Below are 247,062 nucleotides of genomic sequence, written 5' to 3' on the forward strand. Positions count from 1 at the left end.
TCAAGAAGAGGATTCTCTGGGTTCATGGTCTATGTTCCTCAAGATTACTGTGCATAGCCCTGGCCTCTAGGGCTACACACAGGTCTGCCAATTACACCTTAAACCAACTGCAAAGTTCAGTAAAACACGATGTTTTTAAAATAATGTCATCTTCTATTTTATCTTTAGGAAGCACGTAAGTTTAAACCTCTTTCCTTTATCTTTTATTAACATACTGTTCTACTGGAGCTGAAACATCTACCTGTTTTATTTACTGACCCATGTGCAGTTTCATCCAGTTATACAATGAACTCCCTTGCTGGGGAGTAACTATTTGAGGTGGGGGTTTTTTTGTGTGTCAGCTCTCATCTGGAATATTTTAGAAGAGGATTAATCACTTCCCAGTTTTGTTGAACCTGAAACAAGGCTTTCTGAATAAAATGCACATAACTTAATTTTCCTGTGGCTGGCTATAAAAACCACCAAGAAATCATGCCATCCAGTGAGGATACTTTAATTTCGTCTTAGGGAGAAAGAGACTCAGTTTGGCACAGAGTCATGGGGTAGTGGAAATACTCATACAAAAATAATAGACAGCCATTTGTTTTTTCTATACACTATACCCCTTATGCAGTAAGCTTATTTTCACTTGCAGAAGCATGGGCTGTCTTGCAGGCATCTCCTTGTTCTAGACAAGGTAGAATCAGTTGGCAACAATCAGAATCTTGCTTTTTCAGTTTCATTTTGCTCTCAAGGGGAGCAAAGGCAACAACACAGATTCACTGCAGTGAAGTAAGTTATTTGATTATGAAAATTGGGTATAGAAAAGAGAAAATAATTGTCTGCATTTGGGAGCAGAGAGTGCATAACATGTCAAAATGCTCTGGGGAAAAGGACGTTTTTCCACAGATTAGTTGCTGGAGACTGTCCTATTGCATCTTTACAGCAGGCATTGTCAGTAGATGAGGAAAATTAGAGCTGGCCTGAATATGCCATTAGTTGCTGTAGTCCATCTCCAGTGCAACTGATTTACCATGCATCTCTTCCATGGAGGTGCATTAGCACGTGTCAAGTCACACACATCAAGAGGCAGATTAACAAGTTGACTCCCGCGTCATATTTTCATGTAGTTAGGATGTGGGTTTTTTCTTGAAAGGGATGCAGTGCAGAGCCACAGCCTTTTCTAAGGTGCATACCCATGGGCAAAGCACAGTTGGTTGGCAAATCACTGAAACCCACCACCCCGTGTATGTAGCCCATAGTGTCAAGGAGCAGGAGGGTGGCTGCAAAGCGGTTTAATGTCTAAGGCTGGAGCCAAAGATCAGACTCTGTACTCAGAGTGTGTTTGCTAGTACCGTCTAATACAACAACATCTTCTCTGTTACGTAAACTAATGTGTCAGATGCAGTAATGAGCTCAACAGGACATGGCACCGTGTAGAAAAGAATTCTTGTGTTAGAAGAGAATTCACCTTCTTTCCAAAGAGGAATTAGAAATCTGCTCTTGTTAAGAGCCATCTTCAATTCTGCAGGTAAATAGTCTTATCTGTTTGTTCTAGAGCTCCTCTTGTCCCACTGCTGTTGGGATGCAATGAAGAAAAACACATCAGAAGCATTGAAACAGTCTCTCACTGCTGAAGTGCTCAGCTTGAGGCCGAAATCACTGCTGAAACGTGCTGAGATACTCTTTATGCCATAAAACACACAACAAACCACTGACAGCTCTCAGACAGCCAATTCTTCACCAATAAAAGGCCAAGAAGCTCTTAAGAGTAGAGCTGGCCAAGTTTCCTGTCAAAAGATTTTTAAACCTAGCATGGACTATTTTTTCTCAACAAGAATTTTCGATTTCTGTTAAGTGTCTCTATTTTTCACCAAAGAGATGTGGTTTTAAGGAAAAAAAGAATCCAGGTTTTTCTAAAAGAACAAATAAGTGTGTAATATCAAAACCTTTTCACAGGAAAAAGGGAAATAAACTGGGGGCTTTGGTGAAAATCATGACAAAATCAGTGAAAATCATGAGAAAACCGTTTCTTCAAGTAACATGAAAGATATTTTCCATATTAGAGTTTTTCCTGTTACTCTGTGCTGAGACCAAGTCTCTATTTCATAGTTAATATCATCAACAGCCGCTTGTATGATAATCAAAGTGCCTTACAAGCAAATAATGAACAGTTTGTATATCTGGACGATATCTCATTCACAAAACAGCATTTTAAAAATGAAACTATAATTGAACACTTTTCCATAATGCAGCTGCTTCCATAAAACCCCAATAACACATCGGTAACTCGGTTTCCATTTCTTAAACTGCCGGGACATCTGTTTTTTAACATCAATATCTTTATGGACATAGAATTCTGACTCAAGCAAAGTATCGTGTTAAAAGACCTATGCATTTAGTGTAGCGTCAAGTGCAAATATGGGCATTTAAACGTAGCATTTTCCAGACTGCCAGCCAAATGTGTGTTTAGGATGTCTGGCTGTAGTCACATAATGGCTGGGATTTTCCTGCTCTTCTGTGGTCACAGGTTGCCTTCTATGACTGACTATTCAGTTTGTTATGTCAGTGTGAACCTTGTTATTTAAAATGTGAATATTTGAAATCATGTCCTTGTTTTATCCAAGTTGGAATTTAGATATCTGAAATAGATGGGCTCACGGTATGATGTATGCTGTGGTTCTGCATGTCACAAAATTTATGCCTAATTTGAAGTGCTTGAAGAAACTTAAACCAATTCAAAATGTTTCAGATAGGCCACCACTAAATCACAACACTAAAATCACTTCATACACTTTCCATGTAAAACTTTGCCTTGATCTACTACGACTTACCTTTGAGAAGTCCAACTGGAACAAAAAGATAAAAGCTGAACTCATTACACAATGCAGTCAGTAGTGTGACAGCCAAAGTGCACTTTCCAAACATAAATGAACTCCGATTGCTCAGGATAATCATGGTTGAAACAGGGACAGTCAAAGAGAGCGCATCATGAGAAGTAAACCCAAAACACACAGACATGTTAAGAACTATATGTTTATATGTATGTATGTAAATGTTATTCCTCGCATGTGTTCCATCAGTGATGAGAACTTTGCTAGCTTTCACAGTGGTGATCCCTTTCCAGAGGTCCTGAATGTGGAGAGGAGGGGCACCATGTGAATGTGTGTATGCTGATCACTGCATCAGCATCAACTTAAATTCCTGCTTTTCATGTATTTGGTATTCAGGGATGATAGCACCTTCAAATAATCCAAGCAGAAAATGATCCTAAAATACGATGCATTTCTAGATCTCCTCTCTTTCCTGGAACAATGCAGTGTGTTCTCAGTGGTCATGTGGCCTCCATACTTATGCAAGTCCCATTAGAGTCCCATCTACCCTCTGACTTTGCATAGATTTTTTGAGGTGCAGATGTACGTATGAAAGTATGGTAAATATTATTTTTAATTACATGAAAAATTGTACTCCTACATAGAAATAAGAATGTAAATTTCTGTGGGACATACCTCATGCTTGCTATGTTTCTGCCAAAGTCTCTGGACAAGGTTGACTGTATTTCAAGATTGCAATAGATGATATTTGGAAAAAAGTAGTTATAGCATTTTCAATACCCAAGGATCTCAGCACGATATGTGAATGCAAATACACAGCACTTTGCTTGTTCACTGCACTTTTTCCAAAGTGCTATAAGAGCTGTTCTTTTGATAAGTATAACATCAGTGTTATTGTAGATAGAAACCAACATTTCAGAAGAGGATTATTTATCTTATTATATGATATGTGATGAACATAATTCTCAAATGCCTTGATGTAGAGCCTTTGTGTGTGGCTTACTGTGTTAAGACAAAATCCAAAATTGTTGCATTTCTGATCACATTGCAAAGATGGGCAGGAGAGAGTTCTGTGGGGCTGCCTAGTCACCTAAAGGGTGATGAGTACTGTAAAGATGTGAGGAAGCATCTCTGCCATGTTCTCTGTTGCAGTAGCAGAAGCACAAGTTTGCTCATCAAATTCCTTCTGCAGTTGGTGGCTTAGGGAGTTAAGTGTGGTCACCTCCTAGGTTTGCTAGTTCTGACACATCTGCTTTGAGAGTGGCAAATTAAAACATCTGCATGGAGTGGAGACCACTGCCGCCAGGGCACATGGACTGCATGTGAAGCTGTGGTCTTCTCGGGATCTCAGAGCATTCTTCACAGGGCACTAGTATGGGCCAGCTCTCTTCAGGACTGATGCAAGCAGGAGTTTCCAATCCCTGCCAGACCGTTAAAAGGCTACAGAAAAATAAAAACTTCTGTGGGTTCCTGGAAAGTTTTCTGCATTGCCCCTAGCTGGTCTGACAGACCTCCAGTCACTCCCTGGGAGGAATGACAATGTTCTCCTAGCATCCAGCCTGCTTCTGGGTTTGTAAACTTGTGCTAGAGCCATTAGATGAATATGAGGCCTCTAGAAAGTGCCAAAAACTATGATAAAAAAAAATCCGTTTGTTGCAGATGCTGAAGATTCCTTCTGGAAGACACAGGACACTGATATCAATTCAGTGATACAAAAGTACTTTAACACTTAGAAAACATCTCTGTCTATTCTTCACTGTAAATGTGTTTAGCATCAAATTAAATGTTCATGACAGTTCACCACAAGTTATTACATGTTATTTGCCTGCCACTGCCACATTGCAAAAGCCTCACTGGTAGCAGAGTAACATGAATTCATAGCATTTGATACAAAGAGTCTTTCAGAAGAAAGACGTGCAAAGACCTTTAGCTTTAAATTATTTCATTCCTGTCATTCCCTTAAAAGTGAGACATTCTCTAAATGTGAGATGAATTAATCCGTCGTCCCTCATCAAATCATTTCTTGCTGCTCAGCTGTGCAATTCTAGGATTTTAAGAAGCTTGTGAGACAGGGGTGTTGATTGCCAAGTCAGCGGAAACTTTAGAAGTCTGTGTCAAAACTAAGCTTGTTTGACATGCGGGACCAAAATATTTGCAGTTGTATAATGATGAGGAGGCTTTGGCTTTTGTTTTTGGTTTGCTTTTTAAGTAGTTCTGGGATAGCAGTTGATGCCCGGTTTTGCAAGGCACTAATGTTAGAGGACTCCTTGATGTGGAGGGGAAAATGCACTATTTCTTGGGCTGAAGCACTAGAGGTTGTTGCTTCATGATGATGAACAAAAGGTAATGAAAACTGTAGCAATCAGGCTGCTGGGATGGAGGTCTCAGACATATATACATGGTTCACAGATGAGCATGTACTCCTTTGAACTGTAGATACCACGTTGCTTGTTGTCGGATGTGCACTGCATGGCTACGACTCACACATTCCCGTGTCTGCCTGGCTGTCCTCTGGTAGGTGGAAGCTGGGGCTAACTGAAGTACATGCCAGTTGCTTGATTAGATAGTCTAGCCTGTAGACTTTTAATAAGCAGCATGCAGATCTTTTTCAGTATGCTAAGCCTTGAGTATTCTTTGTGACCGACATGTCAATTTGTTCAATTTTAAAATGAGTGCTTCTTATTCATTGTAAAATAATGAGAAATTATCTATTGTAGTAACTACTAGTGTATGTATTCCAGCACTACCTGTAACAGCAATGCAGACCTGACACTTATTCCACGTGACTCAGGTATTGCCAGGGAGAGGGAAATAAGTAGTGGTGGTTGTTATCCTGTCTGTTTTCATTGTTTCAAACAATGCTATCTTTAGATACGTGATTAGTGCTGCTCTTTTTATCTTCTCCAACAACCTCCCCCTCCCTCCTACCTCCTAACGAGCCTTCTCTTGGTGAGAGGCTTGCATGAGGAAATAGGCACATCTATACACAGCATTTCTTCCTCTTGGCAGCAGTCAGCTGTCAATCCAGGGAAGCCACAGTCTCCTGCAGGGGTCTTGTTGAAGGCACTAGGAAGAACAGTCTTTCAAACATCAGTCACAGATCCATGGATTCTTGGGACTGAGCCCTGTGCTGTTCTGGAGAGGGGTAAATCACAGTGCTGCTGGCATCAAACTGATTAAAACTCTACAAAATAACATGGCAAAGAGATCCCCAGAAATGGTATTTCAGCCACCAGAAAATACATGGTCTTAAATAAGCACTTTGGTTAGTTTGAATAAAGGTAACAAGTACTGCTGCCTTAACTGCTTCCTGTCACTTAAATGGAAGAAAAGCTGTGTAGTTCAGTTGCTGAGCTAAGACTCAGAAGATCTGTGTTCATTTTGCTCCCCTGCAGAATTCCTAGTTGACCTGGACAATTTCTTTAATCTCTGTTCACATCTAAAAAATCACAGCAATAAGACTCTTTATTTATCTTAAGTTTTTAAATTGTGAGGTTTGAACAGCAGGAATTGCCTCTTCCTACGGGGATACAGGTATTCAGTAGGAGGGAGCCTCATTTCAGCTGAGATTTACAGTCTTTGTTGTTACATGGCTAATAATGGTACCTGTGAAATACAACTGTCCTATTATTTAAGCTTAAGATTAAAGGAAAAAGTTACATACTGACTCCAGGGCTTTTCACGTTGCCAGGGGATTTCTTATACCTCCTAGAAACCTGTATTGTTACAGAACTGGCTGGAGGCAGAGACTGAAGATCTGAAACTGCCCAAGGAGGAAAGGGGGAGAATGGACTCTTGTATTGAAACAAATCCCACCAGTGCTCATCTGGTCTGTGGGAGAAGCAGGGAACTGCTATGCACACCAGAGCAAGTGGGTTATTGAATTTGGTGCACAAAGAGCAAAATTACTGCTGGGACACAAGCTGGCTTCCTTTCATTTTTTGGGTGGCAAAGGCAGCCATGATTTGAGAGTCGCTGTGTGGCTTTTGAATGAATACAAAGGGGCAGACGGTTCCACTTAGTTCTGAAATTAGACGCAATCATATCTGTGAATCACACAGTGACAAATCACAGTAATCTGCTTTACAACGCATCGTGCTGCCACACTACCCAACTGCAACGTAGTGCTGCAGCAGAAAACCCACCTCACTGACCTGGGCTGTGTCTACCCAGTGTGCATAGTGCCACACTGAAGCAGTAAAATACAAAAAGACATGCTTTCTGCCACAGCAAAGAGTAATCTTAACAGGAGTTAAGTCTCACTAATCCAGGACTAGCATCATTTTATTCAGTTCACATGATTGCATGTTGTGAATAGTTGTCATTGTTGTTCTAAAAATAACCTGGCATTTCCTAAGTTGGCTGTTTGAACATTAGTGAGGTACGTAGAGTAGTGTGAAGAGACATGCTATCTTAAAGCTAACACTTTCAGAATAAATTGAAATTCTCCTGTATTAGCTGCCACTTCTATTTCTGCTGTCTGTAGACACTATGAGAACAACAGGTTAATGAATCTTGCCTGATCAGTAGTAGAAATAGGATCAGAAAACGCCCCTACCAGCATCTTTCCAGCTCCTTCCTCTTCTCAGAGCATTTACTCTTATTTACATCATTAAAATTGAGGTCCTGTAAGCAGAATGTAACTAATGCGAAAGCTGAGTGAACAGATGATGAAGATCACAACCCAGGTATGCATAAACACCTGCCCTTATCACCCCTTTCTCTCATTCTCTTTTATAACAGTAAAATAGTATGTAAGTATTAGAGCACTGAAAGGAAGGAAACCTCATGAAGTTCAACCAGGCCAAGTGCAAGGTCCTGCACCTCGGTCATGGCAATCCCAAGCACAAATACAGGTTGGGCGGAGAATGGCTTGAGAGCAGCCCTGAGGAGAAGGACTTGGGGGTGCTGGTGGACGAGAAGCTCAACATGGGCCAGCAATGTGCACTTGCAGCTCAGAAATCCAACCACATCCTGTGCTGCATCAAAAGAAGCGTGGCCAGCAGGTCGAGGGAGGAGATTCTGCCCCTCTATTCTGCACTGGTGAGACCCCACCTGGAGTACTGCATCCAGCTCTGGAGTCCTCAGCACAAGAAGGACATGGACCTGTTGGAATGGGTCCAGTGGAGGGCTACGAAGACGATCAGAGGGCTGGAGCACCTCTGCTATGAAGACAGGCTGAGAGAGTTGGGGCTGTTCAGCCTGGAGAAGAGAAGGCTCTGGGGAGACCTTACAGCAGCCTTCTGGTACCTGAAGGGGGCCTCCAGTACCTAAAGGGGGCCTCCCTTTATCAGGGAGTGTAATGATAGGACGAGGGGTAACGTTTTCAAACTGGAAGAGGGTAGATTTAGATTAGATATTAGGAAGAAATTCCTTACTGTGAGGGTGGTGAGGCACTGGAACAGGTTTCCCAGGGAAGTTGTGGATGCCCCATCCCTGGAGGTGTTCAAGGCCAGGCTCGATGAGGCTTTGAGCAACGTGGTCTAGTGGGAGGTGTCCCTGCCCATGGCAGGGGGCTTGGAACTGGATGATCTTTATTTCCTTCCAACCTGAACCATTGTATGATTCTATGATTCTATGAAACAAAGTAGCCACCTGATCTGAAAACCTTGATCTCTATAAATGAGGAAATTTGGTAGCTGGCAGGTAGAGAATCAGTCATAGAAATCTAGAAGAGATCTGTTCTTTGTGATTCTTTTTAACTCCAATATTTAAGTTTATAGATCCTTAAAAGAAAGATATTGATAGAAATTCGTATTTTCTCCAGACTGAAGATTGGTTAGAGAATTTTTTAGAATTATAATAGAATTTAAAATTATTCTGCTTGAATGAGTTTGTTGGAACATCAGAATTTTTTATTCTCTGGATTTTTGACCAAGTGTAGCATAGAAAAGTAGTTTCTGTGCAGAAGGATTCTCATTTCAAAAGTAGTATGCATAAGAATAATATGTCTGCAAACCCAAATTTTCTAAATAAAATAGTATATGTAATTTTTTTAGAATTTTTGAACAAAACACTTTGTTTGGAAGTAGCTATAGAAATTCTTGCATTTGACTTGATAGTGACTAGTTAAAGCAAAGAGCCACATGGATTAATGAAGTAGAAAAAGTTCCTGTGGCAAAGAATACAGAAGATTTATTTGCCTATGAGTAGAAGCCCTTCGGGGTTTGCGTGCCTAAATAAATGACTAACATTTTTAGAAATACACATGTACTCACTGATAATGGTAGTAACACTTGATCTCCTGCCTTCAAAAACTCATGTCTACTATTTAAGCCAAAGCAGACATTGCTGTCAAATCCAGAGGTTTTATATTTTTAGTCTTTGGTCCTAATGCAACAGATGAATGCAGGTTCACATCACTGTGTTAGAGGGGAGCATACTTGGCACAACAAGGAACCAAGGTCTCCACTGTATGTGCCCTTTTATGTTCTAAACACAAGCCAAATGATTTGAATCTAGAGATTAGAAGGGTGTAAATTTTAGTAATTAATTTAGTTTGTTTATATTAACAAGACACAAGTTAGCTAGCAATGAAATGTTTTAGAAGCTTTAAGAAGTGGATACCTAGTTAAGATAAAATAGGAAGCAATCTAATAGGAAGCAGATGCAAATATAGGTAAGAGGAGGTGTGACAGATCAAAGATCACATTCATCTGTAGCTCTACATCCTCAGCAAGTGCCTCAGCCTTAAAGTGTTTGGTTTCACAGTGGAGAAAAGTGTTGAAGACCCCATTGCAGCCTAGCCTGGAAGGCTGTTTGCTGTTAGCAGTCCTGTGGTGATGGAGAAGAGGTAAAAAAGGAGGTGACCAGGGGAGGAAGACTGGCTTTGGTACATCATCATCTCCTGCCTGAGGCAGGAGAGAGAAAGAAAGTTGGAGGGGAGAGAACACATGACTATGGGTTTGAAAAGGTGTCTGCAGGAGTGACTCCTTATCCTGGGTCTGAAAAAAAGGTGTAAGATACTGAATCTAAGGTTGTAGAGCTTGGGGATTAGTTTGTGTACCTGCCATGTCTGAATGAAACCAGTCTGTTGCTGCCAAACTGACTTGTCTGTGCTGCAGTGGTGGGAATGACCTCCCTGGGAGCCACATTTCATGAAGGTCACAGACTATGTTAGGGCTCAGGCTTGCCTACTTCACGGTGTTCACCATCAAAGAAGTAAAAGCAATTCCTGCTTATTAAGGAAGCCATAAGGAATAAGAAATGAATGATACAGACTTATTCCTGACTGGAATCAAGGATGTTAAATGAAGGTCTTTCGGAAAGGAAGGTTTGTGTCACAGAAATACTCTTTTCCTAGAAGGGATTCCGAAGGCTTTGTCAGACGGTAAGAGAGCCTTTGGCCCTGGGATGCTCACTGAGGATCAGACAACCACACTGCAATTCTCTGGTCAACTGTTTTCTTATTGTTTCTAAATGACTGACTGGGATGACTAACAGGCAGCAGCTTCACTATTGTGACTTTATTTTTTTCCTTTCTTCCTTTTCTTGAATGTTGACCTGCATTTTTAGTGTGTGCTTGTGGTCCTGCTTTAAGCTGTTGTGACGATGTGGTGCTCTGACGTTGAAAGTAAAAGCAAGGAGCACCAGGCTTGCTGTGTTGGATGAGCCTTTGACATAAGCTCTTCACTCAGCTCAGAGGAAGGGTCTGTGGCAAAATCCTGTGTAACTCTGAAGACACAGTGTTGGCTGCTGGTAGGAAAGCCGAGGAAGAGTAGATGGCGTTTTCTACAGGTGACAGCATGCAGCTTTACGGCTCTTGGGGTCCACTAGTGCAGCAGTGCAAACTTGTACACAATTGTGTCAGGCCACTGCAAGTCCTGTTCCATACTGGTGTGGAGCATTCGGTGCTGTAGATGCTTGAGTAGCACCCTGGTGTAGAGAAGCTGTCAGCTGGGAGGGGTGCACACTTCTACCACTGAGTATTTTTCTGTAAGAAGGCAAGCAACTATTTTAACTGTTTATGTACACAATGCAAATGCCTCTTGCCAAGAGCCTGTCTTTTCAGTTTAAAGATGTGTTAATTGAGTAGTAGACAATATTTGTCATGAGGGAACTATATGTCTCAGGGATGTCTGCCACTGGATCACAACAAGTTCTGCAGAGCAATATTGTTTTAAGAAACACATCCCTGCTGCACTGTGTGGGTTCTGCTGCGGCTATCGTTCCAGACAGGACTGGCCGTAACCCCTGGAATAGATCAGCAATGTGAGCTTTGTTTTGTTATTGCGGTAACCCTTGTAACCTGAGAAGTCAATAGCTGACTTCTTTAGTTTAATTTATCTTATAACACAGAAATGGCAATGTGCTTCTGGTAAGGAAACCCAATTCTGCTTATTTTTTCCAATCCATAAAGAAACATTGTGTTCAACAGATCTTGCTGCTTCAGTCATTTTGAGACTACAGTCCTGAGATTATGCCCCTCAAGAAGCCTATGAAGGATTGCTCTGTCTAAATATTCTCGGGAACTGATGATCTCAAGGTAATTATTATATGGTTTTAGTGCCTGTCTCCATCTAGAATATCATGTCACTAATCTTTGAGAACTTTTGGAAATCAGATTGCAAAAGACAGTCTTGAGATGTCTTAAGTAAGCTTGCCTCTCCGATGATGGATACTAGAACTTACTAAAATCAGTCTCCTTTCAGATAGATCAGATACTCAAAATCACTCGTCAGTTTTGAAAGCTAGAGACCCCCACTGAGTGCTTTTCCATGATGTATCATGTTGAAATATTACTTGTTTTCTAAAGCTTATAATAATTCAAGACATCTAGAATTATATGAGCTATAGTTCATAAAAAATGTATTTTTAATAGTTGGATTTAAATTAAAATCAGACTACTCCTGCTTATAGGATACATTTTTAAAGTATTGTACCAAGTTTGTATCAGCAAATGACTTGGTTGATTTTGGTATTAACTTCGTATCTGCTGTCTGGAAACACTGAGGTGTGTTTACTGCTCACATTAAAAGTCACCTTGATTTGCCCCGGTAGCAAACTTCTCATGAGTTAGTAGACTACTAAAACCATTTGGACACACAGGCACAGTTCTGAGGACCTGTAAGGAGACAGAAAGCAAAATGCCAGAGTAGTGCAGGCTTTGCCTACAGCAGGAGGGTCTTGCTCAAATTTCACAACTGTTGTCACTGTTTCATTCATGAGAAAGCTTGTGGGGCAAAGTTCCTATTACTGACTGCCTTAATAATTTTTGCAGGGATGTGTCACTTCACCTTGAGTAAAGTTTGATGAGTTTGATGAGTTTGATGTTGAGTAAAGTTTGATGATAGAAAAATTAAAATGGAATCAATGGAATTGCTGGAGACAATGAATGTAAATTCCTTCAGTTAAAATCCAGACTTACTTGCACACGGCTGATTCTAAAACTGGTTTGTTCTTACGTGCTTTTGGGTTTACTTTTTAAGACACATGTATCGGGAAAAAATGGAAAATGGTCTATTAAGAACAGTGAAGTAGATAATGGAAGAAGGAGAGCATCATGAGATAGTAACAGTGTGGAGATAAAGGGGCAGAGAAGAGCCAGAACAGGAAAAATGGTGTGGGAAAAGGAGCAAGCATGAAGGGTAGTCCCTAATGGATATTGTCCTAGAGGATATAAGGTACTCTCCTTTCTGCTTTCATGGTGTCTCTCACAGAGGGAAGTTTTGATGTAGGTATTCAAGTATGCTTTTTAAGGAGGAAAAAAGGCCCATAGTGCATAGCTTTTAAAACACAGGAAAAGAAAATCACACTCCTATTTAGTTGGGTCAGCCCTGCAAAAGAAGTCTTAAGACAAAATCACAAACTTAGAGAGGTTCACCCATCTTTAATGTTAAACCTCTGGTTTGTCCAAGGCTGAATATTGTTTCTAGTTGCTTGGGTGATAAGATAGGTTTTGTTCTGTCTGACAAATTGAGCAAGGGCTTCACAGTGAAAGAGCTTTGTTAGATGACAATATAAAATCCATTCTAACATTGTGTGTTCTATATCATCTCTTTTTGAGACATACTGTTTTTCTTAAGAAGGAATTACCTAAAGATATTAACTTAAATATTCACTTAAAGATTCACTTGAATATTCACTTAAAATAATTAACTTAAAATATGTCTAGAATGTGCTGATTATTTCTATTCTTCATAGCTGGCCCACTCAGTTAGACAAATGTAAATGTGAAAGTGCGGAACCTCTCCCATTTGGTGTATGTGAAAAGTGTACATATTAGCCCTAGTAGCAACAACTACAGCCTGTTTATTTGCCTTTGCCTGCCATGTGCCTCTGACCAAATGCCTCTTATAAAACAACAGAGATTATGAAATAGCATCAGAACTGCATTAAGAAACATTTCAAGGATGTCCTCTCATTTTTGAGACTCATCCTGTGGGGTCCATGGTAGGTATACGTGTTCTATCTAAAGTACTTTTGCCTTAATTGAACCAATTCCTTAACTCTTGAAGGAAAAAAGCAGGCATTTTTCAAGCTATGCTGTAGCAGTTTATGCAGAGAGAAGAACTGTACTAACTTAGAAAAAAATTACTGTTACTGTTTATTGTTTTCTTTAATCCTAATTCAGCTCTTCAGATGAAAATAACTGATATTTTTAATCAGTCCTGTCATTAAGGCCACACAAAGGTTTCTATTACCCGAGAAAATTTTTAGCGGAGCCATCTACATATTAAGATCTGGTGTAACAGCATAAGCTGCTTCTCTTTCAAGGGGAATTTCCCTGAAAAGCGTATTTCTTCTTTTTGTTTTAAGTCATAACCTCTAATGAATGACTAAGAAAATGAATGGGAGTGGGAGGGTTTCCCTCACGCACTGGAGTGGCCTAGCTGATGATACCATGAAATCTGACTTCAGAAAAAAGATTCTGATTTGGTATTTTAGTCTGATACATGCTCGTCATGTATATTTTGGATCCAGACTGCTACTTGAATTGCTCAGGTGTATCAAAGATTGAGGAGGAGTTGCCTCCTGAATAGTCAGAGGAACCTAAACTGAGAGGGACCCTTAGGAATAATTGACATCAAGTTCTAGAGGTTCAGTTATATTTGGACTTGCAGAAAAGCATCAAAAGTTCAGAGACGGGCAGAGATATTGCAGGAGTTACCCCAGAGCCCGCATCATTCCTTCCCCTTCCAGTTGTGCATCTCCACAAAGCTGGCTGCTGGTGGAAGCGGAAAAGTGGGGAGCAGCAGGGCATGGAAGCTGAAATCCATGAACCTTTGTGTTGTGTACATACAAAGAAAGGGAAAGAACAGCGTGAAGTAGCTCATAACATTGCCATGTGATTAATGCAAGTGTAATGTATTTGGAAAAGAAATTAAATTGATTCTAATGCTAAAATTAAGGAAAGCAGACTAGTTTGATGCTGGCAGTATGGAAAAAGTGGCTACACCATTCTGGAAATTATGTCTAGGACCAAGGCAGGGGGCAAAGTGTAAATGTCAAAAGATTAACTCTTTCCTTCCCCTATCCTGCCTCAAGTTTTTGTTTAGATCTGGGCAGTTAGACAACAGTAATGGGAGTTTGGCTTTTGAGTGTGTTTTTTACATTTTAATACAAACAGGCATTTATGAAACCTAGTGCTATCCTGGGCATGTTCACATTTTTTGGACGCAAACTGATCCATTTCCAAATGGCCTGTGATAAATTTAAGAATGCCAGTTTGAAAGTAAACTCAAAGCCAGGCAGGGTGTTTCTGAAAGATGTGATACGTTTTGCACACTGTGGGGAGAATTTCCACTTAGAGAAGAAAAAAACTGAACCAAGAAAGAACTGGCTGAGTCCCCTGACGCTCTGCTGGGCAGAGTTATAAGTGATTTTGATTCCTCTGTGGTTTATTTGTGTGCTGGACAGTATTGCTGAATCTGCTCTCTAAATTGCACTGGAACCATTTCAGAGGTCAGCAGAGCAGGACTTGAAACACAGCTTCCAGAGTAGCTCAAAGGTATTCACCAACTGTTCAACTTCTTGGAGACTCCAAGGCATTAGATCTCATGGCAATGAACATACTGTCTTAAGTGAAGGGTTGGATTGTGTGACAGAGTAATTGGGAATGCATTTTGTGAAGGAAAAAAAAAAAGGCAAATAGTTTTCTGCGAAGTCAGCAAGTTGAATGAACTCACGAAGGAGTCCACCAAAGGGTCCTTGGCCCAGAAGAAGAGAAGGCTTTGTGGTCAAGAGCAGTGGCAGAGAGGAGTCGGGTGGGTGTAGGAGGAGCAGCATCTTTCCTTTTCAGCAGCGGAGAGCAGCTAGATTGGCTCAGATTTAATGTCGACTTTTACCCTAGTAAAACATAAGGAAAAAAACAGGTGATGGGAATGAATCCTAATGGAAAAATAGTGGCTGGGAGGGTTAAGATGCTCAGAAAGTGGTGTTTCCTACCTGGCCATGGAGGATGCTTGCTGGTTCAGAATGTGTAAGGTCCCTGAAACTAGAAACCAGGGGATGGAAGATGGAACCACAGTTAGTTCTCCCTTGATGGTCTTTGTCTGTTACTGCCATCTTGATTACAGATGTGAAAAAAAGATGTGGTTAGAGATACAAATCTGGCATATGGAGGAAGCAGTTTTAATTCCCTGTTTCATCACATGTTTCCAGTGCTGCCTTGAGGAATTCTCAGTCTTTTTGTTCTTTACTTCTTCTTTTGACAAGTGATCATTAGAAACCGTAGAAATTCCCCATTTTGTGGAGTGTTCTGAAAATAAATGCATAAAAAATGGAAGGTACTCAGACTCTGTGCTAACAGGGACCATACCGAGACATTAGGTAGATGGCATTATGCATTAATTTCTGCTCAGCAACGAGGAAGAGGATTCGTTTTCCCAACCCTTTTAGCTTTTTACTAAAGTATTGTATTGTCTCAAAAATATGCATTTCTTTCCATCAAGACTTTCTAAGCTAAATGATTCATGGAGGAGGGGAACAAAACCCCGTATTTTAATATGATTAAAGATAATTCAAGTTCCATGCTGGTGATCAGCAATTAATTAGTAGCTGAAAACATTAATCCAGTCTGTGAACCACAAAGCTACAGTCTATTCCAATGACTTCAAGACAGACCAAACCTTTGGAGCCAGTTTAGTAATATAAGTAGAGCACGAATCTGACCAAAGTGATCTAATGAAAAAGTTCAAGCACGACCCAATGGTCTCTAGAAAGTTAGAATTCCAGAATAATTGAATTCAGAGTAATTTCATCCATTTGTGTGGGCTTCTGTGAAGTGGGAGATGGACAAGAGTTTTATTTCATTCTGGCTCATCTTAAGAAATCTTAGACTTTTCCTTACTGATCAGATTACCTTTAGTTTTCAGTATGACATTTTGTAGGAGTTTTTGGGACTGTCTGCTATTGTTCCTCACGTAATCTTATGGAAATTCTGGGTAGAAGTAAGCACAATGGTTTTACCACCACGATTGGTACACATTTTCCACATATGATAAATGTGAGTGATTTGCTAAATGCCTGACAATTACATACTGTAACTTTCCCTTTTATGCAATTATTCATATAAGCTAGAGACTCCAATCAGCGCTAGTTTGTGAATCTGCCTTTATAACAATTAAACCAGTTGTGGTATTGAAATGAGTTCTTCTATCTTCTATTGGCAGCTACAATTTTTGTTAAAAGGATGGTGAATATAATCTACGACAGTTCCAAAAGGGGGAAGTACTGCGAGCAAATTCCAGCGCAGTTTTTTGTCTGGCTATTTGCAAAGTTCCCAGCAACTTCCATCTGTCTACCCCAGCTTCCATGTAATAAGTTAATAGTGCAATAATAGCTGATGAACTGGGAGGGAGCAGAGGAAGCAGCAGAGCTGTGCTAAGAATGGAACGATGTGCCCTTACGATGATAAACTGATCCCATTCCATTAAATCACAAAGCTGTCTCCACTCTTCTCTTCATCCCACATGAGCGGCTGAAGAAAAAATCATGGAATTGCTATCGCTCACTGCAGCTGTCAGGAAATGATACTAATTAGTTTAATTTGCAATAACACAAGCACTTAACTCTCCAAATAATCTAAGTTAGTAAGTCAGTTTTTATATTATGACAATGACATGTTTAAGAGCCTCTGGAGCAGTGATTTCTTTAACCTCTGACTCAAATGTCTTACAAAGCAACACAGCAAAACTCTTTGTCCCGTGTTATTGTGGTACCTGCTTGTGAGGGCAATTACTTGATAGGAAATTGTGGCAGCATTACTTAAAGGGGAGAAAACCTGACAGCTGTCATACGCTGGTATTTTGCAAGGCAATGTCAAGTAAAGAAATCTTATTCAAAACAAAAATGCCTGTCCTATGGTATTAATTACTATGAGATAATACCAACAAAAGATGGTCAAACTGACTTGTTTTCCTCATTTCATGTCTTTGTGCTGTTTCTGAATTTGGCCATAGTTTCTTATTTGTTTCGTTTTCTGGCATTCACACACTTGTCTTCTGGTATTGTGTGTGAGTTTCTAATGCTTCTGGCCAAGGCAGAAAATGTTGATGAAACATTTGGGAATACTAGCCAAACTCAAAAAGAAAAAAAAATCACTAGATTGGCTTGAAAATAATTAAATTTAAAAAAAAAAAAAAACAACACCTATAAATACAGTTGGGTTTGGTTGCTCTCTCTCTTTAGACCTCTCATATTTCAGCCTGGACAGTCATAAGAGGTTGTTCAATGTTGTGAAATTCTCCGATATCAGCAGAAGCAATTTAATGCAACATCAACATGCTAGCTTTACATTTGTAGAGTAATCAAACCTTGGAAATGAATGGGGCACTTTATACCCCTCCAAACTTGTATTTCAGGCTCTATGCAAACTCAGATACTACATTAATTAATGCATTGCTTGTGTTTTCAGTGATTACTTTGTGTTTGCTTAATATGGTGATGTTAACGATGGTGTGGAGAAAGAGGAGGAATGGGAATACACTGTCATGGCTGATCTTCATTTTTGAATAAAGACTTAAAAGTTGGAGAAGAATTTTGTACAAAGAGGAAAATTCAATGGCAAGTTCCCCAATGATGGACTTGTGGAAACTGGTGGCTCCTGAAAAGAGGCACAGTAAGCTGATTTAGAAGGCTTGACTGTGTTTTCTTTTAAAGGCTTCAGTCAGACTTTTCAATTTTGTATTTTAAGAGCTTTGTGTAATCAGTACATTTTCACTGTACAGAATCAATCACACTCCTCTCAGAATCTCCTCTGCTTCCTGGATTTTATTTCAAGACATCACTTAGAGACATACTCTTCCCAGCCTTTACAGTCTAGTGAGGGTCTGAAAAACCTGAATGCCAAGAACAGTGGTTAACAGTTTTGAAAGTATATCTGTATGATAAATAGGGGAAAAAAAAGTCTCTGTAATCAGGAAGAAAAAAAGTAAGAAAACAAAAGCTTATTTACTTAAAGAAAAAAATCCTAGAACTCCTTTGTCCTAGTTTCTTCAAACCTCATAATTCAGTTTATCAACTGTCAATAACCAAATGCATGTTTCTCTTTTCCCAGGAGCTGATTAAAGCTGTGGTCTCCTCCTGTAATTCATGGCATTCCATTGTGTTTGTTTCTCCTGGAATTTTCAGGCTGAATTACTGTAACTAATATACCACTAAGTCTGTACTGCAAAAGCCCTGACCTTTTGAATCTCTCTTTCTTAGCAGAAAATTGGCATAGAAAATTTCAACACAATAAATGCTTTTAATGTTTTACTTTATCTTGATCCAGAAATACTTATACACCATCTTATTAAGCTAGTTTGCCACCATTATCAGGTTGGGCTAGAGAGTTCTGAAGATGAGGAGATAGGAAAAGACAAACTATTCTATTTGCAGTGGAATAGCAATAAGCAGGAAAAGACTGAAAACATAGTCCTTTTGGGCCTCACTCTGAAATGGGACCATACAGTTAACTCGTGTACAAGTATCCCTACACACACTGATCACAAGTCTTCCCAGAAGTCCCTTCCCTGTTGGAAATATTCAGTTTTTCATGTCTGCTTCAGAAACAGTTGGAGAAAGGTTTTGTGGCTGAAAAAATGATTATCTGAAACATGGTTCTGATTATTCCTTGAATTCAAATTATGGCATTAGCCCATTAGACCCTGCACAAATTGAGAGAGTATTCCAAATGACAGGTGCTAAATATCTTTGGCAGGCAAACAGATACCGTCTTCTTGTGGTCATTGGTACCACATAAAACTGCTGCTTGTGGCGGAGCCTTAGCAGCACAGTGCTGCGTGATATCGAATGGAGGTGGTGGAGGTTTGCAGAGAAGAGAATGTCTGTGGTAATTGGGGGGTTATAAAATGACAGTCATCTGGGGGTGCTTATGTGCTGGTTGAATCAGATTAGGAAGTCTACGTTGCTGTTGCATCTGCTTTCTTTTTTCCCAATGTTGTGAGGCAAAGGTCGGTATTTTTCAGGCTGTAGTTCTATAGTATGTTGCTTTTGCAGACACATCCTATGCTGAGGCAAAAGCAGTAAGCTTTCAATCAGGGTAGCAAAAAACATGAAGTGAAATTGCCCTTGGCTGGGGACTTCTGTGCTTTCTGGGTAGCTTTTTCAGGCAGAATGCCATATATATTCCCATGAGTTTTGGCTAGGCTGCAGGCATGGTGTGAGGAGGAATAGGCAAATGACTTGAATTTCTGTATGGAAAAGCAATAGCCAGATGATGCTACCTCTCTGTGGTGGTACGGAACTGCAGGATTCCTTTGAAGAGTAAAACATTGCACAGCTTGTGAAACCAAAACTTCGAACTGAAGGTGAGTTGCCACTGGAGGAGCTCACTACACAGGACCAGGAGTAACAATATGCTACATTTTTCTTAAAGGATTAGTTTCTGACACCTTCCTCTTTAAGCTGGTGCTAGCAATTTCAGGTGGTAACATGGATAGGACAGCTTGCTAGACTTCCCCCACACCTTTTCTCATCCGTTGTTGCTGATGCTCATCCTTTCCAGTTTTCCAGTGCTGACTTCAGTGTTATAAAATATTTAGCTTTTTGATGCTAGATCAAATAAAACACCCAGAGCCACTTTACAGCTAGACTAGACAAATTCCTGTACAGATGGATGTTATGAAAGTAAACAGATAAATCACTCAACAAAATTAAAAATCTTAAGATTGTTGATCAACAACACAAATTCACTATTTAAATACAGGATTTTCAAAAATCTACATTAAGCAGAGTTAAATATTTAAGGGGAAAACTTTTTGTAGCTTTTGCAATGTTTGTATGTTTAGTTAGAATCAAAGTGAAAAGTAGATTTTTTAATGATCTGTTCTCTGAGGACAGCAACATAGCTGAATTGAAATACCCACGTTCTTTCTGATGTTTTTTTTTTTGATAGGTTGTTATGTTCCAAACCCATGATGAAAAATACCTTCTCCTAAAGTGTGTAATTACCCTCTGTCACTCTCAAATCTCCTCTGGTTTCTGAGCTCATTTAATAATAGTGAACAGATGAGCAAAAGTTACAAATGAAGGTACTATCAATTTGATACTCAGCACATAAATACCTATAATGATAGTGTGCTTGTCAGCATCTATTGTTTCCAGTTCTGCCCATTTTCTGTTTCTACGGGGAGTACCGTCCTCTTATGCAGAAAGTAAGAGACAAACGGGGATTTCAGACCAGGCAAAAAGGGCCCCAGGAATTAGAGGATGTGTATAATGGTCTCTGCATTCTCCAAGGTTTTAGAAATTGCTGAATTGAAAAGTTTTAACTTGGAGATTCACATCTGCACAGACCCAAGTCAAATCTGGACTGATTTACCTACTAACAAGAAGCATGTTGAAAGAGTGAATCAGAGCAAAAGGTACAGGCTTATCTCTAGTTTGACAAAAGCACAAGCTCATTTCGTGTGTCACATTCCATTTAACCTATTTTGTATCTAAATGGACACAACAACGAGGAAATGTTTAGAGAAGTACAGTAGAAATCTCTGAAAGGATGACTATGGGGAGATTCATGGACAGCATTATTTTGCATGGAAAGGAGGGAGTGAAAGGATATAAATCTAAGGGTATAAAACAAAGAATCCCTCATTATCTCCCTTACAGGTATTTTGACCTATGACTGTTGCCATGTTCTTGCCACCTCTCAAAGCTTCCTGGCAGCCACTATGCAGTCATAACAAGCGCTTAATTGCAAATATTGGAATAGTGGTTGTGCTCTAGTGGACCATTCCTCTGATAGCTGTGGGCATGTTTGGCTTGTTGTGTTGGTGCCATTCCCAGTTAGAAAGTTGCATGTCCCGTGGTGTTTTTCAGTATGCCCAGTACGCATGCAGAGCTGGTGAAACACTGTGGTGGAAGGAACCATGCTGCCTTGCAGGTTATATGGAGGTGGAACACTTTAGCCAATAGATTGACTTGGAAGGTTCTGTCAGGGCAAGAGCTCCCATATCGCATTTCAAGAGTCTTGGTCTATAGAGGAAGGCTTGGGGAGGATTTTGGCCTCTCATGTCACACCGAGAATGCTGTACAGCTTTGGGGGTTTTCTCATTTCCAGACATACTAAATTTGCATCCATATCTTACAGTCTGTTCTAGGAGGAAGCCTTAACTTCCTGGAATTGAAGAGGCTTCACAGACCCAAACTTGTTTCGCACATACACTTTATATAACCAGTGGGTTTTGTGACAGAGGGACCACGGGGCACACATACGGGTGAATTAAAATGTGCCTGGAGCCAGGTCCCTCGTGCTAGAAGTACTTCTTGTGCCAGACCTCAGATCTCCCAACATCCGGTAAGGATATGAGGTGGGCCAGGCAGGGCAGAGCTATTGGCTGCAATTCTAGTAGAAACTGCATGGGCCATGTGGGTATATGCAAGCACACGCATAATTTCTCCTCTTGATTCTCTGTTTTCTTCAACCTTTCACTTCAAATGAAGACAGGATCTGAATCTGCTGTTTCACAGATCTGGCCGTGCTACTCTTTTGCAGGTGAAACACCACTTTGTGCTCTGCTTTTAATATATTCATTTCTTAACATTTTAAATGGAAAATAAATCGCCACTGTTGCGTGTAATGTTTGAAACATCACTATTTACAGCATAGGCTTCTCCAAATGGGTTGCACTGGTGTTGCCCTGAGAAAGCACAGTACAGATGGGACAAGGCTAGGCTGTGACATTTTTTATGAGCAGTGGGAAAATCCCTTCAGGGCAATCATTTGCTTTGCTACACACAGACATTCCAGGGCAGAGTCAACAGAAATCTCTAAAATACCTTCCTCCAGAATATTTCCTTTTCATTGCGATGTAAAAAGTAGGGCTTCATCAATGCCATATAGGCAGTGCTCCCATAAAAAATATTTATGCAGTGCTTCATTTTTCGTTTGTTTTTGTAGGGAGATACCCCATGTATCTTAACGCTGAAAGGAAACCCAGATCATCAAATATTCTGCAGGCAAAGTGGAATTAACCTCTGAAATACACCGCTGCATAATATTATTTGGACTCTTTTTTTTTTAATAGATAGTTTTAGTTATCAAAGTCGGGCTGGGGAAACAGTTTTTAAAGTGATGAAAATTTTGAGAACAAATTTTTTGTTGATAATCTAGATAGGTACTGCCTGGCAGGTGTCATACTAATGTGTCTGAAGATGTAATTTACTTTTTACTTTTCACTTGCTTTTAGTAATAGCTCCTTAAAATGTTTGCTAAACTGCCAAAACTCCTGGTGGTTAGAAAAGGACATGCCTGCCTTTTGATTGAACCTTACCCTTCTGTTGAAACCTGCCCCTGTTCCATCTCCATCATTTCTTGGGGTACCAGAACTTCAAGCTTGTGATTTCTATTGTAGGATTAAAAAGGGGTGTCTCAAAGAATCAGGTTGTGAATAAAACCTGGAATTCTGGTAAGAGGACAAAGACGAGCCCTGCCCAGCAGCAGTTCTACTCCCAGCTCTTGCTTCTGCGCCTTTGCTATGAGGGTTCCTCTGTGTGTGAGTGCACACATGTAGGTGTACATGCGTGAACCTCTACAGGAAAGTGAAGCTATTATGTTCTTCATTCACTGTATTATACCAATTTTCATTTAATTTCATGAGGTGCACAAGACCCTGACATGCGGATAATAAACTATAGGCTACACTCACAAAAGATAAAGGGAATAGCAGCCTTTATTCTATTTCTCTTTGTCTTTTGTATCTTCATTCCTTTTGTACCTTCTTTCCTTTTGTTCAGATCAGGTATTTTTTTGTAAAAACACTCTGCTTTTTTTCTGTTAGTTTTATAAGAGAACAAGCTCTCTGGCCACTTCTGTGAGTTAGAGTGAAGGTTAAAAGCAAATACTCCATTATGAATACTTTAAAACAAAAGCTCTAATTCGATACGAATTACTCTAATTCGATAAAGCATTGTTTCCATATCTGTTGGGATTATCATCCATGTCTGATGGTCTGTTGGGACTGAGTCCAAACTCAGGCCCTTGTCATCCAATCCAAACGCAGCCCAGGTGGTCCCAAGGCCCAAAAGCCACAGACTGTGAGTCCTTGCTGCTATGCAGCTATTCCTCATTGATCCCCTGTTTCCCTTCACCTCCTTTCATTGCAAGTTTTGACCAGGAGAAAAATGCTGTCATGAGCTCTATCAGAAGGGTTTCTCATTCAGCATCTGTCCCTGCCGGTTGGTGCAGCAGCACCAGTGGGCTGAGCTCGGGGTGTGAAAAAGGCGGTAGAGCTACATGACCCTTTGTGCATGGAGCCATTCCTGCACGAACAGGGTAAACCGCGGTGCTTAACTTCAATTCAGATGGAATGTATGGGACGACAGACTCTGAGACTAGATGAAATAAAGGAATGGGTTGTGGTTTTTTATTGATTGAATGGATGTTCAATCAATATAAACCTGAGGCCAGATTTGTGTTTTAACTCAGCCCAGTGATTAGTATCACAGCTGTGAATACCACAATCAAATTCTCACTGATTTTATACAGTACTTAAAAATAACTTGCAAAACCACAAGGTGATATTACTTTCCTATAGATCTTTCTTCTTATTAGTTTTCAGGTTTAATTATATTCCTACTTGTTCTGTACCTCTCCCAGGCCTGCCTCCCGCATCTCACAAACACATGTGTACAAATGATGTACACAATATATTGAAAGGACCCAGAGGTGCTTTGTAAACTGTGGGCTTGATTCTCTCTTTTAAGCTGTTACCTTTTCACCTGTGAAGGAGTGTGATGAGTGAGCTAAGCCAGCTGTTAGGCTGTGTCACATAACTGCAGCAGTTCAAGGCATTTGAAAGCAAGAGAAGATTTGGTGCTTTAGGTTTCAATGTCCTTTTCTCTGAAGAAAGGGTCTTCTCCATCCCCATCATAGAAATGTGCCTAGAGAGACTGTTAGAGTTAGAGGCCTTTATATGTACGTACACATGGGAGAACAGATGCCAAGTTAAAAAAAAACTGTGAAAAAGGATTGGAAAAGTCATCTGTTTCAATGACCTTCTAATTCTGCTGTACTGGTACTCCAGAGGGCATTGCTGTCAATGGCATTTACACCTATCAACTGAAGAGGGTGTATGGCCATGAGATAAGGACATTCATCTGCTCCTTAAAAATGTTAGTTGACTCAGTTCCCTCAGTTCCTGTTTGCAACAGAGGAATATTGTTTTCTCAGAGCATTTGTAAGACCTATCTTTTGTTTTCCTCAAAACATAAGTGCACAAGAGCCAACTGTCAGGGTTCATCATGGTCTTTCAAGGGCAGCAAGAGGCAGCATTACAATTAACAATTGACCAGCTGTTCTAGGATGAAAACAAATCAGTCCAAATGCGGGCAGGAGGAGCAGGACAAGACTGTCCTGACCGCAGTGGATGACACAGAGACATGTCCCAGGCTGGCCGGTGCTCAGCGAGGACAAACGCCTCATCTTCCCCTTGGTAAAACTATTGTCAGGTGCTAGCCAACAAAATGTGCAAATTGATTTTCCATCTTTCAGAAAGGAAGAATGAAAGGTAGAATTATGTTTTACAGGCAGTTTCAGCAGTGAATTAAATCTGTTTCTACTGATATATTTGATTTTTCTTTTAACTATCCCATGGTCCTTATGCTATGTAACCCTGTCTCCTGTGACAGAACAGCTTCTTAATACACTCTTTTAGATAATTTTTCAGAAATACTCGTTTTTCCATTTAAAGCAAGCAACAAACACATCTTTGAGTGTGAAAAACCCAAACTCATTGTACAAGTTCAGGTAAAGTTTGCTTTGTAACAGTGACCGGATTTTGCCAACTGAAGCCTGTGTGTGTCCAGTATATCTGAAGAGAACAGTTCTCGCTGTTCACAGTTCATACTTTGACAACACATTTTACTCAGGAAAAAAATTTAGTTAGAACCTTCTTTGAAAAAGCTCCTCAAATATGGTTTATCAACTAGGAAAGCACTCAGCTATCATTTTGAGATTATAAGGTTTGTGCAAGTTTGCATATCAATAAATAATTATACATCTGCTATTCAGGTCTTGTTCCTGGGAGCTGCAGTGGAAGGGCATATATTGTAACTTCTGCAGTTTTGCTTTTGCCTGAGGCAAGATCCTAGCTCCATGGAAGGCAGTGGCGAATCTTGCATGAGTTTAGTGACACAGTATTTCTTCTCAGATTTTCACTATTACAGTGGGCGTCACGCACCACTGACCAAAGTCTGGCTCAGTCTCCATAGCATTTACAACTGTTATCTATTAGGATGAAGTTCCAGTGCTTACATTACCAAAGAAAATCCTTCTGATTAGAATTGTTAATATCGGGGCTGAAGATAGATCATATGATGCCTTTCCACCCTAGCAAAATATGCATATGCACGAGTACTCCACCTCTCACATGGTCTGAGGCACTGGATGAGTGGGAAAGGACACATTGCTTCCAGAACACCAAAGCCTCATTTTTAAGTTTACTCTTTATTTCCACAGTTTAGAGCTAGATGAATAATTATCAGGGCCCTGAGCGTACTAAGAGACCTTAATGACCCTGATGAGCCTCACCTGGGGCTTCTCCTTACAATCCCTGCCCATGAGACCAAGGACTCTACTTAAGCTCAGCCCTGGCTAACCCATGCTGCTTCTTCAAAATAATAAATGTTGTGAGTTAGGAAACAAGCAAACCATCCAGGAAAAGAAGCACTTCAGGTCAGACTAAAAGATTTTTGTGGTTGTTAAAGAAATAGAATAAAATTTTGGAGAAGGTTAACCTAATGTATTCCAAATATATGTATTGAAATCAAAGGGTAAATATTTTTGGGTTGTTGGTTTTTTTGTTTTTTTTTTTTTTTTTAGTATTATTTGGTTTGGTGTATTGATTTAGATTATTTTGTTTTGTTTTGTTTTTTTTTTACTTGGAGCTATTTGCCGTATTTTCAAACCATTTGGTTTTTAATTTGTTCACATTTTAACTGGAAAAAAATGATATCAGAATGAAGAGTGTTGCCTGGAAAATGTTGTGAAGAAACAGTTATTTCTAGAATGGTGTTTATCCCCCAACACCTCATCTGCTGGGGGCAAAGGGGAAAAAAGCAGATAGCACAAAAATCTCTTTACTTTCCCCATTGCTTCCATCTACAGTAAGAGCTGTATGGAAACTTGATGACTCCTGGTGCTCACGCTGCAGCTCACTCTCTCTTCTTTTCAAGAAATTCTTTGACTGAATGTTAGACACAGCCTACTTCTTTACAAGTTCAAGAATACAGTATATTGTACGTGCTGAATAACAGGTTCTGTATGTGAATTTTAGCTCCTAGTACTCTTCCAGCTTCTTCGTACTGTTGCTTGCCAGAATAGTACTTTTATAGCATCCTCATCTGCTGTCTGTCCCTAATTTTTTTTTAATAATCTTCTTTGCTGACTATTCTGAACTTTTCCCACTAGCAACCAAGTATTTGCTAAAGACCAACTGAGGATGAAAGGGAATTGATATTAGAGATGCAGTTCATGTGAAATTAGAAATTAAATATGCTTATGGATTCACTTTCTTGAGATAAGTAGATTGCCATTTTTCACATGAAATCACTTTAGCGGATGTTGTTCTTAAAATATACAATTAACATAAACCCAAAGCAGTTACAAGAAACAAATTTCTCACAAAGAATGCCAGCCTACAGAAGCATTACAATGAGCTAGAGCATGTTTTTTTAATCATAAATACCCCAAACAGCATGCAATTGCCTTATTTTTGTACAATGCTTATTACTAATGCAGTCAGTAGAAAAAAATCCAAATTCCTAAAAATCACTTTGAATAATTAATTATAGCCACCTGTTTAAACTGAATGTCTCTAAACCCTAAGGCAGCAGGATCTGCAAGAGACTAGCTCACCAAAAACAACAGCATCCATCTAAAGTCAAGGTGAACATCAGCTGGAAACTAGCACATGCTGAGTTTATCCAAGACTTGTAGCTTGGCCAGTGGCACAAAAATGAAAACCGATGATGTCTTCAAGGCAGGTACCTCAGTGAGGCAGCTCTGTCTGAACAGTAGCTGAGTGGCTTGGTTTATTACCCTTCTGTATATTGCAGGGGAATAAAACTCTGCGTGTCTATTGAAGAGTTACTCTTGGAAGTCTTGGCTCCCAGGCATGGTTCCTATGTTCTTCCAGGCTTTCTGAGTTTATTCATGGCTGAACATTATTCATCTTGCTGTAGATACTAGTAAATAAGTTGGAGTTTCTTCATGGTACGTAAGGCCCCTTATTTTTTTTGTTGGCAGCTTCCTTTTATCTAGTTAGGATTATCTGATTTTTCATTTTTGTTGCATTGATAATCTTTGGTGGTTTTGGAGTTTGTGACCTGAAGAAAGGAAGATGGGAATACAGCAGTAAATGTGCCTGCCTGGCAAAGTTTGCTTAAAACCTTTCCTTTTTTATATTATCTACTGATTTTGCCTGTGCAGAAGGGGCTGCATTGTTTTATTGGTAGGGCGATACTGACAGCTCACTAACTCCTTTGATTTAGTAACAGCAAAAGTAGTTTTCTAAGAGACAGAAATGACTTAGTATGAGTTAAGGAGGCCTGATGGAGTCACCCAAAGAACAAAAAAAGACAGAAAGGTTAGGCAAAACTTTTTTTAGTGTTACTTATTCCGAATTCTATCAAGAAGATTGTTTTAATTTGTATCAGGCTGCCCAAATCCCAGACTTCACAAACAGAATAGATGAGAAGGGAATCATCTGAAGGCTTATTCAATGTTTGAATATTCTCTACAGCAACAATTGTCATCATAGAAAAGAAAATACTTATGACTATTTATTTTGGATAAACCTTCAGTAAATTGGTCCTTAAAATAATTGAATGGCAAAGGGTTCGCACATTTTAGCTTAGTTACTTGTGTAACAGCACAGAAACTTACTCCTGATGCAACTGTAGAAATGGGACTTTTGCCATTGATATGTGTAAGATTCAGCCCTGTGTCTGAAGCTTCATTCCCACATTGAGATGATTATTGATTCAGACCAGGTGATGAGCCAAATGAAGTTTTTAAATATTTTAAATGTGTGAAAAAAGAGATAATAAGCACATACTATTTTTCCTAGGGAATTTCTAGATGTTACTATTAAAAGAGACCGACAAAATGTGTAATCCAAATATCTGTGTCCCAACAGACAGTTCAAAATGATTCTAAATATGGAAAGTTTGCAAATCATCCAAAATCAAATGAAAATCTGAGAGTCTGGATTCTGCCTTGCATTTTGGAAATGTTTTCCCAGATTGGGAAGCAGCCTGGAAGAATGCACAGCATGGGGAATCAGGAATGACTGGGGAACCTGCCAGTGACCGGCTGCGTAGCCTTGGGCAGTCATTCAGCTCCTTGCCTCGCTTCCCCCTTGCACAAAACAAGGCTCGGTGCATGAGGAGGGTGAGAAGCTGCAGAGCAGCAGGGCAGGATCCGTGTTCTCAAGCCTGCCTTCATGCGGAACAGAAATGTGACTGTTCTGCAGGCATTTGGCTCCTCCTTACTCGGGGAAAGGGCAAGAGCTGCCTTGGCAAGTTCAGTGTTAAGACTTTACAATTGTCAGCAAAACAGATCCTTACAGATCTCTCTAGGATAGCTAAGTGGGTCGTGTTTGTTTGCTTTTACAGATGTAGAAAGTAAGAGGTGACTTGAGAGGTTCTCAGTTGTGCTTTTGTGACATAGGAGGATATGTCTGGCAGAAGATCAGTCAGACTTGTTCTCCTATGCCAATAATGTGCTTCTGAAAACCCTGCCCAAAAGATCTCTCTGTAGACAGAGAACTGGAGCAAAGCTAACTCTGCAGTCCAAGCCTCTGAGTAGCCAGGCTGTGCACTAACTATTAGACCATCTCTTTAAAACAGGAGCTGATAAGACTTGAACTCCACCAGACATTAATAAGAATAAGTAAGTGCTCATGTGGAAGCTGTCAAATAGCAATACTACATCCCAGAGGATAAATTCTGTTATTTCTTATGTAGTTTCAGCCCTACTAAGCCTTAACCCACATCCGGCAAAACTGTTCCCAGACGACTCTGGCTCTTCTTGTGTGGGGTGGATATAACCCTTCATGTCACTGCAAAGGCTGGGTCATTCTTCATATCTTAACGCCAGAATTTAGCTGATATGGGCTTTTTATCTTTGGTGGCTTGTGCTGGAGAGTAGAATTGGTCCAGACTTGCATATGCAGAACGCATTTCGTCTGCTTTTATAACATTAGCATGGCCAGCAGGTCAAGGGAGGTGATTCTATCCCTCTACTCCGCTCTCCTGAGACCCCACCTGGAGTACTGTGTCCAGCTCTGGAGCCCCCAACAATAAGGAGGACATGGACCTGTTGGAACAGGTCCAGCAGAGGGCCACAAAGATGATCAGAGGGCTGGAGCACCTCTGCTATGAGGACAGGCTGAGAGAGTTGGGGTTGTTCAGCCTGGAGAAGAGAAGGCTCTGGGGAGACCTTACAGCAGCCTTCCAGTACCTGAAGGGGGCCTACAGGAAAAATGGGGAGGGACTCTATGAGGGAGTTTAATGATAGGATGAGGGGTAATGGTTTTAAACTGAAAGAGGGGAAATTTAGATTGGATGTTAGGAAGAAATTCTTCACTGTGAGGGTGGTGAGGCACTGGAACAGGTTGCCCAGGGAAGCTGTGGATGCCCCATCCCTGGAAGTGTTCAAGGCCAGGCTGGATGGGGCTTTGAGCAATGTGGTCTAGTGGGAGGTGTCCCTGCCCATGGCAGGGGGGGTGGAACTAGATGGTCTTTAAGGTCCCTTCCAGCCCAAACCATTCTATGATTTTATGAATGTCTTATGTATTGTTCCTAGTTCTTAGCAAATCCTCTTTCTTTACTGAGAATCTCTGTGCTTCGAAGTATCTGAGAGTTATCTATTAGCACCTCCTATTTCCAATCCCCTCTTCTTCCAGCAAATTCTGGAAACTTTCCAATCGACCATAAAACAGAATGGGGAGTGAGTTAGACTGCCAGTTACTAATGTAGGGTCATTGAATGTGATGAGGACCCTTAAAAAAGTTCCTCCAGCATTTTCAGTCAGGCCCCAAGAAAGCACATTAATCTCTCCTGTTATGTCAGCCTTTGCTTTTGGCCACTGGAATTACAATCAGGAAACTGCTTGCTTTGCTGCTCAGATGTTGTAGGTTATGTGTAACTTTCTGTCTCCGATCTGCTGTGCTCTGATGTGTTGTCAGGGAGTTTACTCTTAAAATAATGAGACTTTTATAATGGTATACAGGAGAAATAATAAATCAAAACTATGAGCTAATTTTAGAATGGATCGGTTTATGAAAAAGATCAGATTATGTGGTTGCCAGCAGTTATTTGAATGGTGAGAGCATTAACTAAGGGTTGAAGACCAATGAGGCCTTTTTCTTGTCTATGTTTGATGGAAAAGAGAAGGTTTAGGGTTTTACCTGCGTTCATAAAACTACTAGAAGTAGGTATGTTGGTAGATACATTTTCACTAAAATGTTACACCATAGATTGCCACTCTGCTATACCTGAGAAAGGACAGATGTTGTAATGACATGGAGAATTAAATATTGATAGCACAACACAGAAAAAAATCTGATTTCATCTGCTCTGGTATGGAAGCACATCACAGGAACGCTGGGTGGCCATTTTTGTTCATCTTCAGCTGGTTTATCTGTTGCACTGTACTGTGCATTTATTTTTACAGCACTGTGCAGGAGCCTGGAGTTAAAAAGTTTGACTCCTACTACTCCATCTTTCTTACGCAGGACTGACAGAAGCAATGTCTGTACTGGTGTATCAGAAGGGTTCTGTCACTGAGGATAGCTTGCCCACAGTATCCATTGATACTGTTCTACTGTCTTGCCCACCAAAACAAGGTGGTCTCATGTGAATTGCCTTTTGGTGTTGACTCTGGCCTGGGCTAACTCTTGAGATAAGCTCAAGAGCTGTTTCAGATAGTGCTAGTTGCCTTAGACCAAAACTGTGTCAAGAATCGGTCTCAATCTCTGGTGGCACAGGCCATTGTATTCTGGGGCCCAGAAATGTTCCTAAAACTGTGAGGTATTTGCTAGTATTGATGCATCCCAAGCTGGTACAGAATTCACCTTGATAATGTATATTAAAAATATTTAAAGAGTGTTTAAAAAGTTCAAAAGGTGTCCACAAATGTAGTTTTGATTGCTGTGGAGATGCATAAGTGTAGCAGGAATGTCAAAATATGGCGGTGTTGAGACTACGCAGAAAGCAAAAACAGTGAGAGCTTTCCTGGCGGTCCAGAACTCGAATGGGTATTGAAGCTTTCACCATCTGAGCTGATGATAGGAATAATTAAATGTGCCACTTTGTCTCGGCTGTGCAGTGCCTTCACGGGAGGAGCTTTGTGTTCTTTTCCTAAATGACAGGAAAAATAGAATGGAGAAGGAAGGATGTGTAATTTGGAAAGGACTTGCAGTGCAAATTTGGCTTTTTTCCCCTCAAAAACATGGAACATTAAAAACATCAACTCTGTTGTGATTTGAAATGGGGATTAGTTTTTGTTACCCTGAAAAATTTGTTAAACCAGGAAAACATTTTTTCCCCAGCTCTAAGCAAAGTATTGCAACAAACCTCTGAACACAACGTCACCAACAGGCCAAAAGGGATTCTGCAGCCCACCAGAAGTCCTAGAAAAGACTTGGTGGTGCAGAAAAGGTGGACTTCAATTTGCAGGAAAAGAAAGTTTGCATGACTTTAGAAGTGATGAAAGACAGCTGAATAAAAGGCTCAAGGAGCTGTGACTGTAGTGAGGGAAGTGGGTGGACAGGTCCTTGTATACAATAGTGCTATGAGATGCGAAATTGCTAAAATAGCCCCTGCCTAATGTAATCACCTTTCAAAGAATATTTGAGAGGCATTTTGTCAGTCAAATATAAACAAAGGCTATGTTTGAAATTCAAAACTTGTCCAACGTCATTTTTCTTTCAAAGGCTGTTTCCCCTGCTTGTATTCATTCTAGTGCTTTGAAAAGACATCTTTTTAGAGGGCAAGCTATTTTTAATTGTTTATTAAAAAAAACCCAACAAACTCTTACAAAGCAGTAAGGAAAACCAAATGCATCTTCCGACAATTCCACTCTTCTAGGAGCAATAGCGAGCACAATAGAAACTACATAGAAACAGTAATTACCCAAGAACTTTTAGGAAATGCTGGCACTATTTCTAGAGCAGAGATCTCATGAGAATATAGAGAGAACAGTATGCCATGGTACCAGTATTTTTTTTTTTTACCATTACAAAAAGGCTGTATCAGGACAATAACTTCAGATCTTGTAATGATTTCTCATTCTAAAACATTCCAGACTGCATTACAAACTAGTGGCGTGATCCCGTAGCTGTCCCTGTGCAAGACTCCTGTTGGCAGTGCTGTGTTCATGCTGACATGGGATCATGACCTTGACCCAAAGACAAATTATTCACTGTGGTCACTTCAACTTGTGCTGAACAGGAACTACTGATAGGAAAGGGAGCAAACTGCCTAATACTGTCTTTATTAGCTGTTGCTTAAGGCAGGAGAGGGGGGAAAAAATACTTTTTGCAATTAAAATTGTGTTAGGAATTTAATTATGGAGGACATAAGTCAATAGCATTGAGATAGGGCCCTGAATACAGTTACATCTAGGGTATCTCGGGTATCCCCTGGTATCTCTTATAGTGACAAACAACCATCTCCTCCGTTTTGCATCTTGAAAACTGAAGTTTGTGAACACCAGGAACACTGACATGTGGTTTCTCGTGGCTTTTTGTCTGGTGGCTGACTGTGAGCTATGGTGAGGAGTTTCTTTGCTGCAGGTGGAGTGTTTATATAGGCTTTTCTCCTCAGTCGATTCTCTCTTACCTAATAAGATGGTTTGTCTTGCAGCTTTTCTTAAGGCAGGTCACACCAGGGGAGTACTGACAGGACTGCCCACCTCTACCCATCTCCTGATCGCTCCTTACTTACAGGAACTTACTGATCTCTCTCACCTCTGTCACAGTTCTTCAGGTCTCCCTATTAACGTTTAAACCATGGCTTGTTTTAACCATCAGCTACAAGTTTTTAGAGAGAGTTGTGAATGTATCATGACTGTGTATGATTTGATTTAAGGGAAACGGCAAAAAAAAAATCAGTCACTGGCACTATTTGCAGGCATTGGTGGAAATAATCTCAAAAGGAAAAGTGTTAATGTGTGTGCACTAGCATGGACTTTCTTGGTTGCAATGTGTATCACCAAAAGGTTTCAAAACAAATATATGCCACTGTATATTCTATCCTTTTTATGCTTGGAGATTCAAAAAATGTAGGAGCCCTGTTCCAAGAATCTGGCCTCTGGGAGGGCACACAGCCCAGATCTACTCAGACCCTCCCCTGTCTTGCTGGGAAATCCTTGATTGTACAGAATTGGAGGGGTGGGGGGCTGACTTGTGAGCTACCAGTGGCCCTCACTGCCATCTCCAAGAGAAAAGTCACTCCGCTGCCAGTTGAGGGTCTTATTCTGCTGTACATGTCCACTCAGATGGCTGGCTTCAGCCTAGGCCTGTTCTTCAAGAACTGGGGGAAATGAGTTGTACATCATCCATCAGTTATGAATATAGGAAAGAGAAATCCAGCCTGGCAGTTGCACAGTTACTTTCCATGCCTGGTTTGCCATGAAGCCTACCTCCTATTTTGCTTCTTTATTAGCTGTTGTTTCTAATTTTTGTGAAGGGATCAGGAAGCTTGTTTTAGCCGCAGTGAGTAAACTGTCTTCTGGCAGAAACAAGGAAACTGTTAAGAGGGAGGGGCTGCTACATTGTGCGGGTTACTTAATTGTCTTAATCGAAAATATATGAATATAAATAGACCTCAGACTTCCTCTCCCCTCTCTTTCTTTTTCCAAGCTGAAAGGCATCCAAGGCTGTAATAAAGACGAGGGCTGTTGGGTGGCGGCGGGAGGTGCGGGGCCCGGGGCGCAGCACAGCACGGCCCCCGCGCTCCCCTGTTTGCTTTGTGGGAGCGGGCGGCCGCCCGGAGTTCGTTGGGATTTTACTGTTGAAGCTGTCGAAGGCGGCGTAAATCTGCGTGGACGGGCTGCCGGGCAGGCCCGTAAAAGCAGGACTATATAATCAAGGTGGAAATGGAGAAAGTGATTTCTCTTCCTCGTCAGCACCCACCCCGACCACCCGGCTCTCGGCTTCTCCCTGCGGTGAGGGGGCGGCGGGCGGCATCCTCTGTGCCGCCCCGGGGCCGGCAGCGGTACCCCGAGCCCTGCGGGGCCGGAAAGGAGCAGGCAACAAGCCGGGCTTCTGCCGCCCCGGCTGCACACGCCGGGGAGCCGGGCCGCCGGCGTGAGGGGGCAGCTGGAGGGCTGGTTTTGTTCGTAGGCTTGCGACGAGTCTGCAAATATTTGTTTGTCTGTGGTCGCCCCAGAGGCAGATGTGCCGGGAGGGGCTCCCAGGGCGCTCGGTTCCCAGCCTCGGCGGGTCTTGGGAAGCCTCCGAGCGGGAGGGCTCCCGCCTCCGCGCAGCCGGCGCGGAGCCCCGCTGGGCGCCCGGGGCCGGTTCCCCCCCGCCCGCTCGGGCACTGGGACGGAGCTGGGCGCCCGGCAGTGGGGCCGGCGGCTGTGCGCTCGGGTGGCCACTGACCCCTCGGGGCTCCTAGTTGCCCGGCAAGGGGCAGTGAGGATGGAGGGCAAGCCCGCCCTGGTGCCAGCTCTTGGGCAGACGCTTACAGGCTCCCTGTCACAGGCACAGCCAGGACCCGGCGTGGGGAGGGAGAGCACAAACGGCAGCAGAGGCAAGAAACCGTGGGCCCGGGTGGGGTGTGTAATGGAAATATCAGTGCCTCCATCTTTCTTGAAACTATAGTGGCCGTGTGTTCCCCCTGCACCCCCACCCCCTTCTGCAGCTGGTACAGCTGCACATCCCTGCAGATCGGAGAAAGCACCCGCACGTGGAAATCTGGGGCAACTGCCCCCGTTTGTAGGCATGCGGATGCCACTATAAAGCCTGCCAGAGGGACCCTGAGCGGAGTGAGGAGGCTAAGGGCAAATGTAAGGATGGGGTTTGCAATGCTGCTTTCACCCTCCCATCCAGTTGCCAGGACCAGTCTTTGCAAGGAGTGTCGACTTGTGATAGTGGTGGCAGCGTTTTGCTAACACAAAGCGGCGAGGCCGGGAAGCATCCACCTCAGAGAGGGCATGCTGGGAGAGTGGGAAGGGCCTGGGCACTTGGCAGGGTCAGGCCACCATCCTGATGGTGCTTTGGCTTGGTCGTCCTGATGTGAGGGTGCTGGGGAGAGGCTGCCTCGGTCCACAGGCTCAGCCGTCCAGCCCGGCGGCCTCTGCCAGGCACATCCGGCTCCGGGGGTTGCCCATCTGCAGGGTCTGCCCGCTCTCCCACGGCTCCTTCGGTGGGGCCGGGGCCGGACCCTCTCCCGCGGCCCTGCGCTGCGGCAGAATGCCAGGGCAAGGATGCGGGAGGGCCGGCTGGCCGTCCTGACGTCTAGGGGAAGCTGTGGAGGGGACTGGCGGCGCTCAGCGGGACGGGAAGGGATCTTCTGCCGCCCGCGCCCGACCCTCTCGGCTTGCCCGAGATGTGCCTCGAAGGGTGAGCGGGGGGGCGGAGGGTCGCCGCCGGCACCGAGGGGACGGGGATCCCCTCCAGCCGCGTCTCCCGCCGCGCTGGCCTCGGGACACCCCTCATTCCGCAGCACCTGCCGCACGGCCCTCGCCCGGCGTCCCCTGCGCCGGTGGCGCGGGAGAGTCGCCGAGGCTGAAAGCCTCAAAGCCCAGATGCTGCAGACACGTCCCTGCCGGGGTGGCAGGGGCAGGTCCGTCCTCTCCCCATCCCATAGGAGCCAGAGCCCGACTCCCACTGTGTGGGGGCTTCCCCGTCAGTAGTCCGATGCCAGACGGAGCTCCGTGTCCCCTTCCCACTCAGTGCAGCATGCCGGCGGGGCTGTGGGCTCCCACCTGTACGAGCAACAGTGTCCGCCCGGGGAGGTACCGCTGCCCGTCTCGCCGCCAGGCTGGCGAGGAGCCGGCTCGGCTTCGGACCGGCCCGAGAGGGCGCCGGGGCTCCCTGGCGCCCCGGGAGCCGAGCAAGGGGGGTGGAGGCGGCTGGGCGCGGGGTGCCGTGAGCTCGTCCCTCCGCGGCGTGCGCTCCTCTCCCGGCTGGTCGCCCACTCGCTGCCCCTCAATCGGATCAAGGCAGTTCTGTGAAAAGCCTCCGGAGCTGGCCGGCAGGGTGGCCGGGCTCTCGAGCAGCCCCTCTCTTGCAAGCGATTTAGAAAAAGCCCAGGGCTGCGAAACTTTGCGAAAGTTGGGCAAATTCCTCCCTGTTGTGCAGGGGGAGACTGAAGCCGCATGCCACGACCCTGTGCGAGCACCCGCGGGAGCCGCAGCACCTCCGCACCTCCGCCTTGTCCTTGCTGCAGTCCGAGAAATCCCGTCGGATCTGGTTCAAAATAGGTTGATATACAGTCAAGATGCTGACAAACCGCCTTTCCCCCCAGTAAAAGCGTGCAGAGACGCCCCAGAAACCGAGGAACTGCTGCTGTTTATGTCCGTCTTAGCGAGGCGGGATGTAGAGCTGTTCCCAGGGACAGAACAAATACCTGCTAAGAACCGAAGGCGCCACAAGTTGTTGCACAGATGAATTGATCCAGTAATCGCTAGGGCTATAACACCCTTATTTATGCTAAAGCATGTGACACAATCTGCAAAATGTGGTAGCTCCGAGTTACCACCTCTTTATTACTTATACAAGCTAATAGGTGAAGTGACTTTTACCTTCTTTACTTGAAGGAGGCACAAAGAAGCAGACAGGTAATTCCACGCTGCTAATTTTTATGGTGTGATGGGTAGGGAAGGGAGAGGTTGAAGTAAAAACTGGGAAGACCGATTATGAAATCTCGGAGTTTAGTCAGTAGTGACCAGCCCAGATCTCATGATTATCTTTTCTTAAACTGCGGTTTCAAATATGTTAGAAAATCTGGCACCTTATCTGCCTGCGTCTGAACCGATTTGTTCTGTCCGAAAGGATGATTTGATAATAGGCACCTCTTTTTTCTGTCACGAGTTTGGATTCTCGCCTTAAAGCTAGCATTTTTAATTAAGTACTTAGCTGTCGCTTTTCAGCGTGCGGAGAGAGGGAAGTGGTAGCTGTCTCTCCGGCTCCTGGGCTCTGCGGTGCCGGGGAGGATTGCCACGCAGTTCCGAGTGCGGAGCGCTGGCGTTTGCCGCCTGCCGCGGTAAAGTTGCGGTAGTGTTACAGTTTCTCTCGGGTGAGACTTGCCAGGCTTAAGGCTAAAGAGAAGGGGCGGGGGGGGGAAAGTGTCTCGTATACAAAACGGTCAGAATATTTACAGGTAATTGTGACTGTCAAATACTCCGGCGCGCTGACAAAGCGCAGAGATCTTGGAGCGTTTCGTCTTTCGGATGGTGGGAGGCGGCGGCGGCGGCGCCGGGACCCCTGCGAGGGGCGGCGGCGCGGGCTGAGGCCGTTCGGACGGGGGACAGGGGGTCCCTCCGGCTCCCAGCGAAACGCTGGCCAGGACGAAATAATCGCCTTACCCCGCAGGGGCGGTGTGGCCGAAAGGCACTTCCCGGGGCAGAAGTGCAGCGGTTCACGGAGCAGAGTAAGCGAGAGCTGCCGTCCCCGCTGGGGACAAACTCGCTTGTTAGATGCTGATTTAGTTGGAGTGATTCCGTCTCGGGGAGCAGACGAGCACTGCGTCTGGTCTGGTTTTGTAACGGGATTTCAAACGGCGAGTGCCGCTAACCCGTCCCTTTACAAAGCGGAAATTTGTCACGGGAGCGCGCTGGCCGCGCTGGGGTCGGCGGCCCCTGGCAGAGGGGAGCGGGGTCAGCCGGGGGAAGACGCTTGGGCTGGGAGAAAACGAAGCTTTAGGCGGAATCGCGCCCGCTGCGTGACAGCGGTGCGTGGCGCCGTTGGCACCCCTGCGCCTGGGCACGGCGGCCGCGCAGCCAGCGGGGCCGTGGGGCTGGGAGGTGGCAGCCCCCGCAGGCGACCGGGGACATGCTGCCGGCCCGCTCTGTGCCCTGCCTGGGGACGGAGGGGTCACAGGGACGGCGCCGACTGGGGCTGTGGAAGCGGAGGAGGGCCAGCTCCGCGGAGGCCAGCGGGCAGAAGGCAGGCGGGCAGTCTCTGGGCGGTATCCCCCAGGCCCCCGCTGCCCCAGCATCTCCCCGCGAGTCATCCGCCTCGTTCTGCCGCGCCGGGAAGCCACGTCCAGGTTGGAAGGCGCTGCCTCTGCAGGGCCACCGGGGCTGCCCTGGGCGGCGGGCCACCTTTCGGCCACCCTTAGACCAGCTGGAAGCGGGCGGGCAGCCCGAGACCCGGGAGTGTCATTTCACGGGCCAATTACTAACCCTGGCCCCGAAAGCTCTTTGTAAGTGTTTGCGCATATAGGCAGGCAAAGTTTTGAGGCCACGTGAAAAGACGATAGGATTGTTTGCGGGAGGAAAACCTTTTTCTCTGTCCCGGTGCTTTTATCTGTGTCCCCTCTGCAGAGAGCGCCCTGCTGAGCCTCGTTGGTAACAGTACGGGGCTTGCCAAAGCCTAAAAGGGCTGAGGGTTACCCGGTCAGCCGCCCGCAGCTTTCCAGCTGCGGTGACTTCTCCAGGGACAGGGACAAGCCCGATTCGTGGCGCGGCCGGGGAGGCTCTGAGCTGCCTGCCGGTAGCTGGAGCCAGGCTGTGGGACGTTCGCCGCTCGTATGTATTAGGGGTGCGTTTCCTCGATCTGTTCAACGGGCGTTTTCAGCCTTTACAGTTCAATAAAACCTCTGTTGTTTATCTTAACTCGAAGTCCCATGCACTGTCTGCCCCTTTTCTATGGGGCAAATCTGCAGCCTTCGGTTGTTTGCACAGAAAACTATAAATCCGCAGGCGGGTCCTGGCAGCCCGGCTGCCGGCTGGGCTCAGCTCTGGCACAGGCTGACCTGCCCTTGGCTTCGGGGGAGCGGTGGGGGGCGGCAGAGGGGGTGGCCATGCGGTCCCGGCACGGCTCTGCTCCCCGAGCACCATTTCGCGTGGAAGGAGCCGGCGGGAGCGGCTGCTTTGTGCCGCAGAGCCGTACGCATCTGCTTGTGGTTTAATTTACACGGGCAGCAAAGATCGGTCTGTCTGTTAAGAGGCAAAGTTTGGATTTAGGAGGAAAATGGCACCCTGCTCTGCACAGAAATCAGTCGCTAACGAGCCGCGCCGTCCTGGGGAGTGAGGGCGGGGGTGACGGCGGGGCTGGGGCTGAGCGCTGCTCCCCGGGAAGCTCCCGGGAACGGCGCTCGGAAGCGGCTCTGTCCTCCCGGCTCTGCCGGGGTCTCTACTCTTAGCTGGTCTCCGCCGGCCGCAGGAACTTGAAGAGAGAATTTGGGAGGCGGTGGTGTCCGACGTGGGCGGGTGATGCTGTGCTTCCAGGTCGGAGCCGGGCGGGGGAGAAGGGCTGATGTCTTGTTAATTTACGTAAATCGTTGCAATTAAAACGATTCGTGCCTCGGGGTACGAGTCCTCAGCCCTGCACGCTCGGCATGTCCTGCCGAGTTCCGCCGCCTCTCGCCCCCACCCCGAGCGAGATCGCGGTGGAGGGAGGGAAGAGCGGAATCCCCCGGCGCCCCGCAAACACCTTTGAGGTGAAAAGGCAGGCGCCGGGCCGGCTCCCGGGCTGCGGCGGACGGCTCGCCTCTGCAGCCCTCTCCCGCATTCGTTCGTGCCGCAACTCGGGCAGTGCGCGACAGGCGGGAAGCTCGGCGCGGCCACTCTGGGGGGGAGCGGAGGTCGCCGCCCGGCCCGGGCAAACGGCACGAGAGTGGCCTTGGGCTGGTGCGAAGGAGCAGCCGCAGCTGGTGCTCGGGTGGTGGGGCTCATCTCAGTACTTGTTAGTCACTTCTTTCTCGGATCTAGGGAATTTTCCTTGATCGCAACGAAGGTGGCGAAGCTCTTCCTTCATTTCCAGCTCTAAACTGCTAATTTGAAGAAGAAGAGCCGCAGGGCACAGGCGGTTCGGTCTGTGCTCTCTGCTCCTGACAGTTTACAAATCTAAACAGATTTATTTTAGAGAAGCCGTACAAAACCGAAGAGTCTCGCCAGTCTGTTAAGGTGACGCGTGTCGATGAGCGTGAAATCTCAGGGAGAAAATCTCTTGCGGCTCGTACGGCAGCGTGTGATTGCGGGAAAACGCAGACCCGCGGCCAGGGGGACAGCCAAGAGCTGTAGACGAGTGTGAGGAATACGGGGAAGCTGCAGATCTCAGTGGGGAGCCGGAAGGCGGGAGGGAGCCTGGCAGGACCCCGGCACCGGCCGGCTCAGCCCCGCACCAGGCGTCCCGCTGGCCCGGCCCGGAGGCGAGCCACGATCCCTGCGGACGCCTCGGCCGGGGCTGCGCTGCTTTCCGGGCACCGAAATACAGTGTAATAACAGCTCCGGCCGGGTCCTTTACTTCCCTGTGTATGGCTGGCTGTAGAGATTTCCTCTCTATAGTCCACAGCTCCTTTTTCGTATAAATAAGGCGAAAGGCAAAAGATTTATAAATAAAATCAGTGAGGGGAAGGCTGAAGGCGAGGACAGGGTCTGCAGAGATACTGCTGTCCCGAAACCGTTTAATCGGAGCTCGAACGCCGTAAAGAAGCTTTTGGTTTTGTGTTTTTCTTTCTTAATTGGTACAGTACGAAAGAGCCGCGTGGATCCCGACGGGGGCCGGAGGCGGCGAGCGGTGCGCAGGGCCGGCAGAGACGCCGCCGCCGGCTCCGCGGGGCCGAGGCGCTCTGCGGCGGAGCCGGGGGACTCGTCAGGCGCCCCGGCGGCCGCCGCGCTCCCCGTCCGACCAGCCGCCCGCTTAGGCTTGGGCTGGGAAACGGTGATGGCTCGACCCGTACTCCCGCCGGCACTGTCGTCTGGAGCCAGAGCTCTCTCCTCGGAGTCCTGCGGGCAGGGCTGGGCTCCTCTCGCCGTTGGGATCAGGGCCATTTTCGTTTCGTTTTGGCTTCACCTCCTAAACCTGGCGTCATCGCGAGGGATCGCGGTGGCGCGGAGCGGCTCCTACAGTGGCCGGTTTAGACGGCTTTCCCCGACGGCGAGAGCTTGATGGCGGGGCCGCTCCGCAGAGCCGCTGGCGGGGGAACGGCTCCCCGGCTGCGCAGCGCCTTTCCCGGACCCTGGGGGCGGGGGGAAGCGAGAAAAAAGGTGCAGCCGGGCAGAAGATCCGTCCCCACGCAGTGCCTGCCGCGGGATTTCCCGTGCCGGGCCGAGGGCGAGGAGCGCGGCGCCGCGAGCGCCTCGACGGCATGCGGCGCGGCGGGCGAGGCGGCAGGGCAGGGCGGAGCGGCGGTGGCGGGACGAGGGCGCAGCGGAGGGCGGCGGGGCCGGCGCAGCCCGCAAGGCGCAGGAGCGTCCCGACAGGCCCCCGCGGCAGGTGCTGCTGGCCCTGCCCGGCCGCACCGGACCGACGGGAGCAGCGGCCGCCTCGGGCTGCGCCGGCGCCGGTGCCCGCGCGATGGCGCTGTGCGAAGGGGAAGATGCTGGGACGGGTCCGGGAGGGTGGTCCGGTCCCGGCCCCGAGGAGTGGCCGCGGGCTCCGGTCCCGCCGCGATGGCAGCCGCTGGGAAGGGGGCCCGGGTCGAGCGGGAGGGGGGAGACGGCAGCGCTCGCCCGCGGGAGCCGCCCTGGTCTTCCATACCCCGGCGCCCTGGCGGTGCCCGCTGCGGCCGCCGCCCGTGCGGGGACTCGGCGCTGCCCCTCCGGGGCCGCAGGGCCACCCCGCTCCCATCCCGCCGTGCCGTCGCGGCAGCCCCGGGCCTCCGCGCTTCTAGGCGATGCCCGCAGGCGGCGGGCCGGCGCCCCCCGGGACCCAGGTGTGCCGCGGCCCGGGCCGCAGCGCTCTGCTGGGTCGCGGGGGTCCACCCCGGCCGAGCGCCGCGGTGAGGCGGGTCGTCCCGCGGAGGCCGTGGTCTCTGGGAGGCATTGGGCGGAAGGGGAGAAAGGAGGAGGCGAGGAGAGCGCACAGGAGCCCGTCGGATCCTGCCGGGCACGGCGGCCGGCTTTCGGGCGCAGTTGCGGGGCGCGAGGGCGGCCCCGGCCCGGGGGGCGGCATCGCGGGCGGCGGAGCCGCAGCAGCTCACGGGCAGCCCCAGCTGCAGCCGTCCGCTTCTGAAGCCTGCGCAGGCACGGAGCAGCGATCGCTTCCATGCGTTTTGGCTTTAAAAGCGGTAGTTAATGAAAACCAAACCTTTCGAAGGAGGTGTTTTTGTTCGGTTGTTTTGTTCAAAAAATTTTTGGCAATCAACCACTTGAGGCGTCCATAAACTTCAGTAACGGGGAGCGCTGAGGACTCGGAGCGCGCCCACTCCTGCTCTCACCGGAGTGCGAGAACAGAAAATTCTCGTACTGGAGTTCGTATTAGAAAAAGAAAAAGAGGTTATTATTATTAATAATAATAATACAAAAAAACCCACCCCAAAACAGTTCTTTTTATAGCGAGATTGAGGACGGATGGGGGAAAGCAATGGGAAATAATCCCCCTTTTTTCCAGTGGAAATAAGGACAACATGTGAAAATCATGCACTGGGGGGAAAAAAAAAGGCATTTGTAATTTGAAACAGAAAGAAAAGGCTTTTATTGGGAAAAATATGTCGAAGAAAAATAAGCATCGTGTATCATAAAATGTGCCTAAATTAAATGGTGTTTACAAAACAGAAGTTACCAACCAGCAAAATTTATTTGCACTCGGTTTGGTTTCCCTTCAGTTTTACTAACAAGCCCCTTTGCTTCCGCGTCGAAATTTTCAAATGATTACCGCTCGAGATTTAAAAGTTAAAAGAGTATTTTCTGTAAACGTTCCGTTTTTAAATACAGGAATAAACACGTATTTGGCGATCCTGATATTCCAGTGAACGCGCAAATGAGAAACCAGCTGCCGGTGGGGAAAAAAACAAACGCGAGAGAAAGGTGCAGGGGATTCATTGCAAATAAAGGAATCGCTACATATATATTTAAATGTATTTAATTGTATGCATTATTCAAATGCCCTTCTGACTAGTTTAATAATTTAGAATCGATAGTTTTCCTAAAAACTTTATAAAATATTTACACTTAATAAAATATTAATCGATTAACAAGCCAGTCGTACTCTTATAGGAGCTTTACTAAAGTCCTGTAATCGCGCTGTCGCCACACGTCTCCACTGTTAAGGAAAGGATCACTGACAAAATGTAAATGAAGATCTTCAGACGGTGGTGTTTATAAAATAGCTCATTAATGGGCTTGGATTGAATCTCTCCATCCATCCACATCATCAGATATAATAATAGTAACGAATCAGACAGGGAAGATCCTGGCTAAACCATTGGCATTTTTTTTTTCCAGAAGTACTGAAGTCCTAAATCACCAATTCTTCTAACTTTCTGGCCATTGATCCGCGGGAATTCGTAGTTCGACATCAAAGGTAAGAATAAAACGTTATTCAATTATTTCGATAGCTGGTGGAAAATGTTAACTTCCGTGTAAGAGCTGCTGCTGAACTTTACCAGATTTTGGGGGGGGGTGGGGGGAAGGGGGGGAGAAAAGTTAGATCGGGTTATTTAAAAAGAAAAACGAGAGTTCTCCAAACTTTGAGACTCCTTTCTGGAAGGGACGGCGGGAGACCTGGCTGGCGGCGGCCGCTGCGCTCTCTCCTCCTCCGCAGCCTGCGCGTTCCCGGCACCGGCGCTCGCTCCTCCGACAGCTCCCGGAGCCCCGGCTCTGCGGCGGCCCCAGCTCCCCCGGCCTTCCGCTGCCCCCCGCATCTTTTCTGACACCCCTAAACTTCAGCCGGCCGTGGGACCCGGCTCCCACACCCGTTCACGGCGCGCTGTCCCGGCGCAAGGCTGGCACCCCTTCCAGATTTCGGCAGCGGGTCCCCCTGCTCCTTCCGAGGAGGGGAGAGACACGAGTCCTTCGGCAGAGGCGGGGGAAGCCGCACTCGGCGCTGCTTTTCGGGGCCGGCCCGGGGGTCGGATGTGGAGCGAAGCGATTATTTCTCTTACCCTGCCCGGGGATCCGCTGCTTCTCCCGGCGCCGCTTCCAAGGGCGGCCCTGAGCCCACCGGGAGACCCGAGCGCTCGGCGGGCTGTCACTGCCGCTCGGAGGGAAGGACGGGGGCAGCGGCGGCCGAGCTTCCGCGGGGTGGAGCGGGGGGAGACACGACCTGCCGTTCCCCTTCTCCAAATCCCGGGGCAGCACCGGCGGGGCTCACCGCACCCGGACGGCTGCGTGCGGGCTTGGGGCTGCAGCCGCTGCCCACCCTACCTTCCTCGGGCGTTTACGGGGCGGACGGAAACCTACCGCCGGGGCTGCCCGGCGGTGGCGATGCTCCCGCCGTGCCCGGGGCGGGGGGGAGCCCCCTCCCCCCCGTAGCCCCCTTTTTTTTTTGACCCTCCGGCGCCACCGTAAAAGGCAGAGCTCTTAAGGGGGCACGGCGGGGAGGGCGGAACCCTGCAGGGAGCCAGCGGCGGACGGGCGGCGGGGGAGGAGAAGGAGGGCGGCGGGCACCTTGTGCCCGCCGCCCCCCTTCTCCTCCCCCGCCGCCCGTCCGCCGCCCTCCCCCCCCGCCGCACCGGAGCGGATTTCCTCGGTCCACCTTAACGCGAAGCTCGTTCCGCCGCCGGGGCGGGCGGGGAGGGCTCGGCGACGCGGGGCCGCCGGTTCATTCCCCGGCGCCCCCCAGGCCGGGCAGGGGGCGCTGCGAGCCCTAGGGGCGCGCCGCCGGGCACGACCCCGCCGAGGGCGGGGGGGAACACACGGGGGGACGCGCCCGCTCCGCCGCCGGCGGCCCCGGGGAGCGGCGCGGGTGCACCTTGCACCCCGGAGGAGAGGCGACTGATTGCCGGGCGACCGCTGGCCTCGGCGGGACCGGCGAGGGGGCCCGATCCCGCCCCGCTGCGACTTCCCCGCCGGAGCTTTCTCCCCTCGCTGGCTGCACTTAGCCAGCGCTGTCATGCCCTACCCGGAGCTCTGCTATTAAATAATTTAGCGGCGGCAGCAGCAGCGCTTCCCTGCCCGCTTCTCACCTCCTCCCGGCCCCCGCCATCAATTATTCAGGGCCAGCCCAGTAACTGCCTGGAGCCGGGCGCGGAGAGGAGGGCGGTGGCGGCGGGGCTCTACCTGGGGCCGGGCCGCTCGCCCGCTCTCGGAGCCCCGGAGGAAGCGCGACAGGTCCTCGGGACGGCAGCCCCCGCCGCACCGCGAAAAGTTACTGCCGCCTCGCCCCGGCGAGCAGAGGCCGCGGGAGGGTCCCTGCCGCCGCTCGGCTCTCCGGGGTGGGGGAGAGTCCGGGTGGCAGGAGGCGGCGAGGCCGCACCGGCTGCATCGGATCGACCCGGGCGCCTGGACTGGATGCCGGTGGCTGCTTTGCTCCTCCCCGGTCGGTCCGGTCTCCCTAACTCCGGCTTCTCCTCTATCCCCCACCCTCCCCTTCTTCTCCCGGCTCCTCCTCTTCTCCTTCCCCCTCGACCCTCCCCCAGCCCGACTGCCCCTGTCCTTGCGCCCTTCTGCCCTGGGTCCCTCCTGTCACCACCGCGTCGTCCTACCGCGCTTCCCCTTCCCCACCTAGCCCGCCCTTCTCCCATTCTCTCTTCCTCCCTCTCTCTCACAGTGCGGCACCGCGCTCGCTTCTCGTGTGCGAGATGTATTATTTATTTATTGGTGTTTAATTTCCTGCCAGGTGGGGCTCTGCCTCCCACCTCTGCGCGCAGCGGGGCCGGCCGGGCCGGGAGGAGGTGGGCTGCTGCGCGCCCGTCTGCGCCCGATCCCGAGATAGCACCGAGACTTGATTTTTGCGGGGGGGCGGGCAGGGGGAGGGGTGTCGGGAGGCGAGGAGGGGTGGCGATGTTTGGGATGCACAGCCCTGGGACGGGAACGCCGCGCAGACAGACAGGCAGACACACACACACACACACGGGCGCGCACACACACACCAAACCCGAAACCAAGGACAACCCCAAAAAGGACTCACTCTGCCTCGATGACTCAACGCAACTAATAACCGTTTCTCCGCTCTCTGTGGCGAGTCCCTCCTGCCGCTGCTGTCGCTGGCAGAGGAGGGAGCGATTGAAAGTGACACACCGGGGGCCGCCGCCGCCGCTTCCCCGCGCCGCCAGGCACCCGCCGCCGCCGCGGAGCCCGGGAGAGCGGCGCTCCCTCCTCTTCTTCTCCCTACCCTCCCGTCTCCCCCCCGGTTTTGATTTTCTCCGCTGAAGGTGGGAGAAGTCGGCTCCCTCTCCCCTCTCCTCCGCGCCGCAGCCGGCGGCCCCGCGGCTCCCCGCCCCCTCGCCCCGACCTCCCCGCTCCGCTCGCCACCCGGGACCCTCCGGGACGGGGCTCTTGGCCCCTGCCGCCGCGGGCAGCCGGCCCGGCCCCGCCGCCTCGGCACCCCCGGAGGAGGGCAAGGAGGGGGCCTGGGGGTGGGGGGAAGGAGTAAAAGGGAAGAAAGCGGCGTGAGAGGAGGAAACAAGAAAACTTTCCACCCTGGATTCTCTACTTCTGATCCATGGACAGAGCCCAACTCAGCCAACTTACAGACAGGCTATAAGCAGTAAGTACGGCGGCAGCTCCCGGGAGCCGCTCGCTAGAGGCTTCCTCGCCAGCCGTCGGCTACTCGGCAGCTGCACAGCTGGCCGGCGCGGGGGGGCCGTGCCAGCGGGGCCGCCCGGGCTGGCAGCTTCTTTCCCGCGGCCCCCGGGGGCGGGCCGGGGCTGAGGCCGGACCCGGGGCGCAGCACCTGGCTGCGGCGGGTGGGTGGGCTGGCTGCCTGCCGGCTGGCCGGCCAACCTCCCCGGCGGGATGGGGACCGGGGCGCAGCGCCGCCCGCCCCCGTCCGCGGCAGGTTGGGACCCGCGGGCCGTGCGGGTAAGACTGCCGGGACGCCTCGGGTCCGTCGGGGCCGAACCGCTCTACTTTTATCGGGGCCGGCTCCGGCGGCGGGAGCGGGGCGGCATCGCGGGCGGCCGGCGTTCGCCCGGCTGAGCCGCCCGGGGGACGCGCTGCGGGGTCTCCGGTGCCGGTCGGCGGCGCGGGCCGGCGGCCGCTGAAGCGCCCGTTGTTTCTCTCGCCCCTAGGTCCGTGCTCCTTCTACTGCGACCTGCCAGCGGGAGCCGCGTCTCCGAGCATGGAGCGGAGGAGTGAGAGCCCCTGCCTGCGGGACAGCCCCGACAGAGGCAGCGGCAGCCCCGATGTCAAAGGGCCCCCACCGGGGAAGGTGGCCAGGCTGGAGCAGAACGGCAGCCCCATGGGCACCCGCGGGAGGCCCAACGGCGCCGTCACCAAGCCCGTGGGAGGTAACCATGCGGCCGCGATCACGGCGGGACCGCCGGCTCGGCTCGGCCTGGCCCTGCCGGGCGGCCCCTCTGGCCGGGGCGGGCGGAGCGGCGTGCCCGGGGGGTGGCATGTGGCGGGCGGGTCGGCACACGGTGCGCCGAGGCGCCGGCAGGTCCTTGTGGCTGCTGCCCCACCGCTGCGGTGCGCGGGGTCGGTGGAAGGGCTGCGGGGCGCAGAACTCGCCGGTTAAAGGCCTCCTTCCCAAGGCGGCCACCCCTAGGCCCGGGCTCCAGCGAGGCGGCTCGCTAAAGGCCAGGCCTAACCCTGCTGGAGGGCGGCCGGGGGAGAGCCGGGCCTCGGCGCTTTCTGCATGAGAACCGGCGGATCGCCGCCGCCGGCGGGGCATCACCCCCGCCGCCGCCCCGCATGGCCGGCGGCTGCCGGAGGGCACGGCCGGGGCAGCGCCAACAAAGGAGGGCATCGCCTGCAGGCTGGTGTCCCGGGTGGGGGTGACACGAGTTTAGGGGTGTTACACCCGCCGTCCCAGCTCCGAGAACGGGGTCTGCGGGGTGGGAAAAATGGTAGCGTGGATGTTGGAGTTCAGGGATGTATTTTATTTATTTTTTTTAACTTACCGTAAATATTATTTTGTAGCAGTTGTAAAAGAGGACAGGGCAAAACGCGTGCAAGGTTCATCTCTTCCTGCACGATTATCGAGTGTTAGTTTTTGCAGCATTCCTGCAATTCTCTAGAATACTTTAACTCTTATACGTACTTTGCTGCCTAGTTGCTGGTCAATTTTGTGTTTGGAGTATGTTTAAGCGACACGCGTCGTTGCTTACTCCCCCCCCCCTTTTCTTCCAAGGAGTTAAACTTTCCAGTCACTTCTCCTAAATACCTCTTCTTTTCATCTTAACTCTGATGCTGTCACGTTGAACACCGTGCAGCCTGGTGTTAGGAAAAATATATTTCAAAGTCTTGGGATTAGCCAGATGTTGTAAGCAAAATAATGCAGGACAGGCCACAAGTAAGGTTACCTTTTTTAAAAAAACACCTCTCTGTATTTGTGTTTTAAAATGTGCAGAGTGGTAACACACAAATGTAGTTGTTTATAGACAAAGAGTTTGTGTAAATGACAGTTCAAGAGATACTTTGATACGATTGTCACATGACTCTCTATTACGTGGGGTTTATTTAGCAATTTTACCATTAGATGCTTGTTTTAGAACTCTTTGGCTCAATAGGCTTCCTAATTGAAGTTTGCTAAGGGGCTGCAGATTTTATTTTATTTTAAAAACGTAGGATTCATTTATATACCTAATGAAGGGTAAGAGATCTCAACATTTTTTAATGTTTCTTGGATGACTGTATGCCTGGTTTTTAAACCTCTTCTCCGTGTTCTTCTAATGTATGGAAAAAGAAGAAACAGCTTTGCAGTGAGAGACTTGTAGTGCTATTCCACTGACAAATTGGTTGAGAAATAATTTGTTGAATAATTTAAAAAATGAACTAGTTAATCATATAAAAAATAATATATGTAGTTTTGGATGCCTTTCTCGAGACTGAGGCATTATAGTTGCTTGATTTGAAAAAGAATGTTAGAACTGGAGCTAAAATGTTTTTCCTTGGGGCAGTTATAGAAATATACTTTAAAGGAATGTTTTAAAATGTTTTGGAATATATACATTGCTTTCTAATTCCAGCCGTGTTAGCCAAGGGAAATTCACCGGCTTTTATAGTAATATCGGTTGTTCAGCTTGATTCTGGCCTGTCAAGTTATGGAAGGTTTCTTCCACTTAAGACAAGGACTCTCATTTCTGAAAGCAAACTTTTAAGAGCTTACATTTTCATTCATTACTCTTCAGCTCATTTATAAAGTTGGTGTAGACCGCAGTGTAAAAGTGTGGGGGAATAGGAAATGCACGAGTAATTTTTTTTTTTCCCTTAGCTGGCGTTCTTTAAACAGTCTCAATCTCTTTTGGTTTTAGGCTATTCATATTAAAGTTTATTCATTACTCCTTATTGATACTGAAAGCAAGAAGAAAATTATTCTTGTCTGAATACTTACCTAGGTTCTATAATACTCAATACTAAATCAGTTAAGGCAGATTTTTTTAATAAGATAATGGTGCTGTTTAAAATTGATTTCATTTTTTTTTCCTCCTGGAAATGCTCTCAAGATAAATCAACATAGCTAATTTCCAGATATTTTTTTCCTCTGCTCTTTTTCAAGTTTGATCTTTAAGCACCTGTGTGACCAAGTGATCTTTTTCTGAATTCAGATCGCAGCGTTTTGGGTATTTCTGGAAGTGTGTGTATTTGCAGTGATCGCTGCGGTCTTAGTAATTTTTTCACTCGAGTTGTGAAATGCAGCTGTAGACATTTGCGGAAAGGCTTACTTTTAATATACCACCAAATTAGTATAAAACTTTTCTTCAAATAAATATTAATAAAGGCTCTTTTAGTATTGTTTCTAGTGTTTGATAAAAAGGAAACTATTGAAAATTGTAGTGAAATGACATCTAAAGCTTTGGTTGTCAGTCTTTCAGTTTATTCTTATTTTTCAAGCTTTAAGAAGTGCTAATGTCTATTGAATGTGAACTTCAATTGGGAAAAAAATTGAAATGCTTTACTGGAAAGTAGAGACCATTTTAGTTTTGATTTTATGGTTTTATTCTATAAAGTGTATCTAAATGTTTTGAAAGCAAAGAAAAATGCTAGCAATCCTTATTTTTGTCTCATTTTGGGCCTTAGATATGTAAAAGCTGAAATTCCTTCCTACTTGTCGAGTGGCTTTTTGGTGTAATAATATCTGTTTCTGAACTTAATCCCTGTGAACAGAGCGATAAGCCCTCAACTATGGTGCTGTGATGAGACTGATGACCTTTGGTAACAAGTTTTATAATCGCGGTGTTTGCTACAATTATTTTTCCAGTGACTTCCCTGAGAAGTAGAGAAATATTATAGTGCTGTAGGTGTTTTTAGCTTTCTCTCTAGATTTATGAGTGAAACAGCGTTTTAAAATAAGCTTTTGTAGTGCAGACAGAAAATCAATTGTTCTCATGAGAAATTTTGCGTTATGACTCTCCTTTTTTTTTTATTCCTAACCTGAATGTACTTAATTCAAAGGGCCATTATAGCAGCTGTAATAAACTAGTGAAGGTCACTAAAAAGATAAACGGGGTCTTAAAGGTTGTGTTTAATAGGGAATTTAAAAGTTTCTGTACTGTTTACGATGTTGTTAGCGTCAGTCCAATGTGTTGGAGTCCAATTTTGGTGGACAACCCAGTGCTTTCTAAAATGTTTCAGCAGTTATCTAACCGGTCTGTTTTAAAACCTGTATGTAACAAAGCGCAAGTGCTCAGATGTTCAGGAGAGGCAGGTTTTATAAAGGTCCCTGGGAAAAAAAAAGGCTAATACCGCTTTAAAAAACATATGAAGCCTGGGAGAGAGTTTAGAGCAAGCAAGAGCACTATGGTGTTGACAGCTTTATATCCCTGTTGGGTAACATTCACTTACTAGAATTGGCGTCTCCTCTCAGTTAGTAATTCACTCCATAAGGATTAAAAAAAAAAAAAGGATGATTAATGGCTAGAAAACTTATATTTACAAAATTGTTGATTGCAATTCATGAACCTGTTTGTGTATGAGTGGATGTGCACATATATATGTATGCATTGATTTTGAAGAGCATAGAAAATAAGCATTCAAAGCCTCTGAATGCAACTTAAAATGCCAGTATGCAGAATGAGCTGTTTTGAAGTTTGGTTTTGCTGAAATAAAAACGTAGAACCAAAATATAGCCAAGACACACATTCAAATTTTGGGCAGGAAATGATTGCAAAAGTTTTACTGGTTAGATTAGTTTGATGCAGTCTGATAGTGATATGTTCTTATTCTTTTAACTGTTAAAATGTGTGATTTAATTTACAGAATATTAATGGAGGAGAAAACTTTCAGACAATTCAAACTAAATTGTATGATCGGAATGTTAATCAGTAGCTGTGGTTACCGTGCTCGTACAAAGTCGGATGTACCAGAAATGTGGATGCAGTGACTCTTCGAAGCGCTGCTGCTAATTGCTGTAAGCCCCGTAAAGTTCTGATATCTCATGGTCTTGTCTGCTTAGGTGTGTAGTTAGAAATCTGTTTTAACGTACGTCTGGGGCAACAGAAATGCCGGCCGAGGATGGGTAAAGAGCTGTTTGTCAAAACCCATTCTAAATATTTCTGCAAAAATGTCACAGAGTTTGTGCTACCTCTTACATCTTTTACAAGGATTTAAAGTACTTTAGTGGACAGAAAATCCACTCCTATGCAGACAGAGGAGTACAGCTTGATCAAATTTGCTCCTCTGCTCTAAACAGTTAGTTAATATTAAGCTCTAAATGGCATCCTGAGTGGAGTAAGGAAGCATGTTTCCTTTGTCCTTACGAATTGAATAAAGTGAAAGGTTAGGTTTTAGATAGTCTTCCTGCCTAGATCCTAGATGAAGAATATCTTCCTGCTGCCTGGAAGAAGTACGTAGCTATTTGAAAGAATTAAACGCATCGAGATACAGAAGCATGGAAGTCGCAAATCCCTGTTAGTTCAGGAACCGTCAGTACGTGAATACATTTTATGTTTTTTTTCTGTTGCAGAATAGTTGGAAAATGTTGCCTTGAACTTCAATATAATTCAGTGGGGATTGTGAGGAAATGTAAATGCTTGGATTTAACACGTTTCTGATACATGATGAGGAGGAGACCTCTAATTTAACAGGAACAGTAAGAAAAGCAAGACAGTGATTTCTTTTTCATGACCGATGGTTAAAAATGAGTTTCTGGTCTTTTTGCTGATTTCCACCCCCACCCCCCTTTTCCAATCAGATTATGTCATGTAAATAGAATAAACAGAGCCGTCACTCCTGGAGGGTCAAGTAGTGTATCAGCTGCATTTTTGCTGAGGTAGAAAAATAGTCTTTCTTTATGTGTTTTCACTACTTGGTCTGTTATTAAAATAAAGACACAGTTGGTTAAAATATACGTGCAATTGAACATACACATTAAACAGAATACAGGGTATCCACCCATTCGGTGACCTAGGCATAATTTGATGTTTAGAGTAATTTTGGGACTCTAAGTTGCATCTGCGGAAAGCCACCGATAATTTTGAATTCAAGATTTGAGATGAGCTGTAGTAAGATTTTATTTTTTCCCCCACAACAGTTCCTAAGTGTTTCGAGTCATCTCCCCGCTTCCTCCCCACCCCATACCACGGCCACGTTAGTTAACTAGATGCTGTTATTCTTATCGTGAATCAAAGGGGAGGAAAAGAAAGCAACATCTTTGAAAAAGTCTGTGTTAATTCTCCCCCTCCCCTTCTTAAATTGGGTCCTGCCTTTTCTTAGTTTGACTAGGATAGAACAGAGTAGATTTACTGTCAATTATTTATAGGGCGATTGCTTGAAAACTCCTGTTAAGGTGATTCTGTCAGTGACTCCCCAGAATTGTTTTTCTGCCTGAAGAACATGGCAAAATTATATTAAAAACTATAAAGATGCCAGTGAGGAAACGTATTTTCAAGAAATTAAATAATGACATATTTCTCAGCATTTAGATGAAGGATTCCAACATCGAAGGAAGAAAAAGAAGTATTAAGCTTTTATTGTTATGAATAAGCAATTATTTCCTTTCCTAAATACTTGATTTTTGTGAGTCTGTATATTCTACTTAAATTATTTTACTGTACCAAATATTTTATCTAGATTTAGAAGTAGAAAAAAACCGGCATAACGTAATTGTAATCAAGTCGTCATTTCAACAGACAACTATGTCATATTTAAAATTTCTGGTTTGTAGCACAGACTTTCAGATGGTATCAGTTACTTTGAAATACCTTTAGAAGTATTTGAGTTTAATACTCTTCATGGAGATGCTAGTCTGAATATTTATTTTTGCAGTTACTTCCCATTATTGCTGTTTTCCTTAAAGCTGTCTGTGCGGAACGGGGAGGAGAAGGGCCACAATGGTGACTTGGAGCTTAAGTAAAGTACTTGGACCAGTAAGATTTTTTGTCACTCGCGTTAACACAGAAGATGGTAATACAATATGGCATCTATGATGTTGTAAAATGAAGACAGTTTTACTGCAGTCATGTATTTATATTCGCCAAACAGCTGTGTGACCTGTTTAGGAAAATTCTTATTTTTGTGATTGAGCAGTCCCCAACCTGCTTTTAAATCTTATTTTTAAACTTTTCAAAATAACCAAAAATCTGTAAAACTTAGGAAGATTTTATTTCGTATCCCAAATTGCAAGGCATAGATAAGTTAGGCCTTTAATTACAATCCCTCATCATAATTTAGTTAAATTACTAACTACTGCTGTGTTTTAGGATTAAAGGCCCAGTTTTTCAAGGTATAAAGTATTACCGAGTCCCTTTGAATTGATACGATGGGGGTTTGTTCAAGATAACCTGTGCCTGATTCGGATTCTGTAACTACCGAACAAGCCTGCTCCCCTTCTGAAGCTCAGAGTGGTTTTGAAGCCAGCCCAGTGTGTTGAACGAGGAACCGATGCCCTTTCTGGCTTTGCAAAAATTGTCTTGTGGTAATTGGTTCGTACTGCATGAAATGTCCTGGGCCAGACGCGTTGGTCCCCACGATGCTGGTCCCCACATCTGTGTCGCTGACGCAGATGTAAGAAATAGTCACAACAGACAAAAGGCAGCTGAGTATTTGATGGCTTCTGAGAAATGTCTTTTAGCCTCTAGCCATACTAAAAAAAAAAATAAAATTGCCCTCCAACAAGCTTTGTACTTGTTGCAGAATGCTCATCAGCGACGTCTCTGGCGTGGGGTTACATACAAATGAGTTTACGTTGATTAGTGGTACGAAAGAGAGAAAATACGCTTTGCCGTTGAATTCGGGGGGAATTGTTAGCCCGTCTAGATGAGGCTCTTGTGGCCATTCACAAGTGTTGAACTGCTTTAATGTGTGTTATGTTCTCAGACAGCAAGTCATGTTGTCTATATAGTCACAGTTCTATAGTTAGGAATTATTTTTTCCCAGAGTTCCTACACTTTGTACAAAAACAGGTATTGCAGCTGCTGTGTGTACTTTGTCCCCTGTCTTCATTTGCATCCATCCAAGTATTAATAAGGGAAAATGATTTCATATTTCCAATTTTATTCCCTTTATTTTAGAGAACTTTAGAAAAAACATAAACTAGTATTTTAAGTTGTTTTTTCTTTTTAAATACCTGCACTAGCTCTGCTGGTATCTCCTGAAGATGTATAAATATACCAAGATGTCAGCATTTGTCTATTAGCAATTTAAGGCTGCTGACATTGTGAAACCCTTATAAACAATGTTTAGGAGGTTATTCTTTTTTTCTTTTTAAAGTGTGATTTTACTCTGATTTTTAAAGATGTGAACATTGATGTTGCTAATATCTGAGGACTTACATAAAACCTCTTTCCAGGAGACTTTGCTACTTGGAATAAAGCTACAGAAAACATTTACAGGATTGCTTAAAAGATGGAGTGTGAGCCCTGCATTGCTCGTTCCGTAAGCCTCATGTTAGGGTAGAGATCTTGTATCTGAACTCAAGAGATATTTTAAATTTCCTGGCAAATGCTGAATGATTATTGATGTTACATGCAGCAATGTTAGGAAAAAGATAGATTGTCATCATTTGTAGAAGCTGTGTGAAGGGAACAGAAAGAACTTGACAAAAAGAGACAGATAGCTCTAGATAAGACTTTAGGCATATGACTTGTTTTCTAAATAGAGAATTACCTGGCTAATAGTAAAAATTGTCAGTCATTTTGCTCTAGCTGATGTCCTTGTATCAGACGGACATGCAATATTAAACAGTCTGAGCACAACTGTGCCTTGTTAGTAGCAATGTCAGCAAGGTAAAAAAGCTTAGAAAAAGATTAATAAAAATAACCTGTCAGACTATATTTTATATGAAGCTGCGGCATCTCTTGAGATAACCATACGCCCACTGCATTTTCAGAGTGCAGTAGAAATGTCTCCCACTTAAATATGCTCCTTCCTTATTTGTTCCTCAAAGACACATGCTGAGATGAAAAGACGCTCTATTGACAGCAGATCTTTTCAAAAGTACTAAATCTGGCAAGAAATGTCGCGAGGGGAGTTTCTTGTATCAAACCCCGTGATTTGTATAGCTGCATACAGCCATAAGGTTACTTTCTCTCTCTCGCTCTCAGATGTTCTATTCTATTTGTATAATGTTGGGAAGCGGCTGGATTAGTCTGTCTTTACTTGTGTATAGCCAACACTTCACTCTCTAAAAGTTGCTGACTTTGTCTGCATTTGGACAGAAACTTCACATAAGTGAGGAAACTCACATAGAAGTATTTACCATCCTGGTAATCTAAACTCACAGAGAGTGTTTTGTCATAAATTCAGCTGACAGGCATATATTGGAAATGAAGCATATAATTTTCAAAACTATAACCAGACTATTTTTCGAGAGCAATATAAATTCATATTTTGAGCATATTTTGGTTTATATGCATTTCCATTATTTATATATTAAAATTAGATGTGCGCAATTTCCAGCCTTATTATTTTGAGTGGTTATTAAGAAATGTAGTTATAAATTATGAGTTATACAATACTTTGGAGTAAAAGGTGATTTTCATAATGTCTTTTCCCAACTTACAAATAACTTTTTTGCCATAATACAAACGTGCTAGCAGAGCAACATGATAGATGTCTCTTTAAGTGTCGTAGTAAAAGAAAATGACTTGTATTCTGAGGCTGTGGATAGTTTATGTTGTTTTGGACCCATTTCCCAAGCAGTGATCGAAAACAGATTACAATAACAATTATACAGTCAGAAGATGCAATATCCATTTCTGTTTTAATTGAGTGAAAGAATAATAAAAACATCATTAAGAAAAATGGGGTGGACCTGTCATACACTCTACCAATTTTTAGACTTAGAGAAAATGCAAAGTAACAGAAGTGTGAGCTTTTTTTTTTTTAATTTTTCTTTTTTTTTTTTTATAGAGTATTGTTGCTTGAGCAAGGAGTCTGGATGGTAGACTTCATATGGGCTCCTATGAGCAAGTATGCAGTAAGCAGGCGTACTGCTTGACAGTAAAGCTCAAGTTAGGCATTATCTGAGCGTCTGGGTTTGGCGTAATAGTGAATGTCATTGGTTTGGGCCTTCCTGATTATATTATTATGGTTGTGGTGTCATACTGACCTGCCAAATAGATGAGCTCAGAGAATGTCATGGGCAGGTAGAAAGTAGCAAGAGAGACTTATTTTTCTTTCAAAATAAAAAGATGTGCTACTTTATGCTTTTTCCCATTTGTTTTGGCTCTCCAAATCTGTGGACACGTATGCCAATAAGAGTACTTGGTCTCTTAAACCATCACTACCTTGGACTGACTCTTCCGTGACCCTTTAGCTACCTTGCCATCTCGGTCTTCTCATTAAAACCCTACAGACAGAAAGTCCCTGTGCTGGGCAGCCCTGCAGTTGTGTTCCTCTTGGAAAGGGACCTAGCTGAAGTTGAAGGCCTGAGGCAGAGGGAACCTGTCTCTCCATTTTCTCCGGAGCCGAGTCCTAGAGCTGTTAGCAGAAACATCCTTTCTGCTGTACCATACGCGGAAAGAGAGATCCTCTCTACGGTAGCCTTGGCTCTAGTTGTGTACCATACAGCTTTATAAATCAACATTTGGAATGGCATCCGAAAGTGAACCGGGAGCCAGTTCAGCCTTTGGAGAGCAGATGTAATCTGCTTTCTTTGGCTAACACCTCTCAGCGAGCACATGCATTTGCACTAGCAGAAGTATCTGATTCTCCAGTGTAGCTCTGTGTACGTAACGTTGTAGGAATTCAGCCTGTTGAACCCCAAAAGCATGGATTGCTGACTCTTTAACAAGTGAAACCACATGCAGTAGGTCAGCCTGTCGGTAGGTCCTTTCCACTTTCTCCCCAAAATATCGCTAACTGCCTGACAAAAGTAAATGTGGTGTGCATACCTGAGAAGGAGGATGTACCTGTTAACTCTTGTTCCTCTACCTCATGACTTGTTTGATAAAGTTGTGGTAGTTATTAAAAACTGTTAGATCAAGGTGACTTGCTGGCTGATAAAAGTAAATATTCCTAAAAGAATAAAACTCAAACGGATAGTTGTCAAATGCGTTTCATCTTTGTGAAAATGTGGAGTGCTTCCCCCACAGCTCTTGATCCTTGGAAAAGAAGGAATACAAGAGAATGCCACTCAGAAGTTGCTTTCTCTCTGCGGGGGCGTGGGGTGTGGAAGATTGGAGTTGTAAGTAGAGGCCAAGCCCCAGAAGCCAGTTCCTGACCCATAATGGGCTGTGGATGCAGGCTGGCTGAAGGCTCACTGCATATTGACTGGTGAAAAGGGAGACAGAGGGGGAAGTTGGCTGCTTTCTAGAGGACGGAATGATGGAGCGGCTCCCGCTCTTTCTTGGTTGTGGTTCTCTCCTCCATTCATTTTCCCGCTGAAGATCTGATGAAGATTTCTGTGGTCTCCTTATACCAAAAAAATACCATCTAGTAATGAGGTTGCCATAGCAGGAGCTGAACCCTTGCTGAAAGCGTAGCAGGATGGAGGGCTCCACCAGTAACCATTGAGTTTGATGACATTTATTCTGAGACAGTGTTTAATGTGGCTTGTCCTATTGCGTGCGTACTTGTAACTTTTGCCCATAACCAATTCTGCCACATCTGTTGACATTGTCACTTAGAAATGAGGTTTCCCAATGCTGTCAGTATCTAAAAGACATGAGGGAAAGAGACAATGATTACAGATCCATTCAGCTTGTCTTACAGCTGGAGCCTGCAATTGGGCTTGCAGACAGCGTGTTGATCTGCTTGAGGGTAGGTTGGCTCTGCAGAGGGATCTGGACAGGCTGGATCGATGGTCTGAGACCAATGGTATGAGGTTCAACAAGGCCAAGTGCCGGGTCCTGCACTTGGGTCACAACAACCCCATGCAGCGCTACAGGATTGGGGCAGAGTGGCTCGAAAGCAGCCCAGCAGAAAAGGACCTGGGGGTGTTGGTTGACAGCCGGCTGAATATGAGCCAGCAGTGTGCCCAGGTGGCCAAGAAGGCCAACAGCATCCTAGCCTGTATCAGGAATAGTGTGGTGAGCCGGACTAGGGAAGTGATCATCCCCCTGTACTCGGCACTGGTGAGGCCCCACCTCGAGTACTGTGTTCAGTTTTGGGCCCCTCGCTACAAGAGGGACATTGAGGTGTTGGAGCGTGTCCAGAGAAGGGCTACAAAGCTGGTGAGGGGTCTGGAGGACAAACCTTATGAGGAACGACTGAGGGAGCTGGGGTTGTTTAGCCTGGAGAAGAGGAGGCTGAGGGGAGACCTTATCACCCTCTACAACTACCTGAAAGGAGGTTGTAGAGAGATGGGGGCTGACCTCTTCTCCCTGGTGACAAGTGATAGGACGAGGGGAAACGGGTTGAAGTTACGTCAGGGGAGGTTTAGATTAGATATTAGGAGACATTTTTTCACTGAAAGGGTTATTAAACATTGGAATAGGCTGCCCAGGGAGGTGGTGGATTCACCATCTCTGGAGGTGTTTAAAAAAAGGGTAGATGGGGCACTGAGGGACATGGTTTAGAAGTGGCTCTTGTCAGGGTAGGCTAAAGGTTGGACTCGATGATCTTAAAGGTCCCTTCCAACCTCAACAATTCTATGATTCTATGATTCTATGATTAGGCTCTTTGTCAGCTATTTATCTGGTAACTTGAAGGAAGGGTGATACGATTTCTTCTTTTTCTTGCCAGGGGGTGGTTCATAGAGGAATGGACACAAAGGAGAAAAGAGCTTGCTGGTGGGTCCCAGTAGAGATCCCAAAACAGAACCCGAGTGTGGTACACAGCTCTTCTCCAGAAATAAACCTCAAACCAGCTACGAAAGCTTTTCTGTTGCATTCCAGGGGACTTATCCCAGTACCAGGAGACTAGTTAATAGAACGTTCATTAAAATGCTTTTGCTAAAAGATGTTTTTTTGCTTTAAAAATTACATAATATGGTGGCATCTGCTAGCACCACCAGAGTTAAGGGCTTATTAGTGGTTCCAGTTTTCAGGGTTTAAAAATGTTGGTCATTAAAATTAATTCTGGGTGGAACTTGGTGTAGAGAGTCTTAATCCCTTAGGCGAGTTTTGTTACGTATTTCATAGAAAAACAACAGAAAGCAGTCCCCCAAACCAAAAACCCTTCCTGAACCCTAAACTTATTTTTAAGTTACAGAAACCAAAACCTAAAACTTATAGGAAATTAATGGCTTAACATGATTTTTTTAAAAAACGCCCATTTAATTTAAAAATGTTTCCTTCACTGGTTTTCAATGAAATGAGTATATTTTCCATTAGTTCATATTATGTAGTAATGCTGTGGGTATTTTTTCTTCTTTTTTAACCGGGAAACAAGGTGAAACAACTGAGCTGTTGCATTTAGGAAAAATGTAGGGATAGTGTCTCTACCTTTACCTTTCGATGTGAATTGGTCTTTTCCAACCTAAATGATTCTATGACTCTGTTGTATGAATTGGAAAGCCTGCGTGTGGTTCTGTCGGAATGCATGGTGCTGGTACCACCACAGACGTTCCTGCACATCTGTGAGGGCTGGCTGGCAGGGGCTAGAACAGCAGGGACAGCTGTTTGTGATGCCTTCTGACTCAGGCTCCCTTAAAGCTGTATTTTGAGGTCTGGGTTATCATCGCCCTCGCTTTTCACTCATGTAGGTGGGGAGCTGGAGGTGCTTTATTCTCCTGTTCAATTGTGTCTGCCTCCTGGCTGCCCAGCGTGTGATCGTGCCTGGGCTAACCGGGTGGCACAAAGCCTGAGTGGCTGCTCCCTTTCTTGCCCTTTGAACCCAACCAGTGTGATGGATTCCAAGTTGGGGTTGAGTTAGTGCAACTAGTCTAGCAAAGGGGGTTAGTTCCCAGAAGCAGCTGATCCACATTGACTGACAAAAGGCCTCATCTCCCGTGAGTGACGCTTCTGTCCCAGGCACGCAGCAGGAGAGGCTGCGCTAGAGGTAAATACTTCGTATCCCTCTCTATTTTTCATTTCTTGTTCGTCTCAGCACATGCTCTGAATACGGCTTTTCTTTTATACCATTTTTTTTAGAAACTCAAGTATTATAAAATCAAGTTATGAGTTTCAGAATATGTTTCTGTGGTGGGATAGTGGCCTGGAATATTTAATGTTAAACAGTGAAGCTGTTATTTCAGCTAGGAGAACGATTCTTTGGCTAGTTAAGCTGTTAGAGGCAGGGGACGTCTGCAGAGACGTTAGTGACTTCTTTATAAGATTTCCTGAGATCTGGGATAGTTGTGATGGTTGGGAGACTGAAGCCACAGAAAGGACTGGAAGCTGAAGAAGGATGTAAATAATATCTTGTGGTTTGCATTCACCATTGGCTAAAATATAATATGTAGAAATGCATTTCCTGCCTACAGATTTATTGACTATGGAAAGCCAGAAAAAATAACTGAGGAGGAGGAGAAAGATACTGTCCTTAGTTTTACTTCCTCTGGCCCTCCTAAGAAAAGAAATTCTACAATGTAATGTTATTTAACAGGATTTTGTTTCTTTGGCAAATGTTGTATTAAAATCATCTGTGGACTGAGCTCTTCTTTACCAAATTGCATCCTGGAACAAATTATTTGCAATGGGCTTATAAACCCATAAAGAGTAGGAGTTTAACAGCATCGCATTACTGGTTCTGTGCAAAATCAGATCTCTCGCATTTTATCTAGAACACATTGGAGAGCAGAAGATTAGCAGATAGTAAGGTCCTTGTTTTTAAACAAAACCTTGTGCTGTAATGGAGGTGCTTCACGCTTTTGTTTTGCATAGGATTGTACAGTTGCAAAGATCCTGATACGGTCTCCTGTATTTGACATAGAGATTTCCCGCTGGCCGCCTGTCAGTGTGCACACACTGCTTTCTTCACGTTGTTCCGACTGGTTAGTGACAAACAACTGCAAAGTCATTCCTCCAGCCCCCATTAAAAAAGATTTACAGTAGAAGAATTCTCAGCCTCATAATGAGAGTGTTGTAAGCTGGTGCTTGATACGTAAAAGGCTGAAACACAGTCCATTTACCCAAACCAAGCATTTATTGCAAATAAGTTAAGTGCCAACAGCTTATATTCTGTCTGATTTAAGTATATTTATAATTTATGGGGTAGCTTGAAAGTGAGCCTTAACGGACATGACTAACCCTTGCTGAAATGTGTGAGCTCTGTCTCTTCCACCTTGTCACTGAATTGCAGAGGCATGAGCTGAACCTGGGACCTGCTTCAGGCCTCCGCCTTCTTGAGTGTGAATGGTCAGGTATGTGCGGCAGGGTGGGAATGGCAGGGTAGTGCCTGGGCAGTCTCTCATCACGTATGCTCTGTTGGCAGCCCTCGGCTGGACTCCGCAGGATTTCCTAGGGAAGAGCTCACATCACCACCAGCTACAGCTACACCGTGATTTAAATAAAAGTCGCATTGAGATCAGCACAAAAAACTGTTTTTTCAAATACTACTTGGTGTCTTTCCTCTCAGAAAAAAAAAAAACAAACACATTTTGGAATGCAGTTGACTTTTTTCTCTCCTTATGAAATTATCTTCTCTCGTTATATGTCATCTTAAAGGTCTTGTCCAACTGAAAATGATTCTGTGATTCTGTGCTTGTTCAGCTAGTCGAGTCTTGAATAGAAACCTCCTGATTATTAGCATATGCACTAGGTTTTCATTTCCGATCGCTTCAGGATTTGCAGTTTACATTGTTTTGAAGAAGTGGCACACCGAAGCTTTGAAGCTTTTCTTTTCTTTTTCTTTCTCTTTTTTTTTTTTTTTTTGCCTTGGCGGTGTTATTTTCAGAATAGAAATTATGGATTTATGCTGCATTAGGATGTAGGATGACCATCTTTGGTGCAGAAATTCAGGTATTTCTGAATAACTGAAAGCTGTCAAACTTAATTGTTTTTTGTCTTTTCAATTAGAGCTGCAGGATGTGAGGAGGTGAACTGGCAAACTTTTCCTGTGCTGCAAGGATGCTGATTTCTGCCTTTTCAAACAGTTTTCTCAATTTAGGTTAATTTTTCAAATTTGTTTAAAAGAAAGGCAAAGAGAGTTTTAACATATGCTTATAAAGTATACGTAAGGTCAGCGCTATTGCAGTGCAAAGAGAAATAAATAAATGGACTGCTTTCCCTTTGCTGCCTTTGCTGGATAAAGGGCTCTCGCCTAACGAAAAAACAGAAGCCGATTAGGTTTAGGAAATGTTTGTAGTTTGATTGCTTCCCGTGGTTAGTGCCAGCTGTGGAAGCATGCTGTATTGCTAAATATACGGAATCTTTATCTAGATGATTTCCTGAAGACGACCCACGCTTTGCTAATTGAGCTTCGTAGTCTGTGTCGCAGGGTAAGGGTCTCATCTTAGAAGCCCAACTGAAGTTGCTCACAATTCAGTGTTTTGAGGTGTGCGTGGGAATAAACATTTGTGGATTCTACTCTTGCTGTTACCTAGATTTCTTTTTTTTTTTTTCCTTTTTTTTTTTCCTCTAAGCTAGTCTTTCCAATACAGAGAAAAGAATGACCCACATGACAGTCTTCCGCTAGGGAAAATATTTTCTGCCTACAGTAATGAAGAGTTTTCAGTAGTTTATGAATTTTCAAATAAATGGCCTGGTTTCTGAACTCCCAACCATAGAAATTTGCTTTGTCTTTGACGGAGATTACTCTGTGTGTGTGTGTCTGTGTTGTGTTTAAAAAAACCCAACAACCAACAAACAAAACATAAAAACCCAAAGCACAACAGCAACAACAAAAACTTTATTTTCCACTTTCTTCATTTGATAAAAATCTCTCCACTGTAGAATGATTTCCTTTGGGTTTGACACCACCATTTGATCTCAGTTTTTAATAATTTTGGTGGGTTTCACTCCCAGAAGAAAACATGCTTGTGCTGTGAAGTATTCCCACTAGAAATCTGGGAAGTCTTAAAACCTCATGTTACTCAGGGCTAAGAACTGGCTTCTTTATTAATTCCCTGCTAGACAACCCCTGTACAGTAAATCTTTCCATAACACCATGCTGTTGAAATTAATCAAGCTGATGTTTGGAAATTGTTCAAATTAGATTAAATTAAATAACACCTAGACGGGGTTCGAAACTTGTGCTGATGGAAACAGATTTTAATCTAAAAAGACACGAATTTTATTGGTGCCTCTTCTTATTGGTTGATCTTCATGTTATACTTATTAGGACATGCAAGTGCTGCTCCCTATTTAATGGCTGGAGAGATGGGTGGCTGAAATAGTTTAACCTGCTCCTCACCTTTCTGTATCCTTTTCTTTTTTTTGCTGTTAGTGCCAAACCTGTGATGGTTATGTGGAAGTGGGCACAGCGTACAAGTTCACTGCTGATAATATCACATTTATTGCTTGCTCTGAAGCATGCAGTGGCCAAAGTATCATTTGCAAATGAACAAAAGAAACAGTGCAGGGCTTCTTAATATCTGCTCTATCTTGTCCTTCTAGTTGGTCATTAGAAATTTTCAGCTTTTATTTGCAAATCTTACAACTGAAAATGTTTTCCAAGGAGCTGTGTTACTGGAGACTGATAATACTTTTAACTGGCTTTGAGTGTTTTGTAAAAACCCGTGTTTTATGCAGCGTGGTGTCCAGAGTTTTCACTTTTTGAATGAAATACCTGTTTCTCTCTCCTTAATTTTTAAGAACAGATTGCTTCCTAGTAAAATAAAACTATAGGCTGAAATGGGCAAGGAGGAGAAAATGTGTATTTTATCACAGGGCTCTTTGATACATATTTAAATTCTTAATTACTCTGCCCCTTAGAAGACTCTTGGCAAAAAATGCAACTACGTTTACAAAGTCTCTGTACATTGCAGCTTTTCTGTGAAAGCAACAGCGGGGCTTAAATCCCATTTCTGTTTGCTTTTAAAAATACATGTTATACAAAGGTACCGGTCACTGCTAACCATTCTGTTCTTCTGGGTAATAGTGGGAACAGTTTTTCCTTGTTCTCTTCCATAGATTAGAAGTAATTCTTGCTGTGTATGGATGTCCTTATAAAAGCCTTTATGTAGATCTTGTTTTGTGCTCCCCTAGCCTTTTATGCAGATACTATCTATATGGGGTCAAAGCTCTGTGAGAAGCACGAAAGAGCTGCTTGTAAGTAGTTACGTAAATTAACATCAAGGAGAAAAAGTTTTTTTGTATAACTTGTGATCGCTATTAATGTTTTGTATGCGTTCCAGCGTTGTGTTCATCCTTTAAGGAAACAAACTGTTTCCTTTTTAGCCCTCAGATTACCCCTTGTTTTCTCCGTGTATGACAATCAGTGCCGTATGTCATCTACCACGAGCTGTACAGCATCATTCACTGCAGCATCTCTCTGAAGCTGGGAGAGTAAATGCACGGAAGTTCAGTGTGGAAGGGACCTAAGCCTTTTTTGTGTGTACGCATGGGAGAGGGAGGATGACAGTAGGTTCTGTCTGATCCGGCATTAGGGAAATTGCTGAGGAGTTTCAGGGTTTATGAATAAGGCTGGCTTGCATTGCTGTGGTACTGCATGTGAGGCTTCATTATAGACGCTTGATCTCCTGCTCTCTGAGTATTGCTGTAGGTTCTTCACTTGGAATGACAGTGAGCCATGACTAACTTGCGTTGCTCTTTTGTGAGGGCCCTGTGGTGAGCTGGAGGTGTAATATATGCATCTAGGAGCAAGACATTGTGTACATCAGTGTGTAAAGAGCATGTTGACTTTTGGCTGCAGATGTTTTTTCGTCTGATTCCAATGCACTGAAAGTATGTTAATTTATTTGCAGATAACATCAGGAAACAGAGAAGTTTGAGGCAATAAATCCATTGGAGACATTATAGCTTAACTCTCCGATGTGAAATAGAGGGCAAAGCAGATAGAACTTCCTTGGAGTGAGATTTACTTGGAAATAAGCTGGAGAACTGTTGGTTTTTAGTAAAACAGGATTGGTGTTAAGATTCCAGACACTATAGTGAGAGGCAGGAGAATGGGTTAGCAATGGCAGATGTGGTAACCTGCCCTTTGCTCTCTGTTTTTAAGGTACTAATAGCAGCTTATCATCAGTTGCGCTGGGTCACTGAGTTCAGAGATGATTTTGCAAAAGCCGTTTCTGTAGCGTAGTTCCTGCAAGCATGGGCAGCAGGAAGGGGCAGGAAGGTAATCATGGGCAAGAGTGCCGTGGGTCTTTTGTGCCATCCGTAAAGTGATGTCACGTACAGCATCAGTTCTAACATCTGAGATCCTGTTTGTACTGAGACAGTAAACTACGTGTGTGGAGAATAGGTGCAACTTCAGTGCTGAAAAGGTGGAAAGACTGTTGTGTGACAAGCGAAGCATCCAGCAGGAGGATAAAAGACGCTGTGGCATCCCTCTCATCGGTTTGCATTCACCTACTTTTTCTGTCTTACCAAAATATAATTTACACAACCGATATCACAGCCTCAGCATTTGGCCAAGTAGCTTAATGTTTTGTTAAGACATTAATAGCCCCATTAAAGGTGCTATGACGGACAGTATGTTCGACAGGAGGGGAAATTTGTCACTTACAGAGGTTAAATTTCATTTTAACTGGTTAAATGATTTATGGTCAAATAGAACTCAGTTTTTAACCTTTGATAGGAACAGAAATTTTGTCATTGATTTCAGAGGAACAGGGTCAGCCTTGCACTATCTTTTCAGGAAAGTACCTAGAGATTTTTTTTCACTGACATTTTTTTCTTTTAACACTGTGTGTTAGAATTTAGCTGCTTGAACTTGCAAAATGCATCAGTTTAACCCAGAATCAAGCAGTGAAGAGGGAGCAGCATCAATGTGATGCCGTAACCTACTTACACATTACTTCAGGATGTGTTTTAAAACAAAGAACTAAACCAGATCAACTGGATATTGCGGCTCGGAGCTGCTGCTGCTGCTGCTGGCCTGCAGTTAGAACGTGACACTGGGAGACACTCCATGCTAGATAGGTCACTTAGTGAGAATTGTGTATCTAAAATATATTTTAAAGTAAATCTAATCTCTCCAAATTCAAGACAAGGAGCATTTAAGTCCCTTAGGAGTTGTTACTGGTGTGGCTGTATCTATTTCAGGGATGGGTAACTCCTCTGAAGGGGTATATAACTGTTGTTTTGCAGATACTGAAGACACTGATAGTAGAAGTTCTTGAAGATATTTAACTGACTTTGTACAGAAGAACTGACTTTTTCCCTTAAAGAAGTGCCTGGTCCAGGAATACAGTGATTTCTTTCTGCCCCTTAATAAATATACTCAGTTGGTTTTCATAGTTGTTATCTACTGGAAAGGTTGTATTTAATTCTGAAGAACAGGAGTGAGAGATGAACTTTCTGGTAGTATTATGAGCCTTAGATAGCACTTTTGGAGAATTGCTTTAGGCTGAGATTTGTCTCTGCCTCAGTATTTCCTAGTCTATTTAGGGGCTTGCGAGTTGTACGTAACCAATTAATGAACTTCTGTGACCAGAGGTAATGTTTTTTTCTTTGCCACCCCCTGACTAGAGCCTGGCCTGTAGCAGGCAGTGAAAATGGCTGTGCCGTTCTGTAGGTTTTCCATCTGTTCCATCGTCCCTTTGTGCACGCGCTTGGAGCACTGTAGGACTGTCTCCTGAAAATTGGCTTGTTTCTTACTGTCTGTAGTATTGAATCCCTTTAAGTTCATGCCCCACAATTTATTGCCATAGATGACTTGATCCTGTAACCACAAAAGTAAATTTACAATAAAACAGAACAAAATTGAATCCAGACCACCCCCTGAGCTTTCCACTTCTGTGGTTCCTCCTCATCCTTTATCCTCTTTCAAAGAGAGCTGTTCTCACTCTTCATACATGCAGCGGGAGACCAGCCACTGGCCTCTCTGGATCTGCGCGACCATCAGCTGCCAACACAAGATTATCGTTTTCAGCAAAATCGATGCAAGGGTATTTTCCTTGCACAGTGAGAAGACTGGCCACGGTCTGAAAATGTGCAAATAAGCCTATCCCAGCCAAGAACTGTGTGTGGAACTACCCTCTGCCCATTCCTCCATACGTTCACCTTGTGGAGAGAAGCAGAAACGACATTTGTGTGTCAGGTTTTTGTGTGGCTGAATGTGGAGAAGTCCTGACCTGAAAGAATAGGGACATTCATGGAACTGTAGAAAACTTCTGCTATGTTGAAAAGGTCTTATTAGGAAATCTTGTTCGTCCTCATGCTGACTGTGATTCTGTTCCTGAATTGTATTCTCTGGAGCTTTTAGTGTGGTTTTTAAATGAGTCAAGTGATGAGACTTCAGTATTTCCCTTGGAAAGAAAACAAAAGCTATCCCACAGGGAAGAAAGGCAGATTTCCACTTAAGATGAGCCTTCTAGGAGGTGTTTTAATTTACAGCTTTAATCAGAGATGTGTGACACACTTCTTGTTCCTCTCTTACTGATACTTTGTTGTTTTGTTTTGTTTTTTTTTCATCTAGGTTTGATGATTCCAGTCTTTTGTGTGGTGGAGCAGTCAGATGCCTCTCTTGAATATGATAATCGAGAAGAGCATGCCGAGTTCGTTCTGGTTCGCAAAGATGTGCTCTTTAGCCAGCTGGTGGAGACAGCGCTCCTGGCTCTGGGGTATTCCCACAGTTCTGCAGCTCAGGCACAAGGTATTCAATAAAGTTCTTTTCCCCCTTCTCTGCCCTGGCAGAGAGCAGCACCTGAGGTTGTTTGATGTAAGGAGAAAGCAAGACAATCGGTGGCAAATCTTTGAAGTGGTTATATCAGTTGTGTTGATTGCTTAATCTTAAACTAGGTGTACAACAAGCCCTACTTTGTTAGCCTGCCTAGAAAGCATTAGCTGGATCTTGCTGAAGTGTGAAATATGGTGATAATGATCAGTCAGCATATTCATGACATATTTGTTCTGTACCACGAGGCAGGTTGCTGCTTCGAGGAAGTCGGCACAGAAGAGCTGGATAGAGCTTCTAGGTGTACAGCTAGATGGTATCTGGTATTCCTCTTTGTATCAGGGCTGTTTCGAACAGCATATTATGGTCTTTGATTTTTAAAATTACACATTGTATATAATGGTTATACATATATAAATATATACTCTCTTTATGGCCGATAGTTGTAGTGCTAAACGTGCAGACTGATTTCTCTGCATTCGCTTACCTTCTATATTGCTGCAAAGCCCTTTGTAAAGCTCTATAGTCCCTTCCACTTAGGGATGCTTCTCCCGTAGCAGTGAAATCTTAAAATAAACAAAGCTTCCCTCTCTCTACCCAAAATACCAGTTTGAAAAAAAACAAACCTAAAATCCTTATCTTGAGGGAGATGGGCAGGAGGTGGTGGATTGGGAAAAATCTTTCCAGAACAACCTTTGCATTTCAAGAGGCTTTTTTATACTAAAGAGGTTATTTCAATGCTTATTCTTTTGGATGAGAAGCCTGTAAGTTTCAGTTTCATCTCCATGTCATCAATAAAACCTGTGCACATTTAGAGTAGTTTAATAGAAACTTTGCCCAGGGATTTTGATATTACCTGTTGGTTTTAGTCATTTTGTATAGGTAGGTATTTGCACGTGCAAACAGAGGGAGCAGGGGTGGTGTTGAATCCAGGAGTTCCAGGCAGTGGTTAATAGTGCAGCGCTCCTTGTACAAGCTTCTTTCCAAGCAGGGTGATAATGATTCATTTCCTCCGTCAGCCTCTGCTCTGTGAGAGAGGCTCAGGTTCTGCATACAGGCAGAGCTCATCTCATGCACATGTGTTTGTTTACACAGTGCGGTAATAAAACCTCTTTGAGAAGGTAGCTGTTTTGTTTTTTAATATGAAACATTTAATGTCATCTTAGGGGCGCTTTTTTTCTGAATGTAATAGGTCAGCGTATCCCACTGTTTCCATCCTGGTGAGCCAGCTTCCTGTTTGACAGCACTATCCATCTCAGTTAACGCTGTTGCTCAACGTGTTGCGAGCTAACATGTGGAACACGCTGCATTAGGTGGCCAAGATTTGATTCTTGGCACTTACGAAGGGGAATGGGCTTTGCAAGAAGCCTGCTTCAAGCAGGCATGCCATTCAGTGCAGTGATCCACACTGGCTGAGCATCTCACTTGGGGGAGCCTTGCTTTTGCAGCATCTCTCTGTTGTGAGAATAGCGAGGGGGAGAGACAGATTGACTCACGAAGGAAATTAGTCACTGTGCAGGGAGGAAACGGCCACTGCGTTTTTGAGCCACAGGCTTTGACAATGAGCAGGTTCAGATACGATTCTGTCGCTTGATGTGTTGCTCGAATAACTTGTCTAGAAAATAAAAGTTAAATCTCTAATTGTTGTAATTTGTCTGAAAAAAAAGACTTCGGCATTTTTGTCTTTAAGTCAGCAATTATCTTCCACTAGAAAACATCAGTTAGTATGATATTTAGGAACAACCAAAAATACCTTAAAGATCCGTGAGCTAACAGATCTCTTACTTGGTCAGTTTATTTACCTTCACACTGAAGGACCAGTTCTCTAAAGGCTTTTATACCTCCTGGGCAAATACTGCAGGTCATGCTGATTTTACGATATGCAGCTGATGTACGCAGCATGTTCTGTAGTATCTTGCTTCTGTGCTAGCGGTCTGCAAGCTGAGAGATGAGGTGCAGGCAGGGACAGAGTGCTAGTAGATCTCTGAGATTGTTTAGTCTAATGAGAAAATTTATGGAATATTGGGCTATAATCTGTCAACTAGGGTTGACAGAAGCATGCTGCTAAATTGTTGATATAAGGATTTATTTTGGAACACAATTTTCTGATACTAAAAAGAAGGAAAAAAAATAAAGCTATTTGCTTTATTCATTCTGGTTGTAGGAAAAGTCTGCTTCTGTTCTAGTGCTTGGGATTGATTTCGTTTACCAATATACATTGATAAACAGTCACTTAGTTCTTCTTTATGCTTTACGGTCAGCTGAATTACAGGATCTGCATGAGAAGTTGAAGATCCTCAGGTGCATTTTTCAAAGTGGTAAGACTTTGAGCAACGTGCTGTGCAAAACACTGACATGAGTAGGTGTCCCCATGTCCTCCAGGGACAAAGTAAATGTGAGCTTGTCAAGGCTTTTGTATTGTAAAAGCTGCCTAAGCTGTAATGTAATGTGTAATAATTGTCACTTTTTGAGTTGAGAAAGTGTTTCATTTCCCGCCCCACCTCTTGTTTTGGATGACTCTGAGAGGAGTAGCAATGTTCGCTTCATCTTGTGGGAAACATCTTGCCTTTGCCTGTTCCTTTTAGAACAGGGTCTCCAGTGGCAGATAAAAGAGCTAGTTGTGGGGGAAAAGAGGAGTTTTGCGGCAGCAGAGAGAATTGCTGTGCAATTTCACACCGCCTTCGCTGCGGCTCACCATGGCACTTCTACAGACCTGCTGAGGCTCAAGCAGGCGGCATGCGACTTGCGTGTAGGGCCCTGCCTCGCACTCGCCAGCTGCACAGCAGGGTCTGGGTGCCAGAAAGGAAATGTGGCACAGAGAGGGAGGTGGTGCGTTGCCTCCTCGAGGGGTCTGTGTGCCCAAAAGGGCCCTGCTGCAGGGCTGCCTGCCTGGGCAGCAGCCTAGAGCTCCAGAGCTCCCCAAGGAGGTGACGCCATGTCCGACTGTATGAGCTGTAGCGTGCACACTCAGCTGCCACCTGGCCTGGAGCCTCACGTACCAGCTTGTGGTTGCTCGGCTTATCATGGCCAATTTTTAGTTCTGGTTGTTAGGTAAAGTTGGTTGTTAGGAGAAGTCTTAACATCAGTAATCTTGAGATAAATATATATCAGGAGGTATACATGAAGGTGGCCCCATGCCTCACTGGAAGAAGCTCTTTATTCCCACACCGTTTGGGCAGGACACATTTATTCCCCAAACAGCTGGCTGTGAACATTTTTTGTTGATGGTGGCGAGAGCAGAGACTTTTCCAGCGAGTGCTGCCCTCGTGAAACTTCCCTTTTCTGACAGGAGCTGTGAAAAGTCTTCTGGAACAGCATGGGAATTCGTTAACAGCTTGGCATTAGGGTGTGAAAGTTGGTGGTGTGAATGGCAACAAAGGTTTAATAAACATTTATGTATTTTTCTTTCATCACTTGAGTCTACACCTGACACTAGGGAACCTGCTACATGTGCCTTCCGGAGAGGAAAAGAGTCATGCTTTAAAGGGGCACCTGTTCTATGTGTAGTTTAATAAAATTTACATGCCCTGATGCAATTTTTTTGCCCTGATGCAATTTTTTTTTTTTTTGAGTGGGTGGGGTATTCTGACTGGGCTATGCAAGAGAAGGGAACCAGTGGGGGCTACATACAGTATATAGTCCTGAGTGCTGGGGCCGAAGTAGTATGAAAGTAGCTGCGATCCGGAGTACCCTGCGTACAGTCCTGCAGCTTTGGGACCTGCTGTGAAAGTTGATTCACTCCTTGGTGTGGGTGGAGGAAGAGCAGTGCTAGTTCGATGCTTTTAGCAAGTTCTACTTTCTTAGAATCCATATGCAAAAGAAAATAGTGTGATTTCTCCTGGGTATATGTATATACGTTTTTTTCTTTTGACCAGTTGCTTGTTGGCTCTTGTGAGTGTATACGTAGAACTGGTGTACGTTGTCTGCAAAAGCTTGCAAAGCTGAATGGGCCATTGAAATGCAGTTTGCCTTCTCCTGCCAGGTGCCTCTGCTAGGTGCGTTGGCAGGGCAGTGTGGAGTGCCTGCCCTGCCTGCTGCTTGTGGGCAGCTTTAGCTGGGCTCCGGCAAAGTAGTTGCTTGGGTTAGTAGCTGTGTGTGGCCACCACAAGGAAAGGGTTGTACAGAAGAGCGAAACGGTGCTGAGGGGCCAAGCGGAGCAGAAGGAAGGGTGAGGAAACGGCAGAGGGAAGTTAACACAGAGCGAGAGAAACATTAGATCTTTCCCATCCCTGTCACTGTAGAGACTGCCAGCCCTGGTTCTTACGCAGTGCATTGCCACGAGCAGAGCCATTGCAAGAGGCAGTGCCTTGCGTTAATGCCTTGGAGGTCCCTCTTCGTGCTGCCTGGTTTCTTCTAGTGCTGTGTACTGACTGAAGAGTGGGAAGCCTTATGGCTGCAAAGAGCTGGAGGTGGCTAGTCGGAGTGAAAGGCTGGAAGGAGAGGCTGGCAGTGGTCAGTGGGGAAGGTGTAAGACAAGAATGAGAAAGAGAAGAGGTTTAAGTATCTTGCCTTGCCATGTGGAGTTGCAATAGCTGGGCACAGAGGAGAGCGATGCTCTGAGAGGATTGTGACTTAGCAAGCTGAGGTCAGACAGCATCGGCCCTGTCAGACTTGCACGACTGGAGTGGGGAAGAGGAGAATTCTGCTGCCAGTCAGTGCCTGGCCAGAGTAGCTGGTGGAGTACCTCTGCCCTAATGTCATGACACCCAGAGGTGTATCTCAGGACCAGCTCTCCTTCTCCAGCTGCCTCGCCTGTGGGAAGTTGGGCTGGCTTTAGTGCTTCTGCAGAGCACTGCGCTCTGGAGCACTGGTGGAGCAGCAAGGGAGAAAAGGCGCTCCTGACTGCATAGCAAGGAAACCAAAGCGCAGACATATGAGGGCTCTCCTCTGGGTGCATGAAGCACATGGCTGGGGCAGGAAGGAACCCAGACTGCAAGTGCGCTCATTTCCCTCAAGGGTCTAAATATGTGAGCTCAGCCCTGCTCTCTGCTGTTAATTGGAGGCCTCTTGCACTTGGGGCCTGCTTTTAAGTAGTATTTCAAAGCAAAGACCAGATCTGTTTGATATGGTGACGTTTAGCAAATCAGTCCAAAGCCCAGGCTGCTGTGTGTGAGAATGTGGCAGCCTGAATGCTGGGCTCCTTCACTCTGGCTAGCCTTTGTGAGGCCAGTATGACCGTTTTACGGGATTATAACCATGTGTACAAATATTTGAAGGGTGTAAATACCGTTGAGGGAGTGGATTTGCCTAAGCTGGTCCAAGAGGGTAGGGCTCTGGAGCAATTGTAAAGACCTGAGCAGACGATTAGTAGGGAAAGATCCTGTGAAATATTCCCATCTGTGCTGTCTCCAGGACCACGATAGCTTCCAATTGAATGCCAGGTAAAGGCAGAACATACCAGCTGGGGGCTGTATTGAACACATGCAAGCTGGTTTTATATTTCTGTATCAAGAAAGGTACAGTAAAAGTGTAGAGAAACCTTGCTAAACTGTGCTTGATGTATACAGCTAAGTTTGCTGCAGCTGCGAAGACCAGATAGGCTATTTCTAACACAAGTGCAAGGTAGCAGTATGGGAAAAATGAGAGGAAACCTGGGTTCAGGTTTCTCCTGTGAATAATGTGCAATAAATTACAAGGGTGCTATAATATGGGATCTTTTGACTCCTCAGCGAAGTGCCCAGTGATGTTTGTATGTCTGATCTGTGGTGCCCTGTTCATGGGATCAACCTTCTAGCCAGTATTATACTGGCTTTAATAAACAGAGAGACACTTGTGATACAATGACTTAAATAACAAGACAATACAGTGATAAAACCCCTAAATGTCGGGTCATTTCCTGGCTCTGTCACTGCTGCTACTTTTTTCTTTCTCTATTTCTTTCTTTTTGTACAGAGATAGCATAGTGGCCTCGCCTAACAGAGTTGTCAGTCTGCGTGGAGATGCTGTATTTCTCTCAGCTCTAACTCTTTTACTACAGAGTGTGACCACCCTCTAAACCAATAGCTCTTACAGCAAAAAAAGCCCCAGCGCACCCCAAAACAAGTGAAAGAAACCAAGCCAGCCCTTTTAGGAGCTCTTTTCAGCAGTTTGGTCTTACTCCATCTATAATTAACAGCTCCTTACCTTTAGTAATCCCCTTTTGTCCCCCTTGCTTCTACTGGGGACACTTTTTATGGGTAAGCTCTTCTTTCTTCTTTCCAGTTTTGCAGGTGAAACTGTAAAAGACCCAAATTAAATAATTTAACAGTAATATGTGGGAGAGGTACGACTCAAATGGACATCTTGCATTAAACTCTGACATGCAATTCCATGACAATTTATCTGGGATTGCTAAACAGACTGGATTTCTTGCAGCAATACTCAGCCATCCAGATCAAAATCTTCCTTGTAAAAGCTGCTCCTTCTTGAATTGTACATTCCTTGAGTTGCATTCTTTGTCTTTCTCCCTGATGTTTGAAGAAAGTGAGCTGAGTACTTCGCAAATATTTATTTCCCTCCCTATATACAGACATTTACCAGCAAATCACTGTTTTGTCTACCCTACAAAACTTCATGACAACTGTTAGTGAAACTCAATTACAGGAACTGTGAGAGAAAGTCAGAATTTAATGGGAATGCCGAAAACCTCTTCCTTCTTTGTTTTTTTTTTGATGGGCATTTCAGTGCATAATGGACACCGGGTGTGAAAGACACTGTTGTTAGAGGTTCAGTGTCTCATGCCATTTCAATTAAAGCCCCAGAGTTCTCTTTAAACGTTGCTTGGAACTCTTAAGAAATCTTACATAAAAAATAAAAGAAGTTGTAGGGACTGAGGCTGCTTATATTTGTAGGGTTTACTGAAATTAGTGTGGGTTTTCTTTTGGTGGAAAATCTGACATAAAAGGAAATGTTAGGAAGTCATATTTATATATATGTAAAATGAAATCTATTTTATGTTTTACTTTGTTTTATATATATAAACACATGTATAATATATTTATAGTTTAATAGAGAATATAAATACTTATATTTTATACATATACACACATACAAATATATATTTATATAGTCTATATATAAATGGAAACAAAAGATCAGAATCCAATTAATAAACCAACCTTTCAGCTTACTTGTCACCCTCATTCTCCATCTGTAGTGTTGTTTTAAATAACCTCATTATCCCAACAGCATGACCTCTCGTGAGTGCTTGATTCTTCGATAAGCTCGCTGTGAAAGTTCTTCCAACCAGTGGTCAGGAAGCGTCTCTCTTGTCTTTTCTTCCCTAACCCCCTGTGCTGGTGTGTGTAAAACTTGCCACGTGGTATTGGCTTTCTGATCCCAATATATTATTTACAGGATTCTTGTGATGGAACAAAACCTTCTACAAGTAATAATCTATTTTTCTAGATGGCAAACATCTGGGTCGTATAAGTAAATGGGTAATTTATTAGTGTTTGAACAGCTTAAAGGAGGGTAACCAAAGGTAGCCCTGAACAGCTCAGCACTTCTGACGGCCGCTTTCCATCTCATTTGTGGTTTGTGACTGAGCACAGCACTGCTTGTAAGCAGGAGAGGAGGCAGGGGCGAAAGGAGGGAGTGGAGTGGACAGAGCAGGCTTTGGCTGTCCCAGTGAAACACCCTTTCTTCCTTCCCTGCCTGTCTGTGAGACTTCACATACCTGCAGTGGGAGTTTCACAGAATCATAGAATGGTTTAGGTAGGAAGGGACCTCAAAGATCATCCAGTTCCAAACCCTCTCCCATGGGCAGGGACATCTCCCACTAGACCAGGCTGCTCAAAGCCCCGTCCAGCCTGGCCTTGAACACTTCCAGGGATGGGGCATGGACAACTTCTCTGGGCAACCTGTTCCAGTGCCTCACCACCCTCACAGTAAAGAATGTCTTCCTAATATCTAATCTAAATCTCCCCTCTTTCAGTTTAAAACAGTTACTCCTTGTCCTATCGCTACACACCCTGGTAAAGAGTCCCTGCCCAACTTTCCTGTAGGCCCCCCTTTAAGTACTGGAAAGCTGCTGTAAGGTCTCATCAGAGCCTCCCCCAGGCTGAGCAGCCCCAACTCTCTCAGCCTGTCTTCATAGCAGAGGTGCTCCAGCCCTCTGATCATCTTTGTGGCCCTCCACTGGACTCGGTCCAACAGGTCCATGTCCTTCTTGTGCTGAGGACTCCAGAGCTGGATGCAGTACTCCAGGTGGGGTCTCACCAGTGCAGAGTAGAGGGGCAGAATCCCCTCCCTCGACCTGCTGGCCACGCTTCTTCTGATGCAGCCCAGGATGCATTTGGCTTTCTGGGCTGCAAGCGCACGTTGCCAGGTCATGATGAGCTTCTCATCAACCCACATCCCCAAGTCCTTCTTCTCAGGGCTGCTTTCAATCTGTTCTCCGCCCAGCCTATATTTGTGCTTGGGATTGCCATGACCCAGGTGCAGGATATTGCACTTGGTCTTGTTGAACTTCATAAGGTTCGCACGGGCCCACCTCTCAAGCCTGTCCAGGCCCCTCTGGATGGCATCCCTTCCCTCCAGTGTGTCAACCGCTCCGTGCAGCTTGGTGTCATCGGCAAACTTGCTGAGGGTGCACTCAATCCCACTGTCCATGTCGCCGACAAAGATGTTAAACAGCGCCAGTCCCAATACCAACCCCTGAGGAACACCACTTATCACTGGTCTTCAATTGGACATCGAGCCGTTGACCACAACTCTTTGAGTGTGTCCATCTGGCCAATTCCTTATCAACCAAATGGTCCATCCATCAAATCCATGCTTTTCCAATTTAGAAACCAGGAAGTCACGAAGGACAGTGTCCAATGCTTAGCACAAGTCCAGGTAGATGATACCAGTTGCTCAGTTTGGGGTCAAGTGCTTTGAAATTCATCATGTTTTGGTGATGGTTCTGGGGGCTCTAGTGGACTTGTTGCAGTGGTGTGTCATTTGTTTGTTTCACAGTCGTAATGGATCAAACTCAGTCTGCGCTATGGGTAGAAATCATTAAACCTTTTTTCCTCTCTCTCCCCTTTGTTTCTGAGAAATATTGCTAAGGCCGTAACAGCAAATCGGTGCTTCTGTGTGATGAGGGCTGTGTTCTTTAGCACTTTCCATTTACTTTGCGCTGCAGGCTGTGTGTAAAAAGATAATGCTGCAGGACAGAAGTTCTTCAAGCTTCACTCTCTTCAAGGAAAGATTTTCATGTGTTCTGCAAGTTTTATAAACCAATGAAGAAATGCTGGGGAAGTTGAGCCACAGGCTTTTTTGTGTCACAGCAATCCTTATAGTAGTTCAGGGTAAAATAAAAATCAAGTTCACTCCAAAAGGCCTGTGTGTACTCAATTAAAAACTTAGACCAGCGTATAATAAATTCTGATTTTTCTTGGCCCCCTTCCCAACCTCTCAGCTAAGCCCACAAGCCCATGAGCCACTGATATTTTTGAGGAAAACTCGGAAATGGTCTTTATTAATTTTAGTTTAAAGTAAAATTTTATTGTCTTTTTCTTGCATGCAGCTGATAATGAAGCAGTGCTTTATTTAAAAATGGGAACAAATTAGGTTAGACTAGGTCATCCTCTGTCTAGAGAAGGAAAACAAGGTGCAGTTAGCAGCCTGTTAGCTAGCAAGCTAAATATTTAAACATTCAGTAGTATGTGAGGAGAGCAAAGCCTGGTGGTGGGTAACACAAGTTAGGGTAGCTTTTTTCCCCCTTTTTGACATTCTTGTCTGCTGAGATTTTTCCCAGTCCCTGCTCTAGATGAGGGAAGCGGTATTTTAACCCCGTGGCACAAGGAGATGCCTTTTACCCCAGCTGCGGATTGCCTTGCCCCATCTGTCCTCCCCACAGGGGCACAAAGCTGAGCCCACCTCCAGCTGCTTCTCTCCTGTAACCTAGCAGAGGCAGGGCTCATCCCCCACATTGGCTTCTGCTTATTGCAAAGCACATCCCAGCTTCTGGGATCTCTGGTTTGCCTTGGACAGAGAGTTCCCCTGTGCAGCGTTTCTAATGGATATGCTGCTGGAGGGAAAGCAGAGCTCTTTCTGCAGGCCGGTCTGTCCAAAGTCCGTTTATCATCGGTGCCACGGTCTGGGTCTCACTGCACATGTGAAGGGAATCAGTTTGAGGATGTGGAGGGCAATGGTGCTGGCTGCGGGGTCCCTTGCAAGTGCATGGTGTAAGGCAGCACTTCTCACTCCCCTCTAGCCACAGGGACAAGCTACACACAAAACCCAGTTTGTTTTAAAACTGAAAACTTAACAAAGTAAGGGGAGAAAACTTAAAGGGGGTAAGTGGAAAGTGTTTCCTGGTTTAAAAAAAAAAAAGAAAAGAGAGAGGGCAAACACGCTGACCCCTGTTCTGTGTCTGATTGTCTCGTTAGGAAAGATCCTTCTGGCATTGACAGTAAAGGGTCAGTTCAGAGGGTTTCTCACTGCCGTGTGTGAGCATTGTAGAAGGGACCCGGCTTTAATCCTCCTGGCCCTTACTGGAATATAAATGAACCTGTCAATCGACAACTGTATTTGATGTTTGCATCTTTTCATACGGGTTGAATTTTACAAGGGCAATCTGCCCTGCTGCATTGTTTGTCATTGGGGGTCTGCAGGAGATTAAATGGCTACATTTACAGAATGGAAAAGGGATGAGCAAAAGACAATGCTGTTAAGTGACCTCCTTTTGCCTACTATCCTGCCTACTGGAAACTCAGTCAGAGAGTAATGATAAAGGTCCAAATCCAAGCTGTAGGTGGGTATGTCCTCCTCCTGTCCACTCAGCTGCTTGATTATTCAGGATACCCTCTCCGTACTGGTGCAGGGCTTATGCAGAATGGCTCATACCCTGTCTTTCAGCCAGTCAATACATTTGATTTATCCAGATAACTTAAAAAAATATATGTTTATACAGATGTGATTAAAAAAAGGCATTGCATCAAGTTGAATGAGAAGAGGTTGGGGTATTTTTCACTGGGTATTTATGGGCAATTTTACTTTCAACTTTATTCCAACAGAAGAATAATTCTTCTAGGATGAAGTAGCTGTCAATGAAATAATAAAGCTATAGTAGTCCTGAGATCTGCGGTCTGTATTTTATTCCATTTTCACTCCCCAGTTTTGTATGTGCAGCATCTTTGACTTTACCTGGCTGTTTCCACAGTTACCAATAAAGAGTTAAATTCAAACAAGCAAGCTAGGAGGAGAATGCCTGTGCCAGTCAGGATTCTTAGCTAAATTGCTTTCATACTTTGTTTTTATAATATATTTGCTGCTTAGCCACATTTTGGCCTTTTTCCTTTTTCTAACAAAAATCAGTATGTGGGATAGCTAGTAGATAGTTCCTGCTTTCACAGTGACAACTCCATGCTAAAAATGTCCCTTGGCATAGGGATCGTTAACTGATGGCAATTTGTCTGCCTTTCTGAGTAGGGTTTTTTCCAGCACCAGCTATAGGATCTATGAAATAGTCTGTGGGGGAAAAAGTGTTTATCTTGTGTTGAAACTGAGGATGGAGCAACTGCTTGAGGAAACGAATGTATCGAATAAGGAACTATAGATAATACTAAATCTTTTCAAGATCATGGAAGGAGATGTTTAGGCGGAATTGTGCGGCAGTCGGCATGAGAAAATTGGCGTTTTGTGAAATGCTACTGTAGAATATGTTTCAAACGTCACTATTTATGTATCCATTTATATAGATAGCATCAATTACATATTTTTAAATGTTGATGATGGGTCTAAAAACTACCTGCATTATGAACATAAAACTTTCGTTTTCTGTGGCTTGAGTGTGGAGAACAAATTTTTTTTTTCCTCAATCTGAAAGCTGTATTTGTTTGCTTAAAAGAATGAAGAATGGTATTTCATTGGTAATATTCACAAAGATTTATTAATATTTTATTCTGGAGCTTTTAAATAGAGGGCTACATGAGCTAGTTCTTTTTTTTTCCTGATATCTCTGCTAAAAGAGCATAGCAACACCATGCATTTGCATTTTCTGATCACTAAAAATCCCCCCTACCATAAATGGGTATGTGAAATTGAGAACCTAATTAAAAGATTAACAGCATGTACAGTACTTTACCCAAAAGGCATGTGTTAATTTGTTAAAACACTAAAGATTTTTATGCTGTCTTTTTTGACGCTATCAAAATATTTTCAGTGGAACTAGTTGAACCTGGTCTCTTTATTATAAATTCTTCTGTAGAGTAAGATGACTTAATTTCATATCTAATTGCATAAGGAATTATAAATTATCTTTTCTAAGAGACCTATGACACTAAAACACAGAATGAACAAATAAAACTGATTTGTTCTAGTACAAATGAAGATATATGGCAGTATTTTTATTACAGACACCATTTGTTTGGGTTGAGTGTCTGAATATTTTACAATAAGATACAAAGTGCTCTTTGTCGAGCAGTCGTTCTAGCAATGCATCTTAAGGTGTTTTACAACTAATTGCCATGAAACGAAGAAACCCGAATCAACAAAAACCAGCCCCACCCATAAAATAAAACTATGCGGAATGGGATAAATCTGTTGCAGAGGAAATATGTTTTATATGCATTCATAGAACCGGTGGGATATGCCTCTTAGATCAAATGTGCAACTTTTCTTTTGTTCGCAGAGGAAAGACCTGTTGATTTTAAAAGCGTGTTTTATCTCAGAAAAAGGTGACTCGCTGTATGCAAAACGGTAGTTTCCAGCTATGTAAGAGATGCCACAGTCTAGACTAGAGCACACAGACGCGGGATTGCAAATCTGCTTTCTAGTGGGGAAGCAGGATTGATGTGTGGGACAGTGTACTGGAGGTGGGCATTTCCCTGATGTAAAGGGAAAGGAAGGTCCCGCTGTGGCCCCGTTAGTGCCACGCAACCCCATGGGATGCCCTGGTGCTGCAGAGTTAGGATTTCCTTCCCTCTTGGGGACTTCTGCAGGAATCTTGAACAAATTCCGCTTCCTGTCCTTAAAGCACGACTAGGTATTCTCCTTCGGAAACAACTGGGTATTTACCAGTACAAAGTGATGCATTACTTTACAATTAAATATTACCCTTACAGCAAAATTTAGCAGAAACTGGCAATTATTAAAGATTTGCCTTTTGCAACTACTCTCCATGGAATTTTATTCTGTCTTTGGAAGTTTAAAATTGTTTATAGTAAATTTACCATTTTGTACTGAACTGTGTCGGTATTGGTGCCAAGGCTGTTCGAATGTTACTGAGCGTCTATTTAACCAGATTAGATTAAACCCTATTACATTATTCAGTGCAAGTATATTGTTCATAAAGGAACAAATTAATATTCTACTGACCTTTTGAGGGTTGAATTAATAAATTTATCACAAGGATTAGTTTGGTGTTGTATAATAGAGACGTTCTTCTATTTATTTATCCAGAAGTACTTTTATGATGAAGTTTACTGATACAAAGCTGCTTCTGTTAAGCTGGTTGTTATTCCCAGATACTAAAAGACCAGTGCCAAGTTGTCTAAATCCCAATGTATGTATGCATTTATGATTTTTTCTAGAAGGGGGCCAAAAGGGTAGTAGGGAACTTCATAAAGGCACGTAGGAATGAAATGTAGTAATTTTTTGCTAGAGAGCTTCCATGGTCTGGTTTGAGTGATACGAGGTGAAAACTGCAGCATTTATGATGAAATGTGGATTACGCTTTAAAAAAACACTTATGCCTAATAATCCAAAGTGATTTCAAATAACAAGGTTAAGAAATATTTTTATTACCATAATAAAAGCACGAGATTTTTTGCCCCTTATCTTTCTGTAGCTCTGCAGTAAAATTTGATTTTGCAAGGACTTTTTGTGCTTTACAATTTTGAATGTGTGTCTGTACAGGAAAGTGGAGAAGGAGAAAGCAAAAAAGGAGAAAGCCAAGAGAGCAAGTGTTTCTATGCTGTTTGTAATAGCAATGTCCTGTCTCTGTGAGGGACAGCAGTGTGATTTTCGGTAGTGTAGTAAGAACCTGCATCATCTCACTGAGGTACTGCGACTCCCCTCTCCCGCTCTTCTCCTTCCCCTTCTTGTTGAAGCGAGGCTGGGATGGAGTTGGGATGTAGTACTGATGTGGTGCTGCAGTGCCCTGTGGTTGCAACGTGGATTTTGTGGAAGGAGGGGCTGTTACAGAACAAAATTGCCATCAAACGTCTTCAAGGCTTCTCCTGAATCCTTCTCTTTTTTATCTGTGTCTCTTGTGCATAAACTCTGGTTTTGCATGTAAATATGAGGGAGATGAAGAAATCTTAGCTGCAGATGGAAAAAAAACCTCAGTGTCTTGATATTTTAAAAAATCCAGATTTAGAAGGAGATAAATTTATGTAGCCTTTGCACCATAATAATGTGGAAAGACCTGACACAAAGCCATAAGGCTTTTTTCACAGATTCAGTTGTCTGGAAATTGTGCAACGCTGTTTAAATGGAATGACTTTTAACAGATCGCAATAAATTAAAAAAAAAAAAATCGTGTTTTCACCAAGGATTACATGATGGCAGTGCTAACTCCCATGCAATTAATAGACAGCGTGTACTTTGTTTTCCTTGAGTGCTTAGCATTTTCTCTAGATTTTATCTGGCCATGTATCCAGGAACTGGGTGCGGATGCAAGCTGCTGTTAATTGAACTGTATTTAGGACTATTAAAACCATCCTATGTGCTGTATGGCAAGATGTGTATCTAAATTTGCATTTGCCGCAATGTAGCTGTAGCATGCATATCCTGTAGTAGATAGGCAGCCCCTGGTCCGTGTATTTTTAGATACAAAATATAATTGGTTTATGACAAAATAACTTCTTACATCAACATAGCATTTGTCTTTTACAAAACTGCAGTTATTTTCCCAGAGCAGTTGTGAGGTGCAGTTTGTAGCTTAACAGGAAGAAAGATGGAGTATGTTTTAATTTTGGCGTGGATCTTTTGCCCATTGAGTCAGGCTTTGTGTTGTAGCTACTTCTGTATAGAGGAATGCTGGTCCTGGTTTCCCCTGATCTCGTACAGCTACTGAATGTCTTTTTACATCCAGATAGTTGTGTGATGTAGTGTTTAGGGGGAAGAAGATGCCGTCTGATACGAGGAGCGATGAGTTTAAATCTGGAAGCAAAAAAAAATCCCTTAGTTCCATTCTTGCTGGATTAAGTCTTTTATATAACATGCTTTATAGAAAAAGGGCTACGTTTGTACAGAAGGAGGTGCCAGAACGCTAATAGAAGTATAGTAGCTCATCTGATGGGTGGGACAGACTTCTGCATGCTATTCGGAAACAAACCAGAATTAACCCTGTGTGGGAGTATAATACCTAGCATTGTTAATTCTTGACATTTTCTTTCCCATACTTCTGGGGCTCTTGATGAGGGGAGCTTCAGCTTCTTGTGAAAAATTTAATTTGTAGAGATAAAAAATAAAATCTTAGAGGATTCCATCTGAAGCTTGTGAGCATGATCCTGTCTTTGGCATGACAACATGGAATAGGAAAGAACCCAAGCATTTTAATTTGCTGGGAACAAAAAGGAGCTGGTTGGTAACTTTGGGATACGGTATTTCTCTCTGAAGCATATTACTTTGCGGGTATGTAGGCATGCCGACAGTGTGATCGTACATGGGTCCGTGTTGCTTCCAAACATGCCTGGGGCCTCCTGTGGCCCTTTTGTTATTTCTGAGCCTTTGGCACCGAGTGCCGGTGGGGGATGTGTGCAGAAGGAGAAACGAGAGAACTAGATATTAGAATTCAGTAGCAGATTTAAATTAAGCAGAAACCTCAGTATGGTATAAACTTGTAAGGCTATATATGCATTGTGACATGTGGCTGGACCATAGTCATGCTCAGCAAACCACTGAATATTATAGGACAGTTCATATGTTTTCTAATTCTTCCCAGAAAAAAGAGGATTTCAGTACTGAGTAATATCTTATTATCCCAGTCCTACTATCGGCAGCACAGCAATTTGAATTTGCAAAAATAGCAGATTAGATATTTCCCTGAAACTACATGTACTATTTAGCATCTTACTGATGTTCTGGCACGAGAGCATAGGGATTGACAGAAACTGGGGCTGAAAGTGACTTGAGGGAGTTTAGCGAAGGTTATGAAAAAGCAGTGCTTTCCATTAGACGTCCTATGAAGAGAGAGATGGGAAAGGAAGAGAGATGCCAAGCAAGAACTACATATCATGAACGTGGCTTTTTGAGCCAGGAGGAGTCTGGGCTGATAATTTCATATGGGGCTTTGCTGTCTTAACAGGAAGAATTAAGAACAGAAATGGAAAACTTGGTAGTAGTAGAGATTATGTCCCGACCTCTTAAAACTTAGGTGTAAGGTGCATATCTCAGAGTCAAATAATCCTTGCAATGATGGAAACTTAATGCAGTGTTCCTATACTACTGTAGTAAGGCAAAAATGGAACTAGAAAGGTTTGTCTTGGTGTGGAGGCTAAGTGAAATGCAAAAGTTAAATGGGCATCCAGTTGTGTGATGTAGAGTCCAAAATCAGCACACACAACGCTGTTAGTGTTTGTAATTATTGGTGCTGTAGCTTCAACAAGGAATTCTTTACAAGAAAATTAAGCCATGTTTTAAGTTACTGCAGTGTAAATAGTCAAATGCTTCTGAAGTCAGTGAAGTTTTTCATTTCCACTGATGCAATTGAGGGCAGAGGTTGAAACACGATTTTTATTTCCAGACATATTGCAAGCTATGTTTCACACTTGTTTTATATGAAGAGGTAAATAATCTGGTGGGAGGCAGGTTGGGAGCATAGGTAACACAGCTTCAGATATGTTTCTCTATGGGATCAGTAACCACTGTTGGTTGTTTGCACAGAGCTTGTTTGGGGTGTTCCATCCATGTAATTTTTCAGCTGTGTCCTAATATGGAAAAACAAACTCAATACAGCTATTCTAGAGTGAGTTACAGGAGGGACAGGCCAAAGCCATTTTACGACAAAACATTTCTCCTTATATGAAAGCCGTCCATTTGCAGGATATTTTTTGTTTCATGATCTTCAGAGCCATTTAATTATTTTTTATAATGCATTACAGAAGCTTCAGGTTAGGTTCTTGCTTATGTGAGAACCTGAGACACAGTGACTAGACTGGCACAACAAAACAGAAATTACCTGTAGGAATCCTCCTACTTCTGCGGAGTCATGGAGAAAGATGACCTGTGTCCTCAGAGGACAGAAGCATGGGAGATCTGAGACTGAAAGTGGGAAGGCATGTTTGTTTTAATATATGTAAGATTTGACCTGGTTTCAAGAACTTTTTTTAAGACCAGAGGAAGGAGAAAGCTGCAGAGAGTAGATAGACACATGAAGCCTGAGGTGAGGAGCTTTACGGTAGACTGTGGTGTTGCTTTAGTTGTGCATCTCTATGTGTGGGTTTGACTGAAGGTGGGGATGGTGAATGTCCACTGCTTTGGCAAGAACTGAGAAGTTGGTCTTTAGCTTGACTAATACGTATGTGTATGTAGGAAGGTTTTAAAAGGAAGGGAAAATATTTGTTAATCTGGACAATTTGTGGTTGCAATATCATAAACACTTGGATCTAATAAGAGAACTACAGTAACTTTTTGTTTTCAGAGAACTTGTTAGAAATATTACTTGAAATTAAGATTCATACATATTTGCAGAGGAGCTTTCTTTGTGAGATTTTCATGTGAGAGCAGGATTCCCTGTCTAACTGCATCCATAAATCAAGATGGTGCTTTCTTTTCTTTGGAACATAAGGTAAAGGGTTTTGTTTTTAAAGCATAAGGTGGTTACTACTTGTCTGTAGGCTTCTAAATGGTGCACAAATGCACAAGATTTTTCTTTGATTAACTTTTTTTTTCATTTATTAACAAGGTGGTCATGTAGGAACATTCATCAGAAGCTTTAGAAGTCTTGGGAGATTTATGATGTCATATGATGTCATTACAGCAATGCGCTGCATTGTAAAACTTCAGAGCAACCACTGCTGTACCACCAGGGTGAATAATGGAGCATTCATTCACTCCTACCAAACCCCAACATCAAATATTCCACAGGCTCTCTTAAAACAGAAATTGTGCCTATAGGAACATGTAGTGAGAAGTTACGCTTGGGAGGGTGTAATCGGAGCACCTCAAAAGGAGTGGTAGATATTTCAGTTCCCAGAAGTTGTCACATTAAGGCTGCACAAAAGCTAGAGACTCTCTGAGGTAAAAGCTCTTCAGAAGGAAGTGGCTGAAAAAATCTTGGCTAGCTTATGGGGAGCTTGTGAGAACAACTATTAGAGGCCAAATTCTGCTCTGTTACACCATCCTTCATCTGGGCGAGCGCCAAGGACAAGCGCTTTCCCTGCTGCGACTAGGCTGGAGGGAGTACAACTCTGAGGGGTCTGAGCAACCAGTGACTCTACTCTAAACCACACATAAAATGAGTTTAGCAATCTTGGACTGTTGAACAATGATTCATTTTATAATATGACCACAAAATGTAGCTGAGTTGGTAATGATTGCTTCAAACAGCTCGAGAAACTGAATGAGCAAGGAGGAGTGGGGATTACCCTTAGCCCTACTAAGTGTCCTTGTTGGGCCGGAGGTCAAGGCTTCCCGGTATAGCTTTTGCCCAGGGCTGCATGGGCAGGCAGCGGAGAGCTCTGCTGCCAACAGAGATAGACAAAGGTCTCGTTCTTTAGTGGTAAACGTGCTTTAAGAGTCACCACTGTATACTAACGCCTAAACAAAATGAAAGGAAGTGTTAAGCCTGCTGCATGTTACTTGTTCGGGATGTTAACAAGTACCAAATAACATCTATAGTATAAGAGGGAGAGGAAGATACAAGCAAACTTTCACAGCCGTCCTTTCATATCTGTAATTACAGCCAGACTTAGCAGCAGTGTCATTTCATTTTGCAGAGGAGCGTGGCAGCCCTTGAAGTGAGATTTCTTGGTATTCAGTCCCACACGGTAGAAAAGGTCCATTGTGCTCTGACCTGCTTTAAAACAAACCCTACCAACCCGTGCGTGCATGTTTGAAGAGTCCCCTCCCTTTTATAGACAACTGCCATTTGTTACAGGGGTTGCTATGGCAAACAGGGGCAGAAAATCCTATCTTGATGTTAAAGCTAAATACTTAGAAATTGTAAGGAGACAGATTTTGAGAATATAAATTAATTAAATGGCAGTAATTGCATTATTGCACTGTCTTGCCAGGGAAATAGCTATTCCTGTGAGAGTTTATTACTGCGTTAGGTCTTGGAGCAGAGTGTAATTTTTTGAGAGTGCTTTAGGTTTTCCAAATCTGTCTGTCTGCTTTTATTTAATTCTAACTAGTGGTACATGGCAGCTTAGCCCTGCAAAGGTGGTCATCATCCTGCTTGCTTGGGTTGTTAAAGCTGTAAGAAGACTGAATAACCGTTTACAGTTTGGGCTTAAGTTGACAGAAGTAAATAACTTTAACCTCACCAATCTGGCCCAAGTAGCTGCTCTGTGGCTTGCCGTGTTGGCATCAGTATCTTTGGACTGGGACAGGAAACATTGGGCTTCTTCCAGACTGGAGTCCTACACCTGTGTAATGTGCTTTTTGCTCCTTGACTGCTGGAGATGCAAAGTGTCAGGCAGGTAGGAGGCTTCTATAGTACATTTCTTCATTTGCAAGAACGAGAAAAACCCCAAGGCTTGCCTTATTTTTTTCCCCTGTGTCCTGACTACTTGACGCCTCTGACCTTTCTGTAGTTGTGTCCTTCTTCAAATCTCCAATGAAAGGATGAAGAGTATACTTCAGAAACAGAACTGATAAACTGGCTGCAGCCTGGCATATTTTTAGTCCAATTAGAAAAGCTTCTTGGAAATATTTTTTGCTTTTAATGCCGAGAGCAGGCAGTTCTATATCTTTACATCTATAATAGTTATTCATTAGAGTATTTCCTTACATTTTAAAGTGGGACTATGTTATGGCCCTTTGATAATGTTTGGAGAGAAATGAAGACTAAAATGCCCGCTTCCCACATCTGAAAGAGAAATTCAGATTTAGAAGGAGGAAAAAAAAGCAGATCAAACCACTACATATGAAGAGAAATGAAAAGTGGTTTTTCTAAATACGTTAACTTGGACCATGAAGAGCCTTACTCAGTTGACCCCAGTGAGTGAATTCCTTTCTTTCAGTGTTCTCCAAGCACCTTTGGTCGTTGCTCAGTTGATCTCAGGTGATCTACCAGCCCCTGGTTGGCTGAATGTGGGCACAGATCAATGACTCTGCATTGATTATGCCAATATTGCTGGTCTTATGAATGGACCATCTGCTGTTTGCTTTTGTGTGCACATTAAGAATCGGGCAGCAGGAGCAGGGCAGTAGCCTGGGATTAATAACTAGATGAGAGTTCAGGAACTCTTGAATCTTCTGTTTTGCCACTGCCTATTTGTCTTCAATAAGTCATCTTTGGGTGTGCTACTAGCACAGCTGCTGCAGTTGGTTGTGCTGGTGACTGAAGGTAAATATGTTCTTCTGTCCAACTTCCAGAGTTCATTTTAGTGCATTGAGAGTGTCATTTTGTACGTTCCCTGTGGGTTCCTGAGTAGGCAGTAGACTGTCCAATGCATCTAAGGAATGGAATGGAATGTAACAAAGCTTCTGCGTTGCAAATTGAATTTGATGTGTTTGGGAGAGGGACCAGCAGCTTCCCAAAAGGGAATTAAGAGAAATGTAAAAATGTTTATAACTAGCTCAAGTCAGCATCCTCATCTGGAACTGGCCAAGTCTAATTCAAGATGCTTTTCATGCCACTGTGTTTGCCAGCTACCTCTTAGATGAAGGCATTTGTAGTGATTCAAGAGTTCAACTCTGTGTTAGAAAAAGAAAGGCACTTCTTGTAGAATATCATTAAAAACTGAGCCAAGTTTTTTCTCATGTAATATTACTTACTTGAATCCACTCTCTTTCCTAGTATTTTGTGGAGCATTATTCTTTCTTGTTACGTGTATCGTTATTCCGTTGAAAGGTTTTTCACTGCATTACTTGAGGAGTAAAAATGATCTCATGTTCAAGGCTAAAATTACGGAGTTTTGAAAACCTGGGGTATTCTGATTGTCACTAGTGCAGGATTAGGTATAGATGACTGAGTGCTTTGAAAGGGAGCTTTGTATCCACTTATCAGCTTTTCTTATCTTCATAAAAATGACAAAGAATCAAATAATTTTAAAAATATAAAAAAGGTTAATTGAAAACTACTTTTCCATGCATGTTGCAGTCATTGCTTATGGGTAAACATACGCGTAAAACATTGTAACTGCACCCACAACATTCATTCTTATTAGATGAATACACTTTTTTGTACTAACTCTGCATGGTAAGTGAATAATTTCTCTCTTATATTCTACATTTTTCCTCTGTGGTTACAACCAAAATTATACAGATTCCCTGTGTGGAATTATATCCCAAACTACTTTCCCCCAAGGTATTTTTAAACTTTTCGCCTAAATGATGTGCATTATTTTAATTACAGCACATAACAATTATCTGGAAGCTATTGGTTATGATGTCAGTCCGAGGTGCCACTTAAGTCCTTTTCTTCTCACAATTAACAAAATAATAATTGTTTCAAAGGCAGGCAGGGCTATGGACCCCAATCAAATCCTAGCAGGCATGTCATTATCGTAGCAGGGGAAAGCAAAGGAGCAGGTCCCTCCCTGGGCGAAAGCATCGGGAAGAAACGGGTGGTTGTATTTGTTTTGGCAGTCTGGAGCTGTCGTGAGCCCGGAGTCCCAGCCAAAACCAAGGGAGCTTTGAGTTGACTTGAGCCATTTCTCAAATGTTTTTGTGAACTCTCGCTTTTTTTTTTTTTTCCAGTTCCCCATATTGTTTTAATTATAATTCTCAGTTCTGGGAACATCACACCAGATCTTCCATGTTTCAAGATTATTTATGAAAAGATTTCTCATCAGCTAATAGCTATTATTTCAAAAAATCTTCATTGGTTGGGTTAAAATCTGAGCTCAGATGTGTGATCACATAAGGGAAAATTCCGTGGAGACTTGGAGTGGAATGAAGCCCCTTCCTTAATACTTTTGTCTAACATATGTCACTGTATTAAAAATAATTACTTTTGTTCCTTAGAGGGGAAGAGGAAGGGTTTTTTTAAAATTTGGAATTCTGTATTGAGTAGGCAAATAAACTCCTGAGATTGCTTTCATTTGAAAAAGATATTTTAAATGGTACCTTTTCCTTGAATGTTGGCCAGTTTAATTTAGATTATTGCTTCTGACAATTAACCTCATGTTGGGCTGCACTTGTCTCATTAGCAATGTGGCGAGTGATGAACTTGGATTCGTGAGGGCTGAGCTCTCACCTGGGAAACTCACCCGCCGGGCTGCAGCGCTGCTCCGACAATTAACAAATCCACATAAAAGCTGTCCGTGGAGGACAGGGCTTGGGGGATTAAACAGATGTATTTGTAGTCTTATCAAATTCACTGCATAGTTTTGCCGGGAGAGAAAGTTAAACAGCAGAGGAGGCATGGGCATGAGATTTAAAAATACGTCGTTTCAAGGTGATCTGGTTTTGATATTTTCCTGTTTCAACTTTTTCTAGTTTGAGACAAAATTTCTACTTCAAAATTTATCTGCTTTAAAAACAAGTTTTTAAAGAAAAACGGAATAGAGTGATAAGGAGTAAGGATAGGGCTAAAAATTTAAAGAATAAAATTCTTAAATTCTGTTTTAATGTAATACTTCATCTGCCAGGAAATGATCAGTTGATTTGTTTTTCATTTAAGCAAAACCAGTTATGCAAGTTGTGGTTTCATGAACTGATTTCTCCTCCTTTTTCTCCCCTGATTTCATCCACTGAAGCAAAATATCTGTTACTTCCACAGTCTGCTGATCTGTGTTAACACAGGGAATATTTGGGAAAAAATGCCGTCTTTTGGTGGCGATTTGCTAAACAAAAGGATTAAAGATAATTTTCTGCAATAGAAATAATAACTTTACCAACCTTGTGTAGTTGAAGGCTTCTCATAAAAATATCATCAGAGAATAACTACTAATGTTCAAACCCCAAAATGAAATAGAAAGAATTTTCTAGCATTACCAGGGGAAAGAACTGAAAAGAAAAAAAAATATTTTTTTTCAAATTTGTTTTTCTTGTTATGTTTTTAATTTCTTAGTTATACCAACATGCTGCATACCTGTGTCTAGATTTACATACATACATACGTATCAACTCTATAGTGTCCAGAATTAATACAGATAGACATAGCTTTATATGCAGGAAGGGGGAAGAGTGTTAGTCCCTTAAAGTTAACTGGTTTATTTTTTCTTTTTAATTTAAATTCACTTTGCATTTTATTGCACGAGCTCCCTACAAATACGTTACTACTTTTGCTGTGAAAATCAGTAAGGGGAGCATGATTTGAACTGACTGATCTGTTCTCTCCCATTATGTGGCTACACATATAATATTTGCAGCCACTTAAAAGGTATTATACATGTTATTTAGAAATAGTTATTCCATTGAATATTTAATAATGTATACGTGAAAACTGATCCGCAGGAGACTATATGAAAAAAATATTTGCTTTGGCAGTAAAGTGGGTTATTTTAGTGGAAAAATGAAATCTTTTTTTCTCCTTGACTGCAGGGAGAGATGGGTCTGTGCAGCCGGCCAGTTAAATGTGTACCCCATATGTGCACAGTGAAGAAAGCTAACGCTGAGGTGCGAATGTGACTGGCAGAGATCGCCCTGCCTGCCTGCCGCGTTCCTTTCTCATCTGCACGGGTAGCTTCGCCCTGCCCGGGGAGCTTGCACCGTTGTGTCTTCTGGGCTGCTCTGCGCTGTACAGGCTGAGTGAGCCCGTACGGCCTGGTGGTGGGTACCCGTGGGCACAGCTCCCGTGGAGCAGGCATCCCTCGCTCATCCCAGCACAGTAGACCCATGGCAATCTCTAGTGATCTCTGCTTCCTCTTTTTTATAAATTTGGGTAACATGCATGGTAAGAAGATGGGAAGAAAAATCATGACTCAAGCTAAATAGAGTGTAAGTCATTGCCTTGGGGGTAGGAGGAGGGTATATTAGAGGTTTGTGGTCTGGAGAATTATTCCTGTAGAGCTAGGAGGAGGTTGGCCGTCATTCAGAGACGGGAGCAGCGCAGTGTGGGCAGGAGGAGGAAGGCGACAGTGATGTGGCCCCGGGTGGGTGGGTGAGCAGGCACTGACCAGCAGAGCCGCTTGCTAGGAGGGATTTTCAGCCAGGGTTGAAAGCATCTTATGGACTGTGATGAGTCTGAGCTCTATTTAGCAGATAATTTAAATACTAATTTATTTGTAAAAATTAAAACTATTTTCTTTGCATGAAAGGAGACCTGAAGGGCTGGCAACAAGGTTGAGACCATTTTCTAGCTGGGGCAGTTGTTGGCGGAAGGTTCTGCTGTCGCACTGAGGCCGAGGGAGGGTGTGCGTTGCTCTTGCCCATCAGCCTGTCAAGCCTACCCGTCTCTCCTGAGATAAGGCACTGCAAATTCCCTTTCCCCTACTGGCAGAAAACACCTCAGCCATGACAGAAGCACAATTTTGCCATTCTGCCAAGATTCCTCTAAAGTTTTAGTTGTGACTTTTCATTACATCTGCTAATTCTTTTCTTCAATAAAAAAAAATTACTCAGAAGATGCTTCAGATATGACATTCCTCTTATTTAAACAGGGCACATCCGGGCACATGACATAGCTAGTGGAATATGAAGCCTTTTGTACACTACATACCTGCATAAAAGCTGGCTTAAGTCCTTAATGTCTTGAAATTGGTACCTCCATTTCATTGCTGTTTGTCAAGAGCTTATGTCAGCACAGCCTAAAGACAGAGTATTTCTATTACAAACAGTTAACTTAGTTTTCTATAAGTTAAGAGTGTTCTTTAGACATTTATGGACCAAGGGCTCCCAGATTTTCAGTTCCCTTCTTCAGGCATGCAGTGAAAAGCATTTCACCTCAGAATAGGTCAAGGAGATAACAGAGAGGCCAATATTTTGGCCCACAATCAGTAAAATGACTCCTTATTGAGTAGAACTTCATTTTCAGCATGACTTGATTGAACAACTTCTCAAATTTCATGAGCACAACATGTTTGCTCTAGAACAGTGTATCTAAAGGAAGCCATTTATCACAAAATCATCCATAATTTATCCATTTTATTTAATATTTAAGATTATTCTCCTAGATTACAATTTTAATGGTGTGGCTTTGACCTTTTGCATCCACACCACAGTGATGCCTGGTCGCACTGACTAGGACCCTTATTGCATGAGCTCTTCAAATGAGTTATTCTGTGATAAACTGTAAACCAGGGCCATCATCTGGGGAACACGAGAGCTGTTTCAGTGCTGATAGGCTCCTCTGACTGGATTTTCATCCACCATAAACTCAAATGTGAAATGGAGAACGCAGGATATTTCCGAGGCAGTGGATTTTTCCAGGTGGACATGCATTACGACGGGTGTTTGGTCCTCACCTAGAGTGCTGCCCATCAAAAAGGCAGGCAGAAAAGCTGAACTGCCTCTACTCAGAGAGCTACAGACCTGAAGAAGTGCTGGAGCATCCCATCTGGTGGGTGTCCTGCATCACCTCTTTACTCTATATACTCTTTTTTTTCCTTCTTTTTTTTTTTTAACTGATTAGAAAATGAAGAAATTTCATATGGTTTTGAAGTCTGAATTATTTTAGTATTTTAGGCGTCTCAGACTTTCGTGACAATTCTTTAGTAATAAAGTTTCTACTTACTCAAAAAGTCTTTATTTCTTTGCAGTTTATACCTGTCTTAAGACCTGAAATATGAAACAACCAATAATACTCCATGTCTCCAAACGAACAACAGACTTTGGGGGAGTAAAATAGACTTTCATTAAGATGCAGATACCCACAGTGCAACCCACGTCCCACCACCTGAGTGAGTGCCAAGAGCAGGGAATAGTTATTGGCTGTGGGAAATGACTGTGTCGGCAGAAACCAGATTGAGGCTTTTCCTCCAGGGTGACCTTTGAAATCAATCAGATTGTGAAAACGATAAACCTCCCAAAGCTGCCTCTTTGTGCTGTGCTGGCTGCGCTGGTAGTGCTCCCTCAGTGCTGAGGTTTACTCTGGTTCCCTGGGCGAGTAAGGAGAGGAGAGTACATCTGGATTACTGGGGGGTCATTCTGCCTATTCTTTCGGGAATGCGTGTGCGTGCAGTGTCTTCATCTTCCTACATAAGACTTCGGGAAGTATTGTTATTTCTATCTTATTATCTCCTTTGCTATCATGTTATTAGTTGAAATCCCCAGTCAATTGCTGCGTATTTGTGGTACAGAGAATGCTGGCAAGCAGCATAGGTTGTACCTTATGGTGAAACGGTAGATTCCAGAGATTTTCCAGTATTGGTACCAGGTTCTGCATAAGGCATCATCCCAGTGTATCTTTATTTAACAATATCCCCCAGAACTGTGACTGGGCCTCTGGATACCATTTCTGCTCGCACTCATGTAGAAGCCGTGTGTATGTGGGCCCAAGACACCTGGGGCTTTGGGAGATTATTAGAAATTACAGTCTTTCCTCCCTTTTTTCTTGAAATATCAACATGGGGGATTTTTTCACTCTTTGCGTTTGAACTTGAGACATAGTTTAGGAAAGAGAAAGAAGTGGTGAGAGCACTGAGCTCTAGAGGAAAGGAGCTCTGGTACAGAATTGGTTTAGTACAGGAGTGTTGGAATTAAACAACAGTTTCTTTCACCAGAAGAGCCGTCGGCAGGGCTGTTGTGCCTTAACTTATCTCTTAAGGTGTCTGCTGTGCCACGAAGAGGCCTGAGAGTGCTGGTGTGTTGCCGTCCAGCTTGGTGGTTTGTGAAGCACTGTGAACTACTTACTGGAGGACGGATCTCAGGAGGTACTAGAGCTCTCCACCATCTCATGAGGGTGTCTGCAGTGCCACCAATGCTTGAGACTTAATATTGAGTCTTGCAGTGTCTGATGGTGTCCATTAAACACCTGTACTGGTGTTGGCTGGGATAGAGTTAATTTTCTTCATAGCAGCTCCACAGCTTCTCTGTCCTGTGATTACACGAGAATCTTAGCTGCTACATAAAGAAGCAGTAAACTTCTGGAAATGCTTCAAAGTATGACGTGTGTGTGCTGCAAACCTCCAGATCCAGAAGATGAATAAGTCTTTCCTGTCTTTGCCATGTGCACAGAAAATTATCATTCAAATAAAAAAAAAATAGTTATTTCTGTCTTTCAGTCTTTCGTTCGCAAACAGACTAACGTGAAGATGGAAACGCTAAAGGGATCCAAAAAGGATCTGGTGGCTTTGTAAGGAAATAGGTTCAGTTCTAGGAAGATGTGGGCTAAGAAAACAAATCTGGGTTCATCTCAGCATAATGTGGGCTCATCAACAGTACAAGGGAAAACTGTTTTTTCTGAGTCTGGTAACAGTTCCTGCTTGCTCTGAGTCATCTCCTTTAGTGGTGAACTACAGTCTTTTTTTTTTTCTCCTTTGTTTTCTGTTGATAGGAAATGTAGCATAGTTCAGTAACCAGCAAAGCTTTATTTAGACTTGTCAGAAATGCAGAATTGTTTTGCTCTTCCTTGGAAGAAAAGAGGGACGTGAGGAACCTGAGAATCAGGTTATCAACTGAGTGCCAGTGAAGGAAAAATTTGTATTGAATGTAATTGAATGTATGTGAATTTACAATGCTGCCCAAATTAGAGACTAGGATTATTAAAATTTATTTTGAAAAGAAATATTGCAACCTTAAAGATACTATGGTCTGTCTCTCTCTAGTAGATCAATTTGCAGGGGAAGGGTAAGGTTTGATTCTTTGCCTTTTACCTCTTTATGAGCTATGAGGGAGACCTGAGCCTGAAGATCAACAAACCCTCAGTCTTTGGTCTATTGCGTCTTCTTAAATATATGTGTGCATGCGCATTTACATATAGATAATTTTGCTTCCTTATAATTTTTTTTTTATATAAAACTGCTAGAATACAAGTCTTGCCTCCTTTGTTAACTATTTCATGGTGGATCTAGTTATTAACTGACTGTCATTAAAGATAGTAGGATCAGGCCTGTGGACATCTGGATATGCTCTTACCATAATGCAGCTACAGACTTCTGAGTCAAATTGCAGCAGTAACAGCAACCGTATCTTCACATACTGCACTCATGTTGAATTAGTGGAAGCAGTCATTGTTTGGGGTTTTCAGCAAATCCCTCTCCTTCCTCAGCAATACATGCTTTTCTGTCCCGCTAGTTAGATGCTGTCCTACTAGTTCTTCAGTTGTTATGTTGTTTTTTTTTTCATGCAAGTGGGAGGAAAGAAAAGACAGAAGGCAAGCCAAAAGTAGTAATTTACTGAAAAAACGTTCTGCTAGTCTTTGTACAGTGTAAGGAAAACCCCAAAAGACACAAATCTTAACTAAAGAGATTAAGCTGTTAAACTATATAGGCCAAAATATGAATCTGCATTCAGTTTAGGGGTTTGTTTTGTGCAGCACAGCATGCCGTGTGTCCTTATTTTTCTTTGGACTTGAGACCCATGAATTTTCAAATCTACTTGTAGTTGACTCAACACAAAGATAGTTGGCTACTGTATGTCTGCAGTCTGAGCCAGACTTTCTGTGCTCTCTGTAGCTGTGTTACTGTGAGTAGGCAGGATATTCAGATTCATACAAGCCCAAACAATGTCCGTAGGCTTAATTCTAAGCCTATTAGCCTCTACAATGTCCTATTAGCAATGCTCTTTTATAACCTTTAAAATGTGTTTTATGTATTCAGTTGCAATGCCATGTTATTGTGCTTTTTTCCTGCTCAGTGTGCTGTCTTTGCATGTGAAGCTTATCGGCGAGCATTGAAGCTGGGTGAATTAAAAGAGTTGGGGCACTGGCATCTTTTTAAAAACAGATACAGGTTTTTTTCCCCAAAGAAGGAAAACATCTTCTGCCTCTCCCTCTCTTCTCTATTTGAAAACATCACAATATAAAACTCAAGAAAGGCTTCTGGAGGGTGGGGACTGCTCAGATGCCACTTTCTCCTTGCTGGAGGTGTCATGAAGCAGGTTGTATCAGTGGCATTGGGCTGGCAGAAAGCTGACAAAGGAGGTTGGAGAGCAAATGTTTGTGTAAAGTTCTGGTCCTTTTACTCACGTGCAGTCCCTTGTAGGTCATGAGGTGGCAATAGAGTCACCAAGTCCAGAATTCGGGGCGAGATGACCCAGGCATCATTTGTGGCTTCTAAAGAAACATGTGCAGTGGAGAAAAGCACCACTTGTTGAGTACATTTGCGTTTGTGTTTCTTAGCAACTGAGGCAAATACACTAAAGCTCCAGATTTCAGCCTGTAAGGCTGAGGTGGAAGCACGTTACAGGTCCCCACTAACAGTATCTACCTATGTTGGCTCTCTGGAGGTACTAAATTATAGACAGGAGCTGTGGTCCTGGGGCCAGGGTCCAGGGAACAGCAGAGAAGCAGCCAGTGTTTTGCCAGGGAGCCCGGGACTCAGAGACGCAGCTGCTGTCCAAAGCAAAAGGAACCAGCAGTGGTTTTGAGGTGGCAAAGCAAAGCTCCAGGTACGCGAGCTCTCTGCGCAGGGAATAGGCTGTGTTGTGACACTCCTGGTCTGGATTTCAAAAGGGTTCAGCAGCCACTGCACCCTGGGAGGAGGCACAGCCTTCGCTGCTGTGCAGCTGAGCAAGCTCAGGCGTTCCCAGGATGGTGCTGGGAAGGGTCTTAGCCTGGAAGTAAGAGGTTGCCCAAAACACAGTAATTTCAAGCAAAAGTGGGGAAGAGTGCCATGCTTTGGGCTTTACGTGAGGATGATGTTAGTTGAAGGAGTGGGTGCCTCAACCCTACGGGCACTGGGGCTACTGAATAATACTGCTGAGGAAAGTAGCCCCTGTGTGATGGTGCCTCTCAGGAGGAGAGGACATCCTGGTGGAGGGTGAGGCTGAGCTCTGGGGTGACAGGATCGTGAAGAGCAACTGCTAAGAGCTGCTTAATATCCTCGATGCAGCAGCCTTTCTGTCATGAGTTTTCATGACTGGAAAGACTTCATTTTCATGCCATGGAAATGATGCTTATGGGAGTGGTTCTGTTTCTCAGACAAAAGAGACAAAAAGAGGGCTTCTCTCTCTTTATTCATGTATTACTTCTTGCTGTCCAAGGTAAGTGCAGACTTACCCCAAAAATGCCAAATGAGAGATGTTGTGCAGGGCTAAATGTGGTTTTCCTCAATGGAAGTAATAGTTTTTAAAGTAATGTAGAAAAATGTAAAAAATACTTTTTTTTGAGTGATATTTTGTATCTCCTTTGCTTCCTCACCCATCTATTTAATTGTGGTATTCATGTTCTGTCATATAGCAGTTTTAAAAATAATCCCCTGAAGTAAATAACATCAATTTTTTTTTTTTTGTTCCTTACTAATTATTGGCTGTTTTTTTCAAACAGAATAGGGGGTTGGAAAATTAAATAAAGACTTCCAAAATAACAAGCTTCAGAAAATTTTATTTAATTTGTGGGTTCATTCTGTTCTCTCTCTCTGCCCCCCCTTTTTCTTTTTTTTTTAAGAAGATCTTTATTAATTTAGTCTAGTAACTTAGTGCCTATATTAAATTAATCTAATAAAAGTCAGGGTCCTCACATAACATTTCCCAAATGTGAAGCAGCATCTATTACATGAAGCACAATCTTTTTACAGTAAAATGCAAACCCGATATGTAGAATTACAAGGCATCAAACTGTTTGGTGTATGTTATTTAAGTCAAATACTTGAGTATCCTGGAGGAAAGGAATGGGCAACACTAGCGTTCAAAAAATTAAAAACTCAAACCAAGCTTCATATATCAAAGCGATTTTCATCTGTGAAAGTACTCTGAAGTTTTGCAATTAAACCTTGTAACACAGTCTTTCTATTGACGTTTACTCACATCCATGTTTCTATAAACATTTTAATATATAATCATATATTAATGTGTAATATTATATCATATATAATCATGTAAATGTATAGTCTGTGTAAAAGCCTGTGTATTGAGACAGGTCTGAAAGCCAGAAAGGCTAGATACGAGTGTTTAAATTGACCAGCTCATACATGCGTTGTTGTGCCGCAATATTTCATTCTGTAAACCACCGTTGGTCCACCTAGTTTATAACAGCATTTTAAAACCGGCAATAACAAAGACTTTGAGCTTGGGGTAGCTCAGCTGTGCCTCCCCCCTGGGTGAAGGTCACCCTTTCGTGCAGAGCCCTGAAGTTGCACAAGTCCCACGAGCCGGGGTGGAGTGTCGGTCGTTCAGGGAGTGTGGGTGTTCCTGTTGATTTGTGGATGTGTACATCGCAGTGTAATCACATAGTTTATTCCTGTTCTCTCACTGAATTATTTATTATGGACTGAAATGAGGAAGGAGGGAAATTCTTTTGTATTGGCATAAACATAGGATTATCTTCATTGTATGCTTTCAGTCACTAAATCACCGATATGTCAATTGGCATAATACAGTCTAACTCACGGGGATGTTACGAAGCTTAATTAATTAATGTTTTTAAAGTGCTTTGGGATCCTCTGATGAAAGGCGCTTTAGAAGTGCAGGGGAGGATTATGCTGATTATTTTCCCCATGTATTACCCCAATAAGTCACTGATTGAAATTCAATAGAATAATATGGGCACACTTACAATGATGGGCAAAGGCAGTATAATATTTTTTAAATTGCCATAAGAGCTAGAAAAGGCAGCTCAATAATGCAGTACAAAAATTAATATAATCAGGGTGGTTTTTTTTTAATTGTTACCATTGCTTTTTTCTCCTTTCTGCTTGAAAAGTCATTCCCTTTGCTGGATTAACAGTAATAACTGCAAATTATGCCTTTATGTTGTTACAGTTTGATGATATACTACAGCCAGGGCACAGGTTAGAAACACAGGCTGAGTTATTATGTACTGCAGGCTAGTGATTTCCTGCAAACTGATTTATGGATAAATAATTCTATGTACTTATTACATGGGACAGGCAGTTTTTAATTTGTGTAACAAAGCACAGCTGAACAAAGGAAAATTACATGCTATAGCATAGGGACAAGATGCCTCTGAAGAGGATAAGCAGATGCAATTAACATCACAAGAGCCTGCCCATCTTGTTCGGGGGCTTTGTCAGTAGCAGCTGATAGATAAATGGCTTGGTGGTCCTGGAAGTGGGGGGGTTTATTGAGTGTTTCACTGAGGTCTTTCTTTTGGAGTTGTAAAAAGAATCGAAAGTGTTTGGGTGCTAACGCTAATCTGCAGTTTCTCCAGAGTTTCTGTTGTGTTGATAAGGTGTTTAAACAAAACTATTTGACTGAACTCATAGCATGGCAGCAAATGTTTTTCGCCCAGCCTTGTGTGTGCAGCAGGATGCTCTCAGGCTGCCATCCTGTGAGGCAGGGAAGCGAACACTAGGACACCTGGCACAGCTCTGGACGACCACAGCCACCTGAGGCACAGCTCTGGTCCAATATAACTGCGCACAATCAAATTTGCTCAAAACGTTTTGAAGGTGGTGTAAATATAGCCCAGGAGATCTTACGCTGGGTTGGGCCCTGCCTATTCTCTCAGCCTGTCTGAAGCTCACATAAACACCGTGGTGTTTGCTGTGCCCGACTGTTCTTGCCGGAGCTGGATGTCCCTTGTGCTGCCCACAGCCTGCCACAGGCTGGCCCAGTATTAGTGGACGTGGACGTGTAGCGTAAGAAACAAACTTCGCACTTCTCCAGTTTCCAGCCTGACTGTGTCTGTTAGTCCGCAAGGAGAGCAATTGTCTGCTTGAACACCTCTCCCTGTATGAGTCTCAGCAGGTTACATCTGCTTATGCTGTAGAAAGTGAGAGGTTTTGGTGTTGTGCATCAGGCATTCCAGCGGTTTGTCTGCTTAAGTGCTTTTCTTAACAGTGTTCAGTAAAGAATCAGTATTCTCCGCTATCCTTCTTTTCCCCTTTATCCAAAACGCACAAAATTCCTTCCCTTTCCCTCTCTGTACATATTTGGGCAAGTATTACTCGTGATTCATTTTGTAGCTCTCTCCAGAAAAATGTTGAGGTGGGGGTGGTGATGCTAATTGGAACTTCTGTGGTGTCCTTCATTTGATCCTGTGACTTAACTTTAACCCTAGCAGATTAGCATTTTAAATAAATGGCATTAAACCTGTGGCCTACCTACAAGTATCCATTTAAGATGTAACTCTGGTGAAATCGGGAGTCTAAGCACAGTGGGAGCGGGGAATAGTTTGTGCAGGGAGCTAGTGACAGCGTGAGCGTGTTCTGGTCCCGTTAGTTCTGTTTAGCTGCAAAAAGGAATCTGGAAAATGCCCCATTTTAAGAGTTGGATTTTTCAATAGTGATGTATTGAAGTGTCCATGAGATGGCCCAGGAATTCCCGTGGGACTATCCAGATAAAAAATTAATTGTGCAGGTGACTGGGAGATGCAGGACCTGGACCTCATTCTGTTTACGACCAAGAAGTGTCATAGCTAGACTATGATATATATATATTTTTATTTTTTTTTCTAAACCCCAGATGTGGCATTCTTAGAAGAAGTGTACTGTATGGCTGTCTTTCAGTTTGCACAGACAAATGAGGCTTCTAGCCCATATAGGTAAATAATTTTCTGGGACAGTATAAGCTCTACCTAGAAATGAAAAGGGTTTGCCAGCTTGGCTGTATCTTTCTACAGCTTTTTGCCTTTTGCTGTTGTTATGTTCCTGATTAATGTAGTTATTCTACAAGTCTGCTTTAGCCCCAAGCCTGCATCCATTCAGTTCCCATCTCACTAGGGTGAAGTCTTAGGAATAATCCCAGGGCTTTGGATGCATGACTGTTTCAGGTGATACTGTAAAGGTCATAAAGATCCTGCGACAAGTTCTGCTAGGTATAGAGGTCAGCTATGATGTAGCTGGTCAAGCCTTCCGTTCGATGTATTATTCTGCTCTGACTTGCTTAGTTATCGCTTTCTTCTCCAAAGGAGCTGCATTTTAAATGAAACTACGTTGAAAGCACGCTGACAGGGTGGCTCATCGTTAGCCTAAGTGGAAGGACAGCAGTGAATTGCAGTGGTTGTTATGTACGAACCTGAGACTCGAGATCACAGAAGTTTGCCACTGGTGTATTCTGGCATTCTTGAGGGTAAAGGAGTTATGCAAATTTTAAACTAGGTTACTCTGTCTGTTTTCCCTATCTGCATTTTGATGAAACTGAAGATTAAACTTAGTAAAGACCTGTCTATAGAAGGACATGACATTCAAGAACTAACAGCTGGTGTGGATGGAAAATATCTTCTAAAATATGTTTTGAAAAAAATTACTTTTGAGAAAACTCTTTGGTCTGTTTATTGTCTTTAGCTGACTAACTGACCTGGGCTGCATTCGTCCTTTTCTAGATGAGCTCTCGAGAGCTGTTCTAGTGTATGGCCAATTCTTGAGTGCGTGCAAGCTTTGAAACCTGTTGAACTTTCCCTTCAATAAACTCTTACAGGAAGAGAGTCCCAAAGGATCATTGATACAGGAAAGAGAACCAGACTCATTAACAGAAGAGTTTTGTGAATACATGAAAGATGTACTTTTGGATTTCCTGAGCAGTCTGATCCACTGCACGTTATCCACACATAATTTTGAGAAGGTCTAGAGCTGACAGAGGAGTGATATTCCTGGAGCAGTAGTATATTCATTCGTAACACAGCGACCCTTGCTCATTCCTGTCCCCACTGCCAAGTCTCGGTTGTGGTGGGATGAAAGCTCCGGCAGGCCTGTTAAAGCGATTTCATGAAAGGCCTGAGCTCTACCATTTGGAGTCTATGAGAGGAGCAATAAAAAACCTGTATGTGGAAATGACTCCTTGCTACCAGGCTGTTCTTGTCTTGGGGTTGCTGTTACACTAGAAACACTGAGTCCTGGATGAGAAGGGACCTTTTTAGGGGGAAAATTTTGGTTCATTCAGATTTTACTGAGGAGACGCTCAGAGATATCTTCTAGCGTGCAGAGAATACGTTTGCTCGACAGGTTGGCATCATCTTCCTAAATGCAGCCCAAGAGTTGCCTTAAGCACGGTGTCGGTGCCATGAAATAAACCACCTGTGAAGTCTGCCGAGGAGCTGGATGGAAACCATGGCTTCTGGCTATCGTTTGGACCAGCTTAATGTGCTCTGGAAAAAAAAAAATTCACACGTCATATCACACCGGCTGAAAAAATAGCGCACATCAGCAGTGCTGTAACACAGAGTAAAGGACTCGCAGCAGGTGTTAACGTGCAGAGGCACAGAGCATTATGGTAACACCTGTGTTTGTCTAAATCCAGCCAAAACAATTTCCTCTCCAGTTGTAGAGGAGGATTAAAAAAAAATAAAAAATATCTACCTAACTTCCAGTAGTAGCAGACATTTCCTGTAAAGCAATTTGCGTAGTATTTCCCATGGTGCACTCTGGCTGCACTGCGGTTTTTCTCTTTAAACTTTTTTAGTTTGGGGACACCTTTGGTCACTTCAGTGACTGCCGACCGTCTCTTTGTCTCTCGCCAGCGTTGCCAGGCCCGAACAGTTGCAGATGGTGTGCTCTCCGAGTGCTTTCCTTAATTGAATGAAAAATAAAGCCTCTTGTAAAATATTACCAATTTAGATGTGACTTATGGGGCACATATGATGCTTATTTTTTCAATTACATGAAAACTTGGCGTGGTTAAACATAGGAAGCCAAGCGTTCTGTGAAGCTGGTATAGATTTCTGGATTTTTAGGTGATTTTGCTTTAAATTATTATATAGCAGAAGGGGGTGAAGGAAGTCAGCAGCTAAACTGTGTTTTCCCAGCATGTATTTCACTCAGTGGACCCTTGATGCTCATTTCATGACTAATATATGCTGTACTATATGCATTTCTTGTTGTCACCAGAGATAACATTAAGTAAACTATCCCCTTAAGAAAAACAGCTTTTCTTGGCAAGTGGAATATGACTCAAGGAGCCAGCACTGGAGACATACGGTGCTGTGAATGAGTGCTGTGTGTTACTCTACTGGATCTGAGTCCAGGCACTATTTATACTGCAGCATGTTCAGCACCAGATTGTTAAATCTTAATACTGAAACAGTGCATCATTTAAATGTTTTTGTTCTGTTTATGTCCCATTTTCAAGCATTGGATATCAAGCAACACTTAGTAACTTTTTGTTTCATTTGGACAAGATCTCCCCTTGCCAAAAGCTTTCTAATCTCCTTTTGAAATATTAGCCCGTCTGTACCAGCATGTTAGAGAGAAACTTTGTGCCACTGAGGATGTACTAGGTCGCTTCCAGCTTGTTTCAGTGTGTGGTGATAGAATACCTTGCAAAGCAGTACGTCAATGATAAATGCAAAGATTTAAGTGCTACAGAAAAGGAGTTGTACTAGAATTATTTCCTCTTCAACCTGTGTAGGAATGGGGAAAAAAATATTCCACAGCAGGTATTTCATGGGCTCATAAGCATTGTGTTCTGTTGTTGTCTCTGTGCAAGAAGTTTTGTTTCACTGTTTCGGAGGTGGTTTTTATTTTATGATCATGTTTGGGAGATCAGGATAAAAGGTCTTTGCCTTTTGTTTCAGTTTGATTAGTTCCAGAGCTGGTGAAGAACTGGGAGTAGAAAGTGAGGAGGAGAGGGCTGAAGTTTCTTAGCTTCACAGCATCCTTCCAGATACCCAAGGAGGGTTCTTGGAGCTCCTGTTATCACAGAGGAAGTAGTTTTCTCGTGTATTAGTGTATTTCTGCCAGTAGAGTTTACAGATGGTCTTTTTGAAGATCAAAAACTGTACAAGCAGACCTCAAAAGGCTTCAGTTTAAATGGGAGAAAAGGTGATTGGTGTCTTGTAGGGCTGCACTGAGAAAAGGTACCTGAGAAGCACAGTGGGACAATGGGAACATGGTGGAGGAGGGAATAAAAGCAGTAGTTGCGACAGTGCGGAACAAGGCCAAACTGCTGGGCTGTCTTGTAAGATGGCACTGCGGCTTTCTTTGTTTGGCGTCTTCCTGGAAGTCATTCCTGGGTATTAGTCATTGTTTTTGGTGTGGGTGGGCCCTCTGCAATTGTCTAAACAGAAATAATACCTCTGCACCAAATGGTTTACCATCCAACTTTACTGCCTTTGTGACAAGCTCATCCAGAAGAGGTGATGATCCCTATTAAAGAATGAACAGAAGTAGAAATAGGACTTACAGCATTCTCCCCCGCCCCCAAAATGCTATTTTGGATCTGCGGTCAGCAGCTTGCAGTTGTTTTTTTTTTTTTCACAAAGAAAAGCAACCATCTGCGTAGTGCAACTCATAGCTGGGAGTGAACTCTTGCTACTTGGTGGGTTTCCAGTGCCATCCATCCACACTGGGAATCATACCCTGCTTAGATTGTAACTTTGTGCTGAAAGCCCACACATAGGAATGTTCCTGTTCAAGTCAAAACCAATGCATTTATTTACTGAAAGGTTTTGTAGACTGCAAAATCAGGACTATAGAGTATTTAAAGCTTGTTCTAACTTAGAGAACGAGGCTTTAGTGGGATGATGAAAGATGTGAAGGGAGGAAGCCTCCTGTGCTTCCCTTGAAGTAATTTAAGAGCCAGGAACATGTCAGCAACTCTCTGCTAAGAATTTAAAATCTATTCCTACTCTTCTCCGTGGTTTGCTTCAGGAGTCGGTACAACGCATCTTTTTAAGCAGGACTGTAATAAACCTCAAGGCAGGTTGTGAATCTCCTGAACAAACATGCTTATCAAAGGGTTTAGTAAATGACCGATAAAATGTAAAGTATGAATTTTTTTATTTTCAGGAATAATCAAGCTTGGGAGGTGGAATCCCCTCCCTCTCAGTTATGTGACTGATGCACCAGATGCGACAGTAGCCGACATGCTACAAGATGTCTATCATGTTGTGACATTGAAAATCCAATTACAAAGGTGGGTGTTTCTGAACATCTGTCCTTCTCTATTCTCTGAGCTGCTCTGTCGATTACAGCGTTACTACAGAGATTAGCACATCCTGTCTTCATTAATTTCTAGTCTTTTGATGACATGAAAAGAAAAATGAAGAGAAGGGTGGGTCACCTGCCAGCTTTTTGGTGCATGTTCCAACTGATTTTGTATGTTTTCTGAAGTAGCAATATGGTAGCAGAAAGGGGAGTCGCAGAAACTCAATCAAGTAAAGATACAAGGCTTTTAAAGGCAGACCTTCCCACAGTTCCTAATTTAATGGATTCTCAAGGCCTTATGGTATCAAATATTGTATCCTTGCCTTTTTCCAGGGGCTGCATTGTGAGAATCCAGGTCTTCTACTGCCAGTTGCTGAGATGGGGAGGAGGGGGTCTTGTTGACTTTCCTTTTTTCTCCAGTGGTCTTCCCAGTGAAAAGGCGAGAAGATGAGGAAGGGATGTGTTACTGCAGCTCCATTTGGCATTTGGATAATATTTTCCTTCCCTGAATGCTAGTTCTGACTAGCAAAGCAAAATCTCCTGACACTTTTACACTTACTTGCCCTCCCTTCCCCCCCTCTCACTTTTTCTCCCCCTTTCTCTCTATTGACCTTTGAAAGAGTCCTCAAATAGTTACTGATGTCTGCGCAAGGAGTTGTGGCAGGTCCCTAGCAACGCATGGCATACCCTTGACCTGCTGGTAAGCCTACATCGCGCAGTCTGCTGTAGCTCTATGGCCAGGACATGCCAGAGGAAAGGGGCAAAAATATCAGACAGCCTGGAATAATTTGCCCGCGATTCTTTGAAGCTCGACTGGAACAGAAGAAGGGTCCATTGTGATGTGTGTCTGTGACCTTTGGTAGCAGATACATACCCTCCAATTGTTCGGTTCAGTTTGGAATTTGGAAGTAGCTGGTGCCTCACTGATGTTAACCTCACAAACAGCAACACTTCTTTCCTGTTGTATCTCTGATGGGGCTTGGGGTTTCCATTTCCTGCTAACAGGCCTTTCCTTGTTTTTTTATACTGTCATTTCTCAGCTAGACCGCATTTCTGTAGCATAGTTGTAGCCACCATAAAACTGGAATGCAGTAACTCATCTCCTCAGAAGCGTGAGCCACCAGGAGTCCATCTAGCCTATTGTCATGTCTGTATTACCGGAGGGTATCAACCCAAGATCAAGGTCTCATTCTTTATCTTCAAAGTGTTTGAATGCCTGGATGCCATGTAAATAGAAGATAGCCAGTGACTTTGAGATAAAGATGGTCGTTGACTACTTGAACTCCTCAAGCACACCTGAACTTTCAACTCTGAGGATAAAGCCGGGCTGTACAGGCAGAAGGCAGAACCACCTCAGAGATTGATTGGAGAGCACGCATGAAGTTTCTCAGGCATGAATGGCAATGACAAGCTTCTCCCAACTTTCTGATGTGCTTCTTGGGTCTGTCCCCATGTATGTAGACACAGACCATAAGCTTCTTAAATTAAAAAAGGCACAAGTCACACGAAGACAAAAGCTTCACTAAATATGCAATTCTTGTAGAATGAAAGTGAGAATGAACTACAAGTGACAGCTGTTGGGCATATGGCTTAATGTGTTTCTGAGAGGCTCTTGGATACTTCAGCGATGAGGGCAGTATAAGAACTGGTATAAAATAAAATTCATTTTTCAGACTCACTGCTCAAAGCCTTGCCTCCACACAATGCAGGCCCTTCCCGTGTAGGGATTTCGTTAGTGGCAGTGCAACACGTATATTTATTTTTCTATGCCAGCAGGAGTATCTTTGTCTGGAGAGGATGGCTTTATCTAGCCATTTCTGGGGCTTGCTTTACAGTTACTTTACTCTCCACCAAGCCCCAGAGGGAATGGTTATGCACACATGTCATATCATAGTCAGATTAGCTGCTATTCCTGCCATGTGCTGTCATTCTCTTAGTTGAACTACACATCTTCTGGGAGTCGGGCTTGGTGGGGAGGGGAAAAAGGGGAGAAACACCCTGATGGGCTGGCTGAGCTGGAGACTCCATGGTTGTGCTCGCTGCTTAAAGGTCTGTAGCACTTGTATGCAAAGAGTAAGCACCTGGGAAGGTGATGTTTCTACCTACTTTTTGCTTTCTGTTTTAACAGTTGTTCAAAGTTGGAAGACTTGCCAGCAGAGCAGTGGAACCACGCCACAGTTCGCAATGCCTTAAAGGAACTGCTCAAAGAGATGAATCAGAGCACATTAGCCAAAGAATGCCCTCTCTCACAGGTCAGTGTTTTCAACAGGCTCAGGGAAAGCCAGATTTACGATATCTAAAGCTCATATTTGTTCAATAAAGGGCTTAGACTAAACAGTTCCATAAATATCAAATCAATTTATTGTTTTCTTTAGAAAGGAAAAATTCTAATTAATATGGAAAAGAGTATATTTATACCACATTTTCTTAGTGGATTGCCAGGTGGAAATTATGAATGAATTGGTCGATTTTTGTCCTGCTGTTCAGAGAGATGTAAATTCTTCATTTAGATCTTTATCAGAACCATTTGCAATAGGACTAATGATCCTCAAATGCAAGATCTGAGTTGCATCTTCCAACTAGCAGACACCTGCATCCCCCACTAACCCGTAGGTAGCTCTCATCAGCCTCCAACTATGATAAGAAGTGTGCTGGTTTAATAGTTGTGCCCCATTTTTTAGGAAACAGCCACAAAAAATGTATATGTAATTAGGTTAAAAAAAGAACAAAAACTCAGTCTCATTCTCCATGACTGCTTTATAAACAGGAGTGATGTCATGTCTAAGACACTAATTCACAGGTTCCTACAGATATCGTGAGTTCTATTTGTACTTCAGGTTGTCATAACAAGAGATTCATAAAATTTTCATGACTGAGTCCTCCTTGCCTCTCAGGAAAAACAGAAAAATGCTTCAGCACCCAGACCAAGTAACTTTGCTAGGAGTGAAAAATACATTGCCTTCTAAAAACTTTATTAGAATCATAGGGTAATCTGTCTATTGTATCTTAAAAAGTCAAAACACCACTAATCCCTGCTTGCTAAAATTACAATGCTTTGCTAGCCTGTATCCAACATTTTTTCTCCTGTGGTTGCCTGTCTTGTATAGCACTGTACGCCCATCCTGCAATTCATGATCCAAAGCCTCCATGAGCCCAGCAAATTCTTTCTGTATATAACCAGCACAAATTTGCCTCACTGTGTTATGATTACAAGTCCAGGGAAAGCACAGAGGCGAGATACAGAGCAGAATTTAGGCATTTGCAATTGGTAGGAATCACGTTCCTCATCTTCCTTAGCCATGGTGTGTCTGCAGAACTAACAGGAATGGAAAGGCTGTGTAAGGAAAAGCCGCGTAACTTGCCTTATTTACTAAAGGAGTAGCAGTGACACCAGATATGCACACAGCATAAGTGCATTGAATACGAAAGTATTTTTCTTTTCACACAGTTTAAGTGTAATTTCTTTAAATAGAATTATCTGTGGAATCTGGTCAGCTAATGATGATTGCAACATATGGTTGTCTCTGCCCAGTCTTCTTCAATATCCAGTATAACTAAACTATGCATCATTTCATATGCAGAATTCATTTGTTGTCTTGGTCTTTTTCCTCCCACTTCAGTTTCAAAGCATACCAGGTGGAAATGCTGCAGTTGGTTTACTGCTTCGATAGCCTCAATCTGAAATATATTTAGAAAATTACTGACGGCAGGACTGTAGCAGCAAAGATGTTTACCCCAGTATTTATCTAGTGGACAAAGCTAAAAGGAGGTCCTTCTGTAGAAAACCGAGCTTGCTTACTTTTAAGCACACATGTAGGTGACCTTGAGTAGTGACTAACCCTTGAACTGGGACTGCAAGAATGCAGCTTGTATTATTATGATGATGATTATTATTATTACTACCATTGAAAGTTTCAGTGTCTTTTGTTTGGGCTCACAAAATGCAAAAGATACAATGGAAGGTTGTATAGGAGCTGTCTATTACCATCATCTGAATATGCCTCTAATACAATTCCTTCTCCCAAATCAGTTTTAAAAAAATATCGTGCCAAATGTGAAATGTCATTACAACCCCCTTGTGGTTAATATATTATTGACAGCAGCAAATTGCAGAGTGGTCTCTTAGGAGTCAAACTGCAGAGTAAATGCTGCTGTTTATTAATGTCTTCACAGTGCCTCAAGTACAGAAGTGGAGAGGGGCAGCGCGGGGAGCTCTCGCTCCCACCAGTGATGGTGCTCCGTCTCTGGTTCTCAGTGCCTGAGCTCTCCGTGCAGCCCAGATGGGGATTCTGATTGCCACTAATGGGAAATGTAATCATTCACTTTGATTTAAAATTGTTCTGTTTTTTTCTGCTAGGTGTATTATGTGGCTGCAGCTTAGCTACCCTTAGCATACGGCTGCTTTTCAAACAAATAAATCCCAGTTAACCAAGCGGGGGGGAAGGAGGGTAGGTGAGGGTAGTGTGAGTCGCAGAAAAAAATCCAATCAGTTCAGCATTTCCATCTTTGCATAGAGACCTCTGTCTTTCATATATATTGTATAACTGATTTCAGCACTGACCATGAGTTTTGTCTCTTCGCTGGAGCAAGATTTCTTGGAATGTGAGCACATCCCATGTTTTTCTCCTTGAACTTACTGCACCGAATTTTCTTTGTGTGTCTTTCTTAGCTCTTGGTCTAAGTAGTTTTCATTCTACATGGCTGTCATGGCCACACACACATACCAGACATATCTGCTACTTCATATAATCTATTCCTTCTTTAAGGATTTCCCAGGAATATTCTGCATTATTTAGAAATTTGCAATTAGTCAATTTTTTTTTGAGACTCTCTTCTGAACAGGTATTTCCTTTCTGCAGCCTTATCAAGATTCCTAGCAGAAATACCCCTAGGATTCCTTTCCATTTAACAGTGAGGATATGTAGTTTGAAAGTTGTTATGGTTCCTTCCCTTGCTCTACTGTCAAGCAGTTGAAGAGAATCTGTTCTGGGATTTTTCACCAATGGTTGATTTACTATTTGATTTTACTATTTAGTTTAAGCTTAGCAAAGCTTAAATAAAGGTTAATGGGTTAATACATTTTGTGATATTTAATAGCCCTACAATTTCAGTAATGTTGATTTATTGTAGAACTAGAGGATTTGGGGGAAAAAAGGGGGGGGAATCAAACTGTTATGTAGATAGAGCTAAACAATTTCCCCACCATTCCTTAATGACTAGAAATTTAACTAAAGTTACTTTAAAAAAAAGCAAGTTAGCTCAACTTTGTTCAAAATCTTTCCTTAGCAGAGGCTATCTTCATGCCAGGCTTTCAGAATACTATTGCTTCTTAAAATGACTTGGAGCAAGGGAGGATTTATGGGGAGGGAATTGCTGCCGACTGCCACAATGCCAGGTTTATGTCTCAAAATATTGATTTTAATTAGAAAATTGAATCTCAGTTTTAGAAATTGAAGCTGCCACTTAAAAAGGCTCTTACTTCATAGCCTTCAGACTCTACTGCAGTGCACTGTAGCAGTCTTCGAGTGGAAAAGTTAAACTGAAAAGGTAGAAGAGACTCTTTACTGAGAGGGGAATTACCTGTTGAAGACTGAAACTACACCACCCAGTTATCTTAAGTCTCTCCGTTTTGCTTACATTTTTAAGTCCCCAAAACTCAAGAGTTCAGGAACAGCTGTAGTCCTGAGATATTGCAGCGAACTGGGTAGAAGTCTGGATAAATCTGGAAGAGGGAGGGGATGTTTTTGTTTTTAAAGCATTGCTAAAATTGAGTAAGCCAAGTGGAAGCTTTGTAGCTTTCCAGAGATGGCCAAGATCCCATTTTGCACAAGAGCCTGCAGGAGACAGTGGGCCAGAGCTTGAACCTACAGTAAAAAGCTTATTTGAGCTGTGAGATCATCCTCGCTCTCTCACCCCTGTGTGGAAAGGTCATGCAGTGTGCCAGGGCTTTTTCTGAGCTTTGACGTAAGTGAGGAAGGAGGGCATAAGAAATGTGATTTCTGGAGAAGGTGCATTGGCTCCCATGTGTTAGTGGTGTTAGATTGCATTTCCTGGCGGGAAATTTACATGTGCTGGGAATAATTCGATCCTGGAAGACTTCAGTTGGGCAGGAGAAAGAAAGGAAAATGTTGTTGTTAAAATGATGCCTCCTCTATAGAATGGATGAAGGGAGGGGAAAAAATAGAAAGGAAGAACTACCAGTAACCAGGCTCTTTCCCACCCTATGGGTAGAAGCATCCCAGGTATAAGTTATCATTTTTATGAGTATCAGGTGCTGCAAAACAATTCCACTCCTCTGGGCTTCTTTTGGCTTATGAGTCGCTTGGAGTAGAGAGAGGGGGTGGTTAAGCAAGTGATATCGCAGTTTTGTCGAGCTTTTTTGTGATTTTTGGCTGTTCTGTATTGTAGTATGCATAGTTCCGTCTCTCTGAATGACATTAGTAATTTCTCTTTTGGGTGATTCTTCACACAAGGGCTAATCACACGTTTCTATAAATTATATTAATTTAACTTATTTGCCTAACTGTTGTTCTGCAGCAAGTAGCACGGATGTTCTCCGATTCTTGGCTGTGTGGTCTCGCTGCAGAACATTTGGAAGCAGAACAGAGACATCTGAAAAGCATTATTTGGATTATGCATGCTGGAGCATCTAATCTTACCTTTAGGATCTGGTTCCGAAATCATGTTTGTTCTTACCCGGGTGCAGTGAGCACGTGTTCCCCAGCACGGCACCGCCTGTTGTTATGCAACTAAAGTTTAAATACTGTAATATCACAAGTACAAAGTAAAGTAGAACTGTCCCCTCCCTGGCCCGAGCTGCAGATCTCAGTCTAGGTTTGTACTGCATCTTTTCTGCATTATTATGCAAAATAATAATTATTATTTACTAATTTTAATTATGGCTGGGCATATAGAATGGAGAAGAAAACCAATTTTATGTACTCACCAGACACTTCTTTTGGTTTTAAAGTCACAAATGGATGATCATTGTGTACTCGCATGTCATTCACTTTCCCTGGAAAAGATTTCTAATTGTGCAAGATATTTTAAAACACTTTTTGTCTTTCTTTCTGTACTTCCAGAGTATGATTTCATCCATTGTAAATAGCACATACTATGCCAATGTGTCAGCAACCAAGTGCCAGGAGTTTGGGAGATGGTACAAAAAATACAAGAAGATTAAAGGTAAATTGGTTTTTTTGTGACTTTCCAAGTTCTTGAACTTCTACTGACAGTTTGAGATATTTGCTTTAAGTAAAAGTGATAAAATAAAAAAAAGCTATAATAATATTAGTGAATTTGTCTACAAAGAGGGCACAGTCACAGCACATTGGAAATTAAATCTGATACTTTACAAACAAGGCTGGCGTGAAAACACAGGCCACTTAAAACACGCTTGAAATATCCCATTTAGCTGTGCTGAAAGACCAACTGTGTTTTGAATTAAGCTAAAACATTTTGCCAAAAAAAGGTTCTAGTAGCTCTGGATTTAAATTGCTATGTAAATTACCTTAGTTACATTTTATTCACGAAAGCTAAAAAACTCTCTTTCTAAGTTACCTGTGCCTTTGCTCTCTGTTTTCATACTACTAAGTGTACTGGCATTCCTGCCATGTTTTATCGTGTGGAATCTGGATACCAGTGGTGCATTTAATACCTGATCGTTAGGAAATGTTGCTAAATAACAAGATGCTGCACCCACTGAAGTTAAGATGAAAATAGCCATTGTTTGTATTTTTCCTACAATGAAATTGTATTAGTTGGTTAGCAGTGAATGCCTGAGGTGGTAAAATTATTCTACGTAAGTTCATCCCACTCTCACTCCTGAAATGTCTCATCACCTTCTAATAGTACATGAAGTGATGTGACAAGCATCCTTCACGTGAAGTTTGTTCTTTTATTCATCGTTTCCTTTGGGAAGGGACTTGTGTGTGTATGTGTGTGTGTATTGGATCATTTATTTTGGTAGGATTTTGTGTTTTAGAACAGATAGGTGCTTTGAACAGGAGTTTGGGGATAGTCAAAAGCTTTTCCACAATACCACCTGGCTCCTCCCTCCCCAAATGTCCATCGGCCTTGGAGATTAGTTTTACCCTGTGATAGGTTTTTCCATAGTTTTTCTCTCTGTTACACCACTGAAGGGAAGATTCATTGTCTGAAAGAAGACATAGGCTATTTTTGTTGTTTGTGCCTGTGATCCTTTCAGTGGCCAGGAAAATCATAGCAGGATTCACAAGTATTATGCAGAAAGCGGGTAATGCCCTGTCCTTCTTGAGAAGGCATTGTATTTGTAGTCACATGAGATCAGCATCTTTCAAAAAGTCTGCTGTCTTTCTCTCTTAAAAGGCTGGCATACATGAGCTATGAAAGATTGCTTGTTTAGTTTCCATAGGACAGACTAGAAATCTGCATAACGGTACCATAAAGAGTCTGCTGCTTGAGTTAGGAACACATGAAACAAAATTGCCTAAAATACCAGGACAAGTTCTGAGGCATCTGGTTTTCCTCTGCACGTCTGGCTTGTGCAGAGCATACCTGTAAGATGCTCGGGCCTGGGCTGTCCAGTGATTAGATTTTCACTAGGGGAAAAAAAAAAGAATGTTTTGTGGTGAAATTGTTTATGTCTCGAAGGAAGATTGTTCAGGTAGAAGCGGGGTAACAATGCAGATGAGGAAATGGAGGCGTTGCTTTTCACCCACTAAAATGATTTAGGCTTGAAGTAAAAATGTTGATTGGACATTTTAGTACATGGTTACCCTCGTGCCAAATAAACTGGATAGTTTCTTCTCACTTGCCATTGTGTGACTTCAGAAGTGTTTCTTTTCTCTAAATGGTGTCTCTTAATAAAAGAATTTTATTCAAAGTGCTCTAACATATCCTCTTGGTTAAAAAACAATCAAAGGAATCAAACAGCTTCAAGGTCATCACCGTTCGCTTTTACTTGTCGTTCTAGGAGAACAGAGATGGGCTTTTTTTTTTTTTCCCCTTCTTTTTTCCAAACTGGGCAAGGGTGCCAGTTGCAGAGGCACTGAAAGCCCTTAACTGTAGTGTTCTTAACGGTAGAGATGCCACTACAGCTTCTGAGTGTTTCTAGCACACTGCTGTCTTCCACTTTCTTCCATTCTTAGAGCATTGAATTCTTTAAGCTCTTACTTTTTTTACTTAGTAAGTGCACAGTTAAATTGTTAAGTGCAGTAAAAGCAGAATGAGACCTCAATCAAGAGGTCAAGGATCCAAACCTGAAGAGTCTGCCAGATGACTCTGTATCTGTGCTATTCAAAGAGACACAGCCAGTCATTGCTGTTTGGAAGTGTGTGTGTGTTAGTAGGAGGAGAAAAAGGAAGGTTAAGGTATGTGTGAAGTAAACACAAGCTGCTATAAAGCAGTTCAAGTAGTGTTGATTCATCAACCATATGAGTGGGAGAGAAAACAAAGAGTCTGTGGCAGGTACAGTGGCGCATGGAGAATAAACAGCCGTGCAACTTCAGGGCAGTAATCTAAACCCCCTGGAAACAGGAAGACTTCTGCACTGCTTTGGGTGGTTTCAATTTCTCATCATCTCTGTTCGCGTGACGTTTTGTGTCTTTTCTGTAGACGGATATTCCTACAGGACAGCTCAGTTAGTTAGTATGCAAAATCAGTGACTGGACTTCTATGCTTTAGTCACCACATGTTCCTGTAATAATAATTAAAAAAAAGGACTTAGGTTTTCCATGAAGGTGGATGGATGATGCAGCGATTCATTTTTCAGGTTGTAATCTGGATAGACTGGGTAAAACTATAATTCAGAGTCTTTGGGACCAGCACCTATATCCATGTGTAACTCTAGAGCTGGTTATTAGAAAGTAAAAGCAAAAAACAATTCACATGAGCTGTGGTAAAAGCAAAATAGGAAGGGACTTCAAAATAACTTTATTGACGTTGCAAAGTAAAGGCGGCCTACAGTGTTAAATGTGTTTCCTATTATCTGCTAATGTCTGTTTTAATAAAACAGTGGGAACTAAATGGTTCCTTCTTAATCAAAACCATGATTTCCTAAACATAAGCTATGTGATTCTGTTACAAATTGCCACATATAGATCTCCTAGGTCAAACTTTTTTCCTTTCTCATAGAAATAAATAAACAGTAAAATAATTATACACTCTGGAAGATCAAAGTAATTACAACTGAAGCCAGGCAAGAATAAAAAGTTCTCTGGAAAAAAAAAAGAAAAAGAAAAGCATCAGGTTGCCGAGTATATAGTTAATGTTTAAATAAATATAAGAAAGTGAACAATCAATAATTTGATATCATTAGCAACAGATGTAAGAGCTGTACACAAATGAAATTGTATCAAATCTCAAGTAAACATTCTCAGTGTGCATTCTGTTGAACTCACCGAAAAGACAGCTAAACTATTTATGCTTGTAATTTAAAAAAAGTTTTCAGTTAGTTCAGCTCAGCATGGTAATTTTGTCTTGTGTCAAGACGATGCTAGAATAAAATTCTGCTTGAATTTTTTTTCTCCCACCCCGCCCCAGCCCCTTAAGGTTTTGAGACATTCACAGTTTACTCAGCGGCACGAGAGTTAGTACACAGACGGATTGGGGAATTGGCTGGAGTGGGGATGGAGGCTTTTTGTCTCCTCCTGGCTCTCAGCCTACCACTTGGGATACGTGTGAGGGCACGAGTGAGTTTATAACGGGATGTCCGCCCTTTCCAGTCTCCTTGGGATACATATATGTATTTGAAGGAGAGCTTATATTAATACAGTTCTATATAACGGAAAGCGTGCAGTAGTTGGGAAAGAAAAAGCTTACAGTTCTCTGAACTTTCTCTTCCCCTCATGGAGTCTGTAATCATTTGGGATGGTAATGAAGCTATCTAGTTTGTATTGTAATTTTGTTCAGAATATGCACCGTCAATGAATTTAATATTACTATATGAAGGCTTTTTTTTAAACTCTTTTTGTTTACTTTTTTATTTTTCTTCTTTTTGAGGTATGCAAGGTGTTTTAGTACACGGTTGTGCACACGTGATGGGATTTAAATGTGTTTAAACCTACTTGAATAAAGAAATCAGAGTTCCCCCTTTTTAATACAGGTTACATATTAATTGGTGACGATTATACAGCAATAGCTTAGCCCAGTGATTCTCAAACTGTCTTTCTCCTGCCCAGTCCCACGGGGTTACTCCTCTCCATCTGAGAACCGCGCGCCTCATTTCTCTAGATGCTGAACTTGCTGAAGCTGGGAGAAGGTATTCAACGTTGTTGAAATTCAGGATTTGAGTAATTGTTCAAAAGGCTTGCATTGGTTCTTAATTTGATTATCAAAAAGATACACAAATAAAAATAACACTTTGTAAGTAACTATATACCTATATGTATGTACGCGTGGAGAGAAGTATTTCAGAACTTTTCCATGAAACTCAGATCATTGTCAAGGGATCAAACTTGCACCAGTTACCTACTCATTGCCCAGTGTTTTGGGTTCGTAGCATTTAGAATAATTTTTAGCTCTATTTCTCAATAGATATTTCACTTCCAAGTGTCACGCTTTCTATTTTTATCAGAGGGACTATCACTGTATCAGAATTCTTTCACAACTGAAACTCTTAACTGGTGTGAATTTTTTCTTTTTGCCTGGTGACACAACTTAGCTCGGTGGGAGGAAGTTAGGAAGGCAGAGGGGAGAAATAAATACATTGTGAACTTAAAAATAAAAAGACATATTTTCTTTGTCTGCGTATTAAGAACATTTCATCTTTGCTCCTGCCATCAGCGGCTGTCAAAATATAGCTTTCTGTGGATGTGAGTTTTGAGACTGTGGCTGTCTCAAAGTTTTTGTGAAATGATGAGGCTTTTCAGTTTAGAGGAGGAGGGCTCTGTTAGTTCTATTTCAACAGATCAGAAATGTAAGAAAAAGCTTTCCTAGCTTCCTTGAGTTGAGAATTTGCTTTGGCTGCTCTTTGATTTTTCCAGTATTACTGATTTGTTGTTTGTGTGCTGTTTTATTCTTGAAAGTATGTTTGCTTACTTCCCATAACGGATAGACAGAGCAATCTGTTTTCCTTATACTGGGTTCTAGAGGCTGTTGTAGGTTGAGAGAGGTTGGAAATAGGATGCAGGAGGGCTCCTGGCTTTGTTATTTCCAGGCTGAAGGAAGGCAGGATTGCAGCACAGTGATAATGCCAGGGCGAGTCAGGGGAAAATTGTTGTTACGTGCTTTGAGGAATAGTTTTTAATTGTTCCTCTGAAGCAGATGTTGTGGAAGCCTCTTGAAAAGGCACACCAGATTTTTCCCAAGCAGTGTTTTTGACTTTTAAAAATATCCTATTTATTGATACGTGTGTGTGTATCTATCTCTCTCTATGTAAATAGAGGGGCATATATGTATGTATGTATATATATGCATATATAGATCTTGACCCTTTGCCTTTTTAACTAATAGATTGAGGCAGAAATGTTAGGTTTTTCAAGAAGAGATCATTTCATGTCTTGTTTGGGTATTAGTCGCAGCTCTGGCACTAAACCAGTTAGGGTCGCTCAGGTCAGCTCTGTGGCTCTTGACATTACTGTAATTTTTCCTTTACTTACTTTTACACTCCTGACTGTGTGTTTATTTCACTAAAAATAGGACTTTCCTCACTTTCTTAAGGAAAAAGGAAAGAAAATAACATCATTCACAGGCAAGCGTTTCAGCATCTAGATGACATATATGACCTGAAGATTGTCTCTGACTCAGAGACGTCCTCTTGGTCTGTGGACTGCTCTGCTGTTTTATGAGGAGAGTAGTTCATTGGTTTGCATTGCTTGTGAGCAAAAAGTGGCATCTCTCTTTAAATGTAAGTTTAAAGTTGTCAAGATTCAGCAAGAGTTATAGACCCCTTAACTGCTGTTTTCCGCACCCACATTAGCATTTTGTATTTCAGCGTTGTCCCTGATGGTAAGTGCTAGTTTGGGGGACTGTGCGTGTGTTCTGTTAAGAAACAATTTACCCACTGCAGTGCTTTATGAGTTGTAGCCCTCTTGGCTATTGCTCTCTTTACAGAGAATTAAAACAGAGCCCTTGTTTGGTTTTGGTTTTGTTTTGTTTTGTTTTTTTTCACTTCAGCTTAACTTTTATCTAAAGTAAATGCATATATGAATTTCAACTTTGCAGAATGTCTTTCATGTCTTCTGGCTGTTTTGGAGCAGTGGCTCTCACTTTTAATAGTACAGGTGTCGTGGCAGAAGGGTACGTGCGGTGAGCTGAATGCCATCTCCTGCGTGTGCATGTGGCTCGAGGTGCAGCCACGGCTGTTTCGGGGAACATATGTCAGTACAATAAAGGTTGGAAACCTTTCTGTAGAGAAACTGCCTAGCCGCTTGTCCCGTGTCTTGTCCCTGCCATGCAGGCGACATTATACCTTTTTTAATTAAGAGACGCTGACCAAACCTGGTCAAATAATGTCACTCAGCTTTACAGTTTTAAAATGTCTCCTGTTACAAGTACAGTGCTTTTCTTAGGGAGGACCAGTTGTGTTCTGAGGCTGAGTCTTCTGCCCAGCCACTTCTGAATTCTTAGTGAAGAATGGTCGTCTTCATTTTCTAAAAAGCAAACACTTTTTTTTTTTTTAATCTGCAGAATCTCAAAATGAATTTTCCTTCATATTTAAAAAAACATTTTTGTGTACTGACAAACAGCGACATGTTAGCTTAAAAGGAAAGGAATTTTTTAAAAGTGAGGATTAGGGGAGATTAGATTGGAACGGGAGGAAAACCTGAAGCTTAGGTACAGACATAAGCTTTCTGCGTGTGAAAGCTGCAATGTGTCTGTCTGGCATCACATGGATTTCATAGAATACATAACTCTGACGGTAGAGTTGAATTCTGTTCACTCAAAGTATCTGGAGAGTTTATATGTCTGTCTTAATGATGTTTGTGTTCTGTCTTATTCCTTTCACCATCTCTGATGTTGTGAGTCAGGAAGAGATGCATACGTCTCTCCTGGAGGGATTGCACAATTGACTGGGTATTCTAGGAGGTTTGCACCTCCCTCTTGAGGTGCCCACGAAAGGTTAGTACTTAAATAGCAGGGCAGATTTCTGTCACAGTAGTTTGACAGGAAGGGAGGTATTTTTATATGGGATGAGACCATCAGTCCATCTAAACCGGTACTCTCTGTCAGACAGTTCTGAGTAATGTTTGCCCTGCTTCTCCTTTTCTGTTTCACCTGACCAATATTCATGCATTAGACCAGGTGGTCGCTAAAACACCTTCAATGTATTGCTGTTCTCTGCCCTATGGATCTGGCATATCCTGTCCACAAACATTATTAACATCCTTAGGAATAAATGAGTTTGTACTTCGGTGTGCCCTCTTGAACTTGTATAGTGACCCCAAAATAATCTAAAAATAGGATCATGGGTTAAATTTTTCTTTTCAGACAAGCATCTTTTGAAGCAGTGCCCAAAGGGACAGCCTGTCAGAAGAATATGTGTAAGCAGAATTCACAAAAAACATGTCAGCATCTCTGTGTCCCAAGGGATGACTTGGATTTAGTCTTTGGGACGAGAGGAGAAGGTCAGCTGCACAGAGAGAGTCAACAATGTTAGTACACGCTGCTCAGTTCACCTCAAACTGATGCTGATCAAAGGTCCACTTTAATGGTGGTGGTCCTAAATACAAAAATAGTGACTTGTGCTTTGGTGGGAACTGAGCGATTTGCAACACAACGAAGAACACACAATGCCCTTTCCTGCCTGTTTTCCATTAGGCTTGGACAGAGGGCTTTGCTGCCCACAGCCAGCAGCCAAACAATTTCTGTATGTACTCAATACCTATTTTGAGGTTATTTGCTGTCCTGCAGGAGTAGAGGAAGGGAAAGGTTTTAAAAGTTACAACTTCTTATCACGGCTGCCTCTTCAGTCAACCTGTTTTTTCTCCAGTCCTGACTGCAGGAACAAATGGCCCAGGCAGAGATCAGACAGTGAATGAAGTCAGTGAATGACTTTGGGTAAATACGAAGATTAGATGTTGAACGAAAATGAGACTCCTCAGACCAGCCCTTTGCACTGAAGTGGTTAAGTGGGCTGTGATTAAAAGAAATAAGTAATTATCCTAATTATAGATGAAAAGATACAGAATTACCACTTTAAAAGCACCTCCTGTGCTCTGGAGTGGTTCTGTTATTTACAAAGTGGTAGTTCATCATTACGTAGGATAAGCAAGAGGGCATCCTCTCGGCGCAGTGCAGCAGCCCGGTCTCTCCGAGGCGGAGGCTGGTACTGTGCCGGAGAGCGCTTTGTCCCCCAAGCACAGCTCCAAAGTTCAGGCCTTGCTCCAGTGAGCAAGCTGGTGCTAAGCCAGGAGAAATGGTGGGAACCTTTCTATCTCAAGCTGAGTGCAGGGCACACTAGAATTCACAGAGCTCTCCCTGCTTGGCCATGACCACTGCTGGTAATGGCTTTTATGATCACCAGGTTTTAAATAATAATATAAAACAAAGAAGCAAACTCTGAAGCACTGAAGAACAGCCCTGGGTGGTGACATCCTGTCACAATTGAAGCATGGCAATTCTGCTGGCTAGTAACTTATTACAAAAAGTTTCTTTACCAGCCTCTTCCTACTCGGGGGCAAAGTGCCCATACGCCTGTGGGACTGAAAAGTTCAGGACTCTCTGGGTCGGGGGTGCTGGAGGGTCTTCCGTGCCCCCGCTGCAGTGCAGTGCTGGGAGACGTGTTACGCTCTTGCTCTCCCTGCTGCATCCGTTACTGTGCATAGGAATTTGGTTCCCAGTGCCGTCAGTCAATTCTCTGCCGCTCATAAGCCCTAAATGCCCCACAGGCTGTTTGTCAGAATGTTCCTATTAACAACTCAGGGAAAATAGAGGGTGAGGGGAAGGGAAGGTGGAGAAATAAATCTTATTTTAAATCTTTTAAGCTGGTTTTATTTCAAATGGAAAGTTGCATGCGGACCACCCCAAGCTATTGTGCTGTGGACTGTGTCAGCCGCTTGACTGTGCGAGGAAGATTTGGGTAGGGGTTAAGAGCATCACACAGGGGAAGGGTGCACTGGGTTGCTTTTGTGCTGTATCCAGGAAGTTTCTTACTCAGTATGGAATTGAAATACATTGACACACGTGGTAATCATTATAAGAAGAGAAAGGAACATTGAAATATGACAATTTGCTGCTCCCATTCTGGGGATTGTGTTGCTTTCTGAGTGTCTTGTAGAGGTAGTGACATGTTGTAGGGGGGTATAGGAAAATGAAGGATAGATGTTATTCTGGAGTGCTCCGAGAGCTGCTTGCTGAGCTTGGCACAGGACCTGTCGTCCAGACACCTTGAATCTGCCTATCTAGTGTATGGCTACAGAAGGGTGCGTGGCTCTCAAATATGGCAGTAGTGTTGTACTTGGTTTAAAAGGGCTCTTCAAGCAAAGAGCTGCTTCAAGAATCGTGTACCAGGCAGTGTGATGCAGGGAGAAAAGGGAAACGCTTCCATGTCTTTTGCTGTGGTCACACCACAGATGGAGGTGGGTAACAGCCTCCAGGACCAGCTTTTGTTTAACCAGCACAGGCATCGCTAGCAGAGGAAGTTTGTCAGCAGCACTTGAACACAGACAGCACGTGTCCATGGAGCCCCTTCCTTCCTATTTTAAGGTCCTGGTGCTCTGTCTTCACTGCTTTGTATTCCAATGTATTCAAGTAGCAGCCGGTTGATACAGGATTACAAGAGCTGTAAATATATCCCTAGTTTGAGTGGAGCAATAGCAAACAAGGGAAGGAGACAGGAAGACTGTAATGGGGTAGGAACATGGAAAATGGAGGATGCAAATGGAAAAATCCTGTCTCGAGAAGATCTGAAGCAGAACATGGATGTCACAGCAGCTTTGTGGCTCCTGTATCCCTTTTTTCTTAGAGCATTGCCAGCAAGCTGGCCTGTCTCCCAGGGCAGTGCCAGTCTCCATCTCAGGGTTGTCTCAGGCTCGCTCCTGTCCGGCCCCGCAGAGCCCTACCAGTCCATAGTTACCAAAGAACAACAGGGAATCTGATAGGGGCAATGTGTTAGAGAAGGAAAGAGTCTTGAGGAGTTGAGTAATGCACATTTTTTCCATCCAGCGTAACTGTTAATGGTAACCTTTTATTATTGAAGTGGTTGAAGTGACTAGAATCTGGGTTGTTTATTGGGAGTATATGCATGGCTGTATAGTCTTATGTGATTGAAAAAGGAAACTGATAATAAGGGAAAAATACACCTATGGAAGTAAGTCAGGTGATGTCTCTGTGTAATTGTAATTCCAAGTAGCGCTGCAGAGATTAACAGCCTGGCAGCCTTTTCATCTTAAACTTTATTTTTATAGGGGTTTATAACTTGGCACTGAAGTCAGGAGTGGGTGGAAACTTGGCAAATGTGGTTCAGCCCAGAAACTGAATGTTATTTATATTTATTTCTCACCAAGTTTTCAAAAACACTTGGTTACTGTTTTTGTGTTCTAACAAGTAGTAATTTGTTGGTTTCAGTTACTTATTCTCTGTGTATTTCTTAAACTACAAAATAGTTCAGAACTTATTTCAGCTCTTCTGAAACTCCTAGTGGAAGAACTCTAGATTTCTGGGGATGTAAATGAAGACCAAAAGTAGTTCTTATTGTGTTTTCTTTTAGCAGGATGCTCCAAGTATTTCGCTGAGCACCAAGCACTCTGAGCAACATCTTTATTCTATTTACATCAGATTAATTCCTGATTGCCAAGTAGCTACTGCACCTTTGGAATAATTGCATTTGGTTTTGCTGGCAATTGTGTATATTTAATGGCATTACTCAGGTGCAGACTTACTGCAGAGAGGCTGAGGAGGCAAGAGTTAGTGCGGCCACCTGGGCTCTGCACAGAACATGGGCTGGGGCTGTGCTAAAGCAGCCCCTCTTCCCGGCTCCCTTGCCCACCCATGGCATCTCTGTATCCACACTGGGTCCATCCCTGGTATTAACACTGCTCCTATTTCATACTTCACAGTGGCTGTTCCTAAAGCCAGAGACTAGTGGTATAGAGCGTTCTGTACCTGATTTTCAGGGAGTCCTACTGACATCGCGAGGAGGGACATTTGAGTAGGGATTTTCAATATTTTCAGCAAACTGAATTACTGCGTTATATATTTCAGGCAGGCTGTGAGTAACGTAGCAAAGTGGTCATTTGCTGACAATCGTGTTTGTGTATTGCACGTATTGCATTGAGTTTCATAGTTGAAATACACTGCACAAATAAGCACTTATTTAGAAAATCAGTTGGGTTGAAATGTTTTTTGTGGGAAAATGGAATTAATACTTCTCTTAGAAATGCTTAATTTTTAATTTAATTTTTTTTAAAGCAATTATTTCATAGAAATGTGGGATTTTTCTTTAAAAGAATGGGAAGAGTGAGTTAAAATTTCTTACAAGAAAATCCGGGGTACTAATTCACCTAGTTGTAAAATTCAGTACTTGTGATGTTCCAGAATGACAGCTCTAAAGATAGTAACTGTATGTGTTCGTGTGTGTTCAGGGCATGACTCCCTCCCCAGTGAGAATTCAGCCCTCTCCGTCTGAGATATTAACTGTGGAAGGTGAAAAGAGCTGTCTTTCTATTTAGAAGGAAACAGAGAAAGTCATCAGTAAACTGTCATCCTGAGTATTAACTGTGTAAAGCTTCAAAGCTTTATATAGATTAAGTTTTAAAAAAGAGTTCAAAGCCTTGTACAGTTGTTAATCATTACACAAGTTATAATGCTATTATGGCATTTATGAAATAAATCCTATCTTCTTACTTGCTGAGAGCAATACAGGGGTGAGCTGGTAGTTTTCTAGGCGTATGATACGCGTCCCTGAACACTTTTCTATCAGATCAATATATAAATGCCTATCCAACTGCATGTAGTGAGACTCATTGAATCTGCAAGCTACTGTAAAATGACTTCTGATTACTTAAAATTATCTAATATATATCTAATCACAGAATCGTAGGGTTGGAAGGGACCTCTGGAGATCATCTAGTCCAACCCCCAACTATTACATAACAGTTATATAATATATCCAAAAGTTATATTTATGTACTTTTAAAACTTAATTTCCTATTTCAAATACTACTTTTAGAGGAAATTTAGCTTTGTAATAAGCACGTTTACTTTTGCAGTTACATAAAAAGATACTGCAGTATTGCTGGCGTAACATATTTAAAAGGGACAATATGTATCTGTATAGAAAATTACAATATATGCATTTGGTTTGTAGTGTTTAATTTTTTTGTAGGAGGATGTCACTTAATGATCACGGGTCTTGTTGTGCCAAACAAATTTATTTTTTTAAAAGAGTGAGGCTACTTTCTTTAAAGTGGGCCTTCATGCAGAGATTCTTTAAGGTTTCTGGACAGACTCATAGTGGTGAGGCTTTGGATATAGGAACCATTGCTTTAAAATTTTCTCATGTGTGAATCCCATGGTTTTGTAGCATACTGTCACTCAAGCAGCTTTGGGGTGAATTGACGTTACCAGATAATTTTGTCCACACACAACGCAAAGTAGAGTTTATGTACAGATAAGATATAGTTGCTGAGTTTGTAATGAGAAGCTGTTCCATGGGCTGCACAGGGAATGGTCGGGTTTCCATTGGGTTTGTGTGAGTGGATACTATTTTGGCTTTCTTTCCTTCACCTAGATGCCAGTGATTCTGAAACATTCACCCCTTTTAAAATTCACCCCTTTTAAAAGTTACTCAATTTGGTGACAGATTCAAAAGTTAGTGACAGTGGAAATGTCCAAGCTCGTTTCTTTAGGGAATGGGGCTGGAGAGGATACCTGCTACCGATTTGATACCTGCTACCTGCTGCCTGAGCAGTGGGTGACACCTGAGAAGTCCAAAAGAATGTTAATTATTGTTGTTGCTTTTACTTTATGCTGCTTTTGCTTATGTTTCTGTGAAGCTTTTATGCAAATGCAGATTTGCAAACTACAGCGGATGCTGTTGTGTACGGTCACCTGCAGTAACCCTTACTCTAACAGTCCTCTTCTAAGTGCAAACTGAAATGACAGCAAACTAATTTTTCTCTTTTAACAGTGGAAAGAGTGGAAAGAGAAAACCTTTCAGACTATTGTGTTCTTGGTCAACGTCCCATGCACTTACCAAATATCAACCAGCTGGCAACCTTGGGAAAAACTAACGAACAGTCTCCTCATGGCCAAATTCACCACAGTACTCCAATCCGAAACCAAGTGCCAACGATGCAGACAATGATAAACCCTGGGCTCCTGTCTCCTCAGCTCAGTCCACAACTGGTGAGGCAGCAGATAGCAATGGCCCATCTGATAAACCAACAGATTGCTGTCAGCCGGCTATTGGCTCACCAGCACCCACAAGCTATCAACCAGCAGTTCTTGAATCATCCACCCATCCCTAGAGCTGTCAAACCAGAGCCATCAAATTCATCGGTGGAAGTCTCTCCAGATATTTACCAGCAAGTCAGAGATGAGCTGAAGAGAGCCAGTGTGTCTCAAGCTGTCTTTGCAAGAGTAGCATTCAACCGCACACAGGTATCAATTTCTGTTCTATAACCAAGAAGTGCTGAGGGGGCAAAGTTGTGGCTCTTGTGGGGGCTGTATGGTTGTTGCAGATCAACGCAGGAGCTGTGCCATAGGAACAGGTCAAACTACCCTCCATTTTTTCCCCCAGTCTCTTTGTTGGGATCGAACAAGACTGTTCCTTCATGGAACAGCTGTTCGCTTGGATTTGGTCACCCCTGTGCCATCACCTGAGCTTTGTTCCCTAGCAATAATTCTGCTTGTGTGAATTCTTCCCCGAGTTCCTCTCTGTGGTTATAAACTTTCACATCTGCCCCTGCCTGATGGCCAGGAAAAAGTAGCAAGAGACTGAGAGTCAGAGGTGTCTTGGGGCTTCTGTTGCTTCCTTGGTTCCTCCCTGTGGTACAACTAATGCCACAGCTATTGCCAGAGGCTACTGACACAAGAAATCTGTAAGACAATCGTGTGTAGGCCTAAGGACTGACTGCTGGGAAAGATGTCTGCTGTTTGCAGCAGGTCGTGTTTGCTTTCATACATCTGACACAGGTTTTCTCACTTGCATAGTGAAATGCAGATGTTGAAATGATCGCATGATAGCGTCAGCTTAAGCCTAGCACCTGCCGTACCCAGGGTGAATGCGTGTCCAGAAAAATAGGCCATTTACATTCATCCTGCTGCCAGATACCGTTCAAGGCATTCAAAAGATGATCTCTCAATTGTGATACTCTGTAACAAGGCCAAAGAAATGGAAAGGGGCTTCATATTTAATATTGGTACAGATTTCTTTTGCGCAATCAGAGTTGGTCTTTGAGGTAAGCTTTACCAGCAAGAGAAAACAAGGGCCACGTGTGTGTGTCTCCTGCAGGTCTGTCCCTTGCCCCATACAGTGCCTTTGTCTGTTCTCCTGGATTAATGATTTTCTTTGGCACTGCCATTTTGGAAATGCCATGTTATGAGGGAACTAATTAAAGTATGGAGCACATTTTTATTACTTCCCTTCTTCCATTAAATTCGTAAGATGGCTGCACTCAGAAAAAACATTCACTTCCAATCAACATGACTTTGAGTTCTGGGGTTAGCCTTGAGGATATCAAATGAAAACTACATAGGAATGTATGAGTATTTCCTCTTTAAAATGCTGCTTTTAATTTGGAAAAGCTTTTCATCCCTCTGGGATCATAACCCGTGATATATAAAGCCTGGTATAATCAAGGTAGATGGTATTGACAGAATGACATATTCTGAACTTGAGCAAGAGGTCAGCAGTAACCTTGCTGGTGAGGGTTTTGCCACTGTCTCTGAACGTGAAGCTCTGCTTCAGCCAGACTGGGAGGACTGGGTTGGTAATGCCAAAGTCTGCCATTAAATCAAAAGCTCATCCCCCAGTGAGAAAGCTGTCAGACAACTTGTGTGTTAAATCGACAGTTCTGCTGTAGTATTTAAAAGGAGGCAAGGTTTTGATTCTGTGTGTCTAGAAATCCCCAAACCTTGCATATCACTGACCAAACATTGCAGATGGACTTCCCAGGACAGCAGGGAAGGGGTAAGCATGTGAGAGAGACCGCTCTGGCCTTTTCCTAGCGGTGGCACAGCACTGCATCTGCCTATGGTGTTTATTAGCAGCCACAGTAGAGATTTCGCCACACTTTTGACAGATAATCTGAAATCTGGACTAAATCAGCTGCAGTATGGTTTTGGGGTGGGGGTGTTTTGTTTTGTTTGTTTGTTTGTTTGTTTTTCTTTTTACACCTCCTGCAGTGTTCTGGCATAGATCTAGTTGAGTATAGGACACCAAACAGGTCTTTGGGTGAAATGTGGTTTCTTCCCAAATTCAGTGGCTCCTGGCAGTGTGACTGTGGGTCAGTCACACCTGACAGCATTTTCAAATGCGCTGTATGACTTAGGACACCAAGTGTGTAACGATTCAGACTGGGCTCACTCATCAGGAGCAAGGACCTGAGCGGACGTGCCAAGGTAATGTCCTTTGAGAAGGTGCCAAGCACCTTTCCTGGGCAGGACTGCACCTGAAAATGGGATATGATGCTGTGTCCTCCGACCAGTTTACATTTGAGTTCAGTATGTAAAACAGGGCCTGAAATTCGGGGTGCTAGCATCACTGGTTTTGCCAGTCCTCCTGCTGACATTTAACTTAGGATGAACTAACTTCTCTAGCTTTTCTACAGGAAAAAAAAATCTTCCCAATTTTGATCACTTCATTACAAGATATCAGACACATACATGATTTTATAGAAAAGTAAAGAAATTACCTACTTCTTGGCCCTCCATCATAAGTAATATGATGTACTATACAGTCCATGACCGTGATTCCAGAACAGGCAAGTCTTAAACATCCATAAAAGATCTGTTCATCTCACAGCTGTGTTTCATTAGTCTACAGTACCTTAATATAGAAGACTAGGGGATCTTACATAGAGTGCATCATGTCCCTAGGAGCCATCACCGTAGCAAAAGAGTGTAGGTCCATATTTATGCTTCCCTGTCCTCAGCTTTTAACTCCAACTCAAATCAATCTCCCCTGGCATCAGAGGCTGTTTGAGGTATTAAGAAGGCAGTCAGCCTTGCGCTGCACAGTGGAAGATGTGGGATGTTCCCGCACACCCGTGGTGGAGAAGCAAACCCTGTAAAAGGCACTTGAAGTGGAAGTTCAAGTCTGCTTTCACTCCCTTGCACTCCTCCTGCTGCCTCCAAGGATTCTCTCCTCGCGAGGTGCAGAGACATGGGCCTTTCTCTCTGGAAATGTTTGGGTTTGTTGCATTTCACAGGAAGTGCCAGCCTTAGAAACTGGAGGTCTGTTGTTTCTCATGGTGGTACCAAATAATAGATACCGTATGCCGGCCAGCTAATAATTGTATTAATCACTGCATTATGGGCCACTGCTTAATCTTTCTTCATGGTAGCTCTGTGGTGCACATTAGATTATAATTAAGTATAGCTTCATGAAATATGTACTGTGAGGCTTGTTTAATAGATAAACTATTCTCTCATTTATTTTAAAGTCCAATGACCTACATACTCAATGCTGAAAACCCCCTTCTTACTAACATTATTTCTCCCCTGAGACCTTCCATCTGAGCAAATCTGGTAAATGAAGTAGAGGAAGCTTTGATCCAAACTAGGCTAAACCCATCGGAACAAATGGCTGACACATGTACGTATGTGTGTGTGAAGGGGGACGTGAGGAGGGTCAGAAGAAGGAGAGGTGCAATTGTACGGTTTGTGAAACATCCAAGTCTTCCTCTTAAAGTTGGAAATACATAGCTTAAGACAATATTTGCTTATATCTATGGCCATGTTGTCTGCATACATGAAAACAAAGCACTTCAAGCTCTGTGACAAACCCTTTGTGTTTCCTGGGGCACAGGGCTCCCCCTGAGGTCCCACTCTGAGATGGGACTGAACACCAGGCAGCTTCGTACCTGCTGTGCACACGGGAGAGCTGCACGGGGTGTTTGGCTAAAAGCTGGCCCAGGCTGTGTTAACCATGAAGAGGATTTCTTTCAAACAGAAAATTCCAAAGCAAACATTTTAAGATTCATTTGAAACTGGGTATGAAAAACCCTCAAAACGTGTATGACTGATTTTTAGTAAATGCCTTGGGCTAACTTCTGCACCTTCTTTTTATGTTATCTTTAGAGAGTCAATGTCACAATTTTAGTTCACCCTGCTGTGGAATCTAAATGCTTATTTATTCAGCAAACAGGACTGGTAGAGGAGAGTTCTTAGACCCACAGATACAATATAGTTATGGAAGGTGGTTTTAATGACACCATTTCCAGTGAGTAGGAAATTCTTACACAACCTTCAAAATATTTAAAATGGTTGTGCACACTACCATGTTTGTCTAAGCCAGTGTTGCCTATAACCTGCTTAGCAATCGTAAGAATGGTGTATGTTGGAAAAACACTTTCTTAGGCTTTATGTAGCCTTCCTTTCTCTTGTGAATGCCAGCAGCACTGCAGTTTTTAACTCCAGGTATGGTTTTCTCTTGTGGACTGCAGTGTGTTGCTATTCAAACTTCTCCAGAGGGTTGTATAGGCCAAGGAATGGAGCTGGGGCCATTCTGCCCTATTCCGGGAGCAACGTTGAGTCGGGTATGATGCAGGCAGAGAGGACAACATATAAGGGATGTTTATATTCCTGACTCTACGCTTAGCTGGCCATCATTTCCCTCCTTCTAAGGTAACCAGGGGGACCACTGGCTCCTTACAGGGAACCGCTGTGACTAAGGCGGTTATCAGTATTGCTGGGGCAGGATGTCCATTTTCTTGCCCATGTAATTGCAAAGTTTGTAATTGTAAAGTTTGTGCCCAAGTTCTTCACGGCCAAAATCCTTGGCCTTGGCTCCCTTTTGCAGCTCTGCTGGCCTGTGACCCATAAGTTGGAAATTTGCAGGCTCCTTGATTTGAATGTGTTGTTTATTGACATAGTTGCCATTGTTTGGACTGCTGCTATGAACTAATAGCTCGCTAATGGAAAGATAGGCATCCTTGTCTGGGTCTTAAAAACTGCGTGCAAGAGTGTGAGTGGGTTTGAATGGAGGGCAGAGAGCTGTATGAGGCCCATCAAACACTTGAGAGTTACATGGTCACACCTGATATCTTTGTTTTAAAATGGAGGGCATCTTCATAAAGCATGTTTACATGCAGCCAAGCTGTAAGCTGAAGTTGCTATTAAAAGTCATTAGTGGAAGCTTTGCTTTCTGTAACACTTTGGCACTTCTTGATTGTATAAAACCATTCAATCTTGAGAAGAAAACAAGGTAAAGTCTGATTAATAGCGCAAATCCACAGGAGGAGCGAAACTGTCAGAGGCAGAGCAGATGCACCTCGCACTTGAAATTGCCCTGTGTGCATTTGTAAAAGCAATCACAGCTTTGAAAAGGCCAGAGTGAAGGAAGTGCCTGTAAGACACAGGCTGCAGAGGGTGAGAAGGCTTTAACGTGCAGGGGGAGCAGCTCTCCCTTGTTGGTCTCCAACAGCACAGTAAAATCAAAGGGGCTGTCAGGGCAGGCTGGAGTTCTCCCCAAATGCCTACCTGTCTGAAGCATGCATCTTCTTTGAATCAAGGCAACTTCCATGTGTGGGCCAGCTAGAACACAGATGCAGGGAAGGTGACTAGCAACCTCTAAAAGCATGAACCGCTCTTCTGTTTGGCCAGCAGAGCTACCATGGAATGGGAGGCAGGACAAGGGGGCTGCTGGCCAAAGCTCCTACCAAGCCTATGGACTTCCATACGCACATGGATTTTGGCCATCCTCAGAGCAGAGTCATTGTGTCATCTCCTCCTTGCACTATCACGTCTCCTAATAAAGCATTCGACTTGCAACCAAAAGGTTGTAATAACCAAAGCTTGCTTATTGCGGGTTGTAATGTATTGAGAAATGGGCAGGTGGTGATGGTTACAGAAGAGGACTATTTTAAAGCAAATGCATGAAAATGCTCTCTCAGATTTACCTTGTCTTTCTCTGGAAAGCTTTTTTTAGCAAATCTGGAGGTGTGAAGTGATCTGTGCTCTTCAAAATCCTAGCTGGAAATAGGTCATTTGAATCCTGCTTTGCATAAGGAAAATGAATGTACTCTCCCTCCTCTACCTGCCTGCTGAGTGTCCCTCTTTGCTGCAGGCTCGTGGAGTTGCAGCCAGGACGGTTGGTCAGGCTGTTTCTAAGAGTCCAGAGAGTCTGAATCAACTGGATCAGTGAACTGCTCCACTCCTCCTCAGGAGTGCCTGGTGGACTGCACAGCCTATAGACTGAATGAGCGTTTCTGTTGATATCTTTCTTTTTTTTTAAAGCATCTTTTTTTTTTTGCCAATGTTTTGACATAATAGCCAAAACTAGTAAAATGTTTGGGCGAGTGGCCAGTGCTTGTTTTACTGAACAGCCTCAGAAACTGGAAATATCCGTGAACCTGAGGCTTTTTGCATGAAACAGTTGTGGTGCCAGATACAAAGAGAGCTGGGTAAAAACACTAGGCATGTTCAGGCTGCTTATAAATCTTTTCCCAAAGAACACTGCTCCCTTCCTCCTGTCCTGAGTAGCTCGGGTGACAGCATTGGTTTTCCAGCAGATAGGAAGGCAGCGCTTACCCAGTTCAGCTCCTGCCCTCTTAACTGGTTGCCTGACCGTGCCTCTTGGGATTAAAGGAGGTAAACAGCCCAGGGAGGAGGGAACTCTACCAGCCTCAGTGAAATGTATGATGAAATAAACGAAACTGATCCAACTTTTTCAAGGGATTCAGTCTCACCGTGGCTGCAGGAGTGGGTTGAGGCGTAGGGAAATGCAGGATCGATGCTGGATGGTGCCTCAGCTTCTGGTGCGACTGTGGGCAAGTCCTGGCTCCTGCAACAAGGAAGGGGGAAATAACGCTTCTGTGTCATGCAGAGGTGGCGTCAGTCAGTTATAGAGGGGTCGGCGGCTCTGAAAGCAGGAGCATCGTTGGTAAGGAAGCTCCAAAGAAAGGCTTTGGGGGCAGGCGAGGTGGGTGGTGGCTCCTCATTTATGTCTAATTCTGCTTGCTTTGGGAAAATTGCCCCAAACTGAAGTGGGATCAGAAAAGGGTCCTCTAAGAGGCTTTAAGGTTAGAAATATGGCTTGTTGAAATAACTAACTCTTCCACCTCTACTTGCTGGGGAGCCAAATCCTGGACAGAATTCCTTTTGCAAATGCTTTTCCCTTTAACTTACGTGAGAGGAAGACAAGCAGCTTTAATTCTCTCCCTGGTATCTAGTGAGACAGTTGTGCTGCATTCATTGCTATGGTGTCTGCCCCATTGTGCACAGATTTTCAATTAGCAAGGGTTCTGGTTTTGGTTTTGGGGGGGATTTTTTGTTGTTTTTTTTTCCCCATAGAAAACTCTCTCTTATTGCATGAAACCCTTTCATGCTGCCTGCTTGTTTTATTCTTGTGTGTAATGTGGCACAAGCAGCGTTCTGTTGTACTCGCAGGAAAGAAGGCAGTCTGTAAGGGAAGTGCTTAATTTAATAAATTGCAGATTTTTGGTACATGGGATATTTGTTCCAACAGTGGGTTTTGCACTGCCCAAAATTTCAGTTTCAATTAACTTAATTGTATTCAATAGGCTGAATGAAAAGATCTTAAGTAGCATGTGAGTCAGGCGTTCAGAATGCGTGCTTGTAGGAGGCGGCTGCTGCCTGCTCAGCTGATGCACGGGAGTCCTGAGCCTTGGAAGCAAATGCACGGATATACAGTGTGCACGAGCTGTGTGTCTTGCTCATTTTCCACTATATTTCAGTATAAAGGTTTGACATGCGTGTCATATAAATGGTGGCACTTTGTGACTGCAGGTGGTCGGTCTTTCTCTGCCTCTTTTCCCCCATGCATCCACATTCAGCTCCACATGCGCATCCTGTCTTCCCTCATAAAAAGAGATACCATAATAAAAAAGAGGCTTTATTAAACTAATGCAATAAAGGCATTTTCTTTGAGGATTTAAACACTTCATTTTTAATAATAAAAATCAAATTGTCATTGTTGCACCCTGTATAAGTTTTATTCAAATCAGCCTCTAAATGCTTTGTGCCTAAGCAGCTCTCTCCTGAGATGTATGTATTTTAGCATTAGTTAAATGAGTTTAAGGACGAGGCTTATACTCTGGCTGTAGGCAGTGAATCTAGAGATCAGGAGATTTCTTATAAATGAGGGACTGATGTGATGCATTCAGCTACACTGACGGGCACTGGGAGGCAGCTGGTCTCCCATTCACACCAATGGAAAACCAGTCAAAGTCCTTTGAGTTCTGAAGTTCATATGAAGTGACACGAAAGTGGCACTGCATGTTTTGCCCACTGAGACAGAGGAGTTGGTCAGAAAACAGGGTACAAACACAGTTTTGCCCGATGGAAACTGCAACAAGATGGATATGAAGGTGCTTGGTTTGGCTAAGCACTCACAAATTTCCACTGATTATCTAAAGCAATTTAGCTCAGCAAAATTGGACTGGACACGTTGCCAGGATAAGCATTTCTAAGAGACTTCCAGCACTTCTGCTTTATATCCTACCTGGAATTAGGAAGAGCTGCAAGGGAAAGGAAACAAAGCAGTGAGCATTTGAAAATAAGCTTGAGTTCTAAGAGGCCTGCAATTACTTCATATAGAGGTTCTTGTCGAGTGCGGTATACTTAGAGGCAGAGAGAAGTATTTTCTGAATTGTTGAATCATAGAATCTTCATGGTTGGAAGGGACCTTTGAGATCATCGAGTCCAACCAGACACACACAAAAAAAAACCCTACAATCTCTGCCACTAGAGCATGCCCTGGAGTGCCAAATCTACACGTTTCTTAAACACCTCTAGGGATGGTGACTCATCCACCTCCCTGGGCAGGCTGTTCCAGTGCCTGACCACTCTTTCAGTAAAGTAATTCTTCCTAATATCTAATCTAAACCTCCCCTGCCGCAACTTCAGACCATTTCCTCTGGTCCTGTCATTATTCACCTGGGAGAAGAGGCCAACCCCCACCTCGAATGTATGTTATTCAGCCCAGAAGACAATAATGAAGGTGGCACCTGGCGTAAATGTAGAGAGAGGCAAAGAGATGCCATGGTAAAAGCCTGCCTTGACGTGAGAAAAACACAGCAGGTGGAGGAGCTTCATTTCCTGGGAGGGTTATGAGAAGTTGGTGCTTCTGCTGCAGAGCTTCCCGCGCTGATCTGTCTCCTCTAGCTTTCAGTTGCAAGTAGCAAACAATTTTAAATATAAACTGTCATTTTTAGCCTGGCAAAATCAAGTTTGTTGTTGTATGCTGAAGGTACGATTTCAGTGTAGTTCAGTAGGAATGAGTAGCTAACCAGGGGTTTCCTGAGTGCTGCCTTGCGTGCTAGAAATAGGCGTTGCGTGCTGAACTAAGATGCTGAAAGGGGACAGGTTTATATCACTGATCTTTAAGATTCAGATGTTGAATTTGAATAAATCCCTCCATTTTCTGATCCTGATCAGAGTCCCTTCTATACCTGATGGGAAGCAGAATAGCTTTTCTATTGAGACGGTCAGTTACAAGTACTGGGTGTAATGTACGTGGAGCTTTAAGTACTACAGAAGCAATATTTTTCTAGTATTTCAGCATTTTCTCTGTTGCTCTTGGCAATAGCTGAAGAGGCACAAATAAACCGAAAGTATGAAAAAAGTGTTTATGCTTTTTTAGTCCTTCATATATATAATCTCCTTATACAGAATATAAAAACTGAGGTTTAGCACATTAGTTGGGTTTATTTAAGTTTTTGCCTTGGCCAGTGTTTCGATTGTCCAAAGCCTGTTTTGAACTTTCCTAACCTTAGTGCCTGGTAGACACATTGCTTAGGTCTGTGTGAGGGGGAGCACAGCTCCCATCCAAGTCATCGGACTTGACGCGTGTGAGGTCCTGGCCCATGCTTGCAAGTCTTCTGCTGCCTGATGGCCCTCATCCTCCTCTGTCCCCAGGACATCGGTGTCTGGGCTGCACTCCAGCATGACCCAGCACTCCCATCCACATTGCTTTTGAAAAGCTCTGGTTGCAAAGCTGTCCTGCATTTGGTCACTGGTAGTGCAGTCTGCTGTCCCACTGAGATCTCATTTACACCCTTGCCAGGCCTGAGCCAAAGCCCTTTGGGAAGAAGGCAAAACAGCCTCGCTTGCCTTTTGTGGGCTTTGGTCAAGCCTTTGCATTGGCCTCAAAGGCTGGTCAGTTGGTCCTTCAGATGTAGGAATCATTTTGAAGAAGATTCACTCTACATTGTACTGCATCGTCTTTCAGAAGTTGCTAAAAAAAAAGATTTCTTGCCCATAATGTTTGGGTTGTTTGTCGTGGAAGTCCTGTAGTTAATAAAAATAAAAGAAATGAGTTCACAAACGGGGTTTCATGGAATGAGTGCAAAGCAAACCCCCACGACAGTGACTTTGCTGGCTGGAAGGACTACATTCCAGCTAGTTTGAAAAAACACTGTCAAAATTAATCCTACCTTAAATAGATCCAGTGACTTTTTTGTTTTGATTGGACGTGTCCTCCCTTCTCCACCGCTGGTATTATTTTTTTAAAGTCAATTATGGATCCAGTGTGTAATTTTAAAAATGGTGCAAGTTCCAAGGGTAAGCCAAACTGTGCTTGTGCAGAGTCCTCGTCTCAGGGTGAGCGCACGCCTCGTTTGCGAGCACAGCCTGTGTGAACGTTAAACTTTTCATCAGTTGCCTCTTCAGCAACTGGTTTTAAAATGATGCACAGGAGTGGAAAAGCAAAGATATTATCAAGCTCTGTGTCCTAAAATGTATCCTGAGAGCTGTGTTCAGTGTAGAAGATCTATTTGGCTCTTTAAAATCATTTTGAGACTTTCTAGTCCCTGAAGGTCTTCTTTTAGGTTTGCAGAGTTGGTTACTCTGCAAACTGCCAATTTTATTTTATTATTTTTTTTAATATGTGAGATGTAAGGAAGTTGGAATGAGCTTATTTAGCCAATGGAATTTTATAACAAATGTACAAATGCTGCGGGTTTCCCTCCCTCACCCCCTCCAGCAGAAACATAATTTGCAGAAATGAAAACAGTCCCTGGCTGGCTTTAGGGTTTTCTCAAAAATAGAAACAGTAGGGTTTGTCTGGCAGGGCCAGTTTCCTCACCACACACCTGGTGTATATCACTTTAAAAAATACATTATGCCTCATTAAATTACAATTAAATGAAATCATGATCATTTGTTTTTCTGGAAGGAAGATGTTTTGCATATTGAAAGCCTAATTTGTTGCAGGTGACAAAAAGGCTGAACAGATTATTTAATATCACTTTATTTTTTATAACGTTGCTCACTGGTTAGTTTGTGTATACTTCAGTAGCTCAGAATTATATTATTGTAAACGTTATTGCTCTCAAGATACTTTATTTTATTGTCCTCCCCTATCACTCAGCTATCTAGCCACTGTTGTTTGCCAGCGTTGTTTATCTTCAGTTGCAGGAGGACATGAGATTTTTCCCTCTGAGCCAGTTTTCCTATTATTTCTCCTGCTGTTTACATGGTTCCTAAGCTGCCAAAGCCCTTGGAGGAGCCGCAGAAAAACCCCTTTTGCAACCAGGTTTTCTACCTGGGAGCCTGGAGCAGGGCATGGGGGAGCAGGGCTCGGCGAGGGGCTGCCTCGGTCGCAGCGCTGGGTGAAGGAGCCGGTCGCTCTCCCTGGAGCAGGTGCCTGCATGAGGAGGTGAGGCTGTACAGCCGGGTGGTTGAGCGGCGATGCAAAATACTGCTACGCCCTTGTAGCAGAGGTAGGACCCTCGTAGAAGCACGAGGTGTAGGCTAGAGTTCAAAACCACTGAATCTACCTCATGATAAGCTGTTTCTGGTGATGAATCAGAGCCTTCAAACACGAGTTGTTATCTCAGGCAGTGAGATAGCTGTTAGTGCCATGACCAAGCCACTTGTACCATTAAGCCTCTGATTTACATAGGGAGTCAGTGACTGGACTGCAAAGTAATTGCTGGCATGCTTTCACATATGTTTCTGCTCTCCATTTTTGAAATTGGACCATAAATTTAGCCAGGCTAAGACGGAGGGGAGAAAAAGCTGTCTTAGAGTCAGCTCCAGTAGCTTTCAGGTACCTTTCTTTCAACCTAAACCTATTAATTTTTGAAGTTGATCTTTTCTTTTAAAAAAAGAAGTTATGTATCCTTTAAAAGACACAAGAAATTAAGAATTTAGAGAATCTGTGGAACCAATGTTTAATTTATTTACTGCATTTGGAGAATTTTCCAGTGACTTCAAGAGAAAATTATAATAGGGACTTGCTGTATCGATCTTAGGATCGTTCAAGTCATGGCTTCAGGATTCTTTAATGTCCTTTTTCAGTTATTTTCCCTTGACCTGTGAGCCTGGCAAACTTTGGAAAGCTTTTCAAAATGTGCCTAGCTTTTCTGAGGGGTGGTAAACCCTGAGGAGGAGGCCAAGTATGAGCATGCAGTTGTGTGGAAGTTGCAGAGCATAGCAGAGGCCAGCCCAGCACTGCACCTTCTTCACACTTTTTCCCAGTGCAGACCTTTTTCACCAGCCGGCTTCTCTCTCCGATCCCATTTCTGACCAGAGGGTCCCACCATGGCTTCATTCCCAGCTCCGGTCTTTCTGGTAACTACTCTGATAATTGCAGGACAATGTAATTGGGAATCTCGTAGCTTGATTATGTAGATGAGGAGCTGAGAAGACAGACCTGTGTGCAGCCTACCTTCAGGCTGTGTGTGGAGCTTCCTTTGAGCACTTCTGGTGTAAGCGCTGCTGAAATAGAGCTGCTGAAACAGAGCTTTCACGTATGTGTTTCAGTGTGTGTGCGTGTAATAGCAGATCGCAGATAAATGCAGATGCAGATATGTCATTTGCCGGTCTGTTGGTTTTGTCAGGAAGTCTGGTAGATAAGATCAATATATACTAAAAATGTTGGCATTTGGTTAAATGGCCAACTGTAGTAGCAGTGGCAAGGCTTTTTGGAGGAAACTCTCTGATATGGAAGAAAATAAATTAATAAATGTTACAGGGTTTTGACTGCGTGGTTGTTTTCTAGTAACATTTTTCTTACAAGAAAGGCGTAAGCCTTGCCTGTACTTGCAAGGCAGCTTGCCTCGGTCGTGGCTGTAAAGTACCTGCGAAACGCTCATGTCAGCAGCGACAGCTGGGTGGTGTCTGGGGACACTGTGGTGTCCCTTCACACCCAGCTGCTGAAGGTTGCTCCTCTGATGGCAGCAGGTCGAGGTGAACCCTCTGAGCTCCAACCGGGGTTTCACACGGCTCCTGTGGCCGGCATTCCTGGCAGCACCAGTGCAGGGAGCCTCTGGGTCGTGGCAGGCGGGAAGCAGGAAGGGAGTCGGAGTGCTCTGGGAAACATATTGGCAGAATAGCCTTTTAAAATAACATGCCTCTGACCCCCATTTCTTATGGTATGTTATAAGTAGTCTCCATGGGCAGAAATGATCCCTGTCTGCTTCTTTGGACACCGGTACGTTTAAACATCTGTAGTTCAGAAAATTGCCATTACTGCTTTTTGTGGTGAAATACCCATTTGTGATGTGTCAGGTGCGAGGGGGTGCCTGGGGGGAGCTGGTGGCACACGCTGTGTCCTGATGGTTTCTGTAGGCCCTGATCCAGGCTTGTGCCTTGTGCCTTTAACTTCTAGGTAATCTGTGGAACTGTTGAGTGCATGCAGTTATGCATAAAATTAATCCCATCATTAGATTTAAGCCTCTTTTAATGACATTTTCATCTCTCCAACTCTTTTTTTTTTTTTCCCTTCCTTTTTTTTGGAAGTGCTGTGCTGGTTACCTCCTGGAATAATGGGTTTTGTAAAAACTACATGAATATGGTGTTCATTCATGGTTGCAATGTAAAGTCTGTGGTATTTTAAAATGTGGCATGAAAGAATGGGTTAAATCCCTAAAGCTAGATTCTAAGGCTTTATTATTGCTCCATTTTTCTCCTCTCAGAAATGTCTGTCCAAACCAAAATGAACGGACTATAACATCAAAACCCAGCCAAACGTTTTTCTTTATAAACCTCCTGCACTATTTAAATGTCGAAACTAAATTTACCAACCTTGGCAGATTTGTCAAAGATGAACAGGATTGCCAAGTGTTCCCAGCTTCAAGTGGAGAGAGAGAGAGAAAGAGAGATATCGAGAGAGATCTAACAGCTCCTAAAATATTTGCAGCAAGCACCTGGCGGTAACTGCAATTTCTTCTACCCAGTGCACCTACCTTCCTATCCAGCATCTCCATACTCAGAAGCTTATTACAGTGCCAGAATAGGACAGTTCCAAAATAAATCCCAGCCCCCAGAAGACAAACACTTTCCTACAAAATATCCCCTCTGGGAGAGCCCATGAGATTCTGATGTAGGTTCTCAGTATTGCAACCCAGCTGGTTACACTAAACAAATTTAAAAAAAAAAGGAAAACCAACACATGACTGGGCTTTTTTTTTTTTTTTTTTTTTTTTTGAACCAGGGCTTGTTGTCAGAGATCCTGCGTAAAGAAGAAGACCCTAGGACAGCTTCCCAGTCTCTCCTGGTAAACTTAAGGGCAATGCAGAATTTCCTCAACTTGCCTGACTCTGAGCGGGATCGTATCTATCAGGACGAGAGAGAGAGAAGTATGAACCCCAACGTGAGCATGGTGTCTTCAGCTGCCAGCAGCCCAAGCTCCTCCAGAACCCCCCAGGTAAGATGTGATCCCTTGTTACCTGTTTGTTGCGTTTATCAGTCCAGGGAAGCAGTTCCTCTCCGCCCTTCCCGTGTCTGTTGCTCCCCTCACCCAGATGAGTTGTGGAAATCCTTTTGTAAGGTTTTGGAGTGGCTGTTAAGAGATGTTTAGTGGATTTCAGCAAGACATTGTGATGGTGATTCTAGCTTTAATCAATAACATAAAAGCAAAAAAGCATGTAACATTAGCGCCTGAAAGAGTGCACGTGGGCATTACATACAGGCTGTTGATATATGTCCACTAAATGACTATTATAGAATATATTACAGAAAGATAGTGGGTATAACTTTTTATCTGTGTCAGTTGCATTCTGCAGAACACAGAGGAAATTTCTGGGCTTGTGGAGAGGTATATGTATGTTGCGATAAAAAGCGTGTAGTGATCAGAGGTCTACAGTGAATTAGATAGACATTGCTAGAAATCAGTGTGCTCCGTGTTATGCATAGGAAATCACAGTCCTTGAGTTAAATGGTTACATGAGTAATTATTTAAAGTACAGAAAGTAGAGATGGGCAGGGTGCTGGGAAGAAAGATGATGCTTTACAGCTCCAAAGCAGCTGTCATCTCATTGACTTCACTGCACGTGTTTATTAACGTGCTGTTGCCACCCACTTCCCTGGTAGGTTGTTCCTTTGCACTAGGAAAGAGCATCCACATACTACACCGTACTAGTCATCCCCCCTTTTATCAGACTGCTTGCAGTCCCAGACGTATACTCTGAAAAAGCGAGGGTGCTTTGCACAGAGGTGATTAACTCCTGTCATGACATTTGCCTAACTTGAGTTTGAAATTTCTAACTGTGCAGACATGACGGGTCAGTTCTAATACTTCTCTTGATCTTTAGTAAATGGGCCCATATATCCCTTCTTCTTCGGGGCTTTCACAGTCCTGTAGTCTGCAAGGTCTCGGTCTGTGTTAGCCATGCTTGTAACAGTATTACTGAGCATTTCTCATACTGAATTCTGTGGCCGCAGCTACTAAAAATAGGTAAGTACTGGGGGGGGGGAGGGTAGTTTTATGTGCGAACTGATCATCCTTAAGGGAAGTGTGTTGATATCGTAGAAACTGTTGAGCTTGTTCAGTTTAACCCTGGTGTTTGGGTGCACTTCACCACAATACATGACGTAAAGAACTGTTTTCCCTGAAACCAAGCATATCCTGCCAACACAAGTTTGATGCTGAATTTTTATTACATGGGAAATTCATTGCATAACTCTTATCTTTTTTAGTTACCTTTCAGTGAAAATTAATTTATAAAGGGAACTATTTTAATGTTTAAGGAGTATATCCACTTTCTGCATTTATATTTATTCATGAAAGAATTAGCTTATTGCTACTTATATTTATTGCAATAGATTTCGCAACTAAAATCAAATAACAGAAGGAAATTGAGAGGTTAGATGCAATCCAGCAAGAATAAAAATTGGATCTGTTGCCCCATCTCATTCCTCTGTCGAAATATGACATTCTAGCCACAGCTAGAACATGATTTAAAATAATGGAAATTTTGCCTGCCTTTTTAAGAGATAAGCTTTGCTAGAAAACCATTTTCTGGAAGTAGAAAGCAGCCCCTCCTTGCCTTATTTTGACTTGAAGACTCCAGTAGAATATTGTGAGGTTTTTAATCAGCAAAAGCGACACACAAAGGTTTGTGTACCCAGTGCTCGCCTTGTGCCCGCCGGATAACATTTCCCAGCCCTCTGAGGGCCAGCACCAGTCAGCACAGGTGCTGTTTTGACAACTTGGACACCTCTGCAAATGAGGCTGCTTCCCAGCTCCCGGGCAGGCGGCACGGCTACTGTGCTTCCCCATATGCCCGGTATTAGTTCTGACGAGACAAATGCCATCCTCACGTGCAGCGCAGTGATTCCCGGCAGCCTTGCCTCCCCAGGCAGGTACGTTACCTACCCAGGAGCGGGGTGCTTTGGGGCGGCAGCGGTAGGAGCTGTAGCGTCCTGTTGGGAATTGCGTTTGGGTGCTGGAGAAGTTGATGGAATGGCATTTGGAAACGTGGTTTCCATAGATACCGATCTCCTGCGGCAATGCTTCTGGGAATGATGCTTGAGTTCACCGGGTAGGAGGCGAGCGCTGGCAGATGATACCTGTGGAAGTGTTGGTGTCGGGGCACGCAGAGCAACCCGGGTCAGTTCTCGGAGCCAGCCCCTCGCCCGCCTCATGGGTGTCCCCTGCTCAGGACCTGCCCCAAGGTGAGAACGGCAGATTGATCCAGCAGATGGGTGTCAGAGCTGTGGGGAAGAGGCTCTGAGTGAGCTCTTAGAGGTAATTGCGTGCACGTGGAAGACCAGCAGCAACGGCTGGGTTTCAGTGCTCTGGCACTGTGGTTGCAAGCACTTCTTTTTCTTTTTTGCCCACTGTTTGCAACGAGACATTTAAATAACAGCAAAATTCTTGTTAATCTCAAGACCAGTTTTGAATCTAGGCCTCTAACATAAAATACTTTATTTCAGTCACTGTAATATTTTGGTTTGGTACTTGCCCTACCTATTTTGGTGATTAAATAAAAAACGGCACAGCTTTCAAGGTGTGTAGGGCAGGCTTGTTTCTGACGTGTGGCTGTGGAACTAGCACTGTAGGAGACTCATGCAGGATGGATCTGTATTTTAAATCTTTCTCTTACATACTAATTTTGTTCTTCCCAGGATCTCAGGCCTCCATAATGGCCTTTGAGGCCATGGTGACCTTGGCTGCTGCGCTAGCCAAACGCACCAGAGGCTGGGAAGGGTTTTTTTTATACCCATCAAAGCACTGCAAGGCCTTTGGTAAAATTAAGCTCCATTAAATGAGTCCTGACAGACTTGGACAGTCCTCTGCCTTCCCATGATCTCTTTGTTATTTTCTTATGTTTCCCACAATTGCCCTAATTCTCATCTATCTGTGGACGCTGAATTTCAGAGCGTGGTGTCTCTGTCCGTCTATCCTTCGGGCTGTACCCAGCACATGCTCATGGCCTGTGAATGGTGGTGGGTTTAGCACTGGCCTCCAAGGACATGGGTAGCTCTGGTCTGCCCCAGCTGCCGTCCAGATGCCCCCCCCGAATGTGGGGTCTAGCCTTAGCAGAAGCAGGAAAATCTTAGGCTCTTTCTACGTGGTCCTGCCCATGTAGAACAGGCAGGGAACAAGCCCAGAGGAGTGCCTGCTGAGCTTGGGGGTAGGAAGGGGAGAAGACAGATGTTGGTTAAAGCTTTATCTGGAAGCGGTAGGAAGAGTGATTAGTCTAGATTGTTGTCTTGATTGGATTTTGGCTCCATTATTAATGTGGCCTTTGGTACAAAAAAGACGTTAGGGAGAGGAAGATTTGGAGGACGGCAGCAAAACAGAAGGAGAAGTTCAGAAGGTTTGGTTTTGCCTAGTTAACCTTCCCATTAACAAATAGGCATTTGGGCATGTCTGCCTAGTTAAAAATTAACGTTAGATGTACTCTAGCAGGCTTCAACTCTGGCGCAAAAACAGGAGCCAGCTGAAAAGGTTTATAATTGGGCCAAATATCTGAATGTCACCAGGATTTATGGGAGGTTTGGATCTATTGGGAAGTGTGAGCTTTGCCACCTAGGTTGTTTTGTTTCCTAAGACCTTTACATCTCAAAAGAAAACAGAGGTTTTATATCAGTAACCTACGTATTTCCCTTAAACGGTGTAAGGGGTACAGTGATCAGCCCTGGTATCTCTTCTCCGAGCTCAGGAAAGCAAACGAGATCTGTCTCTCCAAGGGGCTGTTGGTGCTGGAAGCGCTCAGCGAGCATCGCACCGCCCTCGCTCCCTCGCCTGCCAGTACGTTCTGGGGACCGCCACGGACGAGGGGTTTTAAAATAAAAGTCTTGTAGCAGCCTGCTGAACTGTATTGATAGAAGCCGTGGAGGGGTAGTCCAGCCCGGGGAAAGTACTGGCAGCATCCGTTATTGTCCTTCATTTGTCACAGAAGCTGATGGGAAATCATTCAATTAAAAGGAGTGCAGCGGAATACACAAAATCTCAATATGAGTTTAGGAGAATGAGGGCAGCACATCAAAGGCATGCCAAAGCCCAGCTTTATGAAATGATTTTTTTTTTTTTTTTCATTTCCACTGATTTCCTAGGTGAAATTAGGTGACTGTCTGGCTAGCATAATGATGATAAAGCTGGGAAACCATACATACTCAAATGACATACGTATAGTTTTAATAAAGGATGAGGGAGACTTGAGGGAGTGCATTAAATTGAGTAATAATTTATTATTTAGAGACCTCTACCCATTTACTCATTTTTTCTGGGAGAATTGGCTCTTCCTCCAAGGTGTAGGCCACTTTTAGAGAGCGGGGAGAAGGTAGAGGCTGGTGCCTCTGCGGCAGTAGCTGGCTGGCAAAGGCAACTTCAGCAACTGCCTGCAGCCCAGTGCCCCGGCTACCTATCCTGTTGTTGAGCTGCTCAATAAACATGCTGGGAGAGGGAGAGGGGGAGAGTTGACAGGGCCTTGCATGTCCTATAGGAATGCACTGCAATTATTTCCAATCACAATTAACCTGATTAGAATAATGGACAGGAAGTGTCCCTCTGTAGCTAATGCAGTTTGGCATCAGCTGACTGAAATCCTTTGATAATTTCTGCACAGATGGCTGGGCTGAAAGCAGCACTTTTTTAATTATTATTTTCATGGTCTCTTGGTAGGCCAAAACCTCGACACCAACAACAGACCTCCCCATTAAGGCGGACGGCGCCAACGTCAACATCACAGCTGCCATTTATGACGAGATCCAACAGGAGATGAAAAGGGCCAAGGTATCTCAAGCTCTGTTTGCCAAAGTGGCTGCCAATAAAAGTCAGGTGAGTGGTGGAGGGGGTTTCGTTATTGCGGGGCTTTTGGGGGTTTTGTTTTTAAAGCAAACTCTGGGGTTGGAGCTAGACCCATCTCCTCCTCCCACCAATAAAAATACATCTGTTCCTACAATAATAATAATAATCTTCATCTCTGGGGAACCTGTCGTGTTTTTGGCTTTTGGCTGCTTAAGTGGTTTCCTTTTCCCTTTTAAAATAGGCTGAGGAAAGGATGAGCTCACAGCCAAGCTTTTTCTGCCCTTTTGTACAAACACGCGTGTCTTCTCCCACTGGTGGTATATAACTTTCACCTCTGCTAGTGGGACAAGGGCCTTTCAAAATGGTGGTATCCTTCTCATTTCGCAGGTAAAGCAATTGTTTTCTTAAGTGATTAACTGAGGGAAGGCAATGGGAAACCACATATTAGGCAGGTGTTTCCTTTTTCTTGCATGTTGTATGTGCTGCAGACGGTATTGCCATGTGAATAATTCACATCGGATCCAATCATTTTTACAAAAAGGCATGAGAGGCCACGGCAGTGAGTTCTCCTGGATTAATTTCCACCTTGGGTTTAAAAAATACATGCAGGCAAACCTAGGTCAGGGTGAAATTCTTGAAGAGGATCCATTAATTTAAAAATTTCATCCACCTCTTTAAAAAAATATAATGCACCAGAAGGGATTTTGTTGAAAGGAAGACAGTCAGAATTTTTTTGTAGGAAGGGCAGCAAGTAGATTGGAGACTGTTGGAAGGGATTGTTTACTCGGTGAAAAGGGCCGCTTATGATCCTGGATGAAACTACTCGGCGGTGCTAGGAGAGTGCATCAGGATGCACGCAAAAAGGTACAAACGTGTCTGTGACAATGAGAGAGTGGAACAGAAGTACCTAGATGCATGCACTCTGCAAAATATATACTTTCTTTTGCTCTCTGCAGGGAAACAACATAGTAGTCGTAAAAGTAGATGTAAAAAAAGAGGTTGAGAGGCGTATAAACAAAGCATCAAAGGCTATCAAAGCACTTGGGAGAGCCTTGTCCTTGTTACAGGTATTTGTGCCCTGACACATGAAGGTCTGATTCATTTTCCCTTCCTCTTTTAATCATTAATTTTCTTTGCCTTTTGCTTTCTCTTGTCAGGGTACAGGGGTTACAGTCTGCAACCCCTCTACCCCCAAACAAAATCCCAGGCACAGTATGAAATACATAAAAGGAAAATACCATGGAACCCTTTTAAACTGTTAAATGCATAAAAATCTCATGTACCACATGGCAAAATATAATGAGAACTGGAGCTGTTAAACGAATAAAGCTGTTAAAAGCATAATGCCACTTGGCACAACTACTGTGCATTTAACGGTTTTCCACTGTGTAATAAATGACATATGTGGTAAACGTGCAGTAAATATAAAAACTGCACAATTGATTTTGCAAACGTGCCCCTTATTCTTTACTCCATGCAGATATCAAAGTTCCACCCAGAATCCGGACTGGACAGCTTTTAATAAGGAGCGTTTAACACAGACTGAATGCCAGCCTCTCTGAGGTTTGGCTTAAAATTGCCGGCAAGCTTCCTGTCATTATACCCAGAGGCTTCTTGAAATAGAGAGGGACTGAACCACCCAACAATAATTTGGGTGGCTCACCAGCTTCGGTCTGTGCCAGCTTGAGCGCGCTTCTCTGGCAGCATTGCACACCAGCACCAAAACAAAAATAAGCTCCATAGTCTTTCACGTGGAAAAAGAACAGGGCAGATTTTGAAAGCCAGATGCAGAAGGTTAAAGAACAGGATCCACAAATGTTCTTGTTTAATGCAAAGTTGCTGCACATAAAGGTTTTGTTTCTTCAGCAGCAGCAAATAAAAAAGTGTTTCTGAGGCTGATGTTTCTTTTGTTTCACAGCCCTGCCAAAGCAATGCTGGCTCCCTGGGATGACCCAGCATTCGCCATGCTGAGATGTCATAGCGCTCTGCTGGAGCATGAAAGTGGTTTATGGGGGCACTGGAAGGCAGGGACAGAGGAGCTGTAGCCAAGAACCATAGCAGTATGGGCCTCCCCCTGCCCCAAAGCCCACCTGCGTGCCTGCCCCCCGTCCTGGCTTGGTGTGCCTGTGGTGTCCCACTGCTGGCTGCAGTGCCCTGTGGCCAGGAGGAATGCCAAAAGCAAAGTCACAGCTGCTTGTGTAGGGGAGAGACACCGGCATGGTGGGATGGTTGGCATTTTGCCTTACGTCTCGTTTGTCTGAAAACTAGTGGCAGGGCTTTCCCAGTTCTTTGTGCAGGCCAGTTGTGCCAGTGATGGGCATTTTGGTGAAGATGCTGCTGATTTCAGCAGCTGACTTACGTGGCGGGAAGCGCTCATTGAAAACTGCCCATGTTTGCAGAAGAGAGAGTTTGAAAGAGGGAAAAAAAGAGCTAGTCTGAGGGTTTGCTTAGACTCTCCGCCAAGGTTCGTTCACTTGCTGTTCTCCACAGGCCTGTCTTGCATTGCATTGGCTTCCTCTATTATTCCCTCACCCCAGACTACTGAGAGGCTTCCAGTTTGCTAACAAGGCATGTGTTATGTTGGGCGCTGCTTTTCTGTCAACAGCAATCCACGGTGCTGTGAGATCTTCACAGTTTTAGCAGCCAGTGAATCTCCGACAGGGCTGTTTTGACATTTTATACGCAGGGCTGTATGTCATGTACCCAAGAGAGCATCCAGAGCCAATGGAGGCCTCATTTCGTCTTCTGTCTTCATGCAGGAAGAGTGGTACCCACTGAGAGCAGTTATTGCAAGTGGCATCATCTACTGGTGGAGTTAATTGACCTCTAATTTAACAAGTAGCCATCTTTATTCTTAAGTCATGGCAGAGTCTCAGTTCAGCAGCTACAGGGAAGGGCAGCTGCTAGAAACTGAGGTTACAAATCACAGAGCTCGCGAGTCAACATAAATGCAAGGAACAGGGCCTCAAGGAGCTACCAAGGTAGTATGGTGAGACTTCTTTAAGGGAATCCACCTTCATAAAGATCTCCAGCCATTCATCTTAGACATTGACTTATTCATCACGTATTTACCTTAGTATGCATTTTATTCCTTGCAACATCTATCTAGATATTTTTAGTCTTGTTTGTGAAGTGCTGTGCATCCCTTTGTATTTTTGAAGGCAGCAGGAGCTGAGGGGCTCAGTGCCCACCAAATGCAGCCTCCAAAGCTGTCATCCTATTTCAGCTGCCAGCTGTTAGTGATGTACCCGCTGGACAGCATGCTTCTCTGGGGATGCCGCCTGCTAGTGCCCTTTGTCCTTTAAATAGCTAAACCTGGGACCTGTATTATCACGTTGGGAGCATTTCTGAGTGAGGCCAGAACACCAGGATTTGATTTCCAATCTGCGCTTTGGGCTCTCCTGGTTATATTTAATTCACGAGGAGATGGGTTTCCAGTGTGCCATTTCAGAGAGGTTCAGGTGGCCTGTGTGTCTCCAGAGCTGGGCAGTGGGACAGACAGAGACTTTGACTTTGAGTTGCTGCAGGTTTGGACTGTCAGTCGTGAAAACTGGCTTCTACATCCAGTTCTGCAACTGCTCTATAGTACGACTTCAGGAAAACAATTTGCCCCGCGACCATGTGCCAGCACTTCTGTAATACTGCGCAGCAGCATCACCCCTCTGACTTCTGCTAGTGAGAGCCGTACCAGAGGCTGTGCTGTCCTCAGCGGATGCTTTTTTCTTAGTCTGTGCAGAATGAGTTTAGGAATATAGTTCTGTTCATAGTAAACAGTTATCGTCAAAATAAATAGTGGGCATAGCTGGCTGGAGTACTTGTTGACAGTCTGAGGGAGGGCAGAGCTTGTATCAGCATGGAGACTGAACTTCCCACAGTTCTCCCAGGACTAGAGACTCTCCTTAATCAGGCTGGGGCAGCACGGGGAAGCAGGGCATGTGCTGCTGGGGTTCTGCCCCGGGCAGTGCAAATGGAAGGTTTTGACTTTGCCAGTCCAGTGAAAAGAAAAAGTAAGCCCTTGAAACTGAAATTCTTCCTCAAGGGACTGGAATTTTTTCCAGTTGCACCACGGTAAAGCAAGAGAGACCCCACGGAGCAATATTTGGAGCCCCCATGGCAGGGGGCTGGACTTAGATGATCTTTAAGGTCCCTTCTAACCTGAACCATTCTATGATTCTATGATCTGAAAAAAGCGTTAAGCTGGCAAAGCTCAGTCTCTTAGTCATACCTTTGCTCTGTTTAAAAATGAACGAACAAAAAATAAACTTGACCAGGGGTTGGAGGCTGGGGGCAGAAAAGCTCTTCAGTTGAGGTCCTTCAGGTTAAGAGAAACACAGGCCTATGGATGGAAATCACTCCCACAGTTCCTCCCTTCTCCACTGACTTTTCTTTTTTCTTGTTGAGATCCCTGCCTCATTGCCAAGATTGTCTGGAAGCCTGTTCTCTGTGTTAGCCCCACAGTAGGAGTCCATCCTAGAAGGGACTCAGCAGCACGGCCACCTGCCCATACCCTCACCTCCTGTCCATGTCCAAGAAGAAAGTACAGGTACTGCGAGAGGGATGAGCAACGTCACTTCTGAGGCAGGGTTAGCTCTAGAGACCCTTTATTTTGTCCTTCCCTCTCTCTCCTTCCTAACATATTCCCTTGTATTCATTTGATATGATGGGATGCCTTCTCACCCCTTTTAGCTTATAATAGGTATTTTCTGTGCCCTTAAACTAATTAGCTTCCAGTGAAGATGAACAACAGCTAGGAAAAACAGCTGGTGGTGAAGATGTGTAGCATATATAGTGTATGCATATAGGACACTTCTTACTGCTGTAGCATCTCAGTGCATTTATGATGCTGTGAATCTCTACAGCTGGGGCATATCTGTTATGCTGATATTTTGATGTTCTTGTTACATATGGAGAAAAAACAGAAAGACATTTCTCTCCTTGACTGAACTTAAATTTTCTTTGAAATACCTTTGTCTTTTTCACGGTCTTTTTCACAGACTTCTATATGCAGTCACAGTGTGACCCCCATCCAGGACAGCATCTGCAGCAGTGCCTTTAGCCTCTCAGCAGCCAAGTGAAGCAGGGGCGGTTGTGGAGCTGGGGCTTTGCTCAGGAAGTCCTTGGCAGACCTGGGAGCTGATGGCGGGCTGCTTGCCCTAACCACAAGCCCACATTTCCTCTATAGCGTGGGGAGAGGCTATTTTGAACTTGGCACGCTGTAAATATCCTCAGTGCACAGCATCCTTCCCTCTGAGGCCAAGAGCTGTAAGCAGACTTGGTGTTCCCATGGATCTAAGATACGTCAGGGCTCATGTACCTCATTCATTTTTTTGGTGTTGTTTTGTGTTTTATAAAGCTAGTGAGAAACTGGCCCTCATGAAAGTGCTCTGCATTTTGCCTTGAATTTTTTGGGGAGGGAAAGTACTGAGCATTTCAGAAAATCCAGGCTATCGAGTGATTAACCTTGAACTGTATCAAAATCCTCCAAGTAAAGCGTCTCAGGTTCAGTCCCCCTCCCCCGGCCCTCATCAAGAATTCATTGAAGCCATGACAGAACTCTCCATTACAGTTAGTCTTTTATCCATTTCAGCTTTCTTGATTAGGTTATCTTGAATCATTAGGGGGTTTATTTATTTTAATAGACACTTATTGGATTCATGGAAAGAGAGTTTGGCGACTAAGGAACAAGAGCTGAATATTATCTGGCTCATTTCGCACTGCAGAGAGTCCCAAACTAAGCAGAGGGAAGAGAGGCTGAGGAAGTTTGTCCAGAGGACTCCTGTGATCCCATGTAGAAAGCGAGCTTTCTCTGGGGAACGCAGCATTTCTTTCCCAATCTTTCAAGACTTGCATCGATCATTGCTGCTTTTTTTTCTCTTTTGTCACATATGTTGACATTTTCTGCACTGATGATGTGGGTGAGGAAATGGCCTTTTACATTTATTTTTGAGATTTATTCCTGAATCACTCTTACTAAAAACTCTTCATTTGCCTACTCATGCTTTCACTGGAGACCCTAGAAAATATCAGCACAGAAAACTAGCTGTATTGTTGTTATTATTATTATTAATGTCAATATAAGTGGAGGGAAGCACAAGGTCAGTTCAGCCGCAGTTTTGTCCCGTCTCCAAGTGCCTTGTGGTCCAGCCCAAGCAGAAAGGCTGCCTGTGACTAAGCCACCGTGAAGACCCAACTGCCGCCTCCTGCAGTGGCTTTCAGTAAAGATGCTGCTCGAAGTGTAAGCACCGGCCTTGCAGCACCGCCATAACTGAGCCTGAGCTCTTCCCATATGCTTTCTTGTCCTTAAGCAGAAATTTGGTCCTTGGAGTCAGCAGATCTGCAGGGGGCAGTTCTGGGTGTCAGGATATTTGTGCCATACCTTCATTGAGCACTGGAAAACCTGACCTTACTGTAGTCTGGTACCTCTGGCCGCCAAAGCAGCCTCCCCTGCTCCAGGGTAAGTCTGGCAAAAGTGAAAGGGTCGAGCTGCTAAAAAGGGCTCAGGGATAAGTGACAGAGAATTTGGCTGGCGCTGGCCGCACCAGCAAACTGTCCCTCGAGGGGGTTCGAGCGCGCCAAGGCTGATGCTTTGGTGTAGTAAGCACGCTGTTTCTTTAACAGCATAAAAGCACAATGGGAATGGCTGGCTTCCTGCAGATTTTTGTTGTTGTTTGCTTAGCTATGTGGAAATGTATTTGATTAGGAGACAGAGAGAGAGGTTAAAAATAGGACATTAATATGATATTATTTGTTTTATCAAATAAAATGCTTAGAAAATGTTTATCTTGTCTCATGAGAACAACAAAAATAGAGGCCAGCACTTCTCTGCAGCTCTCTTCAGTGAGCTAAATTGGGCTGTATTGTCGATGCCTCTAGAAGTTTTGGGGTGAAACGAAGGAAGTTCTGAGCAGAATTCCTTGTAACCACAGGCACTGGGTGTGCCTGACTGTAGAGCCAAAAGCATCCTTTAATTGTGCTGGTTTTCCTCCTCTTATTTTTAATGGAAGACATTCCCATTTGAGAACCTTAGAAGCTGACATGAGGGGCCGGGTTCTGCCACCCATATTGACACTGGTGTGTACCAAACTCTCCTGGTAACTCTGTGTGAGCCAGGGGGACGGTTTGTGCAGTGGAGCCAGACTTGCCATGTGCAGGGGAGGCAGGATCAGAAACACAGCGTATCACGGATCTGGGGAAGGATGTGTTATTTGTTAGATTTTCAGAATACGTTCACAGAAGTTGGGTTTACTTGCAATGCAGTGAGCTCAGATGTTGTGGATGAGTGGGGGGAAAAGGTGGTGAGAGACCGTCTCCTCCTTCTTCTTCATGCAAATAAATGTAGCTATAGATGAAAATTCACTGTGAATGGCTGTAGCTCCAAGAATTTCTGTATGTTAGCATTTCATAAATGAAATAATTCTCCTGGAAAGCTCTGTGTAACATACACAGACCCAAAGAAATAAATAAAAGAAAATAAAAAAAATTGCAACCAAAAAACCCCAAGTTGAGATTTTTAACAGAAAAGGGAGATTTGCGTATTAATAATTCATGAGTTCTCATTGAACACGCACGAAGAAACGGTGCTATTCAATAGAGAATACTGTCATCTGTCACTGTTTTATTTGACATTTACACTTTTTTTTTTTTTTTTTTTTTTTTGCCTGGTACTGCAAAACTTTCTTGGATGGCGTGCTAAGATTATTTAAATAAATAATTAAAAAAATCCGATGCAGACTTTTCATCTGTGCATGGGGAAGGCGGTTACTTGCGATCATGAAGAATGTGCGAGTAAGCTGCAGCGCTGTATTTTCTCACGTATTAGCCAAAGCTATCGCCTAATAAGCAGCCCCGTAGATGGCTAGATAAGGGTCTTCAATGGACAAACGAGAGAATGAATGCTTGATTGAATAAAGGGAAGGATAGGAAAAGAGCAATGAAAGGACAGATTTGGTGCAGATAAGTGTAGACATGCACGCAGTGGGTACGTGTGTGTATGTGTGGGGGTGAGCGAATGATGGCTGTTGTGAAGAAAGCTGCCACAAATACATTGCCATTGCGATGCAAAAATAAATATTTATAAATGGCGTTGTGGGAGATCCAGTCCCGCACAATGTGAGAGAAGACAGGGCGTTTAGCACAATGACAATTCAGAGTTAGGCGCACCTTGCAATTTCTTGCTAATATTAGGCTCATGAAAATCTTTCTGCTCTGTAGGTTAGTTATTATTTATAAAAATCACAGAACCAGCTGATACATTCATAAGCTAATTATTGTAGCAGCTGGGTACACATGGTGCAATATGTCTGAGGCTGTGAAGTATCACAGATTTCTTGGGGCCTGCTGTGGTGGGGGTGTGCTGTTGAAGGCTGGATCCCTTAATCTGATCAGCCAAGCAAATACTTTGTGGGGAAACTGGATTAATATCTCTCTAAATACCACGGATGTGCTTCACCTTCAGAACCAGGCTCCTTTAAACGTGCCATTAGCTTGTGTCCTTTGGGGAATGGAGAAGTTCTCAGGTGTCCTCAGGATGGCAGGGTCTTTGCCTGGTGCCTCCCTTTGCCAGAAATTAATTTGGTTTGCTCATGTCTGCACACATGGTCACACTGCAGTCTAATCTTTTCCCTAATAGCTCCAAGGTCAGGACCTCGCATGTTGCCAGGCAAATTGAGCGCTATCCTTCTTAAAGACTAATGGCAGCGAGTGCCTAGTCCGTAATGAGGCCTGTAGTGTTGCTCTAAGTGATTGTAATGAGTGCTGATTATAACGGGACAGATAAATCAAAATGCAGCAGTCGCCATTGGGCTAGCAGGTCCAACTTTGGGAAGGGGAGGTGGCCGGGCTGAGTCGTCCCTGCAGCCCTCGGGAGAGCCCCAGGAGCCATCCTCCCCCCTGGGCCTGCCCCTCACCGGGCTCTGGCTCCACCAGGTGTGGGGTTTTGTGTGTATTTTCTGTTAAACGATTGGTCTTCATGCTGCAGCATCTCTCGGGAGATGTTAAACATACCTGCTTGAAACATCTGAAAGAGTTCCGTTGGAGCCTCATTCACATCACTTGAAACAGGGAGAAACGGGAGCTTATTTTTTCCATAGTTGGTTTATTTTCCATTTCAAAACTTATTTCCTTTGTATGGAGGAATGCCTGAGAAAACACTGTGGAGCCGGGAGGTTTTCTTCCGGTCTTCTCTGTAAAAGAGAGAAAGTTTTGGGGGATTTCTGAGCAGAGGAAAGGGAAAGAGGAGAACTGAGGGCAAGGGATGTGGCCGCACCACATTAAAATGCAGACATCACCTGGCTGAGAGATTACCCAAATACCAGTCAAAATACTTTGAAAACATAATACAGATTTTTTTTGCCCCTAAGTAAATGAGTAGATATCTTGTTTTCATCCTTGCCCCCCGCCCCCGCCGGCCCTCCTAGTTTATTGCAAGAAAAGATCAGGTCTGCACAAATGTGGCCTCTCACTTGTAAAAACAAGGCAGTGTTGTGTTACAGATTAGTTTATAAATCCCTGGTGGCTTCACAGTTCAGTGCCTACAGCTGCTGCAGATGGGCCTGGGTTTTTGTCTCTTCGCTGTGCTGCAGCCGGCAGTTGAAGGAGAAAATGGAATGATCAGGTTATTAACATGTAGGCCGTGAGGAAGAGGCTGCACAATGAGAACAGCTGGTGTTGCTGTCTTGGCTGATGCAGCGGAGATAATCAAATCTTGCCTTTTTTGGGGGGGTGAAGGCAGAAGACACAGCGGAGAGTAAGACAAACAACGGCTTATGATATTATATATGGGGTTTAGAGTGCACGGTAGAAGTTGTCAATGGCTTACAAGTTGTTACACAAAAAAGCAATACCAAAAAGCCCCCACGTGGACCAGTAATGAACCTGGCTGTTCAGCTTGCTCTAGTCGCTGCTCAGAAAAATACAGTTTTGGCTACTTCTCGTACCCAACATTTTTAACATTGATCAAGCTATTCTTCTAGGTATTGTAAGGTGCCTGTCAAAATGGTGTCAAAATGCTGAGTTGTAGCTCGAAAATGATGGGTTATAAAGCTACTAGGTAAAATATTTTGACAGGAGTCAGTAAGGCGCGTTGACAGCATCCTCGGCATTATCTTCTCGTGTTCTGTCATTTGCATTGCGTCTCCCGCGCACAGGCACAGGAGGGGAGCCGCTGTCCCCAGCCCCAAGCGGGGCTGGCTGCTGGCAGGCAGGACGGGGCTGCCTGCGTCCCCCCCCAGGTAGCCAGAGTCCCTGGTTAACCTGCTGGGGACGCCAGGTCACACACACGCACACAACGCACATGGGGCTGTCCTCACCTGAACAGCTCTTGCCGTTGTGCTCTCGGGTGGGCTTTGTGTTTGAGAGTGGTGTCCTCTTCCTGAAGCCCCCGTGCTTTGCCCTCCGGGGGTCTGAGCACTCAGCTCCTGTGGAGAGATCCTACAGGATTTCCGACAGTGGTAACTTTTTGAAGGCACTTTGAACTAACCTTAAAACAACATAGCAGGAATAAAATCTACTATTATTATGATCTGTAGTTGGCATTTCGAATTACCTCCACCCAATATCTTGATCTCTCTAGTAACTTCTGCAGGACCCTGTTTGCTGCTTTCCTGCCACATACTAGAGGGTTCCCTTTTGATGAGGTTACGTCTTCTAAGTGGCCATTTGATTATTTCAAGCTGTCAAATTTTAGTGGGGTTCAGAGGTGGGGGAGGTCTTTACTTGATAGTATCTTCTTATGAACATTTTTGGTAGCGGTTGAATCTCTGGTCCTGCAGCTGCAGCCTTTAGCATGAGGGTTGTTAGCAAGCCTCAGGGGTTGTGTCTCCTTTACTCTTGCTTGGATGAAGAAATAAAGGGGCTCTGAAACGGAAGCGGAGGTGCACCTTTATTTCAACTTTGGTTTTCTATAGGAAAAATATTTATATCTGAGCATTTTAAACATGGTATGATTATGACAGGGGACAAGATGCTGTGATTCCTGGTTCCTTTTAAGCACTGCTGGTTGCGTCTGTTTCTCCAGCTTGCAGGAAATATAATACATCAAGGATTTGTTGAGACCAAAGGGCAGCTGAGGAGAGGGGGTGTTCTGTGTGAGATGAGACCAGTGAAACTTGCAGCGCAGAGATTTAAGTCTAGCTGACCTTCCACTCACATCTGGTTCCTCGGTGCTCAGTGAATTAACTGTGCTCACCCCACCATTGCAGGGCTGGCTGTGTGAGCTGCTTCGCTGGAAAGAGAACCCAAGTCCGGAAAACCGCACCCTTTGGGAGAACCTCTGCACCATTCGCCGCTTCCTGAACCTTCCCCAGCATGAGAGAGATGTGATCTACGAGGAAGAGTCCAGACATCACCACAGTGAGCGTATGCAGCATGTTGTCCAGCTCACCCCTGAGCCCGTGCAGGTCAGAGCACTAACTTTCTTTTCAGGGTGTCTGCCGGGGCGGGGGAACAAATGTCAGAGGCAGAGAAGAAACTCGTTCCAGCCTCCTTCTGCTTTGCAGGTTGGGATACACCGGTTTTCATCTGTCTGTAGGGCCACACGCAAGCCACAGCTCTCAAGTTCAGAGCTCACTGTGTGTATGTTGCAGCACGTGTGTGTGTGTGTAGGTTTGTGTTGGTGGTTGAAGAGAAGGGATGTGACCATCCATGCCACCGGTAACAGCATGGTCAGTCGTGGTGATATTATAGAGCCCCCCTGGTGTCAGTAGTTGTGTTGTGGCTGAAACACAATTTAGCTGTCTAAAGCTACAGACATTTAGAGGAGTACAAATGTGTTCCTCAGCAACAGCAAGAAGTGTGTGGTTATTTAGGAAGCAGTACAGGAGTGGGGAATTAGTCACTCGCTCCTTCTCACAGAGCCTGAGCACCCCTGATACCCACTCCCAACGGTGGGCAACGGGCAACTGCAGCTGTACGCGTGCTTTTGTTCGAAGGAGACAGATAACACTTCAGGAAAAGTAGGACAGTAGGAAAGAAAGTTTGTCCATGCATGGGTAACACCAGTGTTTTGAAGAATGTAACATGGAGAAGTAGTTTTTATATATTCACTGAAACTTTTAAAAGTACTTCTAAAATGACCGCGATGAGTGTTTTGCAGGGAACAGGCCTTCATTTCACAGCTTCCTCAGGATTGTTTTGCTCCTCTCTACAACCTTTGTGACCAGTATGAATTTTTGGTTTGTGCACCTTTGTTCTATCCTTGTCTCAGGTCTTAACAGAATGAGAAATAAATAGGTACAAATATGTGTAAGGAAAATGAAGTGAAAATACGACAAGATTTTTCATCTTTGCAGTTCCAGCTTCAGTTAGAAGAGAAAATCGGCCTTATGTGTGTTCCTAATAACTAGTGATGCATGTCACAAACCCAGACATCTGCTGATGGTCAAGAGAGGCCCAAGAGATGTTTTTTCAATCTAAAAAGCTGAGGTGACGCCTTCCACAGCAGACCATCCTTTTGGATCACCACTGGCGCTCGGTGCCATTGACCTGATCCCATTGCGTGACTCTGATAATCTCACAGTTCCTCCTCCCACCTTTGCTCTCCCCGTTGTCGTTTGATGATGGCTTGCACTGCTTTGCTACCCTTGCTGTGAACCTTGGTATTCAGCCTCTATTCTTTGTCACTGCTCTTGTTCTGCTGCTGCTAGCACTGCTGCCAGCTATCTAGTCACCTTTTTTCAAAGGCGGGAGGTTTTTCTGTCTTATAGTCCTGCCCCTTCTGAAACACGTTGGTCTCACCCAGTTTAATTATTGCCTAGTTCAGTCTCCTTTGTCTCTTCTGCTACAGACTTCCTCCTTGCTTTCCATTCGGTCTTTGCCTAGAAGAAAAAATGCATTTCCTGGGGTTCGGATTCTCACAGCTATTAAGTAGGGGAAGTGCTCTAAGTAGTTAACATTGCAAGTTTTGTCTTCCAAGTTCCCAAAAGTTTGGGGGATCTTGGAGGCAAGGAGCTGCAAAAGGGTAAAGGGCTGAGCTAACATGTGGGAAGACAACTAGACCTGTGTAGATTTGAACTTATTAACCCAGTTCTGGTGCTCACAGCAAGCAGGAATATCCTCTAAGGGACAGTTTGAAGAAAAAGTTTCCCTGAGCTCTTGTGGGTGACCTTGATGATTAGCCTACTTTCCAAAGCCTTCTGCACATCACTTCTGCATCGTGCAGGTTGGCTCTTGTGAGTGACACGTTACACTGCGTTGGAATGTGATGCATTTGTATTTGTCAGCAAGTTACAAAGCCATGGATTAATTATTTATTACAGTCAAAATATGAAAAATGAAGAAAAATAAATGGAACCAGCTGGCAACTACATACAGCAAAACTCTGGAGACCCTGGTATACAGTTGATACACTAGGCTTGTGTTTTGGGGGTGCTGCATTTTAAAGCTATGTTTGCCCATCCAAAAACCCCAGTAGGTTTCTGAGTGGCACGCTACCAGTGCAAGACACAGGAGGCTTGCCGTCCACCTGCTCCCTACTGTCAAAAGATAGCCTGCACCAAGCAATTTTTGTGTAGCTTTCGGTCTCTGGGACTTGAATTGTTTCAAGCAGCAAGGTTTGTTTTTTGGCTTTGCTGCAAGGGTCACTATTAGGTAATTAGCCATGAAGAAGCAGTGACAGCAGCCAGAGACGTAAAGCTGAGGTCCTCACACTTGCAGTCATTGGAGATTCTGTGACACTTTACATAAGGGTAGGGGTCTCGGGCCCCGCTCCTGGCCGAACTCCAGGCCAAGTAATTACATTCTGCCTATCTGAAATTCCCTCTGTAGTGTCCAGTGGGAAAGCAACTCTCATTTCCTTCTCAGAGCGGTGGCGGGTGCAGAATGTCTGCCACAGTGCCTGGCTGCATTTTAGCAGGGGGTGGAAACATCCGAGAGCTGCAGTCACTGACCTACTTTGCTTTGCAGGCTTTGCTAGTGAAAAGTGTACTGTAAGTCAAGCCCTTACCTGCAGCCTTGATGTCAAGATGACAGCCCTTTGAAGAAAATACAAGTAGCAGTGCTGTGAATAACAGCAGGTGCGGTTCTGGAACACCGAAGCAGGCAGGAGGCTCCTACCTCTGCTCTCTCTGTGCCCACATCGCCTTTCTCTCTGCTGGGATGGGTTTGACGTGTGTATGGGTAACGCATGTCTGATGCTTGAGTCTCCTGCTCCTCCAGCTGTTAGACTGGGAGAGCCTTGAAAACAGGCTGCCCCGTGCTGCTGCCAGAGCTCCCTGCCACCACTATCGAGCTCTCTCTGGGCTGAGGACGCCCCTCTGTCAGACTGAAGGACTGGGAAGAAAATCCTGGCTATCATCACAAGAGGCGTGACCAGGCAAAAGAGAATGGATAGATAAATTTCATCCTTTTCCCCAGTATGGCTTCTTGGAAATGGCAAAGGTTTCTTTGTGATGGTTTTTGTGTAGTTCACTTGCTGATTACAGGGTTGAGCACACCTTTCGAGAGGGAATCACCCCAAGGCTGGGTATGGTTTCTGTCCTCCTACAGCAGGGTGTGCACAGCGGGGCAGTTGTAGTGCTGTAGAAGATCAGCTGGACACAACTTGACGTTTAAGGGACTGTTGTTTATTTTGTGGCACGTTCTTGCCCTCACTTTGGTATTACTAGCCTGTACCTCACTGTTTAGCTTTAGGTTCAGGGCTTTAAAAAGAAACATTTTCATTTTTTTCTCTCTTCCATTAGATTTTTTGCATCAGCCATATATTAATCCATTTAATCAAATATTTTCCTGTTTCTGAAATGAAAAATGTCTATAGTGGAAGCTCAATGCACAAGAAATTCCTCCCTGCACACTTGATTTATTTGTTATTGTGCTGAGGAGTCGTAAAATGTGAGCCCTGTGGAGCTCTGTGACATGGCTGTGTTCTCTGGCAGCACCGCGTGTGACCATATGGACGTGCCCGAGTGCGGATTTTCCTCCACATGCTGCTCGCAGAGCATCCACGCTACACCTACATGTTGCTGTGCATGCAGGCTGAGCTTGGTTTTTAAGGAAATTCAGGTGTGCACTAAGTGTGTCTTTCTCCCTGCCGTTCTGTGCAATGCGGTGTCATCACAAAGTGCTGCTGTAGGACTGAAGAAAAGACCTACCAGGTTGTCGCTAGCTGGGTACCACAAGGACACCACCTCTGATTTACAGAGTGCCTGAGCCACAGGTTCCTGGAGGGTGGGAGGGTATGCCGGGAAGCATTATTATATTTTTGCCTTGTTCTCAGCCTCTTCCACCACTGTCAGCTGTGGGATCCTGGCTGGACCTTTGATCTGGCCTGGCCTGGCTCTCATGTAGGTCTGTGGGACAGCCTGCGTGCAAAGTACGTGCTGCTGTGTTTAGCTTCCTGCCCTGCAGAGGTGAGGGGACCCTGTCTTACTTTCCATCCCCTGCTAAATCCCACCATTCCCAGGCTGTTCGCTGCCGTTGGACCTTTCTGGAGTGTTAACGCTGAGAAGTGCCTACAGCCACTTCCCGTTGCCAGCCAGGGATTCGGTGTTTGTTACAGACGTGCTGGGACACAGTAAATGTAATTTCTCTCCCTTCTCCCACTATTTGTCTGCTGTGTCCAAGGTGACCACTCTGGAGAATAACCATCTTGCCTGGCACTTTAATATAGTGCTAATTCATTGTTAATTGCTGGGGCAGAGAAACCTGACTCAGTTGGGAAAACGATGCATCAAGCTGTTGTCTCTGGAGTGTTGGGGTGGATAAGCCGGTTCTCTGGAGTAACGAGCCACCACTGCAGCGAAGTACCCACTATTCAGAGAGCAGGGAAGCCTTGCCTTTCATTTTCTGCTGAAGCTGGTAGGTACATATTTATTTAAGAGCAGCCAAATGTTGACTTTAAAGAAACAGGAATGGTTTTCGCATGCTTTCTGATACACTGTTACTTTTGTCACTTTTTTTAAAATGATGTCCCTCCGCCCTTTTTTTCCCTGAAGCTTTGATTTAGGCAAATCTGGCAATTTATACTAGCTCAGATCGTAAATCATGGAGGAACATTAATAAATAAAAGAAGGCATAGCAGAAAGCTGTAGGAAAGCTCTTTTGTATTTTGTGTTCACTGCAAACATTGTGGGCTCTCTTTAAATATGCGGAAAATAACATACCACAGAAGTAAATGAAATACTAATTTTGTCATTTTGTGAGGGATGGAAGGGAACAAATATTTTAGAAATGACAATGAAATACAAAACAGCAGAACATGGAGCCCTTGTAAAAATGGGTCAAAGCAAGTGGCAATGGCAATCCAATGAAACTAATTTCATATTCTCTTTCTAGAAGTAACAGAGAGGGGAATGAATGCCACAGTAGTGCTTCCTAATGAAATATCTGATTCTAAACAACGTCTTAGAGTTCATGGGTCACGCAATGCATAGCATGCAGATGGAAAAAACAGCGAGACTTACAATTTCTTTACTTAAAAAAGAATATTAATTAATAATACTTAGGCAATCATAGATGATAAGTGAAGCAAAACTGTGTTATTCCATAGGGGAGCATGGTGTGCTTAATGATCTATAGGATGATGCGCACAGTGGGTTTTTGCTGTGTTTGTGTGGGTTACAGCAGGGCATTTCGCATACTGGAAATGCGGACTGAGTTGTCTGGGAGGCTTGGACAAACACTGCTTTCCCAAACCACGCCAACTCTCCGACTTTGTTGCTTACTGTTTTATCTAGACAATTTTTTTTGTGGGGATGGTGTGCCCTGTGAGTCTTTCTTAATGGCTGCACCCTGATAGTTTTGCTTTTTGATCCTTTCTCTGCACCCAAAAGAAAGACCATAGATGGTCAGTACCTACTGCTTTTTGATTCCCTCGGCTCCTTATTCCGTGGCTGGATGTGATGTCTGCTCAGACAGGGGCGTCAAGACTGGTGAGACAACTTATGCTCAGCAAGCCCAGATGGACTTTCAGAGATATTTGTATTGCAGGTTTGTCCATTCCACTCAAAACTCTCCGAGATTTGGTTTGGGTGGATTGCAGTTGGAGTATTTATTTTGTCTTTGATTTAGAACTACAGGGGGAAATGTATGTCAGAACAAGAACTGTGAATTTTGTGAGTGGAGAATATCTGTCTTCCTCTAGTCATTAACGTTATCTGGAGTTCCATTCTCTCTCTTATCAAAATTAGACAATAGCAGTCAATTTCAGTATCTCCTTTCAATCTAAACCATTCAAAAACCACCGAAAAAATCTCAAACTATGTAACTTCTATTTCTGTGCAGTGTTAAAGCTGAAGGCAATATATATTGCAAATGCCACTCATTCAGCATTTATCTCTATCGTGTGTGTGTCTGCTTTTGGGTGGGGTAAGGGACTCTCTCTCTTGGAAGGAAGCAGCAGATGCAAAACTCTCTTCCACTTCTGAACTGCCTTCTCATACTGCTCCAGTACCCGTGCCCTGCAGCCAGACACGCTGCGTTTTGGAACAAACGCTGTGTCTGTGCGCTCCGGTTTTCCCTCCTTTTGGTGCACACCGTTTTCCTGATGGGACACAGTAGCTCAGGAGCCTTGCACGTGGTTTGACAAAGGCAACAGGAGCACATATCAGACAAGATGCAACTTTACACTCAACTCAGAGGTGTCCGATAGAGCTTCTTGTGATTGATAGTTACTACAATTGCAGTGGAAAGCTGCTGAGCTTTGACTGCTATAGCCAAACCTGCCTACTGCGCCTTCTCAGCTGTTTCTGTTTAGTGCAGATATCTAATGTGGCTGAAAAGTGCTGCAGATTTTTATTAACTTTAAGCCTGCGATTCCCCTTGAAATGATAGTGGGGAGTGTACTTCCAATTACATGAAAACTGCTTCTGTTCTGAAATTAGTTTAGGTTTAGTACTGTTCCATTTAACCCTAGAAATGGGAGATCAAGTAAAGTGGATAGTTTTGTTTTTTTCTAAGGTGGCACGTGTAGTCTTGTCAAAGTAGTACATCCTTTCCCTATTTGTTCAGACTCCTGGAACTGTGAGGCCACCTCAGTGCCACCTGCTCTGGGACAGCTTTCATTTGGTCCAGGATCAGCTGAGGACAGGGCAAGAATGAAGTGGGACTCTTAAGCGAGGGAGCCCTGAAGTGTTTTCCTTCACCAGCTTCTTACAACAAAGACGACCGTGAGGGTCCTGACAGCGCAGCGGAGGTAAAGGCCATCCCCCTGGGATGTCTGGACAGGATGCCTGTGCTGTCATGTAGGACGGGCTGCCCCCTTTGAGGCAGACAGTGGCTTGTGCTGCCCCAGAGCAGCTCTGCTTGGGCTGCCCCGGCGCCTGTGGGGGGATGGTCCGGGCAAAAACTTTGCTTAAAATCTGAATGTGCGGATTTAGCACTGCAGAGAGTTGGCAGTAATTGGCAGGGTGGTGGTTTGTGTTGATGTTGCTCTGACAAGTCACTGTTGTCTGAACCTTTCGCCTTTCACACGCCATTTGAGCAGATTTAGCCCTCATTTCTTCCAGTCTTGGCCCTCTCGTAAATGTTAAGCTGCCAGTGTTGTAAAGAGTTGTAGTAGGTTGAGGATGAGCAAACATCTAGAGCAAGATTGCTAAATAAAGCTCTGTAAATTCACATAACCTTTGAATTGCTTGCCGGCTGGCAGCAGGCAAATCTTGAAGGCTGAAAAGCCACTAGATGAGCCTCTGTTCCATTTACGTTTGAAAATTTTTGCAGTTAAAAATATTGGCCTTCTTAACTTCATTTTAGTGCTCCCTAAATACTCCCTGTCCCTTGCACTTGTACGCAAATGATAATATCAGGCTTTAGAGATGTGTAAATGTGTATAGGCTTCTGGCCGTACGGAACATTTTATTCCTGGGCTCCTCACAGAAATCTCAGGATAAAGTTAGGGCCCTGGATCATTGCAGCTGGCCTTTCTGTGCAGACAGGCAATTGTAAAAATTACATGGGGAGGGAAACAAGATTGTATTGTGCTACCAGAACACATTGCTTGTCCCTCAGATATCTCCGAGAGTGAGTGAGCTGCCTTTCCTCCTGTGTTCCACAGCATCCCCCAAGGAAATTGTGCAGCTTCTGGGCAGTGCTGGGAGTTAGGCTGTGACAGAGCAGGGCAGAGATGCTCGGTCTCCTTACCCCAGGCCAGTCTTTTTGGAAATTCATTGCTGTGGACTTTTTTTTTCTTCTTTTTTTCCCCTCCCCTGAATGGTTGGAAATACCCAGAGACTGTAACGTGCAGGGATAGGTTTTTTCAGGGTTAGTATGCTGTGTATGTTGTTCCATGTTTGTATGGACTTTTACAGGAATTGCAGATTGAAACAGGAAATGTTTTCGTGTGTATGCACTATTCTCACACATCAAGTATCCAGAAGTACAGTAGCACATATTTTTTCTCACAGTCATCTATGCTTACAGTGTTTCAAAGAATATTCCAAAATATCTTGGCACAGACAAAGCGAAGCTGTTTGCAAGATCCCTAGCTGTGGAACAACAAAGGCTACATTCTCAACACACATCACACATGACTTTAATAAAAGTCTTAAACAAAAATCAGATAATGTATTTAGAAAATGGAACTTCACCATTTATGATGCTTCTCACCTTGTGAAAGGAAGTAGGGATCCCCTTGTGCCTCCTTTCCAGTGTCTTTTCACACAGTTCTACTCACTTCTTCATGTTTCAAACCTTTTACCTTCACGAAGGTAAAAATCTTACATTGAGTACAAATAAATACATTTTAAAACCAGTAATTTGTGACTAACTCACATCGTGGTGCCTAACTGACTTGGTGTTGAGAAACCAAGGCAAACAAGCACGTAGAAGGTGCCTCTGGACCTTATAAGAAGTTTGAAACTTCTAAAATCATTATTAATGTCTTACCATTACATATGGCAAAAAGGATGTGGTAAATCACAGAACATATCCTGGATATTACAAACCCAGCCGTCTCATTAACTTTGTCAAAAAACATTCCTCGGTTTGCAGTTTGGATTAAATTTAGTTTCATGCTATTTGTACCATCATAGGACAATATAACGTTGACACCCTCGAATTTTCTAGTTGCTTTTTCTCAAATTTATAGTTTGGATCTCTGCATTATGCTCTTATTAGGCCATGCCCATTTGATGTGCTGCATTTGAATCCAAGGCACGTGGGCCGGGAGGACTGTGAAGAGCCCCCTGCCACAAGTCCCATCACGTGGGTGTTGAGGAAGGCGAGCACGTTCTGCAAAAAGCCTTAACGCAGACCCATAGCTCTTAGGGGCTTTTATGAGAGCTGTGTGGGTAAGTCCCTTGGTTACGTCTGGAAAACCTTGGTCTGGGGATTTTGGTAATTTTTAGATTTGAAACATACCAGAGCATCGCAGAAATCCCTTGTGCTACCACAGGATAGAGTGAGGAGTCGTATCCTGCCCGTGAGGAGTAAGAGCTAGCTCCTCTTTCCGTGCTGTGTTGAGGGAAGCTGCGGTAGGAACTGCGAATCCATCCAGTTGTAGCAGAAAGAAAGAGACACGCGACAATTCCAGGACTCAACAGGCCCCATAAAAAGATCCGTCTGGACAGCACTTCACTAGTTAAGTGCTAAGTTATTATTATTATTTATTATTTATTTCCTCTTCTATTTTTCCTCTTACTGAACAAGCAGGAAATATCTTTGTTCTTTCATTTTAGAAGTGAAATAAATGTATTCCCTGCAGCATTTGAAATTTTAATAATCCATAATAAATAAAATCATATCTAATAACATAACTGCTTTCAATTGGCAACGCGATCGCCTAGATGCATTGCAATGGCAGAAACATAAATAGTTGCAGCCTCTGAAAGCCTACTTCCTATTTGCTAAATATACTTGGCTTGCTTTAAATTCCTTTGTGTGCAGTCATTAATACAATCCTCTTTGACAGCATTTAATTAAAGTGCTTTTCTCTATTAAATTCATTAAAACTTTTTTTTTATATACAACTGTTTCCCAGACACTGAATGTTCAGGACCTGTAGGCCTCTCTTTAAATAACTTCTCTCTCCTTGTTGTAAATTGTTAATTAAATTTAACTTAGACTGTTTAAAGATGGCTTGGAAAAGAAAGCCAGATTTCAGGATATGGTCTCAATCATGTCTGATTTTTTTTAACACAATTTTTTCCATGTAGTTATAGACTGCGTGTTATATTGTTTATGAATGTTGCTGTACTTTCAGCTGGAACCAAGCGAAGAAATACCCTAAAAAGCTCATTGCCGTCTCACTTCAAAAATTTCCATCTTTTTAGTGCAGTTTCTCAGCCTGAGAGTATTTGCATGGGGGAGTGAGGAGGGAGGAGCTGTTTAGTATTAATAGATTATTGACAGCTTGATGTCTTGGCACCTAGACAGCCCATGAGGTATAATAAACAGGAAGCTGTCTGATGTAAGCGCAGTCAATAGCGTATTCAATCAGAACCTTTCAGTTAATTGCTGGTTGACCTCAGAGATTTCCTTTAAGTGAAACTGTCCTTCGCTCAGATCTCATCTGGGTTTCAGGGTTTAATTTGAGAATGCCCTTTCCATATGGTAGCTTGTGCATACGTTCCCGGTCGGATTTTTGCTTCGCTCCCATGCACGGCGTCGCAAGAGCCGGCGTCTGCCCGCAGCTTTGCAAAACACCTTGAGGTGCAGAGCGTGTGCCACCCCTCCGAAGGCTGCCAGCAGGGCCGGGCGTACGCTGTGGCACACAGCCAACGCAGGCAGGGTTGTCAACCGATGCCAGGGGTATTTTCAAAGCAGCCGAGCTGTCTCCCAGAGTTTTTAGGCACGGCTTTGGTGCCTGGGCAGGCAGAGCGGCATTGAGAAGACCTGACCTGGGCAGATGAGGTGTGCCGCAGCCCAACGAGACTGCCCCGGCAGAGGGGTCGGCACCGCTGCGTTCATCCCGCCAGCGGGCACACGTGCCCCTGCTTGTCTGCACAAGTGCAAACCAAGGCTCATTTGTATTTAGTTTCCTTAATTTCTGTACTTAGCTATTCTAATTTTTTCGGACTGCATATCTTGATGAGATCTAGATAAGCTACAAAGGCGAGCAGGCAGGAAACCACACGGGCAGTCCCTGACCCTGACTAACTGAAAACCATCTGCTTACGTGGGGAGGGAACCTCCATGGAAAGCTCTTCTAGCAAGCCTGCTGTGTTTGGGTTTTTCTTCCTTTCCCTCCAACTGTTGACTTGGAGCGTGTGTGTTTTCCTTGGGCGAGGTCAGGGGGATCACCTGTGGCAGCCCTAACGCGCAGCAAAGGGGTCTGGGTTTCCTGGTGGCAGAGAGTACTGCCCTGTGAGGGGAACGCTCCTCTACCAGAGCTAGTTTAATTCACGTTTCATTCAGTCAGGAGACTTTTTTTTGTCTCTAGATCTTGCAGTGATTGTGTCTTTTAGCCACTTATCATGCATTCAGGCTGTGGTTTGCTGAAAGGAGTATTATTACTTTTAATCTCTAATTTTTCCCTGGTTTTGATTCATTTCTGTGGTTGTCTTTGTCCCTCTGCGTCAGACAAACTGCTTATGCCTTTTTAATGGCTTGATTAGCACCGGGGAAGCGTTGCTGACTTGGAATAATGTTATTCCTGGTGTTCCCTTGTTTAAATGAGATCAGGATTAAGAATGCTGCGTTGCCATGTTTGGGATTGATTAAAGTCCAGTCCAGAGCCCTGACTGAGCCCTGGTTGTAAATTTTTTGGGTTCATGCGTGTTGGAAAGGTAAGGGGGAATAGTTTTAAGACGATGCCTCCTTGCCGGGAAGATTCAAGGGTAAGAGAGGCTTGGAGTCATTCTTTCTGGAGAGAATGGAACAAAACCATGGCGAGATGGAGCAGAACCAAGGAAGAAATCCCAAGGTATGTGTGTGCCCCTGGGGCCATCGGCTGCAACACGCACGCTTCACTCCCAGGTGTCTCTGGCCAGAACATATTCGAAAGTACTTTCTGGTTTTATCAGACTTACTGGCCAAGCTGCTAATCAGTATTACATAGACCAAAGGACTCCCACATGCAATAAAAATCATAAGCTTTATTGGATTTTGAGGTAGGAAAGATTCGCATCCAGCTCCTTTTATAAACTGCATTACATTTCATTCTTTCAGAGCTCCCATCAGTACAACCCTTTGTAAATCTGACGGTGAAGGAGGTAGGTGGGTAGATAGATGGCTGTGAGCTTCTGTTCCTTGGGTGGTACAGCCTAGAGCTATAGAAGTGCTTGCGCTGAGTGTAAGGGGTTGCTGACATTTCTGAAATACTGACAGAAAAAAATATATTGGTGCTTTTTAAATTATTATTTCCAGTTAAAATTAAAAAAAAAAAAGGTTTGTGGCAGTTTAGAGCAACATAATACTTTAAAGGAAAATAGGAAGAATTCGAAGAGCAAAAGTTGTTCTGAGTAAAAGCAACCAGAATATGCTGTTTCATGCAAAATGCCTGAACAGCTGCTTGAACTTTGTCAGAATATCCACCCCCCCGCTGCCCCAGGCAAACAGCTTGGCAAAGTAGACTTTATTTAGGCAATACTTTGATGTCACTCAGTCGACATTTTTGACTGAGAGAGAGATGTTTGACTGAAAAATGCCACACGATCCTAATCCTAATGAAGCAAAGAATGGCGTTTTGCATTTCTAGCAAACGCCTGGGGCTCCTTGCGCGCAGACCTACGCGGGCTGCAGGCGTGTGTTAGGCGTGAGCTCACCCCTGCGATGATGTGTGTGTGGCCAGCCACGGGCTGAGCCGGCCGCAGAGCTCCCCACAGCAGGCAGCAGCAAAGCCAGAGATGCATCCCAGGGCCATAACAGTGTCATCCTCTGCTTTGTCCTAATACTGCCTGCTGGCCATGTATTAAACCATTTTATTAAAAATGAACAACTGCATATTTTCCACAACTGCATATTTTCCAGTACTGTGGATATAAACTGCAGGTGCTGTTTACTTTCCGTAAAGGCTTTTTCTTCCAGCATCCAGAAGCTATAAAATAGGTTCTGGTCAGAGCAGTGAGACAGAGAGCAGTAACACCGGCGTGGCTTCCTCGGTTTTCCAGATGTGTCCACCTTTTCCAGAGTGTAATCAGGAAGACAAAGGCTTTCAGATCTAATTCTCCGAGGCCTCCTGTCCTCAGCGCCCTAATCTGTGCGGGAGACTGTACTTTGGTCATTTGATTTTTATTTACCCAGTTTCAAGCTAAGGGTATAATAAAGCACATTATGCCAGTTGCGTGTGTGGTAATGCTGGATATTTTGCCTTTTACCATGGTAGTTGATTATAATGCACTTTTTAAGACTTGCTTTCTAAAAAAAGGAATCTTTATACTTTTATGTGTTTGATTCACACAGTATAGTTTGCTCAAGTCCTGTTATTAAGTGCATTGGTGGTTACATCTAGAAAGCAAAAAACATGCTGAGTAGTGTTTTATCAGCACAAATGTACTATTTTCACTAACCATAACAGTCAGGTTCTTCTGACTTCTAACTGCCCCCATTGTAAAAATTAGCAGTACAGTTGGGTATTCCTGGAACCCCAAATAGCCATCTGTAAGGACCTAAAACAGTTTGATGGGACAAATAATTACCCCCCAACCTCTCCCCCCAGAATCCAGTGTCTAATCCAAACATATCCTTCCTGAAATAATGCAGTGCCTCCTCCTGATCTGAGTAACTGGAAAACAACATGATTATAGTGGCGCCATTCGTGCCACCATAGTTAGGGGTTTCAAGCTTGGCCTTAAGCATGGCTCTAGGTTGGGGCTTGTACGGGAAGATCGTGCTCACACTGCCCACAAACACTCTTCTGATTTTCGAAAGAAAAGGAGAACATGTGTAGTGTTAATTAAACAAGAAAGTGTAGAGGATACCAGAAGTATTTTGTCTGCAGAAAAGCAAACCAAAAAGCCTTTTTGTAGCTTCCTTAGTTCCTGTGGCATTCTGCCAGCTCTAATTAGGATTGTCAGGGTTGGGATGGGGAAACTCAGAATCGACCCGAAATCTTTGACAGACCCTCCCTCCAGCCACAACCAAGCTCAGGCGCTATTTGGAAACTGGCAAGCTGGCCTCTGCGTGCCATAGCACCCCAGCGTGCCTTGCCAGGGCTGCAAGAGAAAGCGCGGAAGGGGCAAGTCAGAGTCCCACAAAGCTCATGGCCTTGTTTTGAAGAAGGTGAGCATTAACTGGAAGGTATTGTGGCCCTCGATGCGCACGCAGATGTTGAAAGTCCCACTTGAGTGGGACTCCATTTAGCATCTCCATGCAGAAGGGCCGCGTGAACCTTTACGGGGGTGTTGCTTTTTCCCTTGCAAAGGAAGGCTGCCTTGCTACCGCAGGTTACAGGCAGGAGAGGCTTGCGTGGCTTCTTCGAGGCCAGCAGAGTCCTGCCTGCCTGCCTGCCGGGGGACGCAGGAAGCCAGCCCCCGTGCCAGCTGTGCTGGCCGTGCCCCATCCCCAGACAATGGAGCCATCCATCACCAATGCCTTCAGGAGAGAGTCTGCAGCGGCGTTGTGCAACGCTTCCTGGCCACATCGGCCTCTCTGTCACCAGCACCCTGGTTTGTGCCAGCAGAAGCCGGAATGAATCTGGCCTGTTGCGTATTTGTGCAGTAGGTACGTGCCGGCTCCACCTGTGGGCTGAGCAGTAGCTGTTGACAGCCCTCCCAGGCTGCAGCCAGGTAGTTGAGAAAGGGATATCCACTGCTGGCCGCAGTTACTGTGCACAAAACCTAAGAATCTGGCTTAAACCAGCCAAAGATGGGAAATTCAGAGCTAATCCACGAACGTTCATCAGCATGAGCTCATTTGTGCTACCCCATAAAATCAGCCAGTTCTCAGGCACTTGCACAGCAATGAAAGTTGTGCCTGTGCTTTTGTGGGAAGAGTTGAGTTAGCATTCAAGGGAGAGACGTTACCCCAGGAAACACCGGGACACTGCTCTGCATTGTCAGAGTTTTGTGATTTATTTTTTTAACATTATACAGACAAAATAGTGGCTATTGTGTAGGCACGTGCTGTCTATTAACAGAGATCAGGAAAGGGAAATAAACCACGCATTACTGAAGAATAAGATCATGATTGTGGTCAAGTGATGGCAGAATTTTTTTTCCTCTTTGTCAAGCTGATTTGTAAACATTCTTCAAACAACTGTGCAGACAGCAGTGCCACGGCTTCTTGAAAGGAAAGCAAAGACAAGGAAAGATTCCTCCGCACAGATGGTTTAGGGTAACCTTAGAACTGTCCAGAAGTTATCTGGTCATCTCCAGTTGTCACTGCGAGCTACGCTGCACATGTAGCCTCTTAGCAGCGCCGTGTAATCAGGCTGTAATTTATATTTTATCTCCAGTGATGATAGCTCTTAAAAATGTTTTGTGGTGTATTTGCTCTTTGATGCAAGCTAAGCTCCTGTTAGCATTAATGGGAGCAGTGTGTGCCGGGGTGGGGGGGGGGGAGACACCTTCCCCCCGCCTTCAACTTGAGATTAATTGCGTTTTGCTGATGCTTATTACTTTGCGTGGGGTGGCCAAAGCAATGCACAACTGAAGGTTTTGTTGGGTTTTGATTTTTTTTCTTTCTTCCTGTTGTTTTTTTAGTCACCTCTTTGGCTGATTTTGAGAGTTTGGCCCTGGAGAAGGATTGCAGGATGGGGCCGCGCTTTCAGAGACTGGGCGTTTGTTCAGTGTCTTGCCATGTTTTCAGATCACTGCCTATTTCCTGCCCTTAAGCAAGGCGACCGCCTTAAAGCAAAGGGAAGCATGTGGCGAGTGTGCTCCAAAGATGTTGACTTGAATCGCTTCAACCAGCTCGCATTCCAGCCTGGAAACCAAACTTGCCTTTGACTTCAGATTCCCTGTGGAACTCATTTCTCTCCTCGTGGTTCTCTCTGACGCCCCTTTTGCGTGGCTCAGAGAGTGACTTGTACCTCCGAGCTGAAAGGTTTAGGACTCGGGGTTTGTCTGATCCAATATTCTGGCCCCAGGGGTGGTCAGTAGCAGATAAAGGGTGAATATTTGGTGGTTGTTTTTTTTTCACCGTGTGACTGCTTTGTCTTTGCAGCTGAACAGGACCCAGGGCTGCTGGGTTCCAAGTTGTTGTAGCCACCAGCTCCGGTTGGCTGATTTGGTCTGGCTTGCGTGAGACGTGGGTACATCATATCACAACCATGTATTATAATTATCTCTAATAACGATGTTTACTCTTGTGAAGCAATTACCAAGCTGCATTGGAAAACGCACAGCGTGTGCGGCTAGCATTTGAGCTACAAAATTAAAAGAAGCTCAGACTGAAGTTGGATGAAAGTGAACATATTTACCCATGTCAGACTTCCTACCATTTTGCACGCTCATATTGATTTCTTTTGACACGGTCTTCTTTTATTGAGTACCATATATTTTTTTAAATCCCTTACCGATAACACTACCTGCTAAGGGCAATTGTAAAAGGAAACTAAAGTATATTAAACCTGCCTGGAGTCAAAATGTAATCTAACACCTGTAGTCTGCAATTTGTCATCACTTCATAGATACTTTTTCTTTTTTAATAACAGTTTTGGATTTTCCTGAGTTTTGACCTTAGGATACTGTATAATCCAAGAAAAGCAAGGAAACTAAACCACAGTCTTTAACACAGCTTTATGGTGTCAAGGTGTGAAATCACCACTGTGAGAATGAGCCCAAAGAAAATACTTCGTTTGGAGCTGCGACTAGTGCTGCAGTGTTTACCTAAATGAATATATTTTTGCAAGGGGGGAAGAAAAAAAAAAAGAGTAGTCTAACAACTACATTTTTAAGAGGGAAGAAATGAACACAGGTGCAAATTGTAACTTCTGCTACAGTTTCTTGTACAGACATTCCTAGGAAACCTGTAAAGTGTCTTGGCACAGTGATTGTGTCTAATTAATGCTCTTACCCCTGCGAGCCCCGGACTGGGAGGCTGTCAGGGTGCAAGCCTGTTCATGGCAGCAGCTTGCTGCGTTCTCTTCTTGCACATTTCTGGATACGAGGATAAACTGCGAGAGACTGGGAGTAGCGAGTGTAAGGTTGTTTGAACAGATAATCTCCCGCAGATTATTCCTGTAAGAGCTGCTAAGAGGGACAGACGGTGCCTCCTTCTAGGTATAAGGTATCTTTGCAAGGTGATGGAGGTTGTCTCTTAAGTAAACTCTTAACGTGATAGGTAGGCACTGCCTGGCAGCTCTCAGCTTTCAGAGGTGAAGTGTTGCATATTGCAGCTACACGTCTCCGTAAAATGCAGCTGACCACCTTGTTTAGGCTTGTCCTCTGCCCTCCCTTTGACTTCAGCTGGTCATTGGGAAGGAGCTTGCCCAAAGGGCTTGCTTACATGAAGCACCCAGTGAATCCTCTTCGGTGGTAAATCCTGCTGACTCCTCTTGAAGGCCTGTAAGGGATGTAGTAGATGGCTGGTGTTAGATGGACCAAACAGAGCAACTGAACCTACATTTTGTAAAGTGCAGGCGTTCTCTCTGGCTTTTATTTTGGGCTATTTAAGCTGGCTAAAAACTTGCACCCTTTGGCATAAAAGTCCTTGTTGTGATACAGTGTCATGGCTGGCTACGAGAGCAATGTAAATGTGAAGAAAAGCTGAAAAGTGAGACCCCTTCCCACTGTGGAGGAGCGAAGGCCAATCCATTCCACTCTGCTCCGTGTGGGTTTGGGTTATGAGAATCGGTACTGGCCAGCACACGCCACTCGAGGTACCTGTCAGTGCCCAGAGGAAGGTGGTGTCTGTTCAATAAGGGCAGTCTCTGTTCCAAATGCACAGTCTTGTTTTCCAAAAACATAACATTTTTGGTGTTTCTCATAGCAAGGGGCACCTCATCATCTCAGCAAAACCGGTGGGAAAGGAGCTCACATGACTAATCCTGTCTGCAAAGGGAAGAGCAGAACCACGCTACGGAACAAAAGAGCTCGGGGTTTTCATGTAGAAATGCAGTTCCTGTTCCTAATCCACTGCAACGGCTGTTCAGGCAAGGAAAGGTGGCATTTCCCGGGGCGGGTGTTGTCAGCCGGTGCCTTGCTGCAGTTGGTGCCCGAGGGCGTGTGTGTACCCTGCTCAGGCGTCCTGCTTGGCTCCCCTTCGCCACACACCATTTTCACGTGTCTAGTTCTAGCTAGAAAGTGGGTGGAAATGGAAACAAACATCAGCAGGATAGTGAATCCAGCCAAAATTAAATACAGTGCAGACACAGACGGCAATTACATGACGTTCATCATTCAGTTTGGGTTCGCTCACCTCTCTTTTCTGCGGGAACGCGGCTGCCCCAGTCTGCCCAAGTCCGGTTTCTCCAGCGGGAGCGTCCCGAGACAGGGGGAGCAGATACATGTAAAGCAGTGCGGTGATCCCTTCCCCCCCAATAATTCTTGGCTTTGGATTTTAGAAAGACCACAAACCCTTAGCTTATTACAAGTAATCCTGATCACTCCTGTAATGATACACTACATTATGTACTCCCCTAAACTTAATCATTCAATATCTCACTTCCTTCCCTGTAGGCATGTACCATTATATTGTACACATGGCTTCCAGCTGGTTTTCATTGTGGCCTTCAAATCATATTTCAGTACAGTGCGATTTAAGACCAGTCACTTTATCTTTTAAAGTCAACTTCCATCATATTCGTTTTCTTGCAAGTTTTCTACCAGAGCTGGTTAATTTGTTTGAAAAAATAAGTTTGTCTGTGAGGTTAAAGTCTACCTGAACGAACCTTCGTAAAACAGCATCTTCTAAAGCCACTCTGTTCTGAAGCGCTGAGAATGCAGCCATGCCTGTAGAGTTTAAAAGTGAAATCTCTTGAAGGGATGGAAAAAATAAGTCCTTTGGGCATGGAAGGAAATCTATATCTTCACATTTGATTTGAAAGTAGGTGGGGAGTCAGTGAGGAGGGAGGGGAAGGGAAGTCAGGTCCAGATGGTGGGGGCTGAGGAGGAGGAGGAGGAGGAAGAGGCAGCTGCCCCACCTGTGGCTAGGGAGCGGTGGGGAAGGGCAGGGAGGAAGGAGAGGGGAGTGGGAAAGGAGGGCACAGTGCACCTGTGCTGGGATGTGCACCCTTCCGAGTCCGGCGCCAGTTTTCTTGGCAAAAGGAAAGCTTGAGTGTGGCCATTGTTTATTGTTTTTATCCCTTCTCTCTGAAGCCCACCATAGGCCTGGTGTTTCGTGGCAGGTCAGACCATCATTTGGGGGGTTTATCTGCACTGGAAGATGCACTGCAGCCTGTACTTCAATCACGGAACATCAGTGGGGTTTCCTTCTCTGCAGTACAGAAGCAGAGCAGCACTGACCCAAAACCAAAGTGTTGTGGCAGAGTGTGCGCAGCAGTGTGTGAAGCCAGTGGAAATTTTACCTGCAGATTTAAGAGCATAATAATGACCTCAAAATCAGAAAATCTGAAACTGGTAGTTTCCTCTGTGAGGCTGCGGCGTGCAGAGCTGGACATGAAGTAAGCAAATTGTCCAAATCGGCCAGTGTGTTTTACGAATGTAGTTCAAAACAAATATTTAACAAAAAGGTAATTTAGATTTTGTATTGTATCACGTGTCTCAACAGTTGATCTGTTTCCCATAGAAGAGCATGCTTTTTTGTATTAAATAGCCCATATTAGCAGAAGGAAATACAAAAGTGATCACAGATGAAACCTGAAGGAAATTCTGCGCATTTATCCATCTCTCTGTATATGGGTAATGTTGTGTTGCTGAAATCCTTTGTTAATGCCACTGGGAATCCAGAGCAAGCCCCCAGAAGTTAGTGAAATCATGAGATTTATCTTATAAGAGTGGCTTTAGGGGTTTGTGTTATTTAGGAAAACAGTAAGTCAAAAAAATTACAATCTTTTTCTAATATTTTACACTGATAACCCTTGAATTTTGTGTTTTCTCTTCTGGAGAGGATGGAGGGGTCACTCCAGAAAAGGAAGGGTTAAGTAAAATTATTCTTTCCCTCCCGCTCTCAGCCCTCTCTTTGGTTGATTGCTTTATAGATGCTGTAGGCATCTCTTCATCTCCTTCAAATTAAACATTTTACTGCTGCTGATCCTGTGTTGTTGGATTTTTTTCATCATTATATTTGATTGGAAGTCTTGTAACATTTTTCAGGCTGGATCATTTCTCATGCTATTTGTCAACTGAAAAGGAAAAAAAAAGCCTACTTCCAACTCCAACAAGAATGAACTGAGTAATTCACGCTCTTTCTGGATGTGTTTCTATCTCTGTTAGCTGCTACTTGAATTCAGCTTCTGATTAGCAACGCTATTTGAGGCTTTTCATATGACGCTGTCTGTAAATTCCCTGGCAGTTTATTTGTGGTATTAAATCATTTTATTTTCGACTGCTCTGGGCCTTACAGTGTCAGGGGACAGGACCAGAGGGCACAACAGGGGAGATAATGTAGGTAGGGGCTGTTTGACAAATGGATGGGGCTGGGTCCTTGGCTAGTGTCAGCGATCCCAGCTCTGCTGCTTTCAGTGCTCCCTGACGATGCAGGTACGGATCCGACCCTTGTCTGTAACCTGACTATTTGGAAACATCAGTCTTTCTGTAACCCGTCTATTTGAAAACATCAGTCTTTCTCTTTGAAAACAACCCATGGACAAAAAACAATCCTCAAAGAGCAGCTGAGCGATTCAGCTCATTAGAATGTTATGCTTTTTTATTACAAGAGATGTAATAAAACATAAACCAGAATACCCGTCATTTCCATTTCAGCTTCTCCTTTCCCCCAGCTCCTTGGTTAGCTCCACGTCTGTGACACCCTGAGTATTTACATGCTTGAGAGGAAAATGAATCTATTGGCACCGAGAAACGTTTGCAGCGCTTCTGCCCACCAGCAGCTCTTGCCAGGAGCGCGGCAAGCCCTGCCTGTGGTGCCACCTGCTTTTAGCTGACAGTGTGGAGCTGCCGTGAAGCTGCCTCCTCGCTCAGGTGCTTTCCGTCACTGTCACGAGCATTGCTCTGCGGCGGCGGCAGCCGTGGAACGTGCAGTTGTGTGTCTGCACACGCACACCCTGGCACAGGCGCCCGCTGCTCATCGAGGCTCTGGGGACGTGGGGCTGGGTCCTGCTGCCGTGAGTGGTGCTGAGCGGGAGGTGCAGCCCCTCTGGGCCGGCCGAGTGCCACCTCCTGCATCAGGGGCAGCAGAAGAAAGGCAGTCCCTTGGCCATGCTGCAGGTCGGGTCATTTTCACCACATCTCCTCCAGGTGCAGCTCCTCGGCCACACGTGTGCGGTGGGCAGTGGCTGGGGACTTTGATGTGCTTTTCAAAAACTGTGATTGGAGATCACTGATGTTATAAATTACTATGACAGCAGCATTTGATGAAGGAAGTGAATAAAGGCCTCTTCGGCACAGAGCCTTTTTATTTATTTGCATAACAGGCTGATATTCCGCAGTGGACTTCCCTCTTCCTGTAATAACTTGACTAGTGTAGCATTTTACTGGGAGCTCGGTATGTGTGTAAAATTCAGTGCAAGTTCTCAGCACATTTTCATTATTTATCCTTATTTTTTTCCCTTTAGAGAGCTTTAATGTAGGGTTGATTTTCTGGATGTTAGTTTGCAGCAAAGACGTTTTCTTCTTGGGTGAAGAGCCAGAATTCACTCTTGTTTGTGGAAAGAAATATTTATCCATATTGATTTTGTTAGCTCTGCAGTGTTGAGTTCTAATAATTATTTCCCTGCCTCTGAAGAAACCTCTGGGCAAATACGGCCCTCAATCCTGTAGGGGATTTTTGCCTGTAATCTCTCTTGTATAGATTTGGTTTTAAAGAAAGCATGTGGAGCTCCTCTGTATTTCTAACAATTCAGAGCAGGTATTTTTTCCCCTGGAATAAGGGCTGCACAAGGCCCTTTCTTAGTTATTTTAAGTGGCTGTTAGGAAGATTAAGACCTACGTATACTTTCTTTAAATTTACCGCAAAGGAGATACTGCTGGTGCAAATCTGTTACAAGACTGAAAAACGCGTTTGCCCAGAGGGTTTCTCAGAATTGAGGGCTATAATTATTTGAACTCAGAACTCCTCAACTAGTGAAACTGATACAGATGTAATACAGAGAAATCTGTTCAAGATACACATTAAAGCCAGCTGTGTGAGGCAGCTGACCTGGCTACGATGTCGCTCCTCATAGAAGGGAAATCTTAACAGGTCTCTGCACTTCTTTATTTTTTTTCTTCCATAAAGCAGCTGTGATGGATTTTAATGCCAAATCGTTATTCATAACAAAGTAGCACCTGATAACCCCACGTGTGACTAGGCCTTTGTGGTACTTGGCATCTTGTAGAAAAGGTGAGAGTCCCTAGCGTAAAAAGACGAGAGGAAACAAGGAGGGGGAAGAGGAGCAAAGCGGGAGAATGACTTGTCCGACACGGCACAGCTGGGCAGTCATCATGACCATGAGACCTTTTGACTTAATTTTTATTTTGGCTGCTTCCTATTTCTTTTAATTACTTGCAATTTGTATTTCTTATTTATTTTGTGGGTTTATATTTATTTTATATCATTTGTCTTTTATGTCACTTTCTCCTTTCAGCCTGTAGTTACTGGCGCAGCTGTCTTACAGGTAAGAAAGGTAATGGAAAATGAATATTAATTTGTACTTTTCTTCACCAAAACAAAGCAGACCCTGTGTAAAGCCCTGTACAAGTGCCCTTATCTCAAGCACCGAGGGGGTCAGCATGTACATGAAGTCTCTGTCTGTTTGATCTTGTAGGTGCTGCACAGACAGCAGTCCCAGCCTGCGAAGGAGAATTCCCCACCTAGAGAAGAGGCTCCTCCTCCACCCGCTGAGGACAGTTGTGCCAAAAAGCCAAGATCCCGTACCAAGATCTCCTTGGAAGCTCTAGGTATCCTTCAAAGCTTTATCCACGATGTGGGTCTCTACCCTGATCAGGAAGCCATCCACACCCTCTCTGCTCAGCTGGATCTCCCCAAACACACCATCATCAAATTCTTCCAGAACCAACGTTACCACGTAAAGCACCATGGGAAGCTAAAAGAGCATTTGGGAACGGTGGTTGACGTGGCAGAGTACAAGGATGAGGAGCTGCTGACGGAGTCGGAGGAGAACGACAGTGAGGAGGGCTCTGAGGAAATGTACAAAGTGGAGCCTGAGGAGGAGAACCCCGACAAAAGCAAGGCGGCTCCAGCGGACATCGACCAGAGATAATGTGAGATAGGAGTGCAGAAAGCAATACATTGCTCCAAGGATTTTCTGGTTTTATTTTTAATTTTTTCCTCTTTTTACTTTTTGTTTGTTTGTTTGCATTGCGCATGATCCATGTGCAAACCGAATGAATTCAGCATTGCCCGATCAGACATCGCCTTGACACAGACACTCGAGTGTTACACTTCCTACATTTGACTGAAGTAATCATTGTAATCACATAGGATTATGCCTTCATTAATCTTGCACTTATGAAAGGGACATCTAGCAAGTAAATGGGAAGAAAAAGTCCTATGAAATCAATGAAGGAAAATTTACAACTTTGTGTGTATATATATATATTTACATAAAATATATATATATTAAAATTGCATGGGACGGAACTTTACAACCTGAAAGTATAGACTGTGAAATGAGTTCTTTAAAGATGAGACTTGTTTATGTATTAAAACCACTTCACAATGAGTTGCTTTGGCTTTTTGATAAACTGCCGCCTGCTCTCAGGGTGTGGTGACTATTTTTGAATTCCTATTTATTTTCTATGTTTATCCCTGATTTTTTTTTTTTTTTCATTATTATATGGCTTCCTATCTGGCAACTTGATGGGTAATTTTTGAGGTATGTATTTAAAGATGTAAATCAACACTGCCAAAAAAAGAAAAGAGGAAAAAAAGAGAGAAAATGGAAAAACAAATCAGGGCACCTTAAAAAGAAAACTAGTAAGTTAAAGTACTTTAAACACAATGCACACTTAAAAGGATACAGCATGTTCCACTCTCCAGACAGTCTCCTTTCCGTAGTGAACAGATGAATTTTCATGGGATTCAAAATGACTAAAACTGTAATTCAGTGCATAGAAGACTTGTCCGCTAACGAGGTCTTTATAGAAAGAGAAGAAAGATAACGTGTTGAGATTTGATGTATGGAATTCATACTATGAACCACATTTTACTGTGGATTTTATTTACCTGTTCTCTGTTTCAGATCTTAAAATTTATAAGCTTCCTTCTTGTTGTTGCTTTTTGTTTATACTGAGGTGAAACACAGACACACACAAGCGTAAAGTTACATTGGGACACAAAATGGCACAATCCCAACAATCCCGTCCAGGTAAATTGCTGACAGCCCGAGGGTTTGCGTTGCTGACTTCCCGTTCGCCCTTCTCGCCAGCCTCCCCCGTGTTTCTGGTTTAGCTGGGCTTCCTCCGTCTCACGCATTTTGTGCCAGTGAAATGAAGTGTTTTCAGCCGCGGGTTCCCCCAGGCTGCAGCCCCCTGTCGCAGGGTTCTGCAGTGCCCTAGCTAGCAGCCACCCCACATAAAGCAGAGCTAATACCGACTGACTCTTCGATGGCATGAGCACTAAAGCTGCAATCTACTATAGCGTCCACCCATCCTGAGGCATCGTGTCGAAAGAGACACCAAGTAGCATTTAAGTTTCACTTCCCTGCAGTGATTTCCAAGACAAGACCTCACCTTTGCTACTCGTGCAGCTGGATTGATTTCAGACGCCTGTTCAAACCGAAATCGTAACCCTACCAACAAGGCTCCTGGCTTTTTTCGTCCTTTTTTCACATGGGCTTTTCATGTAACCTTGACAAAGACCTCATGCAATATCACTTTGAAAGTTACTTTCTGTTTACTACACCAGGCAATGTAATATAACTGTTAATACTATTTATATATTTGAAAGGTATAAAAGGTAGGAGTTAAAAATGAAAAACGAACCTCTATGTGTAGATACTTACTCAGAACAGACAATATACAGGGAGAAGACGTTGCAATACAAGCTAATTCTAGCTGCTCAGTAACCTCTGGAGTTTTTAAGGGATTTTTTTCAAAACTAATGTTTGAAACATAAGAGTATCTCTGCATAAATTTCATATACCTTTGCAAAATGATGGTGGGTTGCTTACTTAATGCCCCTTTTGCTCTTCATCCTTTATTTCTGTAGTATGCTGCAGCTTTAATCAGAATTTCAACGGTCGCTGCTTTATGTTTCTCTCAGAGCTACTCTTTCAAAACTGTCTTCTTATCCTGTAGCTGAAATCACTCCATACATTTGAAAGGAAACTGAATTTTGCCAAGCTACGTAAGGTTGTTCATCTGATGATGGCATCAACATTTGGTATCTTTTACACTTCAACCAAAAATTTTATTAGGTATTTTTTCAATGCTGAGTCTTGCCTTTTTATTTTTAATTTCACTGCCAATTTTGCAGTGGTTCTAAGTGAATCTGTGGGCATTTTAGCCTGTGGTCTTGCCAGAACTTTGCGAATTACAATGCATATATGTCTATTTATTCAATATCCATCATATAATATCTATTTGGAGAAAGAAACTTTTCTTGTAGTGCCTCTTAACAAAGCACAATTTTCCGCCTTTTTTGTGAAATAAAAAATAAAAAAAAAACAAATTGTGTTTTATTGCGGTATCAACAATGTGAATAAGGATTAACATATTGTAAATGTTCTTTTTTCCATGTAAATCAACTTTATCTTTGTTATCACTAAGTGATAATTAATTTTTAACTTATGTGCATTGTTAGGCTGTTAGAATTTTTTGGTTGTTGAAATAAAACGCATTCAATAAATATGACTTAATTTGTCAAGTAATTTACTGGGCCTTTTTTCTTTTCTGCTGAGTTCAGGTGGAACAAGGTCTGCAAAATGGAGGGGGCGTATCTGCATGTTGAAAAAAGAGTTGATGGGTGTTACTGGGGTTTGAAAACCTGCATCAGCCCCCTGGGGGGCTGACAAATCTGTATCACCCGAGACTGATCTGTTGCGCCAGTAACGCAACATTTTATGTTCTTATGTACATAAGTGTGCATTAAAAAAAAAACTTTTTATGTACACGTATGTGCACACACAGAGAGTCTTCTGACGCCTGGGATCAGGAGGAGGGTGTGGGTGCCATCAGCCTGTCAGAGAACATACTCAAAACACACATATAAAAATCCACTTCCAGTCTGCTGTCTTCTTTTGCTGGTAGATTTTTTTCTGTTTATAATTAAAAAGCCACAAATGACTGCGTGTCAGGAAACTTTTGGAGCACACATGTCCATGGTTAATGGACATAATAAAAGGCTTTATTATATTTATAGCAGGGCATCCTACTGAGTGTCTAGAGGAATGCCGGAAGGATTGATGTATCTGAGAAATGTGTGAAGTGATTTTGGGGAGAATACAGATAAATGGAAAAAATTGCTCAAAATTCTTAAGCTGACAAAGTGGTGAGTGCCTGGATTCAATCCTAGTAGACAGATCATATACTGCACGGCAGACTTGAGTCGTCTAGGAATTGAGGTAGAGCAATTTTAAAAGCATTTATTATTTTTTCTGTAGTTCCAATGCAATAGTTCTTTTTGTGGCTTATTTACATCGTATATAAAATATTTATGCACTCTCTTGAGACAAAAAATAAGGGAGGGGGGAAATAACCACATCTTTGGATATCTAGCCACCTGCTTGTCACTTGAATTTAATCTGAGACCAAACGAAAACAAGCGTCTTTCTGTCTGCTCAGGGAACGTATGGGCACCTGGAATCTGTGCGCAACGGCATTCGGCTGAGTGCTGTTCGCTGGGGTGCACAACTGCTCTCCCTACACTCACCGCTGAGGGGGTCCTGGGCTTCCTGTGCCCCTTCCATGGGAACAACCAGCTGGCACAGGCAAATTTAACAAACCATCTCCACGCCAGAGATGCAGCCTGTTTGTGTCAGGAAAGGGCCATAACTCAGAACACCTGGAGCCCGGTGCTGGTGAGCTACTTCTGCTCTGGACTGCGGGCACAGCCCCGATGCACAAGGCAGGCAGGCCAGGCTGGGGTTCCGCTGGTCTTCCTGGGCGTGGAAGGTGACAGAGGGCATCAACTGGCCTTGGAAGCTGCGCCCGTGCTCCAGGCAGATGCTGTGAAGATGCTGATGGTGTTGGATTGGGTGTTCTTTTCTGCCTGCCAGTGGGACAAGAAACCTTACTTCGCTGATAGACAATTTTATATACGGCTCTGTGGGTGTGTAGCTAAATAATATTTAGAAGATGACACACTCACACACACACACATATTTTAATTGGGGGTAAAAATCCTATAAACATATGGGTTCTTCTTCCAAACAGTAAAAAAATCACTTAATAGCTGCTATAGCAGAAATATTTCTATTAATGCTTCTACTTCTCTATACTTTACATGCTGCTGCTCCTATTTGTTGTTCTTGTTTTAGTCATCCAGACATATGTATTTCCAATTTCAAACCTGTGCGAGTGAAAAATAAACATTTTAAGATTAGTTTAAAATGGTTTTAAGATTATGAACATGCTGTCTATTGCCTGAAGTTCATTGTTGCTTAGATAAAAGTATTCGCTCAATCTCTTCCCACTTACTTAGTAACCAATTGTTTGCTCTAGACTAAATGGATTAGAATCCTTCATTGATGAAATTTTGTTTCTATCCTGAAGCTGTTAAACATGCAGGGATAAAAGCTAGATATATTTGACAGTAAGCAAATGGCATCTTAAAATCATAAACGAGTCATTACAAAAAATCTCCACTTACAATATAAAGTGCAGTGATTAATTAAAGATGCAGTTTTAACTTATTTATAGCCATTAAAAAAACATACTGGTTTTAACACAAAATAACACGAGCCAAGTCATCCAGGGGAGAGATGCTGGCAGCCTGAGACTTGGGGAGCAGGCAATGTGACAAAGCCAACAGGGAACAGCAAATGCAGTCCACCCTTCGGAAAAGTTCATGGTAGCAAGGATGGAAAGAGCTGGCTCTGACGTCCCTGCCAAGATCCCCTTCTTTTTGCTCACATACAAACAGTTCAGGAGTGTGAAAGCCCCATCTCACTGCGATGGCAGGAAACCTGTGTGCTCACTCCTTGGCTGTGGTGCAGACAGCGGGGAGCTTGCCAACGGGAGAGCGTGCTGCGGGTGAGTCAGCCCTACCTCAGGCAAAAAGATGCTACGGGTGAGGGAGAGACAGCAGCAGTTCAAGCGCAGATTTCGGCAGGCTTTCCCCTCCTTCCAAAATCTGTGGTTGCTGATGGCCAAATGCTGAGCATGGTTCACTGGAGCTAGGGGGAATAAAGGTGGTGGGAGGCCCGGAGAGGCTCACACGCTGAGGTGGTGAGCTGTTGCTGCGGTTCCCTTGGCTGGTTTGGCTGTTTGAAAAGCTGCCCTGCTGCCGAGCAGCTCACCTCTGCTGGGGGTCCTACGCATGCAGCAGGCACATCGCGCCCCAGCCCTGCAACCGCCGCCTCTGTCTGCAAGGCAGCACGAGCGCAGGGCAAGAGTCATCCCCTCTGTCCTGTGTTAGTGTTTCAGGAGCTAGAGCCGGCTTCTCCCAAGGGGAATGGTGTAACTTACCCTTCAGAAAGGGTCTGGTCTTGATTTGAAGACCTCAGGAGCTGGAAAATCTACTGTTGCCCTCAGTAGTTTGTTTGAATGGTGGTTTCTGTCCCTGGTAAATCTGTACCATATTCTAAGTGGAATTCGTCTGGCTTTCCCTTCCTGGTTTTGTTTTTTGTTAGGCTTTTCTCTTCTGGGTGAAAATATCAGATACTGAGGGATGGTTTTTTTCCCTCTAAAGTAGCTGTTCTGATCAGATGAATTTTCTTGAATTCAGGCCTTAGTGTTCAACTGAGGCCGATTGTGGCTATTTCAAGTAAAGATCTGCTTTGGCTAGTGACAGAGTTCCTCCTTGTACTCCTGAGAGTGCATCAAGATAATAACAGAAAAAGAAGCTTTTTAATAAAAAGGCTATTTGCTGCTTGTGAACCTTGAATATTCACAGATACTACCTGTCATAGTTTTATCCCGCATATATGCTACATAATTGTAGCTTTTCATCTCATCTTTCATCTTCATGGGGTGAAGATCTCCAATGAAATGTTCTCAGAAAAGAGACTTTATTTTTATGACCAGTCTTAATCAACAGTGTAAATTGCAAGAACAGAAATGCAGGTAGTGTTCATTACCAGATGAGGTACAGGAGAGGAACAGCTTCTCCCAGCACCAAGAACTGTAGGGCTGCTGTAAGAGCAGGGACTATGGGACCAGCATGAATCGCAAGGTACCTGGGTCAGCATAGTTAGGGCTCCTGCACCCTGAGGGATGGGTCAGATGCCTTCAGACAAAAATCAGAGCCCTACTGAAGTAAAACAGATGGTTTTGCTCCATAAGGTAGCTCAGAGATCCAAAACCAAGAAAGATATTGGCAAGGGAAGATGAGAATTTCTCCTTTGTCTCATGCAACGTTTTCACACTCGAGCAAGAATAATAGAAGGAGATTTTGTAGTTCTGGGGAAATGTTTGAAAGTGCTTCACGCCTCTGGCACTGCCAGGGCCTGGCGTGCATACTCCTAGGAGTTTACCTGGCTGAGACCCAGATCAGCTCCCCTGCTGGCAACAGCTGTGGTGAAGCAGGCAATAGCCACTAAGAATGAGGCTGACCTGAGCTACCAAAGCGAGATCAAGGATGAGTGTGCCCTGTGGAGGACCGTGGCGAGTGGCTCCGAGGGCCCCATGCTGTAGGTGTGGGGAGGTTTCCAGACCTATTCCCATTACACCACCAGACTAAATGTGCCACTGGTCAATGTCTCCTCTCTGAGTGACTCTGGGCGTAACTTTCAACCTCGGGTTTTCTGAGGGACTGATTCCTTCAGGATGGAAAGTGCCAGCCAAACACAAAGTGCACATGCGTAGACCTGTGCCTGCCTGTTTCTTAACCTGTGTGCTGTAGGTCTATAAAGCTCATGTTTGAATGGATGTGCTTCATAGAATCATAGAATCTTCATGGTTGGAAGGGACCTTTGAGATCATCGAGTCCAACCAGACACACACAACCCCCACCCCCCACCCCCCTACAATCTCTGCCACTAGAGCATGCCCTGAAGTGCCAAATCTACATGTTTCTTAAACACCTCTAGGGATGGTGACTCATCCACCTCCCTGGGCAGGCTGGTCCAGTGCCTGACCACTCTTTCAGTAAAGTAATTCTTCCTAATATCTAATCTAAACCTCCCCTGCCTCAACTTCAGACCATTTCCTCTGGTCCTGTCATTATTCACCTGGGAGAAGAGGCCAACCCCCACCTCTCTACAACCTCCTTTCAGGTAGTTGTAGAGGGCCATGAGGTCTCCCCTCGGTCTCCTCTTCTCCAAACTAAATATGCCCAGCTCCCTCAGCCTCTCCTCATGTGACCTGGTCTCCAGACCCCTCACCAGCCTGGTAGCTCTCCTCTGGACACGCTCCAGCACTTCAATGTCCCTCTTGTACAGAGGGGCCCAGAACTGAACACAGTACTCGAGGTGAGGCCTCACCAGTGCCAAGTACAGAGGCACGGTCACTTCCCTGCTCCTGCTGGCCACGCTATTCCTGATACAAGCCAGAATGCTGTTGGCCTTCTTGGCCACCTGGGCACACTGCTGGCTCATGTTAAGCTGGCCATCCACCAGCACCCCCTTTTCTGCCAGGCAGCTTTCCAGCCACTCTTCCCCAAGCCTGTAGCGCTGCTTGGGGTTGTTGTGACCGAAATGCAGGACCCGGCACTTGGCCTTATTAAACCTCATACAGTTGGCCTTGGCCCATCGATCCAGCCTGTCCAGGTCCCTCTGTAGAGCCTTCCTACCCTCAAGCAGATCAACACTCCCACCTAGTTTGGTGTCGTCTGCAAACTTACTGAGGGTGCCCTCAATCCCCTCATCCAGATCATTGATAAAGATATTATGCCACAGTAGGACTGTGAAGTACAAAGTTAAATGCTGGCATTACCCCAAAGGGCAACCACTCCCAGAAAAGTTATTTTCTACTGCAGTTCTCATCTGTTTCACATTGCATTTTGCTGTGCACTGTAGAGCTATTAAGGTAGCCTGAAACGCTACTGGAGGTAATGTTGTGCCCTTATCAGACACCTGAAACTCAGCTGAGTCATTTTGTCCACAGTTGTGCAAAAACACTCTGTCCTACTTCGTTACTTTGCTTTTCTTTTGTAAGGATGGAAGTTGGAGAGAGAGGCTGCTGCAGGGATACTATTCAAGGTTGCATAAGCACGCATGATGTTGAGAGCAACAGAGCTGCTCTGTCACGGCCTCAGGACATCTGCTCCTGGGTTGAAACAATTGAGCAACCTGAGCATAAGCAGCAGTGCCCGACTGGCAACAACCACCACGATGTCCACAAACATGTTCCTTACAAATAGACTTGAGAGGTAGGAGCACATGCCCTTGTCTTTGACGGGAGAGGCACCAGCTCCTTCTTGCCTTAACAGACCATTCCTTGCTCACACAGCCCTGGTCCATCTTTACCATGCGACAAAAGTACATGCTACACTCATCACAGTCTTAGCTGTTTATGATCAGAGATGACCAGAAGAAGTGTCTGGCATGTGTTACCTCTCAGGGGAAAAAAAGACACAGCATATTGGTCTCATGGACATGAAGGGGACTCTTGCAAAGAAAGTGGAGTAGGACATGACCAGCAAATGCAATCCTCCAACACAGGGTCCAGCCATTGGTTTCACAAACAGACCAAGTCTCCTCTGTTTGTATTTAAAGGCTATTTTTCTCCTCTATTTGTATTTAAAGGCTGTTGCAGAATATCATACCCTTAATGGATCTGTTTTCACAAGCCATTTAGCATCATTTGTTCTGTGTCAACATTGTCCTTTCATTTAGTTTCCCCCACCCAGCGTCCCCTCCTGACCTCTGGTCACCCATCATCCAATATATTCATAGACAGCAACTGCACCTCCTGCAAGCTGAGCGTCACTGTGCCGAGCCAGCTCGGCCCTGTCCCATCATGGACATCTGTGGCTGGCTGGTACTGAAATGTCAGGCAAGCCTGTTGTTTCCAGTGCTTGCCTGTCCAGTACAGGGCTGCAGGCCCTGGCCCTGAACCATGCCATCTCACCCCTGTCACCACAGGCCTTGGCCAGCCAGCGGCTCCTCACACCTCTCTGGAACCACTGGGGCTGCCCACATGCTCCCGCTCTTGCACCAAAGTCATTTAAGGACAACATAAGGCCTTACAGAGCCTGGACTGCCAGCAAGGTGGAACCTGCCTTTAGCCCAATGGTCTGACAATGCCAAGCCAGCCTGTGGGTGCCTGCGCCCCCTCACACTGCCCGCCCTGCCAGCAGCTGCCCCGTGCCGCTGAGATGGGCCGCAGGCACAGCCAATCAGGAGAGGTGCTGTGGGTGCCCCAGCCAATGGGATGGGGAAGAGCCAGGGTGGGTGGGGCGAGCTCGTGGCTGAGGTGGTGTGGTGGGCTCTGTGGCGGCCATTTTAGCACCCCTGGTGGCCATCTTAGTTGTGTCAATCACCCGTGGAGACCATGGTGCTGGGACCACCCACCCCCATCGCTGCCAGAGTCCTCCCTGTCATGGGAGGGGGTTCTCTGGGGCAGGTATGGGTCCACTCTACCCAGGTCTCCTGCCTGCACAGCTGGGGATCCCCCGGCATGAGGCCACCAGGCCTCATGCGGTGTTGTAGGCACAGCCCTGTCCCACCAAGCGCCCTGATGGGCTCTGGCGGCGTGCTTCACAGGCAAAGCTTGTCCCTAGAAGAAAGAGAAGTGCTTGCAGCTGCCCCAGTAATGAATGGCTGGGACACAATCCAGCGCGAAGGCAAGCCCGTACTCCAGCTCTTAGAAAACTTCCTCGGCACACAAGGGAGAAAACAAAAATGCCCCGTGCGAGTGAGGTAATAAAAGACCACAAATAACAGCTACCAGTAAGAGAAGAACATATATTAATCACAACTGACTTGGAAGGTAACTGGAGTGATTAACTTTTCTCTAAATGCACAGAGATGGCAAAACATGGGTTGTGAGTATATAGGACACAGACCATGGTACAATTATCCAGTAAGGCCAGCTGCTCTCTGCAGGAAACGAACCCCAGTATAATGTGGGTGGATAAACAGCATCATTCAGTCCTACATGACCATGAGCACTGGCTACCCTGCCCAGGCAGCCATGGCCCCCACACCAGCGTGCCTGGAGCTGACAGTATGTTTCCTTGCTGGAAAGTGAGCAGGACTGTGGGGCTGAGAGACGTAAGCCCACCTGAGCCAGCCTGCTGAGACCTCAGCTTTACCCTGGCTGGGGACAGTCCCCACTGAAAAGAGGGAGGGACTGTAAGCAGGCCTCTTCCATTACCTTTTATAGTCCCTTGCTCACCATGCTGAATGGGGCCGTGTGGTGCTGCTTCAAGGGAGCACTAGAAATGAAAGACCTAGGAAGTGTCTGCTGCTATAAACTCACAAGGCTTTAGGGGCTTCTTCAGGCCTCCTGTCCATTTAAAGCCATAGGATTTGGCCCATGACCTTTCAGTGGATGTTTTTGTTCCTCTGCCTGACTTCCACTGTCACTGTGTATGGCCAAGAAGCGCTCTCAGCCTTTGACAAGACCCTCTGCTGTTCTAGTGCCTTATGTATTTTATCTCAAAAGCCTTGGGATCTTTTCTTCTTTCTTGTTGTCTTTAAAAATGCCTGCATGGCTGCTGGGTGAATGTTGGCTTCATAATTGAGGGACATGGTCTTGGCAATCTCCTTTTTAAGAGCCATTCTTTGTCACATAAATATCATCTATCAGTGCCCATTGTCTTTATAGCGATCTTGAGCAAACAGTTTTATTTCCAATCAGGACATCACACATTGATCTAAACACTCATCTGTAATGGATCAATTTACATTAGGAGAGCAGTATTGTAGCATTGCTGTTCATTATATTGAAAGAAGTATATGTTTAGTTACAGGCTAAAATCAATTAAACAGCCCTGTGCCTTTTGCTGTGAGAAAGTCAACAAGCCAGTCTGTCTTGGACAATTATCCAGCTACAGCTCCTTAAAACAAGGGCTTTGAGCATCATCCCCTTCCTCTGAGTTCTCAGTTTCTCCTTCAGAGACCTCTTCTGCAATGTTTTGCTTGTTGTGCAGTCTGGTAAAACACTCTCAGCTAAAACACACACGAGAGAAATTAAGGCAAGTCTTGCTGCTGCTGTTGTGGAGGGGGATTTCTCAGGGCCACACAGAGTCATGCATCCGAAAGGGAAACCTGCACTTTCACCAGAAGGCTGCCTGATAACACGTGATGGTGTGTGTGGGAGATGCTGAAAAATGTAGACGACGCTGTTTGTATCTTCATGGGTGAGATCATTATCTCCAAGTGGCCCTGATTTCAGGGGAGGAGAAAAGGAGGAATTGGGAGGCGGGGAGGAATTTGTACATTTCTCTGCCGTTTCTTGCCTTACTGCAAGGAGCGTCGGAGGCTTTCTGACAAAGGGAAAGTGATTTCAGCTGGTGATGTAGCTGCAGAGAGAGTAGGAACCTGCAATTTCAAAAGCAAAACACATAGGGGAACTGCAGGGCAATACAACGATGGGATTTGAGGAACACCTCTCTCTGGGTTTTGGCAGATGTGGTGGTGGCGGATGAAGGTATTACCTGCCCCAGCCCCCTGCCAGACATCAGTGTCCTCAGTGGCAGAAGGGAGCATGTGCTTGTGCCCTGTCTGCCACACGCTGTCACTGTGTCAGGGCCAGCAAGCTGCACAGTGGCTGCCACACCCTGTCAGCAACTGTCTCCCACTGGCTTCTGCCCACTGGCAGCAACTGGCTAGGATGAGCCCATGGCCATTGTGGTGGCGCTGGGGAGACCGGGCCAAGCCTTGACACTTCCACACTATGTGACTGTAAACAAGAGTATTCACTTTTCCTTGTCCAAAAATTTTGATAAACAGGTAAAAGTGATCAGCAGGGGTAGGCTCTTTACTTTGTGGTAAGAATCCCCTCATGACTTGGTGGGCCTGTGTTGTAGAGGACTTGTATAGCCTTCCTGTTTTATATATGTATAGGTATGTATATATGTTTTTTTGGCTTGAGACTTTGCCCACTCCTTCTCTACCACCCAGGCTGTTCCAGACCTTGTCTTACTCTTTCATTACACGCACAAAACACTGATGCAATGCTAATAATAATAATGAGAGGGAAGGAATAGCAGATATTACAAAGCTTATTAAGAAATTGATCTTTGTTTTGCTCTTGAATAAAGAGGCAGACCTCGAAACTGCTGAAGCCATTCAGTTAATTGGTTATTGGCTCTCTTGAGTGATTATATCCACCCTGGTTCCACCAAGTTCAGCAGGTCTCGTGCTGGTCAATTAGCCTTTGGCATCCAGGAAGGGAAATGCTTCATTCAGGTTTTCTCAGAGCCTGCTTGTGTAGCATAAGGCAGACTGAGCAGGAGAGGTTCCCCATGGGCAGTAGGGAAACTTAGCACTCACAGTCTGAATCCTGCCCTTGAACTGGCACCAAAGAGCATTTTTGCCTGTGACCCAGCCCTCTGAAAAGGTGGATGCTGTTATGTGGAAGAACCTGCCCCAGGGACTGCACTGCAGGAGGACAGCCAAAGTGAGAGGCTTTTTGGAGGACCACAATCATTTCCTCCAGTGTGACCTTTGCCTGGTGCATACTGGGGCCTGGTTCTCCTGCAGGCTGAGCGATGCCAGCAGAGCCTGAACATCAGCTTTTTTGCCAGCTGTGTGGATGGATGCCCTGTTGCTTGGTCACAGCTGGTCTGCAAACTCACTAATCACTACTGCTCTGATTCCTTCGGCATTACCAGGGCTATGCAGAGCTAAGCAGCTGACGCCATTTAGTGGCTTTTCCTACAGAGTGCTCAGTCTTGCCTTCACCACTATGGCTTGCCAAAGGGCTCCAACACTTGCATTGCTGTGATGCAGGCCCTGTAATAATAGTTGGTTACATTCAGAGAATTCAGTTCAGATTTTAAAACCTCATCAAATAGTTAATGACTGACTATTTCAACACAGCAGTTCCTGCAAGACTTGGGAGAGAAGAGAGAGAGGGAGATGGAAAAGTTATTCATGTCCCATCTGTCTGGAACGCTTGTCCCCTCCCTCCCACCCACTGAGTCACTTCCTCCCTTTATATCTCACTTAAAATTTTTCCTTTCCCCTTTAGCTTATGATTAACAGGCACTCACCCTCTGCAAATTGTTTCTTCTTTCTGATGCAATGTTAGTTAAGGTTCTATGGATAAATAAATCATATTGTCTAGCAAATGCATGTATGGGGTGGAATGTTGTATATACTGCATATATGGCCACGTAAATTAATATATCAACCACTGCAACATCCAACTGGTGATCCAGCCTTCCAGACTGAGCTAAGGAACTTGCAATGTACTGCCATGGTTATTCTGTTCCTGCTGCCCAAAACACAGTGGTAAGGTGTGCAGGGAGAGGCACGTTGCTTGAATTGTGAGTTGGAGGTGTTTTAGGGCAGCAGCTACCAGGCCAGAGAGGGGTTCACTCAGCTCTGGGACCTGACTCAGGTGGGTGTGTGAGATGGGGCCATTTGTATAAATGCTTCAAGGTGCGTTTGTGAGGGGGCTTGGCTAGCTTAGCCCACTGCCTTGCTGTGGAGTTTAAAAGGGCTCTCTTTTAATTAGTAGGTGGTGAAGGACTTTGGAGGAGAGGGTTATGCAAGGCAAGAGAAAGAGGTGGTGTCCTGGGCAAAGAGCTCTGCAGCTTGTGGGTATGTGCTCACATGGCACAGCAAGCAGGGGAGAGTGAGCTACCTAGAGCCTTCTGATGGAGGAGCAGGAATGGCTGCAGAAGAGGAGCATGCTGGTGGGTTCACCCTGGAAGCAGCCAGGGTAAGGAGGGGGAGCCTGAGTGGCTTCCTGAACGAGTGTGTAAGGTGGTGGTGATGAGTCTGTAAGCTGTGGAGTAGGTGAAGACTAGGAAAGGGAAACTTGAACCTCCTCGAACAGGTTATTTGAGGTTTCCCAATGAAGGGAGAGGTGTTATGTTATGTACTGCATAAATTTTGTATTGAGCACATAGCTCAAAGATGGGGCATTTTACCTACTTGGCACCTGTACTGTGGTGGTACAGGGAAGTTTTGTTCCTTGGGGATATCAAGTTGACACCATTCAGAAAAAAAAAATAATTTTATTTTAAAGCCAAACACTTGAACAGCTCTATGTGACCGGGGGAATTTCCATACCAGACACCAGCATCACTGTGTTCAGCTACTAGTTGCTGTCTTCTTTTGTAATCTCTTTTTGTAACGAGATCCCACCAGCTATTCTGGTTCCTGTCAGTTGGCCATAAGCTGATGGGTGATGCAATAATGTGGGTAGTACGTCCACTCTGGGGTGCACTGAAGGCTGGGGCACAGATGTGTCGCAGAGCCTCTGCAAAGAGTCAGCTTGGCTCCTGCTGGAGGCTTTAGCTGCGTGCGGGTCCTGCAGAGCCCTGGGCTGGCTCTGCGCCAGCCTCCCAGTTCCAGAAGCTCACTGCAGGGGTGCCTGCGCTGCCTCTGCGCTGGGCTGGCACTGATCCATTAGTGGTTTTTTTGGCTCTGACTCTGTGTCCTGTGAAAGTAGCTGTCCTGTCCCCAGACCTGTGTGTTATGCAGAGCTGGGACTGGGCTCGTGAACCATGGCCAGGCCTTTCAATATTTGGTATCTGAGAAATGTCTTCATCTTAAACACGTGGCTGATGGTGCAGGTGAACTGAGACAGGTCCAGGAACTGAGGGTGGGCCTGTATTTGCTGTAACTTCACAAATCATGGACCCGCGTGCACTGAAACCCCAGGAGTTTCCCTTGAAGAGCAGGGCTGGAGAAGAATACACGGGTCTTGTGGCTTTTATGACACCTAATAGGAGATTGTAAAATGGGCATTGAATTTTATTGCATTGATGAGTCCAAGGATGGTGTGCTGTTTTACTTGGGAGTTGAATAACCACTAGTGCTTACGTTGCTGAGTGGTTGTTTTTTTTTGTTTTTTTTTTTTAAAGGGAAGCTTGTTAGTTTATTCTCCCATGCCTTTGCTCTGATGGGTAGCTACGCATTCTTTAGAGACTTCCTCTTCCAGCTTATTTTTGGAAACAGTTTTACACACATGCATGTGGGGACAGTATAGTTGCCCTTGTATTATGTGGCAAATGAAACTACTGTTTCATTTGCCCCAGGGCAGCCTTTGGAAATAAGACAATAGCCTCAGTTGTTTATTTCCCTGAGAGATGTTAACGATTAACTCTGAAAAGAAAAGTAATTCTTCTACCTGTCCTACACAAACTCTCATAGCTCTGTGCAACAGCAAGATATCTTTAGGTAGTATATGGCTTGCAAAAAGCTAAGCTCTGTGACGTTACTGTGCAGATAGATTTGGCTGCTGGAGAACTACTTCAGCCTAAGATTTTAGTGCTGCCAGCTGGCAGAAGTGATCGTATATGTAAAACCTTAAACTAAGCCAGAAAAACCTGAGTTCAAATCTCTTGCCAGGGATTATAGGATAGAATGATTAACCTGATTTTATATTTTTGGATAACTATCAAGTGCCCGAATATTTATAGTAATAAATGTCTTCCATATGTGCTGATAATGCATTCATGGAGTGCACTAGCATGATACAGTTATTGTCTTACTTGAAGATGCTAATCCTATAGGCACATGAATCATGAAACACTGGCCCAATTTCTACCAGTTTCTGAGATGCGTTTGACTTTGCTCATGTAAGCAATGCAGGTCAGCAGAGAGCTCAAGGCAAAATTCCAAGAGTGCTAAGGATCCCGAGCTCTCTTTTCAGAAGAGATACAGGCACTTGGTATTTAAGCTCTTAAAGCTGCAGGTGGCCACTTTACCATCTTATACCTTCTGAGACTTACTAGTAGGTGCCTGGCTGCACCTTGAAGTGTCAAGATGCCACTGAAAATATAGTCCTGAACCTACAAGCATTGGCATGTAGCCCTGTGATCCTCCAAGTCAAAATTGGCAGGGGGCTCTTAAGTTCCTAAATTCATTTGGTGTCTACTAGACTGGTACAGTAGCCATGCTTGGAGCAATGCTGGTGCCTATTAGTCTGACTCAGTATGCCACTGAGGATGCTCAGCTCCTGCAGAGATAGTGCTTCTCTAGGGATGTGGTGGCTTACCAGTTCAAGCTCTTAAGCACACCTTAATGTAATAAAACCTCTTCAGTGCATGATTGTAGAGCTGTTCTCCATGTGGTTAGAAAAAGCAACAGAGGAACTGTATGAAGTTTCTAATGTTGTAATAAGGCGGCTATAAAAACAGAGAAAGAGAGACTAAACCAATGTTCCAGTAGTTTTCTCTTCCCTTGAAATAGAGGTAAGCCCGCCCAGACGTCTTCCTTTTAAATACTGACTACTGCATTTGTTTTAAACCAAAAATAATACCTTTTGATTGGAAATGTTTCAATAACATTATTTGTGCATTTTATTGAGGCGGAGGCTGCAATTATTAGAGTCACCAGGAATTTCAGACATTTAAACACAGCCTTTATTTCTCCAGAGTAAACCACATCCCTGTGCAATTATTCTTCTATCTAAATGCCTTCAAACCAAGTCCTAGACCAGATCTGACATTTGTTGCTGGTGGTCCCTCTTACAAATCAGCCCTTGAAATGAACATGCGGGGCTGAACAACTGCTGAAGAGGTTGGGCTGGTCCCTGGGGATGCTGAGAGAGGCAGAGCTGGTGCAGGATGCAGCACTAGGTAGATGCTGTGGCTCTGAGCAAGCTGCTGTTGGTCTGGTCAGGTACCGTAGTCTGGGCACTGCAGACTTGAAAAGAATAAGGAGAAGAGTTTGTCTGGTCATGGAAACTGCTTTTTCAGCCATGTGATCTCTTTATGGCTTTTCTTTCAGCTGGCTTCTCACCCGGAAGCAAACGACTGCATCTGTGGCAGAGAAGGGACTTGGCTCAACAGCCAAAATGCCCTTGCCCCCAGCATAGTCTCAGTGTTGTCCTCTAATCTTTTCAGCAAGCGTTTTTGGAACTTTATTAAAAAAACTGAGATAGCTAAGGGGCCTCTAAGGCCTGAATTCCGTTTGTTTTCTGGCCTCTCTACATCCTCGATTGGCAGCACAGGGGCTAGGCATTTAAGCACTTTCAGTTTCCTGATGCTTCCAGCACAGCATAAATAAGAACTTGGGTCTTTTAGTCCATGAAAATTCTGACATCAATGAGAACAACAAACCTTGAAGTCAAAGGAGGTGGCCGGCTTACACCTTAGCTCGGGACACAAGGAAGTGAAAGTTTGCTTTGGAGGTGACCTGAGACAGCAGTAGTAAAAAAGGAATCCTCACCTGGCCAAGGAAGTTTTGGCATCTGCCTATCTAAATCTCTAGCAAACGCTTGGAAGGAGCAGGATTAGGCTCATGGTGGAGTGCAAGGATGACAATCATGACTTCTGTCCTCTGCTGTCTGTAGAGTCTGGATGTGTTTTCCCTCATGTACTTCATAAGAAAAGATGCTGCGAAACCTGAATGATGCATCAGGATGCTGGTATCCCCAGAGAGAGAAACAGTTGCTATTTCACCCGGAGAGCCTTGTGGGAGTTAGTTGCTGTCCCATAGCACTTTGATGCCAGTTGAGCACTTCTCCAGGGTCTGGACTTTTGTGATGCTATCTGAAGTGTGTGTGCCCTCTCCCTTTCCTCAGGGTAGCAGCATGTTGACTGTCCCCCTCTCCCCCCCACCCCCTCAACAATTCTCAGGAGAAACATTATTCTTGCTTATTCTTGTGATGATGGTAAGCCTGAAGTGACGAAGGAGCAGAGCAAAATACAGAGCTCTTACTCTAGTAAAAAAAAGATGGGTCTCGAGCAGTTGATTATCTGAGGGCAAGCAGGTTGCTGGCAAGAGTGTGTGTGTGTGCGCTAGTACTTTGAGGCTTTTGTCTACATAGCAGGCCAGGTCTTGAGTGCACTGTCAATTAAGGGCAGCAATTCAAAGTGATTCACAGCAGATTACACCAGCCTGTCTCTTGATGGAGCACGATCGGTCCTGTGCCTGCAGGTGCTGCACAGACTGCCAAGCCTGGAGCTAGCCTGCAGTTATGCTGTCAGCCTCGCTTAGATCTAATGCTTTATGACAACTGTCTACCTGTAATGTGATAATGGGCTGAAAACCTCTGCAAAATTGATAGGGTCTCTTGCAAAGACGGAGAAACTTCTAATGTGGCAGGCCTGATTTCTTCCTTAAAGTCCACATTAACTGCAAAGATTTCTTTGCAGCTGGGAGGCCTGGTTGTCCTTTTGCCCCTGGCAGGAAGGGTGGTTGTGTTGGTGTCTGTGAAGCTGCTGGTCTCCTACTTTCTGCTAGTGCAGGGAGAATCAACCTGTTGCATTTTCAGGCAGTTTAAATCTGTTGTTAACTCTGAAACCTAAAATACTGTTGGCTTCTACCTCCTAGGGCTTCCTGCGTTTTCTGCCTGTATTTTGCATGTTATGGATAAAGTAGTCCTCTGCCTTCAAGATATTTCCAGGGCTTATACAATAAATTGGTTATGTTTAATTGCTAAAATATGAGTCTTTGTCTAGAATGATTAACAGGTAGTGTTCTAAAAGAAATGATGCTTAACATTGTGTAACACAGCGTGTATAGAAGGGGCCAGATTCTTACCCACCTTTTTTACTGGTGTGATCCAGGAATGGTGCCAGTGACTTTGTGCTAGATCAGTGTTAATTGAGAGTTGGGCCTAAAATATCCTGATGTCGTTTAAAACCCTCCAAATTTGCTATCCAAGTAAAAGCACTGTAACTGGGAAGTTGCAGCCATGGGAGAGGCGGGCCCCTTGCTCTGGAGAGACCCAGGCATGCTCCCTGTTCATAAACATGTGAGCTACAGGCCCTTTTCCCCCACACCCCCTAATGCAGTTGATGGCACAACATTGTCACCATCTTGGTCTAGTTCCTGGCACAGGACTTAATGGCAACTAAAACCTATTTTCACAGCTGAAGTGTTGTCATTTTAGCTGGTGTAACTAGTTGCAGCCTGTCCTTTTCCAGCTGCCCAGTTTCCATCCTAGCTCAAACAGGCTCAGGGCTGGTGTGAGGTGTTAGCAAGGTAGGCACGTGCATGGGGACAGCAGAACAGCTGTGGTCTCCTGATGTATTTTGGCTGTATTGGAGACTGGCTAGCACAGGTGGACAAGTCCCCAGCCCTTTGAGGGGGGAGCAGGGAGAGTGACCGTCAGGGACTGCTGTCTGGCACAAGTGGTCCAGCCCTATTCTTGGGTATGCTGCTGTGAAGCCAGGAACCGGCTTTTGGGGCTGTGGACTGTGCTCTCAAGATCAGAGTCCCCTCCAGAGAAAACAGGAATGTTTACACAGAGCACAACTATCCTAACAGCCGTGTGATAATTAAGAAGCCCAAGGCTGCAGGATAAACCCTACCACCTTCTCATCCTCCAGAGTATAGGCCCCCATGGTAGCTCTGACCCCTGTGCCATTCACTGCCACATCTGTGGGCTTATCATGCTTCTTAAAGAGCCCATAAACCCATTAGCTCTGGGTAAATGATCCCTGGGCTGTCTTTAGAATAATTAAAACCACAAGGCAAACAGTTACTCTGGACTATCAGCAGCATATCAACAAAACTTGTGTCTTGAAATGTGTGTTCAATTTCTGTTATTAAAAGGCACAGAGCCATATGTGAAACATTATCATGCATCTTTGTGAAATTAGCAGAACTATTTGAACAAGCATTTTGTCTCTATCAAAACAGTGCCTTATTATTATTATTTTTTCATACTGTGTAGGAAGGTGAGAGAGCCTTTGGAAAGCAGCAGAGCCTAGGCAGGAAATCTGACTTCTGTAGCCCCGTACTGTATCTGTTTGCTTTGCAGAGGTGGACTGTATCTGAGAAGCCCAGGCAATGCTGGCCATAAATGGGGAAAGAGGAGCAAGGTGAAGAGTCTTGTGTTGCTTTTAATCCTGAAATCCAGGAGATTCTCGTGGTTTCATCTAACTTCTAAATTGCTATACTTTGAGGCTTTCACAGTACTTGCCAAATTCAATTCGCATTAGGGTCAATAGAAGTCTGACTATTGATTCAGTGGGAAAAGAAAAAAAGACCAATGCTGAGTGTGCTTTGAAATTCCCACCACTTATGGTTAGGAATATATGCTAGAAAAGTGATGTCACTTCTGAGTGCTTTTGAACTTTCAAAATAGCATTAGACCTTTAAATAAGTAAAAATAAAAATAATCTATTCCTTAGTTTCTTGAACTGGCCCTCTGAAAATAGCACCAAACCCATTTAAGGGCAAGGTTTTCTGAAAGAAGGGGAAAAGGAAGAGGAGCTGGTTTTGGTTAATAGTGACCAATAACTGTGGACAAGGTCAACATGTCACATACAGCCAGGCTTGAAGGAAAACATGGTGTGAAGTGTTTTGTCACTTAAATGACATTAAAAAAACCCAACCAAACAACTTCCACAAACAAACAAACTCCAAAATTATTGATCTGTTTGGCAGTGCATTTGGCAATTGACACTAGCATACAAGTCCCTCTTGTGGGCCAAGTGTCGTTAATGCTGGTTTGCATGGCATACAGAGGACGTAGTTGGGATCTCTTTTGTGCGTGTCTGGTTTTGTGCATGTCTGGTTTCAAGGATGTTGAAAATGAGCGAGATCATATTTGGAGAAGATGATTATTAAAGAAAATGCTAGCACTTCTTGCCAGGCCTAGTTATCAGCCAAATGGATTGTGATAAAGGCAAATAAAATTGAAATAAATATGAAATCAGTTGATTTAGTCTGCTTAGTCAAATTGAACAACAACATCCCTTGATCGTCAGAGCTGAATCAGCAAATATAAAAAAAACCAAAGACAGTCAACCCTACACTTACAACCCACTTGAGGTTTTCACGCTGACAACCTAGTCGCTAAGTATATATGGGTCCTCCCACTACTGGTTTGTCTGAGTCTCGGGTTATATTCGGGGATATGACTGCATCACTAGCCTTGCGATCTTAGCTTGATTTTTTTTTTTTTTTAACTGAGCAAACACATTGGAACTTTTTTACTGTGCCAAGTATTTCTGCTAGAAAATATTCTGGAGGGTTCATGTAATAACAAACATGTGAAGGATTTCTGATATGAAAGAGTCTTGCTTATATTCATTTTTTAGCTCCAGAGTGAGATTAACTCTGTTCTATAACTACTTAAAATCTAAACCCCTATGCCTCCAAATGTGCAATGGTCAGAACTACAGGCTCTCGGTACATCTATAATATAAACAGTAGGTTTAGTGTACATAGTAATATGCAATATGAGCCCTGATTAGACAGACTCGGTTCTATTCTTTATTAATGTAGAGTAGTGGCTTTTCTCCTTTTTCTGGAGAGCTGTGGATCCTGACTGAAATTTGACATGGTTTGTTTGCTTTTCTGAGAGGATCTTTTGTGGATCCTTTTAGAAGCAGCTCACAAGTGCTTAGGGTTGTGTGGACTGAGATATAAACCAAGAGGAGAGAGAGAAACTTCAGAATTAGCTATTCAGCTGTATTTGTGTATTAACAGTTATTAATATATAACTTCCACTGGTAAATGAATGTATAACCATTGTTTTGTATATTAGGATTCAGTCTTTCTTCCTCTGACACATCATGCAATGCCAAATGCAGAGAATTTAGGATTTCTGCTATCTGGAAAAGGAACGGAACAAAAATGCTTTCAGAGACACTGCCAGAGTTCATAGCAAATAGCACCTTTAACTTATATGAGATACTACAATAAACTGCAAGTACCGCCCTAAACATGATAAATTATTACTGTTAGCAAAAGGTAGACATGTTCTGGGGTGGCAGAGAGCAATAAACAGCCTGAAAAGCTATTACTTTGTGTTAGCTCTGGAGGCTCAACAGCCATTTGAAGGGACTTTTGCACATTCCCTTGTGTAAAATCAAGCTAACTTGCAAAGCACAGCAAGCTTTCTGGCCTCACAGAAGGATCTTTTGTGCCCAGTGCTGGCAATGCTGCTGCATTAGAACTGAGGAAAGGGAAACACCACCCAGGGCTGTTGCAGCTGGCCACCAGTCTGGCATTGCCCCATCTTGACACCTTCCTGAAGATGCCATGGGGAGGAATGTGTTCTGGTTTTCCCCGACCAGGGCTCAGCTTGAATAGTGTGCCTTGTCCAATGTCCTTCTGCTGGTGTCGCGTATTTTGTGTGCTGCTTATCAGCGAGTGGTATACTGCAGCCCATGTTTCCCTGGCACAACCATAGACATATCCCATCATCCATCCTGTAATGCAACTGCTATTTTATTGGCACAGCTGTACAGAAGAGCTGGCTGAATAGTGTTTGTATAAAGGGACAGGACCTTGGCAGGACACTGCATTTCCAGCTTTAGAGAAATATGGGGAGAAGGGTCAGTACAGAGATAGTGGAAAAATCCACTAATCTCTTAAAGGATAAATCTCTACCCTCCTTATCTTATACGAGCTTACTGGGTACCTAGGCAGCGGAACTGGGCATAACTGCAAAAGAACAAATGAGTGGCGAGAAACGCAAGGTGTGTATTTCAAGCAGATAATGCCCTGGTTGACAGTGAGCTCTTTCATGGGGCTATAGTAGAAAGGGGCCAAAGCTCAGGGCAAAAGAAGTGATTCTTACGTTTTCCACCTACATCAGGGAATGCTCCAGTCACCAGCCTTTGCAGCTGTTCCAGCTTCCACTGCCTTTTGATCCCTTCTCCACAAATCCTTTCTACGTAGTTGTCAAAAGTTGGCAGCCACAAGTTGTATGAGTGCCCCTGCAGCTGGGAAGTGACCCATCAGGGTCTCAGCTTTCCTCACCCCAAATGCAGGTGCTCTGAAGAACATGATTATCTGTGATCTATTGGCACTACTAATACTGTTACTCATTTAGCCTACACAAGATAAGATTTGCTCTGGGTATGGTGCTTCAACATGGGCATCTAGGAGGACTTCATCAATGTATCCTTTATAGGACTTATTAAGTGCCTGAAACATAAAATATTACAGTCCCCAAGACCTGAGTGTGAGGTCTGGAGACATCTCCAACAGAGGCAAAGTTAACCGTCAGAGTCTGATAAACTGCAATTTGGCTCAGGTTGCAGTGGAGATGCCAGTCTGGAAAACTGCTTAGTGTGATGTTGCAGGAGACCTGTAATTAGCATGTGACCACTGCTCATAGTGTATCTGAGAGTAATGAGGACGTGACAAACATCATCTCTCTTCAGTTGTTGCAGGCTCTTGGACTTTAGCTCTTTACAAAGCTGCAGGTAGTTCTTTAATTAAAGCTCCCAATTATGCATTTGACAGATCCTGTAGGCCAGCAAGCTGTAATGTTAAATGCCAATTGATTATAGAATGTCTCTGCAACTTTGCAGTCCTGTGATCCACCCCATATCAATATTACAGTTGTCTGTCTTCTGCAATTGTGTATAATCAGTGTCTTATTAAATCTATAGCATCCCTGTTAAATTATGTGCTGTGCGTAGTAGTTTCTAGAGAGATGGATCTCAGTGTAAGTGCTCTGTGTGTGGGGAAGTGGAGGTGGTTTTTACTGGTAGCACCTGCAAAGGTGAGGAATGCTTAAACTTCATCTGAGGACAGCAGGGAATCTCTGGGGCAAACAAATCCTCTAGCTGGGACAGCTTGTCTGCAGCAGGCCTGTACTCAGGAAGAGTGAGTAACCAGGGCTGTCATGAGGGCAGTGGAAACACTGTTTTAATCACAAATCCAAAACATAGCAGGATACAAGCTACTATGAGGAACATTAACTCTATCCCAGCCAAAAGCAGTATAGCTGGTAAAACCCTCTGAAGGGAGACAATGCAATTGTAATGAAAAGCTTGGCTTCTCTGTGCTTTTGCTTTGTGTATGCTAGTTACAGTCCAGATGACCTGCAGGCAAGCTGGGAGCCTCGCGTTTTAACAGATGCACAGCGCAGCTAGCTGGAGCTAGCTTTAAGCGGGCACTCGCCCTCGGAGCAGCTGAGCTGTCTTAATTCTTTGTAGACCAACTAATTAGCTTAGGCAGAGTGCCCTGCTGGTGTGGCAGCACTACTTCAGCTCCCTAGTGACCTTGGGTATCTGCCCCGAACTTGAATTTCCTGTGCAGACATTCCCCATCTTTGTCTAGCGCAATTGGTGGCGGAGAGTTGGGCCTAGAAATGTTTTGTGTTCCTGTGGTTTGTGTAGCTCTACATCAGTGGATGCTCAATTATACTCGACATTCATAGTATAGCCACCTGGAAGTAAAGCGCACAGAGGCTTTCCATGCTCTTCCTAACACAGGAAAATTTCAGGCTTTTCTGGCCAAGCCTCAGTAAGAGGCATAACAGCTCTGGTAATGTTGCAGCTGTATCAATTCACCTCATTTAGAACATATCACAAATGCCTGTGATTTAGAAAGAAAAGATATGTCTAGAAATTATCTCTTCATTTGTGTTTATTATAATATATTGTGTAAGAATGCATGCTCAATTGCTGCTGAATTGCTATAATTTATTACATTATTCCTTGAAAAACTGGTAAAAATGTATACATGTCAGAGCTGGACCTGAACTAAGCTTTGTGTCTGAGGTGCCTATGTTCTGTGGGAGTTAGGTAAGAATTTGAGGCACTAAGTGGTTTGCAATAAAAAGTCCTTTGAAAGAGTTTGGACCCCAGTGGAGGAGCTACAATGCACCCCCCGCCCTCTGCAAAGCACTGAGTGTCAGTCAGCACTGTGAGAAATGCACTAGCAGGAGTTCTTCTTTCTCATTGCTGCTCAAACCTAGAAGTGTTTGTAGCTCCTCTTCCACTGAGCCAGGGAAGCATCTCTACTTGCTTAGCGCAGGGTAGTCCTAATCAGCTGCAGAGTAATTTCTAGGCGAGCGCAGTGGCTGGGGGACACATCTGCAGCGCAGTAGCCCTTAGTGCAGGTGTGGCAGTAACCAGTTCCTATGGCCTTTCTGTTTTGGGAAGGGGTTGTGGGAAGTCAACACAGCCTGAGGAGATGGTTGAAAGGACAGTAAGAAACAATGGAGGGTTTGGTGAGGTCCCATCTACAACCCTGTATCTGACTTGCTGATATCGTCTAACTCTGCGTGTGGATGATGGATGTGCCCTTGCACTCCCTTCAGCACAGATACTCCTGGGTCACTCAGTAAGCCCTCCCACTAGGTGCCTGGCTCCTTGCACAGACCTTTAGGCTGCTGTTGAACAAAGATAGTTCTGTTACAAAGGCAAGTCCCTCCGTCTGTGTCAAAGGTCCCTGTGCATCCCCAGTAGCCTGAGCCATGGTCTCCTTTACAGATCTTTTCCCAAATCTCTGCTTCAGACTCTGTTTTGGAGTTTTCTGCTGTCTACTTCCCATGCGGAGAAGTGGGAGGCTGTTGTTATATTAGTCCATGTTAGAGTTGCCCATTGTCCAGCAGATGTGAACTCATAGCAGCTTCAGTATATCAGAGTGCTTCTTGGTACGGGAGCAGTATAATGTCCGCCAGACATCACCATGAACTGGCAAGAGACAGATTCCCCAAAGTGCTAGCCAGCACAGACATATTCATCAGGAAGCCAAGGGTTGCAGGTAGTGTTTCTTCAGTTCATGGTCAGCAGTGTTTGTGTGGGACTAGCCTGGCTCTCGGTGAGGCTCACAGGCTTGGGGAGAGGGGGGAAGTGGGCAACTAACATGCTCTTCTGCTTCGTGCTGCAGTTGGCCTCAGATCCCCCATTTAGCAGAATAGGTACTTTTAATGTAATTTCAAATTGGGGGTCACAAATTACTTGTCAAGTGACTTGCTCATATTAAGTTGCACTTTAGACTTGCATTCTCAAAAGTGAACATTGGTATATTTACAGTCTTCTAAGGGAGAAAACCAGAATTTAATAGAACTTGCTAAATAGAGCAAATGAGGCTGCAATACACCCTCTCTGTTATATATTAATCTGGTGTTATTAAGTGTTAACTTAACAATGTATTGTATGGACAGCTAAAAGGGGCCAGGAAAAGTCTCTGTGTCTAACATGTAAACAGCTAGGGTTTTTTTTAATTGAAATCATTAACTGCTCTGCAGTTAAATCCTTTGTTTTCATGGCTGGTTTAAATTAAACTAGCAAAATTGTATTATTTTTTTAAAATGTGGTGGGTTTATTACATATCAAAAGGTTCAACGGAATAATTTAACTGTATATCTATTTTAAAGGTTTCATATTTTTTTAAATTGATTTACTTAAGTTTCTTCTGGTAAAAAGCTGGGATTATCTAAGGCCAGTTCAGTGGAAGCATAATTAACACATCATTTTCAGTGACACTCGTAGTCCAGTGGTATTCAGTAATTTTAAGCACATGTATAAAAGTGAAAATTCATAGAAATGGAGAATACGCTCCTGACCTGGGCCCTGTGGGACTTAAGTGACCAATGGCCATTGAATTTCAAATATTTGGGTACATAACACCATAGGTTTTCCAAGGGAGTGCTCAGCTAGTATCTGCAACTAAGCAGACAGAAGATTTAACGATACAAGAATATGTATCATTAAATTGTAGAGTGTTATACAAAGACCTGAGGAGATCCCCCCGCGGCTTTTGCTGCAGACCAAACCACAGGCACTGAGTATTTAAGTATTCCCTCTCAATGGGGCTCCCCTTTTCAAGAGGAGGTGCTTCCTGCTCTGCTGTAGGCCTGCTGTCCCTGAGCACATGCCATCTTGGCTTCATAGTCGCAGCCAAAGATGTCACCTGGGGAGCTCTAAACTTTCAGCCTGGGCTTTAGCATGTTTCAAAAAGCCTCTTTCAAACCCAAATTAGATAATTGAATTAAACTCATGAAGTGGTGCTGGGGACTCTGCCCCTCAGCTGGTGCTCCCCAACAAGTTTGGGGTCTGACCACTCTCAGGGCTACTGTAAATCCTTGCCCTTCTCCAGACAGGCTACTCGTATATCAGCAGATGGCAGTGAGGTGGACCACGATGGGGTTTTTTTTCCCTTCCCAAGGATAACAGGCTGCTTTTTCCTTTTCCACTCTTTCAGTCCCCAGTTCGTTCCCAGTGAAATGCTATGGCAGTCACAGCATAGGCAGCCCATCAGGCTGCCAGACATGCTCAGGTGAATGCCAGACTTTTGTAGGCCCAGCAGCTTGCAGGAAGCCCCTGAGGAGTGAAGCTTGGTGGTGGTAGGATTACAGGATCTCCACCTGCAGCACTGGAATTGCCTTTCTGCTTCACAGTAGCTTCAGCAGCAGTGATACCCATCAGCCCTGTCTGCTGCTGAGCCACGTTAAGAGGGTCTGTCCTCTTTCCTCCTCCCTACATCCTCGTGTTGCACTCAGCTACTTGTTCCTGTTTTTACCTCCCTGCTTCATCCTTTCCTTCTCCTATGCACGCACCTGGCCGTTGCTGCCTTCCCCGTGTGCAGATGGGGCTGTCCAATAGCCTATGTTAGTGGAACAAGCTAACTTAAAAACACACACATTTGTCTCTTATATAAATGTGTTTATATTGTTCTTATATACTTTTATGTAAAAGTTCGATCAAGTCATCCTAAGCCTTGGGAGTGGTACTAGCATCTGCTGGGTAGGACAGGCTGCTGGGGTCCAGTGACTGAGGTTAAGGTAGAACCTCCTCACCTGAATGTATTGCTGGATAGGCAGTAAAGTACCTGCATAATCTTGGCAAAATCCTCTACAGCTCATTTTCTGTCTTTTGGGTTTTTTTGGCAGTGGCAGTGGGTTTTTTGGGTCTTAAATGTAGGTTGGCCTGGTGAAACTCTTTCTGGAATTGGTCAAACACTGTAAGTATAATGTACAGGCAACTGGGGCAGCACAGAGCATTGTTGTGGCAGTTTTAAAAGGGTGATGGTGCAAGAGGTGGCTTTTGTGCCTCTTCCAGAAGCATTGGTGTGAATTACCTCTGTCAGGTGTCACTGGTCCCTGTAGCTCCCATAGCAGCTGCTTCTGCTTGTCCTTCTAAAGCAGCTGTTGGAGGAGTAGAAAGGGCAGCAGTGGGCAGCAAGAGGCAGAGAGAGTGAGTAATTACCCTCTTTCACTGGGAGAGGAGATTGGAACAAGACGTAAAGCCAAATATCTTAATGGTTGCAGGTGGAGAAAAGACAATATAGAACAAAAGTCCCTGTCCTTTCTTCACCTTTCTGGGAATACTTCAAAAAGAATGAAATGGGCAATCAGTAAATGATTCTGCAAAATACATTCCTGATCTATCAGCAAAGTCAAATGAGATTACCTAAACAATTTAGAGATTAGGGGCATTGCAGAGCTCTAACCCTTCCTTGAGGGAGGTACACCCACAGTTTGTATTTACCAGAGCACAAAAATACAATTTGTCTCAGTAGGAGACAGTAGGACTTCCCAGGCAGTGCTGTGTTCCCTTCAGGAGGTTCTGAGACTTGTACAGCCCGCACTCCTGTGGGCTGTGTTCGGTGGTATGGGTAAGGAGACAGTTTCCAAGGTTATGCTAAGAAGGAGCCAGGACAATGGCAGTATTTAGTGCCCCAAATAATTTCTACGGACTTGTTGCAGAAATATCTCCTCACAGAGCTTCTTGCTGGGTTCCCTAGACTTTAGACAGACTTCATTTAATGCTAGAAACAACAGAATTCTTTGTCTTCTGTGTTTCTTTGAGGTTGGGACCATCTCTCCTGTGTGTTTCTAACACACAGTTTGAAGTTTAGAAATATACCTAAGACTACCCTGTTCCTATACAATAATAAATCATGAACAAGCTGTTTAAGTAACAGACTCCACAGTGCCTTCCTCTGGCACGGGAGGAGGATGTGGAAGTATTACAACTCTGAGCTCAAGCAGGCCCCAATCCCTGCAACAGGAGCTTGCAGGCAAAGCATTCGTGTATACCCCTCACTATCAAAAAGGAGCTTTCCTTGAGCCAGGCTATTATTCATCTTGGTGTCCAGAGCCTTCAGTGAGGTTAGCTTGCTCCTGCCTCAGACACAGCTAGTGAAACTCTGTGGTAAGCAAAGGGCAGGCATTCAAAAGGCTCTCCGGGGACTTGCAAAGCCTGAAGGAGTCAAAAGTTGAAATGTTTGTGATTGGTTGGGGAATACTCTTATTGCCTGATGCACCATTGCCCCTTTAATTCTCATTTGAGTTCCTGAAGTTGGCTTTAAAATCGGTGAAAGAAAATATGCGAAGCACTGGTAAATGTGATAGTAGCAATGTTCTGCTCTTTAAATTTATTTTATTTTTAAGAGGAGCAGCAAGGTATTACGGAGCTATCTTTTAGCAACTTGTGCCCTTCTCAGTGCTAGAATTGGCTTCCACTTTGTTGGGCAATAACCTAAATATTTATACATGTTTCTTTCCTGATAGTGTGCAAAAGCTCTTGCAGGGGAAGGGGGGCAAATAATTGAAACAAATATTTCCCTATTTTTACTCCCCACTACTTTCCACACACAGAGGCAATTTCCCACCCTCTTCAGCTCTCTCCAAGGGATATATAGAAAAGTTTTGTTGAGAGGTGCCTGGAGCAAAACACAGAATTCAGAACATCCCACACTTTGTGGATATTCCAAGTCAAACCCAAACAGACCAGCTAGAGTCTACCTTCTTGCTCTTTTTCTTGTTGTTTTTTTTTTTCTTCCCCTAAAATTAGTTAGTAATTCTTTTTTGTTGCATGTCTTGGAGGGTGGAAGTTCTTGCCTAGAGTATGATGTCCTACCTTTTTTGATGGGCATGGGGACCAATACAAAAAAACTTCTTTTCTGATTTAATTGATGAGATTGGGTACAATTTCTTCTTTTTTTTTTTTTTTTGTAAAGACATACAGATTCTTCTATCAGATAAATGAGCAAAGTGAGAATTGGTAGACAAATGATCAACTGATGGGTAGATCAGAATTGGTAGATCAAATGATCAAAGCAATGCGTTGCAGCAAATCCTGGCTGCTGTGCTTTCCCTGTCACTTCTTGCCTAGCCACTGAAGTTTCTTCCTTGTGTGACTCGCAAACTGTCAGTACATCTGAGGGAAGGCGAGGGGGTGATGCTGTGCCTCTTGGCCACAGCAGGTGTTAGGCTGCTTCGGGAAGGGTCCTCAGCAGGCCAGCTGGGTGCTGTAGCCCTGTGCTACACCTCTCTCCTCTGCTTGTTGAACTCAAGCAGTAGCTGAGGCCAGTTGGCTGACTTAAGGATTTGTCATCTGCTTCCATCCAGCAAAGGGCTGTAAGGATGGGGTGGCTGTTTCATGGTGTTTGCAATCCTCTTGCACCACACAAGGCCACATTCGCCTCTTGTGCACTCACAGTGTCCATGGAGTTAATCCCAACCTACAGTGATGCTGGAAAACTCTGACCTCTACAACTAATTTCCAATTGTAATCCTAAAAGAAGAATGGTTGGCTAGTTTGGTTTTTTCTGCCCGTGCTTAAGTGCATTTTGCTTTCATTATGGGGTGTCAAGTTGTTAATATTTATGGAGTACACAAAAGAATGAAAATTCTGTTTCGTGTTCAATCTGACATCTTTTGGCACCACAACCCTCTAGTCATGGTAGTAGTTCTGTTTCAATTCGGCAGTGCTCTTTCGAGATGAAGTCCTTTTAAAGTGTGGTTTGGCTCTGAGGAGGGATTCTATGCAAATAGTATTCAGGGGGTCTGTCTTTATTGTCTCAAATATTAATAATTTCCAGATCAAATGAAATTTCCCTTGAATTTGTTTTTTTGTTCGTTCTTCCCATTCTGTCAACTTGGTTAAAGGCATTGTGATGCTTTTAAAGTCAACCTGCTTCTTTTCTTTGGCAAATGCCACCCTGCATGGTGAGGTTCTGCAGACCTCCACCAGCTCAGCTCAGTTACCCCTTCCACTCCGCAACCTCGCAGGACTGGAAGCGGGGCCTCCCATGGGCCTGCACACCCACAGCTTGGCCTGGGTCGGTGTGAGTACGAAGCACAGGCAGTTAGGTGTGGGATCAGACGTCAGTAAGTAACTGGTTGCCTCTAGACAATCTTTGTCACCACAAGGGTAAAAGGAACCTAAAAGTGTGAGTGTTACAACAGTCCCATGCAGAAGAAGCAAAAAGTGGGTCCTGGGTGCCGTACCAGAGGCACGTGCTTCTCCAAGTGGGTGCACTCAGGCTCTGGGGCTGCATTTGCAGAGAGGCAGGATGCTGTGCTCCCATGAGCCTGCGGTGGGACAGTATTCTGCCTTGTTCTTGGAAAGCTCTGCCTGACCACACACTGACACTTGTCCAGATCTGCTCAGCCCAATCCAAACTTACGAGGTTCTTGCAAAGGATCACTGGGGGATGATGTCATTGCTGGCATCATGCTGAAATGCCTAGCCCTGGAGGCCACCTCTGCATCTTGAGCAGAACAGCCATGCATACTAATGTGGATGAAGTGATAATGCTTTGAAGGGCCTTGGGTCAATGAAGCTTTTTCTTGTGGAAACAAAGGAAGAAGACAAAAGCCACCTTAATACTGCCTTAACTGTATGCATTTTATGGCTTAGCAGGAAAACGAATAATAAAAAAAAAAAATCAACAAAATTCTCCAGAAAGCTGGGGGGAAGGAGAGATTATTACTGAAAAGGGTATTTAATTCTCTTGTTAAAACAGCCCATAGATCTTTAGAAAGTTAAGGAACATTGGATACGGCAAACTGTGTGCCTGCAAGCACAGACATAGTGCACATGTTCCAGAGAACCTATGTTTATATAGGTTTTACATATAAGCTACTTGCTTATGAGCATGCATCATTTGTAATGTATGCTTTGCACGCAGTGCTGAATATATGAAATATAGCAAAGATGCACTGTGAGGAAATGTTGACTCTTGAAGTATTTTGTAAATCTAAAGTAACTGTTGTAATCACAGTTGTCTGGAAAACCTTCTTCCAATAATTGCACTATATTCCCTGCTAAGATTTCATTCATTTTTTGGTATACTAGCTTAGGCATACATTGCATATCTATAAGTCACTACATGCAAAATACTCATTTAGACCGAAACCCTCCTTGGAATAAAACCCTTTAGGATAGAATGATAACTCCCTAAGAGTACGTGCTAAGTAGTTTCAAATTCTTACTCATTCATTTTTTTTTTATAGTTCTATATTTTGCACTATATTCTACTATTGATCAGATACTCTAGTCTTAATAGATTCCTTAGTGAGGATTTGTGTATGAGGAAAGAAACACATGTATTGGTAGTAGGACTTAACCACACATACGAAAGAAAGAGCAACCTTTGTGCCGGAGGCTTGGGTCATCAGTCACTTAGATAACCACTTGTTATTGCCAGTGACCCTGTAAGTACAGATGTTAACATTAAATGTCCTCCATTGAGTATGCTCTATGACACACTCCATGGCAGCGTTTAATGCACTCTACACCAGCAGAGTGGGAAGTAACATAAAAGTTAATTTGCAAACTTTCACGTTTTCTGGCATATTTCAAAGTCCATCCAGACACTTTAGCTGGGGTTATGGTGCCAATGGATTGTGCCCTTTGATCTGGAGGAAACCAAGCTTAGCTTATGCTGTGCTCGCCTCCTGCTGCGATCTGTGTGTGCTCCCAACGGCTGTGCCTAACATCCAGGAAAACAGAAACTGTGTTTAGCTCAGTAGAAGGATTCTGGTGTAAAGCTTGGGCTGAAGTGTTATGGGGTGATTACAGTTTTATTATCTCTCCACATTTTAGGGACCAAATGAAAGAGCAGTCTAGAAGGGCCTGTCCACTAACAGGCAGACAGGCTGCCCATCTTCTCTCCCCACCCCTCAGCAAGTTATCAAGAATTTATTTATTGCATCTGCTTTCTGATATTTGATATGAAAAACACCTGTAAGTGTGATCAGTGCTTGGTTTGCTGCATGGGAATGGTTATAGTTTGAGGGGAGCCTAGGGGGCACTTTATGAGCTATTAAGTAACTCATTAACTAGGAGGCTGCATACTTGACACAGGAGACCCAGGTAGGTTGGGGTGTCTTCTGATACAGTGTGACAGAGTTTAAAGATGCAGCAAATAAATGTTCACCTAATGGTATAACAAGCTCTCACCTCTCCTCCTATGGACAGCATGTCTTTTTTAATGGCAAAGGCACGATTTGCCTTTGCTGCTGGACCTTTCCTAGAAAGAACACCTATTTCTTGTATCGCTGACATTAATGCTAGATAAAGCTTTCTGTGGAAGCAGCAAATATGTTAGAAAATGGGGTTGTTCCATTACTACAATGCTTTCTTTTTTTTTGTAGTCTTAATCATTAGGTCTGAACGTATAAGCTGATTTTGTCAGTCAGTGGTGGTTCATACCTTTACCCGGGAGTTCTTGGGTCAGCTGTAGAACATATCACTGCTGTACGCCTACACCCCCCATTTCCTGTTCTCTCTGCACCTTTTGGTTTTAAGTATGGGTTATATTTACAGAGAAACTGAGGCACACAGGGCACCTCAGGATATTTCTGTGCTGCAGCTGAAGGAAAGAGCATGTGTGCACATCATTATGTACATCACTAGCTATAGCTTCTTAGCACACTTAACACAGTGATAGGACAGGGGAGCACAGTCAGCAGCAGGGTAACCTCAATACAGCCATTGCCTCTTTATTGTGGAAGGCTGTGCTCCCTGGATTGGAGCTGCCAGTTGTAAACTGTTGCTTACCTTGGAAAGCCCCTTGATTGCATGCTGTGCTGTCTTCACTCCAGAGAGCTGGTAGAAGTATCAGTAACATCTCCTTTAAGTCTTTGCTTTTTCATTTGCCAGGTTAAGGAACTCTTGATGGTCCTCTGCTCAGGCCAACGCACCTCAATGGCACAGGAACCATAATATCAAAGCCATGGAGAACCAGCAACAACAGAAGTGTGGAATGCATAACCATGTCAGACCAGGGTGGGCTGCTGGAACAGGGTGAGTGAGAACAAGAAAAAACCCGAGCACAGTGCAGCTCCATTTACCAAGTGAGTGTGGGTGAAGCCGTGTCAGCACCTGAGCTGCACCCTAAGGTGCTCCTTCTGCTGCCTGTGGTAACTCGCTGCCCTAAATCCCTGCTATTGTGCCTCATGGCTGCAGCTGCAACTCCCAGTAGGTGCTGGCAGGGGTGAGTGAGCGGCTATATGCCAGCAAGGAGAATGTGCTGGCCACAACCAGGTGCGAAGTACAGTCTGTATTCATGTAACAGAGCTGTCAGGCAAAGATGCAGTTGCTTGAGCTTGGGGGGGAAGGCATTTAGCCCCTGATGACTGCAGTAATCTGGGGACAAAACAGGCTAGATCCATTCCCTGGCTCAGCATCCTTGTTTGAGAGGGAGACGCTTTGGTTAGGAGCTGCTTCATCCCTGCTGCTTATAGTGTTTGTTCTGTGATGTTCTTGGGGCATGATGCTAGAAGGTAATCCACGGGCTGTGTGACTCCAGCACATTAAATATGCAGTAGCATCTATTTTGCCAAATGCATGCAGAGGCAATGGACATAGGAGAGGATACTCACTACAGCACTTATAGCACTGGCGTCTCAGTTTTTGAGACCAGCAAGGAGGAATAGAAACCATAGAAATTCTGCAGTACAGACTGCAGGTCAGCTGGGTAGCACTATTAACCCGTTTGTGCCAGAAACAGCAAAAGATTGTGAATCCTTTTAGGGAAATTCTTGATTAGAATAGTGATTCTAAGTTAACTCAGTTCTCCCATCATTGCTAATGGAGAAAATGCGCCACGTGTTTTTTGGGCTGAAATAACAGTTGAAACACCAGTTGTTTTGAGGCTTTCAATCTGGTTATTTTTAACTTCCGAAGAAAACACGAAAGTTGGGATAATAACATTATTAAACCTCGCTTCCCTGTAGATTGTCATGATTAGTGGGAAGTGCAGATAGAAAGGAAAATAATATGCAATATCATTTCATGGTCAGTGTAGACCATTGCAGACAAATTCTCTTGATAAACTGACATCTTAACTGCCTTCCTCAGCATCCCTACTGCTTATGGGTGACTTCTTGTTTTCAAGAGCATCTAAGGTAGCATAGAGGCGTGCTTTTCTTTGTCACTAGTGACATTTTATTCAGGAGAGGAATGGAAGTAGGATTTGGGAAAATCTGGAAGGCAGTTGTCACCCTTCGTTGTGGCCAGAGCAGATCTGGGATTCCCCAAACCATTGTATATGTGCAGTTTCATCAGAAATCCCCTCTAGGGTACTAGATTTGTGGGGTCTTAGCACAGTCACAGTCCATTGGTGAATCAAGACGAGAAAAGAAGCTGCTCAAATTATCCTGAAAATACTAGGAAATTAACTACATCTTTTTTTCGGCATACTTTGAGTCCTAGGTTTCCTAATCCAGTTGAAATATTTTATAACATGTACTGTATGTAATATACGAAAATTACAGTTATAAGGGAAAGCTATTTATTTTATATTATAATGTTCAAAACCATTCTCAGCTGATAATATCAGTATTCTCAAGTCCAGCTATTGGTAAACTAAAATTCAGGCGTGCCAAAACAGAGTCTTAAAAATTATGAGACTAGAGCTGAAGCCCCTCAAATGCCTCAAATTTCTGTTTTTCCAGGTGCACTGGACTTGTGTTTTAAGCACTGCCCCCTCTCCAGTGATTGGGACAGTTTACCAACGTGTGCTTTAAACAAATGTAAGTTAAAATTCTCCCACGTTCACCTGACTCGCAGTTGGTGCTGTAAGATGCTTGACAAATATTGCAAGACTCGCGCTAAATATTTTGGCAAGACTCCCAGTTGCATCCAGCTGATAGATATGCATCAGGTTTGACTGTATTAAGTATTGGGGGATATTCGGGAAAAGGGTGCAGTAACAGGGTCGAATGAAGTAGGAAGAACAGAGTTAGTTCCTTTAGAAGTAACTATTTTTATTGTTTAGATTTTTCTCCCACATTGGTTTGGTTTTATTGGGATGGGAAACAGTTGAGGCTGGAAGGGACCTCTTAAGACCATCTGGTCCAACCTACCTGTGCAAAGCAAGGTCAGTTAGAGCATTTCTGATGAGAAAATGAGGATGGTTACACCAGGCAACGCATGTGGATTTGAGTGATGGAGGAAAACATGCTTGGCATTTCAGAAATTAATTGCTTGAAGTCAACTAGAAGGAAAGGAAGAGGAAGAAAGTGTGATGGGCTCTTAGGAAAGACAATGTGGCTGTCTTCAATGACTGCTCTTTAAGTGTTTGCTCTAAACATGCTTTTAGTACCTCTGATCAAACACCTTTACATGTTTGTCCACCATTAAGGCTGGAAACAGATACAAAATCCCATAAGTATTTTGCTGTCTACATGATGATAATGGATATATACACTTTCTATAGATAGATAGATATATACTTAAATGAGTGTCATGCTTAAGAAAGGTAGATGGCAGCTGTGCAACAAATATTGAAACCTTTTCTTCAGGCAGACTTCTCTAATGGCATATTTGTATAGCCGTGAGGCACAGCAAGAAGCTCCCTGCCTCAAGAGCTCAGGCTTGTAAGTAGGGACTTCAGCTGCAGAGCAAGCACAACAAATTAATTGCCCATTAAACATGTGCCATACGTGGTCGGTCTAACACACTTCAGAGGCGATGTCTTTCTAGCTGCCACCACGCTCCTGGTCCCTGGCCTGTGCTGCTGAGGCTATGACTTGACATGGCGCTTTGAGTGATGTGTCTCCCAGTGCACTTGGGTAAAATGGGGTTGTTCTTAATAACATATGTAAATGTATATGACACATGCAAGATGGAAATCACCAGCTGTAATATCTTCAGGGACAGACCAATAAACTGGGAAAAAATAGGGAAAAATTACCTTGTGTCAAAGACAAGCCTCCAATTGCCTAAGCATGATGAGAAGCCATTTGGCAGACTGAGAGGTGTGCTAGGGGCAGGCTCTGGCCAGTAGTGCTGTCTTTGACTCTTCACTTCTGATGTGCTGAGCATGTCTGCTCTGTGCTGAAGCAGCCAGCTTTGCTCTGTGATAACCTGTCTGGTGGACTGTCGGCCAGTCACTTTCACAGGAGTAAGAGGCTGGAGGTGTACCAGCGATTCCAGTGAACTATTGCAACTTTGGACTGTTGGTGGTGAGGAGCCAAAGTTCCTGGCTGGCAGGAAGTCTAAGTGTTTAAAAACTAAAATTCATTTGTAATTGAACTGAAAAATGAAAATCTCAGCATCTTATGTGAAGCACATTTGGGGAAATGTTGATTATTTTCCTAGAAATTGTTCTATTTGATTTAATGTTAAATGTAATAGTCATATTAAATATGAAATGCATGGCTACAAAGGGTCAATGTAAATATTTACTGTAGCATTAACTATATGATATGATTGCAATGGAATGTTTGGACTATTTTCCCCATTACAGTTTTATCATAATCGACATGTTTCCCCAAACATTTTGGTTTGAACAAAATTATATTGATCTTTTTCAAGAGAAATTGTTTTAGTCAGCATTTTTCCAGGCAGCTGTGGTATATAGCATGGAAGTCAGGCTGACCTTGTCCTTTCCAACATCCCGCAAACAGCTTTTCCAGAGTAGAGTCTTTGATAATGTTGGGGAGACATTGTACTCCAGGAGTGGTTGGATTGAATCAAGTGGTGCCATGGGAGGAATCTGGGACTGCTTAGGAATAGAAAGGAAAGGAAAACGCTTTTGCTAATGACAAAACAACAGAAAGGGCAGATGCTAGAGCCAGTTCTTCACAGACACTCACGTTGGTTTTTTTGAGCTAAATCAATGAGTCTGAGGCCCTGGGTGCCTTTAGGGATCCATCCTTTAGCATGTTGCAGTCTTGCAGGGCTGTGGCAAGGCTAGCCCAGCCAGGCATTTTGGGATGGGGTTGTAAACCCTGCTGGTAAACCCTGGACAGTGATTCAAAAATGTCCAGCTCAGACTTCTGGGTCTAAGTTGTTCTGATTCTGGAGTGGGCTGGTCCTCCCTCAGCAATCACTGTGGCAGCTCTGCTGCCAGGGCTCTGTGCTGGGGCTTGTTGGGGTCTCACAGGTATGCTGGAGCCCTCTTCCACCTGCCTGCCTCTTCCCTGTGCACCTCAGGGCTGCTCTCCCTGCATGTCCCTGGCTGTTGGCAGCCTCCCATAGATGCAGGTTTACTTTCTTGTTCTCTCTGACTCTTGCCCACCTCCCAGGCAGCCTCCGGGTTGCCTCACATCTTTGCCTATCCTGTCAAGGGGTGATCAGCTTTCTGTGCTGAAGGAGCCGCTGTAGGAAGAGGTATGGGCAAAGCTGATTTGTACCAGCTTATGGTGGATTCAATCATTTTCCAGTGCTGTAAAGAGGCAAAGCCTTTCCTACTGCTTCTGCTGTCTGTGTGTGGTGGAATAGACATCTGTTGGGCCAGTCCTGATTTGTAAGTGAGGGCAATTACCCATGGCACAGGTGTGTTATCCTCTGAAAGATTTTATTTCTCTCAAATGTGGACATGTCTGCAAATAATTTCAGGCACTGCTATTTTATAGCCTTACACCCTATGGAGGATAATTACTGAGCTTTTTTTCCTTCACCTTACTGTATCTTTGTTTTATTAACCAGAGGAAAACTCCCATTTATGCCCCTCCCATTTGCCACATAAAAACTTTCTTTGAAGTGGGAATACAAGTCACAATAAGTTTATTGTTAAAGTAAATTAGCATTGAATGAGAACACAGTGTACGTTTATGAGCCAATACATTTTGGAGAATGAGCCATTAAATTCCAGTAGTTTGGCTCCTGTCTTTGTGGTTTACAGCTGGCTTGTGTGAAGGTTTGATAAGAATCAGTGGGAGAATGAACTGACCATCTCCTGCACACAAAACACTTTTTTTTGACCTTTCTGTCTGCAAAATACAGAACCTTTAGGGATCTGTTTCCTTTCATTGCAGGCTGCATCTGCAGATGATTGGAAACATACCTACAAGTCCCAGGATGTTCAGATCCAAAGTCTTGGAAGTTCAGTTCTACATCAAACCCTTTGAAGTTCATTCCCATCTCTGCAAATGACTGATGGAAATGACTGAGCATCTGAAACTTGTTAAGAACCTAATCCAAGGACCCCCATTTAGCTTAGTGGCTTTTGGATCAGGCCCTTACAGTGAGCTCTCCTGAAATAAGGGACACTCATTTTCCATCAGTGGAAATGGAATTTTTTGTTTCCTACACTCATTTAAATATTTTAAATGGCAGCCTGGCATAAAATGATTGGACCGATGGGCCAATGCTAACAGTATGAGCTTCAACAAGGCCAAGTGCCGGGTCCTGCACTTGGGCCACAACAACCCCATGCATCGCTACAGGCTTGGGGAAGTGTGGCTGGAGAGCTGCCTGGCAGAAAAGGACCTGGGGGTTCTAATTGACAAGCAGCTGAACATGAGCCAGCAGTGTGCCCAGGTGGCCAAGAGGGCCAGTGGCATCCTGGCTTGTATTAGCAATAGTGTGACCAGCAGAAGGAGGGAGGTGATCATCCCCCTGTACTCAGCACTGGTGAGGCCACACCTTGAGTATTGTGTCCAGTTCTGGGCACCTCAATATGAGAGAGATATCGAGGTGCTGGAGCGAGTGCAGAGGAGGGCAACGAAGCTGGTGAAGGGCCTGGAGAATAAATCTTATGAGGAGCGACTGAAGGAGCTGGGACTGTTCAGTTTGAGGATGAGGAGGCTGAGGGGAGACCTCATTGCTCTCTACAGCTACTTGAAAGGCCATTGTAGAGAGGTTGGTGCTGGTCTCTTCTCACAGGTAATTAGTGATAGAACAAGAGGGAATGGGTTCTAGCTGCAGCAGGGTAGGTTTAGGCTGGACATTAGGAAAAAATTCTTCACGGAAAGAGTGGTCAGACACTGGAATAGGCTGCCCGGGGAGGCAGTGGAGTCACCATGCCTGGATGTGTTTAAGACTCGTTTAGATGTGGTGTTAAGGGATATGGTGTAAGGGAGAACTTTATAGAGTGGGGTTGATGGTTGGACTCAATGATCCCAAGGGTCTTTTCCAACATAAATGATTCTATGATGTCTAAAACAACACAAGGTTAACAAGAAATTTGTGGGCTTTAAAAATCCAAAGGAAATTCATATCCTTCAAATTTGGTCTGGACTCCAGGATTAGTTTGCTCATCTGGCCATTACCTGCGTTATGAGGCTCATCCTGTTCTTGAATATGGTTGCAAGTTTGCCTGGATAGGGGACAGAGGGAATGTGGAATGCAATTGCTAGCTCCATGCTTTCTGGCCTAGGCTCCCCTTGTTTTGGGGTAACTTTAGATTGTGCTGTTGGTGCAGAGCACTCAGCAGAGCTGGATATGGGAAAATCTTCTTACCACAGGGCATTCCTATATTGGCCCAACTTCCCTGTGATCTCTGTGGGACACTTGAACAAATTATCAGTGCCTGACATACCTGTCTCAAGACTGAGCAGTGCTTGGGGTTTGCTGACCTGGCTTAGCATACTGGCATGCACAAAGAAACACCAGGATCTGGTGAACATGAAGGCGTCTTAAAAGGGCCTTGTGTGCATCTGCAGTGAAAGCTTAGGAAAACTTGTTTACTGTGCCAGTTTTCTTTCCATCAGTTGTTTAAAGCTGACAAAGAGAAACTCGAGAGTTCGTCTTTTCTACTGGTTTAGTCTCTCAAATCTCCCTCTATTTGTGCAGCCTCTCTTGGTATGGCTATTACTCACAGGATGGAAGAAACATGGTTTTGCCCATCAGGCCTCTGGCTGGTGTGAAAGAACAACTTTCTAATTTTTATCAGTTTTCCCTGAGGTGGCACATTGGAGAGGATGTGAACATGGAGTCCTCATATTGTAAATTTGCTTGTCAGAATAGGATACATTGATCTTGACTGGAGGGGAAAAAAAATCCATCACACTACTTATGTCTGGAGAAAACAAACTTTCCGAAGTGAAATATTGACTCACTGAGGTCAATGTTGAAGCTAACACCTAGAAATAATATATGTGAGTCTTCCCTTTGGCTAGGAAAGTGTCACTCCAGCTGGTGTGTTGGTTTTCCTGCAGGGTCTCCTACCCCAGCTCTGGGGGGACGCTCTGGAGGCCACAAGCTCAAGGCCTGGGATCCAGGACTGGACTGTGTGTGATGATTTTCGTTGAGCTGTGATGGTTCCTCAGAGCTGCAGTAGCCCGTGGCAACTGGCAGATATTGCTGCAGCCCTCAGGTTGTTCTGGTTAGCACAGGGAGACTTATGCGGTGAAATATTTCATGCTCTAGGAACTGAAGTGCTAAATGCAATCCACTTGGGAGCACAAGGCCAAGTAAAGCATTAACACTGGAGTTAAGACAAACCAATTCAGGAATAACTAATATTGTTGACTTTGCTTGCACAAAATGTCACTTTCTTTAAGCTTTTATTCCCTCCCTCAAGAGCAGGTTTAAGGGCAAACACAAATATTAGTTATCTTTCTCCTATTAATTATTGTTAAAGATTTAAGGGATCATAGACTTTAAAGTTAATGCCCCATTCAATGTGGGAAAAGGCAAAACTGTGCATCCCCAGTGGTGTTGTTCTTTCTGGCTGGCTGGTTGATCACAGACCAACTGTCCTGCCTTGCGACATCAGCAGCACGTTCCTTTACTTAAGGCCAGTAATTGTGAGTTGGAGCAGATTTCAGATGAAGAGAGCAAGTGAGCACGCACGCATGTATGTGCTGCACATGTATATATGTGCACTCCTGAATGTGTAGATGGGTGAATGTAGCAGTAGGCCTGCTTCTAAATCCTGGTGTGGCAGGCCTGCATTTTTGCCCTTGTGCAAGATCTTATCTTTGCTTATCCTGTACAATGATCTCTTTCATGTCTTATATACAAAAGAACTTCTGAAATCCTGGATTAACTTTGGAATAAAAGTTTTGATTTCCTCCAAACATGAGTGGCTTCCACGGCCTGCTCTGCTCTAAAACTTACTTTCTCCAATTGGCATTATAGGGCTCCCAGATTCACGTTTGTCAGTTCCAGACTGGATTTCTTTGCTTTACAAAAGTGAAGATGTATTTGGTAACTCTCTATACTCTTCCTTGGATCAAGATGAACAGAATTCTTCCTTCGTTGGGAATCTCTTCTGTTGGCTGTGTGATTGCCTTTCATCAGCCCTATATAGACATTACAAAGGATGGAATTTGGACTCGTATTTAGAGTTATTACAGGGGATATGTCTAGGGGAAAAGGACCCAACCCTGCTAATGATATTTTGGGAAGACTTGAAGAATGTAACAGTTTCTGTAAGCTTAGTATGTTTGTTACACAGCATTGAATGCAGTATTGAATATAAAGCTATTAAAAGACAAACAACTTGCCTAAAAAACTGGATTAATTATTTTTACCTAATCAGTTTCATTTGCGCCAAATGCAATTTTGGAGCAATCAAAGGCAACTATTAATTCGGACCAAATTCGATGAATGGTTTTGGCTATAAGGGTTGTAATATTTTGCATTTTGTCCGTATAGTTATGCCTTTATAAAAAAAAAAAAAACCTGCTCTGCACTTCCGAAAGCATTTCAGTTTGGGGCATTTGTAATGCAGAGATAGACACTTTTTCTGCGGTGGTGATTCAAGGTTCCAAACTCAAATTTATGAATCGATGTATTTTTTTTTCTGTTCTATCTAGAAAAAAGTAAGGACAGAACGTTTTGAAAGAGTGGTTTTCTTTTTTTTAAACTTAGGTGGTTTTTCTGAAAGGGATAAATAATGATAAAAATTTTTTTCATGAAGAGGACTCTTAAGAAGGTCTGCTCTTGTTTATTTTTAAAATTAATTTTTTAATATTTCTCCTTAGCCACTGAACCCCAAACTCCACTGTTTACATGGCCCTATTTGTAGTAAAAGCCAGAGAAATTACTGTCTAGAAGTGGAATTTGCACCCACATTGCCTGCGTGCTTTAATTACCACTCTCCCGGCCACTCTAGGGTGTTTGGTGCTCCACCTGGCCCAGACTTGCTTGAATATTATGAGAAGGAAAGGGAAGGGACTGGGTCTGTAGTGTGCTGCTACTTTCCTGTACATGGGAGTCCCTGATGCAAGTCCTTCTCTTTACTGAAAAAATTTTTTTTTTTTTAATAAAAAAGAGGGCAGTTTGAATTGATACCTACAATCCTGTTCTGTGCAGCAACATTTGTAAGAAAGAAACGGCACTTCTCACTCCTTTCTGAACTCAACTGCCTCTTCTGTGACAGTGGCAGGCTTGGAAATGACTGCTGATTACGACAGGTAAAAGTCATGAACGCAGAGCAACTGGGAGGAAAATTGCATCACAATCTGCCATCCACCCTGGAAAGCTGAAGGGAGATGGTGCTGTGCCAGCACATCCTCCATACACACTGTTTAAGGACAGAGGGGGAGCTGGACTCTCCCAGGGCCCGACGCTGAGCTTTAGCACATATCAGAAATCATCTCTTTAAGCAAATGAGAGAACATCCTGGAGGCAGCACTGGTTCCACAGCAGGGGTGGGGGCAGCAGGAGACCATCACCTGGTAGTCAGCAGGTTCAGGCAATGCTGGAGGGAACTGCTTGGCAATGGGCAGGTGGACCAGACAGCAGGAGTGTGGCACCATTTGCTCCACGACTTGGCATTAATGAGACACCTATTGGAATTCTGCGCACTCTTTAAAGCCCTCCTGTGCAGAAAATCGTTACATTTACAGTAATCCTTTGCAAGTGAAAAACCAGACTGGAACCTTCCCTGCTGTACTTATTTGTGGGCTTCCTAGAAGACTTTTGGAGCTGTGTGAGTCATGTTGCTTTCTGGACGGAGATGCTGAGAGGTAGACAGCTACTGCAAGCCATGCACAAACTGGAGAGTCTTGTGTGCAAAGGGGGTAGAGTTCAGAGTGAATGGCTGTTATTTGACTTGACAGTCAGGGTTGGGTTTTTCCAAGTGGTTTCCCTCTGTGTGTACACACTCTTAAAAGCACTGTTGCTGCACATGCGGAAGAGAGCTAACGTGCCATGGATGGAAGCACACAGTGGAAAACACCTCTTAGAAACGTGGCCCCCAAGACTAGGGCTCTATTTTTAAGGAGCATTAAATTTAAGGGGCATGCTGAGCTCTTCCTAAAAGACTGGCTGTAGGATTAGCAGCGAAGGGGTAGATTGTCCAGGCTGTGTTTAAAAGTGCTTTTTCTTAGACCACCTAAAAAGCTATTGGCTTCCTCAGTGACAGTGACATGCAGTCTGTGGAAGGAGGCTCCAATCTAGGGTAAAAGCAGCCCACAGTGCTCTCTGGCTTATGATGCAGCTGGACAGTGGGGAAGGCAAGGTGCCTTTTTCATTTCGTGATGCTGGTGGTCACTTAAGGGGCCTTGTTTCTTTCCCAAGGAGACCTCCACTTCCTGTATGTTTTGAAGCAAACCATTGCTCTCCTGCCCCAGTCCTTTTCCTGCACTGCCATTGCATGAACACACCACTGATCTGCAACCCCTGTTGGTTCAAATTTGAAACTCTGGCTCAGCAGCTGGAGAATTTAAGTGGTGCTCCTGGAGCCCTGCCCCAGAGAGCTGGCCCCCACTGAAGCAGAACTAGGAGCTCCCTGCTGACTTACATGGGCTTTGCTCGTTCGCGGTGCTGCAGGAAGTGGCCCTGCAGCCTCAGCCTCTGCACCCCTCTTTTTGATGTACCTAGAGAGGAGGATGGGGAAGAGAGAGGAAAAACAGAATGGCGGCGGAACTATTCTTTTGTTGAGGGACTGGGGATGCCCTGCCACTTACTGTACCTGAGAACAAGCATAGCGTCCTCTGTATTACCAGAACCAGGAGGCAGCAAGAAAAAAGTACAATCTTGTGCCTGGTGTGGTAGGGGGAGGGGAAAATGTCTTTTAAAGTGTAATAACACCTAGGTTTTATAATCCTGCCCAGCTCAGGCTTTACAATTCTTCTGATAGCCCAAATACTCTAAATTTAGTTGAAGATAACAGAACAGATGGGAAAAACATATGGTTTGTAGGTAGTGTGTGGTGGTTGATATTTGTGGTACATTAGGGGAATTTATTTTATTCTCTCTCTTTCCCCGTATAACTTTTTTGATACTTTCTTGAGTTCTTCGTGCCTTTAGGTGAGCTTAGGCCTTTGCAAATGTCTGATAACTTGGCTTTGTTCAACAAAATTCTCTGTTGATTTGTGACTTTCCTTTAGAGTTAGACAGTTTATTGTCTGTATATGTCATCTTCAAGCTCCAGTTTGAGCCAGTAGGAGCTGGATCACTTAGAGCCCAATCACATATTCCATCTGTCCCATTAATATCTGTGGAGAGCTTGAATGGACAAGTGATACTGTGCTTCCCTTTGCTTAGCTGCTTTACCAGTCCTCACCATGTGCATTGAACGCCAAGAGATGCAGCACACACAGGAGTGTGCCACGGATACAGAGAGTGTGCCTGTACGCAAAGGCTGGGAGCAGCATGGGACCTGCTGAGCAGAGGCCACCTTCCTGCCAGCACTGGCCTTACCCTGCAGCGTGGTGCCTCTTTACTGTCTATGGGGGAATGAGAGGGCACCTCCAGTGGTGTATGCTGCTGCCAGCAGCATGGACTGCTTCCCTTTTGGTCTTGTTTAGAGAAAGACTGCCTGTTCTGCAGGGGGCTGCTGGAAGAGTACCAGAATATTAACCCCCTGATTTACCTGCTAATCTCCTCCACACCAAATTTGTGTGTTATGCCAGAGCTAGATCCAATGCTTAGCTTTTTATATGATGTGAAATCTAGGCAAGTCAGGCTGGTTTTAGAGCATAAATGTACAAATGCTTCAAGTATTTGCTTATGGATACCTGAGCTGTGTAAAAATATGAGTCATGGTTACAGCACAGACTTACATTTAAGGGAAAGGGACATTAGACAGACATACAGGAGGCAATATATTTGCCCATAACTTTAAGATGCCTCAGAAAAATCCTCTTCCCTTGGAAAAGGACGTTTGACAGCTGGTCTTTCCACGTGGCCATAGTTTGAAAGGAAGGAATATGTCTTTGCCATAGTAAATGGACAGGATAAAGTCCAGCTTCTGATAAAGGATGAGATCAGGCTTGAACCAAACTCAGTCTCAACTGCCAGAATTTTCTGTCCCTGAACCCCACCTAAGTGCCACGAGTTCTGAGATAGGCTGCTGACTGACCCAGCAGTGTCCACCTTCTGTCTTGAATGTATTCTCTTGATGCAGAGATGTTGTACTTGGACTAGAGCTCCTGAATATGTGTAAGGCTTTGTTTGTTATCCACTGATCCACCTTGGTTCACCACCTGCACACCTGCCTTCCTGCATGCCTAGAAACTACATGTGTCTGTACTCCTTCTCACGTTCAGTAACAAAATTACATGTAGTAATATTCTCAATGTACTGCTGACCTAATGTGTCCCACTTTGGTGAATTTATCTGAAAACTAATTATAGGGTTTTTTACCTCAGCTTGAGCCAGGGAACTTCTATATTATCCCAGGCTCCTCAAAGCAGCCTGGTGGTTTAAGGAGCATACATGAGCTGTCATTAGAAATGTGGAGCATGTGAACACCCTGGTGAAATGAATGCTGCAAATATTTTCTGTTTTGTAAACAATGTAAATATGTTGCCCTGTGGGATAGATGGCATGAAGTGCATGGCACCAAGCTTATCCTGATGACAAAGCCAAATGTGCCATGGGGAACCAGCCATAAGAAAAAGCAGAGAGTTTAGATCAATTTAGCTGAGACAGGTTTGGCTTGATGTCCATGCTGCTGAGAGCAGGATACCAAATAGCTTACATTTTTATCCAAACTGGAAAATTGAGTGGATTTTTCAACACAGCTACTTTAGCCATGTCTGGAAAGATGCACTGCGAATTAATGGAAACCAAGGATATGATCCTGCAAAGCATTTGGCATTCCTATAATCAGTGTGTTCTTGATTCAAAAATCTGTTCCAGCCAACAGGATCAGTTCCGGGCTCCCAGCGACAAGGATAGGTTTCAGATTTGGCTTGTGGAATTGACTGGGACCAACTCGCTGATATGAATTTGTATTTCAGGAGCAATGGTCACGTTCCAGCTGGCAGAACGTCACTGTGAGTTGTCACTGAAAGCACAGCTCAAAGGCTAAGGGAAATTGTAGGGGAAGGATTATTTTGGCAATGTAATTTGGGACTACCAGAATTTTAAGACTATTACAACGTGTACATGCTGATCAATGAAGATCCTTAACTCTGGCATCTCCCCCTTGAGGCCGGACTTCAAAATTACAAAACTCTGAGCATCAAAAGAAACTGTTCAGAACAGCATTGAAGACCCAAAACTGCAGTTCCTAGTAACGTGACTCCCATGTTAGCTGGGTACATTATGTCTGCCTGGGTAGCCTGGAAAACGAAGGAGTCAAGTTGTGGAGAAGAGGGCTTTTCATTAATGTCTATTGATACCAGCATAAGCAGAAATGGGATCCAGAACATGGAAAGGGGAAGGCTAAATAATGGGGCCTGATGTTAGTGGAGGATGTGTGTTGTGCCATGTTATTTAGTCCATCTCTGAAGGCCCACAGAGAGATGCTGTGGCTGTGGACAGGATGACTGCACCTGGGGAGTTCTACAGATTGGTCTTGCTCTTTTGCTTGACTGGAGAACCCTTCTGCTCCAACACACAGCCTTTGTAAAACCATAATGTGTTTACAAAGTGACTTTTCATGCCTACAGTACATTCTTAGGAACAGAATGATCCATGGGTCAGAAGTTTTAAAAAAATTGTTACTGAGTCTCTGATGGTATTTTATGTATATATTCCACCTTAGAAATGTTTCTTTTGGTAAGATGCAGGACACATAACTGTAACTTGGTCTTTAAGTGAGGTGTTTTTTCAGCTGCAATTGTGTCTTTTATTCTTAAACTTACCCTCGTAATTAAAAGGATATGACAAGCTTTTTGCATTCCTAAACTCTGACCCGTTTAATGTGATTGGTTGTGCTTGATGTCTTTTCTCCATTTTTCTCTCTTTCCTGAGTTCCTAACTCCCAGGTAGCCAAAATTATTTGTTTGCTACTAATAGTTTTTCCACCCACTTGCCACACCTAGTTAGTGGTTCAGCGGTGCAGTATGTTAAAATTAGCCAGAACCTGATTCTGCTTTGGCTTACACTGACTCTGTATGGCTGTAGCTCCATCAGGGAGAAGGGAATCAGTCTCTATCTATAAACATTATTCCTCTGAAATATTTGGCAGTGACTTTTTTTAACCTCATTGCAGAAATTTCCTTTACAGGACCATACAAAATGTATTTTACACCTGATGAGGAATTTAATGAATCCTTGATTCCCTCAGAGTTTCAATAAATGCATCTTGCTGAAAACTTTATAGACAGCCTCGTTAGCAAGGGATAGTGATAGAGCAGAGCTGCAGCCTTTAAAGGCCTGAGGCTGGAATCACTGTTGCACTGCATCTGGCTGAAGGGAGGTGGTTGCCCGCAGTGGAGCAAGTAGGTACTGAATGCCATCCTGATCCTGAAGCGATTTCCATCTATTTTGCTCTGGTGTAAATGAGTGCACATAGCCCATGGACCTGCTCTCGTCATACCTTTCTCGGTGCCAGAGAAAATAAGGACTGAGTAGAGATACATTGGCATGGAATGATACAAAGAGGAAACGAATACTTATTGGCATTGCTGTGCAGAACCCATAAAACCAGAGGTAACAAAAATTGCAATGAAAGAGGCTTTAGCTATTGGCTTCATAGATGGCTGTGGATCCCAGAGCCCTTGATTCTGGAGTGTTTTGTAGCAAAGGTACCCAGAACTGCAGCTGTCCCCAGTGTCCCTGAAGTACCTCAACTGAGTCCAGCCTCTCTGAAATCTTTCATGCAGCTGCCACCTCACAGAGCTAAAGACTCGTAGGCCAAGAAGACTTGCACTCTTCCTTGAATGTGGTGACTGTGATTAGCTATTAAAAGCGGCTCCATTGTAAGAGAAATCTGAGCAAGGAAATGGAAGGAAAATGTTGACTTTCAATTCCATAGCACATATAATCTGTTCAAGAACAAAAATGTCACTTATTACCAAAGACTTGTGTTTTTGCTGTTCTTTGTATTGTTGCAAAGACAGTCTAATTACATCTCTGTTTGGATTTGTTTGTACTGCTTGTACATGGGCCTCTCTTTTCCTTGTCCTTTAAAAAAGGGAAAGGCCAGGAGAATCTGGTAGCAGAGTAAGGCTCTTTCCATCTCTTGGGAGGCAGCACATGGGAGAGTCTGTGCTCCCCACAGGTGCCCTGACGGCAACACTGTTCCCTCCATGTTAGCAGGAGCATGTTCCTGGCCCAAGGCAGGGACGTGCCTTGTTTGCTGTCAAACCTGTCGTGGCTTCACAATGTATTTTCCTCACAATATTTTCCTCTTTTCATAAATTCATCCCATAGCTTGAATTTAGCTAACAGAAAGGGAAGGGGAAAGAGAGGCAAGAAAAGGAAGAGAAAGGAGAAGCTTAGACAGGTGTGGGAAAAATGGTGTTGATGGCTAGCAGTCAGGGTAAGTGGAAATGAGGTGGACAAAGCAAATCGTACCAGTAGGTTTTCGTCTGCCTGATGCAGAATTTATGGCATTTAAATTAATGTTTGGAGAAGCATCCCTGGTTTGCCTGGGGCACTGCGTAAGCTCAGTGAGGCTGTCCTTGTGTTCTTGTAGTATTAGCACAAGGAATCATAGTTGCCCTGCTGCTGCTGCTGAATTTCCGTATAAAAGTGAACCTAAACAGGGTTTTCCTGTCCACCCTAAGTAAAATGAAGGCATAATAAATAAGTCAATAAAATATGTCTTGAGGAGGAAGTAAAACAGCCAGTTTGCGTATGTACATGCCAACGCCCAAAGGACTCTCGTAAAACAGAAGCAGCAGCTCTTCTCCCAGGTCCCTTCCTGGTGTAAATGTGACAGTGGGCGCGAACTGCGCTGGGTGTTTCTGCTCATACAGAGCACAAGAAGAATTAAAGCAAAGAGCCAAATACTCTTGAAAGTGAAGAGCCAGCAGGAGCTTGGCATCTGGTTTGAGAAAGGGGGAAGTATGGGTAAATATTTGAGGGGAGCAACTGTTTAGTCTTTTCGTTCAGGCGCCCAGTCTATCAGGTTTTGCTGAGGCCAGAAGGAAGAAGCCCTGTGTTTGCCATTAGGACTAGGTACACACAGTTCTGTGGATTTTGTACTTTTATGGCTGCTCTGTGGTAATGCAAGAGAGAAAATTATCCTTTATAGTCCCTGATTATCAGGTTACAGTTTATTAGAGATATAAATGTCAGCAATTTAAATGACTCTGTATTAGGTTGTCCTTGAAAAAACAGAATTTGTAACTAAAAGGACAGTGCAAGGAACTCTTTATGAAACAATAATGCCATATTAGTTGGAACAAGCATTGTATATTTAGAAATTTTAACTCATTGAGTACTTTTAAGCAAAGTGTACGTGCAGTGGTTATCTTCCTTCTTTATGGACTAAACTATTTTATTGCTAGCTATTATGAACTCCACAATCTCTAGGCAGAGATTATAATGGACTAGATACAGAGCACTATCAATAATCTCAGTTAACATTTCAATTCTGTTAGCTTACTACACTGACAGCATTCGTTGTGGACTGAATGACAATCAAAAGTACACCACAAGAATAATTGGACAACATTTACCTGTATGAAGAATTATTCTACAGGGACATATATCACACTGATTTCTGAAAGTATTACTCTTGTTCACATTGCATTTTGCTGCTGCCGTTTCACTGTGCAAATAATTGTAAAGCTAGAAGGTTACAGGAGGACGCTTGTGTGAAGCTGTGTTGAATGCCGGCTGTAGTGGCTTGTCTGTACTTGGTTGTCTTCCAGATCTCTGGGGTTGGGCTCCACCTGTGCCAAAGAAGTGTGTCGTCTAGTGGTTCCCATCCTTTCTGGAGCCAAGCCTCATGTTCGAACCCTGGCAGTATCCCATGCTTCCTTGGATTGAGCTCCAACTGGATCAGGGTTTGGAGTCCTGGGTTGCTGCTTGCGCATGTATGTGTGCACCTGCTTTTTAATGTGAAGTGTTAGAAAGTACAGTTTGCTGTGTTAATGCAAAATCTGTCAGAGCAGGTTGCCCACCTGAAGTCAGTTTCTTAAATGTATGGCAACCACATTTCTGCTGTGATTTCTGTGATTCTGGAAACTCTGTTGCAGTTCAGAAGGGAAAGGTTGTGCTGTCTCCAGGTCTTTCTTTCCCTTTAGACTGGGAACTGGACTGGTTTGTAAACTGCATCCTTTATACCCTGACTCTATTAATGAATGTATGGGGCATACATTAGAATGGTCTGGGGCCTCTGTGCTCTTACCACTGTCCTCAGAGGTGTTCTGGTCAACACCTCTGTCCCTCAGATCCCTGTGCAGGGAGAAAGGTTTATCTTGTGAATGCTGCACAAGGTATTAGTTGAAGGCCTTCTTCTGGAAAGCAACGTTAAATGCTGGTTTCTGGGTAGTCCTGATTGGGGAGCTGTGATGTGTAGCAGGGCTTCTAGCAGAATAAAGCAAGTCTAAGGTCCCATTTTCACTCTAGTGTCCAAAGGAGTGTAGAAGGTATTGCCATGCAAATAATGAATATTTGGATTTCCTTCACATTTGCTTTATTAGCATTGTTTTGCTTTGCCAAATTCTAGCTTGAGTTGGAACCACGCTGCAGAAAGGCAAATTATGTTGTGTTTGCTTTAGTCCAAAAGAGTACACAAAGCACTGGAGCTTTCCAAACCCACATCAAAGGTGAGCGTACCCTCTGCTACTCCAGACGCGTCTGTCAAAAAGGATAAGCATTTGCTGCTGCATGGAAAGATACTTAACCTGCTTGCTAATGTAGCAAATTACTTCTGCCCCTCCTGGCTTGGAAAAGACACTTGAAAATTAAACCTGTGTTGTCTGGGCAAAACGCATAGCAAACTCAGGTGGCCAACAGCTCCACAGAGAATATCAGAACAAAAGGATGTACAAGAGAAAATAAATGTTCTGAAGTGATTTATTTGGTGGCAGTACCTTCAAATCTGCAATAAAAGGGATCCCCTCAACAAAGAACTTGCTCTGCTGCTGCTTACTGTACCTGGGTAGGAACAAACCATGGAGGCCTTACAAATATTGCACAAAGCAGGAACTTGTTTTCCCTTAAATCTGTCCCACTCAATTATTGTCAGGCTGAGAACTGGACTTTGCTCGGTTTGTACAGCTAGCCTGAGGCTGCTGTAAATTACTTTGATCTACATGGATCCCTGAGGATCTCTTAACTTGTGAGTTGGGCTCCACAGCCTGTTCCACAAAATGGGAAATCTCTTACTGACAGCGGTCTTGCTGCAAAGCTCCCTTCCCTTTACCGCTTCTGATAGCAGCAGCCTGTTTCATGCACGTAATCGTAGGACCCAGTACTTCTCTGAAAAGTGTTTTTCTACGGGCTAACTACAATTAACGATGCACTGTAAATGCCATAGATGAAGCCACATAATCTATTTAAATTAAAAACTTATATTATTACTTTATAAATATCTGTTTTCTTTCTAAAATCATTGCCCCACTTGAGGGCTATGGCATTTCCTGCAAATGATGACCAGCTGGGGTTAACAGCCATTCATTGTAACAGAGGTTATCATCTCTCAGCAGGGTTTTCATTATTTTCCCTAGGAAATTTCCTGTCTTTAGGTCTGTATTGCTTAAATGATACTACTGCCTTAAATGTCAGCTGGCATACAGGGATGCTCTTCTGGCTTACTCAGTTTTGTCTGCGAGCAGGGTGGGAAATTTTCTGTCAGTTTTATTTCACATGAAAATACACTTTTCACAACATAGATTTACTTCTTTTGGGGAAATGCTGACTTTGGGGATTTTTGGTTTAAAGGTTGTTTGGGTTTTTTTGTTTGTTTGGTTGGTTGGTTTTTAGTTAGTTTAAAGCTTAGAGCTGAAAGCTTACGTTTGTTTTCTGTGTGGGAAATACCACTTATTTTCATATTTCCTCACCTTCCAGTTTTGCAACAGGAAAATATTATGTCGTAAAAATGGGTGGGAAAAGGGGAGATTAGCAAAGTGCAATGTTTTCTATAGAGAAATAGTCAGGTTTTCTGCAGCTGAAACACCTATTTTCTTTTTTGTTTGGTTGGACCACTTTTCCTAGTGGAACTTAAATGTTTTCCTTTGGGGGAGTGTGATCTTCCATTGGGCCCAAGTGAGCTCTTGGTGCCTCCTAGGGCTTGAGGTCCACAATCTGTATGTCCAAGGCTGGCACTCGCCTTGGGGTTGCCCTGCCCGCACAGTGGCCTTTCTCCAGTGTGCTGTGGGAAACTCAGGTGAGCCAAGCAGGCAAATAATGTCCTTTGCCCCTGGAGCAGCTCATAGCTTGAACTGTTTTGTAATTAAATATTTTTACTTCTCTGAACAGAGTCATTTTGATGCCAATTATTCCATAGGTGTTTTCTGTAGCCAACTTGCAAAATAAAAGTGATTTCTGTATACCACTGTAGCAAAATACATGTTGAACACTGGCATTTTGCTCAGGATCAAAACTGTGCTTTTCAGCTAAGAGAAGAGCCCAGGTTTAGATGATGGAGTATTTGGGTTTAGATTCCTAGTTCCACTGTTGAGGTTTTACAGTACTGTAAATCTAGACTAACATCATGTAAATCCGTAGTAATGTGACTACATTTATTTCTTTCCATGGAGCTGTCTACGTTTACACCAGTGAGAATAAGAACAGTATTTGGCCCTTTAATATCTATCTCCAGATAATAAAAGTCATATGAGGGTTTCACTAAATATTTGGCAAACCTACTAAAACAAGCCCAACAAACTACGCAGGACGTAGATTAATTTCCGCCACCAGCATCTGGGTTCAGCATTATAATTAGCAGCAGATCTCCTAGCGATATGCCAAACAAAGATGTTTATGTCAAATAGCTATTTCTTAGAAGAAAAGAAGAAAAAAAAAAGGGGGCTTAAATTAATCGAATACCATGAAATCAGTCCACATTGCTAGCCCGGGTGATAAGCAGTTACTGCCAGAGGTGTTTACAGATGGCAGTTAGCAAGATTTTCAATTACATTATTCAGTTCAGTTCATGACTGTACAGGCATTGCAGACACATAGGGGGTTTTAATCTGTCTTTACTTTCTTACCTCTCCTAATGGCTGCTCTTCCCACTTGAAACTTCTTTAGATCTCTTGACATGTGAATCACACTTGTTCACTTGAACTCACTTAGGCTTTGGCTTTGAATCAACTCTGCATGTTGAGTGCACCTCATACGAGTGACAGGCAATGCTTAGAAAAGTTGGCATGGGAGCTTCCTCAAACAAGAGCCAGAGCAGGCATATCCGCAGCCCAGTGAAGTCTCTGCATCCCCTGAACTGCCACAGCGGGGCTGTGTGTATGAGGAGGACAAAGTTCCTGTTGGTATTTTGGAACGTGGAGATCTCAGTTGCTGCCAGGAACCTGGGGAGGGGGAAAAGAATGAATTATTCAGACCTCTGAAGAAGTTTGAATTGAGCTCTGCTGCTAGAAAGAGATATGGATCTATGTGTGGGCTTGATAAAGGAAACCCCGATCTTCCTGAGATTAGGCAGTCTCCCTGTAACAAAAACAGAACTGCAAAGAGTTAATTTAATGTCAAGGAATTCTATGAATTTCTGGAAAGACCAAATGAAATCACCATCCAAAGTGATCAAGAGTAGTCTGAAGACAGATTTGGCAACTTTTCTAGACTGCTTTACCACAAAATGACCTTGGGCTTATAGCTGTGTCACACGGTTTGAACCTTCAGTTTGTGTGCTAGGGGGCTGTACTCTGCCAGTGGCAAAGGATGCTTTCACTCGTTTATAACCTAGAGATATTAGACATCATAAAAAGTTCAATATACCAGTGTGATGATAATGTATCTTTGTCTGCACTGCAAACTTCCTAGCTAGCATTCCAGGATTATTTGTCAGGCAGTAATTAGAATGATGCGTTTTAAATCTTCTGAAATGGTGCCAGGAAGAGAATTGCTTTCCATTTTGAACAGTGTTAGTGGTACAGCTGGAAATGCTGCCTAATGAAAATACTTTTAAACATTGCTTGGTCTGTGTTTGGTCCCAACCTGCCCAAGGAACACAGGCAATCCCTTATGTTCACCTTGCTGGGTTGCAGAAGAATTACTTAACAAGCTGTCAGTGCTGATTACATATGTGGAGGAGTCCAGGTTTTAATGCCACTGAACCCTACTGCTAAGAGCTCAAAATGGTATCAAAGTACCAAACACTCAATATGTTCAGGGGGATTTGTAATTTTGCCTGATCTTCAAGGTGGAACATCTTCCCCTGCAGCCAGTGTGACCTTCGGAGACACCCAGTGCATTTGAGCCCCGGTTCTGGATCCTAATATAGAGAACAGCCATACTGATCCGGATGTTTGTCATCAGGATTTTAGTTCAGCATAGTAAAAAGTGGAGAACTGTCATTTTAGATCTATGATTTCTAAGTATCAATGCAGAGATATGACCAGAAGATTGGTAGACTTGTCTGGATTCAAACTCTATCAGAATAGAGATGAAAATCTAGTATTAAAGTTTGAAATAAAGCTTGAAAAGGTAGATTTCAAAACATTGCTTACTGGACTTTTCTTAAGGAACCTTAGTCATTTGTGATCAAAACTGCCATGTCTACAATGAAATAAATCTTTATTTCATTTGTTTACAACCTACACCCAGGAATGAAGGCTCTGGGTCAGATCATGTTACTGTGATCGGAGGATTAAGATACAATAAAGTCTGACTCTGGCTATATTATCTCCTGCTCAGACTTCATAGTAGTAGTCTATTAATCCTGGGATTTAGAGAAAGTTGCTGGATGAACAGATGCCTACGTGGTCTCTTTCTTGCTTCTTTTCAGTAAGAAAAACTCTTGGTAAAATAGAATAGAAATAATTTGTCCATTTAAAATATTCAGATGTTATCTTTTGGTCACACTAGCATTTCTCAGAGTGCAAGTCAAATAAGTGTGCAGGAAAAAATTTATGTGTATCTGTGTTTTCCACTAGACTAATCTTGAGATTCCTGCCTTTCCAATAACCAATCTTTGGAAACATTGTAATGGTTTATCAAATGTCCTTTATGCTGAATACCAGGTCCTCAGCTGATGTAAACTAGTAAAGCAAGGCTAACCTATGCTGATTTACTACAACCCAGGGCAAGACTGAACAAAATTAAAAGGGAGTCATGATCCTATAAAGCAGAACTAAACATATGCACATTGGAAATAGTTTCAATTCTTGGCCTGGTTTTGTAGTTCTCAAGAGTACTTTTGCATGGCTGTCTCCAAAGGTGAGGATTCATGTGCTGCACTGTGATACCTGGCGTCATTAGGAAGTATTTGCAGGATAAATCCATCTGCAGTCGCTCTTTGGCTCTTGATCTGGAGCCACTGTATAGGTTCTTAAATGTGGCTCCTGCCCGAACACTGAAATCTTCCCTGAGGTCACCGCTCACACTTTTATTTTGGGTTACGTGATCTCTACAAGTGCTGCGGTGCAGCTCCGCTTCTTTCCAACCATTTCTACAGGGATCCTGCTGGAATCACAGAGAGGATGCTCACGTGTTTTTTGCCTTCAGGCTACAGGAAAAAAACAGGGGGTACTGCTAGTGCCAAGGCTGTTGACAACTGTTGATGAATGAATGTCCACGCTCAGCGCTGCTGCCTATCCTGCACTGGTTTTCATGCTCCCATTTTGGCAGCACCCTTGGCCTTGCAGGACGCTTCTTCCTGGGCTGGCCAAGCTCCACAGTGAAGTTTTTTCCTGCAGGGGTCTTGGCCTAGGGAACTGGAGGCCGTCTGAGGGGCAGCTGTGTTGACATGTCTCATCAAAAAGTGTTAGGGGAGAAAATAAAAACAACCCACATAATTTCTCCCAAGGAACTGGAGGAAATGCAATCTGTCTATCTGTCTATCTCGTGGCAGAGCAAGGGGGGAACACAGCAACATAAGTGGTAAAGAGGCTGTCGTGGTTTAGCCTCAGATGGCAACAAAGAACCACGTGCCGCTCGCACGTGCCTTCCTAATAGAGGAAGGATCGTAAGAAAAGGCAAGACTCTTGGGTTGGGACAAAGGCAGTTTAACAGGACAGCAAAGGGAACAGGCAAACAACAACAACAACACGGGTAGGGGAATATACAAACGCGATTACGGAACCACCGCTCCCCGCCGCTCGCCGACCGGCCGGCCCCGGGACGCCCCAGCCCGCTTTTAAGCAGCAACTTCCTGTCCCCTCCCCCGGCAGCTCAGGGTGGGCGTGGCTCACATGGCATGGAATACCAGGGAAAATTAACCCTATCCCCACCGGAACCAGGACAGAGGCTGAATGTGAATAGTTCTTTGATGGCAAGGTGGCCTGGTCCTGGTTTCTCTTGCCCTGCTTTGAGATCTGCCACATTCCTCAGCACAGCCCAAGTGTCACTGCATGGTAGCTGCTGAGCCTCAGAGGCCAGTGCTACCTGCTGGGGGTGAGGTGGGCCAGTTCAGATGTGTCTCCTCAGGAGCCTGACCGGCAACAGGGCTGCTGGCAGCTCAGCATGGTGTTCATCCCTGTGCCCAGAGAGAGAGACCCTGTCCCTGTGCATTTGCAAGGTAAAGGGGAAGGGTGGCTCTTCTGCATTCTCTTTTCTGCAGCGCAAGGTGAGCCCCAGTTTGGCAGTTGGCATGCAACTTCATTCCTTCTGCTTTCTTTTCCTCTCATTTTCTCTCTGTAGTGCAAAAATAGTATCAGTAACACATTTATATCCTGCAGGAAAGGTAACATGTGGACAATGTTGCGAAACTCCAGGTGGGAGCTGTGGCTGTCGTACAGAAATGACATATGTAAAAGTTACCAAATATACACAGAAGCTTTGAAGGAGAAAGGTGTGATTTCAGAGAAAATTATCTCGTGCTTCCTGAGACAAATGGGAAACCACGTTGCTTGCCCCTCATGGGAGCTTTCACGGCACTGGATTACTTACGGTTAGCCCTGAAAGTCCTTATGTGAGGTGAAGGACACCTTGCCTATGTCAGGCTCTCCTTAGTAGGTATGGCTATTGCAATGTATCTAGATGCAAGTGAAGATTAAGATTAGGTCTAATGGTGGCACAGGAGAAAGGAGAGACTGTGGGAGGACAGATCTCTCTGGAGGCTTTCCATGTTCCCAAGCTCTGATCCTTCTCCTGTCCCCCAGGACTGCTCCTTCTGATCTGAGAGCCTCTTGGCTTTCATCATGCTTGGACTGATGCCCCTAAGAAATGTCATCTCCTTTCCCAGTTTCTGACAAGCCGTTACTATGGGGGCTGGACAGAACTGCATATGCCCAGCGCTGCTATCTGCTGATTGACAGTAGCAGTGTTTTGGAGCTGGACTGTGGAAGGCACTTTTTTTGTGGAAAACTGAGATTTTATTGAAAGTGATTTGTATGAATAGAAAATCCTAATTATTTTTGAAAACTCACAGATAAAACATCTCATCCTAAAACAGAAATATTCCCATTGAAGCCGGTGTCCTGCCTGCTTCACGGAACTGTAACTATGTTCCCATTCTCTTCTGTGCATAGGACTTGGTAGTTGGTCTACGCCTTCCCCCATACACTGCAGCCAGGGACTCTAGCAGTGATGCGCTCCTCCTGTTCAGAGGCAGTGCTGTACGCTGAAGCATGAAACTTGGGCAGCTAACCCATGGAGGAGGGATGGGATATCAAAACCTCATTGCCTATATGGCATTGCTGCTCTGGTATGAATGAAAAAAAAATATCTCTCTCTTATTCCCCCCGCCCCTCCCCTATCTGCAAAAAATCCATTTCAATAAAAATAAAAAATTTCTCCAGAAGAGAAGAAAGCGGTTGAGCGGTTGATAAGGAGGAAACAATAATTATACAGAGCCAGTTATACAGATTGTCCATCTGTTGGCTCTTGTTCTGCCAGTGGCTCCTTCGTAGTGTCCATCACTTCATTCACTGTCCATCACTGTCATTCAACAGAGAAACCCACCCTTTCACAAACCATGGCAGTGAATTTCAGGCTCACAGCAGGAACCGGTGAATCTTCACTTCAGCAGGAAGAGGGCCCAGCCCTGAACTCATCCCACTCAGCCAGATACTTTCCAAAAGTTGTGATCTTTTCAGTACAGATTTTGTCTTCTTTCAGCTCATTCTGCATATAGACATTGGAGCATAAGCCAGCTCCTTAAATAAAAATCAAAGCAAAGCACTTGACTTCAGAAGAATAGGAGACCCAAAAGGAAAGAAAAAAGGAAAAAAAAAAAAAAGAAAAAAAAGGCCGCTTAGGTAGTGGGTTGAACAGATGCCGTGGGTTGTTATAGCAACTTGAGTTCTAAAAACAGGAGAGAATACCCACATGCTGCCACATCTACTGAAGAACCCACACTCCAGATTTCAAAATTCAGGCACTGAGGAAACACCTATTTCCTATTATTAAAAAAACTCAACCAAAAACAGTGCATAAGGCATCCTCAGAAAAATCCATATACATTATCCTATGAAAGAGAAGAGCTCTTTAAGATGCTTTGAAAAGGCTTGTGGTATCATTTGTTTGTGATATTTAAAGCAGTATGTGTGCATGCCCGTATGCCTGTGTGTGATGTGGATTTCAACTCACAAAGAGAACTTGAAAGCCTTCCAGCAAAACCGTAAGCGTTCTGACAAAGAGTTTGTGGAGGGAATAACTGGCAGCAGCAGATACCAAGGTGACAGTGAGCAGTTGTAACATCAAACCTGAAACACTTACCAGTTTTATGTACTTGTATGAGAAATAATGACTCCTCAGACTCTGACTGTCTGTCAGTGCAGGGAAAAAGCACTGATTAGTAGTAAATCTAGGAGATAAAGCTTCACGCAGGTATAATGGAAAGTTTTCATAGCAAAATATCATGTTATCTGTGAAAATGTGTAAATCCAACTCCATGTTCTGGCAAAAGCACACTTACTGTGACCTAGGGAAGAAAATAGGTGTCTTTGTCTTGACTCAGCTGAGCACTGGATCAGGTCTCATACTTGCACATGAAATATTGCTTGGTTTGGGATCTTTATCTGTTCCAATTTTATCTGAGTAACTTGTGTGGGAGTGTAACAGCCTGAGATGCTCCCCTGGAAAAGACAGGGGACTTGAAATGCCACATTTGGTTATTATTCCATAATTTTATTTTGTGGTTTTTTTTGTGTCAGACTATTTGCGCTGAAAGTCATCTATGAATTCATACCTTGGGTAACCCATCCTCAAGCCGGCTTCACGTAGCAAAAGTGGAGAGGCTCCCAGCACCATGCCGAGATCAAAGTCAGTGCTCAAATAAAGGCCGGCTGCTGGGAAAGGGGCAAAGCAAGTGCAGGACTGCCCTTGACACTTGGAGATCAACATCTGGACAGGCAGGAATTTTTCCAACAGAAAGACAATAGAAAGACTGGACGCAACCATCAGTTTCTGCACCATGGAGGCAGCAGCCCCACTCCAGACTGAGCCTGCTAGCCGGTCACCCAAGGTTGGCAGCCTTGGGGCACTTGCGTGGGTGCCCTTACCCCCCAGCTGGTGTGGGGCAGAGCCAGGGAGGCCTGAGCAGCAGCCTCAGCACCTGCCCCAACCCCTTCTTCCTTCTCTAGCAGGCATGAGACAGCACAGAAGAGTTTTGAGGGTAGATTTGTCAAAGTAAAATGTACAAGTTGCTCAGGGATGGCAATGAAGAAGCTCATATGTGTGTGTCGGAGAGAAACTCCCCATTAACAGCCATGGGAGTCCCTGTAGGTAGGAGGTTTTGCCTGCATAGAGCTCCTTTGAGAGAGAGGGCTGTACTGACTTTAAAGGGTGGAGAGGTTCCCCTCTTACCCCTCCAATTGGCTTTACCCAGCCCACCAGCTCATGCTGCAAAAGCAGCATTTGTGGCAGAGGCCTGTGTGTGCCAGCAAGGAAGAACCATCACAGAGTGCTGTTGTACTTGTGGCAAGAATGACAAGTCAGAAGACCAATAGTTTTGTCTGTGATTTTTTTTCCCTCTAGTTCCTAATGCCGATATTTTATTGTATTGTATTTCACTCTGTTTTTTGATGGGTGCTGGGGTATACCCTTTTCCCTGAAAGAGGTATAATCCCACTGCGCAGACTGCCCTAAGCACTCGTTGGCTTGCTGGGCCAGTACAGCTGGGTGATGGAGCTGGAACAAACCTGCAAAGGGCTGAGGCCTTGTTTGGCTGCAAGAGAAAGTCAATGGCTCCCACACCAGGCCCAAAAGTCACTCCTCAATGTCTTTGAACTTTTCTCTCCTACCTTACTCTTTCCTAGAGGTATAATTTTCAGTAGAAGATAGCTCAGGCCAGCTGGTTTTTTGTACTCATCTTCTAAAAATAGTTCATCTGGTCAGAATTTTTCTTCTCTCTCCCTTTAATTCAAATACGGCTGAAAGACATTGCCCAAACATACCTCCAGTAGTAATAATATTTAATGATACATCTTCAGACAGAAAAGAATATGGAAGCTATTAAACCCAGAGGCAAATATTTTCTGGGTTATGAGTGTGAGAAAATTGAGTTATAGGTAGAATGTGAATGGTTTTGCAATCTTCGTAGCAAGTGTTAAAACCAATCTGCTAAAATAATTATTTATTTCTCTTAAAGTATAACCTTGGGTTTTTAAAGCTATCCTAGAAGGAGTGTAGAGGAATGTGTTTTCATTTGTGACTAAATTAAGCAGGAGTTTCTGGAGATGGGGTGTGAAGGAGAGTTAATAGGGTTAGTGGAGGGAGGAAGTCTGGTTTTAAAAATTATAATTAAAAAAACCCCAACAACAGGAAAATCAAATTAAGTGTTAGATTTTTTTGATTTGTTAGTGAATGCCCAACCACTGGAGAGCAGACCATGGTACAAACTCAAGTACAGATCTAGCACTGGTATGTTGTGGAACAGCTATCAGATTTAATTCTGAGAGATTTGAGGCAAGATAGGCTTTAAGAGAGATTTCTCCCAGCAAACTGGCACTAGTGCTGTGTTAGACATGATGCAGTTACCGTGTGAACTAACTCACAGCTTCTGCGAAGCCCGTAAGTGAAAACTACCATGTAGTACTTGCTCTTGTATTCTATAATGGATTTGTCAGAGAAGCTTTTCTTGATGGTCATGTCTGTCAGACTGGATGAGAAACACAGGGTTGTTTTTCCTCTCTGCAGAATTCAACATCAGAGATTCAAACAGGAATAAAACAGAGGCTCATGCTTATACAAAACCAGCACAGCACAAGGAAGGTGTCAGCAGCCATGGGTACACGTAGACGAGCAAGGACAGCTGCTGGGCAAGTGAGCAATTCAGCCATGCCCACTCAGGTGATCTTGTAGAGTCCCAGCACAATACCCCTTCTGGGGGTACTTAGTCCCAGGGCCTGAGACAAGAAGGTCCCACTCTGCACCCAGGAGGGAAGCTGCAGAGCGGGCCCTCCTTGGGCCTGGGCCTCTGCTGTAGTGGAAGCTGCGGCAGGTGCCTGAGCAGCAGCACTGCTCTCTGTGGCATGAGAGCCCCTGTAGCCGAATGTCAGTGCTCTGGCAGTGCAGATCTAAGCAGTACCAGGTGGAGAGCTGAACATTTCCGTCTCAAGAAATGTTTCTGAGATGGACAAAATGTTTGACAGCTGAAAGTTTCATTCCAGGAAAACCAAATCAGACCAAAGGGCACTCATGCAAAGGCAAATCCCTGCTCTGCCTGATGAAACCTTGATTTTTTTTTTTGATGAACCACCCATAGTTTCCCTCCCAAGATTTCCTGTAGACAGTCTCACTGGGGCTGAGGAATAATGCGGGAAGGAGGGTTTATCTGATTAGCAACAGAACAGGTCTAGATTCCCATTTCATCTCCAGTGGAGGCAAGAAGATTTAATTGTTGATTTTCAACTATAAAATAGAATGCAGTCTTCCTCTTGTGTTGGGTGGTAGAGTGTGGAAGGAAACAAAGACCAGATTTTGTCCTTGAGCTTACTAAAAACCCTTCTGAGCCTTCTTTGAAAATAATTCCTGGCACAGTCAGCTTTAAACCTAAGTTTGACTTTTTTTTCCTCTCCTTGTACCAAACATGATTAGAACATAGTATGGATTAATTGCTCTGCCAAATGTCATTCCTATAAATCAAATCTGTTTTCTGACATATGAGTGAGTGTCTGAATACTCCAAAGCCATTAAAAATATCTGCATAATTTTAAAACCTGCTAAATGTTGTTGTTTTCTCTCTCTCTCTCTTTTCATTCTTGGTACAGTATGGTATTTTACTCTGATGATGAGAAGTTGAATGGCAAGTTTCAGTCAAATGCTTTTTTTTTTTGCAATCCAATCCTAAAATCTTGACAATGGCACTTACAGTGGAAATGCCACCAACTGTAAATTTACACACGGACAAAACTTGGCATCTCTAATCAGCTCCTCTTTAGGCATAACTTGTGGGATCTCTGCCCACATTCTCTCTGTAGGAATTGGTGTTATCCCACTACTGAAGTATTCATGTGTTAGCGTTCCAGGTGTATAACAGTGTGCGGGACAAAGTCTCCAGCATCATCCCACTAGTCTCTACTGTGCTTCCTGTGTAATATGCCAGAATTAAGTGCCCATGGTAATAATGACCACCCCACCATCTGATTAGCTGTATCATGCAACTAGAGCTAGTGAAAAATTACCCAGCACAACAACTTTTTTTTTTTTTTCATTGGTAAAGGCTGATTCAACAGATCCGAAACAGTTTGTGGGACTTCGTAATTTCTGCCAGTTCTTGAATCAGCCACACTGGTTGACAAATCTGTCCCTGGCAACTTGCATGACTGCCCTCCTTTTGAGACCCATGCATTTTTTGGCAAGGTGCTGGGGAATGACGTTTGCAAGCAGCTCTTTTCTTACCTCTGTCCGTGGCCTCTGGCAGTCTGTTCGCCCTGGCTTGGGGACACTGTCAGCTTGGAGTGACTGGCAGCCCATGTGACGAACTGAAAAATTCATTTGGGATCTCTTAAAATTAAACTTATTTTAGCCTTTTTTTCCCATATTTCCTCTTCTGGGATGGGGGAGTAATCTTCTAACAGTTCTCGTCTTAATTTAGAAGGTTTTTTATAATCTTTTACCAGAGGAAATTTGGTTTCCCACTCACATTTGCCTCTTGCTGCTCAAGTGCCTGAACAGAAAGACAAGTTGCTTTATCTGGCCTCAACCTGGACCAGAGCCCACCAGCACCCACGGGGAGGTCTCCTCGCTCAATTGGATTTGTAAGCAAGGCCCAGGGGGCCACAGGAGCAAGTGCACTGAGGAATCTGACAGCTTTTCAGTTTTCCCCCTCAGTCCTTTTGCTACAAAGGCAGTTAAAAAGGTCTCAAATTGTTTCATAAAAGGGCCGGTCTGGTGAAGAAAGAAGTTATGTTTCTTCTCCCAGCAGAAACTGCCTGCCTCTGAGATGGGCTCTCCTGACTTCGCCTGGTGCCTTCTCCTTCAAAGGCAAATGTTCCTTCTGCTTTACGCCACCAGCACATCTGTGGGGAGCTGGGGTGGCTGTGACCCCTGGGGAAAAGGGGCACCCATCCTTTGTGTGCAACGGAGAGCGATTCAACAGCATGTGAGCCTGACCCCACAAACCTGCTGTACTGGGTGGACTGCTAACTACCCTGGGAAGCTCATAGTTATATTTTTTATTTTATTTTGGGACTCCAGTTCTTCAGATCAAGCTCAGATAATTCAGTTCAAGAAGTCTTGCATGCCCACTGTTCTAGGATTTTGTAGCATTTTGTCTATTTGCCCCTCTTTAGTTAGTTTCTTTCGAAAGTCTGTCTCAAAGGAAAATGCTGCTTCAAAACTAAAATCTGGAAACTTTTGGTGTTTCCAGTCATTTTCCCCTTTTTGGACAAAGCTTCTCAAATTGGCTAAATTCTCACTCACTTTTAGTCATCCTAATTTTATTTTTTTTTTTAGCAGATGAGTGACAAGAATCATTTCCCATTATACTTTTCAAACTATTTCTCATTGGTATGAATTCAAACAATAACCACCCAGCATCAAAGGGGACACAGGGTATAATGTAATTCATTTCAAATCTCGTGAGCGTTGTGTGGATAAACATGATGCTATGATATGAAAAACCTGGAAATGACAATGCAAACCGCATCTAATATTGGACATGCTGAATCAGTATTCCTCCTAGCCTATCCTGCTGAGAAGCCTTGGGATACAGTTTAGCCTGAAGTCTTCATTGGCATAATCCAGCACCTCCTGGGTGGAGGTTAAAGGCCAAAAGCGTCTCTGTGGACAACTGTTCTTCCTTCACTTGTCCTGCACTGTAGAGCCAAAACAAGGCAATAGAAGAAGTCCTGAGAAAAACTTTATTAGTATCAACTGTCAAAACCACCTGCATCTGTAACCCAGCAGTGTATTTTCCTCATTATCATTCTTTGTTTCATAAAGCATATTCTTCCCACATCTTTTCAGCTCAAATTCCCAGCAATACCCTGTGAAACAAAAGCAGGTAAAAACACTTTTTAACCAAAATCTCTCTTTTTCTTCAAGAATGAAGCTTTGTCCAAGCAAAGGTGATTAAGATAGAAATCAATGTTTTTATCAGCTTTTTGACTCAAACTGAAAAATACTGTTATTCTATAACTTGCTTTCAGCATCTGGAATCATAACAGAAGGTAAATTTCAACTTGAAACAAAAGTAAATGTTTTCCCCACCCCATTCTGCATAGCGAGCACTTGCAAGATATAAAGAAACCCCACAAAATCCCAAAAACCTGGTCGGAACACAATTGTACCAAGGTGCATGGCTGGTCATGAGCATGTGTTCCAGGCAACAACTCAGGGAAAATGAAGGTCAAATACAGAAATGCCTGGATTGTACTAATCAGTTTAGAGGGAGAATGCAAACAAACTATCAGTGGCTTTAAATTTTGCACAAGAAAAATAAAATCTTTTGAGCTAGTAAGGTTTTTCTTAAACTTAGTTTGATTAAAGCATTTCACCTCTTCTGCCTGAAGCAAACTCTCACCCCACTGCAGGGTTTTGCCGCAGTAAGATACCCAGAATACTCTGATCCTTATGATTTTAGCACCTGTGAACTTTTATATTGGCTGCTAATGGGCTGGCTGGAGCCTGATGGGAGTTAGGCAGGGGAGAAGCAGTCTGTCTGGAGCACAGCACAGTGATGCCATGCCAATTTTTCTTCTTGAGGTGAGTCTTTTTGCTTTAGTTTGGAAAGTCTTTCTGTTTTGGTTCGTTTGTTTCCATTTATTTATGTATTGATTGATTGATTGTTCTGGATCCCAATAGTGCTCCTTTGGGAAGGAAGGAGAGGTCTTGGGGTTTTTTTATGTTCTGGATGAGAGAAAGACTGCACTTCATTAGGGGAGAAACTGTACACTAATAACTTTATATATGCATAAAAGGAGTTCTTTTTGCAGAAAAATAGAGGTAGTGATTTGGACATAGGAGTGGTTCGTTGCCTGTAGCAAGAGGCATGAGTTCTATGTGGAGTAGATGCAAGCTGGTTTTCGTACTGCCTCTTTATAGCCTTTCTTCTGTGAGTCTGCAGAAGAGATGAAACCACGTATGAAACAGAGAAGCTGCGCACAAGGTGTCTGGTCTGCTCTCTGCTAGTGTCAGACCTGCTTCTTCTGTCAGGGTGCTGCAGCAAGTGAAGCAGCAAAAAACTTTTGCGTGCTGGGTAGAGCAGGTGTAGGTGTTAATCTATTTATTATCAAGCTATCTAGTATTACCTTGCCTGGGACAGATGCTCTGCTGGGATGGGGGAACCCTTTTGAGGCTCACAAGGAGAACATGGGTTCAGGGAGTTTCTGCACTGTGCCTGTCCTGTTGGCTTTCCTCTCCCCAACATGTACAGACAAGGAAGTGTAGTGCTCTCTAATGGCTGCACTTGGCTAAGGGCCAGATCTAATTTAAATTCCTCAACAAACTATTGTAGATAAGTTTATTTTTTGCCAGTTCCTCTCAAAACCAAGAAATGGCTTAGCAAAACCTGGATGTTTTAGCCTTAAAATTTCTTTGGCCTTTAAATAAAGTAGTCTCTGGTGTGGGGAGACCTGGTAGAGGCAGCAGGTCTACAGAGCTCCTGAGCATTGCTGCTCTTAGCGTGTTGTTGTTGAGGGCTTGTTACAGCTGTGTGAAAACAAAGGTGTACTTATTTCTTGTCTCAAGGTGGCCCAGAACTGTTTTGAGAAGCCTGAGAGGTGTATTGATGATGAGAGCTATAGCAATATGAGACAAAGCTGAGGCTTTTAAAACAGATATTCTCTCTTCTGTCTAATCCAAGCTCTCTTTTCTGCCAGGAGGCTGGCTTTTGATTGCAAAAAACAAGCCCCCGAATGCTCTGTCAGAAAATAGATCTGAAGTCCTCCTATGGCTTGCACTAGTGCCTGGAGGAGGAGAAGGGTCTGTGTGTGTGAGCTGGAGCTCTGCAGATGGCCAAGGGGGGCCTAGCATGAAGAGCAGAGAGAGAACAAGAGGGTCAAAAATTGTCAGCTTGGAAATAGGAAAGCTTGAAGCATTCTGGGTCAGCTGTTCAGATGATGGAAGAAGCTGGTGATAATTTAATACTGAAAGAGAACTCAGGGAGGCTGTGTAGTGGTC

The 247,062-nt window shown here is 43.9% G+C and overlaps 1 protein-coding gene across 4 annotated transcripts; it reads left to right on the plus strand.

The window, feature by feature from the left end:
- Positions 1–42,767: 42,767 nt before the first annotated feature.
- SATB2 (SATB homeobox 2) lies at positions 42,768–182,345 on the plus strand. Of its 4 annotated transcripts, XM_063341882.1 has the most exons (12): positions 42,768–43,684; positions 47,334–47,552; positions 68,071–68,247; positions 106,020–106,146; positions 108,286–108,409; positions 113,240–113,342; positions 126,208–126,680; positions 140,644–140,856; positions 145,561–145,716; positions 156,885–157,082; positions 179,138–179,167; positions 179,318–182,345. In XM_063341882.1, the coding sequence occupies exons 2-12, from the start codon at positions 47,384–47,386 to the stop codon at positions 179,771–179,773; spliced, it is 2,226 nt and encodes a 741-aa protein (XP_063197952.1). In that variant the 5' UTR covers positions 42,768–43,684; positions 47,334–47,383; the 3' UTR covers positions 179,774–182,345. The 4 variants fall into 4 exon arrangements, with proteins under 4 accessions (XP_063197952.1, XP_063197948.1, XP_063197949.1 ...); XM_063341878.1 differs by lacking the exon at positions 179,138–179,167 and having other exon boundaries at positions 42,773–43,684; XM_063341879.1 differs by lacking the exons at positions 42,768–43,684; positions 179,138–179,167 and adding an exon at positions 44,825–46,810.
- Positions 182,346–247,062: the final 64,717 nt, after the last annotated feature.

This window comes from Chroicocephalus ridibundus, chromosome 7 (assembly GCF_963924245.1).
Source record: "Chroicocephalus ridibundus chromosome 7, bChrRid1.1, whole genome shotgun sequence".
Lineage (NCBI taxonomy): Eukaryota > Metazoa > Chordata > Aves > Charadriiformes > Laridae > Chroicocephalus > Chroicocephalus ridibundus.

What these genes read in the sequence shown, in the direction of transcription:
- SATB2 (XM_063341882.1), top strand. Translation starts at nt 47,384, where the DNA reads ATGGAGCGGAGGAGTGAGAGCCCCTGCCTGCGGGACAGCCCCGACAGA. An exon ending in TTGAAAATCCAATTACAAAG is followed by an intron (nt 106,147 to 108,285) that starts GTGGGTGTTTCT and finishes CTGTTTTAACAG; the next exon opens with TTGTTCAAAGTTGGAAGACT. An exon ending in GCTCCTCCAGAACCCCCCAG is followed by an intron (nt 140,857 to 145,560) that starts GTAAGATGTGAT and finishes GTCTCTTGGTAG; the next exon opens with GCCAAAACCTCGACACCAAC.